General features: G+C 47.5%; 13 protein-coding genes across 35 annotated transcripts; 8 read left to right on the top strand and 5 right to left on the bottom strand.

Moving 5' to 3' along the window:
• Positions 1-549: 549 nt before the first annotated feature.
• On the top strand, positions 550-22,693 carry ISM2 (isthmin 2). 3 transcript variants are annotated; one of them, XM_054198089.1, is made up of 6 exons: positions 550-1,381; positions 16,050-16,310; positions 16,797-17,166; positions 17,978-18,118; positions 18,640-18,717; positions 19,222-22,693. In XM_054198089.1, exons 1-6 carry the CDS (start codon positions 1,244-1,246, stop codon positions 19,737-19,739), a joined length of 1,506 nt encoding a protein of 501 aa, XP_054054064.1. In that variant the 5' UTR covers positions 550-1,243; the 3' UTR covers positions 19,740-22,693. The 3 variants fall into 3 exon arrangements, with proteins under 3 accessions (XP_054054064.1, XP_054054065.1, XP_054054066.1); XM_054198090.1 differs by having other exon boundaries at positions 18,646-18,717; XM_054198091.1 differs by lacking the exon at positions 550-1,381 and adding an exon at positions 2,144-3,402.
• Positions 21,094-35,960, bottom strand: AHSA1 (activator of HSP90 ATPase activity 1). 2 transcript variants are annotated; one of them, XM_054198098.1, is made up of 9 exons: positions 35,621-35,960; positions 35,038-35,228; positions 34,772-34,854; positions 33,989-34,106; positions 32,239-32,327; positions 31,753-31,887; positions 30,884-30,985; positions 30,283-30,334; positions 21,094-21,474 (listed from the first exon to the last, which is right to left on the bottom strand). In XM_054198098.1, exons 1-9 carry the CDS (start codon positions 35,698-35,700, stop codon positions 21,425-21,427), a joined length of 900 nt encoding a protein of 299 aa, XP_054054073.1. In that variant the 5' UTR covers positions 35,701-35,960; the 3' UTR covers positions 21,094-21,424. The 2 variants fall into 2 exon arrangements, with proteins under 2 accessions (XP_054054073.1, XP_054054072.1); XM_054198097.1 differs by lacking the exon at positions 21,094-21,474 and adding an exon at positions 29,419-29,840 and having other exon boundaries at positions 35,621-35,956.
• A 106-nt stretch (positions 35,961-36,066) lies between these two features.
• Positions 36,067-50,067, top strand: VIPAS39 (VPS33B interacting protein, apical-basolateral polarity regulator, spe-39 homolog). Of its 4 annotated transcripts, XM_054198092.1 has the most exons (20): positions 36,068-36,182; positions 36,300-36,392; positions 36,901-37,000; positions 38,290-38,433; positions 39,443-39,481; positions 39,824-39,888; positions 42,496-42,552; positions 43,435-43,527; positions 44,193-44,226; positions 44,686-44,788; positions 44,877-44,904; positions 45,088-45,161; positions 45,721-45,796; positions 46,092-46,226; positions 46,787-46,828; positions 47,231-47,320; positions 47,722-47,808; positions 48,350-48,439; positions 48,760-48,864; positions 49,138-50,067. In XM_054198092.1, exons 2-20 carry the CDS (start codon positions 36,300-36,302, stop codon positions 49,156-49,158), a joined length of 1,476 nt encoding a protein of 491 aa, XP_054054067.1. In that variant the 5' UTR covers positions 36,068-36,182; the 3' UTR covers positions 49,159-50,067. The 4 variants fall into 4 exon arrangements, with proteins under 4 accessions (XP_054054068.1, XP_054054069.1, XP_054054070.1 ...); XM_054198093.1 differs by lacking the exon at positions 46,787-46,828 and having other exon boundaries at positions 36,067-36,182; XM_054198094.1 differs by lacking the exon at positions 42,496-42,552 and having other exon boundaries at positions 36,067-36,182.
• Positions 50,068-50,210: 143 nt separating this feature from the next.
• NOXRED1 (NADP dependent oxidoreductase domain containing 1) lies at positions 50,211-57,650 on the top strand. The gene is given in 9 exon segments (XM_054197938.1): positions 50,211-51,843; positions 51,947-52,095; positions 52,418-52,451; positions 53,101-53,269; positions 54,318-54,439; positions 54,441-54,502; positions 55,403-55,407; positions 56,490-56,712; positions 57,359-57,650. Coding segments are annotated over 9 exon segments (1,173 nt in total). The 5' UTR covers positions 50,211-51,726.
• Positions 57,651-58,642: 992 nt separating this feature from the next.
• SAMD15 (sterile alpha motif domain containing 15) lies at positions 58,643-61,973 on the bottom strand. Its single transcript, XM_054197950.1, has 3 exons — positions 61,827-61,973; positions 61,579-61,677; positions 58,643-59,149 (listed from the first exon to the last, which is right to left on the bottom strand). The coding sequence occupies exons 1-3, from the start codon at positions 61,971-61,973 to the stop codon at positions 58,883-58,885; spliced, it is 513 nt and encodes a 170-aa protein (XP_054053925.1). The 3' UTR covers positions 58,643-58,882.
• A 198-nt stretch (positions 61,974-62,171) lies between these two features.
• On the top strand, positions 62,172-74,565 carry TMED8 (transmembrane p24 trafficking protein family member 8). Of its 2 annotated transcripts, XR_008466083.1 has the most exons (7): positions 62,172-62,433; positions 63,675-63,753; positions 66,227-66,356; positions 67,289-67,430; positions 67,699-67,998; positions 69,009-69,411; positions 74,423-74,538. XR_008466083.1 is itself a non-coding variant. In XM_054199421.1 (6 exons), the coding sequence occupies exons 1-6, from the start codon at positions 62,346-62,348 to the stop codon at positions 69,224-69,226; spliced, it is 957 nt and encodes a 318-aa protein (XP_054055396.1). In that variant the 5' UTR covers positions 62,172-62,345; the 3' UTR covers positions 69,227-74,565. The 2 variants fall into 2 exon arrangements, 1 of the variants encoding a protein (XP_054055396.1); XM_054199421.1 differs by having other exon boundaries at positions 69,009-74,565.
• Positions 74,566-76,947: 2,382 nt separating this feature from the next.
• LOC128908226 (uncharacterized) lies at positions 76,948-85,332 on the top strand. The gene is made up of 13 exons (XM_054197951.1): positions 76,948-77,258; positions 77,468-77,644; positions 77,923-78,028; positions 78,533-78,655; positions 79,248-79,467; positions 80,483-80,506; positions 81,312-81,434; positions 81,975-82,162; positions 82,923-83,122; positions 83,448-83,539; positions 83,838-83,892; positions 84,588-84,685; positions 84,831-85,332. Exons 1-13 carry the CDS (start codon positions 76,948-76,950, stop codon positions 85,043-85,045), a joined length of 1,932 nt encoding a protein of 643 aa, XP_054053926.1. The 3' UTR covers positions 85,046-85,332.
• A 793-nt stretch (positions 85,333-86,125) lies between these two features.
• GSTZ1 (glutathione S-transferase zeta 1) lies at positions 86,126-95,507 on the bottom strand. Of its 3 annotated transcripts, none has more exons than XM_054199424.1 (9): positions 95,359-95,507; positions 92,154-92,205; positions 91,436-91,503; positions 90,547-90,627; positions 89,943-90,068; positions 89,348-89,423; positions 88,425-88,521; positions 87,166-87,215; positions 86,126-86,525 (listed from the first exon to the last, which is right to left on the bottom strand). In XM_054199424.1, the coding sequence occupies exons 1-9, from the start codon at positions 95,377-95,379 to the stop codon at positions 86,491-86,493; spliced, it is 606 nt and encodes a 201-aa protein (XP_054055399.1). In that variant the 5' UTR covers positions 95,380-95,507; the 3' UTR covers positions 86,126-86,490. The 3 variants fall into 3 exon arrangements, with proteins under 3 accessions (XP_054055399.1, XP_054055397.1, XP_054055398.1); XM_054199422.1 differs by having other exon boundaries at positions 88,425-88,477; positions 95,359-95,506; XM_054199423.1 differs by lacking the exon at positions 95,359-95,507 and adding an exon at positions 92,758-92,887 and having other exon boundaries at positions 88,425-88,477.
• A 5-nt stretch (positions 95,508-95,512) lies between these two features.
• On the top strand, positions 95,513-129,392 carry POMT2 (protein O-mannosyltransferase 2). Of its 9 annotated transcripts, none has more exons than XR_008466082.1 (23): positions 95,513-95,763; positions 96,393-96,477; positions 97,284-97,388; positions 98,536-98,644; positions 99,507-99,615; positions 101,025-101,184; positions 103,779-103,885; positions 104,869-104,951; positions 106,065-106,174; positions 108,234-108,300; positions 109,157-109,229; positions 110,710-110,788; positions 111,554-111,705; positions 112,760-112,851; positions 113,939-114,015; positions 115,190-115,261; positions 115,474-115,533; positions 115,746-115,851; positions 117,735-117,875; positions 118,509-118,623; positions 119,215-119,438; positions 123,539-123,604; positions 129,303-129,390. XR_008466082.1 is itself a non-coding variant. In XM_054199411.1 (21 exons), exons 1-21 carry the CDS (start codon positions 95,534-95,536, stop codon positions 119,318-119,320), a joined length of 2,238 nt encoding a protein of 745 aa, XP_054055386.1. In that variant the 5' UTR covers positions 95,513-95,533; the 3' UTR covers positions 119,321-124,333. The 9 variants fall into 9 exon arrangements, 2 of the variants coding, with proteins under 2 accessions (XP_054055386.1, XP_054055387.1); XR_008466080.1 differs by lacking the exon at positions 129,303-129,390 and adding an exon at positions 126,395-127,490; XR_008466077.1 differs by having other exon boundaries at positions 119,215-123,604; positions 129,303-129,392.
• A 3,493-nt stretch (positions 129,393-132,885) lies between these two features.
• On the top strand, positions 132,886-142,571 carry NGB (neuroglobin). The gene is given in 6 exon segments (XM_054197952.1): positions 132,886-132,992; positions 133,586-133,604; positions 133,607-133,665; positions 134,407-134,518; positions 138,996-139,115; positions 140,267-142,571. Coding segments are annotated over 6 exon segments (564 nt in total). The 3' UTR covers positions 140,414-142,571.
• Positions 142,572-145,379: 2,808 nt separating this feature from the next.
• On the bottom strand, positions 145,380-178,106 carry TMEM63C (transmembrane protein 63C). Its single transcript, XM_054199409.1, has 24 exons — positions 178,008-178,106; positions 158,765-158,879; positions 158,284-158,504; positions 157,828-157,907; positions 156,819-156,906; positions 154,918-154,955; positions 154,376-154,518; positions 154,013-154,064; positions 153,479-153,587; positions 152,968-153,041; positions 152,782-152,862; positions 152,530-152,650; positions 152,271-152,404; positions 151,967-152,089; positions 151,361-151,514; positions 150,089-150,195; positions 149,156-149,242; positions 148,600-148,665; positions 148,328-148,490; positions 147,985-148,090; positions 147,625-147,792; positions 147,218-147,333; positions 147,019-147,090; positions 145,380-146,930 (listed from the first exon to the last, which is right to left on the bottom strand). The coding sequence occupies exons 3-24, from the start codon at positions 158,479-158,481 to the stop codon at positions 146,718-146,720; spliced, it is 2,493 nt and encodes an 830-aa protein (XP_054055384.1). The 5' UTR covers positions 158,482-158,504; positions 158,765-158,879; positions 178,008-178,106; the 3' UTR covers positions 145,380-146,717.
• A 19,003-nt stretch (positions 178,107-197,109) lies between these two features.
• ZDHHC22 (zinc finger DHHC-type palmitoyltransferase 22) lies at positions 197,110-202,375 on the top strand. The gene is made up of 2 exons (XM_054199426.1): positions 197,110-197,873; positions 202,110-202,375. Exons 1-2 carry the CDS (start codon positions 197,312-197,314, stop codon positions 202,373-202,375), a joined length of 828 nt encoding a protein of 275 aa, XP_054055401.1. The 5' UTR covers positions 197,110-197,311.
• Positions 202,376-219,887: 17,512 nt separating this feature from the next.
• On the bottom strand, positions 219,888-231,545 carry CIPC (CLOCK interacting pacemaker). 6 transcript variants are annotated; one of them, XM_054199419.1, is made up of 6 exons: positions 231,380-231,486; positions 229,905-229,988; positions 228,747-228,854; positions 228,273-228,447; positions 227,168-227,337; positions 219,888-224,344 (listed from the first exon to the last, which is right to left on the bottom strand). In XM_054199419.1, exons 4-6 carry the CDS (start codon positions 228,343-228,345, stop codon positions 223,466-223,468), a joined length of 1,122 nt encoding a protein of 373 aa, XP_054055394.1. In that variant the 5' UTR covers positions 228,346-228,447; positions 228,747-228,854; positions 229,905-229,988; positions 231,380-231,486; the 3' UTR covers positions 219,888-223,465. The 6 variants fall into 6 exon arrangements, with proteins under 6 accessions (XP_054055394.1, XP_054055390.1, XP_054055389.1 ...); XM_054199415.1 differs by lacking the exon at positions 228,747-228,854 and having other exon boundaries at positions 231,453-231,545; XM_054199414.1 differs by lacking the exon at positions 228,747-228,854.
• Between the last annotated feature and the right edge of the window lie 47,276 nt (positions 231,546-278,821).

A 278,821-nucleotide genomic window follows, 5' to 3' on the forward strand; every position in this document is an offset into this window, starting at 1 on the left:
GGGAGCACAGAGCCCCGTTTCTGTCTCTCGGGGCGGGGGGTGGCCCCAGCCCCGCACCTCCGGCTCGGAAAAGGGGAGGGGGGGCGACCTTGGCGAGCGGAATCCGGCTCCGCGACCGAAGGCTTTTCTCGCCAGGGGCGAGGCGGGAGGCTCTGAGCGCCCCGCCGCCCTCCCTCCTGCCGCGGCCCCGGCTCCCGCCCCTCCATCCAGGGCCGCTCCATCCTCCCCGCCTCATGCGGCCGGGCCGGAGCCCGGAGCCCGCCGCCGCCCCGCCCCGCCGGGAGGGCGCTGCCCCGGCGCTGCGGCGGGGGCTCCCCCGGAGGGAAGCGCCCGGTGCCGCGGGGCTTGTGGAAGGCCGGCGCCGCCGAGGCGAGCCGCAAGCCCGGCAGCGGAACAAAGAGCCCCGGGTCGGGCCGGGCCGGCCCCGCCGGAGGGGCAGCGCTGGGTCGGGGCCGGGGGGCGGGCGTGGGGGGGTCGCGGCCGCCCGGGCCATGCAGCTGCCGGGAGGGGAGGAGCGGCCGGCGGCGCCCCGGAGGGAGCGGGGGGGAGGTCTGGCAGCGCCGGCAGCCCCCGAGCGGGGCAGGGGCAGGGGCAGGGGCAGGGGCCGTGCCCGGGGCCGGCTGCCGCGCCGCTGGCCCGGGAGGGGCTTGACCGCGCTTCATGCGAGAAGGAGCCTCTCCCCGGCGAGCGGCGGGGAGCGGCCGCCTGCCCGCCCTCCGGTGCCCGGCGTTGCCTTGAAGAGCCGCGGCAGCACCGGGGAGTGACTCGGCGAGAGCGGGGGGGGGGGTGGTGGTGAGGAGGAGAAAGAGGAGGAAAAGAAATCAGATTGCCGAAAGGATTAGGAAGGGGGGTGGGGAGGCGAAGCCCTCTTGCCACCCCCCCCACCCCCCTTTCCTCCTGCACACACTTGTGAAGCTTTTCAGGGTTATCCTTCAGCATCAGTGGCACCGCCAGGCGAGCCCGGGGGAGCAGCGACACCGAAACGTGCTCGGCAAACTGCAAGAGAGATCAGAGGGAGCGGAGCGGCCGGGACGGCGGACCCGGCCCCTGCCCCTGCCCGCACCCGCGGGGGACTGCGCTTCCCCCCTGCGATATTTTATATCTATTTATTATTATTTTTTTTCTTATTTTTCCCTGCTCCTCTCGCTTTCCCGAGGAAGGACGGGTTTTGTAGCGTTGCGGGCGGGCGCGCTGCCGGGCCGCCTGCCCGGGGCGGGCGAGGTGGGGCGAGCGGGAGGGAGAGATGCCTGTGATGAGAGGGAGAGTCGCCCTCATCCTCGGCTTCGTCGTTCTGACAACTTTCCTGGCGGCGGTGCGAGGGCTGCCCGTGAGGAAACAGCGCAGCAACAGCCCGAAGGAGAGGAGCTCCAAGCTGGAGGAGGTAAAGCAGCCTTTGGGGAAGGACGGAGAGCCGGGAGGGTGCTGGGACGAGCCCTTCTCAGCCTCCGCACCCTCTCCCGTGCCCGGGAAGGCTGAGGAGGGCAGGGACCACCTGGGCGGTCAGCGGGGCTCCCTCGGAGGCGGTTGTGAACATCCCGAGGGAGCAGCATCCGACACGTGTCCCCGCGGCCAAGCCGCCCGGAGCCCCGGGGGAGAAGCGGGGTTTCGTGCCTCCCCTCTTCTGGGCTGTTTCCGCACTCGCTGAGGGGCAGAGCCCTTTCCCGGCCTCCGGGATTTTCGGGTAGCCTCAGGGTCTTTGCATCGTTCAGAGGCAGCAGGAAAGGGGCTGGTTTAGGTGCTTTGAGACCGGGGCCGGGTGCCGTGACCCAGTGCCCGGGAAGATCCGTTGCCTCCAGGGGGCAACATCCCTGGTAGGAGCGAGGACTCCGGCCACGAGCCGACCTGCAGTAAAATTAGCAAGGTTGGTGGCTTGCCAGGAACTTCAAAACTCCGCTGCTACAAAAATAAGACGTGACGGATTTCAGCCACCAGCTCTCCTTCCCGCTGGGACGACCCTGGGGCAGATTCCAGAGTGGTCATGCTCCGTTCTCGCCCCATCCAGCGTCCCCCGGGCAGGCGACCTGGGGACCCCCCGCAGGCTTGCCGGGGTGGGGGGAGAGGTCCCGGGGCTGCTCCTCTCCCTCCTCTGAGAGCCGGATCCTGGCCAGCGCTGGCTTCCGAGCGCGGATTGTGGAAGGGGAAACTTCATCAGGCAGTGAGGGGACTGGTCAGACTGGGAACCAACTGGTGGGACCTGATGAGGATGACAGGAAGGGAACGGGGAAGAAACAAACTACCAGGAGGGCAGGGTTTGAATAAGACAGACAGAAAACTGAATGGTTAAAACAAGTTCTTTCCATCTTGAAACTCTTCTCTGGAGAAAGAAATGCTTCTCTGGAGAAAAAGTGGTTCAGGCAGCAGAGCTGTGTTTGAAAAACACACTTTTGAAGAATGCTGCTGCTGCAAGTGAGTGAAAGGAATAAATGTGGTGGTAGGAGGAGGTTGAGCAGGACAGGGTAAGAGCATCTCAGCATGTGCTGGCGATCCACAGGGGTATGGGAAGCAGCAGGTTTGATCTGCAGTGTCAGTCAGACTGACAGAGGAGGTGCCGAGTGATGGGAATACACCTCACTGCTCATTATTGCCAGAACACGGTGCTGCGCTGTGGAGTAGTCATGCCGGCAGCTCCTGTCGGATACACTAAACTCCATTCCGGCATGAAATCCAGGGAACAAGTGTGAAGGAGCAATCCACCACACGGAAAGCCTGGCCGATGGGCAGGAGAGGGCGCAGGCTGTGTCTCCAGCCAAGCACCACCAGTCAAACCTGGTAATGGTTTTAACTGGAGCAGATGCAAACAGGGCTGGTGGGGATGTATATGCTGTAGCGCTGGTTATACCATGTTGGTGCTGCACTTTTCTTGTGAAACTTCAAGCATAGACGTAGATGCCTGTTCCCTTGCCGAACAACTGCCGGGCAGAGTGTGCTCAGGCTGCAGAGGGAGCAGGGAATTACGCTTGAAATCCTTTAAAGTATTGCAGCCCTTTTGGCAGGGGGCATAAGATAGGGAGAAACTGTGTGTTGGGAAGCTGTGCAGGTCCCCACCACGGGACCTTGCAGCGCAATCTCAGGCTCCATTTTATCTGACGTCTAAAATACATCAGGCAGCAGGGCGAGCTGCTGTCAGTCCCAGTTTGTGAATGGTTGTGAATGGGGAGCATTGTACGGCCAGCCAAAGATCACACACGGCACTTAAACAGCGCAGCCTCTGTCCCCTGGACCTTTGCTTCTCGCAGAAATACAAACATACAAGATGTTTATAGGCAAAGGTTTGAGGGTGGAGGTTCGGACCAAGGAGGAAGATGAAGAATGGCTTCCTCGGGGGAGTCTGTTGGTGCTGCCGTGCACACCCTGCCTCCCCTGGGGGACTGGCTGCACGATTCACACAGCAAGGAGAGAGCGGTGGGTACTGGCATGTGTCTTCTAGCTGTGTTTTGGGAGGAAATCCTCTGTTTCTGGTGCATATGGGGTGGAATTTGCAGGAGTCATGCCTGGCTGTTTGAACTAAAGCGGAGAGCCCAAGAGCAGCACTATGGTGGTTATAAAAAAAAAAAAAAAAAAAAAAAAAAAAGAAGAAGAAGAAAATCCAGAGTGATTTTGGGTCATACGCACAGATGGTTCCTGTTGTAGCGCTGATAGGTCCTGTCTCTATGGCAGCAGGGCAGCCACAGCTGGAGTATTGGTTACACTATGGGTAATGCCCTACAGATGTGGGTAGAATGAAGGGGGCCAGGAGGAGAAAAATAGAAATGACGGAGCAGAGCAGATAGACAATCAAAACCGTTAAGCAATTACGTGACTTGGACTTGTTTTAATTTAATATCTTTATTTAAAGCAAACATTTTTCCTCGATTTAGAATTGAATGGGAATCTTTATAATCTGTGCTGAGCTTCAGAGTTGCACTTCTATACTAAAATAATTTAGAAAAATTAAAACCATTAGGTTTTTGGTGAATTTTTGAGTTAGAAAGTCTTCTAATTGCAGGAAGGATGGCAGGAACACATGCTTTATCTTTGGGCAATAGCCTTATCGGTATGTCCCAAAGTCCTGTACCTCAGTCAGGATCTGTTACTTCCAGCCATTAGCAAAGGAGCAAGAACTTGCGTTTACATTTTCTGAACTGTGGTGCTGTGCAGAAAAGCTTTGCCTGAGTTACACTGAGCCCAGCATAAGCAACAGACGTAGCGAGAATATTTTCTATTTCTTCAGTCTTTTTTGACTGGAAGCTGAAAAGGCAGAATACTTTCTCTCCAAACTGTGACTTAAATCTAACGAGAGAAGACACCTGCTCATTCAGAGGCTTTTTGGTGATGTTTGGGAAGGCCGGTGGGCTCCGAAGCAGCAGGCAGGTGTACCACAGGGTTTTTAGAAGCACTTTTGCAGGTTGGATGCGTCACACTCTGACATGAGCAGAAATGTGGCAGGTCCAAGCGCTGACCCACACCAGCAGCTCTTCAAATTTGGGTAACTGAATACTTGGAAGAGCTTGTGTCCCTTGTGGAGACAAGGGACAGCTCATCACATTGCTTAATGCTTTGCTTATTTATGAAGTCAGGGGGTTTAAATGCAAAATATGTTTTGATAAACTCAGTGGGTTTCAAAATATTAGCTTTGAGCATTGTTAATAGATGTCTGGATTCTTTCCGACCGATACCAATCGGTTCCAGTGCTCTTCTAGTAAATAGAAAATAGCTGGTGTTCTAACATGCTAGAAATGTAAATGGTAGAAGTGCAAACTGACACAACTGCTTCAATAACTGCATGGAAATAATAGTACCAGCGGTAACAGTGATGGGGGTGTTGGCCATGAGCATCCTGATGGTGACGGAATGCGGCAGAACAAGCCAGCAGTGTTTTATGGAGGGTCCCCAAGCCGCCCAGCCCAGCTCCGGTGGGTTTGGTGGGTGCTCCTTTGCAGGAGGGAACCACTCTGAGGGAGGGGGCCAAAAGCAATGTCGGCAAGCTCCCCAAGGCACCCGGGGGTGTTATTGTGGGGCTGGGAGAGGGGCAGGGTGAGAATCCAGGCTGGAGCTTGCTGTTGGAGTTCCCCAGGTCTGAGGCTGCAAGCAAAGCAAAGCAAAGCTGGTGTCTGTGATAAGAGATAATAGAAGGGAACAAAAGAAATACCGAGCGTAGTATAAGGGCTGTAGCTGTCTGCAAATCAGTGGGTTTGTACAGCACCTGGTATGACTGGCTCCTGGCTGCTGAGAAATAAGGAAACGAATAACAACAGGAGTTGTTTCTTGCTGCCTGATGTAACCAGTAAATACAGCAATGGGAAACTATGTCTAAAACTGAACACCTACACTGGATGTTTCACTTGTTGATTAAAAATCATCGGTAGCAGTCTTGATTTAAATCGACCTGCCCTCTGCATTAGGAGTCCGAGTGCAGAGGAGTGCTCAAGAATTAAACGTATAGCAGTGACGTGATGCCTGGCTGGACATACCAGCAAGCAGAGAGTACAGGAGCTCCAGGGAGATGTGGTGTGGCCGTACTAGGTAAAAAGCATTAAAGGGAAATACCAGCTGGGCTTGAGTGGAGTTTGTCAGGACACCATAAGTTAGAGTAGCCCTGTCATTTGGGAGCCCTAACAGCCTGGGGAGACCGGTGATGGGCAGAGCCTCCGCTCCCGTGTGTCCCCCCCCCAGCTCTTTGTCCGTCTCGACTCCCCTAGGGATGCCTGGCCGAGAAGAGGATCTTGCTTTCCCCAGAGCCATCTCGCCCTGCTGCACATCTCCAAGCTCGTGTTGTCACCCGTGTCTGCCCTGCGCGGGGGCACCTCGCCGCGCTGTCGCCCCCTCGGGAGGGCTCAGCCGGGGTGGGAGCGGGCGGCCGGGTGGGAGCTGGCTGCCTGCACAGCCACATCCCCGCGGCCGCTGCGGGCTGTGTCAGTAGCAGAGTCATTTTGCCTGCGGATGTGCTTTTTACCTTTTCATTTCTTCGGCAATTAAGCGTTCTTGTCCCTGGCTTTGTCCTTGGCGGAGGTCGGATTTGTGGGTACAAAACGTGCACTGAAGCATCCTTCCGCTCTGAAAGGGGCTCTTTGTGCGCAGGGAGGTACTTCGCCCTTTGTAGCAAATTTCCTTTTGAGAAGTGCCAAATTATCTTAGTCAACACAGTTGGAAAACCCTCCCGCCCTGGGGCTCAGGCAAGAGCAGAAACAAAGGGGAGCCGGGTGTAGGGAAGCTGCCCAACAAGGGGGCTTCTTCCCTTTTCACTGCACAAATAGGTCTGCTGCGTTCCCATTGTCACAATCAAAGGGGTTCCTGTAAAAGGCACATGTAAGGGGAAGAGATTAGGCAGAAATCGCTCCACAGGGCATTGCCCGGCCCTCTCTTTGGGTTCCCAGAAGTGTCCGGCTCTTGCAGACCTTCTCCTTAAAGACCGGCAGGCTGGGGGACTCATCCTGCCTCCAGCCGTGGTCCCTCCAAGCCCAGCGAGGTGACGGAGGGAGCGTGCTGGGGATTAATTCCTGCTTTCCTCTTGTCAGTTTCTTAGGGATAGGGAGTGTAAATTAGGGATCTTCTGTTTTTTCATAGTATCAATAAATATTCTTCCACTCAGAATAATCCCCAAAACAAGATGCCCGGACACTTCCCATAGGGAAGCATGAGGACAGTCTGAGCTACAGTCACGACAGCGAGGTGGCCTATGCCATCCAGCTCCTCTAAAGCAAATGTTGTCAGCCAGGGGCTCCGGTTTTGTATAAAATACCGGAGCTTGTGACCAAGATGCAGGGAATAGATTGCAGCCATGTTTTGGTGTGAAAATGTTTCCTTTTCAGACAGAAGCTTGTAAAAGTGCAAGAGTGCAAGGACTCTTTTGGTAAATGGCTTTTGCAGGGAACCTTCACTGGGCTGTTGTATGCTTTTACATGGCCAGCTGTAAAAGTCAGTCTGCATGGTATTGCTTCCAAGCAGTTCAGTTTCTGGACTTCCCCTGTGCGTGGGGACTCCTGGGGTTTGTCTGAGAAGCTGTTATGAGATATGCTTCATCTCAGTACTCAGGAGATGAAGACACCAAAAAGATGGTGACCTACCTGCTTCTGAGTCCCAGGTGGCTTTTGGCATGAAGACCACTGACAACTCCTGGGCTGTAGGTTGGTTTAGTCTCCAGGGGAAGGATACAGCTTCAAAGGGAACAAAATGCAGTAAATTGCTGCCTTCTGCTGGTGCCCAGTGCCACTGGATGGGCACGAGGTGGGGACTCAGCTGCAGATGGCCAGAAAGCACCCATGCATGCAGGGAAGAGGTGGTTTATCATGGATTAGGAGCAGTTGGTTGGCCTTATCTAGCTCGCAGACCTGGGGTGCGAGGCAGGGCTGGGAATGTCCCCCCACCCAAGGGAGCCTCCATCACGTAGGGTGCAGCGAGAGCCTGGTGCATGGCATGGGTACGGTGCCTTTCAGGTGAGTCCTCCTCCATCCCAGCCCTGGCAGCCTGAGCCTGGGAGTGAGCAAGCCAGCCCTGGCTCTTTCCTGGCAGGCCCGAGGCGCTCACCGGGTGAGGGGATAGTATTTGCGGGATGGCCAGGAGGTGCTGGAGAAGGTGTCCCACCAGCGGAGGGTCCACACCTCTCTGCTTCCCTGGGATGTCCTCTCTTCCCCACCACTTTGTCACTCCCTCCTGCTGCCCTCCTTGCCCTCCCCTTCATCTGCAGCTGCTCCCACAGCAGCCAAAACCCCAGGGGAGTCCAGCTGCACTGTGCCATGCAGCACCTCCAGCGAGACAAGGTGTCTTTAGGTCCACTGTTCCCCCTGACCCCTTCCCCTCTGGGGACACTGCGGTTGTATTGCATGGTTAAGTTGGCTGCTCCTTAAAAATCGAAGATCCCCCTTTAGGTGAGCATCTAGTTCTTCTCTCCTGGGGAGAATCCACAAGGTGTCCCTCCTTGTGACTCCAGTGGAGGTGATGCGTGGCTGCCCCAAGGTCCTATGAGCATCTCAGGGTCAGTTTGGCTTCCGCCGCACCTGGGATTACAGTTTGGCTATTGCGAGTCTGTTCCCACCCTGGGGACTGCTCCCGCTAGGAAGTGACTGGCCAAAGGGAAGAGGAGGGATCAACTGGGGGCTAAGATGCTGGGGAAGGGGGCCTCCCAGTTTGGATGTGCCCTAGTTTTCCTCTAACTTTGGAATTGCCTCTGCAGTCCTGCAAGCCTCAGGCTCCCATCTGGTGGGGGGAAAAAAAGTACTTATTATTTGACGAGGCACTTACTTAATAGTAGCAGGGACTGTCCTGGAAAGCTTACGAACAAGTGAATTACGAGTGACACAGACTGGAGCCGGAGTGGAGGGTTTCCCTACCCTGAGACCCTTTCTCCACCCCATGCTGATGTGTGGGAGTCATTAAATCCTGCCCCTGGCTGGGGAGGGGAGCTGAGCTCGCCCTGGGCTAGGGAGCTGCAGCCACCCACCTGGGAGAGGGGCTGCTGGCTACGAGTCACCCCAGCTCTGCCCCTTCAGGAAGCCATGTTGCAGCATCCCTGCCTGGATCCCTTCCCATGCAGGGCACACAGACTCCCCAAGTCCAGCTTGGGTGCCCATTTTGTCTGTTGTTGAAGGGATCCCTGATGGATTTGCATCTGTTTGGTCGGCTGCCTTCCCTGCCCCATTGACTGCATGGGGAGGGGGGGGCAGCCTGTGCACCCTGCATGGGACAAGGGGAGCAGGTCTCCCTGTGCTCCCCGCCAGCCCTGTGTGTGTGTCCCCCTGCAACCTCTTCTAGGAGGCCGGGGGTGCAGAGGGAGACTGGCTTTGGGCTGGTCCCTCCAGTTTCTGCACTTGCTTTGCTATATTTAGGTTTTTTTTTTCCTTTTGCAGTTTTGCCTGGGCTGCATCGGGGAAGGAATCAGCAGCTGGAGCAGACGGAGGGTTACAGTGTGCAGGCTAACAAATGTGGATCATTAGCTGGAACAAGTTAATGGTTACTGAAGCACATGGGGTTTAGAGCTGGAACAAGTTAACAGCAACTCAGTCCAATGCATTAAGAGCTTATGCGTATTACAGCTCAACTATGTTAACAGAAAACACGTGCCCTCGCAGGAGCATTTGCCAGAGAGCACCGGAGGGTATGGATGTGTGTCTGTTCACCTCTCCGGGGGACCTCTCCGTGCAGTCCCTGCGGGGGACCTGCTCCATACCCACTGCTGGGCTCTCTCTGAGCAGCTTCCAGCTGGCCTGGCTGCAGCAGAGGTCTCAGGGGTACCTTCTGCATTGCCAGCGGCTGGGCTCCTCATATCAGGCACCACCTGTGAAGGGCTGGCCTTTGGCCCTGTGCACTTGGGCAGACTCTGCGGTGTGAGCACAGCCCCGGCTGCTGTGCTGGGACATATCAGTGGTGCTAACCAGGTGCCTCGGCTTCTCCGCTGCAAGGCCTGCGTGGTTCATCCGTGTGGGAGGCAGGGCAGTTGCTCCTGGGGGGCAGGTAGGGAGGAGAAACTGAACTGTGGTAGACCTTCCTGAGAGCCTTCTCCAAGTATGACACGGGAGACCTGCATCTATTCCTGACCTCGCTGCAGGCTACCTGAGAGACCTGTGGCAGGTCTTTTTCTTTGTCTGCAAAATGGGTGTTTTACAGCATTTGTCTCAGTGTTAAAGAGGGAGAAGATATTTATGGTAGAGAAGTGCCTGCATGTGACACTGAGGAGGACAACAGCCAGGCATGGCGAGAGGTGAAAAGCCACTGGGCTCCTACTTGTCCTCCTTGTGTCACTGGGGAGTTGGCTGAGGGTGCCATGGGCAAGTTACTCATGGGTGCCCGCAGGAGAGCCAGCTGTGGAGAGAGGGGCTGGGCTGTGCCAACAGGGACATGCAATGAGGAGCAGTCACAGCAGCCTGGCCAACTGCCCCGTTTTCGGTCTTGCACAAAGTCAATTATGTCATGTCCTTGCTCCTCACAGTGCTGCGTGCTGCTGCTTCTCTGTGCTGTGGTGTCTTCTGCTCCAGGGCTGGCTCTGCCTCGGGGGCAACCGAGTCACCAACCTTGGAAAGAATTTTGAGATTACAGTTGTTGCAATTGAGAGACATGAAAATAAGTGCGAGACATGAAAATAAATGAGGAAGCCTTTGATGCTGCCTCCTGCAGCTCCCTACTCAAGACAGTTGGGATGAAGCTGGTTAGAAAAGAGGTTGATTCCATATGATCTAAAGTATTTTGATAACTGTGTGAAAATTATAATCATGAGGGCGTAATAATTATCTGCACAGCCCACAGTTTGCTGCCAGCTCCTGCTGGTCTCTCATAAACAGGATCTGCCCACGCAAGCATGATAACTGAGTGCCCCTTCTGTTCCACAAGCACTTGCAGAGCTCTCCTGAAACCTAAAAGGAGATGTTTATGTCTTTATTTAAAAAAAAAACACCACCAACAAAACAAATCAGCACTCAAATGCGAGTTGATCCTGAGGTGGACCAGTGAGTAGAGCAGTTGGGAGATCATGGTCCTGCTCTTTACTTGTGCCACAGCCCCTTGCAGGCAGGAGTGCAATCCAGGGCAGAAGAAGAGGGAGGCAGCTGGAGGTGTCCACTGCCTTAAACTACCTCTGGCACATCTTCCAGAGCTCACCTTCTAAAAACCATCATGGCTTCTGCTAAACCACCTGCCTGTAAGTCTAAAGGTGTTGTGTCTGATCATTGGGATGGTGGCTCGGGAGGTCTTAGAGACAGTAACAGGGACTGGGTGGCATCTTCACCTTCCCTGTTTTCTCGTAGGTACCCACCCAGCTCTTGACGCCTCTAGAAGCACGCTGTGCTTTGGCACAGTTCTGGGAAATGGGTTAAGCGGCTGATGAGCTGATGGGTAGCAGAGGTCACTTGCCTGATGTGCGTCCGGTGAATTTTCCATGTGGCTGAAAGACTGTGCCAGTGGATGGGATATGAGCCGGGAGGATCAAACTACAGCTCTCGGGAGGCTAAGGCGGTCGCAGCCAGCTGGGCTAAAAAAGCCCTTCCTTTGAGCAGTGTCTGTGGTGGGGTCATCAAGGAGAGAGCATGCCCAGCACTATGGGAGGGAGGCAGCGTGGCGCACTGCGTTTGTTCCTGTTGATTACCCTGCTCTTCAACCTTCCTTTATTTTAAAGAGACTTAACGGTGTTACTTGTTAGCACTGCAAAAACCTTCCCTTTCTCCCGCATCCACTAACGAAAACTATCCTGGGCCTTTCTGCCCCCAGACAGGCTGGGCTTCCTTCTGAAGCTACCAGCCAGCATCCCTTTGCTTCCATAACCTTATAATAAAACCCTGCTCTGGTGTTGTTCCTGCCCGGTTTCAGTCCAAAGATAAATTTGTTTTGAAAGCTTTCTCCGGATCTTTGCAGCTCATTTAGGTGAATATGGAAGGAAAGAAAAAAGGAAAAAAAATGTTCTGATTTCTATTTTGTTCTTGGCTAATTCATAAGTGGGCAAGTTTGCAACTAACTGCATGGCAGATTTTTAAAATAATGTTGAAGAGAGCTTGGGGGAAAGAGTAGGAAGATGCTTGTGTAGACTCAGCTCTATTCAGGAAAAGATTAAGAGTTCTTCTGGTGGGTTCTTGTTTCAGTACAGTGTGGTAAAACTATTCAAAGGAAATCTAACACAAGCAGTAATGATTAAGCAACAAACCCCCCCATTCCTTATAATTATAGCCCAGTGCAACACCAGCCTTTAGCAAATACGTAATTTTCTTCACTGCAGTGTTAACAAGCCCAAAGCACGGCCGGAACGTTGCCTCTGATCTCACTCCTGTGTGCACAGGTTTCTTTGTTTCAAGCTGAACAAGTTTGAGTTTACGCGCTCCCTAATTGGCTTGGGGTATGTGTGCGTGGAAGCTGCAACCGCTGAGCTTGTCCTGTGCCGGGACTCGCTTGCTCCGCGCTGCTGATGCGGATGCACAGGCTGGTGCAGAGGCTCCAGCAGAGCTTCACTCCCTGGGGAGCTATCTCCAGCGGACTTGGCTTGGGTTTAGCCCCGTGATGAAGAGCAGCTCTGCTCAGCAATGTATATAGTTACAAAGAGCGCTGACAGTGGGTTCGCTGGCAACTTGCGGTGCCTACGGAGATGCTGGGGAATACGCTGGAGGGACAAGTACCTGTGGTTGTAGTAGCAGCTTAGTGGTGTCCCTGGTTGTACAGCACAGGGACTAGTCTGTTGATGTTTTCAGATTTTAAACTGCTGTAGGATCTGAGATGTCACGTCTCTAATAATTTTTATGTAAGAGCTACAGCACATGAACGTCGGTCGTTCGCTTTTTTAACCCAAGTTTAGTTCAATCTTAGAGAAGTTTATAGCAAAATTGCAGATTTTAAGACCAGAAGGAATCATTAGCTCCTTGAATTTCTTCCGTAGCACAGATGCAGTACATATGTGTTGAGCCCAGTGACATGGGTTTGACTGTCTCCACAAGAGATACTGCCACTTTCCTTGTTAGCTTGTTTCTGTGGTTAATCACGTACAGCGTTAAAAGCACGATCCTTATTCCTCAGTTGAATTTGTCTGGCTTTGACTCAAACACGTTGGTTCCTATTATGTGTTTCTGTTCTGGATTAGGGAGTCTCTGGTGCCTGGTGGATTATTGCCTCAAAGAACTGGGAAATCAAGTCATTGCCTTCCTGTTTAACATGACAAACAAATTGAACTGTACAAGTCTTTCACTGGAAAAGTCTTTCCATCCCTTGAAATGGTTTTGTGGCTGCTCTCTTTGCCACATTTCCGAGCAATTTTAATAGAGGTGTATGGACTAGAAATGGGAAAAGATCAGCCTTTAGTCTATAGACAAATGATGTGTGGCCTTTCCCCATAACTTTTCCATACACACTGTTGCCCATGTTATGTACAAAGTAGGCACGACACCGGTGTGAATTGCTGACGAGTTCCTTCCCCTTCCTAACATCTTTGCTGAGCTTGTGCCCCAAGGTGTTTAGGTGATCAGTCCTACACACAGGAGAGCCTGGACTATGTGGGAAGGGCTCCTGGGCTGGTAGGAAGCTGAGTGTGATCCTGCTTAATAGCCTTCAGTCTAAACGTGAGCTTCACAAAAGGAAAGTGCATGCTCTTTCCTGGGTGCTGCTCCAGAGTTTCTTTCGGGTTCCTGCCCTGGAAACCCTTATTCCCAGCCAGGCAGGATATCCCAAGTGTATGCAGGAGAAGCTACAGCAATTCCCCCTTCGTCTTTTTCCTTTGCTTGGTGCTGGCTGGTCGCAGGAGAAGGCTGGAGCTTGGCTGCAAGACATTGATGGCTTCCTGGCACTGCGCTCACTGCTTCTGTGGTGTGGTGGCAAGTGTCCTTCCCCAGCGGCAAAAGAAGGGAGCTGCTGATGAGCAGCTCTGTGACAGTTTGCAGCCTTTCTGCTGTGCTCTGTGGAGAGCAGAGTTTTTGCTCTGGACAGGCCAGCTCTTCTCTTCCCTCAGCTGATGCACTGCAGTGGCTTAGCTCCAGGCTTGATGGCTTTATCTAGCTGTTCCCTAGGCAGGGCAGAGGAGAGGGTAGGTGTCGCGTGGCAAGAGTGCAACCCTCAAGGGCAGCTGCCTGCGTGCCTGGCAGGAGCCCCTTGGTAACATGGAGAAGACACTTCTGCCCATGAGGATCTTGGTGCCCATTGATGCTCTGACCTGGAGGGAGCACTGGACCTCATAGGACCTTGCTAAAATCCATGGCTTGATTGGCTGGGGCAGGACACTGAGCAGGACCTTGCTTGGGAGGGCCATCTTCTGATGCAGGGACAAATTTTAACACAGTGAAGACTTGGGGCGATGCAGACGCTAGCAGGAGGGAAGGGTTGGGTGGTATGGTGCAGTGAGCATCGCTGAAGGACTCTGGGCTATCCAGGGCGGACACCCCCAGGGTCTTTGTGCCTCCGGAGGATTTGGGAGCCGAGGGAGCTCTGCTCACCCTGTGACGTTCTCGCAGACAGTTCCCCTGGGGAAGTGTTACATTTTCCCTGTGGGAACAGTACTCTGAATTTCTTGAGCTTGTTTGGGCGTAAAATCTGAATTAGGCACTGAGTGTAAGTTTGGAGACTTGGAGTCTGTTCCTGGCTCGCTTGCTCTGATGTCCTTGGGTGAGCTCGGATCTTGTTGCTAGAGGAGACCTCATTTTCCATGTGTATTAAATTTGGGTTGTCTGTGTAACGAGCTTACCCAGCTCCGATAAGCTCATTGCAAATTAGGCAGGAGCGCCAGCCTCGCAGGGCTGTTGGCAGCCCTGTGTGCAGGGGTTGTGTTGGGCACGAGCAGCTGGCAGCAAACCCAGCACTGGCAGGTGGTGTCATGTAGCCGCAACACGGCCAGGTTTGCCTGTTTGGCCCCCTCTTGCTGTTTCTGCTCTGTCTGGGCTCCTTTGTGCTCCCTGCCAGGGAGTCCTGGGCACAAGAGAGAGACTGAGACACTGGGAGACAGACTGGGGCAGAGCCGGGCATCCTTCCCATGGGTTCTTTCCAAAACCGTTGTGGTTTTGTGACAGGGGCAAAGGGAGTTGGGAGGGGAAGGTGCAGGCAGAGAGGTCTGTCTGTGCCCACGTTTGCTACCAGCTGTGCCACAGGAGCCCTCCCAGCCAGGGAGAGGGGTGAGCCCCAAAGGCTCTCGCCAGGCAGCACAGGCTCCCTCCTCCCCGCAGCCCTCTCTCCTCTAGGCCCATCTGGTGAAGTCTGTCACCGGCCCTTCCCCACATCCAGCCCGCTCTGGGCAGCAGCCAAGGGACCAGCAGCGTCCCTGCTGCTCTTTTCCCTCCCCCGGGGACGGGGGTCGCGGGCTTTGATGTGCGGGCACAGGGCTGGGGACAGGCTGTGTGCGCTCATGAGAGCCTGGCCAGGCTCCAGCTGCCTTTGAAGTGCTCCAGTGATCAGGATGAAAGGGAGGGGAGTCCTTCCCCAAACCATCTGGCTCTAATTGCAGGTAGAAATGCCTCTCTTCGTCCCCCCCGTGGGGAGGGGGCACGCCGCTCTCTTCGTTAATCCCGCGGCTCTCGGCTGGGCTGGCGTGAAGGGCGAGAGCTTGGGAACAAAAGGGGGTTTCAGCTGGGCAGCCAGAAATAGGCAGCCGCTGGCGGAGATGCTGGGGGTTCGGGGACCTCCGCTCCCATCCTCGAGCTGCGGGGGCCCCGCAGACCTTCCCGGGGACGGCCTGTGCCGCGGGGGGGCTTTGCCAGTTGTTCCCATCTCCGGTTTCTCGGGCGCACTGGAGCCTGCTGGCCCTTTGACTCCGGCTCTTTTATGCTGGCGCGCGCCGAGCGCGGGGACGAGGAACGTGGGAACTCGGCGCGAGCCCGGCCGTTTGGCAGGGTTCGCTGGCTGCGTCCCCGTGCCCCTGGCCGGCTGGCTCTGCCCCCCCAGCCAGGCTCCCTGCCTGCTCCCTGCCTGCTCCCCCTGCACCCCCTGGGCAGGGCTGGCCACGAAGTGCCACGTGCCACTGCAGCGGCAGCAGCGGTTAGAGCCATTGGCAGCACTGGCAAGTAAGTTTTGTTGTCCTGTTCTGCTGGGCATCTTCCCTTTCCCAAGGAGATGGTAAAGGTAGCTGGGTTATATCTACCAGCAGTTTCTTTCCCTCCTTGTGGTAGCCTTTGGGCAGCATCTGAAATCTCAAACCTGTGTTGCTTGAAGTTGTTAGCCCTAATACCAACACCACGGAACAATTTATTTAGGTGAGGTTTTCCTCCTTGTCATAAAGCCCTTGTTATAAACTTTTAATATAAATATATAAAATTATTAAAGGTGAGCTCTGGTTAACTCTGTGACCCGGAGCAGCCCTTCCTGTTACCCATCTCCAGGCAACAAGAGATGGCCAAAAAGGGAGAGTGAGAAGCAGAATGGGACAGCAGAGGGGTGCAGAGAATATGGTCACGGAGATGGGAAACACCAGCCTGAGTAGACCTGCTCAGGTGCAGCGGGGCCAAGCCCTGGCACAGTACAGGCCACGGGGTATTAACTTAATTAATTTACGTGTTAATTGCTGCCCTGATGGTGTGGAGGAGGAACTGTCTGGTGCAGAAGACCAGACACACCACTTTGCTGGGCAGCGGTTTGCTCCCTGCACAGCCACCCTCGGGAGATGTTCTCACCACCTCTTCCCTCCCCAGGTCTCTGCCTCATCCGACCCCCATTCAGCAAGGGACGAGGAGCTGCCGCCATCGGGCAAGGCACGGGGGCTGAGGCGGAGTGGGCAGGCTGGCCCCCGGCGGCACAGGCGCCGTGGGGTGGTTCAGCAGGCTGCCAGGAGCCCAGAGATGCCCCAGCCCAGCAACACTGGCCGGGAGGAGAACCTGCCCTTCATGCTGGACCTGCAGAGCTTGCCAGGGCTGGCCAACGTGGACCTGAGTGCCCAGAACCCCAACATCCAGGTGGGGAGCAGGTCTGGATGGGCCGTGGGGGGATGTGGGTGAGCACCGCATGTGCTCCCCAGCCTTACTTCATTCCCTAAGAGGAAAGATCTTGTGAGAAGGGTCTGTGTAGCCACTGCCCTCTGTCTTCTTGGTAACCACCAGATGCGAATAGCTGGCACAGACAAGCTCCTTGCCAGAGGAATTTGCTCATGGCCTTTTTCCTGCCCCAGCCCCTCTGTAGAGCAGGAGCAAACGCTCCTAGAGGGGTGACCTCTCAATTAGTGAGGGTGATGTTAGTCCCTGTGGGTGACCACCAGCACCTCTGCACCTCCTGCTCTGCCCTGCTCAGTCCCTTCAGAGGAGGTGAGACCTCTTGCACTCCTTGCGTGGTCCTATAGCTCAAAGCATCTCTGGCCTCTTGGGCTGGGAACCAGTGCATGGGCTGGTAGGTCTGTCCAAGGGCTGTGCGCCGGCTCACTGCCCTGCCTCATATGTGGCTTCCAGGTGACCATTGAAGTGGTGGATGATCCTCAGGCTGAGATGGAGATGGACTTACTGAAGGAGACAAGCAATGACTGGTCCCTGACGTCTTCTGAGTGGTTGTCTCACAAGGACCTCTTCTGGCCCCTCTTCTGGGAATACACTGACCCCGCTGAGGAGGAGGAGGAAGAGGAAGAGGAGGAAGAGGATGATAATCTGGATGTAGGGGACAGGGAGGAGGAAGAGGAGGAGGAGGAGGAAGAAGAGGAAGAGGAGGAAGATTACACAGCAGAGTATGAGGAGGAGGAGTCCACGCTCAGTGGAGTGGGAGGTGACTGGGATCAGCGGTGGCCAGGGCAGAAGAACTGGATCTTTAAGGAAAAATATAATTACGGTGAGTCCTTGGGCACATGCAGCTGCCCTGCGGACTGGCACTGCCCTCCCTTGCCCTGCCTCACCCACAGCCCTGTCTCGCTGCAGGGGGAACGGCCCTGTACGGGGGATCACAGCATGGTGGTGCTCAGCTCCTACTTAAAAAATAAGCAAGCATGCCAAGGAGCAAGGCCAGCACCTAGCTGGGGCAGCCACCGGTCAGACATGGCAGTGGGAATTGCCCTTCCATGTAATCAGACTGATCTGTGGACTCTAGTGAAGGCATGCTCAGATGAGAAATACAGTGTAAATGTTTAATGGCAAGTGCTGCTGTCATCGACTCAGGTCCCTGCAGTGACACTAATGCCAGAAGCCTTTGCCACAGACCTGGGCACCTCCCAGGAGAGGAGCTGCAGAGGGCTAGATGGCAGGTGCCGGTGGGCAGACAGGCCAGGGCACCAGAGCAGCTCCCTTCTGCAGCTTCCCAACCTTTGCTTTAGCATCATGGCCAGTGCATCGGGCAGGTTCATTGAGGATGAGGATGGTCAGCAATTCCTGTCTGGGTTGGTATGACCATGAGCAAAGCTGTGAGAATGAGAGCCTTTGCTCAGGGGCTGCTTCCCTGGGGTTGCCAGCGAGGACAGGGTTGGCCCTTGGCATTGCCACGTGGCTGGGCACCTCTGTATGTCCTGGTCAGCGCTGGCCCTGCATCCCTGTAAAGGACATCCCAGGAACAGGGCAGAGATGAGGGGAGGTCCCAGGTGGCCGCTGGCTCCGCTCCTGCTGAGGGTTTGCTGAGGTCCACCACTCTCTGCCTCTCCCCGGCTGTGCAGACTATGAAGATGAGGAGGAGTGGAGCCCGTGGTCCCCTTGCAGCATCACCTGTGGCAGTGGCAACCAGAAGAGGACCCGGTCCTGTGGCTATGCCTGCACAGCAACGGAATCGAGGACCTGCGACCTGCCGCGCTGCCCTGGTGAGCCCTCAGCCATACCAGTGCTTGGGCACTGTCCGACCCCAATGTGGGCTGTCCCCCACCGCTGCGGGCTGGGCATTGCTTGTGCTTCAAGAAGTAGTTATGTTTAATGCAGTCTGGGCTAATGACCATGGGGATTTGTTTCCGCGAAGAAGTTCTGATGGGGCTTCATAGCTCCCGAGGCAGTTACAGGGTGCCTAAGGGTGATAGAGCTGGTGTCCAGCTCTGTGTGCAACTCCTTGCACCTCTCTCACACTGGGAGCTTGAAATCCTCTCCTGAGGCGTATTGAGAGCCAGCTCCATCCACTGGGATTTGCATAACCCACAGCCTTGGGCGCCTCTGTCCTGTGTGTCTTGCTGCTGTCCCTTCCTTCCAGGCACAGGTCTGTTGCCGAAGCAGTGGTGGGAGAGGGGGTGGAAGATGGATGGTGTCTGGTGCCCTTATGGAGGAAAAAAACCCACCACTCTTCCTGGTGTTCAGCCCAGCTCTTTGGTTTTGTTTTTTTTTTTTCCCTCTCAAGGAGCAGAGGGGGAAATGGTCTTCACCACAGAGGAGACACCTTTCAAAAATGACAACACCACAGAGATGTTCAACTCAGGTTAGCCTCTGCCTCTGCCTTGCTCTGGGGGCTTCGGTGCCAGACCCTGTGGGTCTGTAGCTGGCTGATGGGGAGGGCTCTGCCAAGGGCTCCCACATCTAGTGTCCAGACCCAAGTCACCCAAACCACTGCCCACGTGCAGGCTTCAACAGTCCTGCTGGGAAACCCAGTTCCTCCCAGAGCCCTGGTACAACATGGTCCTGCTTTATGGTGCAGGGGCTGAGGCCAGCCTGCCCCGTGCCCTCTGCTATGGGGGAACACTCCTCCTGCCAGCCCAGTCCCTGTAGCGATGGGTGCCCTCGCGGGGGCTCTGCCTCAGCACGAAACCCCTTCCCTCTGTCACTGCCTCGGGGATGGAGCCTGGCTCTAGCTCATCCCAGGAGCCTGGCTGCTCCTGCACAGCAGTTGCAGGCTCCACAGGTGGTGCTGGGGAGGTCACGGGCAAATGGCAGTTGGGTAAAGCAGGGGGCGCGTGCCCTCACCCTTTTGGTGTCTCCTCCCCAGAGGTGGACAGCTGTGAGAAGTGGCTGAACTGCAAGAGCGACTTCCTCACCAAGTACCTCAGCAAGGTGTTGACGGACCTGCCCAGCTGCCCTTGCTCCTACCCGCTGGAGGCCGTCTACAGTGCTGTCAACCTGCGGGATGAGCGGCAGGGCAAGAGCTTCCGATGGCGGGACGCCAGTGGCCCCAAGGAGCGCCTGGACATCTACAAGCCGACGGCGCGCTTCTGCCTGCGCTCCATGCTCTCCCTCGACAGCACCACCCTGGCCGCCCAGCACTGCTGCTACGACGAGCACACCCGCCTCATCACCCGCGGCAAGGGGGCCGGTGTCCCCAACCTCATCAGCACAGAGTTCTCCCCGGAGCTGCACTACAAGGTGGACATGCTGCCCTGGATCCTCTGCAAGGGTGACTGGAGCCGCTACCATGCCGTCCGGCCCCCTAACAACGGGCGACGGTGTGCTGACAACCCCGCCGAGGAGGAGTACCTCTCCCAGCTGCAGGAGGCCAAGGAGTACTAGCCACAGCCACGCTCAGAGGAGCCATGGCCACCGCCGGTTCCCACCCTGGCCCAGCCTGGCGAAGCCCCAGCCCCATTCATGGGCTCCTCGCTGGCGCCAGGCAGAGCTGGGAGGATGCGCCGTCCATCTTGTCCCCTCAGAGGGGCGCCTCGGCCCCCCTCGGAGTTCTGAGGGCTCTGGAGGTTATCCTGGTGTGATTCCTGCCATGCCACTCAGGGGGGTCCCGCACCCCGGGGTGCCTGAGCTAGCACACGGGGAGATGCCGGGGATGGGAGGCGTTAAGGAAATGGGGGGCTGCTCCCATCTGCTTATTGTAGCCTTGAAAGTTGAGCATCTGCAGGGTGAAATGGCCTCAGCTCCTGCTGGCCTGCTGCAGGCAGAGCTGCCTGCTCTTGCCTGTACGCCTGCCCTGGCACACACCGGTCTTCTTCTGAAAGTGGGGGTGGTCCTCCTAGGGAGGGGCAGGGCTGTCCCAGCCACAGCTATGGAGCGGGGCCTCCCCTCTCCTCCATATGCGGTTGGGAAAGAGCAGGGAGAGGCTTAGCAGGGGTTCAGGGGGAGAGTGGGGCAGGAGGAGACTGGCCCCCTGGGCTCCTCTGGCAAGATTGCCTTGCCACAGTGGTTTTGGCTGTGAAAGGGAGCACTGGGTGCCAAAGCCAAACAGGGCTGGACCTCAGAGGAGGTCAGCATGGTAGGGGACACCACCTGTGTGCTTTTCTGCCTCAGTGCTTGGGGGAGCAGGGTGGCAGCACCCATGCAAGTCCCACCACCAGCCCACCTCCATCTCTCAGCTCCCCAGCAGCTCCCCAGCAGGTTTCAGTGCTCGGGAGCACCCATGACATGGCCGTGACAAAGTCCTGCATTTCCTGCACACAGCCCTGCCAGGGGCAGGAAGCAGCTTGGCCACCGCTCATGCCATTGATGGAGAGGAGCAAAAAGCACACAGCCAAGTTCTCCCTGGGGATGGTAACATGGCAGGTACCCCTGTCTGGTCTTCTGCTGGCCTTGGACCCTGTTCCGTGCTGCATCTGCCCAGGTCCCCAGCGAGGGGCAGCCTAGAAAAAGTAAGTCGTGGGTGCGCCCTGTGCTCCTCAGGCTCGCTGCCTGGCCAGGGGAGCGAGTGTGGCTCCAAAGGAGGAAGAGGCACATGTGCTAATAATGTCAATACCTGGTGTCTGCAGGTCATGGATCATGATGCTCTCCATAGGCGCTTTGGCCTTGTCTGGGTTTTATTCAGCTTTCCACAGGTCCATGGCAGTTTCTCCCAGCATGTTTTGGGAGCTCACAAGTTTCCTGCACAGGAACTAGGCTGAGCACCTTTATCCCTGGACATTCAGTTACTGAACCTGGCAGAAACTGTTCATAGCTTTTATTTACCAAATTTTATGCATCAGAGGAAATAAAAGAGCAAGTCAAGCACACGTAAAGAAGAACGGAGTCATTTTTAAACTAGAGGTTTCACCCAAGGCTGTTGGCTACTCCATGTTTTTCTGCAGGACACCATTGGACAAAAAACCATCTGTCTGGGTGCAGAGGTCCTTGGTTGACTGTCCTCTGCTAGGTCTGTCCTTCTTGGCAGGACCTTTCTCCAGAGCCAATGAATATCCATGGTCTAAGAGCTCTTTGGGGAGTCTTTCTGGGAATGTCTTTTATATGTTGAGTGTATGTTGATCCTTTTGCCTTGGTTACTGATAGAACATTGCATCGTTGGTCATCAGTACCTGAGACTTCATTGCTGGTAAAACAAAAGAATTAATGAAGCTATCACTGAATTATTCTTATTTAACTATTATTCCACCCTCGTATCCCCAGACTCCAGTTATGAGTGCTATCAAAACACAGGAGACACTGTCCATTTCCCAACAGGCGTGCAGTCTGAGATGACCAGCGTTACGCAAAGGGTGAGAAGGAAGACACAAGCAAATAAGCACGGATGGAGACCCAAAGCCTGGTAAATTTTCATGACCGTTACGTGTTCCCTAGCCCAAATGGTCATTTGCTCACTAGTTTCTGGTAAAGAGGTAGGTCGTAAAGAGGTGGTCAAGAGGGAGTGACTTGATTCTGGGAGTCTGGGACGTGTGCAGGGAGGCTCAGAAACAGACATGGAAGCATTTGTACAGGAAGCAGACAAATTGAGCAGCCAAGGCCATGGAAGGATGAGCTTGTTATCTGTCATTCGGCAGAGGTTTCCTCTCCCATATCATATGTCATCATTAACATCAGCAGACTCTCAGAGGAGCTTATTTACCATCATTGCACAGACTTCTTTAGAACAACCTCCCATTAAATGTGCCTAGTGACCAGTATTGGACCCACGCGTGGAAGCAGAACCTCTGCAAACAGCCTTTTTTGAAGGAGACTTTCCAAAGCTCAGCCAATTTTTTCGTTAGACTGGGTGCTCTCCGAGGAAGTGTTCTTATAATAATGACTGTTACCCAGGGTTTGCACCCTTCTCCTCTTCATGCTGGATATGTCAACCAGTCCAATCCCCAAAAAAGAAACTGTGATTTCTGTAATAAATGGACTTCCTGTCCAAGGGCAAGTAGAAAAATTTCTTGCACCAAGCCCATTCCCTTCCCCCTCCCCCCAAAAAGAGCTCGTTGAAAGCCGAATGACTGTTCTGCCTCGCTGCCTCTATGGTTTGGACGATACAGGCATGAAGTGGAGCGTGAGAAACAAGAAGCAGTGTTGTTCCTCACACAAGCACCTTACACACCGGGAGGCTTTGCGGGGCACCATGAGAAAAGTAGACATTAAGCCAGCGTTTATTTTTATATCCCATCAAAGATTCTGTCCAGCCCACTGCTATTTAAGTGATGAATCTCTAAGCTTCCACTCCTTAAGTTTATTGTGTTTTTTATATATAATATATACAGAATGTCTTTTATTCATACAAAATTTCATAGAGAAGAGTTCTTTATTCTGATGCTGCAATAAAGCACTTTATATATGTATGTGTTGCTGATGTGATTCAGTTGGGACTGAAGCACAGGTTGCTATTTGTTTTGGTTGAGAGGGATGATGCTACGTTGAATGTGATGTGTCTTGTGTCCCCAGCCCCAGCTGTACTGCAAAGACCCTGGTGGCTTTTCTTGCTTCCCTTAGCATTTGCATTTGATGGTGTCTGGCTGCAAGAATTGCAGGTAGCAGAGACTATCCGGACCCCGCTGCCACAGCCAGGGGATATTGTGAAGTTCTTCTTACAGGGAAGGAAGCATCCTATGAGAAGGTCATCAGGGTCAGTGCTGAGAAGCAAGTGCCTGACCTGTGTCTCAGCCCTGGCCCCAGGTTTTATTCCATGCTCAGCCTGGCAGAGCTGAGTGCCGGCCGACCTTACACCAACACGCTGCTTTAAGCAGGTGTTGAGCATGGGAGTGGGTGGAAAGAAAAAACCCAGCATCATCCCAGCTGGAAAACTGGTTTGGCAAACCACCTCCAGAGCCAACAGCTAATGATAGCAGGGGGATCAACAAAGCTTTCCAGGGATCGCAACTTTTTGTTGCTGTCAGTTTGCTGCATAAATCGTGACCACTTCCAAACTCTTGCTATTTCCAGCTGTTTTCTCTCCTTCTCTCTTACTCCTTTTGCTTTGTGCTGGCTGCACATCTGTCAAGGGTTATCTGCTACTCCAGCACGGGGCTCTGCTCTGCAGCTGCCTGGCGCCATTGCTGGCCCCTGCCTGGGGGGGAGCAGATGGCTCCTCTCTGTGAAGGATGCTCTGAACTTCCCGCTGGTCTTCTACAACATCAAAAACATTGTTGCACGGAGCCCAAGCCAGGGGGAGCAGCCTGAGCTCTGCCCTGCAGGAAAAGCAGCACAGCGAAAATCGCTGTTTCCCTGGAGGGGCAGTGAGCAGTTACTACTGTGTATATAACATGCCTAACATGCCTTTATCCTCCGCAACAAGGTCCTTGCTCTGCTGGATGCTGAGCCCTGCTCCGAAACTCCTGGGCTATAGAAATCCCGCAGCCAGAGGGTGGAAGCAGGAAGAATTGCTGCCCTAATTCTGCAGGCGCTCAAGACCTGGAGATGTCACCTGAGATCACAGAGTGAGTCTGGGGCAGAGTCTCACGCTGCACCTTTGCCCGCTGCTTTGAACACAAGACTTCTTGACCAGTTGAGTTGCCTCAGTTCGCCAGCCTGACCTGGAGCTTCATGTGGCTCCGCTGTACCAGTTGCCTGGCATCCGAATTGCAGCTGAGTTAGTTTGGACACAGAAGGAACCGTGCCCAGATTTTGCTAGGCATGACGGTCAGCATGTGCTTGTCCCTGCTGATGTCCCCTCTCGGCCACAGACGAGTCGTGAGCAAGCCGTGCAAAGACCTTTTGACTGTGAATGGCACCTTGAAGGCACGGGTGCGTGGCCAGCTACCTGGGGGACAGGCAGGGTGCGTGCAGCCCATCTCGCAGGGATGAACACGAGTTTTCATAGAAACATGTTTACAGCAACAGAGATCCTGTTAGCTGTCTGCATTTTTTCAGGGCTCCTGCTCCAAGCATCTGTTTCTTGGAAAGAACACAAAAAGCCCAGCTGGGCCCAGAAGGAACTACTAATGGGAGGAGAAGACAGAGGATGATAATGCCAAGAGAGTTTGGCCAAATCCTTTGCACCAGACCTGAACTGCAAGGCCTGGCCCTAGCCTAGAAAAGAGCAAAGTGTGGTCGTGATGGTGCATGCACCTTGAATTAAAAATTAAGCTCTGGAAAGGAAAACACCCCAACCTTTCCTGGTCTGTAAAGGGACCTGCTCCACTGTGTGGCCACATCATCCCCCCGGGCTGGGTGTGCTGGTGGCACAGCGTGGCACGCAGCTGCCAACGTCTCTGTAGAAGAGTAAAAAGAAATCACCCCCGGCAGGTCCCCACCAGAGCCCATCCTCTTCTCCGCTTTCACTGATGCCATGCTGTAGGGATGCCAAAATCACACTGGGTCAGCCCCGCTCGACGCGTCCATGGGGCAGGATTTACTCCCTCCGTCTCCACACAGGATGGACTCACACGTTTGCAGTCGGGAAAGGAATGTCTCACCCTCCTTGCCTGCCATGCAGCGGCCAGCTGCCCCTTGGAAATGCCTGAGAGGAGCCCAGCTGGTGGGGCCCGGCCCCTGCTTTGTTCCAGGTCTTTGCAAGCATGTCAGCTATTCTTCTCTCACTGCATGGGAGCCCGGAGCAGCGATCGCAGCCCTGCGCAGCTTGATCATCACGCACGGGCCACTGGGGCCACAGCAGAGCCCATCCACCGGCCAGCATCCCCTGCCACGCCAGCCCCTGCCAGCCCCAATCCCGGCCAGGCTTCTCTCCGCTGGGGCAGCTGAGCCGTGAGGTTTCTGGAAAGCCAGGAGAAAGTTCCCGCTCCCACACACCAGGTATTACAGCCTTCGCACACGGGGATGTACCACAGAAAATGGATTTAGCTGGGGTCTCGAGAAACTACATAGCCCCATCATGTAGATGTGGGCAGATCGTTCCTCACCCATGGGTCCTGCTCTCTCCTGGGCTTCAAGCTCGCCAGTGATGGAGATTCCACGGTAACCCTCAGCTTTATTGTTCTTGCAGGGAGAAATATTTTCCTAGCAGCCAATCTAAATCCTTCCTGCTTTCTTTTAAGCCCACTGCATCTTACCTGCAGTGGTCGCAGAGAGCATATTATTGCCTTATTTGTTCCTACCTCGAATGTATTTCAGAATCTTATCATTGCACTCCCTATTTCCCTCCTTCTCTGCCATCGTCTCTTCTCCAGATCAAATGCGAAGATTATTTCAGGCTTCCCTTAGAAGCTGTACTTGTAGACCTCCAGTTGGTCTCACTGCCCACCACTGGGCTCGCTCCAGGTAATTCACATCTTTCTTGACGTGTGGAGCCCAAAACTGAGCCCACGGGGTCTTATCTGGGGCTTTCTTAATGCCGTACGGAAAGATTTCTTCACAAGACCTACAAACCTCGGCATCCCAAGCAGCTTTTGTTCTCTTCCATGAAGTTTTAAATTTATGTCATTTGAAAAGTCATCATAACTCACTCAGCTTAAATGTCTTTTACAGATGTGCTGCCAAGCCTGTTGCTTCCCCTCTTGTACACGTTACTGGTGGTTTCTGCCTCAGTGTAAAACTTTGCAAAACAATGAGATCAATTTTTTTTTTTTTTTTCCCTCCTGGATCACTTTCTCACTTGGTCAAGATCATTTTCAATCTTACACTTGTCTTCTAAGGGTTTTACCACAATGGTGGTGATGTAAATTATTTTGGACTTTTAAGTTACTAATTATATTATCGTCTGTACTGAAACTTACTAGATTCATTACAGCTCTATTAGGCCTTCCCTCATTTACTAATAAAAATATCGTATAAAGCATTGCCTGAAGTCTTAATAAAGCCCAGATATTCTGATAAAGAAAGGCATTGGGTTGACTCGATATGAGTTGTGCTTGATGTAGCCATGACATAGGTGTGCTGCTCGCTACTTTTTACCTGATTAGCTGGGTATTTACAGGTTACTGGCTGCATTTTTCGGTATTTTTTTCATTCATTGATTTTTACAGACTGAACTAATTCCCTTGGCCCTCTCCTCTCTCTCTTCCTCCCTCCCTCTCCCCAGCCCCCTTTCTCATCAAATTTGGGAAGATTTCTTCACTTTCCCAAGTAAGCCTTCTAGGGTAAACTGTGTCAGACCCTGTCATGCTGGAAACATCCAACTACTTTCACTTTGGCTTTTTAAAAAAAGTATTTTATTTAATTTCTTCCTGTTTTGCCATTGAAGTAGGTTTGGGATGATGTTTCAAAGCAGTTTTAATAGTTAGTTAAGCTGGGAGCTTTCAGTCTTTTTCATTTGTGGCCTGATTTTCCCATAGAAGGTTCACATACATAAATGATCAAAACACACGAGAAAGGGCCAAGAGAGTAATTACAAAGGTCCAGTCTCTGACAGCTTTCAACAGCAGGTGACTAGGAAGGAAGAATAAAGAGAAGGACAAGCACATGTCACTATTTCCCTGAAGTATTTTCCTGGTTGCCAGCAGCTGGTGACCAAGAGGCTTCTTGAGCCAGATGTGATGGCCGTCCTGTTTAAACTTGGTTGGTTTATTCTTTCATGAAGTTTTACACTCCTGTTCTGAATCCATGTAAACTTTTAGTGGTGCCGTATCACCAGCTGCAAGAAATTCCAGAATTCACTAAATGTGCCGCAAGACACCTTTGGTTGGGCCCCCATGTTCTGTTGTTTGATGGTTGCTTCCTTACTTACCTTCTCCATTTGCCTCATAAAGTGCGTAGCCAGTTAGAGTCCACCTCTGACCTCTCATCACTGTGAAAAATTTACTGTTTACTTCCATCTTTGTTTTCTGGAGTTTTTTTAAGCTTCGTTTTCTTTAATCCACAAGACTTTCCCTCTTATTCTATGTCAGTTCAGACTCTTGAAGAGCCTTGGGGGGGAGTATACTGGACCTTGCTTTTCTTCATCATCTTATATAGCCCTCTCTCCCCCAAAGAGCTGCAAACTGCGTCCGGCTCTCCTGACACTGAAAAAAGCAAAAGTCTGGGGTTTCTCATTAGCATCTGCACAGCTGCGCCAGATGCCGGCTGCAGCTGAAAGAGCAGGTCTCTCTGCTGCGAGCAGGCAGATGTAGGGCAGGGACCTTCACTAGCAGGCAGCGACTTAAGGCTCAGATCACCTTTGCCAAGTAAACGGCTGAAGTGGCATGAGGCATCCCCACCACGGTGCCCCGCCAGAGCCAGCACAGCCTGCCACGCTCTGTGCCTCAGGCTGAGTGCTAGCTCACAGCCTGGCCTTTTAGCACCAGCTTTTCTTCACCGGTGGGTTATTCCAATAGATTCGGTTGCGAGCGGCAGCCAAGGCATGGTGGCTACATGGTTCCGCTGCCTGTTCTGCTGCTGTGGGGATGGCGATTCCCAGCCCGAGGGGCAGGGAGCCAGCTGGAGCAACACCAGCATAGCTCAGGGCACTCTGGTTTGTTGGAAGAAGAGCCCTCAAACGGCTCCTTGGGCAGAGCCCTGAGTCCATGAGCCCCATGAATGTGGGCTGCTGGCTGAGGCCAAAGCGCGTCCTATTAGAGTAGCAGCGGGATGCCCGAAGTAAACCTTGTTTGTGATGAAAGGAAGGCAATTAAAATTCCACTTCGGCTGCCTTTCTGTCCCACTTCCTAACCTTCCAGCCGCAGGTGATTAGCAGGGCCTGCCTTCTGCTGCCCTGGCTCCGCTGTGCCAGCCGAGCCCCGCTGCAGGCCAGCACTGATGCTGCAGCACGGCCGGCTGCCGGCACAGCTGCTGGAGCACAGCCAGGACAGCCCCGTTCACCTGTCCGGTTTGGCTCACGTTAACTTAGAATGAGTGTGGGGTTTTTTCAGTTTTTCAAATCATTTCGCTCTCCTTTTACCAAAGCTTGTGCCTTGGCTGTGAACACATGTTCTAGCCCTGCTGTTTAAGGTTTCCCGTGTTTCCATCCAAATTTCCCAAACAGAAAACCAAACACACATGCTGAATGGTGACATCGGTGTGTTTTCATTATGTTATGCTCCCACAGCCGGTAGTTCATTTGTGCGTAAGGATCCTGGCAAAACACCCGCAGCCCCTTTCCCAGCCAGGTGATGCTTTAAGGAAGGCAGCCCTGCAGGACACAGGGAAGCCACCGCATCTACAGGTGCCTGGTTGCCATACACCTTCCTTATGGTCACAGGTCATTTTGGAATAGCAAGTGGAAAAGGCTAGAAGTGCTCTCCGTAGTTTAAAAGCGAACGCAAACAATTACATTTGGGGCTTTATAAAAGGGCACTAAAGTGTTTTTTTTTCCTGTTTCCTCTACCAACAGGAATGGCTACAACATACCATCTAGATTTAAAAAAAACCACACCAAACCCAAACCAGTAATTCTCACTGAGCTTACTACAAGTGCTCTGCAGAAAACACCTGCAGAAAACCAAATACGTAAGAGAAGCTCATGCCTCAAAGGGAAAACCGAGCATTTCATAACCCTTGAGGTTAAGCAGATTGACACTTCTGACCAGAACTAATTTCCCCCCATCCTATAAACAAGTTTATTGCTTTAGAAGGCATCTCTAGGAAGTAACTGTATTAGCAGCAGAGAACAAGCAAGTGGTTTTCCCTTCCTCACCAGTGGAAGCAACAGCTGAAGTGGGGTCAGCCAAAAGTACTGCACCTTGTTTATTTTACAGGAATAAATCCCACCCCCATGGAGAGCCTATAGTTTGCTTTGGCCTGAAACTCCCAGAGGTAGCTGACCCTGGGCCCCACAACCTGCTAGAACTGTTTTGTAAGTGGGAGTTTCCCTAGCAGTGGTTTGCTGATTGTCTGGGACAATTTAGGTGACTAAACGATCAGCATTCTCATAGAGCAGGCTCATGTAAGCGTAAGAAATGATCATGTTGAAGAAGGGGATATGCAAGGGAGGAGAGGAATAGCTTGAACAGGATCTTAGATCCCTTCAGAAATGGGAAGGGTTTGAAACATTTACTAGCGGCAGATCAAAAGCAGAGAGAGAAAGCAAGCAGCTGCTCCAACTAAAAACTGCATCAAGCTCATGCTCTCTGCTCCCTCACAAGTGAGGAGTAAATCACACTGGGATCAGCACTCCTCATTGATCGGTTTTTTTCCACACGGATCCCTCCCTCAGCCTATCGGCCGACCCTTTGAACTCAAGCTGATCTGAGGACGCAAGTTACGTGGTGTTTTTTTTAAGTTAGGTTTATTTAGCAATAGAAGTATGTACATGTAAGAGAATCCCCTGCAGCACGAGACATGCAGAAAGCAGTGAGGGACTGAAAGTGGTGCTGCTCAATGGCCTTCCTCATCACCTGTCATCCCACTTTACTCGGCAGCAAGGCCAAGATTAGAAAGGGACAGGTGAGAAATTTATCAGTCCACGTGGCAGAGTCTTCAGCCAGAGCCTTCCCAGCAACCAGTATTAAAACAAGCGGGCGCCATAGCCAAATGTCTGTTTAATGCCCTCGAAGTAGTAGCGCTGCCAGCCTTGCTTTGTTCTTTCCTCCTCACTGGCAGGAATGCCCTTGCCTTCCAAGCACACCTCTGTCTCACCACCTTTGTCAGTGAAGTTCAAGGTAATTGTTGCAAAGTGCCCTAGAGGAACCAAAGGAAATCTGTCAGCAGTGTGTAGTACAGTATACACCGCCCCAAGGAGCTGCTCTGCTCCTCCTCTCACACAGCACCACTTAAAAGACTCCTCAGGGTCCTTCACAGAGGACCTATTTATGGCAGCTGCAGGCCTTCCTCAGAAACAGAGGGAGGAGAGGGCTCCCTCTTCATGGCGTTCGAAGGAGTTGCAGCCACAGCTGAGCAAGCTGCTACTTCATCCTTCCTAATCCCCGGCCGCTGCTCTAAACGGTGGCTGACGATTCTGACCCGACCGTGTGGGATATGAAGCTGGGATAAGGCTGGTGCAGCTCCCAGAACACCGTGTGCTCCCCAAACACAAGCCAGAGTGCAGTGTGGGAAATGGGGCTGGAATTCTTCAAACACCTGCAAGGGCTGCAATATGATAGTCTACTTTTGGACTACTTACCAGCTGGCCAAGATTTAAATCTCCATTTCATAACAAGTTGCTTCTCAGGGACCTTGAAAAAAAAAAACACAGAAAGATCGAGTAGTAATTTTTGGCAAATCCTGCAGTCTTAATAGAAAACAACTAGAACTGTGTTGATCTGAAGCCTTAGAGACCCCTTGAGAAAAACACACACACACACAGGGAAAGAGATTTTAAGTGTCCTTTTCTTTCCACTCCTCTTCTAGGAAGTTAGGCCATAGTACAGCCCCTAACACTGAGACAGTGTCCCAGTACAGAAGACTTTAGTGGCAGGAGGGCTAAAGAGGAAAAGGGTCAGTTACTATCATTTACACCCCTTCAACCCCTAATAAATAAGTAAAATCACACAGAGAGGGCAAATACATTACCGGAAGCCAGATTTTCTCCCCTGACTGAAGTCCCATACATTAATCCATAGTATAATGAATACTTTGATAGCCACAGCGACTATAGATAACTATTGGGTACCAGGTAGAACTCTACAATTAGCTAACTGAAGCATTTTTACAGAATTGATACCTCAAAAATAAAAAAGGTACCCCTGACACCTGCAGACACACCTGCACTAGTTAGTACTTACTAGGTCAACGAACTCTCCTGTGACACTGCCATCCAGCAACTGAAACTTCCCTCCTTTATCAGCCTCCAAGGCAGCTTGTGCGTGGGTGAAAGCTTGGACCATCTAAAAAGAATTCAGAAAAGAAACTTGTATTACTTGACATTATCTGCCTGGAAACTTGTTGCCTAATGCTTCCCACCTAGCTACAAAAGTTCTGGAAGAGGAGGTAAGTCAACAGTGTAAGGTCTTCATCAGGAAGAGACCAAAGCCTTGCCCTGGCCAGAATAGCAAGGTTACAGCATCTACAGCAGCATTTTGCCTGCCAAGGGAAAAGAATCCCTAGCTTTCACAGTCTATGCTGTGTTCTGTAAGCCACACTTTGATTTACTCTGTTGATTCCTTAATGAAACCTAAAGAAAAGGTCATATTTTTTTCTTTTTCCTTTTTTTTTTTTTTAAAGGAGGAACAAAAGACTAAGACCATGTTTAAGTAAAGACACAATGCTGCTCTCTCTTCTTAAACTATACAACAGTGTGCAGGAGAGGGGAATTTATTCCCAGGCATGCTTTGATACCACCTAACCTTAACAGGAAAAACCAAAAAGCGCACACAACTGTAAATACCAAGAGATGTGACCACATGCAGCAAGAGATACACCTACAGATAGGTGGCTGACCATAGTCTGGAATTGCCTTCTGGCTGGCATTAATTACCCTCTCTTGTCAACTGTGTGACAAGATGCACACACGAGCTTTAAGCAACTGTTCTGCAGACCAGCTTTCTTCTTCCACTCTCATGGATTGTGAGTGTCCTACAGAATGCCTTGAATAGCTTCTTAGGAACAACCTACTACGTGCAAAGAACAATTCTCAGAACAAGCCTGGTATTACCTCCTGAGTAACGAATACCCGGTAGAGCTCCTCGGGAGATGTTAAGAAGGTGTCCTTCAAGCTGATCTTACATGTAGGGATCTTGACTCCTATGGATTTGGACTGTGATGTGGTAGTACTGCTGCTAGCGGCCGTCTAACAAAACAAGAAACAAAAACACACACACACGTACTTTTTTCACAAAAAAACTCAACAAGTGGTTCACATACGCAAGAGAAAAAACAAAGGCATTTGGTAAAGATGTAATTAGGTACAATCATACTTGAGTGTAAAAAGGAGACTTATCGCTCTGCTTGAATTAAGAAATATTATGTGCTGCAAATCAAAACAGTCAGGCCTACACCACAGATTGCCAATTCCTGAATATATATATATATATATATGTATATCCTGTAAACAGCATAGGTTGCACCTGTAAACCCCAGAATCTAGTACTGTGTACCTTTCTTCAGAGATGCAAAAGCATGTTTGCGCAGTTTTATTTACCTTGCGGTCTTCTGCTTTAGGAGCCACCTGAGGTGTTGTTTCCATATGTTCACCATTCACTGTGGGCAAAATCATGCCCTGGGTGAATTCTGGAAAGACAGGAATGCGCCCATGAAACTAATAAAAGATCAAGTAAACCTTTTAACTGTTCTTTGAAATACACAATCAAACAGGGCTTCCTGGTTTCTCCCCTGCTCCTGCTAACGCCCACGACTTGAAACAGTTTTTAAAAAAAGTAAATGGACCTCTTTTTACAAGCAATTAATTCTTCTTGCCCTCACTACTCTCCACTGAAGGCCTAGACTAACAGTTAGAAACTTACCTCCTTTTCGTACCCTAGACATACCAATCACTCTTATTGCTCTCATATTAACATTAGCCTTACGCTTACACAGCTTTTTTTCTCTCTCTCTCTAATGTAAATAGCAATCGCCTCTCAGATACTTCCATCTTGCTGGTGCAGACAAACCAAACCAAGCTTTTCCATTTCTTTTCAGACTGGCTCTCCATTTCTCATATCACTGTAGTACAGAATAAAGTTACTTCTAAATCAATCTTCAATTTATCTTTTTTGACACCAGTTGCCAGCACTACGCACAGAAACCCAGGTGAGGTCTCACCACTGCCCTGTCCTGCAACATTAGCGCTTTTATAACGGTACCAGAAGTTTCAGTCTCTTTAGCATCATGTTTGCTTCTTCTCCAGCTCTACAGCTTCTGCCTTTACCAATTATAAACCAGTTTGCTCTTTCTCCTTCCTCTTCATCTGTTCAAATTGGCAAAATTCCATTATAAAGCAGAATTTTATTATACATGTATAATCTTGTATCCTGCAATACTTAGTTCCCACCTATTCTCGTTTGTTCCAGCCCACGAGATCCTACAGTTCTTCCTGAATAACATTCTCATCTTCCTCTGTGTGGCTGCATCCCCCACCCTGAACACTAAAAAGCCTGAAAAAACATAAGGATATAGAAATTTGATCCTAGAAAAACAGTAACCAGTGGTGGTTTGTACTCAGCAAAACTTGAATATCTAGCCCATATAGTGTAATACAGGTAAACGGACATAAAAAGCAACTGCCGCATTCCCAGCCTGTACTAGAGAGCAAAGCCAAACTCAAACAAAGCACGCTGATTTAATTCCAACTACTGAAACCACTGATCTTATAAAAAAAAAATTTTTGATCCAGATGCCGAGACAGCTCATTCAGTGACACCAACAAAACCTGCAGAGCAATCAATTTCCAGTTGTCGGTTATTCTCAAATCCAAATAACGCCAGACACCTTTACTAGCGTGGCAAAAGAGAAAAACCAGCAAACTGGAGAAAAGATACCACCTTCCAAGGGAGTAAGCAAACTAAAGGCCAGATTGTGCTACGTGCAGTGACTGATACTCTGTGTCACTGGGGTAGAAAATACATTTCACTGGCTTTACTTTCACTATAGCTGAGCTTCAGCACATGAAGGACGTTCTCAGTTTTAAAACATAAACCAAAAAATGCTGTTTATTATTGGGTTATCACCAAAAACAATCTTTCTGGGCTGTGCTACAGCGTCTAGAGACAGAAGTGCTTCTGGCCAAATGCTAACCATTTTCAAGAGAGACAGAAAAGTTACTGTTGTTGCTCTGACACCTTCTTGTTGAGATGGGATGAGGAACTAATATTCACTCCTCTCGTTACCCCCATCCCTTCTTCAGCATTAGTCCATATGGGTTCCCGTAACACTTCTCCCTCTCAGGTACATACCTGTTTTAAGAGTGCTGATGTAAGTTTTCATGGCATCTCTAATTTTTTTTGTGCCTTCTTGCTTCATCAGGGTCTTCAAGTTAGTGTCAGGCTCATCTTTAGCAAGGCTGACATGGATCTAAACAAGACAGACAAGTGCTGATTAACAAAGCCATATTTGCATGATCCTTACATTACTCAATTCAACATCACAGTTAGACTTTGGCTAAACTTTCACAAGAGGCAGTGCAGTTTTATTAATCCCTCACTTCATCTGTCTCAGCCTACCTAAATACCTTCATGTGCTATAAACCCCTTATATTTAGAAGACAGGAATTAATTTGATAGAGATCTAACACCATGTGGAGGGACTCTTTATCAGGGAGCGTAGCAACAGGATAAGGGGTAACGGTTTTAAACTGAAAGAGGAGAGATTTAGATTAGATACAAGGAATAAATTCATTATTCACCACTCTATTACGATGGGCGTGAGACACTGGAACAGGTTGCCCAGGGAAGCTGTGGATGCCCCATCCCTGGAAGTGTTCAAGGCCAGGCTGGATGGGGCTTTGAGCAACGCGGTCTAGTGGGAGGCGTCCCTGCCCTTGGCAGGGGGGTTGGAACTAGATGGTCTTTAAGGTCCCTTCCAACTCTAACTATTCTATTAACTTAAGCAGTCTCTAACACTAAAGAAGTTCTACACAAATGTTCTAAAAAAGTAACAGGAAAAGAAATATTAATGCTGTGAGGATTCCTGTTAGAACAGCCAGACAGCCAGCAGTATTAGACCGTAGCTATGCTTACCTCAACTTCATCAATGTCATTTTCATCTGAGAGATTAGGAATCTCCACATAACCTTTGTATTTCACTCCTGTCTTTGAGGTGCCTGCAATTACAATTATGTTGTTCAGATCAACATTTCTGAGTCTGGTTGTTGTAAAAGCAAACTTTTATTGTATCACAATACAATACTTTGCTTTATTATTATTTACTAAAAGAAGTAAGCATGCTTATCTTTGACCTTGTACTTTAATCTGGCCTTGAAACAGGAGGGGAGAACATCACTCACCAGTCCATGCCAGCTTGATAGCCCACTCATAGAAGAAGATAAGTTTCCCTTTGCGGTTGTTAATGGAGGCCTCTCCATCCAGTTTGCTCACTTCTGTCACCTCACAAGCCCCTTCCTCACCCTCCACCCTGACAGGCAGGAGGAGAGTTTTCAGCCGCTCCGTGGACCAGTTGGAGGCATCCCGCTCCGTCCTGCCAGAAAGCCGGGGGCGGGGGAGGGAGGGAGGGGGAAAGCTGAGAATCTGGGACAGGCCACACCGCCAGCACACGCTGGGACTACCGAGCCTTCCCCCGGCTCCTTCCCTCCCTACCCAACTCCAACACACACACACACACACACACAGCCGGCCCCAGGCACCCCCCAGCCCTTCCCCCGGGGCACCCCCCCCTCACACCCACAGAGGCGACGGCTTTCCCGAGGCATCACGCCGGACACCTCCACCTCAGCACCAGCGCTCTCGTAGGGGAGGGAAGGGGGGAAAAGCCCCTCCCCGGGACACCGGCCGGGCACCCTCCCTCCAGCCAGGGGGACGGGGACCTCCCGGGCGGGTCTCGCCACCGGCCGGCCGGGCCGCCCCGCTCACCAGTGCCAGTTGTTAACGTTGGTGGCGTCCGCCCGCTGCTCGACGATCCAGCGCGGGTCTCCCTCCCCCCACTTGGCCATCGGGACCGCCGCCGCCGCCTCCTCCTCCGCGCCGACCGCCCGTGGAAACTGCTAGAACCGCCGGCCGCCGCGCCACCTCCCGGCTTCCGTCACCGGCACGGTCCCTTCCGGCGCCCTCCCCCCGCCTCGCCGGGCCACTTGGTTCCGCCGCGCCGCCTCCAGCTGCCGCTCCCGTCCCGTCCCCCGCCGGTCGGCAGCTCCCGGAGCCGGCCTCGCCGCCCCGAGCCCGGCCGCCCCGGCAGCCTGGCCCTTAGCCGCCCGTTCCGGACACCGCACGGCCCTGCGCGGTCCGCTGGGACTTGTAGTCCGTCCGCTGCGGCAGCGCGGGGCATAGCGGTACTCGTAGTGCGCGATGGAGGGAAACGGCGGGGCGGGCGGCGGCGGGGGGACTACATGTCCCGGCGTGCCCTGCGCGGCAGCCGCCCGCCCTTCCCTCCCTGGCCAGCCGTGCCCTGCCGGTGGCGGTGCCGGGCGCGGGAGAGGTGAGCGGGGCCGGGGGGCGGCGGGGCCGAGGGGCGGGACCGGGGACCACGGGAGCAGGGGCGGTGGTTCCCCTCAGGCAGCCGCTCCCCTGAGGCCGGCGCGCGGTGCCGTTGCAGATGAGCCGGGCGAGGGCGGACGAGGAGGAGTACTGGCACAGCTCCAAGTTCCGGGCCTTCACCTTCGACGACGAGGATGATGAGCTCTCGCAGGTAGGCTTCGGCCCCGGGCCCGCCGCGGCTCAGCGTGAAGTGTATCCCCCACACACGCACACTCCACCCATGGGCAGGCCCCTCCGTGGCCGTCTCAGCCCAGGCCTCGGCCCCGCGCTTCACCAAGGGTCTGTGCTTCGTGGGTGGTGTGGGTGCCCGCCCTCCTGCCCTGTGTGGAGGCCACCGAGGGCTCCCGCCTCGTGCCTTACGGTCGCCAACCCGAAATCTCGTTAGGACGATGGCTCCTCGCCCCTGCACCAAAGTGCATCTCCTGCGGGTTGAGCTGTCAGTGCCCGTGTCAGTGGCCTTTAGATTCCCAGCGGTGAGGAAGGGGCTGCTGTGTCAGTTGAACACCTACAGGCATAAAATATCTCCTCTGGAAGAGGCAGCGGAAGCCAAAGAAGCTGTATTCAGAGCTCTGTGGGGGAGATTGCTTGAAGGTAATAGGAAGCAATGCACACTCTGTAACACTGGTGGTCTTTATACAAGCTCTTTCTTTTGTCCGTAGCTAAAGGAATCCAAACGGGCAGTGAATAGCCTTCGGGATATCGTCGATGATGATGATGACGACCTTGAGAGGGTCAGCTGGAGCGGGGAACCTGTGGGAAGTAAGTGCAGAAGTACTGCGAGTTATCCTTGAGACAGAGGGAGTTTAAAATTACCACATAAGTCATGTCGTTTAGTCGAGGTCAGGAGTACTACTTGCTATCTAATCCTGCATATCTAGTCTAATTCTAGTCTCCTCAGGTCACGTTGTCAGCCACTTGATTTACCTGCGTGGATCCACTGAAAAAAGAACTAGCAGAAGGATAAATTACATAAAGAAGAGGAATGCAGACAAGCGGAGGGAAATCATTTTGTTTTTCCCAAAACATAGCTGATTAGGGCAGATATTAGATATGTTAGAGCAGATATTTTGGAGGTTATGGCTTGATAGTTATCATGCTCAGCTGGCCTGCAGGATTCTAGGTGATCATTTCCTTCACACTGCTGCCTGAAATAGCACCATTTAAAGTTCTCTGTGCTTTGTTCCCACAGCACTTTAAGGAGATATTCCAAGTTTTTGTGTGTATATGGACTGACTCTCACGCTTGAAGTTTGAAAGGGAAAGCACTAAGCAAATGAGTTTCTAGTGATGATGGGAGTGAGCTTATGACCCACACACAATGCTGTCTGCTGCGCTTTGGAGTTTGTGACCCACAGAATGTGTGGCATTTGCTAGCCAGTGCCGAACAGTGAACATTTACATTTTTATCACCTAGAGGACCTTCAAAGAGTCTGTTCTTGTCCTATGCTGTAGCTCCTTCCTCTGGTTCAGGCCATTTCTTTTCCCACCCAAGGTCTCTACCTATTGGCTTTTTTGCCTGTCCTAAAATGTGCATGTTGTGCAGCTGTGTGAAAAGAAGGGAAAAATGTGTCTCGAACAAGCAGGAGGGAGACATATGCGTTGTTGCCAGCAGCATATGCACATCGGTAGCTGTTTTGTCTTTTTGTCTTTCCTCCTTCCTTTGGGGAGGAAAACTATTTTAGTTTTTCACTGCTCAGGGAGGTATGTTCTTATGCTCTTGTGATTTGCTCTTTACCTTGAGAGCAAGGAGTATGTTTTACCCCATGCAACAACGTTTGTATGTTATTGCATGGGGTAAGCATAACCAGCTGTACAATATTGCTGAAATCCACCATTTCTGCACAACAATGCCCAACTGTTTAACAAGCAGTATTACACGAGATTGGGATTCTGTGCGCTGCATCTACTTAGTGCTGAGGGCCAAAGTTATGAGGAAGTGCTATCGCAGAACTGACCAGGATACACTTTGTAACATTCCTGTCATGCCATAAGCTCATTCTTTGTTGGTTTTCTCTTTCTTTGCTATAAATGACTTCTGTCTGCACATAGGTATCTCCTGGTCAATCAAAGAGACAGCCTCCAGCAGCACTAGCTCACTGGAGGGCCGAGACTCCAGTCTACAGAAGGGCTCTTCCTCCTATGCAGCTTTTCCCAAACAAGTTTCCTCCTACTCCCTAAGCAGCCTATTCAAAGGTGAGGTTCCTCATACACAATGTGGACAAATGAGTTCTCCCTCAAGAGTGTCAAGAGGCAATTGTGTTATCATACGTAAATCGTTTTCTCTTAAGTGTATTGCAAAACAGGGAAGCCCGGATCTCTCCTCAGTGGGGGAGTGTATCTCACTGGTCAGAAGCTGGATACTGTCTTGTGCAGAAGATCGCATACTCTTGTGGTATGGGAGGAGGCTTTGGAGATTATGGCTTCTTAAAAGGCAGGTTCCATAGAACAGCAAGGTAGAGCGCAGCACTGTACAGCAACCCGTTTGCATGAGCAAAGAGCAGGCTACAAAGGGACTGGCTGGACCCATGTGGCCCTTATTTTATCTTCAGTACTGTAGACATGTTATTGTAGACAGGTTATTTATACTTTATTTGGAGCTCAGCTGGCTGCTGTTGATGTTATAGTTGGTTCAGCAAACGCATGGTAGCAGCAGTAGTAGCATAGCTAGTTATGGGGGGAACTGCACAGCAGGCCATGGGGAGACTTAAGCAGCTTGCAGAAGTTCAGCTCTGTTGTCCCACAGCCAGACAACAGACCAGCTTTTACTTTGTCTCTCTTCCTCTGGGGTGGTTTTTCACTCTCAACTTTGACAATACAGTGATAATAAAAGGCATCTATATCGCTGCTCTGGTGAATGCAGCTGTCCGTGTTGCCATGGCCTGGGCAGCACTGTGTGCTTGAGCCTCTGCTCTGCAGGTAGATGAGTGAATTCAGGCTCTCTAACCTCCCCTGGCATCAGCAACAAGCGGGCAGATAGGGCTGGGATGTGATATGGCTTGTGATGCCACAGGCAACTTCAAAGTCTTAAACTGCAAGCAGGTGAGCCCCAGCTATGCTGGTGTAGTGTGAATCACTGTACAGAGTGGCATGTTCTGCGGTGGTGTAGCCGCAGCGCACTGGCTTGCAGTCTACGCTTGTGTTCTCTCTGCAAGAGATACTGCTGGTGAAGAAAGTCTCTCATGAGTGTTTGTTTTGATTTCAGGACGAAACAAACTTCCAAGTTTTCAGTCCCTTTCAGATGGTAAGTTTTTGAATCCGTTCCTCATTTTGGGCGGGGTGCAGATTTACATAAACCAAAGCGTTTCCTAAAAAGGGGAAGTGTCACCTTCCTTGTGTTGCAGAAAAGGAAACTGTTTCAGGGTTGTCTGAAAGTCATTCAGCAAAGAAGCGAAAGAGTTGTCATGATGGTATGGGGTAATCTTTTTATATACAACTGATGACTGTTGGGTTGAGAGCAACTTTGTATTACCATTTGGTGCTTGAGCTTGGGTCTTTAACCATAAAAACCAAGAAAAAGGTAGTTTTGGAAGTGGGTGTGAATCAGGATTTTGATATGCTACTCAGTTTTGCCTTTCCTTCTCAGCCCTCTCTGACACAGGAGTTAAAAACTATGCCCCAGAGCTGCGCAGACCGAAAGCTGAGTACAAGGTGAGCAGCCTGTTTGGTAGTGTGCTGAGGTCAGAGTGCTGCCAGGAGGACTTTACTACTCTATTGGTTTCATGGGAAGTGATTAATCACGATTTCAGACAGCAGAGGGCAATGCAGGGAATAGGACAGAGATGCAAAATGCAGCCTCAGAGTAATTTAGGTGGTCTCTGTTTTTTCTCAGAAGTGGGGAGCTTTGCTGGGAGTCTTAGTTACTCTTTCTAATGAATGGCTCAGCGGTCTTTGTGAAAAGGATTTCTAAATACTGCTTTGCCTGTAAGCGGCTTTTATGCTGGGTCAGATAAATTGGTATCACATGTGCTTTTAAAATTTTTTAAATCTAAAGGCTTCTAAATTTCTTGTTCATGAATCACCAGGACAGCACAGAGGGAGTTGCACAGAGGTGGAGTTCCAGTTGGCAGGAATGTTCTTCTCCAAGATAGGCAGCATTGGTTGTTGCAGAATCTAGTGGATTTTGGGACTGGGTGGATTCCTTCTACTAGGTGTGAGGTTGTGGTTCCACGTCCCCAGGACTGAGCTCGTATTCCCAGCAGATACAGACATCCACAATACTAACACAGCTGCCCACACTGATTAACACAGACAGAAACCAATGCGTTTACCAACAGACACATAAACACACAACACTTAAGCCTGATCCTGAGCCTCCTTTCTGTCTGATCAGGATTGAATTCCACTAGTGGAACATACACACACTCTATGGGTCTCTCCAACAGCTGGTTTTAGACATACAGGGTTTTTTTGTAGCTGTATCCCAGACCTCAGTCTCGTACAGTTGCTGGCACCTGGACCCTTGAGCCCCTAGGGTTCATGGTCCCATTCCGGTACCTGGTACTCAGGCTGCTTATTCTACTCACTGGCTGCTTGAGGTTGAAGTTAGCTAGCGTTCGTACAAACACATACGCTTGGAATAGAGAACCCACCCACACAGAAGCTGGTTAAATATAGAATTTAATGAGAATGTAAGATAGACTGCAGTGATGCATTGCAGGGCGTAGTGAGACAAGCACACTAACTAGCCACTTGTTTAAACTTGGCTGGCACCCTATGGCCCCTCTTCCCTCTATTTTCCCTTGGTTACTCCTGCCCAATTAATTTTGATCCCTCCCTTTCCCTGCATTTTGTCTTTCCTGTAAACTTCTGTAATAAGCCTCACACATTTACACAACTGTCTTAAAACATACCAGGATTCTCTTTCTCCTGCATCTCATACTAAGTCCTGTGCCTCTTTAGGGTTGCATGGCATTTGGAGAAAGTTTCTTTGGTTTACTCGTCTTGGAGGGTTTTACACAACAGATAATGACCTAATCTGTCTCATTTGATGGTGGCAAGGAGTGGCCAAGTCAGTGTGCTCAGATTGCACTGATTAGGTTACTGGGTTTTCTCCGCCTGTCCTTGGCCATCTGATCCTCACCAGGTTGGTGTGTTTATGTTGATTAGCCATTAATCACATAGCCTAACAGGCAGGCACTTCCTGAAAGCACAGCAGGAGAAATAAGTGTGCCCTGCTGTGTTCTGTTCTGTGCCTGCAGTGGCAGTGAAGCAGGAAGGAGAAAAGTTGTCCAGCCCCTTAAAAGCAGGCAGGAGTATTGTAAGTGAGGTGGAAAAAAGATGGTACGGTTAGTGGTAGCTTTGAACCAGTGTCTTGACAGTGACGTGCTGAGGAGCTGCCTCTGGCCAGAGGTGCTGGAGGGAGCCCTGGTGCTCAGGACATTTGACACTTGGCTCTACATTGACTTGAGAGGCTCGAGTGCAGTGGTCCCCTGACAGGACTGGGTCAGCCCTTTTTTTCTTTAGATTTGGGCTTTCAGTAAATCTTTAATGACTTTAAAATTCAATGTCCTCAGAGCTGGTTCTGGTTACTCCCTTTCTCTGGCTTTTTTGAGGCAGAAGGCTGAATTACAACTGTTGGCTTGAGTGCCTCACAAAGAACTTAGATGTCGTCTTGGAGTCTGAGTTCAGGAGTGGCTCAGGCCACCGCCACTTTTATCCAGTGCTTCCAGCTCGTAGTGTCTGCAGGCTGCAGGGAAGAACTTTGGTCATTGTAGCAGCAGTCACATATTACCTTAACATGGTCTCACTACAGGCTTTGGTGCTTTTGTCATATTGTACTAGTCCTGCGAGACTCCCCAGGTATTTGCCTGAGGCTGTCGTCCCTGCATTCTCCATGCTGCTGTGGATGGCTCACCAGCCTGTCTGAATTGTAACAAGAAACTGGCTCCTTCCCTCTCGGTTTTGGGTTTGTCAGTTTTGTGTGTATTTTGTTTGTCCCTCTGAAAGCAACATTGGAGCTTTAATTTGTAAGGGGGACAACCCGTTGAAATGCACTTCTTATAAAGGATATGATGACAGACCTTACTGAGGCAATAGAAAGATTCTGTGTTAACATTTGAGCCTCTAGCTTCCCTCGGCACCTGAACACTGTAGGGACACATCCTACTAGCGTCTGCCCTGGAGCAGCTAAATGATAAGTCTGAGAAGCTACACGGGGCCATTACTCTGATCCAGCACAAGTGGAAAGCAGCCTGTGGGCTGCTGGCATGATCTGGCCTCTTGACGCTCAAGAGCTCTTTATTTCTCTTGTGGCAGGATTACAGCAGTGATTGGAACCCCAAAGATACAGTCAGGCGAATGCAGAGGGGCAAGGTAAGGACTTTCCACTCCCACCTGCTTGGAAGAGATGGAGGGTGGGTGGTCCTAAACTGCTTTAGGCTTCCCTGTGCTCCTGGCTGTTCTGCATCTAGCAGGGATGGTGCTTTGCCAGGTGGCAGTGCTGGGATTACACTAGCTCAGGAGCAGCAGGAGACTTTGAGGGTTTTGTTGTATTGTTTATGAGTTGTCCCCTCAGCTAGGCTCTGACAGAAGGTATCTGTACTGCTATGTCCCTCTCTACCATTTCTGCTCCCTGGGGCTGGGTTTATGGAAAAAATCTAAGGGTGTGGGGTTTTAGTTCCCTTCTTAGTTGGTGGTAAACAGAGGGAGGAAGACAGAAGCAATCTTGGTTATGCTGGAGTTGGAATCTTAATCTCAGCTGCCTCAGTTTGCAGTGAGCACACAGTGAGCTTGTGGTTTTACTCTGCATGTGTCTCCTCAAAGGCTGAGGTGAAGTAAAGGCTGAGAGAGGCCACAATTAAGGGGTAAGAAGAAGGGAGGAAGAGTCTTACAACTCTACTTTTTTGGTCTCCTCCATGGAAAGGAGGAGCATTCTCTTGTCCTGTCAGGTAGTGGTTTGTGGTGTGCAGGGAAGTTTTGCCTTGTTACAAGGGTGCTTGTGCTGAATGTACAATGACTGCTGTCCTAGCCTGGGCGGTAGTGGAGGCTAACTGTGCAGCCCCTGTGGACAAGGGTTCCCAGGGATCATGCAGCACATGGTTTCAGCTAAATGAGAAGTTCTCTGGTGGTTGGGAGGACGGTTATTCATGTCACTTAAGGGCTGGTAGGGGAAGAAGAGGTAGTACCTTGGGGATTGGTTCAGCCTGGGGATTGTCTGATGTCCTGTATGCCTACTTATATCTCTTCTGTCTCCAGATCTGCTCTCTAGAGAGATTTCGCTCCCTGCAGGACAAGCTGGTGCTCTTGGATGAAGCTGTAGCAGGGCATGATGGGAATGTCATTACAGCTGTGAGTCCTGATGGGCGCATATAGGACTGGGACTTCCTGGGTGACCCCACAGAGGGTGCTTGTGTGAATGCAGTCAGTTGGCCACCTAATCTTGTAAGATGGGTGGTTGTTCTTCCCTTAAAACCAAGCAGTTAGTGAAAATGTCAAAGCATAAGACTGGGAAGTTCCATATTCCTTCTGGCTTTCCTGCCACTCTGCAGGATTCATGTCAGGTTAATAGCAAGGAACCTGATCCTTCAGATTCTTTGCAGCAGCTTCTTGAAGGCTAAGGTTTAATCTGCTGATTGCAGCATAGAAGATTTGCAGGGCATTTCCAGTTTATTTGGCGTCCAAAGCATCTGGCAGCAAATGGGACTGTGTCTAAGTTTCCCTTACCCAGGTATTTTAAGCCCTTGGATCAATTGTGGAAAGGCTTTTCTTTGTAAATCTTGGTCTCCCTTATTTAAGATCCAGAGCTTAGGCAGATATCCAGGCACTTGTGGCCCTGGCTCACTGCTTGTCCTGTGTCTAGTGGGTAGCAGAATTCGGTTCAGTGCTCTAAGAGCTGTGTCTTCAGAGGCCCTTTGCAAAAGCTTCCCCAGGCCTTGACCAGTTTGCTGTTTGTCTGTCTTAATTCTGGTGAAGACCGATCTGGTCAGCTGAGAGCTGCCTCTCTGTGCTAACAGGTCCTGATATTCCTGAAACGGACGCTAAGGAGAGGTAAGTGTGACTGGGGCCAGGGTTTTTATAGTGAATTTCAATTAAGGGAAGAGGAGCTAGTTCTTCTGCTGGGTGCAAGTCACAGAGAGAACATCTAGGGTATTGCTACTTTACTGAGCACAAAATATTTTTTCAGTGAGTGTAACACAGGAGGGGGGGATGGTGATGCCTACAAAGGCCCCAGAGAGGAGCTTTAAGCAGTGGTAAGTGGTAGTGGTGATGGGGTGAATGAAAAAGAATCTGTAGGGGTAGAACATTGCTGTGAATTCAGCCTAGTCATCCCTGTCAGCCTAGTGAATGAGCTCTTCTGGGCTCTAGCCTCCAAGACTGTGTTCTGAGATGGGGTAAAGCTGTTGAATCCTGCCAATGGCTTCTAACTCCATGCACCATGCTTAGCTCCCTCTGTCTTGCTAGTGTTAACTTACTTTACCCACCTCTACATATCTCTGTCTCCTGTAGAGATCTTGTTTCGGGAGCTGGAGGTGCGGCAGGTGGCCTTGTGTCATCTGATCCATTTCCTCAAAGAGACGGGTGAGCAGAAGTTGCTTCTGGATCTGCTCAGGTGAGGCTCTTGCCCAGCCTTGTGGTGGGGCTGAGCAGGCTGCTAGGAACCTACCTCCCAGTTAATGCTTGCTCATTCCCTTTTGCAGGTTCCTAGACAGGACTGAGGAAGTTGCTGTGAGTATTCCCAGGAGCAGAAGCTCCCTTCCCTCAGTGAAGAGGGAGTGTAGGGCAGGGGGATGCTGGCTGCAGGGTGTCTGCTAGTCAGGCAAGAGCTTTGCATCCCCATTTTGCCCTCTGGAGTCCTGTATCTCCCAAATCCATGAGAACAGGCTGTGCTTCTTTTCCCTCTCCCTCCAGCTGTCCCAGTACCGGGAGCATTTGAACATCCAAGATGTAGAAAAAAGGAGGGAATTTCTGAAAGGCTGCATTGGGTAAGAAAAAATGCGAGAGGGTGGGAGGGATGTGGCTGCTTCACAGAAAGTGGTAGAAAATAAAATTAGACCTCTGTCCTAGTGCCACAGTTTATGTAGTTCGAGAGCTGATATTGGTTTCGGGTTGTTGAGGGGGATGTTGTGGACAGAATGTAGTCCAGAGAGGAAGAGTTTGTGGTGATCGTTAGTCCAGCAGCTTTTGTTGCTTGGAGGCAAAGAGGCTTCAGGGACCTTCTGATCATTGACCCTTCAGGTTGTGAAGGATGAAAGCTTGGGTACCTGAGCACTTGAGGAAATGGGTAGCGTCAGCTTTAGGTTGTTCTGTGAGAGATGCCACATTATTTTTCCTTCTCTGGAGCCTGTCTAGGAGAGAGCCAGTTGGAGAGGGCAGCAAGGCAGGAGCTTGAGTACCTACTAGCCACTCAGGCTGGGGAGAATGGGAGGTGTTCCCCACATCTCTCTCTGTCTGTGGGGAGCATCTTTGGTGGAGAAGAGCATCCTTCTAAGTGTACTGTGTTAAGAGCTGCTGACAGTGTCTCCTTCCTCCATGTCTGGCCAGGCTGCCATTTTCAGCTGAGGATACCTCCCACATCCAAGACCATTATACCCTGTTGGAGCGACAGATCATCATCGAGGTATGAAATCTTCCCTGATGGTCAGGAGATGACTGGGACTAGCTGTGAGATCTCTATCTGTCCCTAACTTATACCACGTCAGATCTAACCAGCCTGCCATGGATAGTGTAGTTTAACTGCTATCCAAGTTGCTATGCCAGGCACATGTGTGAAGTGCCGTTCCTGAGACTTCATGGCGTGTCAAGGTTGTGCTTGTCCTTTGCTATCACAACACACTTCGCCAGGTCTCTACCCCACAGCTAGGTCAGGCAGTTGCCCTGGCTCATCTTCACCCTCTGTCTTCCTGTTTCCACAGGCCAATGATCGGCACTTGGAGACTGCTGGGCAGTCAGAAATATTTCGGAAATATCCTCGTAAGGCTTCAATTCTCAACATGCCACTAGTGACCACCCTCTTCTATTCCTGTTTCTACCACTACACAGAGGCTGAGGTGAGGATGATGTGGCAGAAGAGAAAGGGTTACATCTCATCCCCAAAGCCTCAATATGTGGAGTGGTTAAGCTGGAGCATGTTAAGGAAAGAAGGGGAGGGAGGTCATATTTCATCCCTCAGAGAGATCTAGAGGAACCCGGCTCGCCTTGTCCATTGGGGACCAGTTTGTTGTTTTCTTTTGTTCTCTAAAATGGGACGTTCAGCCTGGTACAGACTGTCAGGGAGTTGCCTCCTAGAAAACACTGTCTTTTACTTCTGGCTCCAAGGAGCCAGAATTGGCCCTTAATCCCATGAGGCTGAGGTGTGTGGTGAGGTGGTCTTGGAAGTGCTGGAGATGCACCAGTTGAGGATGTAGGGGAAACCAAACCAGAGAGCTAATAGGGTGGGATAGTTGCTCTCTTCTGCCAGCTGTTTCCTCCTGTGGCACTGACATGAGCAAAAAGCAGTAAAAACTTGGGGAGATTCACCCTGTGTGAGGCATATGCCTTACAATAGGTGTCTGAACCTCTCCCGTGGCCTGCCCTGATGAGTTTGCAATGACTTGTCTGCTTTCTCTAGGGAACATTCAGCAGCCCGACCAACCTGAAGAAAACATTTAAGGTATGTGAGTCTCCTGCTGTTGTGGCAGCACTAGCTGAAAATGTGGGCAGTCACAATGTATTTAGCGAGGCGGGTGGGTAGGAGGGGTTTGAGGGGCTCAGCACTGAGTCAGGGAGAGGGGCATGGCGTCCTCCTTGAGCAGGGCCATTCTGGAGGCTTGGAAAGGCAAGTGGGGGAGCCACGTGGAGGCTTTCACTGGGTGCACCCTGGCTGCAGCAGCAGTTGCAAATCGCCACCTCCTGCTCTCTGCAGTGCTAGTCTTGGTCTCAGGCAGCATCTCACCTCTTTGCCTGGCTGTTGGTGTGAGTCCTGACAGGGCTGGGGGCAGATGCCATTCCTGTCCAACCCGCACAGGCCTTCTGAGCTGTGCTAGTGCTCTGACTGCAGCTTTCTGCTTTGCAGATTCCTGATAAGCAGTATGTGCTGACTGCCCTGGCTGCTCGTGCCAAGCTGCGAGCCTGGGATGATGTGGATGCCCTCTTCACCACCAAGGTGAGCTGTGGAAAGCCCTGCTGGGGAGTCAGTTCCAAGTACTGATATCTGCTACCGATAGCTGGTTTGTTCTGGAGTTACTGGACAGACTGGTTTTATTTCAGCAGGGCCCAGCACCTCTGTTGGAGGGTGTTGCAATACGTTCCTCCTCTCCCTGCCTAAGACCTCTGCTGGGCCTGGCTTGGCTGCAGCAACAAGGTCAGAGAAGGGGGCTGCCCTCATGCTCTGTTACCAAAGGGTTTGCAGCCAACCTGCGCCCAGCCGCTGCATGAAGGGCTCTGCCAGTGGTGCATGTGGTGGCTGGTGGTGTGGCGTATGTTGCTGGCATTGGGGAAAAACATTTTCTAGTTGCTGGAGGGATTGCCCTTTAGGATTAACGTAGGGTTTGGTGCTCATTTCAGAACTGGCTGGGCTACACCAAGAAGAAGGCACCTATTGGCTTCCACCGGGTGGTGGAGATCTTGCAGAGGAACAATGCTCCTGTGCAGGTGAGCAAGGAACTGCTGCTTATGTCCTGCTGCTCTTTGTTGGGATTTGGGGTGTGAATGATTCCCCAAGTGAGCTGCTTCCTAGCTGAGAGAGGCAGAACAGCTCACCGAGCTGCTGGCTCTGCCAGGTGGGTGCAGCACTCAGCTGAACAACCCATGCATCTACAGGAAGTGTGGGTGGTAGTGAGGGCTGGCTCCTAGGTCTGACTGCAAGAGGGACGGCAGGCCTAGAGTTGTCTGGGAGCTTTCTCCCCACAGAGGAGAGTGGCATTGCCACCTTTGTCTGCTATGTTAACTTTGCATATGCTTAATCTGGGTGGCAATGGTTAACCTGATCCACAGGAACGAGGTAGCCTAGGACTCTGAGCCTTGTGAGCAAAGCTTTGCTGCCTCTGGGGTCCTGAGCAGTCTTGTCCTGGTCGCTTGTTGCCTTACGAAGGCAGGGGTTGAGTCTGTGTGACCAGCGACCTTGAAAGGTTCTGTGACGGCGGTGAGAGAATGAGGCAGGAGGAGAGCTGAGACATTCTTCCTTCCCTCACAGGTACTGCAGGAGTATGTGCGCCTGGTGGAGGATGTGGAGACACGGTTGAACCTTGCCACCAAATACAAGTGCCATGATGTTGTCATTGAGGTAGGTCCTTGCTGTGTGCGTGAAGAGATGGAACCAAGAGCCTGCTTTTTCTCCCTAGCTTTCCTGTGCTCTGCCACATGCCGCTGCTGTCCTGTGTGTGCTGGGGTTTGTTTATCCCTGTGGCTTGGGAGCAATGATACAGTTCCCAGGGGAAGCCAAGTTGAGCCAGTGTGTGGCTTCTAGTGTTTGTGCTGCGAAATTGTGCTGTGGTGGGAACTTGAGGGGGGATTGAAGAGCTGCCCAGCTCATCTGCAGGGCACCATCTGACTGTGTAAGTGTCCTCTTCACTCAGCTGGGTGCTGGTTTTGCTGTTTATCTAGACGTACAAGGATCTAAAGGATCGCATCCAGCTGACAGCATATAAGTGCAAGGTGGAGCGAGGCTCTGCAGAAGAAGAGAAGATAAACAGCATTCTCAACAACATGGTAAGAAACGCCTACTTTTTCTTCCAGAGACTCTCATCAGAAACGGCCATGAATTAGGTGTAAGGCCATGGCTGTTCTACATACTTTTTATCCCTACTGGGAAGCTAATCTTAGATTTGGGGTTGCATTCAGTGTAGGAATGAAGGGTGAAACTGATAGAAGTAGCACCCTTTGGCCATAGTTGTCCTTGTTGGGGATTGTGACTCACTAACTTGGCCCCTGAGGGATCTGTGTTCAGCACTGGTGTTAGTCATGTCTTGTTCTCTCTTTTAGCAAATCCGATGGAAGAACTGAGCACCTGTGAAGCAGCCTGCTTGGCCGTTGCCTTGCCAGTGAAAGAGGAAACTGCAAAACCCAGTGCAGTGCCAACAGAGCAACTCCGTTACTACTCATTGCATGATCAACGTTCGTCAGTGACAGTGGGTTCCCGTGGCTCCTGGGACAGTGACATTCAGGCTGGTTGAAGGCAGCTGTTCCAGTGTAGCCAGCGAAACCATGGTACTGATCCACCAGGGTTGATTCTTTTTGGAATCTGATTCCCTTTGACTTGGCTGTAAGCCAGGCATCACTTTTGTTTACGGAGGGAAGTTGCTGGGCACAGCAAGGTTACGTTTGCTCTAGGTGGTGCCTGGGCTTATTCTCACAAGAGGAACAGGTCAGTCAGGCCTGTGGGGGTCTCCACCAGATAGTGCTGAGTGGTCCCTGTAACACTCAAGCTGGCTTGAGCATCACCAGTCGTGGCAGTGGCGGGAGTAAAGCCTACCAGACTGTGTTCTCCCTGCATCAGAATGTGTTGGGGAAAAGAACCAGCTGCACCTTAAAGCTAATTTTTTTTTTGTTGGTTTGTTCTGGCTCACCCCAGGAAAAAAAGAGGTGTTGTATGAACTCCTGCAGAGAGCCAGGACAGCAGCCTCTGCTGGTATCTTTGTGCTGGCACTTTGCAGCTCTTGGAAGATCCCTTTGTCAGGGAAGAACAGGCACATGGCGTGGAGCTGGTCAGAGCCCTGCTGGGTTGGATGGAGGGGAAGGAGGGACCCCTCTGAGTTGGCCCAAACCTGCTGGCCCCAGCAGCTCTTTTCTCTGAGAGTGTTATTCCAGGAAGGATTGAATTGCACTTTCTCAGAAACACAAGTCCTCAGGCAAGTGCTGGCTTCATCCTTCCAAACCTCACTTCAATTCCTTAAATAAAGCTGTCTCTTTCTCCTTGGGCTGTTTATTTCCTTCCCACGCTGAGCACTTTGTCACTCTGTTTGCTAACCCTGAGCAATTTATCACACCTCCCACAAAGTGAGTGTGCAGCGTGTTTTCTCATGTCCTGAAAAGCACAGTGCGTGTCACCATGGAGTGGCTTTGCTTCCAGTGCCTTATTTCACACCTTCAGTGCTATCAGCACAGATGAGTTAATCTTAATGTTGTTGGAGAGTTTGCTGCCGCAGGGGTGGTCATGCAAAGGTGAAGGTTATATGTAGTGATGTACCGGTCTGAGGGCAGGTTTGGGTTCCAGCCTCCCTACTGCACTTGGCACTCTCAACTTTTTTGTGTTAGTGTTTGGGGGTTTTTTCCTTACCGAATTGTTTAGATTGAAAGGCACCTCTTGATCCTCTGGTCCAATCCTGCTCAAGCAGTGTCACCTAGAACAGGCAGACCAGGACTGGGTCTATTTGGGTTTTCAGTATCTCCACAGCTGGAGGCAACTTGGCTACTCTGGGCAACCTGTTCCTGAATTTGACCACCCTCCCAGTAAAAAGGTGTTTTCCTGTCTTCAGATGGACTCTCATGTTTCGGTTTGTGCCCACTGCCTCTTGTCTTCACTGCGCACCACTGAAAAAAGAGTCTGGGTCCCTTTTCTTCATTCCCTCTCATTAGATACTTACATTAATAAGATCCGCCCCCCTGCCACACACACACCTCCTGCCCCGAGTGTTCTCCAGGTTGAAGCGTCCTAGCTCTCGGCCTCTCATACAAGAGATGCTCTAGTCCCTTAGTCATCGTAGTGGCCCTTTGCTGGACTGTCTCCAGCGTGTCCATGTCTCTTTTGTAGTGAGGAGCCCACATTCTCCAAGCATTGGTCCTGGATGCCCCTCTTGTGGTATGACAAATGGATACAGGTTTCCTGGGCCCTGTGTGCTTTCGGCATGCATCTGCTTTTAGGCAGTACAGGCCAGCTGATGAAGTAGATCGTGGATAGAATTTGCGTGAAGGTAGCAAAATGCCTTTTTTTTTTTTTTTTTTTTTCTTCTTCCTGTGGAAATTCAACCCATCTGCCCCTGCTGGAGAGGTCGCCCTTCTGGTTGAGAGCATCTTTTCCCCATGAACACATGTGGGCAGGAGCTGGCATAGAGACATGTTCAGCTCCTGCCCTCTTAGTTTTTTCCTGCTAAACCAGCTGCTGGCTCTCAGGGTGGCACAGCTGTACCCAGCAGAAAAAAGCAGAGACTGCTGCAGTGAAGGTGGTCGTACCCCATGACTGAGTTGTGCTTTCTTCTGGGCTCTGGGGGATGCTGCGGTGGCTCTGGAAAAGCCCACGCTGCCAGTTTCCCCAGCTGAAAGTGTCCGATTCTCTGGTAACCAGGCACTCGCTGTGGCAGTGCCCAGGCTGGGCTGGTTGGTCACCTCCAGGGCTCTGGTCTCACTGCCCACGACCATAGGAAAGCTGAAGGCGAATGCAAAAATAGCTTTGAACTGGAAAACTGAACCACTTGCTGAAGGCTTGATTTTTTTCATTACTTCTAAGCCTAGGAGCAGCTCCAGTGAAGTCTGTCCCAAGTACTGTGCCTGCAGCTTGTGGGTGGCTGGGCTTCAAAGCCCAGCTGGGACTTGTTTATCAGGAGAAATGTAGCATCAGAGACAGCACGGGTTCAGATGTCCACTGATGCACCTTGTTCTCAACGACTGCATTGCATGTGGGGACCAGCCACTTTTATAGGTCCCATGTCTGCAAGGAGAAACCCTGAGAAGGGCTGGGGTCTCACACTGCAGGTACAACCCTGGCAGGTGCTGGGATGGACTGTGATGCTGCGTGGGTGGCGGTCGTGTCCTTCTCCTAAATTCTTGCTGCTGATGCTTGTCCTTCTGGGTCAAGGTGTGGGACATTACAGAGCCTTTCAAGTCCTCTCAGGCTGATGAAGCAGTCAGTGAGGAGGCCTTGATGCATCTGACGAGGTGCTGCAAGGGGCTGGCAGCGAACATGTGTGCCCATGCCATCTTCTGCAAACTTCTCCATGACCTCAGGTAAGGTAGAAGTGAGCTCCTCACCATTGGTAAAATGTGCTGGTTGGGTGACGTAGTCATGTCAGGGGGAAACCTTGACGTGCTAAGCTCTTCCCAAACTACTGCATCTTTACTGAGCTAAAATGTGACACAGGCACATCACTGGTCATTCTGTTGTTGGTCTAAACGGCATGAATGTGTTACTGGGAGGACTGGGGAAGGTGGCAGGTCTCTGTAGGGAGATTCTTGCTTGGTTCGCACCAGCTTTGTATGAAGTTAAGCATTATATAGGTGTTCCTACACAATGCTACAGTTTGCTAGCTTTTTATCTGGTTTTGCGCAGTTACAAAGCTCTCCTACTGTTTATGCCCACGCTTGTTAGTTACTGAACATCTGTATTTGTATAAACGCACTGTCAATCAGTCTTAAATCATCTGGACTAGCTTTCCCCTGAGAAAACCAGGGAATAGAGATTGTCTCTAGCACCAAATTGGGGTTTCATCCCAGAAACCTTGTAGTGCCCAACGCTTCTGAGTTGTTCCTGCCACTAGTCTATATGATTTATACTGAGGCAATTGTCCTCCACTAGCAAGTGCTGTCCCGTGTCCCTCGTCAGCCGCAGCCTCTGCTGTCACTAGTCTAGCCTCCTCATGCTGACTTGTTGCTGACCTTGGCCATCGCGTGGGTTGGTGTGTCTGACAGGTATCAGCTCTCAATTGCTGAGCTGCTTCACAGTTAGCCTCAGCATGGGTGGTGTGTTTTGGGATGGGGACACTATGCTCCCTGGGATCTATCCCCAAGCCCCATGGATGCTGTGCACACCAGGCTGCAGCCATCAGCCTCTGTCTCTCTGGCAATCCCATTGGAGAGCAGGGGTGGGAGTTGGTCTGGATGCAAGGAGTGGGGTTGGGATGTGCTATCTGGACACATGGCATGGGACCCTTCCTGGAAGGTAGGACCACACATGGTCTGGAGAAACCGTGGCTTGAGATGGGCTGATGCCAGCTTCTCTGTTTCCCCAGGTAGAGTGGGAGTGAGAATGGTTTGCTGACTTCCCTGGGGGACGGCCATGGCCTGAAAGTTGGGATTATTGGCAAGGGCCACCTTGAGAAGTAGATGGCCTGAGTGCTCCTGATGCTGAGCTGTGCTCTGCAGTCCAGTATCCGTGTTTCCACCAGGCACCCTGAGAGCCTGGGTAAGTGCTCCCCAGCCTGGGCCTGGAATTGGGGCTTTTAACTGCACTTTTTTCATAGCACTTCAGGCAGAACTCACTAAATAATGTTTTTCTGCCAAAAATATTGGAGGTATGGAAACACCAGTTGTTTTTTTTTTTTTATTGGGAAGCAGAGGATGCTGTTGTAGGAAAGACTTTTATTTGATTGGAAACCCACTGTTCACCAAACATTAATTTAGTTGTTCACTTTTTTTTTTTACCAGTCCCATCTGAGTGTGGTGGAGACATTAACCCTGTTCCTTGAACACTGGCTAGTTTAAGGCACATTTTAGTTTAGTCCCCCCTATTTTTGTGGCTCTTCAAGATTCTCCTTGTCATTTGCCAAGAGCCTGGTTGGTGACTGAGACTCCAACTTTTTAAATATTCACCCAACAGAGAAAACATCTTCCCAAATGAGCAGCAGTGCTGAAATGGAGACGTCCCTCTCCTTGTTTCATGGCTGCAGGGTCAGTTGTAGCAGACGAGCTTCTCGCTGGGCTCTGAATAGCCGGCCAGGAGAGGAGATCAACTTGCAGCATTACAGCAACTTTGCATATAAACTGTCAACTGCCCCAACTCTTACATGAAACAAGACAAGTGGGGAGAACGGTCCTCCGGGGAGATGTTTGGAACAATAAAATCCTCATTCTAATCATCTCAGGGCAGAGAGGAAGCAGGGATTATTAAATGGCTTTTTATAGATCTTGAAAACTAGCCAGATCCTAAGGCTCGGCTGTTTCAGCTAAAGGCTTTAAATCAGCCTGCGTGAACTGGGGCCAGGCAGCTGAGCTCCCTGCATTCCTGGCAGAGAGGCTGCCTCTTCTGTGTCACCCTGCTGCTGTCCTTTGCCATGTAGGAACGGTGATGGGCAGCAGCCGAAGTCCCTCTGTGCCACTTTGGGCTGGCAGCCAGCCGTCCCAGCCTGGGTGCAGCGGCTTGTGTTTCACCTGCGTGTGGCAGTGGAGGTGCCGGTCGGTCGCCTGTGCTGGTTCTGTGGGTTATTCAGTCCCTTTCTCCTTGCTTATTGCAGCAGAGCTGCAGAAGCAGGGGCTCACGTGCTGTGACGACAACGCTCAGCTGGTGGCCTGAGCAGATGTTGCATTCCTCTGCTGCCTCCAGTCATACACGCCGTCCATCTGCTGCATTGTTCGGCCTGCCTGCCACCCAGAAATCTAGCATTGTGCACAGCCTTGTCACCGCCGTCCCCCTCCTCAGGTAAAATGGACCACGTCATTCAGAGCCTGGACGTGCTGCAGTTGTTTGGGACCTCATGGGGCGAGCACGGCGCATGTGCTCTGGCTAAACCAGAACTGTGCAGGAGCGCAGCTCTTATTGCCTCTCACAATTTTATTGTGAAACGTCATTGCAAACCTTGTCACTGTTAGTTGCTTCCCCAGGTCCCCAACTGCTGGAGTCAGGGGAACACTTCAGAGTTTCAGCTTTCTATTTGTCTAGGGGAAGTTGTAGATTTTGTGGCTATAAACCTGAAAACATGATCAAAAGGAGTCAAGGGAGCCCCAGATCAAACACAGTGCTGGCGTTGAAACCCCGCTCCTGCCAGGGCCTCAGATTATTGCTGCAAGACAACGTCTTGTGAGACAGTGCAGGAAACAAGGTGCAAAGGAGCAGCCTCCAGTCTCCACGGTCAATAAAGCAAACCCACTGCATCATGTCTCGCTTTAAGCTGCTGCCGTAGCTCTCCCAAAGGCTCTGAGTGCTGGGGCATGAGCTGTACCCCCTGCTCCTGACCCCAGGGGGTGCCCAGCCTCTGAGGTCAGGCCAGTCTTGGGCTCCTGCTGAGGTGACCAGTGAGGGGCTAAACGTGACGCTGCTCTTCTTCTATGGGCAAGGCTGTTTACAAGGAAGGAAAAGATTTGCAGATCCTGCAAAGGATAACTGCTTCCTCCTCCTTACCAGCTAAACCTGGTTTCTGCCCCATCGGCTAAACCTGGGTGATGCTGGCTGTTGATTGCAGGGCTGAGGGAGGGCGGACAAGTAGTGGGGATACAGCTGTAGAGGGCCGAGGAGAGGAAAATGTTGGAGACGTCTTGCTTGAGGGAATCTGCCTGCAGTGGGGAGGGACCTGGACCTCCATGTGTTCCTGCGCTGCTGCAGTTGTGGTATGACCTATTTGTACTGGGGGAGAAAGTGCAACGGATGATTTTTACACACCCTCTCCCCTGCCCCCCGTCTTTTTTTTTAAACAGATCACTACATGGCAAAATTAACAATCCTACCGTGGCCATCTCTCCATTGGCGGTGTTAAGGCCCATGGATTAACTTTAACACAAGGCAATGAGGGTCCATCAAACAGGAAGAACCTTTCTAGCTGGTTAAGATGGCTGTTCGAAAGGAGGCATTATAAGAAATGTTAATGGGATGAATCTCAGCAACTATTGACTCAGCCATGGATGGTGCAGTGGGATATTCAAGGCTGGGTCTGGAATGGTGATTTTGTTAGGAGTGCAGCGTGGGGAAGAAAATCCTCCTAGAGAAATCCTGCCACCGTACAGCGAAAGCTGGAGAGGACACAGAGCACGTGGAAGGGGGTAGTCATGCACGAGAAGCGGGTGGGCAAAATGAGGCAGTATGCATCTCCTTCACCAGTTTCTCTGATTAGTGCCCCGGGGGGCACCCTGTCTTTCGGGAGCACTGCTTTCCTTGTACCTGCCACCAGTTTCTAATGAGCTACCATTTCCCTTCATGAAACAATAGTAGCTCTGAGGCTAAGTCAGTGAGCAGGAGCTGAGATATACACAGTCCAAAATCTTTTTCTCTTCCCTCAGGCACAACTTCTGTTTCCATGGACGTGCTGTTCCTATTGCCAACTGCTATCTCTGTCCATCGCAATTTCATTATACACTTCTGCATGCCCTTCTAATTCTTCAGATGCTGAATGGTCTTAAAGGAGCTACGGTGTTCATCATGCCGTGATGGCTGAACAGGTATATGACTTTATATGCAGCCTGTAAAGGACTCCTATTTACTCGATGAGAATGAGCTACAGAAAAAGCAAGCTATACTAGACTTGTTACTATTAATTTCAGCATTCCTCACCTAAAGTGACCCTAGATCAAAGGTTTCAAATAAACCAAGTCTGATTGATTGCCAATGCAATTCTTCACAGGAGTGGGAGATGAGAGTATCGCTTCACACCTGTGTGCACACTGGTAATTGACATTTGATTTTGTTTGTCCTGCAGGGAAAATAAGAGTCAATGCTGAATGGCTGGTGGCCGTTTTCTGCGCAGCCCTGAACAGCAGCACATGGCAGAGCCTGCCTCACCAGAAGGCACTGAAATTACTCAGTGACCTCTGTTCTCCTGAGTGCTGCCCCATCTGTGCAGAGCAGAAAACTTCCTGACCGCAGTTTGTGTGCAAGAGTTTTGTCAACAAAGGTTTTGGCTCTTCAGTGACTCAAGAGGAGTAAGTAAAGGGCTGAATGCTGAGGCACTGCTTGTCCTGGCTTCCTCTTTGCTCTGAAACGTGCCTCATCCCACAGCTGAAGCATGGGCTGTCTTGTTGGGTTGGAAGGTGCTGAACTGTGTGTTGCCCTTAGGACCACATACGTGCCGGGGAATGTTGCCTTAGATGATGTTTTAGCAATAAAAGATCTGGACTATCATCTCTGAGTTATTTTGACATTGGTTCCTGTTTGGCTATTTATCAGGGTTGTCTCGAGCCACTGATCAGGAATGGGGCACTGGATGCAGAAAAAAAACCAAAAAACTTATGGGAATATCTAGAGAGGAGAGTCCTTATGGGTAACAAACTTATGGTAGTTGATGGAGAAGCTTGTTGAGGATGTTAAGTCGGGGGAACATTGCTTGAGGGAAAGGAGTCCTGCTTGTGCAGGATTGTTATAGAGCCATTAGGCTCAGTTTAGCTCCACGTGGCAGAGTAATGCCTGGAACACTTCCAATTCAAGTCTCTGAGTCCGATTGTTTCTCAAAGATCCGAGAAAGAGACTCGTAGTCAGACATTGAAGAAAACCATTATTTATTAAATTATTAGCATGCTGCTTTGGACTGTTATTGCCCATAAGTATTTCCACTTTTTTGCCCCTTCCCAGAGCCTTCCCGTGGTTTGACCTGAGAGCTGCACAGCTGACAGAGCCTTCCTTTACCCAGCTGCTAGAAAAGAGTGAGCTTGTCTGATGCCGTCTTGCTCTACCATACCAGGCATCCTTTGGAGACTGGCCTACAAAGCAATGGGGACTAATCGTCACCAAGACATCTCTTACTTCAGCTGTAATGGAGCCTGGTGTAACGTTGGATGACAAGTCTCCGTTCTCCACAGCCGCTTCTGACATGTCCTCAGAAATCCCAGAGGAAAATTCTGACTATGATTCTAAATCCTCATAAACTATAACAAAGCCCATGACAGAATGGTTTGCTAAGATCTCACCACAGCCCCCTCAGGGGACTCAGGGGTGCAAGAACGAGTATTGTTCACTCTTAGACACTTTAAAATGTTCCAGCCAGTAACCCTACATACACATTTGCTTTTACAGGTGTCACTCTCTAAACTGCTCAGCGAACTTGCTTCTCCCTGGCTGCCTGAGTCTTGCTTTATTTTGGTCTGAATTTGCTTATTACAGTCATCTTGGCCAAATGCTTCAGTTTCCCCGGTTTCTGTTGCAGTTTCAAGAGAAAACTGAAATACAAAACCAAATTACAGTTATTTTGTAGTGGCTATGGTGTAGCCACCAAATAGGATTGGGTCTGGTCTCTATTTCCCCCCCCTCCCCACCATGGGGGGATCTCAAGGAAGCCATTGATGCCAGACAAAATGTAAGGATTTAGTCAGGCGCACTCCTTCTGTTGAGCCAGGCTTTAATCAGCACTTATTCATATTTCCTTGCTGGTGATAACGCACCCACTGCCACAGACTACGTGAATAATTCTTTCATGGAAAAAGGACATAACTGGATATTCTGTCCAAATCCACTCAGGACAAAGCATTTTTTTTCCCCATAAGTGCTCTAGTTCAGCTTACAGTATTCTCTTATACTTTGTGCCGTCATCTATCACGTGTTTCACTACTGTTTACTATGACAAACTACTGCCTGGTTTTGCCTCACAGGAAATCATTTCTGTGGTGAGGCCAGGGATTAGTTATAACTGGGCCCCTCGCTTAATTACGATTGCCGAGAGCAGCTGTCACCGCACCTGTATACCAGTTATTGTGTACGCCATTTACCTTACATGTGGGCTTTACAGTAAGCCCAGTCTACAGACACTAAAGCCTGGGAGAAATCCATTCACTTGAGCTGCAGGGAAGTTGTTATCAATCGCTGGTAATTAAAATATGTCTACGATTGGGTTTTGGTCTTTTTAATCAACTGTGAAGCAGAAGACAGACAGTGGTACAGTCTGATTTATAGCTTCTGCTTCACTTAGTTCCTGGAAGCAAACGAAGGATTGCAGAAAAGAGCCAACGTGGGGCTGTGTTTGCTGTCATCAAATGGCTAAGAGCTGCAGTGGCCTTTTCTATAATCGAGACAAGATGGAACTGTACCTCCTTGGACAAACTGCCAGGTATATTCTGCTGTCCCTGCTAGCTTCTTACAAAGGTGGAAGTGCAATGTGAGTCTCTAATCCTGCCTCTGGGTGCCCTGCGACACAGGGAGAGCATCTGCTTCTACCCCAGCCTGGGCTCGTTGCAAAGGAGGAACTGTAGCATAGGGCTCCAGTCCTGCTTCTTGGACAAATCGTGGGAAAGTGAGAGCATCTGCTTTCTTTCCTGATCGGGACTTTCGCTCCAGGAAGAGACCCATGTTGTCTCTGTATGGGAGGGCAATGGATCTGTTGAAGAGAGGGTCCTCAGTCCCCAGCAATTCTCGCACATGTCGTGAAATCTCCTGAAATACAAGGCAAAATACCAGAAATTCTCATTTTACAGGGCAACAGTTGATCCCATTCAGTCTGTGCCAGAGCATCAGGGAAAAGAACTGAATTTTGGAACAGTTTCACACTTGAAGTTGCAATTTGAGGGAGATCGGAACCCATGAGCCCCCAGTGACATTGTAAAAGCACAGCAGACCGCTCATTCTCCAGATTTACTGTGGGGGATGGCATCATATCTGGACTCTTAGTAGCACAAATATCTCTGCTTTCCTTTTTGCACTTGCAAAACAAACAAGTTACGGGTGAATGAGCTGGAGTCCATTCTGCCTAATGCAAAAATATTGCTGTTTGCTAAGTTATATTGTCAACAACAGAGTCTATACACAGAAGAGGTGAAAAAACTAATTAAACCAATCAGCCATACGGCTCACTAAGAAAATGATGGGTGACTGGCTGTCTGAGCCAGCTGGACCTGGAAATGTCAGCGAACAGAGCCTTGCCATTACTTTTGAAGTCACTTCTGAGAATGTAACCTTCTGATTTGACTGAAGCTTCAAAATACAATTCACAAGGTTTTACTGATCTTTCACAGCATCTGCACAAAACCTTCCCCCAGCTTTGGCAGTATCCTACTTTGTGTGATATCAAAAGACACCAGACTAGTATCTTTAGTGGTTCTGATATCTAAAATACCACTACAGTGGAATTAAAACCAGCAGTAACTTCCCTTGTCTATGCTGCGTAGCTTCCAAATAATTCACTGTGTAGTTCTCTACCAAACTGCCATTTCCCCAAAACTGCAAAAAGTTTCAGTCTCACTGACCTGATGCTATCGCATTTATTTCTATAGTAACTATCTCGGTTTCAACTGTTCACAGCCTTTCATTGATATTTCTTGTTGCGAAGCTGATGTGCCCAGGATTATGGCTTTAACTTTGCACCTTCTCTAGTACACAATCCCTGACAGACCCAAAGGGCCACATCCTGCTCAGAGCTCCTCATACTTGGATTCTATCAGAGTAAAGTTCTTTAAAACACAAAGAACTATCAGGATAGGGCGTGATCTTCAAGGACCCTCAGGTTCCACTGAAGTCTGTGAGATGTTCACAATTCACTTTCAAGCTTTGGAAAACATTACAGAGACAGTCTCATTTCCAAGCTTGCTGCAGTATGCTGGCTACTGTTTATCCTAGCACTGAGGAATTTCAGTTTCTACAGGAGGAATAGACTATATTCATATCCATATGATATCCGTAACTTGTGGCTTAGTGTTTCTCAGCAGTTAAACTACCACCATACATAACCCCTATATCCCAATGCGAGGGTGAGGCTTACAAAGCCTATAAAATTAATGACATCTTTAGTAAGTGCAAATGACTATAAAGGCTGTATCTGCCCTTACTAGAAATACGCTTGAAGGGCTGCCATCTGAAAAATGAAGCCATGTAATTTGATGCCTTCTCCTCCAACCAACAGGCAAAGTCATGGCACTAGTCAATGTTTTTAGTGGCATATTTCATTTCAAACAAACAGTTAAGATTGTGCAGCCAGACAGAACTGTGGTGAAATTACTTTTTGGTGCTCTAGAATAAAACAAATAGTGTTTTACTCTAGTCATTGGAGCATAAAGATTTTTCTCTCTTCCTGGTTATTTGAACTTCTACCTTGTGTCCTCTGGGGAAAGCAACTTCAAACCGTCATGTGAAACAAACGATTTGGCTCTGTAAATGTAGCCCCAAGTCCCTTTGTGTTTTCCATTAGGGAGGGGAAGGAGGGTAATAAAATCTAAGTTCAATCTCCCTATTTTCTGAACCTTCAGGAGGCTTTGGAAGGCCAGATTGTAGCCCTGAAGTTCAGTGTACTTAGCTTAACTATCAGTGTTTGTTAAAGAAAAGCGGTAGGTTTGAAAGGAAAATGATCACACAGTTACATGTTTATAAAATGAGGAAGAGATGGAGATGCTGTTTGTGTTCAGCTAAGTGTAAGGCAAGGAAGTAATAATGAGTTACCATTCTGCTGCTTGAGATTGGTGGCTCAGTTGCTGCAGGTTAAATTGCTGACTAGATTTTTACAAGTTCTACAAATGAGGAAGTGGAAAATTACTGAAAAGAAATTCTGAAGGATATCTAAGAAAGGTGTGCATGCCTCTTGCTAAGCAATTTCATGGGGCAAGAGGAGCAACATAGGCTTAAAGAAAGGCTAAGCAGTTCTGATGCACTTATGGTGCTCCAGAGAGGACGCTTGCGATCTCCAGACGGCTAAGGATTTATACCTGAAAAGTCTCAAGAAATATAACCGTTTGGCTGAACAACATTAGTTGCCCAGTTCCAGGCTCACTCTTTGGGCGGACAGGCTATAGCCTAGCTGGCTCGCAGGCAGAAGGGGTCAGAGCTGGGCTCAGAGGGGCTGAGGAGGCAGCTCGGGGACCCGCAGCCGGCCGCACCTGCATGTGGCCGAAGTCGGTGACGCCAATGGCGGGCAGCCTGGAGCAGTCCACAAGGATGAGGCGGCGGCCGGTGATGCCGTTGGCCCTGAAGCACTCCTGGGCAGGGAAGCGGAGGGAAAGGCGGGTGGGCAGCGGCTCGCCCTCGGCCACTACCGCCCCCGCCCCCGCTGTTCACACACACTCGCGCACACACACAGAGTTCAGGGCCCGCGGTTCAGGCTCCGCCCGGGCCGGCAGCCCCGCACCTCGTACTGGGGGAAGCCGAGCTGCACCACCCACTCAGCCACCTCCGCGGCGCTCCAGGCCAGGAAAGGGCAGGCGGCCCGCAGCCCTCCCGCGCCCTCGGGCTCGGTTTCGGGCTCCGGCCCCTCAGGCCCCGGCCTCGGCTCCATGGGCGCCGTCCCCAGGTAACGCGTCCTTCCGGGCCCTCGTCCCCATGGCAACCGCCACTTCCTGGAGGCGCACCCCCTCTTCCCTTCCGCCGCCCCCTCCACGCTGTCGGTCCAGCTCACTGCCCGCGCCCGGGGGCCCTGCGGAACTAGTCTTTGATTGGCTGCGTTGCCGAGGGGGGCGGCTGAGAGCAGAGCACCGCGGCACCGCCCTCTCCCTCCTGCCGGGCTCGCCGGCGTCCGCTCGGCTCTTGCCGTCCCCCCCCGCTCGGGTGTTTCCGCCGCCGGCGACCGCAGCGCTTCGGCCCCGCTCGGCTCTTTCCGCCGCGGCGGGCTGCCGCCCTCGGCTCCGCGCCCGCCCGCTCAGCCCTGCCCATGTCGGACGTGCCGCTCGCCGCCGGCTCCCGCTTCCAGCCCCCGGCCGCCGGGGCGCCGGGCGGCTCCGCGCCCCACGTCCCCTCAGGTACGGGCTCGGCAGGGGAGGGGGCAGCCGGGCTGGCCGCGGCAGGGAGCGGGAGCGGCTCCCCGCCCGGCCTGCGCGCTTGCCTCCCGGCGGCGGTGAGCGCTTGCAGCCCGGCCGCGGTCCCCGAGGGGGAGCATCCCCGGCGGCGGGGCGGCAGGCCCGGGGGCGCCTGTTTCAGCGTTGGCCTTAGGGCCGGGGAGGATGCCGCGGGTTTCCTCTCCATGGTGGGTGCCCTCGTTTCTCCCGGAGAAGCCTTATTTCCCCGGTGACAGTTTGCCTCGGCGCACATGCGAAGAGCAGCATCGGGAGTTAGTCCGTGGCTAACGTTCGCCACCGTCCCGGGTGGGGTGGCTGCTGGGGGAGGGGGGCGGGTTGCGATGCCTGGGCGTCCCGTTGTGCGGCGTGGAGGGGGGAGCCCGCCACCGATCGCCTCCGCTCCATCGCACGGAGCTCCAGCAACAGTTCCCGGTGCTTCTTCCCCGCAGTGGGAAGTCGATGGAGGTTTATCAGAGACAGGCTGCTTTCCCCGGCGAAGGAGGCCCCGTCTAGCCGGGAGCTGGGCTACCCCCGCCGTCCGGTCTCTGCCGTGGGCTGGGGGCCTGGCGTTGTTGCCCGGGGACTGGAGGTGCCTCGCAGCTCCCAGCTGACTCCGGTAAGGTGTATCATCAGGAACTGCAAAAGCTGGAGCTTGCCCATGCCCTCTGCCTTCATGCGATCAGACAGTGGGACTGTGGAGCGTGTACCGCAGTCGTATGGGGACAGAGCTTTCCCAGAGTTCAGGAGACTCGGGGGAGACTAGGAGCCATCTTTATAGACAGTTCTTTTAGCAGTGACCTAGGAATTTCCATCTCGTCAGTGCCCCGTGGGAACCACTTGCATGATTGCTTTTTCCAGGGCTTTGTCAGCCCAGTTTTACGTGATGAAATTTGGCCTTGTTCTGTCCTCCTAAAGCTAGGATTGGTGGTTCCTCAATGAACCTTGCTTCGAAGAGTGGTTCTGCACCAAAAACACTCATGGGGTTTTGTTCTCCCTTTCCTAAGGTTGAGACAATTAAAAATCTTTGTTCTGCAAGGCGCTAGACACAGCTCATAACATGAAAAACTGGTTGGCGCAGCTCTTTGTTCCACAGCCGTGTGACTTTGTCAACATTAGAGTGCTGGCTGTAGTTTTTCCTTCTGCCTGTGTATTTTGAAGACTGATACTTATTTCACCTTCTCTCTGTAAATTCTGTTTGTTGTTAGAAAATGAAGACTCGGCCCAAAAGACAGAGCCTGCAGATCAGCTGTTTGATTGTTTGGAGTCCAGTGCTTCGCAGAGCAGGTAGGAAGATATTTTTGTGTATTGTGGCTTACATGCACGACAATCTGTTTCACCCCTGTGACCTCCTCCATATGGCAGCTGATGCTTTGCAGGTGAAGAGAAGGGACCAGAGACTGAACTGTCTGCTTTGGGACAGTATATACCAGAACCAATATAGGAGGGGCTGTTCTTACAGGCTTAAGGTTGTTTTAAAGCTTATGAATTAATGAAGTGTAGTTCATAGCTCAGCTATTCAAATCACAGAATCATTCAGCTTGGAAGGAACGCTGCAAAGTTTTGTAGTCCGTTGTAAGAGCTAATAAACTTTCAGCAGGAAATTTTCTCTGTCTTATCTGAAGGACACTTTAATAATTAAGCATTCCGGCTGTCTATAATTCTGGTGGAAGCTGAGCAAGAAAACACCTTTTACTGTTTTCTTGACAATGTTTTGGTTTTTTTCTTCACCCTTTGTTTTCTGTGTCACTCCTTCATAAATGCTGCTGTTATCAGATGTTTGGCTTGTTACTATGTTGGGTGTGTGGTGCCTGTGCCCGAGTCGTTGCATTGGTTACAAGCACTAATACCGTAAGCAGTGGAGTTTCATTTGCCATCATGCGTTTGTTGCACAAGATACAATTTCAGAAATGTGTGAGTTAATTACATCAGGCAGTAGATAAACCACAACCTCACTGAAAAAGAGGGGAAAAAAATTCTAGCAAAACCCCCAGCAAACCACCCTACTTACTAAAACGACAGTTTGATTCCATCTTGGCTTGATGCTAATGACATCAGCCAATGATGATTATTAGCTAATGCTAATGATATCAGCCTTCTTGACTCCAAACATGTGTTCTTCCATCTCTTTATTATGTCCTCTAATTTTCTTTGAAGAGATTAATACAGACTGTGAGCAAAATGGCCAAAGTAGATGCTGGATCCTTGTGCATGTTACCTGATAAATTTATCTAAGTTAGATCTCCTTTAAAAGGGACAGGGGTGGTCCAAAAGGGTTGCGTGAGGAGGAATCATCTGGACTCTGTCTTTGTAAATCTGCTTATAAAGCTTGTGTAGCTCTTCGTAATCTTTCAGTGAGACTTGGGCTTCAGTGGTGTCTGGAGGAAAGAATTCCCAAGCTGTTAGCTCCTATGTTGATGGAGAGCCTTTTGAGCAGATGTGTGCACCTGTCATAGCAAGTGACCAAACAGCCCTTCTAGGTGTGCAACTGCTAAGCTAAAAAGCAAATGGGCTGGAAAATGATGGCATAGAAGTCCAAATTTGTCCTGGGCTGCCAGAGAACTGTGAGAGTTCTTCCTTTAAAAAAATGTCCTCTCCAAGTGTCCGCATTTGCCGTGTTCTAGTCTTCTCTATGGATACGGCAAGGAATCTGTCTGAGTTGAGCTGTGTATGGGTTTTTTTTAATTTTTTTTCCAGCTGTTCCACACTATACTCATAGTCTGATCCCTTGCTAATGAGAATATTTCTTATGTCTGAAAGGAGACATTAGAGGAAGTGCACATATTTTCCATTACCGCTGTGTTCTCATGTTCCTGATCCTTTAGACCAACGCAGTTGACATTGGTTTTATAGACCTGTGAGAAGGCTTTGCTTTTCAAAAGGGCAACTGTTGCCATTCTTATTAAAGACTAGGTTGCTTCTCATGAAAGTTTCACATAATATCTGAGAGTATGACAGAGGAGACTACTGACATCCATCTGAGTTCACTTGGGATGATAACTCTTTGCAGCTATAGGCAATATGCAGAGGTTTTTAAATATAATTTAGAAGAAAACCCTCAACAGAGAATGAATGCCAAAGACGTTTCCTTTCTTGACCATTCTTTTCCTGCTACGTACCTTTCTTTTTGTTCTAACATGTCCATCTCCTCTTGTCACAGTACAGTACTTGAACCTCTTTGCTATTACTGTGCTGCCATTGTACATCTTACGACTTGCTTGTCTGTGCAGTGTGTTTGGATATGGCAGAGAGACACCTGGGTGCTTCCTGTATCTCTTGGGATTGCTAACAGGAAAGGCATAAAGGGCCACGTAAATAGAGGGCATTTTCAGGATGGCTGTTTTGAATCCTTTCACCGATCCAGCTGACCTCTGATGGAATATGCAGATGTTATGTAGTAGCTGGCATAAAAGAAGTTGTCCTTTCTTGAGCAGAAAAGTTGCTACTGGTTTCTGCACTTGGTATGGTGTTGGTCAGCTAGCATGCTGTGGGGTGAGTGCAGTGAATTACAGCTCTCTAAAGCACAGAAAATATGGAATATCTCACTAAAGTTGCTCCCTCTGGCTCACATGGAAGATAGTCACATGGAGATGAGGGCAGGACTGGGGTGCAAAGAGCTCTTTTTGCACTTGGCAGGTGCTGACCACAGAAGCTTGTTCCCTTCAGTTCATTTGAATTTGAGTTCCAGAGCAGAGTGATTCCTCTGCTGGCTGTGCCCTGTGTGCAAGTGCTGAATTGTAGTGCTCTCTTCCTCCAAAAGGTCGCAGATTGGGTTGCTCATGAGTGCGGGCGCAACAGAGGATTCGAAGGAAGAAGCTGGCACTTCAGAGGACCAGGAAGTGGCTGCACTAGAAGAGAAGCTGCCTGACCAAATACAGTCCCTCAAAGAGGTAGGTGGGTGTTTCTTATGTCTGAAAGCAAGGACAGAGGCGTAGCAATAGTTCTTCCACCCTACTGCTGTGCTTATGGCTATGGGACTGAGGCTTTAAGGGTTGTGTTAAGACAAAAGTGGTATTAACATAGATTCAGTTATATCTTTTTCTGTACGTTAGCGTGAGGTAAGCATTATCCATCTGATTTGCAAAATCCCTCTTGTGTCTTTGGCTAGTCCTCGCTTCCTTGCAGTTTTGGGCTCGCTAGTGCTTCAGGGTTATTCTCACCTTCTGCCTCTTGTCTGGGGCTTCTGGGAATTCCCTTCTTGCCGATTTACGGAAGAGGGTACTGAAAGCGATTCTGCCATCTTTTGTTTCTTTTGCTGAGCAGCCAGTTCATTTGCATTACAGCTACAGTTGGGAAAACCTGTGCAAGTGGCACCGAGCTCAGGAACTGTGAGTTTGTATATATGAGGAGAGAGGGCTGGCCCTAGTGAACTAGGTGGACTTTTAACTAGGATGCAGCAAATGACAGTTGGATTGTGGCTGTAGTCTAGATGCACACAGAGCTGAAAGGCTCTCCCTAGAGAGACTGAGTCTTGGGAATTCTTTCCAAGAGCAGGCAGATAAATCTGTAAGGCTGTTGCTTTGCTGAGAGGTGACAATGAACTCTGAGGCAGATGCAAAGATGTGCCTGACAAGGGGTGTGTAGTTTGTGGTACTAACGCAGCATTTGACTTCAAAGTTCATGACTTTGGTGCTGTAGGGGAAATAATGCAGAGAGGTGTCTCGGAGCCAGCCAGTTCTTTTTAATGAATAGAAGTTACGTAGAGTCTGACTTGGCTGCAGAAAAATGCCTGAATTACTAATGCGTTGCTTTAAATCCAGCTGGGGACTTTCTTACCACAATGGTAAGACAGGTGACAATGTTTCTTATGTGCTTTGTGCAGAAAGCTGTTGTTCGAGTAACCAACTACCATGTACCTCAAGGACCAGGGGATATAGTAATGATTCAGTCAGATCATACTGGTGCTGTGGATATCCTTTCAGCTGAGCTGGAGACTGCAGACCTCCTTGGGGAGCAGAGGAAAGGTGAGTCCTGAAAGGAAAACACTTGTTGGGGTGGCTTTTTAAGTGCCTGCCCTGGCTAGAGAAGAGCGGAGGCACTCCTGGAGACACTGCTAATTCCTGCTGGAAATTTTGGCTCCTGGCTGGCAAGTGGGAAAACTTCACATCCAAGGCTTCTGGGAACAGGCTCCAGAATGCAAAAGCCTTATCAGAAATAGATTCACTGTTTTCAGGTAACAGTTTGTCAGTAGTGAAAAGTCAGATGAGTCCAAGATCTTTTCCCTTGTCTCAGCTCAGCCTCCCCCTCTGGCTCCACCCACCATGTGGACCACTGAGAAGACGAAGGAATTCAAAGCCAAGATGGGAAAGGAGAAGAATGGCCGGATGGTGGTGAAGCGAGGCGAGGTGGTGACAGTCCGCGTGCCGACCCATCCTGATGGGAAATGCATTTGCTGGGAGTTTGCTACAGATGACTACGACATTGGGTTTGGAGTCTATTTTGACTGGACCACAGTTACCAGCACTGCCATTACTGTTCAGGTCAGCGAATCCAGTGATGAGGAGGATGAAGAGGAGGAGGAGGAAATTGAAGGTTAGTGCAGAGCTTATAAGGGTTAATTTGTGGTGCTTGTTGCCATGCTGCTGAGAGTGTCTGTCAAATGCTGTAATTTCTATCTATATTATTTACTCAGCCCACTTGTTATCTCTGCAGCCTTTTGGGCTCTTGTTTAGGCTGCGATGAGAAAGCATTTATCCTTTCCTGCTTCAGTGTATGTCAATGGCTGTCCTTCTCCAATAGCATTCTTGAAATCGAACACTTCGAAATCTAAAATCAGAATTCACTTGTTCGACTTCTACCTGATAAAAATATTATGGTCTGCAATTTTAATTTGGCTGTTTTTCTTCAGTCTCTCACACTGCGAAATTTCTGGAGGTGAGTAAGAGCAAAAAGGTTTTGTTCCTGGGGTGGTTTTGATTGGTTGGTTGGTTTTTTTCCCCCAGTAGCTCCTGCTGACTGCATTTGAGAGGATTGCTACCTGGGTCTTTGTACTTGTGAAACACACAGCAATGTTGCCTGTTCTGTGGCTTCACTGTATGTGTGACCAGTGTAGCTGGCAGGTTGGTGTCTGAAATTAATTTTGCAGGCTCTCCAAAGAGGGGTAGGTTCCTGTAGGAGGAATCCTCTTGTGGAAGTGAATTGAGGACATAAACACAGTGAGGTTATAGCTAAGAGCTTTCCTACCTTTCTTTTGCTTCAAGTCTGTATCACTGGACCACTGTTGTGTGTATGAAAGCAGTGAATTGTTTAAAAAGTAAGTCCAGGGAGAAGGAGACCAGGCTGGCAGGCAAGTGGATACTGTACCATCAGTATTCCCAAGAGAACTGGTTCTCAGCATGTCCTCTGTAATGGTAAGGAAAGCTGGAGTTTGTGGGTATTGTTTGCAGAGAGATCAGAGTAGATGCTATGGGTGATGCTATCATAGTTAGCCTTCCATATATTGGCATGCCTCTGCTGCATTCTGGTCTTGTCGATCTTTTTCTGGACTACCTAGTGGCTTAACTGGCTCTGGCCTACTTGCTTGTCTCCCCTCTCCCATTCAGGACTTGCCCCTGTTGGTGACGTGGAAAGGGGCTCCAAAAGCTATCTGCGGAACCGCTATGGAGAGATCATGCCTGTATATCGGAGGAACAGCCATCGGGAGGTGCAGGCAGGCAGCCACGAGTACCCAGGCGAGGGCATCTACCTGCTGAAATTTGATAACTCATACTCTCTCCTCCGCAATAAGACTCTGTTCTTTCATGTCTATTACACTAGCTGAAGAAACGGGAAGGGGCAGGGATGGCAGGCAGGTAATGGTGAGCGTAGCAGGCTGCCACCCAGCCCTGGTACTGCCTGATGGGCACTGCTGTGTGACAGAACCAACGCACAATTCTGCCGGCTCCTCTTCAGACACTAACTGGTTTCTCCCTACACCCTCCTTCCCTGCTGTCCCAGTGGAGAAAGGTAATTGTGACTGCCTGGTTGTCCACAGGCAACTTTCTGTAAAACTTTGGGAGGTCTGCTCTACGCAGGCATCGGGCTGGGCCTTCATGTCGAGCTGGTAGATGCCCAGAGGCCAGGTTCAGGTGGTTGTGGTTTCGATCTGTTGCACTGGTACGAAATGAAGTGAAAATATTCTTGATCTGTTACTTTTTGTGAATAACTTTTCCCACTCTCCTGCTGCATCTGCATCACTAGAGGGCAGCTGTCAGCTGCAATGAGCCAAAAGCACAGCTGGCTTGTCACCTAGCCACTGATAATCTCATCACCTACCACCATTACATGTCACCAGCAGCCAGTGCTTCCGTCACTTGTGTCAGTGGGGATGCAGCTGGCCAGCAGCAGTGGTGGCTAGGCCACACTACAGTGGGCGGGCCCCAAACGGTAGTCACAGCATGTGTTTGAACAGGGGGTGGGGGGAGGGTGCACACCTCTAAGTCCATAAGAAGGTTTTCCTACAGATAAAGAATCGGATGTTATACCTGTTGATTGTAGGGATGTGTAGATGATTAAAACTTCAGTGACCACCAAAAGTTTTTTCTATAATCCAGATGTGAAGCAGAAGAAATTACTTACTGCTGTGCTGAATAAAGGTTGGAGTACAACCAATAAAATATACAGGAAACGTTTCCCAGTAGCAGCATGTTGGTTCACTGGTGTTGCTGCCAGCTGGATAATACCATATGTAGCAAGGAAAAGGCTCCCCAGAGAAGTGTAGCTTGTCAGCTGCTAGTGCTGTTGCAAAGGTATTGTTGGAAAAGAACATCTCTGCTCAGACAGTCGAAAGGTGTGGGATTTAACCGGTCCTTTCTGAGAACCAGAATCAGAAAGGCCGTTGCTAACCCTGGCCACATGGTAAAGGGTGGAGTTCCTTGGCATGTTTTGGTGGCTAGCGATGGCATTAGTGATCACCTGCTCAAGTACTGGGAGAGCTGAACAAGGATTAAGTTAATCCTTCAGAGATGAATTTTAAATCATGTTTATCTGTAACCTGTTTATTTTAATACTTTTAACTTGAAATCATTCTCTTTTCTAAGAATACTGCTGTATTTACATTTTGATACCTCTTTGCAGAGACACAAAATGGCTGTTTGCATGGTGATTCTAGTAAAGTTCTGAGTTTTATTTTTAAATCCTTCAGGAAAAGCACCTCTACTTGGTCCGTTCCCTCTATTGAGAGGGAATAATGGACAGAATGATTTTGGGGTAGTTAAAGCCAAAGATTTCACTCCCGTTGGAGGGCCATGTATTTCCTAGTAAGGCTGTATTGTAATGCTGCGCAATTTGCTCCATATTCAAGCTCTTAACTATCTCTGCTTACTTACTCACTGCCCCAGAGCACTTAGTATGTCCAAATGGTAAGAGAGAGCAGTCAGTCTACAGCAGAGCAGGCCAAGCTGGGAGCAGGAGGAGTGGAAATGCAAAGAACACTGGTTTGGAGCACAGTGGCTTTCTGTGTGAGTATGCAGAGAGCAGAGTTTTTGCTGCTTTGGACCCCGAGATGGGGAGAAAACAGCTGCCCTTCTCAAGAGAGAGAGCACGCACACCTGGGCTAGGGGGGGAAGTGCAAAGCTGCCTTATTCAAGCAGGGGCAATGACAAGACAACCTTGCAGGTAGCAGAACAGCCTTGGTATCTGTCAGAGTAAGATGCTCTTTCATTTAGCAGCTTGGGGAGGACTATTCCTTCCTTTAGCCTCTCTTGCGGAAGATGAAGGACCATGCTGTGGCCTTTGTACAGCACTTGAATCAGGCCTGAGCAACTCGGGTAAGGCACTTGCCTTTTTATTTTCCATCCTTTGTCTATCAAGTTCCTAGACACTAAACAGAAGAAGATAGAAAAGACCCTTCAGTCTGACAACCACGTCAGCGCTGCCCCACTCAATGGCTGCCTTTGGCCCTTTGCTGGGAGATCCACAGAACCCTGCGTGCACTTGCTGGTTAATGCATGATGCCCTGTCTTTCACCCACTCCAGTTTCTAATTAGGACTTATTTATGATGAAGGCAACTCTGACCCGTACATACATTAGATATTTCAGAATCATTGATCCTCAGTTGCATGGCTTATTGCAGGCTAGTGGGTTATCTCCACTAAAAAGCTGTTTCCCTTATAGTGTAGCCTCCCCATTGCTAACTCGCAGCTACTTCCCCTTCCTGTCTGTTTGTTGCTCGTATTAAAGTTTGAAATGCATTTTGTCATGTTGTTAAGAAGTCAATAAGGCCTGCTTCACATCAATTTTCATCACTCACTGACACGTAAATACTATGTGCCAGTTTTCAAGCCATTAGTTAGTGGTTTCAGTTAAGATAAGTTGCACTGTAGATGGCAATCCTGTTCCTCAGTTCTAGCTTTCTGAAGCGTGGACCAACCTTTAATAAGGCTCAGGTCACTTGTTTGGAACTGTGCCCGTCTCCTAGTCTCAGTGACTTCAGCCCCACAGCAGCATTGAACATGGTACGTCATCCTGATCCGCGTGTGTCTGGTCTACAAATGCAGTGTGCCCATAGATAGGCCTGCCACCGTGGAACTGAAAGCGTTTTGTGTGTGTTATTTCTCCGCTTCAGTTTTCCAGAAATATCTGGTATCTCTTTTGAACACAGGATAGTTTTAGGCACAGAATATTTCATCTATAGGAAACAGAAGCTTCACGGTCATACAGGATAATTCCTCTTTTTGTTTGTTTTTGGTTTTGTGTTGTTTTTTTTTTTAAATCCCACATTACACAAGTATGTTGTTTCTCAGGTATTCAGATAGCATTTGTTACTCACATGACAACTTCTCTTTGGAACGGTATATAGTCTTTATTCATTTTCTGATAAATCCAGTAGCTTGGCTGTGTGGCTAGTGATTAACAGCAGCCATTCCCATTCAAAATCGAACTTGTAGTTGGTTCAAAGAAGTAGTCTTTATTTCTCATGTGTCCTTTTTTTCAGTTTGGAGTATCTCCTGGATTTGTGTCCAATCCTGCAATCTGGCTGAGGCAGTTATGGAAACCCTTATTATTTTAATTAGAGACCTTTGGAACTAGACCTTGGGTCTAGAGAGACAAATGAATTAAAAAGGCAGTTGCACTTTAGAGAGGAAAATTAATCCTCGAGAAAGGAAAATTCCTTTTTTGTTTCTGTGGAAGGAAGATTTCAGATAAGTTTTTAAAATGTGTTTCTTCTCACTGTAAATTGTGTCTAGAAATTCAAATAGCTAAATCAAGGAAGAAGCTGCTTTTGCATTTTGGGTTTGCTTTTGTGAAAGCACAAAATCGTTTCCCATTTTGTTTTGAATATAATTTAGATCTAGAAATAAGATTTACATGTTCAGCCAGAGATGAACTCTGTTCTGAAGAAGTCCTGCAGTGCAGGACTTGTATAAAAATTAGCTCATATAGTTGTTTATTTATAATAATGGTAACAATCTGTTGGGCTTTTTTTTTTTTATGTCAAAGAGGGTCATAAGCTCTCCATTGTTTTCTCTTTTTTTTTTTTTTTTTCCCCTCTTAGGTGTAATGTAGCGGCAGGAGTTTATATGTTTTACTGAGGACAGAGAGTTAGAATTGCTTAAATCAGGGACCACCTGTACTGATTTAATTTATTCATAAACTCTTTGGAGGCCTGTAACATGGATTCTTGTGAAAGGTTATTGGTGTCAGACATAGGCTAGTTGCAAATTAATGCTTGGGACCCATTCAGCAGTTACATAGATGATCATTACTGGTAATGGGCCATTTACATAAACAGGTAAGATGAAAATGTGTAAGAGAATGAGCTTAGTTGTCTGACTTCAGGTGCTAAAAAGAACGTTGAGTTACTATGCAACTGAGGCTAAAAGACAGCCACATGCCTGCCTTTTTGGATCTACCCTGTGCGCTTGTCTTCTTGTAACTGTGTGTGCACGTAACCTTCATCTGTGGCCTGCAGTGGGTCAGCTATCATGGTGCTTGCCCCGGTGAGGTGGGTTAGAGGTGAACCTTGTCACGTGTCTAGTTGCTGAAAGACATTAATTTTTGTGGGGAATTAGGGTAGAGAATGAATCCTTAAATGAGTTCACTTTTATCCCCGCTGCTTATACCCTTCCTTCTTGTCTCACTACCCCCACTAAAGCCACTCCACAGAGGATTTATCACAAGGTGCCTTAGGAACAAGGAGCATATTTGAAATAAGAGCCATAGACGTCATTAATCCAAGGGTTTCCTTCTCCTTGTTTTCTGCCCATTTGGGTAGAGGGGAGGCACTTCCTAAGGTCAGGCCAGGAAAGTCCCTGTAGGCCCTTCCTGGAGATTTAAGCTGTTCATTAGACTGCCTTGTTGCCCTAAGATGAGTACTAGAATGGTGTTTGAGTTTCCTGGCGCCGTAAGATTCTTTGCCTTTTAAAATCATATGCTGCTGTCAGATATTGAGGAGCACCAGAGGACTACTCCTTTTTATATGCTGATGCTAAACCTGAGGACCAGAGGGACACTAGATAGATACAGAAGAGCATTCCTTGTGACCATTCATCATTTTCTCTAAAAAGAGTGTCTGAATCCAGCGTTGTGAGTGGTGTGTGCTGATGTGTATTGAGGCTGGATAAGAGACCAAAGCAACAAAGTTGTTTGTGTTTTTTTTTTTTTGATCTACAAGTGTGAAAGAAAAGACTGTTTTCTCCTTTTCTCATATCTGGGAAAATAATGGGTGTGACAATGTCATGTAGATGTAGCAGAATATCTGTTGGTAGAATGAAAAACTGGGAACTGATTGTGTTAAATACATTGGCTAATTAGACTGTGGAAGAAGCCATGAATTTAGCAGGAGTGAAAGTGCTACGTCATTTATCTAAATAAGTTGATTTGCAGTAAATACCAACTAAACAAAGTTTTAGAAGGTACATAAAACTGCAGAGTTCAAACACGTCTTGCTAGGAGAAGAATTTTCTGTGGGGTTATTTCACGTTTGCCTCCAAAGAGTCTCTGGCAACTTATTCTGAAACACTGGTGCTGTTGCAGCTGAAGATGCGACATCAGGCTGGATAGATGACAGGTCTGACTCCCCCTGGCTTTTCTGTGTTCTGTTCTGGATTTTACATGTTGCTTTCTCAGAAGCTTCATCACAAGAAATGTACCCTTTATCAGTCGGGGAGAGAGGAAGAACTTTGTGATCCATCAGTGAGGCTTCTCTGGTTTAAGCCCATCTGGACTGGTGAGTCAAGTCCCTTGGGCAAGAAGCTGGATGCCCACCATTAAGCTCAGAGCTAAGGAGGCTTTGCCAAGTAATGACCTTGAAGGAGCTGCATTTTGAAATTATAAATAGCTGGAGATGGTCTCCCTGCAACCGCCAGGATGCCCTGGTGACTATCAGCCCTCCTCAGAGGGAAGTAGTCTGCTCTTAACTCGCTGCTGCAAGCTGCTAGCGTAGTCTTTCAATGGGGAGCATCTTGTAGCTGGTCATATCTTTTTCAGAGCTATATTCTTGTGAACTGCGATGGTTGTCTGTAAGTCCTTATCGATGTGATGTGAATATTTTTGATGTCCTGTGATTTCAAAATTGAGTTCTCGGCTCCAACTGTTTGCTTCTCCTGTCCTGCCAAGATAGGAGTTTTAAATGGAGGAGAGGGTATTTTAACAAAATGTGGTACTGAACCTCTTGCTGAAGGGCACATATGAAGACTGTATTTATAGTGTGCTTGCATTCCTTCTACGCTTGGTTTGTATTGTTTATATTTGATGTGTTGTGGCTGATTTGTAACAGTATATTGGAACTTATTCCCTTTAAATAAACTTTTCACTATGCAACCAAGAACTTTTGTTTCCTGTTTAAAGCAAATGAGTGTCTTGATATGAAAAACTGAACTACAGACATTCCAACAAAACAAGAATACAATTAAACTTAGTTTTATGAGCAAAGACGACACAAACACTCAAAGTGTACTTTGCAGTGTACTGGGCATCCTGGTTGCAAACGGATAGGAAAATGCTCTGTGTCAGCTGCTGCTGCTGGTTCCAGACAGGAAATTTTCTGTCTGTTAAAATGACTTGCTGAGATATGTTTTGTTTGTGGGGTTTTTTTTTAATTCTTCAAATTCTTTGCAATGCTTGAGATTATAGCGAATGCCTAAAGCATTGGAGAGGAACAAGTGGTACCCAAGCTCATATCATGGACATGGGTAGGTTTTGAATGGTTTACCCTCCAGTGCTTCATACTGGTACTTTTCACGTCCATTTTGAGAGATCCCCTATAGCTGCCTATTCCGTTTCTTCAGCATTCAATCTGAAGGATTAAAAACATCTCATCAGTTACCAGGTGCTGATTAAATTATCTAGAGAAAAGTGTTTGCCCTTCATAGCTCCTCATAGCTGCTTCCCCATCAACTTTATCTTACTATGAAGACTGTATTTACATGGCCTGAAGGAAGCACACCTGCTGGTGAAAATGATACCTGCAGCCAGGGCCATCCTTCCTCACTTGTCTCATTACAGAGTTTGGTAGGACAAGTTCTGCAGAAGCTCAGTTGTCTTTGTTGTAGTCCTGTGTTTGCTTGGAGCACTTTTTATAAAATAATCAATGGGCAGGAGCAATCATAAAGCAAGTTGACCAAAGGGGTTGATGACTCCGCCAAGATGTTTCATCTTGTTTTAAGGCCACTGAAGAGAAACAGCGCTACAGCTATTTCATGACCAGGCGCTCCCTAGGAATCCCTGTCCTTGTGCTTGGCTCGGGTGTGTTGCCAAGAGGAAAACTAAGCATTTTTGTGGGGGTGCAGGGAAGTCATGTGAAATTTCACGACGTTAGCTCTTTTCCCACCCTTTCTGTGATTTTTGGGGGTTGGGCTGCAGCAGAAATGCTCTGATCGTGAGGTGCCCAGCGAAGGTCTGGCAGCGGGTGTTGTTGGCCCTGCCTGGGAAGTGACTCTCGCCTCTTTCAGCTGTGCACGGAGGGCATGGCTCTTGGGATGCTGCAGCCCAGTCACTGCTTTTAGTGGTGTTTGATTATCAACAGCAGCTTTGAGCTTAGCAGAGCTGTTCGTTGTTACACAGGTGGTACTGGATACTCAGTGGAATCCTTGTAGTAACACATATGCTGATTTAATTATTGTTTAATGAGGATCTGCTGCCATCCTGCCGTCTCTTGGTGGTAGCCCTGACTGCGGAGTAAGAGAAGCAAGTTTCACACCTGCTCCTTTTTATGAGAGCTACAAGAAACGCGTATAGATGCCATCATTTAGGAATTGCCAAAGAAACTGTCCCTCCCTGAGAAGCGATGTGCGGCTTGAGCTCTACCAATCAGCCTAATTAGCTGTGGAGGAGCGGGTGGGCCTGGCTTAGGTCGGCCGGAGCTGCCGGCCTTCCTCTCCCGGCTGCCAGGGATTACCCTCCCGGGCACTGCCGTGAGCGGGTACCCGCTCCTAACGCCGCCGACCGAAGCGGTGGGGCCGGGGCGGGCCCCTCAGGGCGGCCGACGGGCGGTGCCTTAATGGCGGCGCCTTAATGGCGGCGCCCCCCGGCCCAGTCAGCCACCCTCCTCCGCCGCCGCTATGCAGCCCGTCCGCTACCGGGCCCGGCCGGGGGGCAGCGTCCAGGAGAGCGGCCTCGCCTTCTACGTGGTGTGGGCGCTGCGGGAGCCGCCGCGGCCGCTCGGCAGGTGCGGACCGGCCCTGACAAGGGCGGCTCGCCGCCCTTGTCAGGGCCGGTCCGCACCTGCCGAGCGGCCGCGGCGGCGGCTGCCCCGGGGCCTCTGGTGGAGCGGCCGGGCCCGGCCCGGCCACCTCCCTCTCCAGGGGTGGGCTCCCCCCGAGCCGGGGATGACTTCGACGCCTCGTCTCGCCTCCCTGGAGCTGCCCTGCCCGTATGGCTGCGCTCCTTTCCCGGGCTACAGCTCTTTTTCTTCATCGCATCTCTGCGCTGTTTCCTCTTTTCAATAACGCAAGCCCTCTCCCCTTTCGCCCTCCCCTGGCATAAACGTGTTTTCAAGCCTTTTAATATTTTTTTTTTTTGATGGTGTGTTTTGCTCCTTGATGGTTATCTCCGTTTCTTTTTCTTCCCTCCCCTCCGCAGCCAGTCCAGCAAGATGGGTTTCCAGGCTTGGTTGCCCCTGCCCTTGCCAAAGCAGCTGGTGGTTTTCGGGCTGGGAGACTGGAGCTGTTACTCTCCGGACACGAGCATCACGGTGGACGTGTTGGTGTCTCCAGGAATCGCGCCGCAGCGGGTCGGCACGCTGGAGCCCTCCCGCAGGTCACGGTGGGAGCTGGTGCTGCCGGGGTATTCGGAGGGGCGTCCTGGAAAAGCTTTCTGCTGTGTGGTGCTGCCCAGTTCTGCTGGTGTCATCGCAAAGCTGCTCAGGCTTCCCGGTCCTCCACCGTGGTGTTTCTAGTGGTGCTTCCAGCTTCCTTTTGGCTGCTTTCAGGGCTGGATCTTTTTCGGCTTTGGGGTGTTACCAGCTCATGTGGGAGCAGGAATTTTTGCCTGGTCAGTGCCACTTGTGGGCTGAAAACCTGGGGTCCCCTGTGCAGGTCTCTGGTGTGGGAAGGTGACTGGAGGATGGATATTTTCATGGCCTCGTTGAAAGAGATGGACAAAGGCAACTCTGTGAAGCTTATCCTGACTGTCAATGGACGGGTAAAAGAACTGACATCCCCCTCTCTTCCTACCCTCGGTCACAAATGGTGTCACTTCTGAGCTACAGAACTTCCCCTCCCATCCTCTCCTTTCCCTTCCTTTGCCATTCCAAGGCAGAGCTGCACCATGCGGATCTGTTAATGTATGTCTGTGCTGAGCCTAAACCCTCTGTGATCCTCCAGACCTATTGCCTAAACGCAGCCTTGCCAAAATACCTCGTGTTGCAGGACACGGGCAGCAGAGAGCGTTTAACCTCCAGTTCCACTCTCTCCTGGGTCTGTGGTACTTAAACGCTTGGTTTACCTTGTGCTGAAGCCCTTGGATTTAGCATCACCCAGTGCCTGGCTTTGCTTTTCTTTGTTTATTCTCTTGGTGCTGGAGATGAAAGCTGGGCTATGCCCTTGCAGGGAATCTGTCCCTTGCAAGATATCTCTTTGCTCACCCTTTGTGGATGGAGGACAGCACACTTGGCGTGTCCTTTTATTCTCACTGTTGCTGCCACAGCTGCTCCGAGGTGTCTCCAGCAGTACACCCGTTCACCCCTTCCCTGTCCCGGAGGTCACCCAGTCGCCGGTGCTCCCAGCAGATTATATGCCCCTTGGCCGGGACCTGGAGGATCCTACTGCGGTATGTGTACCCTGGAGCCTTCCTCTCGTTATTTCACCACCTTCTTAGTGTCTTCTTCCTCACTCAGAGCTGCTCAGTTGACGTCTAGCAGAAACATTTGCTGCTGCTCTCTTAGTGGGGATCTGGCTAAGCAAGTTTTGGAGGCAAAGATTCACTTGTGCTAAAGAAAGTGGTACTCTCCATTGAAATGCCTTTGGAAGGGTTGAATTTAACAGCCCTTGGTGGGGTGATCGATCATCCTGGTTACTCCTGGCACAGGTGGCCTTTCTGCCTTTACAGTTGCCTTGTGGTAGCTTTTGTGCTAGCTATGGTTTTTATTTTTATTGTGCTAGCAATGGTGCCATTGCAGCCAGCAGTTTGAAAGTGGACCACTGTGCAGGTAGCTGCATTGCTCAGTATGTATTTGGCAGCTGATACTGTTGGCATGCTGGCCCTTAAGACTCAACAGGAAGACAAGGCTGAAAACAGTCACCATGTGAAACTAATCTCTGGCCCAGTAATAGACAACTCACAGTAGCCTCAGGTCTCTCTTTTTTTTTTTTTTTTTTTTTTTTTTTTTCCAGGGCTGATTTGACTGGAACTCTTGTCACAGGTTAAGAGCCAGAACTCAGAGGTGACTGCTAGAGCATCCAGGCCTGTGAGGAAGGATGACCGCCCACCACTGAGGACCCTAGCAGTACCCTGTGCCCTAAAGCCACCATCTGGCAAGGTGGAAGCCCGTGAGGACTGGAGGAAGAGTCCTGTCCACCCCAAGAAGCCCAGGAAAGTTTTATTTGAACCCACAGCATCTGAGAGAGACCTCAATGAAGAAGGTAACTCTGGCAGCTTCCAGGTTTATTTTACAGGTCTTGTCTGAACGACAAGGTCTTGTCTGTTGCTGCTGGGCAACAACTTCCCAGTCCATTTCTCCGTATACCTCCAAGGCAAGATGGACTTGTCTGTCTTGGCTTGTGACATACCGAGAACTGCTCTTTAGTCCTGGATGAACTGCTTGATGAATTTTTCCCTGTTGGGAAAACACCAGAAAGAGAACATGGTGTATTGTTAGTGCCAGCACTCTGTACCATAACAAAATATGCCTATCTCTTCATATGAGTAAACATGCTTTATAAATGTAGGCAAGTATCATTAGCCTTGTTTTACAAAAGAGTAAACTGAGGCACAAGGAAGTTACCTGCTGTGACGTTTCTGTAACCTCTCTGTTAGTCTGTTCCCCTGCTAAGAGCATACCACTTGGTCCATAGAAGACATTGGTTATTATTAAAGTATAGAGAATATGAAAAGAAATATATGTATAATGAGATGATTGTACTGACTTTTCAGTAGTGCGAATATAGCTGCCAAGAGGTTTGGAAACCAAACCATTAGCTTCTGGAGCATGAATTCCAAGTCAGCTCCAGGATGTGCCCAAGTTTGTGTGTAAATATTTGACAATAACTCAGTGGTCCTTAAGAAGTGAAGTGACTTTTTGGGACTTGGCTTGCTTCTCACAAAGGCAAATACAGTTCCATCATGAAGTCGATTCTGCTGTAGGCAGTGTGAGAAGGGGGGAAATAAGGTTCCATCAGAGGGGCGAAATGCAATGGTGACAGCATGATGGCAGTCAAAGGAAATGTGCCCTGCTTTTACCTATCTTCTGCATTTCTTCTGATGAGACTTCCTTCAGGGTTCTTGATCTTGCACCTTGTTTGTTGCAGTGAGGTAGCTTTGTGCTGGGGATTGGAGGAAGGAAGGCCGAAGGGCTCTTAAATCGTGCAGCAGAGTGCTTTCCAGGGTATGTCTGCTGGCTGCATTCTTTATGGGGTCATCTCTGTGTTTCCTCTGCAGATCTGGCGGTGGAGGAGTTGCAAGGTGAGGATGTGGTTCCTAGACCCTGGTTTGTCTTTTCAGCCACTTGGTGATGCCATTCCTTTTAATGTCACAGGCCTCTCATGCTTCATCCTTTATCTCTCCAGTGATCAAGAATAAATAAGTAGGCTGCACGTATGTACTGTTCCTCTCCATGCAACTGCTGTTGGTATAGCTGTTTCCAGTACTGTCAGACTCTCCAGCATGCTTCTGTAGTCCCTTGAATCTCGGGCACACCTCTGGGTTCATAGCCCTTTGAGGCAAAAGGTAGGGTGTGGAATAGACTTTGATTTAAAAGTATTTATTAGCTTGCTCAGCCAACTGCAGGGGCCTGGGAGAGGAAAGGAGGAGGAACAGAGCAGTACAAGGAATATCTCTGGAAGCAGCTCCAGGCTTCTGGTTGTTATATCTTAGGCACTAACAAGCTGTCCCCGGGTAGCCCTCCCTCACAAGGAGTAACAGGGAGACAGCACAACTGGGATATCCCTTCTGGGGATGGGTAATCAATGGGGAGCATGCAAGCCTGTCTGAAGCAGCAGCTTGTATGCATCCTACATCCAGCCAGACTCTTTGCTGGTTCCCTCTGCTCGTGACATCTCTCCTAGTACAGCAATTATTACCCAAAGCCAACAGAAAATCTTCCTCGTGGAGCTCTGTCTCTTGCCACCCCAGAGGGAAGGGACCTGGGGCCCTCGCCTTCCCAATTCTCCCCTCTGAGCCTTCAGCTGCCTTGTTCTCCCCAGCAGGGAAGGGAGCTGGGGGTGTCTCATCTGACTCTGCTCACAGCCCTGTGTTCTCCCCTCCTCAGGCAGTCCCAGCCCGCGGTGGTGCCATGCCATGTGCCTCAGTGACCTGAGGACAGCTGTTCTGATCGGTGGAGAAGGTGTTGATCATCAGTCCTGCAAGGATGCACTCTGGAAGCTGGAAGTTGGTGGGGACTTTAGGGCTATCAAAGGCAATGGGGATGGTGGGAGTTGAGGACAACTCATACAGATGGGATGGGGATACTCAGGGGTCTGTGTATAGTGAGGGGACAGCAAAGGTATTGCATCTCCTAGCATGGTCACCAGGCTGAGCTGACAGCATAGGGTGCCATAAGAGGCTGTGGGGTTGTGTGTGAAAGCCCTCCAGGAGCTAAGGCATAAGTTCTGGAAAGAGTTGGGTGAGTTGTAAGGGGTAAAAGCAACAGCGTGGTTTGCAGTCTGTGTGATGACTGGTGGAGAAGTGTGAGATACAATTCTGCACCTTGCCAATCTTCTCTTCCACCTAAGTATTCCCTGTCTAGTTAGTATTCCCCTTGATTCCTTACACAGAAACATTTCTGTATGAGGCCCCTCTAGCCTTGAATCAAAGGAGAGGAGGAGATGAAGGGAGCAAGGTCTTGAGTAAAGGTTTTATGACATATTTAAATCTGAAGAAATTGAGAGCACCTTTGAACTCCCACACCATCTGTCTGGTGTTGCTCCCACAGACAATGATTTCTGGCTTCCAGTGGGTTTCGAGCTACAAAACACCATGCCGTTGTGCTTGCATGGTCACACAGCTACCTATGACCCAGACACCAAGCGTATCTACGTCTTTGGGGGCATAAGGGAGGACAAAGACTACAGCAACATCTACATTCTGGACACAGTCACCTGGAAGTGGCTCCTCGTGGCTGTAAGTACAGCAGCTCTTCCAAGACAAAAGCACAGGAGAGGCGGCAGGTCCTGCCTGAATGCGGCAACCAGTGTGCCCATATCCTTACTCTTGTAGTCCTGGTCCACTGTTGCTGCAGGTTGTCTGAGCTGCCTAGTTGGGATTGACATGTGTAAGAAGGCTATGTTGAAAGGCCACAAGCTTGGCAGAAACCAGGGCTGTGCCTACAATGAATGAATCGAGGTGAAAAATGGTTTCTGCAGAGTGCTGTGTCTGACCAGGGTTGTGGGTGGGAGGTACTGTACAAGCGGCAGAGGGAAATGGCCTCTCATTTTATATGATGCTGTTGAGAGCTGCGCTGGATGCTGAGGTGAAGAGCTGGTCTTCTCAAATCAGGGACTGCTCTGAGCACAGCAGATATCTGAGCTCTCTAGTTGCCTGTCATGTCCTTGCAGAGGGCCCTGTCATCGAGGGACTATCTGTCTCTTTCCTGGCTAAGTCACAAGATGGCTTTTACCGAATAAGCCTGGGTGAGATCCTTCTGCTCTCTGTCATCTTCTGAGGGAGCTGGAGTAGGAGGTTGACTTTGTTCTCTCATCAGAGCATTCTGGTGGTGCAGAGTACACAAAGGATGTACTATGTGGCAAAGATCTGGCTGGGGAGCCAATAAAGTGCAAACTGAGACTTGTCAAACTCACTGTATGACGTGGGCCCCTTTCCTATGGGTTATGCAGCAAATAATGTACTTCTCGTAACAAATCTATGTTGAACTTTTTCCAAGGCTAAAGGGAGGATGCCAGTGCTCACTTACCACAGTGCAACTATCTACCGCAAGGAGCTCTTTGTTTTTGGAGGGACTTTTCCCAGGAAGGCATCGCTGGCAGTTGGACCCTGCAGCAATATGCTCTATGTCTTCAATCCAGAGCATGAAATTTGGTATCAGCCCATCTCAGAAGGGGAGAAGCCTCTGCCTAGGCTTGGGTGAGAGTGCTCTTCTTCCAGCCCTTCAAAACAGAGCAGGAAACCTCTGCTCACCTCCCTCTCCCAGCCCAGTGTAACTTCCTAAATATTAGGTGATTGTTTTCCACTGTTTGCTCCTTAAGGTAGGGCTGTGTTTTGAGCAATGTGACTCCCAATATGTCTCATCATGAGTCCTGATGGGATTCCGTCCTTGGGCTACAGTGGCTGGGGGTAGCAGCAGTTGTAGACTGAAGCTATGGCAGCCCAATAGCAGAAGCAAAGGCTGAAAAGTCAGTTTTGGGAGCTCACTGAAGATACTTTGTTCACTTGCTTCTCCTCTGCCTAGGCATTCAGCTACTCTACTGAAGAACAAGCTGCTGATTTTTGGGGGTCGGAGGACTTCTCTCTACCTCAGTGACATGCACATCCTGGATCTGGGTAAGAAAGTCTGTGCCAGGTGGATGCCTTGGGACAGGGAACGAGGCATGCTCAATGGGAAGATAGCACTGATGTTATAAAAACTCCTGACTAGGCAATGGTGATGGAAAACTATTGCATAAAAAAAACCTTTCTGGGGTAAGAGGGGAGGGAATGGGGAAAAACAAGAGACTGCTTTTTTGGAAGAAGCTGGGTAACAGAGAATGTATGTTGCTGGTGTGGCAGAGTATGGAAACTTTTGTCTAGTTACGAGGCTGAGATTTTTGGACATTTCACCTGCCTTTCCCCTGGCTGTCAGGTTTCATGGAGTACACACCAGTCCCCCTCCTTGCAGGACAGCCTTCTGCACGCTGGTAAGATCCTATTGCAGACCCAGTAGCTATCTTCTTCCTCTGTCCTTTCTCCTTGAAACCAAGTTTAAATGGTCCTTGTGGTCAGATCCAGTTGCTTATCTCTGTCCCACTAGTGAAAATACAGTGGATGGCCCCTCTGCTGTGGGACCAGAAATTCCTGTGCTGTCCTAGTTGGTGCCTGTAGGGTGTGTGGAGGGGGTACAGACCTCTTAATCTCCCTGGAAATCTGCCTTTCAGGCTAGGGGAAGGTTTCTGCCATGTGCTAGTGAACTGCGTTGCCTGCTGTTTGGTCTCCATAGTACCTGGAGTATGACCGACACAGAGAGGAAGAAACTTTTGTACCAGACCTATGCTGTTCCTAAAGGAATGCTATTGCCCACTAGAACAATGACCTAAATCAGACCAAAGCCCAGCTAGCCTTGCTGTCTCACCCCATGGAGCAAAACGTAGGAGTTTTGATAGCTCCTTCTGAAATAATGAAGTGGTTTTCAGGCCTGATTATGGCCTGACCTGCAGAGGCAAACAAACAGCTCTTTCAGGGTTATTCAGGGCAGAAGAGAAGCAGAAGTTAACTTCCATTCTGCAGCTTAAGCCCCCAGCCTCCTGCTGAAGTCTGCCCACCCCTGCCTATTGCTGACTGAGGCAACCCCAGCAGCTTTTGCTGTAGTCATCTTTCGGCTTTGCTTTGGTCGCAGTTTTCATGCAGCTCTGGCTGTGTCGGACCAGAAGGTTCTGATCAGCGGAGGCTGCAATGCCAAGGGAGCCCTGCAGGATGCGTTTGTCTTCCACCTAGGTGAGTGACTCTTCCTCCCAGTTTCCATAGCTGAAGGTGACTATTGAGCTGCAGGGGTGTTTCTGAACACCTGTTCTCGTCCATTTGTTTCATCCCTTGCACTAGGAATGGGTTTGACAGTAATGATAGCTGCTTTCTACTTCAGATACTCTTTCATGGAGCACGGTGATCCACCATGACCTCTGTTCTGTGCCCCGAGCTGGCCACACATTGCTTGACCTGACTCCTGCCCATCTGATGGATGTGGACAAGGAGAACAAAGAGGAGCGTAACCTGCATGCGGTGTTGGTCTTTGGGGGCTCCAACTGTGCCGGGACCTTTTACAACAGCACAGTCAAGATCCAGCTGGACCTAGGATAATGCACAATACTCAGAATGAGCCTGGAACAGCAAGGGCTCTTCAGCAGCCTGAATACAGAAATGGATGGCAATAAATGAGTCCAAGCACTGTGGCAGTCCAAGTATCTATATGTAGGTGAATGCTACCTTGGCAGAAGAGATCATGGGTTTGTAAAGTCTTTCTGAAGGCTGTGGGTATTGCTGCCTTAGGGCAGCTGATATACAGCATCAGACTGGCACAGATTTCCTCCCTTTTCCCTGGCTTGGTACCTTGGCTTGGCTGCCAAAACATTCAGTGGGATCTGAGCTGAGCCTGCATGGGAACACAGTCACAGGCTTCTGGGTTTCCTTTCTTGCCCTACAGGTTTCTGGATGGAATTCCTGGGGTGCTTTCAGCTTCAAAGGTGACTCAGATGTTGGGTTTCATTTGGGATGAGTGGAATGGGATTTACTCCTGCTGCTTGGAAGGTCCTCACAGTGAAAGTACAGCCGTGATTCTGGTTTGGAGGGAATCTGGGGTGGGATTCCCTTGGGAAACAGTCTGCAGCTGAGGACTAGGAAAACACCTAGAGGGGTGCCTGAGGATGGGGGGAAAAAAAAAAGAGAACGCCGTCATTTTCAGCATATGGGAGTGAGCTGGTTGTGCCTTGCTGACTATGGCACAACCAACTAGCTTTGCTCTAGTCAGACCTTTATTATAAATTCTACAAGACTGCTGTTAAACATAAGGAAGAGGTATAAATCAGCTGTCCAGGTAGTAATTCTCTTGTCATTGCAAGGGGTGGCAAAATTGCTGACTGTTGGCTCCTGTAAGACCTATGGGACCCAACAAGGATCGGGATTAAGCTGTCTTCTGTCAGAGACCAGCTCTTGCTGGTTATACTCATGGCACTAATGATTGTACCATAGCTCTGAGGCAGCTGCAAGGACATGCAGGCCTGCCAGGTTAGTAGTGCACTGTGTACACTGGTTCCCTGATGCCCTTTCTGTAGGTGGTAGAAAGAAGAAACCCAACTGTGGGGAGTCTGGAATGGGCTCCATACCTCACAGTTGTTTGTGGCCACATTCCCCAACCCAAAGCCATACAAAGGGGGCTTCTGATACTTATGGATGCTTCTGCTTTAATCTGCTTCATGGAGATACATCGGATAGGAAGAAAACCCAACATAGCCAGAAGTAGCTGCAAGCTTTCTAGCACAGGCATAGCTCCTGTAAGTCATCCAGGCTACTTCCAGGTCCTCCGTCCTTCTTTCCATCCAATTGAAAATGAGACAATAGTACCAGGGCTTCCTGCTGGCACTGAAGTCCTGCTCAAGATGCAGCTGTTGTCCTCTTTGACACTCCAACTTACTTGATTTAATGAGTAGAAGGGCTTCAAGCTCGCAGCTCTGCAGGAGTATCTGGCTGCCGGGATGGGTGGCTTAGTTTGAATGCCTCTAACTCCAGAAGAGCTTTGTTTATTCTGGCTATCGTGGGATATGGACCCATATCCACTTTGAATCTGTAACAGGAAAAAGAATTTGTGAGGTACTCTTGAGTAAGACAGCCAGTGCAGCAGTAAGCAGGAGGGTAGAGCCATGTGCTGTGCCTGCCCAGTATGGGAGAATCTCACAGGCTGGGGCACTTTTGCATTAAGAGAAAAAATTCATCTTCGTAGGCTTGAAAACAAATGCTAGAGGAAAGGTTAGTTAGTTCTTCTGTCTTCACTAGGCTTTTGCGTAGTGTGCAGCACAGGGTAAGAAGGCACTATGCTTTTCCTGGGAATCATGCAGCCACTACTTGCATAGGTTTAAGGCTTTCAACAAATATAGTCAGATTAATCTTTTCTCCCTGTGTGCAGTGTAAATACAGGGCAAACAGAGAGAGGATGCGGAGTGCGGGCAACCTTAGCTTTTCTAAGGACACAGAGCAGGCTTCCTTCGGGGACCTCTGAGATCCTAGCTCCTTAATTCCAAGAGCTTTGAAAAGAGACAGTATTTATGACACAGGAAAATTCATGCAGAGAAAAATCCATAACTGAATAGGGCAGGCAGGAGGGATGCTTTCCTAACAGGCACAAGGAGCAGCAGAAGGTAAGCTCTGACAGCCCAGCACAAGGAGTAGGTATCCTTGAAGAGCACCTAAAGTTTAGCCTTAATTACCTTTCAGCATTGAAAACTTGAGGCACCAAGCAGAGATCAGCCATGGAAACCTGCAAATGTAGTGAAGAAAAAGGTGTCTGAGTAATTCAGAACCTGTCCCATCACGCCTCACTGTCGTGGCAGGCTTTGACAGCAGGGTAGAAATTATTTTACCAGCCAGTACAGAGGAGTTGTCACAACAATCCCATTCTTTAATCCAGCACAATTAATACGACAACAGAACAAGGAAAGGACTTCATAGGCGTCACTAACAGAAGCAGCCATCAGCCTTAGGGAGCTCCATCGTGACCTCAAGGATACAGTGCTTCTATGGCAACTGCTTCTGAGCAAACAAGCCTGCCGACAAGCTGCACAGGGAGGCGATGGAGGGAGGGAAAAAATGAGTAAATTTTGCTTGTTTGCATTGCAGGAGTATCAAGCAGCTCCTGCCAATGTCAAGACCTGATATGCGATAGGGCTTTTGCACACAGGCTCAGGGACTTGCAATCTGAGAAGAAGACTCAAGGACAATACAGCTGTCTGCTTATCTGCATGGAGGCAGCTGTCCCCACCCCGCTCCCCAGGTCACAAAGCTCTGGGTGCCTTTAAGAGCACACATTATTCTCCAAGATCTCATAACCAGCCTTTGCCCACCAAGGACTCCAGTTCCATAAGGCTCCTCCTACTAGACAATCCTCTGCATCACAGGATATTGCAGGAGCCTTCCTTTTTGTCAGGCTTTTATAGGAAAGATCTGATTGCCCTCCAAACAGGACTGCTAAATGGAAGAGGCCTAAGTGGCCTCTGGCTTGGTAAGGGTCAGAACAGCTTGTGTGTGAGCTCTCTGAAATCTGTCCACGTTAACACTGGACAAACAGAGCAGAAAAATACAATACAATCTGGTTAAAGGTTACACAGAGCAAAGAACTGAACCTGTGTTTCTTGAGCCAAGTTTTTCCCCTACTTTGAATTCCAAATCTCTTAAAGACAAAATATATAAAATCTGTTTCCGCAGCCAGATCCTAGATACACCTGCAGAGTCTGGCCATCAGCAGGTTACAGGCAGGGACAAGTAAACATCTCTGTAACTATTTGCAAGTCAGTAGTGGCTTAAGTAGGATCCGTGCAGCCTTTTTGCTTATTTTGAAGGCACCACATGTAACTCCTGGCACAGGATGGGGTTCTGCTGTGTCTCAACAACTGATTTCCTTTCCTATTTTATGGAATATACTGGGGTTTTCAGTTCTCTAATGCTACACAACACTCTCTCAGATACTTACTTCATCCCCCACGCAGTAGCGTCCAGCAGTGTGCTGCAGAGTCTGCTCCAGTGCTGCCAAGAGAGGTAGTACGCTGGAGTCAGGCATTGGAAACTCACTTGAAATGGACACCAAAGACCTTTTAGATTGGGAATTATGAACAAGTGCATTTTGACCCTGAGAAAAAGGAGCAATTTGGGACAGAACCTAGAAGGAACAGAAATCTTACAGTAGTATAGTTATGGGGGTCTTTAGGGTCCTTCAGCATTTGGGACCCAGGGTGATTTCAGCTGCTTCAGGCAATGCACCTGAAATAGTAAGAGGACAATGTAGAGACATGTGAGTGAGGAGGGGAAAAATACAAAGGTTCGGTCAGTTTGTGTCTGTCCAGAAGTGAAGATGGGCCTGCTATTCCAGCACATGGGGGAAAGGGTTTTGAGGAAATGAAAAGCACCCTGTTTCTCCCAGGGAGGTAAAGAAATACTCTGTTACTTGTTAGATCCTGTGGGAGTTTGCCATCTGTCTTTATCTGCCAGATATCTTTTGTCTGGTTACAAAAGCGTATAAATATAGATTGATAGAACTTTAATGCAAAAGGCAGTAGTTTGGGATCAGCTGGGTGGAAAGGAGGAGTGCTGTCAGCCCTTATGCTTCAGGGTGAATCAACTGCTGTGGTGTACAGGATGGCCCCAGGCTTCCCCTCTTCCATGCGCAGCAGTGGAAGCGCCCCGTGGACAGCATCTTTCCTCAAGACCCTGGAGACCTAGCAGTTCTGGACAAGGGACTCTGGGCAGGAAGAGCACTGTCTCTGCCTGCAGGGCAGGACCCCAGCACACCAGCCTAGGGAGATCTGTTGTTCTCCTTGAAGAGGAAAATAGGACCCCAGTGGTGCAGCATTTTGAAAGGTCAGCCGAAGTACTGATCATTTTGGATGTGGGACGCACCTTGAAAGCCAGATGAGATGCAGTTCTGAGCCCATTCTGTTTTTTTCTCCCCCATTTGTTTCAGGACACTCAGGTTCTGCAAAGGCAAGCAATCTCCAGGTTAGATTGACTGCTGCTGGCTGGAACTTGCCCACTGTCTCACCCAGTGGAGGGGAGGCGAGATGAGGAGTTGCCAAGCCTGAACCTCCAGCCTGAGTTCAGCCAGCTGGGTCAGCCCTGACCTCACCCTCACCGAATCACATACCCTGCTGTATCTCTCCCTTGGGACTGTCCTCCTATAACTGCTGCCAGGGTATTTCTTTGCCTCTACCCTATTGGTTGCTCAGTTGTCTTCTTCCTAAAACACCCTAGGCCCAGCAGTGAAACCATATGGGTTCAGCTGTTTCTGTAAAAAACCTTGGTGTGCTATAGGTTTTTCTTTGTAAGAAATACTGTGTTGTTGTCATTAGCAGATCAGGCAGAGGCTAACACACAGTCTTAAGGTCTGCCGCTCTATTGGCTTGCATCAGTTTAAAGAGACTGAGCTTTTCAGAGATACAGACTCCTGGAAATCCATCCTAGTTTTCTCATTTGCATGGATATGACAAAGCAATACCTGGAGTGGCTGAATGCCAGAGACAATGAGATCAGCGATCATTCTGACTTGGGCTCTCTTCTTTGGATCTTGGGGCAGGAGCCTGGGGTTAGGACGGGTGTCTTCTAGGTAATGAATTATGGCTAGCTGTAATGAAGAAAGAGGTAAGGGGAGGTTATTGGAGAGCCAAGGAAAAGTTCACATCCTGAACACTTGGGAAAGGGGAGCTAATCCAAGAGCATACAACAGCTTTTGAATGAAGTTTGTTACCAATCCAACCAACAGAATATCCCCTTCAATATCTGCTTGGGACATTGTTGTCATTTAGCCCAGCTGTAATTTCAGGCAAACCCTGGCACAGCCTTCTAAGTCAGATGACAAACTGCTCAGTGAAAGGTGGAGTTACCACCCAAAGCTGAATTGTGCTTAAATCCTTGAGAGCAGTTTCACAGCAGAGATTATAAACTATTTCTGCCCTCAAGTGAGATTGTTTATCACAAATGCCGTCTCTTTTCCAATGCACAGATGAGAGCTCTGGGGGAAAAGATGGGGCAAAGCCATCCCCTCCAGACTGGGCAGCAGGCTGGAGTGAATGGTTAACAGGGATGTTAACCTGGTAACTCACCGACTGAGAAAGGGTGATGCCATCAATTTTCAAGGTTGGGACTTGCTGCATTGGATTCATTGCCTTGAATTCAGCAGAAAACTGTGGAAACAAACCTGAGATTACTGCAACAATAAATTATTCTTCCTTGTTTTCTTCCCCTAGAACCGAGTTACCAAATTATTATTTTTTTTTGGCTTTTCCTTCTACCTCAGTACTAATATTTGCAGTAAGTTATGCTATACTATAAGCCTACAGCAAGATCACACTGGGGCCCAGGGATCACTGCATCCAGGGCCAGACTGCCTTACCTGTTGATAAACCATCACTACAAAGCCTGTGAGGGATGGTACTGCAGCAGTGTCGTTATTACTGTTCTAGTTCTCCAACTCCGTCTTAGCTCATACTGGCACATCAAGCCAGTGGTAGTACTAGGTGCACAATTCCCTGCTACGGTCCCCTGAATAAGTTCTCAGTGCAGATCTCTTCTGGTAACCCACCCCTTTGACAGGCCCTTTGCAGACCCTTGCTATATCATTTAGCATCTTTTGGACACATGTCCCCTGCCACGCACTATGGTGCTAATTGTATGAGGTCAAGTTTGTGTTTAAATTGCAGTGCAGCTTCCCTAAAGTCTGTGTACCAGATATGTTCAGTTATATCATGCTAAGCAGGAGCAAAAGATCTTCAGCCTTATGAAATTCAGTCGCAGATGTTTAAGAGAGGAGAAAAACCTTTAGTCTCCTGCAGTCATTTTGTCCCTGTCTTGCATGCCAGGGAACAGTGCTGAAAGCGGAGTGGTGAGGAATTCAGTGACTTTGCCTTTGAACTTTCTAGTGCTAATCCTAATTCTCCGAATTATCCCCAAATTCATTACCCCTGGAGAGAGCAACGGTAGCTGTATCCTTACCTGCTGCCCGCCATCCTTCAGGAGGTTCACTGGCACCACGTCGTAGGAAATCCCTTTGAGAGCCAATGCTAGGGAGAGCAGAGTGTACAGCTTCAGACAGGCACACTGAGACCAGTTTCATTGGTAATGGGCTCAGGGAAATGTTACCATCTCCATTTGAAAAAAGGAATGGCTTTAAAACCAGAAAAGACCCTATCCCTCAAGAAAGGCAGCCTGAGTCCGCTGAGAAGATAGCGCTCTGGCAAATGAAGGACCAAAGCACTAAAGATCAGTCCTGGCAACAACACTGCATTATTCAAAATAAGGGGGACCTGGGCTCAACTGCAAATCCTTGCTTAAGACTGTCTCAGTCCAAGTAGGGACCATTCCCAGCCCTGCTTAGCTCTCCAGGCCTGGGCAAACCAGAGCCTGAGGCAGTATCAGCATGAAAACGGAGTGTAGAGCGCTTCTAGATAATGCGGAAGAGCCATCTGCATCATGTTAACTTTACAAAAGGAGTAATTCCTTCTAACTAGCTGCAGGCTGAGTGAAGCCCTCCTGTCTATTCCTCTCCCTTGCATCTGCTCCAGGTAGGCTGTGCTGTTCCCTTTCCTCCCATTGCAGAGAAGGGCAGGGAAATGCCTCACTGTTCCAGAATCATGTTTGCTGATCTCTCTCTTAATGAGTCACTGATTAATTCGGTTAGTGAAAGGGAGGAGACTGCAACACTGGTTCTTACCAATTCTCACTCTCCAAGAGCAGGAACTTCGGAAATAGCTGTAAAGTATCGTCTGAGAAGAGAAAGACAAATAAAGTGGTCATATGGTGGGAATCTTACAGCACCAGAGTACTGTAAGGAGAACAATGCATGAACAGAAGGCACTTCAGGAACTGTTAAGACAGGGCAGAGCAAGGTTTGGGGGAGAGAGGGCTCCTTTCTGAAAGTGACTGTTCCTGGTTTGGGTATACAGGTGGTGTCACTGTCTTTCATGCTAGTCCTCTGAATATTTAGCTGCAGCTGATGTTTCCAGCGATGCACAAGTGACCTTAAGATTATCCCCTGCAAAGCTTTCCTCTTTGTCCCTATTGGATGTTGCTAACTTTTACCCCATCTTGGATTTTTTAAGCAAATTCCCCACTGATTACGCCAAGCACCTGCATTGGCTATTTGTGTGGTATGAAATGGCTTTTTCAGGCACGCAGAGCCGGGCCAGGCCTCTTTCCAAATGAGAAGAGCTACTGCTGTTCCACATGAATGCCAAGAGGGCAGACAGCTCTTCTTTACCTGAACTCCAGCACCGAGGCAGCTTTCACGGACCCTTCCACCCCGTCCAAGCTCTCACCTTTTCAGATGCCATGGTCAGTGTTTGGAATCTGCTCCAGGAAAGAAAGACAACCTCTTCACTTTCCCTTTTAACTCAGCTGGGATGGGGGAAGGCTTCTCTCCTAAAGCCAATAAGAAAAGGACTATGCCCCCAGATTTGCGCCCAGGGCATGAAAACCAGCCAGTCAGATTCAATCCTGAGCAACCGCGCACGTGTGCGGTGCTGCAGCCCCAGCGCCGATATCAGAACCATTAACCAGCTTTGAGGTTGGAAGCACATTTAGGAACCATCCTTATTTCCCTAGCTTTTTGTCCAGAAATAAATTAAGATAGCTAGAGACCCTGTCAGGCTCTCAGCGCTTGCCAATGCAGAAAGATAGCCCTGGGGAACGAAGCAAGGAAACTGAAGCCATGTGCAGAATTTGTGTTTCACTAGGGAAACACTGCCCGCTCCCCAAACAGGGGCTGCCTTTGCGGGGAGGTCCCTCAGGGTACCCCATAGCCCTCGTCCCGCCAGTATCAGCTGGTGCAGAGGGTTTTCTACGTTGCACGCCTGGGAGAGGCTGCTACTCTGCTCCCAGGACAAGTTTGTGCAAAATACGAAGCTTGGGGTTTTTTTGTATGTTACGTTCTTTTGTTCCCACAGAGGAAATTGGTATTCACGCATGTCTCTAAATAAACCCGTACTTTTGTCTCTCCTTACTTCCATAGATCCCATGGCATGCCAGGGGTCTCTCTGTGTCTCCACTCTCCCAAAACACATAGAAATTACACCAGAGGCTGACAATATGGTAGAAAAAAACAGGGATTTGCTCACTGACACACAATCTGTCAACAGAAAACCAGAGAGACCCCGAGGATCTCTGTGCTCTAGTCCTCTTTGTAAACTCAATGCTTCTCTTACTTTACTTCTCACTTTAAATGAGGTATGCATTTGGTTAAATTGCTCTAGTCAAAGTTTACTGGAGAAATGGTTTCTAAGCAAGGAGGGAAGTAATGGCAGTATTGGCAACACTTTTGTAGACAAAGTATTTACTGATTTTCTTAAATTCTCTGCTTGTGGAATCAGGGCATTAGAAATCTCAGCTATGCTTTTTTTTTCAAATGCCTAGCCTGCTGGGTTGCAGGCAAAGTAACAGAAACTATGACTTCAAAAGGGCACATAGAGCATTCATAACATACTATTTTTACTTGTATTTTTTTTTTCCAGGGACCTTGCTGTTGATTTTTTGGCTCAGAAATTCTTGTCCTTCACCACATCTGTTTTGGACTCTGGCCTCTCAGCTGGCAGTGACATTTCTCCTGATCCTCTCTACAGTTCTTTGTTGTTTTTGCAGCCTGCACTATCATTTGTAATAAATTGCGCTAAGCTAATTGCTTCGCTCTATAATTTCAAGGCCCCAGGGGATTTTACCAAAAGGAGAGTGGAAAACAACCCATCCCTCAGCTGGGAACTGTCTCCAGAGACTGGGGCCTGGAGTGATCTCTTAAGTTCACGCTGTTTTGCTCCCAGCGTCAGGGAAGATCACAGGCAAAACAATCAGCTAAGTAAAGACCGGAGACAGCAGGGATGTTTTGTCCTCAGTGGACAGGTCCCAGAATGACATTATATCTAGTTTTCCTAGGACTAACAGCTGAACATGGGCCAGGGGAGTAGCTGGGAAGCACTGCCTCCATTTACAGCCCCGCAGGGTACAATCCCCATGAGCTGCAGGTTGGACTGGTTGGAGCTGCGAGGATAGCAGGAGGACAAAATTTGCTTCATGTCTACTGAGATTTCAGGTTTGGTTCAGTTGTCATTGCTAGCGTCGGCGGTGCACTGAGGAAAGTTTGGGCTTAAATCCCAATCTAGAGTAAAAATCCGGGAAACACATTTCACTGTTTAGGAAGATGGAAGACACATCCCAAACTTTGTGTGTTGAGCCCTGAGGTATCCAAGCCCGTCCGCTTCAGTATGGTCTCCTCTGGATACCACCTCCTTCCAGGCTATATTCAGGAGGCACTTGGAAAGGCAAAGTCTTGTCCCTGCTTTCCGGAGACCCATCGCTCCAAACAGCCTGCACGCACAGACTGACGCGGAGCAGCCGCCCGTGTGGGACATGAGAGAGAAACCTGCTCCTCGGAGGCTCGCAGAGGTGAAACCGTGGTGTCTGAAAGGCACCGCTTGTATTCTGCTGGCTTGAAACGTAAAGGTATAAGCAGAAGGCGCAGGTTTGCTCCTAAATGCTCAGTATCTCTGCAGCAGGTATTGGTGTTAACAGCTCACATGGACAACACCACCACTGCTTTGAAAGGCGTTTGTTTTATTTAGCATGGGGGCAAATTCCTTGTTCTCCACTGAGACGGAGACGTGGGTGCAGGCCGGGGCAGACGAAATCGGTACGAGGCGCCGTGCCCGGGGCTGCAGCCTTCTCGGTAACCACCGTCCGGGCCTTCTCGCGGAGCCCGGGGCGCCAGAAGCTGATTTAGGCCGCGATCCCAGCCAGCTGCCGAGGCGGGCGGCGAAGCCCGCGCCATCGCCGCTCGCTCCCTCCAGCTCTGGCACCGCCATCACCCCCCGCTCCCCTCCCGCCCGGCGGGGACGCTCCGTGGGGAGAGCGGGGATCCAAGCCCCGCGTACCTTGGCCGCGGCAGAGCTCATCCCGCGCCGCGAACCTCCGCGGGAGCTGCGGTGTCACAGCCCCGTCCCGGCCTAGGTCGTCCCCTCCTCTCAGGGCCGGCCGGCCGCCGCCCCGGCAGGACTACATCTCCCAGCGTGCCCCGCGCCCCGCCCGTCCCGGCCTCCGCCTCCCAGGATGCGCCGCGCCCGCCTCAGCGGTGGAGCCCCGCGGATGCCGGTGGCGGGGGGCGGCCAGGCCGAGCCGGGCCAGCGGGGCGGCTCGTCGCGGCAGCGGGAGTCCCGCCGCCTGCCGGGGGGGTCGGTCCGCTCCGCCACCCTTCCGGCTCGCCCGGCGGCGCTGGCCCTCGTCACCTTCCTCAGCTTCGCCTCCCGCTTCCACCGCCTGCCGGAGCCGCCGCACGTCTGGTAGGGGCCGGGGGCAGGCCTGTGCCCTGGGGGCGGCGGGCCCGGCCCGAGCCCCTGGTTGTGGGTGGGAGTCCGCCTCCTCCCAGGAGGACCCTGCCGTTGTCCCCCAGGAGCGCGCCCGAACTCCCCGCCTGCGGCCCGTTCTCAGTCACCCGCCCGCCCCTGCCTTGCCCGGCTGGGAGGGATCCGTGTGTGTCCCAGGCAGGATCTAGGATGGGATCCTGGCGGTGAGGGACACGGGGAAGCGGTGCGCTCTCTGCCCAGCTCCCGCCCCTGCTCTCACTGTGGCTCTCAGAACGTGTTGCAGAGCAGGGAGGCATTTTTTAAGGATCTGTGGATTGCAGGCTCACTTTTTAGCATCTCTTAAGCCCAACCTGGAATCAGAAGGGCAGGCTATAGACTTTGGAGTGTTAATGTCAAACTCTTTGAAAAGGACCATGCTTAGAATGGCTGAAGCACTCTCCATGATTACCCAGCGCGTTTAATGCATTGTCTCATACAGAATGTATGGCACTAACCCTCTACATGATGAAAAGCATGAGTAAAGAGACCTACATAGATTTTTTTTACTGTCTTCAGCAGTACAGCTGGTTGTTTAGTGGTTTGGTTATTTTATTTTTTTTTTCCAGTTGGGATGAAACTCATTTTGGGAAGATGGGAAGTTACTACATAAATCGGACCTTCTTCTTTGATGTCCACCCCCCTTTGGGGAAGGTAAACTGCTCTTCTGTTAAGCGTTTTAGAATACATGGGAGTGGGACAACAAAAGTCTTCCCCATCCTTCTGGCTGAAGGATGTGATGGACACCAACACCTTTCCTAACTGTTGTTGCCATCGTGGTAATTTTTGTTCTCTACCCAGAGCCTCAGCTAGCATCTTTTTTTATTTATGAAAATGCTTTGAATATGTGAAAGGAAAACAGTATTGCATCTTGGGTACTTGAAAGGCTCGACATTAAAAAATGAACATGGCACTTACATGTTTTGGAGGAGATGTTTAATAAAAGACTACAGTTTAAAGGAACCAAGCAGTTCCTGATAGTAAATAAGACTCCTACCACAAAGGACCCTGAAAGCCTTCACATGCTATTCTGTAATCACAGAACTTGTACTAGCAACTGTGTGCAGTGTCAACGAAGACACTGCCTCAGAAAGATTATCTTCCTTTCAGGCTGAGTTCCCTTAAACTATGGGAAGAGGGAGCTATGGGAGAATCTACAGAGACAGAATTCTCTCTGCTAAGTCTCACACCTGTTATTTCTCTTGAGCTTGCAGTTGTCCTTATAGTCAGCAGCCAAAGTCCTTTTGATCGCTTCTGATTTTGCCTCTAGACAAAGGGCAATATGTATGCATATCAATTCTGTACATAAACTCTTGTTTGGATTATATATCTGAATTTAGTAGTTATCCTCTGGATCAGTCTTAGCTTCTATAAAAATCTTACTTGCTGCTGGCTTGGATACAGATACTGCTTTCTCCAATGTGATTTCCCTGACCTGTTTTTTCACCTTTCCTCTTCAGATGCTGATTGGACTTGCTGGCTACCTTAGTGGATATGATGGTACGTTTCCTTTCCAAAAGCCAGGGGACAGATATGAGCAGCACAACTACGTGGGAATGAGAGGGGTAAGGCGCTACAGGCTAGTATCAAGCTGGTTGGCGCTCCCATGCTTTTCACTATACACTGTTATGTCATAAGAACAGCTCTCCCGGATCAGATCAGAGGTCTGTTTAGCCTTGCGCCTTGTCTTTAAGCTCCTTAGAAAAGTGTTATTGGTTGTATTGCAGATAAGTCTTAATATCTGGCTGTGAGAGGCCAGGTGAGAAAGTAAGGTGATTATTGAGGCCAACCCTTGCTGCTAATTAGTGGGACTACACTCATGAGTGGGACAGATACTTTGCCTGTTCTGCAAAGGGAACATTGCTGAGCTTGGGCTCCTGCTCACTCCATTGTGCCTGGCTGCTCTGGTGGAGAGCCAAGGATGTCAAAAAGCCAGGATCATTCCCTGCCACTTGCAGTTTGCTACCACCAGTGACAGTGAGCTGATGGAGCGGGGGCAGGGGCGGAATTACTATTCAGAGTGGTATTCTATCTGAAACCCTGTCTGTACTGCTCTCCAGGAAGACCAAGAGCCATAAAACTGACAGCAGATAACACGAGCCAAAAAAAAACCCAACAGTGCCCAATTGCTAGTACCTAGAAAGAAGGGTAAAAACTGGGAAGGTGTATTTTCTTGGTTTACTTTTCAGGCCTCCAGCAATTTGTGGGTCTAGATTTCCCTAAGCCAAAGGTGGGAGAAGTGCTAGAACCAGCATTGAAGAGAACAAATCTTGTTGTGATGCTGCTTTGTTTTATTTTGATTTCTGTTCTTCTTCCAACTATCCTCAGTCTCATTTATGTAGGGGAGGTGATACTGATCTGCTAAAGATGTAAGGTACAGGTACATTTTGTTCTTGGGTTTCGTATTCTGATATCTTGTTAAAAGAAGTTGAGTATGGTGGATGTGTAGCGCACCTGCTTGACATATCTTTTTATGAATATCTGATGTAGTCTAGCAAGAGAATGACCGTCTGTTGTTACTGACACCTCTAGAGACAGAACAGAGTAAGCAGCTGTCCTTCTCTGAACAGTATCTTTGCTCATTTGGCTTTTGTCTGATGTTCTTAGTGAGTCAGTTCAGCTACTGCGACACCTCCTGTTGTTGGTATGTGGATGTGGGTGCATGTTCAGCGTGGGGAGCGTTATAACTTCTCCCGTGATCTTTTCCTGCAGTTCTGTGCATTCCTTGGCTCCTGCCTGGTTCCCTTTGCCTACCTCACAGTATTGGAACTGTCAAAGTCACTGCCAGCAGCCTTACTCACAGCTTTCATCCTTATTTTTGGTAGGTATTCCTGCTACAGCAAAATTGAGCAGTTTAATTGTTCAGAGAATTTAATTTCTGTATTAGCGTGTGTTACCTAGCCAGGGGATATTTGGGTTAATGAGAGAGATTCCCAAAAAACAAAGTAATTCTGCTTTATATATATGAGGCTTTTTAATTAGTGGTCCCCTTGAGAATTTTACAGTCTTGTTTAGTTGATAGGTACTTCTGTTATAACCATAACTGCAGTGTTGGACTACATTTCACCTCAATTTTAAGAATTTTTCTAAGATGGATGGTCAGGAATGGTTTTGCTCACTAGTGAAATATTGATGTCTCCCATATCAATTAGAGAGGTGTTTAACAGCCCACTGCATTACTGTGGAGGAGCTCACAGTAAGAAATTAATAAAGTTCCTTGTTGAATTGAGCCAAGTGGAGAAATTAACATTGCAAATGAAGTTACCCAAATTGGGGTTTTGTGAGGACACGTAGATATTGAGGCATGGAGACTTAAAATATCCAAGTCATGTTAATTTTTTATAGGTAACACCTGAAAGATGACTTCTCCCGTAGCATCCTCTGGCACCATGCTGCTGCCTTAGTAGGTAGATCATTGCTGTCTGTAACGCCCTCCATCTGAGTATCTCAGCAGCACCTCCCAAATGGTGTTTCACAGATACTGTTGTAATGCCTGGTTTTTGTGAGTGTTTTTTTTTTCATTTGGTACGCAAGTGGAAGTTGAAATGTTCTGATCTGCTCTTGTTTCTAAAATTTTCCTTGTTCCCTTTGTCTTGACTACACTGAGGAAACTGGCTTCCTGCAATTTTAGATACACTTTGGAACCGCAAGCCTTTTTGACACTGTTGTGTGACTGTTTGCAGATACAGGCTGTATTACTTTGTCGCAATATATTCTGCTGGACCCCATTCTGATGTTCTTCCTCATGGGAGCTGTTCTGAGTATGGTGAAATGTAACAGCTGTGCGGATAGGTAAGATAAAGATGATGATATTGTTAAACTATAGATATTCAACTTCCACACAGATAAAGTACTAGAACATATCTACCACTTGGTAGTTTGGGTGAATGGCTGAGATCACATTGTTTCAGGAAATTTGTAGATGAAAATGGCTCATGGTAGGGGAGAGAAAATTTTATTATAAGGATTTGTGAAACTAGGGAGAAAGTATCGTGGCTGGCGTAAACCAGGAGAGAGACTTAAATAGATTGTTTTAGCATGAAAGGAAATTGCAGCAGAAATAGTGTTTATGGGACTGCAGATCTTGACAATGAAGGTTACGGCTTTTTAAAACTTGACAAGCAAGCAAGCTAGTATGGGCTGTTGTAGGTCAGAGGAGGAGGAATGAAGGGTGGTTGGAGCCTGTTCAAGGCTTTGCTCCTTAATGGCAAAAATATTAATTTGTTATCTCGAACCAGTCACTTTGGCTGGAGAAACACAGCTTATCTGTGACTTTGATCATGTAAGCACTTATAAAATCCTGGTAATTGAGGTAAATAGTGTAATTTGTTGGGTTTAGAGAAATTGGTACCAAAAATTTGAGGGAAATGTGGCCAAGGTGTTTCTGAATAAAGCAGTTGAGTTGCTCAGGATATTTGCTGTAGACCCTTCCAGAGGGGGATGGTGATTTATAGGCGTTTGAATATTCTCATCTACAGCGCACACCCCAGGCAATGCACGCACTAAGTTATAGGGCAGTGTTTGATCAGCCAAAATTAAAATTAAAAGCCAGCTCTAGCTATTGTGTTGCTTAGTGGGTCACAGGGATTTTGTCTAGCCAAAATACAAGCGTCAAGGCATCAGGAGTCAGTCAGAAAAGGGGTTTTAGTTCTGCTATCATCTTTTCTTGTCTTTTCTCTGTGGTTCAATTTTAGTTTAGTTTGTAATTTTTTTGCTTTTTGCTGCAGCTTTTGTTTGTGCCTTGGGTAGATATTTTCCACTATGGCCTTTCTGCTTTAGGAAAAGTAGCTGCTAATTGTCCGTTCTCCCCCATGTCGTTAGCATTCTGAGAGATGTAAGTTTGCATTTTATGGGGCAAAAGTCTGGTTTCTATTTTCAGACCTTCCATGTGTGGGACTTTCTTCGCACTAGTATTTCAGCTTATACCTGGTGTCTGTGTTCCCTTCCTTAAAAGGAAGACCTATGGCTGCCCATGCTTAAGTGTTGGGACCTCCTGCATCAGGGTTATCCTTGAATCATTCGAAAATTAATGAAAACAATTACATTTGTATTCCTCATTGGCTCCTGAGAAGATGATGGAATGTAAGGTGGAATGGAATGTAATTTTGTGGGGTAGCCGATTTGCTCTTTGTTTTCCAGATCGCAGATACCCATTCAAGTAGCCATCGTTTATACACTGACCTGTTCCATCTGTCCTGCAGGTCATTTTCTGCCTCGTGGTGGTTCTGGCTGAGTCTGACTGGTGTGAACCTTGCTGGAGCAATGGGGGTAAAGTTTGTTGGCCTTTTTGTTGTCCTCTTGGTTGGCCTGAACACAATCTATGACCTATGGGACTTGCTGGGGGACCTCAGCTTGTCACTGGTGAGTGTCAAAAACTTTTCTTTACATTAAGGGTTTCTTTGTTTCGTTTTGCTTTCTTTTGCCGTTGTAATTCTCCTAGTTATTGTCAACCGTGGAACTAGCCAAACAGTGATACTCTGTTTGTAGCAAACAGGGGCATCTGAGGTGGATGATGATGATTAAAGGTGAAGGTTATAATGGAAAAACTATTGCCATATGTTTAAAAAAAACCCGTATGTGTCAGCGGGATATAATGTCATAAGAGCAGAGCAAAAAGGTTGTTGCTTTTTCTTGAGAGAAACTATTACCTTTCCAGTTGGATGAATTTTATTTCCATCTAGGTTAAAAATGCTCATTGGGGATGGCCGTACAATGGCCCAAAACAAGATGTTGTCCAACACTGTTACATGACCTTCTGAGGAGTATGAGCTACCTGGCAGACAGGCATGTCTTGCAGCATCCAGTTTGCATAAGCAGCGCAAGCTCAGGCTCTCTTTGTGAGAGTAGGGGGGCGCAGGCCGCATAGCAGTAGCATGCTATAGTCCATCATGAGTCATGGGCATGCTCTGCAAGTTGGAGTCTCTGTAGCGAGTCCTGAGGGCGACAACCTGCTCAATTTTGCACACGTTTTGTTCTTACAGGCTCTAAGAAATTTGCTAGTGTGTTTAGGTGGCCTGTTTTAATATGTTGCATTTTATATTTGGGGCCTGTGAGATCTAATCTTTGGAGAAATACCTTGTTGTACCCTTTGCTGTGTTGCAGCCAGCGGGAAAATAAATTCTTCAAGCGCATCTTTTAAAAGGTGTTCAGTTCTCCTCTTGTCTCAGCCTCTTCTGAAGCTTGAAAATTCTATATCTTTCATTTACTGTTTTTGTCCTGTTTGTCTCAAAAACAGTGGGGGCTTGGGGGGACTTTTTCCATTCCTGCTGTGTGATTTGTTTTCTCTGATTAATGTGAATCAATATGGGCTGCAAAGATGCAATGTTCCAGCTCCAGAGAAACACTTCTTGAGCAAAGTCAGTTAATTGCATTTGAAATGGAACAAATCCATCATGTCTAAGCTTTCTGCCAGTAGACAGCTGCACAGCGATTTCATTTGAGCTGCTGGCAGCAAAGGCAGCAAGCCCCTGAGTGTTAGAATATGTAAAGAAATTTACTCCAGAAGGTAGATGCTTTCTGAATAACTAACTATTTGGCAACCTTGGTGCTTGAGAAGAGGGGAAAAAAAAAAAAAAAAACCAAGTGAGGATTAAACCCGTGAATAACTTATCTCTGCATTTGTTAGGAAACTAATCATGATTTCTAGAATTCTCAGCTTATCTTGGTCCACTGTTCTGGTTTGCTCGATGCTGTCCTTCATGTACATTTTCTTTTTTGACTTTGCATTGAAGTCTGTAGTTAAAAGAAAACCTTTTCACAAAGATTGAGGCATCTCGTGGTCATTCTGAGTAGGGAACTGGAGATTAGTTCATATGCCTCTCTGCTGCATAAATTTGATTATGTACCATCAATCAGCATTTTTCCCAGTGCCCAGTGGTGTTCTGCTCAAGTACTTGAGCTGAGCAACTGTTTCCTTTGTTGACTTCAGTAAGTTCTTAGTTTTGTAATGTGTTCATCTCTTTTTCCATTACTTCTGAAATCTTTGGATCTGTTATTAAGGGATGAAGGATGATTAGCTTAATGATTTTATGATAAGTACCACATAAAAAAATATGCAAGGTGGCAAGTACATCTGCCTTCGTCTGCTTTGAAGTTAGGTATGGACATTTAGCAAACAATTTTTGCTATTTAAGGTGTTTTCTTCTCCCACAGCTGTTTATTACCCACCCTGTATTTTAGATTACTTGCTCTGCTACCAGCAGTGTCAGTAGGACGTGAATATGTAATTGCATTTTGGGTGTCTGTGTACAAACCACCTTTCGAAGGGTTTTAAATAAAATGCTCTGCTTTTGTGCTGAGGCAGCTAGAAACACCGGTTTTGCTGCTGACTTTTTTTGTAACTTCTGGCTGAGGAGCAGAAACAGAAGTTGGAGTGTGAGAGCATCCTTGCTAAGTGAGCTGGTTTCTGTGAATGCAACATATCTAGGTCCCCAAGAAGTCCTTATTACAGTCATATTTGCATAGGGAAACTTGTTGGGAGAATTGTATCTAGTAACTTGTGCCCTCATGTCTTCATTTTCCCTTTTGCTTAGCTTTGACAGTTACTATTCTGGAAGACATCTCCTTGCTGTGATTTTGTGTCAAGATGTGTACCACTGATAAACAAGTTATGGTCCTTGCTTTCAAAGTATTGTCAATTGCAGCTGCCCAACCTTCTTTGCCAAAGTTAGGTACGCCCAAGATTTTTGAAAGTTAAACCCTCCTATTGCCTGTTTTTGTCTTCCTCCCAAGACCCTGAAATTTCAAGGTACCCTGGGTCCAGCTTTTGGAGATGCACAACAAGGTCTGCCTAAGCTTTTATTGCTCCCTAGGCCTTTTTGAGGTAATTTTGCGCCCTGCTGGGCTTGCTTGCGTGGTAGGCTTCTGCTGTAGGACCACTGCTCAGAGTCCTGTGAGGTAAAGAGTGGAGATATTCCTGCAGCTGCACTGTTTGATCCAGGTTGTGTTTGTTACAGGTCATGTTTGGGAAGCATTTACTGGCTCGTGTACTCTGCCTCATCCTGCTCCCGCTTGTACTCTACATGGCTATGTTTGCTGTTCATTTTACAGTATTAAATAAAAGGTATTTCATAATGTTTTCTCCAGAAAGAGTAATTTGTTTTTGCTTTGAATTAAAGGCTATTGATTATGAATTGCTTCATTTTCAGTGTCAGAAGCGCAGTCACAAGCTGTGTCTTTGTTAATTCCCTTCCCAGACTCCTACATTGTTTTTAGAAAAAGGCTCTGGCCAAGCTGGCAGTGAAACTGAGTTTGAGCTTAAGACTTTCTGAAATGCCAAGCAAGTATCCTAACCAAACTCTCTGTCTCGGTTTTTTTCCCCTCCTCTCTTTCCTGGACCTGAAAATGTCTCAACTCCATTCTTTTTATTTTTGTTTTTGTAATTAAAAAAGACAAAAAAGACATTGCATTCCTGAAAAATGTTTTGGCTGTGATTAAAAAAAAGAAAAAAAAAAAAAAAGGTCTGAATGCACCCTGAGGGAGGACTCTTCCCTGAATGCCTGCAATCAAGGGAGGCTTTTGATGTGGAAAGAGCACAACAACTAGCAAAATGGCCAAGTAATGTTTTTCCATACGCCAGCATGAAGAGATGAGGTGAATAAGCATTTCATCAGAAAAAAAGACTGTAAAATTAAATCTGTTATTTTTCAGTTTAAACCAACTGGTCTTGCCACTACCCTCTTAGCAGAAATGACGCTTAAAGAGGCACAGAGAGAGGCTTTATTATATTTAACCTGGCAGTGGGTCAATGTATTTGCCATAAGAACACCTCCAAAGGTAGTTGATGGTGCTTTGTGCAGTGTCAGTGCCTATATTTTTGTGACCTCAAGTCGTTGCAGCTCTGGACAATTTTCTGCAAGACTGTTTGCTGTGATTCACAACATTAGAGGTGTGTGCATCTAGGGGAACTGCAGTCATTCTTCTCCTGATGCCATGTCTGGTTTTATCTTTTTCCTTTTGTAAAAACAATTTGGTAATGCATGATAGAGCTTTGTATGCCTGTTTTGCCGGACTTTGAAATGTCCCATTCTTTGTTCTCTTTTCTAGTGGTCCTGGGGATGGTTTCTTCAGTTCAGCATTTCAGTCCCAGCTGATTGGGAACAATCTTCATAATGTCTCCGTTCCAGAGTGTGAGTGTCCAAAGGAATAAACCACTCTGAGTGTTGTCAATGTTTATGGGGGTTTAAATAAAAACAGCATCTCCTGTGAGTCAGTGCAGGACAGTGCAGATTATGCCTTCGTGGTCAGATCCATGTTCTTCCTCTGTGTAGATATATTGACAGAAAAGAAGGCTGAAAATAACACCATGTTTAGTGCAAGGTCACTAGCTGTTTCATCATATTCCTTCTAGAGGGAGAGATGCCATTTTGAGGGATTTGACAGTTTTGTGTACATTCATCTTTGTATTTTTTGTCCTTTATGTTGCTTGAGACAACAAAAAGAGATTTACCCTGTTCACCTTAGGTTTGTAGGTGGTCAAATGCAGGATTTGTTTCCAAAATATTTGTAAATGAAAACTATCAACTTCGTTGTGACACAGCATGCCCCCGATTCAGCTGTATTGTATTCAGGCATGCATATGAATTTAGGGGAAAGATGGCTCTGTGGTCGTTCAGGTTGGCTAGGCACTACCGAGGCTTTAATGTGATTTAGCTTTTCGATTACATCAGCTTTTCTCTGGCTGTTCCCTGCTCCAGAGCTGCTAACTGGGGTAAAGCATCAAGTCCATTCTCCAAGACTGTGTTCTCCCACTTGTGTTGGGAGGCTATGAAGGAAGGTGTCTGAAGCCAGGGTGTCAGCTCCCCTATCTGATAGCTGAGCTTGTCTCCCTTCCCTCTTGCATTGCTGTAGGGGTTGGGTGATGGAGTGCTTCAAAGTAGTCACATGATTTTCAAACTTGATCATGTTTTAATTTGACCATATAGTCTTATGGAAAGCTATCTCAAACATCTCATTATTGAAATTACACACAAAGGAACTAGTACTTCTGTTTATGTTAAAAGTAGGTGGGACAATTTTAAGTGTTTCAGACAAATGTTATGTAACAATTTTACTGAATCGTGGTTGGGGATGGAAGATAAGCTTGCAATGAGCTGTGTGTAGTAATGTGTCAAGCAGGAATTGAGCTTTCATCTGAACAATGCAAGAGAATGCATGGCTAATTGGAGCACTGCAGACTAGCTGGGGGAAATATTTGTAGGAGAGCTGCCTTATGCCTTTTTTCCACCTTCCTTCCCTTGTAGACTTGGCTTACGGGTCTGTGGTCACAATGAAGAACCTTCGGATGGCAGGGGGATACCTTCACTCCCACTGGCACCTCTACCCGGAGGGCGTGGGGGCTCGCCAGCAGCAGGTTAGTGTACAGCAGTAGTAGTGCCTCTGATTACAACCATCGACTCGCTTCCATTACACATAGCATTAGGTGCTGTTGTGACAGGAGCTGTGTATTTACTCAACATCTGTTACCCTCTCAGTGCCACAGCTGTGCACTTGGCGTGGAAGTCTGAGTAAAAAGGATGCTTGAAGAGGGCAGAGAGTTGACTTACAGTAACAAGGCTTCACTCTAATAGCAAGACCACGCTCCGTGGATGGAGGCCAAGAGGACTTAAAAATAATTTTCCATAGTAAAGTACTGTTATTACCTCAAGGAAGGCTGTAGAACTTACGTTTAAAACAAATACATTACTTATAGGTTTCATTGCTGTGTTTTAAAAGCAACAGAATAGGGCTGCTGTGTGTTGTTTTCACTCCTGCCACTGGCCTCTGTGACCTTACAGGAATTACTCTCCCTTTGTACCTTGCTTTCCTCATCTGTCACCAAAGAATTTCTAAGATTTTGCTCATTAAATTAGATATCTGTACATTCGTAAGCTAGCCATAATTAAACTGTCTGAACTCTCTAAGGGTTTTTGATTAAATGATTAAGCAATAAGTAAAAATCAGAAATCATGTAACTATCGCTAATTAAGTAGTACAAAAATTAAGTGAATTTCTTATTTTTGTCATCATCAAGCTTCACAAATCTTTGCAACTTCTGCAGTTTTCCCAAGATGTATTTTGCAGTTTGCATGTTAGCGTCTAAAAATGGTTCTGAGCTCCTTCAAAGAAAGTTGCCAGAGAAAAATAAGTGCTTGTTTTTAACTCCCTTCAGTCTGTGTGGTGAGGAAGAAGTTTTCAGAAATGAAAACTTTGTCTCAATCTTCTTTTCCTGCTTTTATTCCCAACCACAACTTCTAATACTCTCATGTGACATTGTTTATTACCGTAGATGGAAATGTCACACCAAAACTGTCTCAAGGATAGACAAAATTCAAGTACACAGCATGCTTTATGACACTAAAAGCAGGGAAAGGGGATTTGGAGAGGACACTGATGGGAGTTTCCTTGAGGGTAAGTGGGAAAGGGTGGAGATTCCCTCCCTGTGCTCCCTGCTCTGGAGTTAGGATGAGTGTAGGGGGATGGGACAGTTTGAGGGCTGTGGAGAAGGGAAAGGAATTTAGAACTTGGAGGAGGTTTAGGGAGGAAAAGATGGAGGCGGTGATCTCTCTGCCTCCTTTCCCTTCCTCTCCTGATTATATACCTAAAGGTACAAGGTTCCACCTCCAGCTCTCCATTTTTCCCCACCCTCAGACACTTCTGTAAGTTCTGCCTCTCACCCACCCTCCGGGCCATCTGTTTCCACCTGAGTGGGAGGCACAGATCTGGGACCAGTCTAGGGCGCCACAGAGCAGGGCTTGCTGCTGCTGGAAGAGGAGAGTAAACAGAGTGGGCACAGTTTCTCATGCTGTTTGGGAAGGTTGCCCTCACAGCAGCACCCTGGGGCCAGGTGGTCTCCCCTGCCCATGGTAGGGGGGAGGTAGGAGCAGTTACACTGTATGAGTCTGAGCAGGCCGGTAAGGATTAGCTGGGTAGCATGTGCAGCTTTAACAGTGGATCCATGAATCCTTCTTAACTTGCCTGGATCTTTTGGCAGAAGCGTTATGGTTGTCACAGGCAGCCCGTTGTCTTAAATCTCTACTGGTGATGACTGTATGTAAAGCCATCTCCTGGTTCTGGTACTGGTCAGTGATTATTCAAAAAGTTCAGGTTTGGATATCCTGTTGTAGAAGGAGCCTCTGAAGTAGGGCGAGAGGAGGTCGAGCCATATGGTTGGAGGCTGTTACTCATGATGCATGTGAACTGTCATTAAGTGTAGTGCTTCTGAGTGTACGGGCTGTACGCTGAATAAAAGGTGTCATCTGGGTTAAGGAGTGGCCAGCAGCTGACTTTGCAGGGGGTGCTAACATAAAAGCCATCCCAGGGTTTCTATGTTATTGGTGCATTCATTTGGGACTTTGATTTGCTGGTGAATGTGTGTCTGCTATCACCAGCTTTTCTCTTGCTTGGTAAAATAATTTATCCTGTGCTTTCAGGTCACTGCCTACTTACATAAAGATTTGAATAACCTGTGGATTATAAAGAAACATGATTCGGATACAGGTAACAAATACCAGTAAAATGCCTTTTATAACTTCTGCTTCAGATTTTCGCTTAAATATTCCCTCCAGGGCAAAGCATCCTTCCTGTGTATGAGGGGAGGAGGAAGAACAAGGGGAATCTGTTTGTGTCTCCTGTGTTTTTGTTTTTTCTCTAGATTGTACAGCTGATGTAAATAAGCTTTTCTCAGCTGAAGGTTGCATTGACAACTTTTCAGCTGGGTTAGGGCTGCAAATAACAGAGAGGAACCTAATCTGAACTCAGTATTTTGTGGAATTTATTACTGTGGCTATGGGTGTGGGGGGAGTTGGGTCCTGGTACGTCCTGATACATTGTGCTCATGTGACTTGCATGGATGTTTGCTTGTGACAAGATAGAGTACTGGATGGGAAGATCTATGGTTTGTACATACATCTGTTGTTTTAGAATATCATATAGTGTAGCTGAGGCATGTTTGGCAGTTTCCTTTCTTCACCTGCAGCATGTGTATATAAAAATTAACAAGAGCTGTCTAAACAACAAAAAAATTCGAATAACCTAGATACAACAAAATTATGATCAGTTTTTCAAGAGTCATTTTACAGTTCATGAAATTAAAAAAAAAAAGTAGTTTTGGTGTTCAGTTAGCCTGACCAGGCATCCCCCTTATTTAAGGGCAGCATGTGCTGCTTGGGGCCACGTTCTTTGGCGTAGCCCTCAGGGCTGGTCTTTAATCTCGAGCAGTGGTTTACCACCAGGCTTAGAGTCGACACAGATTAGTTTGCCGTGTGTTGTCTGCTTGAGGCATGAGCATTCCCAAGAAACTAAGACCCTGATATGTTTGTCAGTGCATTGATATGATTAGTTTGCCTTCCTTCAGCAGATCTGTCAGACCCCTCGAGCCCTGTGGAGTTCGTGAGGCACGGAGATATTATTCGTCTGGAACATAAAGAGTAAGGATGATTTCTGGCATTCCAAGAGATGGCATGATTGAATAGAATTGCTGGGAGATTTGTCCTGCTGGAGACCATGTTTTTAGGCCAGCACAAGTGGGCTGTGTGATATAGGCTGTATATCTGTGTTTCCAGTGTGAAGTTTGTGGAGTTTTTCTTCATTAGAAATACGTACCTAAGCAGCAGAGGGATTCGTTCGTCTGTGTGAGGTGGAATATTAAGGGTAACTCCTCTGCAAAGAAGCAATTTCAAAACCCTCATTCTGTTGCTTGTCCCCACTCTCTGAGTTTTCTAGGCAAATTGTGTGGCTTTTTTGTCAGCGTACTGCAAGTCTCCTGTTCCTATATGCATAGGCAGTATCCACCTACTGAAGTTCTCAACAGCACTGAGATCACAGCAGTGAAACACCTAATGAAAATGTTGGCTGGTGCCATCCCTCTTTGTATGGAATACCTGAGAGGGAGCAGGGGAACCCTAGTGACTTGATATTTAATCTTCATCTAAGCCTGATGTTACTGTGCCACAATGCTCAGTGCTGTCACAGCTTTGATTTCTTAACAGAAGCTCTAAACTTGTGAGCCTGGAAATCATGTCATATTGCGTTCGATACTGCATGTTCACAAATCATTGCTGAGGTTTCCAAAATTATTTTAATGTTTAAAAAAAAAAAGCCTTGAATTTTGGGGTTTACTATCAAATATGTGATAATGAAGGTGATAAAATCTTGATTAGGCAGTGCTGGTTAGGTCTTGATTAGGTCTCTGGAATGGGGGGGTGAAACTGTGGTGCTGCGGGAAAGGTCCGGCAGATGGCTCCCGTCTCCTTGCGAAGGAACCGCATCCAGTGTGGGCAGAGGGTTTCTGTGCAGACCAGGCCGGGCTGGATGCAGCTGTATTGTTGGCGGGGTGGTTCATTGTCTGATTTACTATTACGGACTGACCAGGATATGGCCAGGTTTTTCTGGTTGCCCCAGCTAGCAGTCCCTGCTAGGGTGGGAGGCTGCTTGTCTGCGCTGTCTACAGCTGGTGCTAATGGGGGCCACAGATCCTGCCCTCAGTAAATCCGTGCCTGGCTAAATGGTACAATCTTTCCCCTCAAAAGCAAAATTGATAACCAAGAGAGGTCGGGGTCTTGCTTTGCTTCTTGCAAGAGCAGGACTGTTGGTCCCACCATTAAAAAACAAAACCAACAATCTCTTTCCCACTTGGAGGTGGTGGATTGTAGCTTGAGGGTCAGATTTATTCACAATGTCCTCCTTTCCCAGCGGCTGCCCAGCGTGGCATAAGCTCTGAGTTGCATGGTAAGACACGGCAGTTTCTGTGGCCCCCGTCACTGTTAAGGCTGCATCCTGCCCTGCCCTTGGCTGGAATTGAGCGATCAAAGCGCTGGCAACTCTCTGAATGGCTCAGACCAAAGTTGTTATCACAAATTGACTGAGACATAAAAACAAAGCAAGGTTTGACTTTTAATTTCATTTCAGAACTTCTAGAAATCTTCACAGTCACCAGCATAAGGCTCCCCTGACAAGGAAGCATTTTCAGGTCACTGGCTATGGAATAGTAAGTGAATGGCAAGATAAAACAAAAGCTCCTTCTTTTGGGCAGAGTTCATACCATGCCAAGGGGATCTATTCTTGCTTTTTTAGTTTGTTAGCCAAGGTGATAGGTGTGCATCTACCATAGTGGAGGAAAAATTGATTTAGTATGAAATAGACCTTAAATATGAGATAATCTATTTAATGTGAACACAAACAAGAAAATAACTTAAGCTTTTACTGCCAGTCTAGCTTTGGCAGCGTTCAATTCCAGAAATGCCAAACTGAGCAACCTGGAAGTTGCTCTGACAAGTATTATTTTATGTATTTGGCCTTGTCACATAGACAAGTGCCTTTTTTTGACAGAATGATGACAGAATTTTGAATCACTAAAATGAAATCTGCTTTGAGGGCTGAATTTCCAAATGCAAGGGGCTGTTGCCTGAACCCTTTTTGTGAAGCATCCAAGTTATCCCCATTTAAAATGTAACTCTGAGCCACAGTCAAGTATGAATTGGAAGCAAAAAAAAAATTAAGGTTGGCAAGATAAACGTGTATTTGTGAGTAGTTGTTCGTGTCTAGAATCATCTCTTCCTGATGGGGAATCTCTTCTGTGAAGTCTGTGTGAGGGTAGCCTGGGCTCCTTTGTTTAGCTTTGCCACCATTAGAATTTCAGAAGTTCCTATTTGCAGTGCTTCAATCTTGTATATCTTCTAGTTGGATTGGTATGTTTTCTTTTTTGTGTGTTTTGGTTTTGGTTTTTTCCTCCTATGGTATGTTTGCATGATAGAATGGAACAGGAGACTCCAATGATTTCTGGCGGATTGAAGTGGTGGGCAGAAAGTCTGGAAAGCTCATCAAAGTTCTACGGAGTCAGGTCCGGCTAACCCATGTGGCTACAGGGTGTATATTGGGCTCTTCTGGAAAGACTCTGCCAAAATGGTAAATAGCTTTTAATCCTCCTCCACCCCGGCAAGGCCTTGAGCTAATGCGTTCCTTTGCTCAATGGTACTTTTAAACTAAGCAGTAACCACGTTTCCTCCATTTCTTTATCTTTAAAAGAATAAAAAAGTAACTAGCTGGTACTAAAGGTATAGCCAGAGGGGGAGATCTGGGTTAGGGTTATGCAGTCTGTTACAGTGAAGGTATACAGCTCTGAAAAATAATATCCCTTACTAGGAGTTTGAAGAGTGGCATGGCGTAGATCTTGTCATCTGGTAAGTCCAGGAGGGGATGACAGATGTGTTCTTCAAGCCCATTTTATCCTCGAGATTCTCAAAAATTGCTAGAAACTGGAGCAGTTCGTGCTGTTCCATACCGTAATCCTGCAAATTTCTTTTTATTGATATTACTTCTGTGCTTGGAAGACCTTCTGCCATTTTTACACACAGCATCTGAAGCATGTGCAACAGTACCAAGCTGCTATTAGCAGGGGTTGTGATTTAATATGTCCTTGGATTACATATCTCATCATTAAAATGAGGTATATGCAGAGACATCCAGACTAATGCAAAGCAAGCTGCTGTTTCTGCAAAGCCGTACTGTGTGGGATGCGAACATGGATCCTGAAGCAGCAGGCTGTGCGGTCATGTTGCTTCTGTTTCCAGAGCAGCCACCGGTACTGCTAGCTTAAGTTTCCCTTCACTGTGTTATGTTAAAAAGGGCTTCTAATGAATCCTGTGGATGCTGAATCATAGTGAGCGCAACCACATACCTCTGGTGATTGCCTGGTCAGGAATGCAAGCGCCATTTAGACTTAGAAATGTGATTAAAATATTCGGTAGAATTTTGATCTTGGCTGCCTTGCAAATCTGGTTTGGTTTCTACATGGTTCTTAGAGCATGTACGAGCGTGTAAGAATGCAGCTGCTGGGGCTGGGTGGTATGGTAGGTGTTGTGGGGAAGTATAGGGCTAAATGGGGGAAAAATCAGCCATGAACTGGAAATATTGAGTGATCTTTTGCAGGGTGGTGGCTAACTGTTCTGTTTTTCCTCAGGGGTTGGGAACAAGTGGAAGTCACCTGCACACCATACCTGAAGGAGACTCCCAATTCCCTCTGGAACTTTGAAGATCACATTAACCTTAGGTGTAAGTCATTTATTTCTTTTCCCTTTGAGAGTGCATCTTGGCTTGCTGGAAGGGATGAGCTATCAGATGGCAAGAACTGGTGTTCAGTGTTTGGAATTTGTGTGTTCTTTCCCACCCAAAGCACGAACTTGATGAACTTGGGCCAGTTGTTCAGAGATGCGTAGCCTTTTTCTACTTCACTGTTTGTACAGTAAGCTGGTGATAATGCTTCAAGTGTAGTGATAGTATAAAAACTTTTTTAAGGATTTTGAGAGCTTCGTGGGTAACAAAAGTATGAAATTTTATAGGCACCACAGTACAGGGTGTAATTTTTAACATCATTGGTTTAATTGGGAATTATTGTCATCAGTATGGGTATATCATATATACTTTAATGATTTTCTTAAAAAGCTAGGATTCACCCTGTTCTGGTGTATTTTTCCTTCTCTAACCAGGGGCATGCTAAATAATGGCTTTGCAGTACCATCAAGAAATGAATAGAAGTGTGACAGAGAACTAAGTTTGCCAATAATGACAGATGGGCCTTGCAGCCTCATCCAGGAGTTAGATAGGTGTCACAGCCTCTTTTGGCCTGAATGATTCGATACAATTTTCATCCCATGAATTGCAGATAACTTGGGCTGAGTTCTGAGTTATTAAAAAACCTAGTGTTCTTCATCCTTTCAGATCGACTGTATGCAAACCAAAGGAGAGGAATCCTGGGCTGTTGACTCGGTAGAATTTCCTCTTCTGTTGTAATGCATTTTACATTCCCGCGCTCGTGACTCACAGATAACCAGCAGCCTATGAACAATATGTCTCTGTTTTCAGCTAGAAATACAAATCTGTTTATTTTATGGACTTTTATCTATTTCTCTTGCTCCTGGAAGAACGGAGGAAATCTAGGAGTACATCACTTGTGAAATTCACTGGGGGATACTTTTGACTGCAAGACTCTGTGTTTAGAATATGAATGAATTGCATATGGAATTAAAAGAGGTGCTAGAAGCAGATTGTTACAGGAGGAGGGAGATTAGTTTATTATGAAAGAGGCAAATAAAAGTAAACCATATAGATTTCTAATCTATTTTTCTCTCTTTTTCTAAAGTGCCCAATATCAGCCTGGATGTTTTGAAGCCCTCTTTTGCAGAAATTCTGCTAGAATCCCACATGGTTATGATCCGGGTAGGATATCATTAATTCTAGATTATAATTTTCTTCTTTCTTTCTCTTGCATCAAAAAGAAATAGCATTTTCTGAGGTATCTGGGTGGTGGCTGCAAGCTAGGGCAGAATTTACATGCCCCAGCAACCTAATTGAATTTATACTTAGAAAAAGGGGTGGTCTTGCAGCTAAATCTTCCAGAGGTTTTGGGAGCTTTGGGCTTGATGCCTGGATCTGCTGCTGGTGTCATCTAGCTACAGCCTAATTATGTAATCCCTCTGCAGCTGAAATTCAGTTCTGTAAAGGAGAGTTAGAAATTTTCCCTACCCTACTGGAAGGTTTTAAGGTTAAATTAATACTTGTGAGGCATGAGTGTATTACTATGGTCAGAGTCAGGAAAAGCAGCTAAACAAAAAGGAGAACGACAAGCGTTTGGATTGAAAATGGAAAACTACTTTTTTAAAAGTTCATCAAGGTGCTGTGTTTTCTGCTTTCCTTTTCCTGATTTATCCCTGAATTAAAAAAAACCAAACAAACAACAAAACAGAGCTGGATTTAATATTTCCCAAGTGGACTACTCTTGCAGTCGTTCTTTGTTCTTTGTGCTCTTGGCCACAGCCCTTCTGCTCCCAGCTCCTCAATCCTTTGTCTGAAGAATAAGAAGTTACTATTTTGAGAGAGGAGTCTAAGGTTTTATTTGCTACTGTTTGTAAAGCTCTTCCCAGATTCTTAAAAGAAAGACGGTAGTCAAGCAAATTGTTATTAGTGCTAAGCATTTCCATGGCAACCAGTGATAATGTTGTCTCAGGTAAGGAAGCACCTGCATAAGTTTCCATGGAAATAATCTTTCTGAGGTTTTTATTTCACAGTGGAGGGAAACCTGTTGAAGTAGTCTCTTAATGAACACAGGTCTTGCTTATGCAACGTGGGTCCTCAGTGACAGAAAAGCTGGAGAAGAGAAGTGAGAGAATACTGCCTCTAATGGTACCTAAAGGACATTTTCACTTGCACAGTAATATTAAAACATTAATTGTCCTCACTGTGGCCGTTTCCAGAAGATGACGTTTTTATGTAGTCAGAAAACAGCCTATACTCAGGAAGAGTATTCATGTATGTTTGTTTACCCAGACATTTCTGGGCAGGCTTTGCAGCATAACTGCCTGCCCATTTAAATTTTATCTTGACTTCTCTGTAGGGAAACAGTGGCCTCAAACCAAAGGACAATGAAGTTACATCCAAACCTTGGCACTGGCCCATCAACTACCAGGTATATTGATCAATCCACCTTCCTTTCTGTTTTCAAGGGCTTTTGCTGTGCTTCTTGAAGCATAGCACCTCTTAATTGCATTGAAAATGTTGTTGGTTTTATTTTGTAGCACCTAAGCTTCATGGATGAGACTTTGTCTCACCTTCGACACTGCAAAATACAAACTGGATTGATGCAAGCCCATTTTACTCTCTTCTGGTCTGTTTCCTCAGGGCCTGCGTTTTTCTGGTGTCAATGAGACTGATTACCGGGTTTATTTGCTGGGAAACCCGGTAAGTTGGAGTGGGAGGTTCCAAGCCAGTGTCTTTAGCAAATTTTAGCTTACTCTTGATTCGGCCAGTGACAATGATTCTCTTCTTTCTCCTGCTTGTGGACTGTCTCTCCTGTTGTACTCTTATGCTTGCATGCAGCTTTTCATTTCCTCTCACATGCACATTCCTTTGTCTATCCTAAAGTCCCAAATCTTTCTTTTTTTCCTATGTAGGTGATTTGGTGGCTAAATCTGGTCACTATTGGTTTATATCTTCTGATAGCAGTTTCCACTGCAGTGACCCTGAAGAGAGGTGTCCAGCTGACATCTGAACTCAAAGGTGAGGTCAGTCTTCCTATCCCTCCTGCACGATAGAATCCCTGTTATAACATCCTTGGTTTCCTGATATGGGAAAGCTCATCCTGGGACTCATCTATTAAAAAAAAAATCTTTTTTTTTATATTGTATTAAAACCCTGGCAGTTGAATAAAATACACGCAAGGCAGCTGTATGTACAAAACACTAAGCTATATAGCGCTTTGAAAGTGTAGCACTGAACAATGTGACTGTTAACAAAGGGTTCCATAGTAAACATCATCACTTTTATGAATAAATCTCACATTTTGCATGGCACACCATTCCTGATGAGTTGCCAAATTTCTTAAGCCTGCAAAACTTGATTGGAAATCCTCAAGTCAGCAGGGACCCTGGGACACCTACTTAGCCAAAGAGAAGAGCTCTGGAGGTGACTCACAGGCAGGAGATGTGATCAGCGGCTCCTCAGAAGTCTTACCACTCTTTTGCTGGAGAGTACAGAGCTGGACTGGGTATAAGCTGGCATCTTAAGGTGATTTAAAGATATGAATCTCAGTAGGCTTTTGCTGCCTTGTTTTCTTGCAGGAAACAAGCTCTTGGATTAGTCCGTAGCTCACATGCCAGCTCTGCTCTGCAGGTGGTCACCCTGCCTGGCATTGGAGTTGCATAAGAACTGCTCAAGAGTCAAGATGTTGGCCGCAGTTGCTGTCAATTACATGATTACTGCAGTTCAGAAATAACCAACTGCGTATCTGTTGGAAAGACTATATTTGATCTGGACATAACAGTGGGAGAAGGTGGTAAAACGTATGTCAGGAAAACCTTCCTGATGCAGAGATCTACTGGTCCCATGATTTTTAGTTTGTTCTGCTTTGCAGGCTTCCAAGGTGTTTTTTCTAGTAAAGACACTGACCCCACATAGGTTACTGATAATAGGCTTCCTTTTCACAAATGCCTTTTGTGGGCACCTTAAAAGTGTGTGGATGGTAGGAGTTTGTGTGCCAAGGATGGAAAACTACTGAACTTAGGTTATCGTACAATGTCCACAAGGAAGAGAATGGGAGCTTCGTATCTCAAAAAGTTTAATAGTGACCAGGACAGATCTTCAGCAAAAATACTGCAAGGGACTACCGTATTGGCTGTAGAGGAGACAGATCAGTTGGATCAATGCCCTGCTCTCAGGCTCTGCGTGTGCTCTGTACTACATGGTGTTTTGAAATGAGAAACGTTTCCTGATCTTTATGAAAGTAAATGGCAAATGCAAGGGATGCAATGATCCTTTATTATGTCCAATGCCAAGGCTGCAGAGCTTTTCACAAACCCTAATAGGTCATACTTTGACCATTCCAGTTTGCATCAATGGTTGCTTTGTTTTGTAGATCTCTTTGTGGGACGTGAATTCTGAAACGTGATGTGAAACTATTCCATTACACAATAAATTATTGGCTAAGCTGCATGCAGACACCAGAGCTCTCAGTCCCTTCCACAGGCTCTGGAAGCTAGGCAACATTTCTTTCCAGGAAAGGCTGGCAAAGTCATCATCTTGATGGCTTGTAGTCTCATTGCAGAGAGAATAAAAAAAAATCAGAAATTGGAATGACATAATTAGTCTGATGTATGTCCTCAGAAACTGCAAGTTCACTCTTAACACAGGGCATGGTCAACCTCCTGCCAGTCCCTTGAGACTTACGCCTTTGTGTATCTTTTCTGGTAACTGTTCTCATGAAGAGCGTTTGTATGTTTATAAAGAATGCAGCTAGGATGTTGTAGAGGCTTGGAGCGATTTCAGACAAGTACATGACTTCGTGCAAAGATCATTCCCATTGAGTTTACTTACTCTGATAAGGCTTGCAAATAGGAACTGTAGTTGAGTTTTTCTCTGCTGAAGTGTGTTTATTTGTGTTCCAGAATTGTCCAGAGTTGTGCTACATGGTGGAGGACAGATCACGCTGGGCTGGCTTCTTCATTACCTCCCTTTTTTTATGATGGGACGTGTTCTCTACTTTCACCACTACTTTCCTGCCATGCTTTTTTCCAGCATGCTGACAGGTAAAATACTAGAGTCTGGGAGAAGACAATTCTGTTAAATGGAATGTTTTCAGACCAAAAAGTATATTTTTTTTTAAATGGGTTTTCTGGTTGCTTGTACAAAGTACTTGAAAACATTGACTAATTCAAAATGTTTTTCACAAAGCACGTTGCAGTGCCAGATTGTCTTTTTTTTGTTTGTTTGTTTGTTTTGTTACCCCCCTAAAGAGGCAGTCATGTCTAGTGCTTAGGGCATTTAAATTTAGAGACATGATTCCTGTTCTCTGCTGTGTCACTGTTCTTACACATGCTTTTCTACAAGTTACTTCCCTTTGTTCGCTGCCCCCACTTTTTCTGTCATGTCTGTTCATAGTTCAGTCTTGGTAGTTTTTCCTGTGGTTTTGTACCAACTTAGCATGCTGGGACCCATATCTCTTTTGCATTTATTCAAATGGAAAGGTAGGAAAAAAGAATGTTCTGCCGATACAAACCAATCCCTATAGTTCTGAAGGTTACCAAGGTAAATTAATTTAAAAATTGACAAGGTTTTCTGGTATTAACCAGAAATTTGTCAGCCCGCTCTATGGCTGAACATAGCAGCTCTGTTCTTTGGCCTCTGCATTGCTCCTGACTTCTACCTCTTCCTTCGCCTAGGAATCACCTGGGACACACTACTGAAGTTCTGCGCTGGGTTCTTGTCACCCAGCACTACAGCTAGAAAAGTATATGGAGGGGGCTTCATGGCACTGGTTCTGCTCATCACGTACAGGTAAGTGCTGAAAGCTGAACTTTCCTGAATGTGTGACAATCACTGTCTCAGTGGAAACCTGTTAATTATCCATGGCCTTTGTCTCTGCCTCTCTTCTCTGTTGAACTTGTCGGACCTCATCAAGCCCAATTCTAAACCTTCAAAATTTGATTAGATCAAATGCACCTGTGTCCCAGCAATACATTATACAACATTAAAACATCGTCCCATTGCAGGGAATCTTTCTTGTATCCCAACACTCAATGTGAACACTCTGTTCTCCTCCAGACCCACAGCTCAGTGGTTTCTGATTGTAGTCCCCGTGTCAGATGGTGACACATCCCTCAAACACAGGCAAATTCTTCATTGCTGTAGGCTTTCTCAGCTGGCTTTTCTCCAAAGAGAAAAGCTTGCTAAGAGAAAATGCCACCTATGCTAAAACTGTGTACTATGTATATATTGTCTTCAGCAGAGATTAAAAGGTCCCCAGTGGATCTTAGACCAGCACAAAACCAAAAGTCCCATAGGACATCTGTATGGACTAATCTGCTGCAATGTTTTTGAGATGGAAAACTGTTCAGTCCCTGATGGGCATTTGGTTTCTTTCCACAGCTTCTACCTCTTCCATCCTCTGTCCTATGGGATGATAGGACCCATGGCCTCTGACCCTAGCAGCCCCATGGCAGGGCTCCGGTGGATGGACTCCTGGGAGTTCTAGAGCCAGCAAAGGGAACCTGGGAACAGTGGATGAGAAGCATGAGATCTGCTGCGTGTCAGGCTGATTCTGGTGCTTTGGAAACATGTAACTGTAAAATGCCCTCTCTGGACAACTCTGGGTATAGTAGCCCTGTTGCTTTGGCGTTTGTTTGCACTGCCTGCATTGGAAGATGCAGAGGATGACCATGATAAGGTCCTCTTAAAAAGACTCATGTCCTGAATCCTTAGGTTATATTCCTGGACAACTGTCTGCTTAAATCTCAATTCTTTTGAGCAATATATATCAGTCAAACAGCAGTGGCATTCCAGCAGTCAGATCAGTACCAGTTGGAGGCTGTGTGTATGCATGTTTGTGTGTGTGTGTCTTCCTTCTGGTAATCTAAGTAGCATTGCAGTTTGAGTGCCAGACGGTGTCTGAGACATTAGGAGTTTTATCATGATTAACAAGCTTTCTTATGGCAAGGTTTTTTGAAAGCTTCATGTAAGTATCTGGGGACCTCCATTCTGTCCTGTCCTGGCTGTCTGTGGTTTTTTGTTCTGACCCTGAATTTTTAGAATTTGACTGAAAGGGGTCTGCTTGAAATCTCCTGAGCCACTGTGCCTTGCCTGTCTCCCAGGCCCTCTGCAGACAGAGGAGAGTGAGATTTTTTTTTTTATCCCTGTACACTGTCTTGCTTTCTGGTCACCTTTAATCATTTATAACAATCACCTAGCAGGCCTGTGTTCAGAGCCAGACTGTTCCAGCTCAGCACTTTGCAGCTTTTTTGCAGTTCTGTCTGGAACTGCTAAGGATATTACAGTGGAAATAGCAGGCAATTTATCTTCTGCCCAGTATGCTGTGAAGACTGGTTTTTTGTGGGTGTACTAGAGACTGAAATGATAGCTTGGGAATTTTACAGAGAGCTGTCATTCATGTTTTGAAACCAGCTATTCCAGTGCCAGTATCTGTGCTTTTAAGGGGAAGGCTTCATCTTAATGGGGCATCTGCAAAACTGGCTGTCAGTGCCACAGTGTCTACGCACTGTATTCCAGCAAGTTCCCTCTCATAGATGGCTGACCATCAAATTACTGTGTTGAAGAAAATGTGAGGCCAGGCAAAAATTCTTTGTCTGCTAAGTGTCAAGAGCCATTGGGTGTTGAATCCACCCCTTCCAAGAAAGCAGAAAACTATTTATCAGGTGCCTTTCTCCTATGTTAGGTCTATTTTTGTAAATGTTCCTTTCTTTCCATCTCCTACTCTTCATCCAACTTCAATTTCTTGTCACAGTTCAAGGTTGCTACCTTGTAGCATCCAACATGAATGGCAATTAGACCCCAGCTGTGTTCCTGTCTCAAGAAGTAATATTTGCAAAACTCTTTTGTGTACGTTTCAAGAAACTCAAGCCTTTTATTTCAGAATTCTTGCTCTGCTTCTCAGCCTTGCATCAAAATTACAGGTACAGGGAGAGCAGCAGCGAAGTATGTCCATCTTTAAATACTAATTGTGTATTCGTTTCTCTTACCGAGCCTTGAATTCTAATGTATTTCCTATGACACAGAAGGGCTGTGTTAACATAGTTGTTCTGTGTGGGGCACTGAGACTCCAGTCAGACTTGCCTTCATTCCTCTTTAATAGAGATCCATAGCATTGTTCAGTAAGGCAGCTGCTTGCTATTGTAAGGCTCTGGCTTGGTGTCTCACATCTCTTGCCAGAAGTTGACTCCTGTAGACACTAACTCAGGTGGTATGGGCCTATGCTTTTGATTCTAAAGGTTTTGAGTTAATCACCTGCTGGTAATACATGGTGGGAAGTCATTGCGCTAATTAGCTACTGGGTTTGATGGTGCTTTTCCACTTGCTGTTGCAGGAAGTGCTCCCAGCTGCATGAGCCAGAGGTTCACAGAGGCGATGTGTAGGCAAGAAGGATGAGGGAGAAGGCTGCATACTCCGTCAGAGCCTGCTTGATCTGACAGCAGCTGCAAATTGTTAACTATTGGCAGCATGGCAGGCAGACAGTGCAGTGCTGCCTTTGCAGTAATGCAATTCAGCATCTTCTACTCTTGGTGAGATTATCGGCTTAATACCTTGCTATCCTGAATATGAGCTTTCCCTAAAGTAGTCCTATTGCCATGGGGAGGATTTGCCAGAAGAGCTGATTTAAAGCTGTGATTTAAAGTGTAGAGTTTTTCCCAGCACATACAATCACACACTTGCCCTTTACACAGAAAGAACAACAAAGAAAACTTAGAAACTTGTGTTTTGGTATGACAGTTTCTAACGCTCCTTATTCATTAAATTAAATCTGCGGAAAAGCAAAGATTGACTTGGAAACCTTGGTTACTTCAGTTGTTATGAACGGGTCAGCTTTGTAGGAGCTGCCTGTGGAAGATGAGCCAGTTTGTTCCTTGGCCAGGGTCCTTCTGTCCTTTATTGCTAATGATCTTTTGGGTGGGAATTGGCGGCTGAATTTGGGGATGGGCCAGCTGAAGGTAGGCAATTTTGTGCTCGCATCCCACCTTCCTGTGCACAAGCTGAGCTTCTGTTTCAATACAGACAAACATTTATTTATTTTTTTTTTCTTAGGACTGCCATTTCAGAAATCCTCTGAGAGCGCTTAATTGGTGTTTGACACCAGCCTGTTTCTCAGGCCTTGTGTGGCGGGTAAGGGGGTGGAGGCATACAGTGAAAAAAGTCTAGCTATTCCACAAGAGGGAGCAGCCTTCAACAGAATCTTTTTTTTTTTTTTTCTCATTTAAAATCTGGAGATAAAAGTATTAAAAGGTCTGCATTTGAAGACTAGAGGGCAGACATTTCCTCTGCACCCTCTGGACTCCAAGGGTTGCATTTTCACATAAGTGTAAATTGATGTTGCTCTGTTTTCTTTCAGAAGAAAAATACTGAAAAATTGTTTTAGTTAGAACTTGACCTTCAGTATTTGCTTCTCAAAACAAAACCTGTCAGGCCATAGCTGGAGCATAATAGTAACCAGTATTTTTGTGAGGTCAATAAAATACAATAATTGTGATTCCCTTACTGACTCTGACTTAAAATGTCCAAGTGGTGCAGACGTGAGGTGATGAGTGCAGGGCACTCTGCTTTCTGAATGGAATTTGGGCTGCTTCCGTTCAGTTTCTCCGTTTGTGCTTGTGGAATGAGTTCAGGTTCATTTTGATGATTGCTTATTAGTCCTCTTCCCCGGTCATGTGAAAAATAGCTAACAGTGCTTTCTGAGGCCAGAAGATGCTGTTCTCTGGAACAGCTGCTCTCTTTGAACTTTGCTTGGCGGGGCTCCTTTTATCACTGGCGAAGTATTTTGATCAAACTGTATCCATGGATTCAAATCACAAAAGGCTGCGGGCTGCCGCGTTCCCTGCTTCAAATTCTTTTTTATGTGTAAACTCTGTTTTCACCTCTTCAGTCTTTGGAGGATAGATAGAAGGCCTCTAGGCTCATCTAGCTTCATCCTAGACACTCCATCCATCTTAAAAAGTTTCTGTTAACAGTTGCTTCAGGACACCAGTATGCACACAACTATTCCAGCAGCAGGGACTGGCCTATTTCCAGGAACTGGACTACTCATGCTATGAGACACAGATGTGACTGTGAGGAGGATTTGAATGGAGATTCCTGTGCCAAGGTTGCCCTTGGTCCAGGTGTGGAGGGCTTTTGTGTCGTGCGCTGCTTACCAGCATTGTTCACAGCCCTGTGGGTGGGAGAGCCACCACCACTTTCTCGTCTGCAGAGTTTTTCTTTTTGCATCCTAATTGGAAGGGCTTATTGATGCACAAAGGGCATTGACAGGATCTGTCTTTTTATATCTCCATCCTTCCTTCCTCTTCTTCACCTGTGCCCCAAAGTACCAGATGCATCTTTGCTTCTCCTCCAGTTTTCAGGCTGCGCGTTCATTTCCTATGGGTGCCTGAACAAGGGGTAGGACAGGACACCTCATAGTATCCTGAGTGGATGAATACCTGTCACATACTGAGAGCAAACCCAGAATCTTGTTATGGAAAGGTAAACAAATATGTTTTTTGACAGTTCCTTCCTGTATCCCTCTGAGAATTGTTTTCAAGGGACTTGAGAGTGAACCAGCCGTCAGCATGGAGACACAGGCATTTACCTGAAATTCTCCATTGCCACACTTAGCAGCTTCCCCTCCAGAGGCCGTGTCTGTGTGACTTACCCTCTGGGTTGGCACTCTGCACACAAATACAATTATAACACTCTTTCCTCCTCTCAGGATCCTGCTGGCAATGTGAAAATCTCCTTAGCAGTGCCCTGTGCCTCCGCCAGCTGGTGAAAATAGGTAAGATTTTTTTTTTCCCCCCTTTCCAGCAAGTGACCCAACACATTGGCAGGTGTATGTCATGAAAGCAAAAATGTGTAGACTGTTAGAACATCATAAGGCTCTTTCCTGCTGGGAAAGGAAGGCTGAGGATAAGAACATCACCTCCATAGCACACTGCTCTCTTCGGGAGGTTGTGGGCTGCAAGCAGTCGACACTGTAAATTGCCTCTGTCTTCTTTAAAGTACAAAGACTTTGGTTGCATGGTTGGTTGTGAGTTGCTTTAGTTTTTAAACTCCCTTATGCTCTTTGCTTGAATGTCAAGGGCTATGACTGTCTCAAATAATATCTGAGGTAGGGGACATAATAGCACAGAAACCACTCCTGCTGAACTTGTAATTGGTCCTAAAACTTTACCAAGTGAGTTTATTGTGTTTTACAAGAGGCGCTGTTTAGAGCCATCTTTGGAGAACTTGCCCCTGACTGAGCAAGAGTTTGGAGCTGCAGTGAGAGGGGTTCTTTTGCAGTTCTGTCCTATATTCTGAACCTTTCCTACTAATGCTGTGTGTGTGCACGTGTGTGCATCTGTCCATGAACTGAATATCTTCTAACTAAAGTGTAATTACTGCACCATACAGTGTGGATGGGAGAATGTTCCCTTGAGCTATAAATGTATTTTGTACAGGAGATGTGGAAAATGAGCTAGAACTTGGAATTTAATTTTGTAATAAATACCTCTTCTTTCAAGTATTCTCTTTGCATCTAGATCTTGGGGTGTTTTTTTCTGCTTTCCTCTCCCTCACATGCATACTTGAAGTAGCAACATGAACTTTAAACAGACCCATTGGAGAGTTTGATCTAGGACAACAGTGACCGACGTCAGCTTTTAGCACACAAATGTTGCTGGACTGCAATTCTAGGAGGTCAGGTTTTACTGCAGTCCAAGTGATGTGCTGATAAGTGCAGTGGGAAGTGAAACTGGTACATTCGGATGCGAATAAAGTGCTGTCTGTTGAAGCGGGTTTATTTCTGCATGTTAAAGACGAGTTAAATTGTAAATATGTCTAATATGTCAGGTTCAATGGGTATATTCAGCAAGCTTCTGGTCGGTTGCTTATGAACGCTTCATTTGACAGATCAAGCACTTTATTCAGGAGCCCAACATTTTCTGTAAATCATTCTTATGTTGGGTGTGCAATGTCTATAACATTTGACTGATGCACAATTCTGTACAAATGAGGCCCTTGCAGTGAACTAAATGCAAGCGTCTGTAATAAAATTGGAATGCTGTAAATCAGAATCCAGCTCTATGCCAGGCTGTAGTGACGGGGCAGTGTATACTTTTAAGTAGTGTAACAAAGGGTTGCCATCCTTGGAAGGGGGGGGAACTAGATGGGGAAAAACAAAATACAGCTTTCTTATTTGGGGCTACGCATTGATGCCCAGACCAGAGCCAACCAGTCGGTTTAGACATGTTCCAAGGGCTGCTAAAGTAATGCCAGGACAGCTAGAAACTGGACTGTGGCCTGCGCAAGGTGATACAATAGACTAAAAAGCCTATTGACATCTAGTATTGCTTCAGCAAGTGCAAGGTGGTCTTTGGATATCATCTGATCGGGGCTGTTGTTCTGGAAGGAAGGACTGCTGATACAGTAGCTGTGGTAGAGTGCAGGGGGATGACCATAAGTAAAACGCGCGAAGTACTGTTCAGAAAATGCTGATAATATCTGAAGTAAAATTTTACTTCTGACTGCCCTCTAAAGGAAGAATGGCTTCTTTCTGCAGGTAAGTGATTTCACATGGGTGGACACTGGTGACTGATTACATTTTGCATTTTTCCTGAACCTGCTGGGTTTCTAGGCTTCTAGATTCCAGTCGTCATCCCATTGCATGTTCCTCAATAAGAATGAGGCTGCCTTATAACCTAGTGTTTTAATACAGAGTTTGTGCTCTGTCTTCAAGCTGCTTGCTTGATCTTCTCTTTGCTAACCAAATAGAAACTTTCAATGCAAGTTGCTTTCTCTTGCTGTCAAATCTCCTGTGCCTCTTTTCTCATTTTCTTTGGTTTGCCTGTATGTTTTCCCAAACTACACTGTCATCTGATACCAGTCTCCCCAACTCCATATGCTGAAATAAATCTTCATTGCTCCTACCACTGCTTCCTGGTTTATGTCCAGGGACTGCGGTTGTCATACACTTTGGAGTTGTTTCCTAATACACCATCTCTATCTCTGTAGCTCTGCCCCATGTAATGCATGCTCTGGAAACAGAAAGGTTGTGCTTTAGCTATACATCAGGCTACCAAGTGTTATGATTGCTGTAAATTGCTTTTTCTATATTTACCATTTTTGCAGTAGTTGTTTTATCTCCAGATTTTATCTGAAGCTAGTCATCCTGCCGTCTTGCAGCTGACATCCTTGCAGATGAAAAAAGGTAGCTTTCAGGCTTCATTCATCTGACCTTTGTTTTCACCGTGTATTTTAGGATGGGGTGGTTCTGAAGAACCTGTTTTTCTCCATTGACCAGAAAGGGAGTTTAGGTTACTTGCCCATATGAAGGCATCTGTGTTGGGCCAGCTGAGTCCCACCCTGGCACTGTGCTGATCCCTTGGAATACTTTAGGGACCATAACTATTTGGCTACAAGGTAGAGAAGGAAACTGGCTGAGAAGTGAGGAGGAGTTGGTTGAGATGAGAATGTGAACGCACAAAGATGGTACATCTTTCTTCAAGACTTCTGAATTCTGTGAGAACAGCGAAATAAAGCCAGTGTGGTTGAAGAAAGGGAATTTAAACAATTTTATAACTTCCAGGCAAAACCCCATTGGAAGGAAGTCTGAGGAGAGATATTTAAATAAAGGAGACCAAGAGCACAAGCACCAACTATATCCCAGCGCAAAGCAAGGCCGGGAAGAACCTGAGAAGCCAAAGATGAGAAGCTGAGTTACAAGTTCTTAATTGACTTCAAATACAAGAAAGAGGGATCCAGAAAGTGACAACTCAAATTACTAAGGGCTGCTATGGAACAGTCATGTGGAGGGGGAAAGCAAAAAGGCTGCTTCACAAAATGAAGACGTAATGAGGAATATCAAAGTTAATGAAAAACTGTCAGGATGTAGGTAATAAGAGACGGATCGAGAATTAGACCACAACTTGGCAGAGATGGAAAGGCATGAACTGATGGATCACCCTGAGAAGTTATACACCCGTCTTCAAAAGCTTTTAAAATAAACTCCCTACTGGGTTTTTCATTATTTTCTCTATGTGGTTTTTATCAAGCTAGTTAGTTTCTGCCTTACTTAATCATCCTGTTTGGCCTTTTTGAGTGTTGCCACTTTATACTCCATATGTCTGCTGATTTTTCCTTGTTTCAAGCATTATTAAAAAATAAAAATAAATAAAATTAACAATAAGTGGGTTGGAGATACCCTCGGGCAGCTCTTGTAGGACTCATGGGTGCAAGCTCTCTGTGCCTGCTGATTTTAAGTCTTTATTGCTAACAGTTGCTGTTTAACATCCTATTTAGTTACTAATGGGTTGGAAAGCGCTTCATGATGTGGCATAAGTACATCGTTCTCCTCAAGACAGAGCCACAATATTTATTCAACGCTTAGGCATTCTTGACTCTGGAGTTTGCAGGTGCAAAACTTCTCACTGAATTAGAGAATATTTTTGACAGAGCTCCAAAACTGGAATGGCTTTAGGTGGAGAGCAGACGACCTCAAGCAGAAAAGGAATACATAGAATCCACACATAGAAGGAATAACACATGGGGTTTGCTTTGAGAGCAGATGGCTGAATACAAAGCTGAAAGGTTGTGATGCTAGCACAGCCTTGCCATCAAGGAATGGGTGCAATTAAGTGCAAAATTTTATTATTTTTTTTTTTTAAATAAATCAAGCAAAGACACTGTTCTGGGAGACAACTGCTGTAGGTCAAATGATTGTAGGAGACGCCCTGGTCAATAGCATCAATTCAAATTGCAAGAAGGAGGGAAAGAAGAGACAGAGTTGAGATCAGAGAGAAGACAACAGTGAGCACTTCAGAGACTGGCACCAGCAGCGCTTCTGAAACAAGACAAATCCAGAGGGGGAACACAGAGGAGGCTCCACTGGGAGTAAAGCATCCTTTCACCAAGCTTTTGCCATGAAGGATGATTCAGTCTAGAAGTATAAGGACAGTTGGAGGGAGATCCAAGCCCGTGTGCACTGTCCCGAGGTAGGACAGAAGCCATGTAACTGTGCTGACACAGCGCTTGCCAAGTTGCCAGGTGTATTAGCTGGAGGACCATGTTTGAGCTAATGAGGCTGCAGAGCTTTGGGACCACAGCTGCTTGCATCCCACCAGCTTGGAGTGTGCACACCTCTGTAGTTGTGTCTTGTTATCAAATTCAGCTTTAGGACGAGACTGACATGGTAGATGATAGACTTTTGAACTCACTTTGGTAGACCGACTTACAAATGGCAGAAGTTGCTTCTTGGAAGATCACAGCCTGGTGGGGGGGTAGCAGCTGGTGGATTATCACTGTGCTAGAGAGCACAAGGTGAATAACAACCAAGGTAAGGTCTTGGCATCTGTAAGTGACAGACATGGTTCAACAGCCTCATAAGTCAAAAATACTCAGGCTAACAGCTCTCTGCGTGGTCCCCTTTGGCTTCTCTCCCCGCTTCATGCCCTATCAACCTTGGATTGTTTTCACCCACCTGTACAAACTTTCCCCAGCTGGTGCTGGGAGATCCAAGCTGAACCTGGGGGTGACTAGCAGCAAATAGAAGTCAAAAGATTGTGTTTTCATTTTATTCTGTTGTTGAATCCTCTCCCATGCACTGTTCCTCCTCCCTTTGCCTATCCCTCTCCCCTTCGCCCAAATCTTCAAGGTCGGTAGTGCTGTCCTGCTCTCCCCGCAGGCACGGTGGCAGCCAGCGAGCTCTGCAGCTGTTGCCTTCATCTTTTTATGGGCAAGATTATTCCCTCCTGCATCTCTTTTGCTTCATGTTATGCAACTGCGTTTCATATTTGCTTTGCTACTAAGCTGTGCCGTGCCATGGCCTGGGGGGGTGTAGCTTGAGAAGGCTGCTGGGAACTTGCATGACTTCTGCTATCACCTGAGGATGGGAATGGGAGTCTGGGGAAAAGAAGAGCTGCCACGGTCTGTGGATTTGAGACTGGGGGCAAGGGGGAAGAAATGGGATTAGCCGAGCCCAGGAGTCCATCTCCAAGGTGAGCAGGGAGAGCCTGAAGCAGCTAGATCAGAGTGGCATTATTCATGAGGACTTGCAGATGTAGAATGGGAAATGAACAAGGTCCAAAGGGGATCTGGGTTTGTTGGCACAGCACCGGGGGTGAAAACTGACGGCACTGCAGCAGCACGTGCAAAACAGCCATCCCTGGGCCAGGCCGATGTGGTTTTCCTTTGGGAGGGAGGTCTGTTTTCCAGGGGCCTGAACCCTGAGTGCAGGGTTGGGGACAGGCGTTTACGAGCTTACTCCCAGTTCTGTCACACTGTTTTACGAGCTTTGGGTAAGTTTCTTTCCCTGTGGGTAAACTGAGGCACTGAGCAAATAAAGCCAACACTTGGCAAGGAGAGTTATGTGTGTTGGTATTGTAATTTGAAGGTGCTGTAGATTACAATAATGAGGCCCACTAGAAGTTAAAAACATTGCATAAAACTGTCTTCTTCCAAAGCACAAAAAAAGCTTTATTGTTTTTCTTGTGGATCAGTGAGTTTCTCCAGAAATCTGCCTCCCCTTTCTTCAAGTGGCCTAAAGATGATTTTGGAGAATTCTGTGCTGCTGACCTGGTTCTTCACCCATGACAGCTCCAGCAACAGTCTTGCAGAAATCCAAGAACATCTCAGGAAAGAGCCGTGCTGCCAGGCTGGGTACAGGGAGCCAAGGGAGCTGGGGACCATCAGAAGAAACCCTCGGACCATGGAAATGTTTGCAGTGTTCAACCTCCTGATGCGTCCTGGGGCTCCTCATGCTTGAAGGCTCACAAAATACTTGAACAAGAAGGGAGGTTTCTTTGTTTGTTTGTCCTTGTACTTTAAATCCTCTTTGGACTCCACTTGTGCTGTCAGCACCTCAGTGCTCTTGCAGCAGGAGGAACTCCTCTGACAGCCACGTAGCTGCAAGGGAGAAGCTGCTTTGTGCGCAGGGAAGAGCAACCGTGTCTCCTGAGCCCTCGCTCTTTTAAGTCATGTGAACGGCGGGTTCAGATGATTCTTACCCCTGAGCTCTCCTTGTCTCCCACCTCAAGACCCTCCTTACAGCTCCCTCTTCCTGTGCTGGAAGATTGGTGCTGTCACAGGGAAAACAAACCTGCTGGATTTATTAAGGGAGAGAGGATGTACCAGTGCCAGAAGGCAACAAAGGGACAATTGACTGTTCAGAGGGGCAGGGAAGGTGGGGAACTGCTCATGAATATGTCCGTACCCTGCCCAGAAGGAGCTGGTGCTGGGGGCAGGGGAGGAATTCACTCCCTTTGGTCCTTAGACTCTGCTGAGTGTCATACCAGCGTAGGCTTTGGGTGCCAACAGATGGGCAGTGGTAGGGCCAGCCCACTGCCCCTTCCGTCAGCTGGGGCACCCATATGTTCCATGGAAGGAGAAGACATGTCACATTCAGCGCTCTCATTGCTGCTGTTATCTCTAGTCTGTTTTGACACTTGCGCCTTGTCTGCGAGCACTCAGCGTGCAGCCACCATCTGCAGCATGGAGGAAAGGTGTGTGGGGGAAGACTTTGGACAAAAGCCACCATTTTCCCATGCTGTCACGGCTTCACTGCTATTGTCTGAGATACCGCTGCCACCAGGAGCAATGGCTGAACCTGCATTTTGCTGTTGTTTTGGGATGCGGTAGCTGGTAAGGTGCCTGCATGGACCCAAAGAGAGGTGTCCCATATCCCAAGTAAGCTTTAGGAGACAATCACTCTTAACTAGAATAACTTGCCTTCGCGGTGCTTCTCTTCCTTCGCTATCGGCTAGGGCTGAATATATTCAAAATGTTGCTAGGCAAATATTCGGTCTCAGTTGCTGCTCTGACTGCGTATACGTGCTTCAACTCTGCTCCTGGGTATCCTGTGGTCTAGGGAAGTCTCTCCGCTCTCCTTTCCAGAGCCCTGGCAGCACAGCACTGCCCACTTCTGCTCCCCCTTCTCCTTAGCAGGGTCAGGCTGAAGGGTCCAGCCAGGCTCTGGTGGAGCTCCATGGCTGTGTGGTTGTGACAGCAGGCTGAAATGTCAGAGGAGCTTGCGCAGATGCCTGTAGGATGATACTTCGTGCTCTTTACTGGCACGCTTGATCAGCTGCAAGACAGCTAAAGGTTAATGTTTGCGTTGGCACTGCTGGGCTGGTGTTCGCTGCCCTGCTCAGATTAACCCGGTGTTTCCCGCTGCTCTTCCAGACTCCTTGCAGCTTCGGCAGTTATCATCACCCTGATTTATCATCAGTCCCCAGCGTGAATGTTTCCTTTGCAATCATACAGCTAGGACACTGTTTTAGTGGGAGCTTGTTGTGGACCAGAAGATGGTGGCCAACAGCAGGAAGCGCTGCGGGCCAGCAGGTTTGCATGTTCCGATGCCCCAGCCATGAGATGGCCATGCAGCTTGTGACTTTTTTTTATTCTTGAATGCTTTCTATTTATCCCCTGTTCTCTAAGAATATAGGTGCATAGACATCATATGCTTTTCAGGCTTTTCTTAGTTATCGTGAAAACTAAAATCCTGTATTTTTAACAGAAGCTGTGATTTTGCATAAACCATTTACATCTTTCCAGGACCTGGGACCTTTGACAATAATTAAGTCTTTCAAAACAGGGCAAACCTGGAGCATCATTTGTTTTCTGGCTCAGCAGCCAGAGATCTGAAGCATTTGTGAGACTCCCCAGTCCCACCTGACAGTTCAGTTTCTTTGTGAGTTTTGTTGGACTCTCCAGCTTCCTCTAATGTATATGGAGCTTTTCCTGTACAGCATCTTGTCTGGTCTGCACTGAGAATGAGGGGTCTCAAAATCCCAAGGAAACAAGTAATTTATTTTGGCACTCGCAGAGATGTCTCAGGTGGCTTCTAACTGTCACTGCAGTCAGTGCTGTCACTCTGGCTGTTTAGGAGAAAGGCCCCTGGGAGGCAAGCTGGGGCTGGCGCTGAGGATGTAGCACTGTGCCTTTGAACTTATCTCCTTGCAGAGATTATTTTCAGTATTCCAACAAGAAGAACCTCCTTTCTGCTGCCACTGAGTTAACGTGCTCCTGGGTTGGGTCGGAGGCTGCTGTCTTCTCTCCTGATTACAAGAAGTCTGATGTGTAGAACCAGAACTTGTAGTAAGATCAGCACAATTGTTACTTCAGAGCGGATTGTGATGGTTTCAGTAATATTTGTGCTTTTATGTTGCTCGCATCCTTCTGACACCCTTTACTTGCATGACTGCTCTGGCTTTCCTGGCTTCTTTTGTGCTGCTTGAGACCTCGCTTGCCCCTTCCCTCTTTGTTTCCTCCATGCTGCCTAAATCCTGGGGCCAAATTCAAAGCGGTGTTTCTCTGTATCTGAACAATAAAGAGGAGCTGGGTGTCCTCAACATGTTTGACAAAGATGACACGTCTTCTGATCTGTTATTAACAACTTTGCCTGGTTCAGCTGGCTTAATTAGCCTTAAATTAAACATGTATCTTGCAGTGTCTGGACTGCATCTGCCCAGGGAGATAGCAGGTGGCTGTGGGGCATCCTTAGTCCCAGTGGAAGCGGCCAAGAGCAAGGGGCTGCCCTAGTGCTGGAGCAAAGTTGTGCTGGGAGGGAGCTGTGGGAGGGAACAGGGCTGGGTGACGGTGGTCCCCTCGCCAGCGCGCCTCTGCCGTGATGCTTCACTCGTAAAATCGGGATGATCGGAAAATGTCAACCATGAATGAGCTGAACTTTCTCCTCTGTCCTGCGGGGAGGGGGGGCTGGGCATTTTAATTTTTACTTTTTAAATTATTTTTTGGGGGGTGGGGGGTGTGTGTCTTCCCTCCTTTCCCCTGCGTGGGAAATATAAAGTGAGCTCTTCCTTCCCGCTGAGGTGGTCGGGGAAGCGGCGGGCGGAGGAGAGGGGCACCGGGGAGGTGCGCTGCCGCCCGCGGGGGCGGGACCCCCCCCCCCCCCAGGTGAGCGCGGCACCGCCCGCTCCCCGGCGGAGCATCCCCCCGGCGGAGCGAGGGGCGGGCGCCTGCCGCTCGGCGGCCCCTCCGCCGGCGGAGCGAGCGGTGCCAGCGCCTGGCCTCGGGCGGCGAGGGGTCGGTGTCCCCCCCCCCCCCGCCCTCCTCTCCGCCCCCGCCATGGAGAGCGGGATGCTGCTGTCTGGCGGGCAGCGGGCGCTGATCCGGGAGAGCTGGCAGCGGCTGAGCGGCAGCCCCGTACAGCACGGCCTCGTCCTCTTCACCAGGTGAGCGGGGCGGCACGGACGGGATGCGGAGACCGGCACCCCAGCCCCCCCGCCCGTCCGGATCGACGCTGGGGGCTTGTGGAGGAGGGGGATGGACGGGCTCCCCTTCTCGGAGAGAAGCTCTTCCCTTCGCTTAGCCATGGCTCCCGGCCCGCTCCCTTGCTGGCGGGTCGGGGGGAGCAGCGCGGGGCTGCAACCCCGCCACCGCCGAGACGCGGCTGCCGTTGTAGAGGGGGGCGCCCCGCTCCCCGCCGCTTCCCGGCCTTTCCCACCCTCCACCAGTGTGAGAACTTTGTTATGGGGAGAGGGAGGGTGAGAGGGAGAGAGGCGGTGGGCAGGATTCGCGCGTTTCTGCTCACCGATCCCCCGCCCTGGCACCCTGACTTCTGCTGTTTGAAGAGCTGCCTGTCCGACCGGCTCCGGGGAGTGTGTGGAAGGGACCTCCTCATTGTCCCTGACACGGCACTCTCCAGCCCCAGCAAAGGCCTGGCCGCTGGGGAGGGATTCAGTCTCAGGGCAGAGGAAACGGTGTGCCAGGGGGAGCGGCTGAAACCCAACTCCTCGTCTCTCCTAAGCAGATTAATGTCTTGATCATGGGAAGAGAAAAAAGGAAAAAAATCTATGAAAAGTGGTTTAAAAAGGACGGTTGGAGACTTGATGAGCAGCTTCTGGAGTGGGGTGTAGCAGGCAGGAGCCAAACCTCGCAGAGCAGGGCTGTGAGCAGCCACAGCGATGTTTGGGAGTTTTAGCGGAGAGCGGGGGGATGCAGTAATTTAATGTGCAGGATGGGGAGAAGAGAGACTGTCTCGCCTGAATTCTCTGGGGCCTCTGTGGACAGCATCAGCCTGTTAGATCCGCCTGGGTGGCTGCTACTGAGACCTGCGCGTGCTTGGCCATACACTGGTAGGGAGGATGAAGGGGCGAAAATGGGAGCTGGTGATGCTGCGGGAGAGTGGGGCATTAGTTGAGTTTGTACATGCTCCTGTTACTCCAGTGGGAAAGCCAGCTGCTGGAGCTTGCAGGCCTTCCCCAGATTTGGCAGATTTGGGTCTCAAGGGGATCATGAAGTGGGAATGGGAAGAGTTGAGATGACGACGAAGACTTTGGGGAGAAGGGCCAGGCGGGGAGGAACTCCAGTAAGCTGGGACTGGTCCTCAGGTGCCATAAACAATTGTCCAAGAGCTGGGGCTGTGGGCTTGGGAAACAGAGACTTTTTTGACTACAGGTAACTTGGGTTGCTCCAAACTAAGACTTTTCAGAACTTCTGGGTCCTTTACAGGTGGGGAGGGATCAGTAGGTGGGAAGGGAGGCGGGGGGGTGTGGGTTCAGGTGTGCTGCTGATGGGGTTGTTCCAGGGGTAAGCAGAACTCTAAAGCTAAGTGAAAAGATGGGGGTTTCTCTCTTGCCATTGCAGGTTGTTTGACTTGGACCCTGAGCTGTTGCCCCTTTTCCAGTACAACTGCAAACAGTTTGCCAGCCCTCAGGAGTGCCTCTCTGCCCCTGAGTTCCTGGATCACATCAGGAAGGTGAGAGAGGGGCTGTGGTATGGAGTGGGAAGCCCTTGGGCAATGGCTTGGGACTGTGGGGTGTCTGACTGGGCAGCGCATGGAAAAATCTCCTGAGATGGTAACTGCGGGGGGTGATTTGTGCTAGCAGAAGGTGCTGTTGCCATGACAAAGTGCCCTACAACAGTGGGGAAGGGAGAAGGATGCGGGTTGTGGTGGGTGAGATGCACCATGCTGGTTTCCATGCCCTCATCTGAGAGTGGATTGCCTCTTGTGAAAGTTGGAAGCCCCCTTCTTCTACCATGGAACCACATCAGTGAGCTCACTTCTGTCCAGACAAGGACCGAAGCCCTCTGCTTGGCCACATGCTGGTCAGGAGGTGGCATAGAGCTGCGTAGTGGGCCAGGCTTCTGTGGACCCACTAAGTGTGGAGAAGCTGTTGGTGCGGCTGCAGAGCCAGAAGGCCCACAGCATCTCTTGTATAGCCTCTGGGGGAGTGCTGCCATGCACATTCGCCTCCCCCCAAAATAGGGAGAGGAGCGATGCTGATGTCCTCTGGAGGAGCTCATGCACAGACAGAATTACACCCAGCGCAGCAGAGACGCTTTGCTGAGCTCCGCGGAGAGGCCACGTCAGGGCAGAGCACAGCCTTGGCTTGCAGATGCCTTCATAAACTGTCTGGCTCCATCTTTAAACCAGTTTGGTGCCTCGCTTGACTGTCTTTATTCCTTGTAAGAGGCTGTTTCAGGACTGCGCTCCTGTGATAGCTGCAAGCTTTTTGTTATTTTCCAGCCTCTGTTTATTGGCAAAGTTAAGTCCATTTTTACTTCTGCTATTATTGCCTTGAGCTGAAATAGCTCTTTGCTTTTGCTGGAGATAATTTCCCTGTTGAAATTATAGAGCACAAGTCTACTACCTCTTGGCTTTGCCAAGCTAACCATGTCCTGGCTTTAATCTCTTCTTCTAATTTGGTGTGTCTGTTCCCTTCATCCCTTATTAACCCTTCTCTGTCCTGTTTCCATTTGACTCTTCGTGCTCCTGGGAGACCATGGTAGTTCGTGCTTTACCAGACCAGGTCTCTCAGCTGTACTATCCACCCCATCTCATCAAAATACCTTGGCTAATCTTAAAATTGGAGTTGCCTTATTCACAACTGCACCATCTTGGCAACTTTTAGTTGGAAACTCTAGTCCTGGTAACTTCTAGGGCTCTCCTGCAGTTGTCCCGGGATTCTAAGGGCTGTAATGACCGCATCAGCATTGGATCTTAGCCTGTGACTGCTCTGCTGACATAGGGTTGTTTACCACGTCTGGGATGGGGAGGTCGGCAGCACTGCTTGCTGTGCTAGCAAAGACATGAGGACTAGTGACAGGTTGTCAGCTACAGAAACATCTGAACACGGAAAGGTGGGAATAAGGGTTTGTCCCCCCCAATAAAGTGACAAGGCAATTAGCCCAGCTGAAGTGCATCTGCACGAATGCACGCAGCATGGGCAACAAACAGGAAGAGTTGGAGGCCATTGTACAGCAGGGAAACGATGACATAGTTGCCACCGCAGAAACGTGGTGGGAAGACACGCACAACTGGAGTGCGGTGATTGACGGCCACCAACTCTTCAGAAGGGATAGGCAAGGAAGGAGAGGCGGTGGGGTGGCCCTCTATGTCAGGGGCAGTTTTGAATGCCAAGAACTTAACAATGTGCATGACAACGTTATTGAGTGTTTATGGATAAGAATCAAGGGGAAGGCCAATAAGCCAGACATCGTGGTGGGAGTTTGTTATAGACCCCCCCAACCAGGATGTAGAGGCTGATGAAATAATCTATAAGCAGCTGGCAGAGGTCTCACAATCGCTCGCCCTTGTTCGTGTGGGGGACTTCAACTTCCCAGGTGTCTGCTGGAAATATAACACAGTAGAGAGGGAACAGTCCCAGAGGTTCCTGGAGTGTGTGGAAGACAACTTCCTAACACAGCTGGTGAAGGACCCAATTAGGGAAAGTGCCCTACTGGACCTGCTGCTTGTTAACAGAGAAGGTCTTGTAGGGAATGTAAAGATTGGAGGTCGTCTTGGGCAGAGTGACCATGAAATGATAGAATTTTCGATTCTTGGTGAAGCAAGGCGGGGAGCCAGCAGAACTGCCACCTTAGATTTCCGAAGGGCAAACTTTGGCCTGCTTAGGAGCATGGTTGAGAGTGTCCCTTGGGGGACAGTCCTGAAGGGCAAAGGTGCCCAGGAAGGCTGGTCTTACTTCAAGGAGGATCTCTTAAAAGCTCAGGAGAAGGCCATCCCCAAGTCCCAAAAAACAAGCAGACAGGGAAGAAGACCAGCCTGGCTAAATAGAGAGCTTTGGCTGGACCTCAGGAAAAAAAAGAAAGTTTATAATCTTTGGAAAAGGGGGTTGGCTACTTATGAAAAATACCAAGATGTAGTGAAGCTATGCAGGGGGAAGATTAGAAGGGCCAAAGCTCAAGCAGAACTCGTCTTGGCCACCACAGTTAAAGATAACAAAAAGAGGTTCTTTCAGTATATCAATAGAAAAAGGAAGACTAGGGAAAACACAGGCCCACTAACGAATGAGATGGGCGCCCTCGTGGTGGAAGACACAGAGAAGGCAGAGCTACTGAATGCCTTCTTTGCTTCAGTCTTCACTGCTAAAGCTGTCCCTCGTGAATACCAGGCCCTGGAGGCAAGGGGAAAGGTCTGGAGAGAGGAAGAGTTTTCCCCAGTAGAGGAAGATCATGTTAGAGACCACTCGGACAATCTGGACATCCATAAGTCCATGGGCTCTGATGAGATGCACCCGCGAGTGCTGAGAGAGCTGGCAGATGTTATTGCTTGGCCACTCTCCATCATCTTTGAAAGGTCATGGAGGACAGGAGAGGTGCCTGACGACTGGAGCAAGGCCAATATCACTCCAGTCTTCAAAAAGGGCAGGAAGGAGGACCCAGGGAACTACAGACCGGTTAGTGTCACCTCCGTCCCTGGGAAGGTAATGGAGCGACTTGTCATATCCAAGCACATTCAAGAGCAGGAAGTTATTGGAAGTGGTCAGCTTGACCAATCTCATAGCCTTCTATGATGTTATAACTGGTTGGCTAGATGGGGGCAGAGCAGAAGATGTCATCTACCTTGACTTCAGCAAGGCTTTTGACACTGTCTCTCATAACATTCTCCTTAGGAAACTGAGGAAGTGTGGACTAAACGAGGGGACAGTGAGGTGGATTGAGAGCTGGCTGTGTGACAGGACTCAGAGGGTTGTGATTAATGGAGCAGGGTCGAGTTGGAGGCCTGTAACCAGTGGTGTCCCCCAGGGGTCAATACTCGAACCAGTATTGTTTAACATATTCATCAACGACCTGGACGAGGGGACAGAGTGTATGCTCAGCAAGTTCGCTGATGTTACCAAACTGGGTGGGGTGGCTGACACCCCAGAGGGCCATGCTGCCATCCAGCATGACCTAGACAGGCTGGAGAGCTGGGCAGAGAAGAACCTAATGAAGTTCAACAAGAACAAGTGTAGGGTCCTGCACCTGAGGAGGAAGAATGTCAGGCACCAGTATAGGTTAGGGGCGGACATGCTGGGAAGCAGCTCTGAGGAGAAGGACCTGGGGGTCTTGGTAGACAGTAAATTATCCATGAGCCAGCAATGTGTCCTTGTTGCCAAGATGGCCAACGGAATTCTGGGCTGCACAGGGAAGAGTGTGGCCAGCAGGTCAAGGGAGGTCATTCTCCCCCTCTACTCTGCACTGGTGAGGCCACGACTGGAATACTGTGTCCAGCTCCGGGCTCCCCAGTTCAAGAGAGACAGGGAACTGCTGGATAGAGTCCAGCGTAGGGCAACAAAGATGACTGGGGGATTGGAGCATCTCCCTTATGAGGAAAGGCTGAGAGAGCTGGGACTCTATCCTGGAGAAGAGAAGGCTGAGGGGAAACCTTATTAATGTTTACAAGTATCAAAAGGGTGGGTTTAAGGAGGATGGAGCCAGGCTCTTTTCACTGGTTCCCAGTAACAGGACGAGGAGTAACAGGCACAAGCTGGAACATAGGAAGTTCCAATCAAATATGAGAAAAAACTTCTTTACAGTGAAGGTGACAGCACGGTAACAGGCTGCCCAGGGAGGCTGTGGACTCCCCTTCTCTGGAGACTTTCAAGACTCCCCTGGATGCAGTCCTGAGTGATGTGCTCTAGGCAATCCTGCTTTAGCAGGGGAGTTGGACTAGGTGATCTCTAGAGGTCCCTTCCAACTCTGAAAAATTCCATGATTCCGTGGCACCTCTGGCAGCATCCCATGGAAGGATGTGGTGTGTGCTGCTGCCAGCATGCCTCACCTATGTGTCACACAGATCACAGAGGAGCAAAGGAAAGCTCAGAGGGCATCTGCTGGGCTGGGAGGTGGTCACACCGAGAAGGGTGAAGCAGAGGGGTCAGACTCTCTGTTCCCCTGGCAGGGCAGCTGAGCCTTGCTGTTAGTGCCGTTCTGCCTCTGCGCTCCTGCAGGTGATGTTGGTGATCGATGCTGCTGTGAGCCACCTGGAGAACTTGTCCTGCCTGGAAGAGTATCTCTGCAACCTCGGCAAGAAGCACCAGGCAGTCGGTGTGAAGGTCGAGTCTTTTTCGGTGAGACATCCTCTCTTGTCCTGCTGCGGCTGTGTTTGTGCAGCCCTTGACCGTCCCCATCCCTCTGTGCCCACCTGCTGGGTTCAGCTGGCTGGAGAGAAAGCTGGTGGCTCAGGGCAGCCCCCGAGCTGCTACCTGCGTAGTGACGTTGGCTCAATCAGGGAAACCCTTGAGCTCCCCTCATTTTCTGCCCTCTCCCAGTACGGCCAGGGAAAAAGGACAGAGAGGGGCAAGGCATTTCCCCTGTTTGAAGAAGGCCGCGGTTTGGGGCACTGCAGTCTCTCCTGCGACACGGAGCTGCAGGCTCAGCCTTTGCCCTGGGCCCTGGATTGCTCCATCAAATGCTCTGCGCTCATCAAATGCTCACCGCACACGTGCCTCTGTGTCTGCACTGGGATGGGGCTGCTGCACCTCAGCCACTCCTTCCTCCGTGGCAGTAAGACAGGAGCATCCTCCATATTAAACCCTTGGTTACTCCTCTCCTGCCATCAAGCACAGATATAAATGCTGGATAACGCAGTGGAGAAGGGCAGGTTGAAGGAAACTGCATGACTCCCTGCTGTTATTGCTAGCTTTGTTCCTCTCCAGAGGGAGCAGGGTCCCCTTAACTTGGGATAGTGAATCCCACCAGCCCCGCGCTCAGTGTGTTGGTGCTCCTGGATGGGGTTGCTCGCAGCTCCGTGAGGAGCAGTGCACCATGGAAAGGCCTGAGAGGTGGCGAGGCAGGCCCTGAGCATCCAGCCTGGGGTCTGACCCGCTCTGCTGGCATCAGGGCATTGCTCAGCTCTGCTGATCCGCTGCTATGCCAGGGGATGGGGCTGGCTACCCGCATGTGGGAGCCATGGAGGATGGACATGTACCTCTCCCCTGGTGTTACGTGCGCGGTGTCAGCCCTTGCTCCCTGCCTGCACTCCCCGCTCATCCAGGATGTGGGGTGCGGGGTGAGGGCCAGCACAGGGCAGGGGAAGGGGATGGCATGGGCTGGGGCTGGGTCCCCTCTGAGCAGCCAGGGATGGAGTGGCCTGGCCCTGCTGGTGGAGGAGGAGCAGCTGCCCTGCAGTGGGGGAAATCCAAAAAGGGGGTGAAGTGAGAGAAGGGGCTGCGTGTTGTCCCCCATTGCTGAGCTTGATGCCTCCCTGTTTGGTTTGCAGACTGTCGGCGAGTCCTTGCTGTACATGCTGGAGAAATGCCTTGGCGCTGCCTTCAGCCCAGATGTGCGGGAGGCTTGGAGCAAACTCTACGGTGCTGTGGTGAAAGCCATGCGACGTGGCTGGGACACCCTCCCAGAAGGGGACTAGATCCTGCCAGCCATCCCCATCCCTGACGACGCAGCGGTCCTGGGCAGGGGGAGCGCTCACACTGCGCTCTCTGCCTCTCTCCACCTCCATCTTTCTCTGTGCACTAGCCCATTGCCGTCTCCTTCAGTCACGCGTGCTTCGGGGGTCTCCCAGTGATTCTGCCTTGCTTCGACACGACCACATCTCTGCCTTTGCTAAGGGCTGGCAGGGTATGTCTCTGCAGCGAAGCCTACGAGTGCCGCAGCACAGGTACGCCGCCCTGCCCCGAGTTCCTTTGGGCTAGCCAGACCACCAACACCCATGGTTTTCATGGTTCTGCTCTGGTTTTCAGCTGGCTCCTCTTCCCTCCTCTTGCCACCCTCCCTAGTTAGATGACAGCTAGCATAGGCCTCTCGGGCTTATTTGCCCAAGATCCTATTTGCTATGCCCAAGACCTGCCGGGTCTGGCACTGCTCACTCCTCCCGTGCTGCTGTGCCCGGTTCAGCTGTGGAAGTGGCAGATTTGGCCCCTCCAGGGGCAAGGGCAGCAGAGGTGGGAGCTGGCCGTGCCGTGCCATGCCGTGCTGTGTGGCTGTCCTCCCAAACCTTCGGGGAGCTTTTCCCCCTCTTCCTTCACCAACATGTCACTACCAGATGGTTAATCCTGCTGCTTTCTTCTGCCTTGCCTCATCCCTGGATGGGATCCATGGCTTTTCCTCATGTCAGGTTGGCCACAACTCGGCATGTTTCCTAGGGATGCTTTGAGCAGTGGGTTCATGTTCATCCTGAGGTGAGGCTGCTTTTAGCGGGTCTGGGCTGTCAGCTGAAAGGCTTTGTGTTGGTTTGGCTGGTTGGTTTAACCTCAGAGCCAGCTGAAATGCAGCAGCAGTGGTGGCTCTTCACTGCTTTGTGTTAAGGAGAATAAAGTAAATACAAAGAAAAGATGTCTTAAAATAAAAATGAAGGTTGCAATCATGTCATGGCAACAGCTTCCAGAAATCATTCTGGCTCTTGGCCAGAGGAAGCATAGCTGGAATTTCTCTGCTGATGCTGTCAGGACCTGGAGCGCTTCCCAGCTGCACACAGTGCCCATCTGCAGAGCTCCTCACCCTTTAGTCATCCCTCCCAGCCATACTGGAGACACAGACGCTTTGTAGCAGAGCGAGGTGCATGCAGCAGTGCTGTGTCAGGACAGGTGTGAGAAGACAGTATCTGCAGGAAGAAATCCCAGGAAATGACTGAGAGGCAGTACCTGAGGGCTCTGGGGCGAAATGAACTTGAGCACTTTGAAGAAGAGTTCATCTTTATGGCGAAGTCACTGTGAGACAGGCAGAACCATGTTTCCAGACATCACTAGCCCTGGGACAAGGACATGGAGCAAGTTTTCAGTTACAGGCAGGTCCCTTTTTTGCTGCTCCTTCAGGGCAGGCACAGCCTGATGTTGAGGGCTGAGATGGTCCTGTTCTAGAGACACATTCCTCCTATACTCATATGTCCTCCACTCTGGGGCAGGAGAGGGCTGCCCGCTCCTTGCAGCTGCAGCTCAAGTCTCCCAGCCCCATGCCATGGAGGGGATGATGGGGTGCCTTGTGAGATGGGGCTCTGTTTCCCTGACACCAGGCCTGGTGGTGGCCATAGGCTTCCAGCAAGCAAGGAGCCCTCCAGCTGTGTTTGGGAGGGGAGTTGAGAGGTGTTGTGGAACAGGTAGTGAACATCCTTGTGTAGGATGCTCGCTGTCCTCCCCATGGTACCAGGCTCTACTCCTGCAGTCCTGCAGCGTGGTGTCATGCATCCCAGCCCATGTCTCTCTCCATCAGCTGGGTCAGGTGAGGTCCTCCCCATTCTCGTGCCAGGTAGTGAGGCCTGGAGGAGCTGGGGCTGGAGGGAGGTGTTAGCTGTGATGGGGTAGGTCCCCATGGTACGGGACAGGAGGGTTTGGGAATGGGGATGTCCTCTTTGCAACCCCGTTCTGGGGTATCAGCATTCAGCATCATGTGTGGGACCTTCTGACTCTGTGTGACAAGTAGGCAGCTGTGTGATGGATGGGGTGTGGGTGTTACTGCCCCAAACCATCCCTGCTCCCTCTAGCTTTCCCAGCTCCTTAACTTCTCCTCTTCTGCACCATGTTTTGTGTAACTCCCACCAGAACTGAACCAGTCCGTGTGCCTCTTATACCCAGCTGTACTGTTTAATAAAGAACAACAGTGAGTCTTGGCCCTTTTTGCTGCCTTCTGTTTATTTTAATATAAAAGGCCCAAGTAAGCCAAAAAAAAAAAAAAAGGATGTGAGAGAGGGATTTACTGGTTTCTTATTGGCTCAGGCTTTGGAGTTACTGGTCCCTGGGAGCATGTATGTGGTTCAGCTCGACTGACACGAGAAGGCATCCAGCACCAAATGTCTGTTGGGAGCTTTTGTGCACTGTAATTGAATGGGTGAGCAGCAGAGGGGCTAGCAAAGGCGTCCTGCTGCTGATTGCTCATTACCCTTCAAATTTAACGATCTCAAACAGAATTAGAGTTTTAAGCAATCAGCCTAAAAATCCCTTTTCTGTTGTTCAACTGCTGCTTTTGATCTTTGAGATAACATCACCTCACCTGCTGCTGGTCACCCGCTGCTGGCTGCCCGCAGCAGCAGGGCATGGCCTCACAGAGAAGTCCTGCTGGGCTCCACGCAGCATCCCCCCTGCCAGCTGGGCTGTGGAGCCGTCCCAGCAGCCCTGCTCCAGGGAGCAGCTGGTGGGGATGCAGGAGGTCCTGTCTCCCCCTTCCTGGGGCATGTTCTAGCTTTGACATGGTGGGTTTCCAGCCCTGGGAGAGTTGGGCACTTGGCACTGGAGAAGGATGATTCCTACAGCGGGGAAGCCAGCTTGGGATCTGTAATAGCATCTCCTGAGGGCTGGAAATCCCAGCCTTGCCACAGGTGAGCATGGTGAGCATCCTAGGAAAGCTGCGCTTTGGATGGGTCTTGCTTTGCAGGGCAACATGTGATGGGCTGCGAAGGGTGAGGAGGGCAGCAGAAATGTGTGTTTCATTGCTAAAATAAATTTTCCAGCTCTTCCTGTGCTAGGGCACAGCTGCCAGCCTCAGGGCTGGTGGTGGGACCCCAACCCCAGCTCTGTGGGGAAGGGCCAGCGCAGCAACCCCGTCTTCGACTCCCTGTGCCGGCGTGGAGGTTTGCCACGGCACCCCCAAACCGCCCCTTTGCCTTGGCTGCTGCCCAGCGGGGGTGCCCCCAGCACTGCCCACCACCGCCGCCGGCCAGAGCGGTGGGAGACGCCATGTAATTGCTCGGCCCCAGCTGTGAGGGACTTTTGTATGCGCAGGCTGTAATCAGGAGAGTGGGCTTCTGAGGGCTGGAGTGGCAGAGGCGCGACGCGCTGCGGCTTACACAACCTCGTTAGGCTGTGATGAGCTTCCCTGGCACAAGGGCTGGGAGAGCTGCGAGCTGCGGGGGGCAATTACAGCCCTCACTCACAGCCAGGGCTCCTGCCTCAGCTCCCTGGCGCCAGCAAAGCCCTGCATTTAGCCCTGTCTACCACTAATTATGAACTGTGGGAGGCCTCCGTGGGGATGTGTGATGGGGGGAGCTGGGTTTTTAAATTTTCCAGTTTTTCACACACAGGCAAGACCTCCCTGTGCCCCGTGCCATGAGCCAGGCTGGCTAGGCAGGGCTCACCCCATGGAAGCCGTCAAGGGGTGGGTAGGAGGGACCTCCTGAAACCAGGGGCAAATCATTCAAATAGGAATTTGGGTACAAAGAATGTGTTGGGGGAAGGGAAGAGGGGTGTGAAAGAGCACTATCTGCTCAAAACCTAGAGAAGGGCTCCTAAAATGGTGTTCGCTCCCTTGCTCCTAGAACTTCCCCAGGACTTGCTGGTGGACAACTCAGCTTTGGCACCATCTGCTCCATCCCCAGATGGGATGGCTACCCTTGCTCCTTGCTGTAGTCCCAGAGGAGCTCCAGGCCACCCTACTGCTCCCTCCAGGCAGTGGTGTCCTGAGCCAGCCCTGCCTGTGGGGGCAAGTGCTGGCAGAGGACGGGCAGGAGAAGCACATGCCTGTGCTGAGGCTGCACCCCATCCCCAGTGTCTGGGATGGTGCCAAGGGCTGTGCCCATCTTTCTGAGGGGACACAGCGGGATCCTTCCCTACTCCAGTGCCTCTGCTGCTTCTGCCCACTCACTGGGGTTTGCTTTTGTGGGACCATGGTGGGGGCAAGGTCCCTGGAGGAGGGGAGGTGTCCATGTGGTCTTCCCACCACTGAAGTCTCTGCAGGACATCCCCAGGAAGGGTGAAAAGCAGCACACAGGTGGGGAAAGGGGATGGGGTACTTCCACTGGCTCCAGTGGCAAGGGTCCCGCCTCTCCTGGTGCGAGGCAGGATGCACAGGGGTGACAACACCAGGCAGCAGTTGGGTGAAGTCATTTTATTCAAGGCACGGTCATAGCAATAAATCACGAGAAGGTACAGACCTCTGGCATGTTCCTACAGCGGGGCAGCCAAGGGCAATCGGACCAGCAGTCCAAGCGCCCAAGGACGTGGTGCCACTTGCAGGCACTTGCTTCCACCCGGAAAGAGGCCACCGGCATCCCCGTGCTCCGGCCGGGGCTGACCCCGGAGCAGGCAGTGAGGGCAGCAGCTGAACTGTGGGCAGCCCTGGGGGCACCTGGGCAGGGAGCCACAAGTCCCCCAGGCTGTTTTTTGGGGTTGGAAGGGCGCAGCTGAGCTCCAGGCTCCCCCGAGGCAACCCCTCAGTGGCTAGCGAGCCACAGCTATCACGCCAGCATGCAGGAGCATGGGTGGGATGGGGTTCACGGCGCTGTCAGCTGACCGAGCTGAGACCCACCAGCCCCACTAGAATCCAACAGCGCCTCACAGCTCGCTGCTGGGCTGCCTTTTAAATCCCCACCCCAGAATTGGCACACCATGCCCCCCCCTTCCCACCCCCCCACCTAGTGGCACCAGTAATGCTGCATGGTGCCATGGCCGAGCAGCTGCCTGCGCACAGCAGCGATCCCCACACTGTAGCCCCAGTGCCAGCAGAGCTGTATCGTTGTCCCTTCCCTCCCAGCACGGCCCTGGGATGGTGGCTAGATTGCTCTGAAGCCAGCAGGAAAATCAGGAGCAGGAAAATCAGCCCCAAGGCCAAAGCAGGGCCAAGCAAGGAGCCAACATGGCCAGGTGGGCTAGCCTGGTGGGAGAGGGGCTGAGCAGGGCAAGAGTCTGCCCTTGTCCCCGGAGGCCTCCACAGCTGCTGCAGATGAGCTGGAAAACACCAGGGATGCTATCCGGGCAGAAGTTGGTGCATTTACACTGACCACAGCAGGACTCGCACTCAAGAGGCGGTGCGGCTCCTGGGGGAGCATCCCATGGCTGTGGCTTGTGGGCAAGGGCAGGATGCGGTGGACCAGGACCCGGAGGCTGGGGTTCTGCCAGCTCCCCCTGCCCCATTTCTGTGGCAACTAAGACAGAGCCATGCGGGGTCCCATGGCCAGCCCCAGAGAGAGCGCAGGCACGAGGGGGATGCTGCTGAGGGGTGCGGGATAACGAGGAGCTGCCCTCACAGCTGTTAAACACACTCGTCCCTTGACCTCCCACTCATCCCCAAGGACCCAAGGGCACAGGCATGGTGCAGCGGCAGTGGCAGGATGGGGTGGGAGGGTTGGGAAGAGCCGGGCTTGCGCTTTCATGCCTGCCTCGGGGCAGGGCCGCTGGTACTCAGGCAGATGTGGGAGCAGCCCTGGGAACTCACCTCCTCCACCAAAGCACACACGTCTCAGCAGTCCCTGCTTTAATGGCAAAGCCTTGGGTATGGCAGCGGAGGTGGGTGGGAGCCTGCACGGCTGGCATGGAGGGACAGCCACCACGAGTAGTGTGTGGGCAGGGTAGGAAGCAAGGGTTAGGGGTGGCTGTCGCCTGCCACTGAGGACCCATGGGACAGCGTGGTGGCGGGCACATTCATCTGAGCTGTCTGGGCTGCTTCCCCCTCATGGAGGGGCCAGAGCCTCCCTCCTGCCCCCAAACCATGGCCTCTCAGAGAGGCCCTCTCCCCACACCGCTGCACCCCCTCTTCCCCACGATGGGCTGGAAGAGGCAGGTGGGGATGAGGGAGCACAGGGGATGCTGAGCCGGTCCAAGCAGCAGGAGGGACCATCAGAGCCTCCCTCCACCTCCCATGCAGTGGGGAATCACCCTCACAACAGTCCTGTCGTCCCCCCCACCCCATCGGCGAGGTGGTCCCCACCAGGGCTGAGAAGGCTCCTTCCTGCCCCCCGGCACATCCTCCGCTCTCAGCATGGCTGGTCCTTGCCCCGGCGGCAGGGATGCTCACTGGTAGCGGGCCTGGCTTTCCATCACGGGGCCACTCCTGTACTCGCCCTCCACTGTCTCCAGCTCCGTCTCAAAGCTCTGCAGCCCCCCATCTTCCCCATCCTCCGCTGGCTCCAGGTGGTTGCCCATGGTGCCGTAGGACTGGTGCGCTGGGGAGGCCGCCGGCGTCAGGCTCAGCTCGGGCTCCTGCAGGACGGTGGCCACAAAGAGCTGCCCCAGGGGCAGCAGGAGGTCAGGGTCCAGTGGAGCAAGGTTGCGGGGGGGGCGTGTCACAGCAGGGCTGGGAAGGGGTACTCACATTGGAGTTGGGAGTGGAGGAGACGCTGCTCCGCTCCACATCATTGAAGGTGCCATCAGACTGGTCGGACATCTGGGGAGAGGGAGGTCATGAGGAAGAGATGGATTGTGGGTTCCCAGCAGAAGCAGCAAACGCACCCCAGAGAGGTGAGGAGGGGATGCAGTGGGGCCAGGGAACAGGACGGGCAGCCCGCGCTCACCTGGTAGCTGGAGGGTCTCCGCGGCTGCAGCTTCTTCAGGCAGAGGCCAAAGAAGGAGAAGACGATGCAGGAGAGGAGGACCACAAAGGTGAAGAGCGTGACAGGGCGGGTGGGACCTAGAGCAGAGACACTGGGGAAGCACATGAGCCTCCAAGGACCATCTCAGCACATCCAGCTGAGACCCAGGCTGGCGCCTGCTTTGGGTCTTATAGGCTCTCAACCCCCTTCCCAAAACACTAGCTGACACCCCTGTCATCTACCAGGTCTCCATCACACCTTCCTCCATCCCATCCCCCCTCCCACCCTCCATGCCGTGCCTAACTCAAGGGTGACACCGGTGGCTCGTCCCCCCAGGTGTTAGATATGACCTTTAGCAGTGGCAGGGGGCAACCCCAAGCTCTCCCTACCAAGGCGCAGGACGGAGAAGAAGAGCAGCCAGAACATGCAGAGGATGGGGGCCACTACGACCTGGCTGATGGCAGCGACATGGAGGCGCTGGTTCAGCTTGGTGGGGATGTACACGTAGTAGATGTTGTACCGGTCAACCATGTGCTTGAGCAGCATGTAGAGCAAACCTGGCGGGAGGAGAGAGGCAGTTTGGGGGGAGGACAACAGGGATAGCCAGGGCTGGGGGACAGTGGCCCAGGGGACAATACCCTCCTGTACCACATGGGAAGCTCATACTCCCACACCGCTACTGGCAGCTGGGACTGGCCATTCTTGGCATCGCCTGGGACAGTGGGACTGGGGTATGGTTTCGTACTCACCAAAGGGGACAATGATGGGGCAGGTGATGCTGTAGGTCATGACAACGGAGAAGATGCAGGAAGTCCAGGCGTACTCCAGTCCAAACTGGAACTGGTAGGCTTGGCTCTGGGGCACAAGCAGAAGCGTCATTACTGCCACTGCCTCTGCCTCTGCAAAGGCTGCCTTTGTCTTTGCAGCCTTGCCCACACGATTGCCTCCCCCTGTTATTCCCATGGGGCCAGGGCCAGCAGCGCCCCTTGCGTGGTGGCCTCCCCATAAGACCAAGACAGTCCGAGTTTCCAGAGAGCATATCCCTGGGCTGCCAGGGGTTGTGTAGGCTCAGAGGTGACTAGAGCCACGTACCCGCTTGACGTGGAGCCGTTCGGGCTCAGACTTGGCAAAGCAGAGGCGGGCAGTGTAGACAAGGAGGCCTGGGATGCGCAGCAGCTCCATGGCTGTCCCGATCAGGCTGGAGGTGATCACGTAGTTGACGAAGAAAGCGCCGTTGTCTGGGAGGAAAACGCACCTGCCCCAGGGACACAGAGGGTGAGAGGATGCTCGGGCAGATGGCCATGAGAGCTGCTGGGGGCTGGTGTTGGGTGCTCCCACTTGCCTGGGAGTTCCCTGCTACTCACTGGAACTTGATATTGGCCTCGTCCAGAAAGTGGGTGTCGAAGAGCCAGCGGAAAAAAAGGTCCAGGCTGCAGGGGAAAGAAGAGGAGCATCTCAGAAAGATGGGGAGCCGCAGAGCAACTGGGGGGTGCACGCAGTGGGTGCATGCTTTCCTCTGACCCAGGTGGGTGAGACCCTCTGGACCCTACACTGCCAGAGCAGCCCCTTCTGCCACACAGGACCACCGCAGCATGGGTGCTCACCTCCCGGACAGTCAGGATTGCTGTAGCTGGGGCTACACTGATACCTGACCTGGTCCTTTCAGGGTCTGCTGCAGGCTGACCCCAAGCAGGGCATAACCACCACTGTGCCAGCCTGGCAAGCTGCTCCATTCCCCTCGGAAGCTTTCTAGGAGCAGCTCGGCATGGCCAAACAGCGAGTGTTTTCCTCTCCAGAGACAGATTTGTTTCGGCGGCGGTGGGCCCATAGCCCTTTGGGGCTGGCTTGCAGGAGGCAAGGGGCCCAGGTGCGATCCCAGCTGCCGGGGAGCAGGCAGCAACATGGCAGGGTGGTCTATACCTGCTCAGCCCCAGCGAGGGCAGGATGATGACCATGAACACCAGGAAGAAGAAGCACTTGTGCATGGTAAGCTGATTTTCACTCGACCTGTGGAGAAGGGAGGCAAGAGAAGAACGTTGCACTTTTCTGAGGCAGAGCAGGCGGTGGGGGGAGAGGCTGGGCTGGGTCTTACTCTTCACCAAGGAGCTATTTCCAGCCCCAGGAAGCCACCTGCATTTGATCTGTGCATCTCCTGGGGTCTTGCAAAGCCTCTCCCAGGCCAGTGGGAGGCACCATGAGGAAATCTGCTGTAGTGAAAGCTCTTGTCCTCCCAGCATCTCACCTCCTTCATCCCTACTCTCTCCTACCATCCCTGCTGGTGTAGACACCAAACAAGAGGCAGTTGGCTGTCTACAATAGGTTCAGGAGCCCCCGTTTTCGCTGGGAGAAGGAAGTGACGTGGTGACAAAGCTCCTGCAAGGACTCAGCAGACCAGGCACAGGGGTCGGGGCTAGGGGAGGGTCTAGACAGACAGAGCAAATTCTCAGAGCTGGGCAGAGCTTCCTCTGCTAGAAGACTTTGAGCATCCTGAATCCATACCTCTGTCTTGGAGGGCTAGGATTATGGCTGGGATATGCCACCCAAGTCAGGGCCATGGCCCTCCTACTGCCAAGCCACCGTCACACCATCCCTTTCACCGACTTCTTCAGACTCGTCTTAAAACCAGCTCCACCTGCCTTTGTCAGCAGCCTGGAAGTGTTCAGGGCTATGGCAAGGAAATGGCTCCTTCAGGCATGGACCTGGTGCTCTTTCCACAGAGGGCAACACCCATGGGGCTCTGTGGGGTTCTGTTGCTCCACTGCCTGCCTCCCTGCAGGTCGGGTCCCACGAGGCCTACTGAGGTTCCTCCCAGCTACCACAGCCCTGGGGGAGTGCAGGGGCCAGCCCCATTACCTTGTCCAGTGTGACTCGAAGAACGCTGAGTAATAGACGAGGAAGGGCAGGAAGACGGAGAAGGCCCAGAGCAGCAGCGTGGGGAAGAACTGGGTGATGATGGGGTTCTGCAGAAAGAGAGATGTCGAACACCCCCTCAGAAGCCCGCCAGAGCTCAGCCATGCTGGAGGTATCTCCCTGGGCCTCCTGATGCAGGATAGTGTGTGAAACAGGCAGGCTGGGGCATCCTCTCCATCAGCAGGGGCATTTGTTTCAGGAGATAAGAACTTGAGGCCAGCCAAAGGCACCATGGGCACATTCTGAGCCCTAGTGTCCACCTAACAGCTCACTGGTCAATAAGCAGGAAGGAGATGGGCTACTGGCAGCTCCTAACATCTCCTGGAGCTCTTCCCACCCCTCTCTTCTTGCATGGACACCAATCTGCACTCCACCATGGACACCAGCACCAAAGCTCAGGTTTGCACACATGCCCCAGGGCTCTGCCACCAGAAACACATCAAGAAGGGGACGGATGGCAAGCAGGGGCATGACCATTCCTTGCTTCTCATCAACGCAGATGACTCAACAAACCCAGTTGTGCTGGCTTTGGATGGGATAGTGTTAATTTTCTTCATAGCAGCTAGTATGAGGCTATGTTTTGGATTTGTGCTGAAAACAACGTTAACGATACAGGGATGTTTTCGTTACTGTTGATCAGTGCTTACATAGAGTCAAGGCCTTTTCTGCTCCTCACACCACCCACCAGAGAGTAAGCTGTGGGTGTGCAAGAAGCTGGGAGGGGACACAGTCGGGGCAGCTGACCCCAACTGACCAAAGGGATATTCCGTACCATATGATGTCACGCTCAGCATAGAAAGCTGGAGGAAGAAGTAAGGGGAGGATGTTCAGAGTTATGGTGTTTTGTCTTCCCAAGTAACCATTACGTGTCATGCAGCCCTGCTTTCCTGGAGACAGCTGAACACCTGACTGCCAATGGGAAGTAGTAAGTGAATGTTTTGCTTTGCTTGCATGTGCAGCTTTTGCTTTACTTATTAAACTGTCTTTATCTCAACCCACGAATTTTCCTTATTTTTCTGATTCTTCTCCCCATCCCACTGGGGGAGCAGGGAGAAGTGAGCAAATGGCTGCGTAGTCCTAGTTGCCAGTTGAGGTTAAACCATGACACCAGTGATGGCTCATCTACTTGGGCCAGTGTAGAGCTGGTGCCCTCCCCCTCACGGACAAGCCTGAAAATTCCCTTTGGGAAAGCTGGCATGGGGCCCCAGGGACTACCTTGAGGCTCTCCACAGGCTGTGTGACGTTGAACATGTCCATGGTGTTGACAATGATGGCTGGTGTTGTGAGGAAGAAGAGGAGGACGAAGAGGCAGATATTAAGGAGGATGAATCTCACCCACCAAGATGTGCCACGGACCGATAAATTCTCCCTGTGAGAGGAAAGCATGAGTTGGACATGGTGCAGAGGAAAAGCCACATGTCCTGGGTCTCCTAGCCTGGCTCCCCGAAGCTCTGCCTCCCGCTGCACACATCAACCATCCTGACAGCACCTGCTCCAAGTTCAACCGATCTCATTCCCCGTGCTGCTGCACTGACACCTGCAGAGCCCCGAGACCAGAGTACGACTGCAGTGGGAGTGCTATGCCACCAGAAGGCTTTGGAGTCAGGCTGCAGAAACCAGAGCCTGGCAATCACCACAAACCTCGCCTGATCCAGTCACCCCTGGTGATCTCTGCTATGGCCACAGGAGGAATTGTCAGCCCCTGCCACCCTGAGAGGTAGAGGCGCAAGCTCCCCACAGCTACATGGGTTGACTATAACTATGGGTATGGGTTCCTCTCAGCTGCTTGCCCTCCCTCCCTCTCACGCCATGGGGGTTCACCAGATGATATCGCTGGGTGCAGGGGCATAGCGAACACCCCAGTGATGTGACTTGACCACGGTGGTGACAGAGGACTGCTGGGGGTGCTTGCGGCAGTGGATGTGGCTGTAGTCCTTCAAAATCCTGCAGGAGGAGGGAGCAGGGGGTCAGGTCCGCAGTGAGGGCTCAGGACCCCCCAACTCCTCTCACAAGACACTTCCCGCAGCCCCAACAGAGCAGCCATCTCTGCAGGTGGCAGAGGCACAGCGGAGACAGACCCATCGCCTGGCTGTGGCCAGAGGAGCCGGCAAGGTGCCCCACTCACACGGCTGTCATCCGCTCGTCCTGGAAGGTGACGAAGGCCATGTCGAGCCGCTTGAGCGTGATGCGGTTGCGCTCCGCATTGAACTCATCCGTGAGCTTCTCCTCCAGTTCCCCATAGTACTGCTCGGCATCCACCTGCAGGAGCAGCCGGGGCTCTGCCACACTCGCCAGGCTGCGGCATGGGCGAGCTGCTGTGTTCTGCCCTGCCACAGTGGGAATGTGGGGACGTGCTGCCTGCAGCCCTGCCTGCACCCACCTACCTGCTCAAAGCCACAGAAGCGGCAGCAAAAGATGCGGGCGCAGGGGTGGGTTTTGATCATGATCTTCCCCTCTTTCTGTGCCTTGGTGGTGAAGTAAAGCCGCCCCTTCATTGCCTTGCGCCTGCCAGGAAGCCGATAGGGATGAGGGTCATTTGGGGAGCAGCAGACAGACAGACAGACCGGGTCCCTCGACATGCTGGGCCGGAGCGGTACACCCACCCCCACAGGCAACAGGGACCTGCACGCACTCACCTTTCCGCATCCAGCTTCATCAGCTTGCGCACGTCGAAGCAGAACTGGACGTTGGTGACGGTGCAGCTGGGATAAGCCTCACTGCGGGCACAGGGACATGGTGACACCAGGAGCTGGGGGATGGGGACAGCCCCTGCCACCTGCCTGCCAGCTGCCCTGGCGAGGCTGCGGCATGCCGCTACTCACTGGAAATGCTTGATGATAAGGGAAGGGTCTGTGATCTCCTTGGGGATGTGGGTAACCATCAGTGTCCGGGCGACCTGGGGGAGGAGTAGGGGCAGAGGGTGTGGGCAGGTGGGTGTCCATGGGCCGTTGTGCTGCCACCCTGCTCGCCCAGCCACCAAGAAGGCAGAGATGAGCCAGGCTACCGACTGCCACCCCGGAGGCAAGTCAGCACAGACCTCCTCAACGCCTGCTCCCAGACCCCAGGGCACAGCCAGATGCTGCCACCTCCCAGACAGACAGACACAGCAGAGCTTCAGTTTCAAGAGACACGGCAGCAGGACAGAGAGATTTGCCTCCAGGCTTCCAGGCTTTCTCCACAAGCTGGAGAAAACCAGCCTTATTTTTCCGTGCCTGCCCAGTGCCAGGCTGTTTCTAAAGCTCTTCCTATCTACTGGGACCATCCTTTCTGCAAAGCACAAAGTTGTCCCTTGGTGCTGAACAAGGCAGGGCTGGAGGAAGGCTGGTTGCTCACCTTCTCGTTCTCTCTGTATTCAAGGTGGACGGAGTGGTGAGCCATGCAGAGGATGGTGACTATGAAATAGATGAGGGCGAAGATGCTGTGCAGCCACAGGAGACGGTCCCTGGCGGAGGAGAATAGGGGATCAGCAAGCGCTGCGGCGGGTGCATGGCACATCGACCAGCCTGGTGCTCAGCGCCTCACCCACAGCCACCCCCACCGCCCAGCGGAGCCTCCCCAAGCTGGCTGCCGGACCCTGATCCCAGGACAAGACAGGGAGCATCCAGCATGTTGGCTGAGACACTGCAGATAGGCTGCCCAGAACCCCTGAGAGCACCTCTGCCCACAGCGGGGTGCAGCGAGCAGTGCCAGCAGGCTGCCCACCACGATGGTGCTCGCGCGTGGTGCAGACAGACATGAGGCTACCAGGAGCAGTATGCTGCTCACATGGACCCATCCCCGTTCCAGGACTGTGGCGAGTACTGGCTCTCTCAGCAGTGCCTGCCGCAGCAGCGCCCACAGCCCCCCCCGAACGCAAGAGCCACGTACTGCGTTGGGATGTTGGCGATGGTTGTCCGGCCAAAGTGGGTGGGATTGTGTCCTGCAGGGAAAGAGAAGTGGGAGGTTACGGGAATCCAGTGCTGTGTGCGTGCCCATGCTTGCAGGGTTAGTAGCTCTGGTCTTTGGTCCCTCCTTTTCCATCTCCCAGGTCCCTGTCAAGCCCACACCACCCTGAAGCTCCCTGCCTCTTGCATTCCTCTGTCCCACAGCTGATGGTGGGTTCCTGCTCACATGGGGTCTCCTGACGGAGGGGTTCTTCTGCCCTCCATCCCCAGAGCAGAGTGCTCAGCCTGAGCATTGGGAAGCTTGTGCCATACTCCTGAGCCATCCCACAACTGGGGAAGCACTTACCCAGGAGGTCCCCCGAGAAGTTGACAGGCAGGATGACGGCCACAGAGAGCACACAAACCATCATCAGCAGGACCAGGAGGTGCCGCTGGAAGGAGAGGTAGGTGGTGGCGTCGATCCCACACTTGCTCTGAATCTCCTCGTCCCTGGGGGAGATGCAGGTGGGGGTGAGCGCTGGTGGTGCCTCCCCACCACCTCCCACCCCAGGGACACTGGCTGCTTCGGCCTCACACAACCCATGCCAACTCATGGCATGCTGTGTGTGGCATGTGGAATTTGGGCACAGAGGGAATGGGGGACACAGGCAGCCCACAGGCAGCTCCTACCAGAAGAGGTCGAAGCCTATTCCTTTGGGACAGAAGCCAGGGGCCAGGAGGAAACAGAGGTGAGCCCTCTGCCATCTCTCCCGGGGGGATGTTTTAGGAGGGCTCTCCTCAGCCACTGGTCCCAGCAGCTCTGGGTGATGTGTGACCACCTATGGGCATGGACTCCCCAGGGGCAGGCAGCGGTGAGGCATGGCTGCAATGCTGAGGACACACACTTACTTCATCTGGTAGATAGAAATGAGCCAGGAGCAGAATCCCTGGAATGGAAGAGAGTTGGGATGAGCCGGGGGCGACCACCCCCATCTCCTCGGCGAGGAGCTGGGACACGGCATGCACTGGGGATGTGTGTGGAGACGGTGCAGTGCCTGGGGCCAGGGGGCTGAGCAAATGGAGGCAGTGCCCAGGGCAGCTCGGCGACGCTCAGCCCAGCGGCTTCTCTGCAGCAATGGCCAGAGGCAGCTGCCCCGGGAGGAGCAGGGAACACGGGGCATCTCTGTAAGACAGGCTCCTGGCTTCCAGCAGCTCCCTCCTCTCTGCCTTCTGACAGTCCCTAACATGCAATGTGCTTTTTTGACCACTACCGAGCGCTGAGCCAGCGCTGCCATAGAGTGATATACAACAGCACCAAGATCTTGTGTAATAGCTCCTTCCCAGTCACTGAATATGCAATTTTAGGATTTTTCTCTCCTATGCTTTGGAGGCGCAGGCATCCCTGCACACCTGACAGCTCTGCGCGGGCCAGACACCCCCTTAGGACAGCCAGGTTGACTCCCCTCCTACACCCCGCTCCAGGGAAGCTGTTCATGCAGCCTACAAGCTCCTTGGGCTGTAATTTCTTGGGTTTTCCAGAAACCCTCCTGAAAAACCAGCATTTATCAGCTGATTCCCAGCTCTCTAGGTCGCCCATGTGCAGGGGAGAGGTTGCACGTGAGTGAGAAGTCCCACGCCTGCTCCTGGGAATTTGTGATGCTAACCTGAGAATTTGTCAGGCTGCTTTTATTGCAACCTTATACTCCAGCCCTGCTGTTGGAGGGATGCTCTACGTGCTTCCCCGTAGAGAAGGGCAGGAATTTACTCAAGCTCCTTCTCAGTGGGTACAGGCAACAAAACTTTATTTAGCTCTCCTGCCACATCCTCACCTCCTCCAGCAAGCATTTTCTATCTTCACCACCTATCAGCCCTACAAACCCTCTGGCAGGTTTCCTGTTCCTGATTTGTGAAGAAAAATCCAGTACCTGCTTTTATGCTCTCTACAAATGTCTCCTCAAACTCCTCTTCCCCCTCCCCCCAACTTAGAGTCTTTTACTTCTAACATGGCAGAGTTTAGATTTTCCTCATTTGGGAACAGCTTGACTTTTAAGAGGATGTCTTCTTATATCTAATAATCTCCCCTAATCTGCTCTTTAGCCATGCTGGCATTCCCTGTGGTCTTTCTCACTTATTTTTTGATGAGCAATATAGATTTGCCCAGAGCATCCAGTACTGAGCCTTTAAATAGGACTCTTGCCACCTGCAAGGATTTTCCTTCGTCACCTTTCCTGCCTAGTTTTTTTTTTTTAAAGAAGTTCTGTAATTTTTTCAGTCGCACCAGTGACTGATTTTTTGAGCTTTTGTTGCCAAAAAAGAGAAACGGACAGAAAAACGTGTCGGTCCATGCTCGTTTCCAGCAAAACCTGGTCTGTGCATGGTGTGATAGAAAGAAACAAAAGATGGCTTTAAAGCCCCCACAGCCCACCATGCCCGCAGAGGTAGAGGTGTGATCCAGGGGACTCTGGCCAGGGCCAGAAAGGTCCCTGCGGGCGTGCAGAGCAAGGCTCCAGCCATGCTTCTAACTAGGTCCCCACAGCCAGCAGAGACGGCCACGCGGACAGGAGATGCTCACACTGGTGGGAACATCTCTTCCATTCAAGGTAGATGCCTCAAACCAAGCCAGGACAAAGAAGGCCTCCAGCTTTCCCAGGAATACCCAGCTGTTAAAGGGTGTCAAGCAGGAAACCCCACACTGGAGGATTTAATTTCTCCCATTTAACTTCTGATCTGGGTTTCCCATGAAGTGAAGGGCAGGCTGGGCCAGGATGAGACCAGCCTGGGCTCCTGCTGCCACGGCCACCAGCACTCACCACATCCTTGTTGTCGACATCCAGGGGACTGCTCTCCGATGGGGACTTCTCCTTCTCACTCTGCTCTCCGTAGAAAAGCGACGTCAAACTTTGCAGTGAGGGGAGGATTGGAGGGGTGAGGCAGGAGAGAAGCAGCAGATGGGAGAGGATGAGCACCAGAGGAGAAGCTTCTCCTAGGAGAGCAACTAGGACAACCTCCCCCTCCCCGCATCCTGCACTGGGGCTGGACCAGCGACTACCACTGGGCTCGGGGCAGGGGCTGCACTCACTGCCTCTGCACTGATGAGTCCCTGTGGCTTCTCTGGCCTTGGCCCACAGCAGGGTGGCTGGTGGAAAACTGGCCTTAGCTCCACGACAAGAGCCTGCTGAACCGGATTTTTATATTCCACTGGTTTCAGCCCTCAAACAGCATTACAGTAAAAGGAATGTAATCTGTGCTTGAATTTTAAGTCTTGATTGCCCTTTTGATCTCCCTGGTGAAGGGAAACATTGCCTGTCCACTGCCAGATTCAGCTCCAGAGCCTGAGCCCAAGAGGAGCTGGAGAGGGGAGAACGCAGGATAGGGGCTTTTACAACAGTTCCTCCCGCGGGCTGCTCTGCTGACATGAGGAACAGTATTATTGCTGCATGTCGCCCTCTGCCTCCTCCACTGGCCAGCCCTGCTGATCCTGAGAGAGCGGCAGGGGGAGAGGTGGCATCTCAATTCCCACCTGAAAGCAGCTCTTGGGCATCTGTCCTTCCCAGGACAGTGCCCTCCCTGGCAGTGACAGCACAGTCACCAGATGGTGCCTGCAAGAGGGCATCAAAGCTGGCTTGGGCTTTCTGTCTCCCTGCAGCAGATGGTGACTGTGCGTCCACGGGTAAGGGCAGACAGGCCATTCCTAGTAGGCAGCGGGGACAGGAACACCTGCGGAGCTTCTCCATGGGCCACCCCACAGCACTGGCCCTCCTGCCAGCCCTCTTGGAGAGGCTGGAGCCACCACCCTCGGTGGCCTCACATCCTGCTCACCTATCATTGTCCATCAGCAGTGCCAGGCGCCCGTAGTCCCAAGCCGCTTTCCGAAGGCAGGAGAAGACCAGGAGGAGAAGCTGGAAGAAGAGGCAAGAAGAGAGGTGAAGGGTTTTGCCACAGGGTCTCAATCCACGGGATCTCCCCACATTGCTCCTTTCTGTTTTCCCACTCACGAGCCCAAGCTCATGCAAAACTTTTGCCCCAAGCCAAACTATTCCTGCTCCGTGATGTCACCACTGCTGCCCAAGTACCACCTGCTACCCATCATGCTGTGGGCAAAGCTCTTGGTCCCCTGCACGCACACCCATTCCCCTAAACAATGGCACACACGCTGCACATACGTGTGGTTATCAGCACACCCATAACATAGACACTCATGTTCACAGCCAGTCTCTGACACCCCAGCTGGGGGCTGCGGTGCCCGTGGACATGGCACCCTCCTGGCCTGCTCACCAGCCAGAGGATGAAGTTGATGGCGAGCACAGTGGGCACACCGCCGAACGGCAGCCCTTCCAGGACAGTGCTGCGGGAGCGGGCGCTGAAGCATTGCTCCTCCGTGCTGTTCACCAGGGCGTCCAGGAAGCTGAGCACGTCCAGCGAGGTGGGACCAGCACCATCAGGCACTGGCTCCACCGAGTACACACTCTCCATCGGTGCCTCCGTGGGGTCTCACTCTGCAACACAGAGGTAGGGGTGCAGATGGAGAAGCCTTTGCTTGAAAAGGGGACATGGCTCTTGCAGGTCCTCTAGTGAGGTGAGGAGCTCATTGAGGACAGGGATGGGAGAGGACTGGCTGGTGACCCTGGAGCTTCCCCAGTCCCTGTCTCTCCCAGGGAGGGGCTGTGGGATGCAGGGCAGTTGCTGAAGAAATCTCACAGCTACCTCTTATCCTTTCCCTACCCCACCCCAGGTGATTTGGTTGTCTCTCTCATACCTGAGACAGGTCTCTCGCCACCTCTGCCCCTCAGTCCTGGAAGCTGGGTTGAGTCATGGCCACCCTGGTGTGGTCAGCAGGCAGGAATGAGGAGCTGAAGCATTTGCTTGAATTTCTGAGAATAAGAGCAATGATGATGTTAACAACTGGGCTGCTGGGGCTGTGCTTGCTTGGCTCCCTCCAGCCAGATATCTACTGCATGTGGAACATCCCCCAGCCCTCCCTTCTCCAGCATCATGCTCTGTGTGACTCAGGATTCTTGGGACCTCCCTTCTGTCTTTCCATCAGAGCAGGATTGCTCCTTCCAAGAGATCTTGAAGTCTTCAGAAGAATCAGCTTCTCAAACTCCTTAAATGCCAAGGTTCCCCCCATTTCCCCAGGAGCTGATACTGCAGGCTACAGCCCTCACTGGTAGGAAACACTTAAAGGCTATTAATGGCCAAGAGTGTGGAATGTTTCCTATCACCATGCTTTAAGTAGGAGGGGATCCTCTCCAAATGTGCGGTGCCTGAGACCCCTGGGAACAAGCACCCCACAGCTGCCAGCATGAATGAGCACGGCTGTCATTCACGGGGATGCCACAGACCTGCATGCCAGGACAGTGCTGCATTGCCATTGCACTCACTAGAACTACAGGAAAAGAAGGAACCAGCACAGCAAATGCTAACAGACACGAGGCGGGGACAACAGGGCCAGACTCTCTCCTCCTGCCATGTCTGCATGTGTGGGAGCCCCCACTAGCACCTTCAGTCAGCTGCTCCCGGGCCTGGAGATCTGCATGGCCTTCAGAGGAGGACAGCTCGGACTGTGGTGAGACCAACAACATTGCTGGGGTGAGAGGCACACTGGGACAGCAAGGGGTCTTCAGGGTGTTCTCAGGACGGTCCCTTAACAGGTCGTTGGGGAGTTTTCAAAATGGGTTGGATCCCTAATGTCTCTTTTGAAAAGGCCTTGAGGTAGGATGTCTCATACTTTTTAGGCAGATAAACCCAGAGGGCTGAAGATCCTGCTTAGGGGAAGACTGAGGTTACTGGGGTGGAAGGGAACAGATGGACAAGGAAACATTGTCTCTGGAGGCCTTGAGCAACCAAATGTAATTTTGAAGCTGGCCTGATCCTGAGCAGGGGCTTCTATCAGCTCACCTCCACGGGGTCCCTTCCAATCTCAGTTATTCTATGTCCCTATTCTCAGGGACTTGTGCTCCTGACAACAACATCTTCCGGCCTGCCTGAATTTTATGAGGACTTACATGAGTGCCTTGCCCCACAGACATGCTGAGCACAGTATATTGTGGCCTGTGCAAAGGCCACATGAAACCTCATCATGCCCATTAACACATACTCCTGTGAGCTTTGTATTCAAGCCATCAAGCATTCATTCATCTCCTTCCTTTTTATCTATATTCCAGCCACGACTGGGACCCTGCTGCAGCCCTTGCAGTCACCCAGCCACAGCTGATCCCTTCTGCAGGATGCCCACAGCCCACATGGACAGGATGGAGGAAGAGGAGCAGGAACCACAGTCTGATTAAGGAATGGAGGAGGATGCAAAGACAGCCAGCACCTCCAGGGACCTGGAGATGCAAAGTGTTTATGGTGGGGTTTTTTCCCATCAAGACCAAACAGGATCAACTCTGCATCAACACCAAAGGAAATCTGATCAAGAGGTCCTTGGAGAGCACAGAGAGAGCACGCACAAAATGCCTTGGCTTAGAAAGGGGATCTTCCTGAGCTCTACACGCATTTGCTTTTGTTGGAACATTTAATTCTGCTGTGTCAGTGTGACAGACGGGAGACTACAGCAGCATGTGGTTTTATGTGGACTGCTGTAGCCTCAGCCTCTCTATCTTAGACTGTGCAGCTTCCTGCTTGAGGAGATTAGACTGTCCTAAAGCTCCTGAGGAGCCCAGACCATCCCCACTCCGCAGCTGAGCAGAGCAGGTAGGACGGGGGTGCCGGGGCAGGAGCTGACACAGATTACACACCTGAGACACTGATTCTCTTTGACATCCTCATCTGGGGAAAGGAAAGACTGAGGAAGAGAGAGGCTTTCAAACACAGAGTTGACAACAAAAAAAAAAAAAAAGGCTTTGACAGCCTGACAAATGCAATCATGTGGACACCAAGGATTTCTAAGAGATTCTCAAGCTCTTGAGAGGGTTGAAGAGCTTAAAAACTAGTCTTGGTGTCTGCAGTTTCCAAATTAAACAGAGAGAGATGGTGACTCGCTATTTTCTTCACTTCTGAAGCGTAAATTCCAGCCCAAAGAAAAATCTCCACCGGAAGCCAAAGAGTGGCTGGGATGCTTGGACCAAGGCTATGACCCCAGCAGAGCCTGAGGCTCACCCCACCCCAGGATCAGGCTGGCATCTGGCTACCTGCATAGATGCCTTGAAGAGATGTCAGAAGCTGCTGAACTACAGGCATCAAGATCCGCAGAACATGCAGACCTATGGCAGTCCCTTTTACTGTGCATGTGGTGCTGTGTCACCTAGGGCACGGGCTTCAGTGTCTGGTACAGATCTGCTCATGCTGCCTACAGCATCTTCAGTTCTCCTCGGAGGTCCCTAGCCATATACATATTGATCTGGCCAGTTCATGGTGTCTGGAGACACCGCAGCCCAAGCTGGGACAGTTGACCACTAGCTCCCAAAAGAACTGCCAGGTCACCTGAGACACGCTGATACTGGTCCCAAGGGCATCCCAGTAGACTTGGGGCTGAAGTACCATCCCTGCAGCCAGGTGTGAAGTGAGAGATGGGCTGGCAAAGCCTCTCTGTAGTTCCCTCAGTCATGGCCTGCCTCCCAGCTGGGGTTGGGAGTCCCATGCTTCGACGCCCAACATGGTCCCATTGGGATAACAACCTCTGAAGAGGGAACTCCAACAAGGGGAGACAAATGGGAAATGGGTGGGCCGCTGTGACAAGCAGCAGCCATTTGCCCCAGCCTGCCTGCCTCCTACTCGCCATCAAGCAGCTGTGAAACCACCAGGGCCTCTGGCTGGGGTCAGCCCTTTCCTACAGAGATGCTCTCAATCTGCTCTCCCCATGTGCACATCTCCCTCCCTCCCCTCCTCCTGCAAGCAGCAGAGCCATCGCCATCTGGCATTTTCAGCTGCTAAATAATTCACTGCCTTTTTGTTAACAAGGAGAGTGTATCTCTGACCGAGGGAGCTGTTGGACCTTCAGCAAATAAACAAGGAGACTCTTAGCAACCTCCGAGTCCCTTCTTTGCCACCACCACTCCACATGCCAGCAGTAAGATCCTGCAGCTTGTTTCTAGGCACCGTGTTCATGCTTGTAGGAGGAACATCCTGCGGCACAATGGCAGGGTGAGGGGGTTGTCACCGGGATCAGTATGGGTTGTCATTCCCTAACAAAAGTCCTTGTTGCTGTCCCCATCCCCCAGTAGCAGACATTTTGCTCCTGGTGGCAAAAAGCAATGGGTTCCTGCTGGACATGGTGCTAGCATCTCATGCTGCAAGCTCTCCTGTCCACAGACATCCCAAATGCAAGCCTTCACCCACCCAGCCAAACTGGTTCCTGTCTCTCCACCCAGCACTGCACAGAGAAATTTCAGGAGCAGAAGAGTCCTGAATCCACCAGTCCAGCTCTGTCCCCTCTCTCTCAGGTGCCTCCAACTCTGCTGCCTGAAGGAGCCATCACATAGTGCTCAGTCCTGTAACACAGTCCTTGCAGTGTGTCACAGCTCCTATGAAGCTGATCTTAAGCTCAGTCTCCTACCTTTTCCCTGGTCCCTTCACCCCCAAATACCTGTGGAAACCCACCTTCAAATACCCAAACTGGTACTTTTCTAGACCATTTGTTCCAGCTAATCTCACCTTTTATGGTGCTGCTCTTAGAAAAGCTTATGCAAATTATATAGCTGCAGTGTTACCATTAAAATAACCATCGGGAGCAACCAGCGAAATGTAAATCATGTAAACGTTCTAGGAACAGCACATGCAGCAGAAACGGGGAGAGGAGATTTCTGCTCATGTGCTCCAGGAGCAGCTTGAACTCAGAGCTGCAGGACATGTTCAACCTCCCTCCAACTGGAGGAGGCACCTTACTTGGTATACCGAGTGAGAGATCACACAGACACTGTAGGTCAGTCTTAAAGTCACTGTTAAAACACCTAAGCTAAATTTTCAGACCAAATGTACAAGATAATTCAGTATTTTGCAATACCCTGGTGATCGTATCTTAAAGGTCCAAATGAACCCCACAGCATCACCAGGCCAGATCCTTTTCCCAGCTACACCACTGTCATTGTGCTTTTCCTAATCTTTAATGGCCAGAGGAGGAAATATTGTTGTGAATAACAGAGCTGGGTGGATGCCTTCACCTCCAGAAAGCACTGGGAGAGCTTCCCCTTAGCTATGTATGAGGCAGTGCCTCCAGATGCCAACCATAGAGACATGTGTCCCTTGGAGTAGCTGCTGTCCTGGAGAAGTGACAGCAAGGGGCAAGTCAAGAAACACAGGAGTGGGCAGGGTTGCAGCTGGCAAAACGAAGCAATAAAATAGAGGCAGAAATCACAATATAGGGTCTACACAATCTAGGTCTTACTTGGAGGAAAGAGGGTAAAATAAGGTTAGAAAACATGCACAGAACTAGAGGAAGGCAATCCTTCTTTCTTCTGTTTGCAGTGGCTGTGAATCAACAGTCAATGTATGAGATTTGTCATTGAAAGTGATTTGCTGTGTAATTTCTATGAAGCATTTCCAGTGTGTAAGGTTTGCCTTGAATATTCAGTGCCCTGTTTGTTTTGTTGATACGCCAGCATATGCTTCTCTCCGGTTGGGTGGGCACTAATCCAGAGAATCAGATTTCTGACTGAAAATAAGGCATTTCTTTTATGTGAGTGCAATTTTTCAAAATTCGTCTTTCCCCTGAAGCACCCTGCCAGCAAACTCATTTGCTAGGGGATTCACGGACAGCTGGAGTAGCAAAACACCAAAACAAAGTCTTGGGAGCACTCAGATGACTAAACCAGGCTTCTCGGCATGTCTGCGCTCACCCAGCCTTGGCATCTTGCTCCCGCAGGGAGGGCATTGCTCATTTCGGCTGGTGGGTGGGCAGCCAGGGCACAGGGATGCTGATGGAGCTGCCCGTGGCCACGCAAAGACAGCAGAAAAGCCAGGCTGAGAAGCCAGACCATGTCTCCCAAAAAGCAAGCATCCCTGCTACCTGACTGCCTCTGCACCATTCTTCCTCTCAAGGAGATGTGGCCAGGCTGTGGGAAGGGAAAATGAGGACTGCCATCATGGGAAGATCAGGTTTGTGCCCTGGTGTGCCCAGGGCCAGGTGGGGAGGTGAGCCACTGGTGTCCCACCTTGTGGGACTGCAGCAACTGACCTTGCAGGACTGCAGTGACCGGGGCAGCCAGGAAATCTGAGACGCTGCCACTGACTCAGCACAACTAACGACCTCCGGTTGGGAAAAGGCTTATCAACAGCCTGTGCTGAGCTCAGCGCACACCCTAGTAGAAGCAGTTTTGGCACCAAAGGGCGTGGTGACCTCTCCATCCCTGTAGCTCGCTGCATGGGAGAACAGGCACACCACAGGCCACATCTGTCCCTGAGGGGGATGAGCATAGAGGGGATGGAACCACAGACATGGCACTCCAAAACCCCATGTGGGTCGCATCCCTAGCTCTCCCTTCGCCCTTCTCTCTTAAGAGTCATGGCCTCCAGGTCCAAAAAGCAAAGAGAAGGTGGGCTGCCAGTGGGCCATGGGGCAGGCACAGGGCAGCAGCATCCCTGGGCAGGGATCTTCACACCATCTTCAGGGCAGATGCCTGGGGCCAGCAAGGTTTGGAGCAAAGGACCACACCTGCAGCAACTGTTGACTCCTAATGGGTACAAAACACATGCTCAAAGACTAGCATGATTGCTCAGAGCAGTCAGGAGGACCGAAGAGCCTGTGTCCCTTGTCCCCATATCGCCCACAAGAGGCTTGTGAGGATGGGGGATATGAGTGTGGGAGTGAGTGGGATCAATGAGAAAATGAGAGTGAGAGCATGGCTGAGTAAAATAAACCTGCTTAAAGATGATGTAAATAAACATCGCCTTCCCCACACATAAGTTCTGGCACTGCTTTCCCCTCGATGGGCACAAACACCTGCCAGGCTCCCTGCCATCCAGGGCAGGATGGCGAGGGGAGCTGCTGGCCCATGAGCCCACCCAGGCCTTGGGGATGCAAACCCCACAGCAAGTCCCCCTCTGGTACCCCCACTCCCACCTCCAAATGCTTCATGTGTCCCTCCTGGCCCCCTGGGAGCTTCCTGCAGAAAGGGACGGCGCAGAGGGACAGCGACCCACAGCCAGGGACCACGTGGGCAGCAGGATGAGGGAAGAGGTGTCTGTTCCTGGGACAGAAAATGCATGTCCTTTCCCCTTCCCTCTCCTCACCCACCGGTCCCAAACTGCCCTGCTGAGACTGACCGTCTAAATTACATGACTCACCAGGAGGGAGAGACCACGACCCCATTTTGGGGAGCCAAGCAAGTTTTTCTGCTCTCAGGAGTGGCGGGTTATCACCACCTTCAGGAAACCCTGCACAGGGTCATGCTGCCCCAAGGGAAAAAAACTGAGACTCACCTTAAACCAACACAGCATTTGAGAGCAAAACCGTTCCCTGCCATGTCCCCCTGTGGTGGCTGCCACATCGCCCCCAGCTCCCTGCCCTCCCCTTTTCAGGCACTGTTGTTTAGACCCAGGGGCGGCTGCGTTTTGGTGCTGGGACAGACTAAGTTCCATGTGTGAGGTTTTTGGATGAGAAGGCATCCTAGCCCCCAGCCTCCAGCGGGGCTCTCCATAGGACAATATTTGTGGCCTTCCTCTGTGGTACAGCAGCCACCTACCTGTATGAGCCCCTTCTCCCGGAGGGATGCTGCGGGCCGGACACGGCAGCACTGACTCGCTGCAGTGCTCCTCGGTACAAGAATAAAGTCAAACCTCAGGCAACCGAGAGCAAACGGTGCTTAGGGTGAGATCTACAGCCGGGGAGGTTTGTTTGCGTGGGAGACACCATGCTCTCCTCCAGCGCCTCCTCCCCACATGTGTGAGCCCACAGTTGCTGGAGTCAGCACATGGAGATTGGGAAGGAAGAACCGGAGCGGAGTGTATTCTCTCCATCCCCAGCCCTTTTCACCACATTTGACTAAGCTGCCACTGCAGGCTAGCTCTAACCTGTATTTGTTTTATATTTCAATATCCCGCTGTGCACACAGCATGCTTAGCCCCTCACACCGCACTTTGTGTGTGCCAAAGCACAGAGCAAACATGAGCTAATTGGGCTGCAAGCTCTCCAGGGCAGGGGTCTGTCACTCATTCTGCGTACTGCACCCTTGTCCTCTGATAACGCTTAAATCAACGCTCTTCAGCACAAAGGATTACCCAGGCTGGGCCCAGCCCTGGGGCAGGGAGCGGCCAAGTTGCTGGTGGGTGATGGCTGGGAGCAGACAGCCAGGAAAAGAAACATGGGGACACGCTTTTGGTAGGGTCTGTTGCAATAGGACAACGGGTAATGGCTTTAAACTAACAGAGGGAAGATTTAGACTAGATCTAAGGAAGAAATTTTTTACAATGAGGGTGGCAAAACACCGGAACAGGTTGCCCAGAGAGGTGGTAGATGCCCCATCCCTGGAAACATTCAAGGTCAGGTTGGACGGGGATCTCAGCAACCTGATCTAGTTGAAGATGTCCCTGGCTATTGCAGGGGGGTTGGACTAGATGACCTTTAAAAGTCCCTTCCAACCTAAACATTTCTATGATTCTGTGAAAAAGCCAGGGCTGACTGCAGGGGACGGAGGTCGCTCGCAGGTGGGAAAGGGTCAGGGAGTCATCCCAGGGCTCTCGGTTAACACACACACATGTGCACATGCATGTGCATTCGGGAAAACAGCATTTCGGGAAAACAGCATTTCAGGAAAACAGCAAAGAGAGCCCCCAGTACCACCAGGTCCCTGCTCCGAGCTGGTATGCTGAAGGCTGCTCGCAGTCCCCAGAGCTACCCCTGAGCTTACAATTAATTAATGATGACAAGCGCAGATGAGGACAACTCGCAGCCCCTGCTGCCTGCGTGACTGAGGGCCATGGCAGCAGGCAGCCCCAGGGAAAGGCTTCGGCAAAGGGTGCCCCTGGGTTGTTTATCACCTGCCAGCCCCAGGACCATGGCATGCTGTGCCCATGCACAGCCAGCCCGGCGGGAGCAGCTCCCCTTTGGCATCAAAGGCCAAGGAAGGCACCTCTCAGCAAGGCGGTGATGGTGATGGGATGTTGGGCATTTAAAGGCAGATTGCTCTTCCTCCACCCAGGTAACCATGCTCAAACAGAGGAGAATCTTAGGGCCCGTGAGAAGGAAAGTGCCACCTCCGCTGGGAAAAACACTCCCTCAATGAAACTATATGGAAACCGGTAACAGCTGTGGCATGGTCAGGGGCCAGGCTGAGGCTGTCACTGTGGGTCACGGCCATCTTTCACAGTGCCACAACGTGCCAGCAGCACTGTGGTCCCTGGTGATGGGGGGAAAGGCAGGAGAGTAGCTCCTTCCTCCCCAAAGCCCCTCCGCTGTTTGGGGAGCGGGGAGCTGTGGGAGGTGGAGAGGAAAGTGGGAGGTTTATCTGCTGCCATTTATAAAGCCACCTGCTGCAGAGAGACTGCCAGCCACAGGAGTGGCCAGCACAGCCCTTTCCAGCAGAGCTACAGCCACCCCCGGTGAGCAAAAGGCACCTCACCCCAAGGCAGAGGCAAGGAGAGGACTGCGCTTCGCACACACATGCACGCAAGCGTGCTCGGGCCGTGCGATGAGGGGGTTGCAGGCTGGGGAGCAGCTATCCCAGCCAGGATGGCATGGCATGGGTGGGGACGGCAGGGACCTCGCTGTCGAGCTGGTGGAGAAAGCGGGTGCATTTCAAGTCCCCTACACAGTTGTTCCAGCCAGCACCCTCACAGCTGATGCCCGCAAGCCTGCTGTGCAATGGGGGGCAAGCATGAGTACATGGTGGGCTAGCAGGGATCCAGCTGTGCTTTGTTCCAGCCTGTTGCTGCCTGCCAGGGACATGAGGGCACCCTGCCACCGAGCACCCTCACCCCACAGCCTCCCAGGGGCCAGTATAAGGTGGGCAGCATCATGCTTGTCCCATTGATCCACTTCTCCTCGGGCCACCCACGCGCCTCCCTCCACACTGCTCTGGGGGAGGCCTTGGCACCCGGCTGCTGGCCCCCTTTGCTTCTCCCCAGCTTTGAGCAGCCACAACACCTCCCATAGCTGATTCTGCTGCAGAAGCAAAGAAACACTCCTGCCCTGCCCAGCTCCCCTCTCCGCACACACAAAAGCTTCTTCCTGAGAGCAGTGGGTTACAACACTATTTATACACACACGCGCACACATAAAATACGATTTTAGAGCATCTGCAGAGCTAGAACATTTCTATCGCCTGTGCTCGGTGCCAGGAGCAGAGCGAGATTTGGGCTGCAGCAGGAGCCCACGAGTACACCACTCGCCAATCCTGGCCCCGATGAGGCTTTCCTCCCACCTCTGCCCAGCTTCCGAGCAGATTGGGGTAATAGCAGCCGACCGGGATGAATCACGCTGCCCTGGGAGCGTGGGAGCTGGCAGCTCAGTGAAGGCTCCGGCACCGGCGGGTTGCACAAGCTGGGATGGCCCCGGCAGCCACTGCACTAGCTGCATCCAGCTGCGCCAGAGGGATTAGCTCTCAGCATACCACTTTGAGTCAATAGCGCATCAAAGGGAAGGGGAAAGACTTTGATGGTTAACACAGGGGTCTGCAGCAGTAGGACAAGGCGAGAAGGTGCTCCTCAAGGCCTGGCTCAGCCACCTCCATCCCCTGGGGACACATCTGTAGGGGATCCACCAAATCACCAACTATCCCCCAGTGTGCAAGTAAATTTGGTCCTTGAAAAGGCGGAGGGAAGAGACTGAACCCGTCGCATAGTCTCAACACCAGATTGTGCTGCCTCTGCCTGGGCCGTGGGCCAGCCACCTGCCCTCCCACCAAATCCTGCCCCCACGCAGGGCCAGCCCGGCCCTGCTTTTCACTGGGCAGCGGGGGAATCATGCAGTCAGTCTTCCCCCGATCACCAGGGCATGCATCCAGCCGCCTCCGCAGCCCACGCAGCCTTTGGGGGAGATCAGAGGAAAGATGCTGCTGCAGCTGGGAAGGGAGGCGGCTCTCACGGGCATATGTGGAGCTGCAGACACGTGGCTCTGCAAAGCACCGATTGTTCCAGCCTCCTCCTGGCACAACGGGTGCTCACACGACAAGACAGCTCGTTTCCATCACCCCCGTCACCCCCAGGGAATTCCCCTTGCCCAGAACACCCAAGCAAAGCCCCAGCCATGTACCTGCTGCAGGGCAGAGCAGAGCAGAGCGGAGCAGACAGCCCATCACACCCACCAGCTTGCTCTCGTCTCCTCCAGGGAGAGGAACCGGAGAGTCAAACGTCCCTGGAGCATCAGAGATAAGATGGAAATCATGGGGCTGTTGGGATGGGCACATTGGTGCATCCCAAAACAGCAGGAGCAGGGACAAGATGCATGGCAAGGACTGGGGTTCAGGATCCCACCCCAACACACACCTACCGCAGGCGAGTGGCCCAGTACACAGGGGTGAGCTGGGCACAGATGGGCAGCATGCAGCCTCTGCTGTCCCAGTGCCGCAGGCTGGCACTGCCTGCACCCACTGCACTGCCTTCCTGCCCTGCTCCGGCCATGCCCACCGGCCAGCAGCTGCCCATGGCCAGTGCAAGGGCTGTCGGGAGTGATGGATGCAACGGAGGAAAACACAAGAAATGGTTTCTTTCCCTTCAGGCAGAGAAGCAAGTGTCACATCTGGACATGTACAGCAGCTGAGCTGAGAAAGGGACAAGGAATCGGGAGGAGAGAAGCCGTGGGCCGGGAGGTGCAGCATCGCCCAGAGGATGTGGTGAAACAGATGGCAGATTTGGCAGCAGGGTGGTCACAGAGAGACCTGCAAGCTGCAAAAGCAGGCGACACGACACTGCGCAGGGACTGTCAGCCCAGCCTGGCAGGTCTGGAGGGAGGTCGCATCCTTTCAAACATGCCGCATCCAACAGTCAGCATCAGAGATTCTCCGTGGGCAAGCCTTGGAAAAAGGCTATTTGGGATCAGAGGGGAAATGGGAAAAAAGATCAGGATGGCAAGTTTTAGGGGCAGGGAAACAGAGAGATTGTCCCTAATTTCTCTGCACAAGCCTGCCTTCCCTGCACACAGGGCCACGCAGGCAGGCTGGTGCTTGGGGAAAGGCTGGCAGCCCCTGCGCTGCTCTGCCCACTCTGATGGCAGCGCAGGGTCACAGGCAGCCACCCCTGCCCTCCAGAGCATCACCGCTCATGTGGAAGAGAAAAGGAAATGAAACTAAATGTGAGGTGCTGCAGCAGATGGCTGCAAAAGGAGCCTCCTCAAGCCTGTGCCCCCTCGTCCTTCCAGGAGGCTTTGGGCACAGCAGAGCCAACACCAGGAATACAGCCATCCAAGGAGATTTCGGGGCCCAGGTAAGGTGCAGTGTCCCAGCAAGAGCCACTGCAAACCTCTCCACAGCCCAGCAGCTATTGAGGCCCTGCCAAAATCAGCAAGAATCAGACAGGGTCTGTGCCCATTTTGGGAGAGATGCTTGGGGATGCAGTGCTGATATGTAGGGCTTTTCACAGTGGCTGGGTGTCCTGGCCCAGCCCCAGACCGGGCTCCTGCTTTCTGCCTGGTTTTGTGTATGCTGTTCTCCCTGCCTGCATCCCCGCTCAGCACATCCCAAACCTGCCACTGTGAACACTGCTCTCGCCTAGCTGGGCTGGCCCCGCAGTGAGCGCCTGAGATCCCATACTTGGCCTCTGCGGTACCGGCAAGGCATTTACTAAAGGAGCGAGGGTCTCCACCTCCGCATCCACTACGTTGCTGATGTAAGGGGCAGTTTGGCGCGTACTGTGCTGCATAGCTGCCATCGCTGCTCTGGGAAGCATCTCCCCACCTGGAAACACAAAGAGCCTTCAGCCAGTTTGAGAAAACCCAAGGTGAGAGTGGACAAGACCTCAGCACAACCGCTGACTCCCAGCCTGGCTCTCCGAGACAACCAGTGCTTCCAGTAAAGCACGGGCACATCCTGCCCTGAAACACCCCTCTGCTTCACCAGTGCCAGTGCTGCACCTGCACTTACTAGAGCCAAAAAAACTCTGCAACTGCAGATGCTGTGGAGGCTTCGGCTCATCCTGACATGCCTGTGCTGACCACAGCCCCAGGAGGGTGAGCAAAGCTCCGCACAGACAACCAAACCCTCCTCCAGAGCGGCGGGGATCAATATTCAAGTGATGCTGAATCCCACACTGTTGCCATGTCCCTGGGGATAGGACCACCCGCAGGACACACCAGACTCCAAATCCTGTCCAGCTGCTTTCTTGTGCTTCTCCTGGCAGCACAGCTCCATCACGGGGCATATGGATGTCATGCTGGAGGGAGGGGACCAAAAAAGGACCAAAAGCCAGGAGTGAAAAGCCACAGGAGGGGACCGGGAAGGCTCCTCCTAATGCTCCCCATGGCAGGGAGAGATCCTGTGCTACATGAGCTGCAGGACCAGCCCGAATCTGAGAGCGGGCTCCAGAGATGCCGCTGGCACTGCGCAGAGCACCAGGCTGGCCACGTGCACAGGTATGGCCGCAAAACCCAGCTACCCGCATTAGCTCTGTTAAATGAGGGAGCGAGATACCATCCTGCTGACACAAACACCCTCCTCGCTTCCCATCTCTTGACCAAGGCGAGCTCCGGGGAACACAGAGCATTCCCCAGCACGTCTGGGGAGTGGGCAGCCAGCCTGCAGCCCCGAGAGCAGGATCGGACCCGAAGTTCGGCAGGTCCCATCACACGCCTGTGCACCCCTTCTCCCACCCCAGGGGCTGGGGAGGACACAGTGGCGGCACTGCAGGCTCCCAGGGACACCCCCAAACATCACTCCCAGCTGGGACTTCAAAGGCTACAGATGCACAGAAATTTATTCTACCCCCAGGATATTTTCCACAAAAAATCCCAGGCCCAAAGAAATGTAGAGTGAAACCCCTTCTCTGCTGAAACCAACAACTGCAACATGCCTTTCATGAGTACCAGGAATTCACCTCCTTGTTATGGAGGAAAAGAAACACCTGAAGTTTGACTCTGTGCAGGGACTGTCCAAAAAAACAGCCGGCCCCTCAGACGTAGCTACTGGGATGAAGGAATCCTGAAACCTAATGATTACTCTGGAACCCATGTAAAGCTGTAGCTGTGATAGTGTATGTATGTACCCAGGACAAGGCTTAGGGCATGGTCACAGTTTCTATAAGTCCAATTACTACAGTTTTGCATAGTTAGGTTTATCAAGCCTGATGCGTAAGATATCAGAAGACTGTATTTGCAGAAACATCCATCCCCTGACTTTCCTGCAATGACTAAACTAACCTGAAAGTCTTTAAAATTCACCATTCTCAGGAGGTAGCCTAGCCACTGCAGCTGTTACTATCAGTATTCGCTTTGTTGGGGCTTTTTTTTGTTTTCTGAACAAGGAAGAATTTGATGAAATTTCGTGGAAGAAAACACAAGAAATTAAAAACTTGGATGAAAGAAAATTAAACTTGATGAAAACCTCCCAACAGAAAAATGCAATGAAACTGCCTGATGACAAGATTAGCAGCAGCGTAATATGAAAGGAAAAAGCAATAAAGAGGACTTGGAACTAGAACAAATAAAAGAGGGATGGCTTTTGGAAACACGTACCTGACTTAAAAGTAATCAGATTTTGTCTGAACTAAAAACTTTTTAAATTAAAAGACAGTCAATTTAAAACTGGAAGTTATAACAACCTACATGCTAAGACCTCAGATCACTCTCATCAGTGAGAAATAAGTCAGTAGAAATTCATGCAGAATGTCCTTGCTGCCAGATCGGCACACTGGCTGAGCATCTGGAGCTAAAGCCCGATGAACTGCAAAAGCTGCTCTGACAGCAGCAACTTTTTTGAAAGCAGAGGGGAAAAAAAAAAAGTTTCAATTAATTTAGTACACTGATTAGTTTAGTCAAAGTTCAGAAAATTACTGCAGGTTAACACAGGAGAGCCTGGTTCCCTTTCCAAGCCCAATGAGGATGAAGTGTGAGAAGATAATCTCTACTAGTTCTGAATTCTTAAAAGCCAGAAATAATCAGGTTATATCACTGGTTATATTTTACATCTCCTATAATAAAATTCTGTTCTTATAATGTATTATTATAGTAATACAATATAGTATAGTAAGATACTATTGTTAAATTAATTACATATACAAATAATGCTTTCATAAACTATTTTTTTTTCTATTGTGTTGTGGACCCACACTTTAACCAACTAGAAACCATTTGTCTGCAGTTTGAATTGGATTTCATTGTCCACTGAAATATAGCTGGACCAAATTTATAATAAATAATGAAATGATATCTAACAAATAAATGTGTCACTCACCATTTTCTAATGCAAGAAATATAAACATTAAGAATCTAAATAACTATATGTTACACTGTAAACCCACTCAAGCACGGTGCAGCCTCCTGCTCAGCCCTAAGTATCACAACATACTCATCACTGAGAATCAGTTTGTCCTTAGGAAAAGTGCAGAAGTGTACAAACACAGCCAGATTAAAACTAGGTGCTTAGGTCACGGCTTTATGATCATTAATGTAAATTGTGACTTTAATCCATCCATCCTACTCAGCGGCAGGTCAAGAGCCAAACAAAGCGCAGATCAAACTTGAAGTCTATGAAGTTTGGTTCATTTTTCTGCCATTTTTGTCATTTTACTTCCCTTCCATGAAGTTCTGCCATCTGAGACCTCTCCCTGAGAAAAGCTGCCCAGAAACACAAAGAATGGTGCATGTCCCCAGCCTGGAGCCTGCAAGCCCTGGGAGTCTCTTACTGGTGCAGAGACCTCCAGACCGCTGTTTGCAGGCCCAGGGCAGCCAGGCAAACCTCCAAACTTCTGGTCTCTAATGCTGCCTTGGGGATTATCCCATGGTGACCAAATTTGTCAGAAGACAGGACAAATAATCACAGAAGCGTTGAGGCTGAAGGGAGATCATCTAGTCCAGCGTCCCTTCTCAAAACAGGGTCAGCTAGAGGAGGCTGATAAGGCCATGTCCAGGCACGTTTTGAGTATCTCCAAGGATGGAGACTCTGCTCCAAGCCAGGGCCATGCCAAGAAAACCATCCCAACCTGCTGTTGCAACCAGGTCCTCTAGCCAGGTGGGTCCCAAGCCACAGGCTACTGGGGGCTGTCCCAGTGCTGGCTGGGATCCTAGCTGCGCTGGTGCCCTGTGGCCCACGGTTGGCTGCTTCCGAGCCTCACAAGGCAGCCCTCAGTTTGCCAGCCCTCACACAACATCTCATCTCTTCAGCCTGTGCCAATTACCTGGCGTGTGTGTCATCCTAGCGTGGGTCATCTTGCTGCATTGGCAGTGCAGCAAGGGGACTCTTCCAGCATGGTCACCATGGCTTGGCCAACACAGGGTCCCCGGGCCCCATCGCAGAGTACCCTGGGCTCACTTTGGGCCACAGCTGGGAGCTGCTCCCCAGCTATTCTTCCAAACCTGAGGTTTGCCCTAACTCTCCCACCTCTACCTTCTCTTGGTCTCCGCTACACCATCCAACGCAGCACATCAAGGGTCTCATTGTCTCAATCTCCATCACCTCCTGCCCCAGCTGTCCCCTACCACCAACTCCCAGCTAACAATAAAGTGCTCACTGGCAGAGCAGGGCCGGAGCATGTTCCTCTCTCTGTTAGGGTGAACTCAAAATTACATGACGACATATTTTTCCACCTCTCACAACCTGCCTTCTAGCACTTGGGGGTGCAGCTCAGATCCTGCCTTCCTCTTGGCTCACCCACACTCTGCGGATGACAAGACACAAGATGTTGGTGCTAGGGGTAGGGGAATTGGGTAACCCAAAGCTTTCTGATGCTCCCACTGAACAGGAGCACTGAGCCCCTCTGCCCCGGAACTCCATTTTAAACACATCTTTGTGTGAAATCAAACCACAACAGCATAGAGGCCCCTCTTTGGTCAAAATGGTACCCACAGCTTCTCATGGGGACTCTGCTGGGAACTGCACAACTGATCCCAGTGCTGAAATGCTTCCACCCTGTGGCGTTCACGCTCCCCAGAGGCCGGGCAGCATTACAGTAATTTCAATTAGGAAGGAGATTTCTCAGCCAAAGAGGTTTTCTCTGCAGCCTTTAGCGTGGCTGCAGCTCTTACGCCAACACAGTCATCCACTAAGAGAGGGTTGTACCAGGACAGGCAAGGCAGGACACAGTGCTGGGGCTTAGGTAACCACCAAGATGAGTCATAAAAAGCCAGCCTGGTGATGGAGCGGCGGCTGAACTGCCAGAGAGGTGAGGGTGACACAGGGACCGGGACAGCGAGCTGGGAGAGGGGAGCCCATGCCCCCCACCAGGCTACTCCACCCCACCTCCCCTGGCCTCTCTCCTTCGGGACCTGCTGTGCCCAGTCTCACCCATTAACCAGCAACAATAGCAGCCTGGGCGATGGGAAGGGCCGTGCACAGCTGTTGTTTTAACGGTGTGAGCAAACTGCTGCCATTGTCCCCACCTAATAACGAGGTGTGATCACAGCCTAATTACCAGCCCCAGCTACATTTGAAGCAAGAACTTCAAGCTAGCTTTTAAAAGATGTTCAGGCATCTTAAAGTGCAGGTAAATGCCAAGCTCTAAGGCCTCTCATCATTGAGGGATCTGATAGCTGGTTAGGGACTGAACGTAATCAAGCCATAGCTGAAGGGAATTGGGACTGGAGCTGCCTCTCCTGAAAGAATCTCAAAGCAAACTCGCTTTTTGCTCTGAGCGCAGTGCATCAGCGATGCAATGTTTTCTTCAAACTCAGGGCTAAGTACACAAAATATATTTACAGCAATTAAAGCAGGTAAGAAGAGCGGTTTCACCAAACACAGAAGTGACAATGGTAGAATGCTTTGGTGTTTATAGGACTCACAGAGGAGTCAGCATTTGCACAGCACACTGGTGTTTGCTTAAGAGTTTAGGTGACTGATTAGTTTAATATCAATTTAATTCACTTGTGGGTGTTCGAAACATTTCTCCCTCTCCTTGCTGCTTTGGGAAAGCTCTCGCAGTCTGTTAAGACGGGAGTATTTCCTGCGAGGGATATTTTAAAGCAGCAACACTCCTCCTTTTACAACTCTGCAGATGTAGGCTCTGAAGGTGTGATGAAATCTGCCTTACTTTCCCTTGGGCCAGAAGTCTCTGCGTGGAAAGAGGATGGTATTTACCCGCGAGGGCCTATGCACACCCCTGACCAGCATCCCCAGCAAGCACTGCTATTTCTGTCCCCGTTTGCAGGACCACCCTATGCTTACCAGTGTCAGCAGCCACCAAACCAGGGATGAACTAGTTAACATCAGGGAAAGCTTTGAAGAGGAGAGCAGCTACAGAGTGATTAGAGTGTTATCATGCAAAAAAAAAAAAAAAAAAAAAAAAAAAAAAAAAAAGAGCAGAAAGGCATTCAGATGGGAGTTGCAGGAAGACAGGAGCCAGGATGCTGCCATGGGAAGAAGGCAGAGGTTTAAGCTTACAGGGAAGCCGGAAAAGCCCATATGTACTACGGAGTCAGAGGCTGCAGGGGTGCCGGCAGCCTCCCTGCTTTTTATTTATTACTTATTTGTTTGCCAATGGCTGTTTGCCAGGCTACTTAAGATAAATCCTTCCTGAAAGAGCTGCTTCTGCCTCCCTCTCCTTCTGCTGCCCAGCCCTGACCACCACTTCGCAGGGTAGCAAGGCAGGCAGCGAGGCCAGGGTTCAGGTCTGGTCTCAAGGCCAGACTTTCTGCCTTCTGCTTTTGCTGTGCTTTTGCCCCTCTATCCTCTGAACAAATACCGCAAACCACTTCAACGGCACCTTTTATTCCAGATGGCACATTTTGCCTTCTCTTTGCTGCTCAGACAGGCAGCCTGACCTGTCACACTGCATCATAAAACCCCAACGTGGGGCAAGGTGCTTTCTTGTACCTCTTCTGCCCAGACAGCTTTCCCCTCTCCTCCTCACTCTCTGTCCACTCCCCCCTGACCTCTCTGAAAGGGGAGAAGGCAGGAGTGCAGATCAGTGCTGGAGATGGTGGCTAAACAGTTAAAGAGAAAAAGATGTTCATGCAGAAATAACATCCGCCAGCCAGACAAAGGTTTCTCTTTCTTTCTCCTGGATAACACCCGTTCTGTTCAGGAGGTTTCTGAATTGCAAATCCACTGTGCAGCACTGCTGCTGCTAGAAAGGATGGGGAAGCAAGTGAGGGAGAAGGCAGGGCCTTGTTCTGCGGACAAGTCGTAAACTGGGGGGAGAACAGCTTAGAGCGTTAGATCATCCTGACCCAACAGCCCTTTCACAGTCATCAATCTCTCAAAAGCTGGAGGGAGAAATGGGGAGAGATTCCCCTTCTTGCCCCCTGCCAGCATGAAGCATTTCTAACACCGTCAGGAGGATTCTGTAGCCAGGATGACGTGGGGACCGAGCACAAGCCCATGGCATGACACAGCGGTGGGATGACATTTTATCTCGCATCAGAGGACAGGAGCGCAGGCCAGCGCGCGGGCACTGGGAAAGGACACTGAGGGGCTGGGGCTCGCGCTCTGCTTCTGCCACTGACGTACTCCAGCAGCCCAGGGAAGCCCCCGCACCTCGCTGGGCCTCAGCCGCCCATCAGGCGGGTGGAGACAAGCATTACTTAAAGCCACTTCGGTACCTGGTCCAGAAGGAGGGCAGGAAAACGGTATCTAAACAGAACTCAGTGCCCCAAAGTCTCCTACAACAGCAAACCAAACCCATCCCTGGACCCACAGAGTCACCCTCGCAAGCTGCATCTGGGTGCTGCCCAACGCGGCGCTGGCACACTTGCCCAGGGGGTCACGCAAGTTGCCCTGAGCATGCCCCAGCGCAGTCCCAAAGCCAGGCCCACCCGAGAGGCGCAGCTAAGCCCGATGGGGATGGGGATGGGGGTTGGGGGCGGCGGCATTCGCCCCACGCACGGCGCGGCCACCTCCCCACCCCAATCACCCCACCGGCACGACGCGCCCCCCGCGACCCATCCTGCACCCCTGGGGACCCCTCAGCCACCCCTCGCCGGAGCCCCGCTGCCCGCCGGACCCGCCGCCCGCCGCCGGCTGAGCCCCGCAGCCCGCACTGACCTGCTCGGGGGGGAGTCCCGGGCCCGCTCCGCTCCGGGCCCCGCGTCCGCCGCCGCGCCGCGCTCGCCACCTCCCTCCTCCTCTCCCCGCGGCCCCCCCGCGCCGCCCGGCCGCCGGCTGCCCGGCACCGGCAAGGGAAAGGGAAAGGGAAGGGGCCGGGGCCGCCGCCGCTCCGCCTCCCCGCCCGCCCCGCTGCGGCGGAGAGGCCGCGGACCCCGGGCCGCTCCCTCCGCCTCACCGATGCTGGGACGCCGGGGCCTGCGCTGCCGGGCCGAAGAGCGGCCGGAGCTCCGGGCCCCGCCGCGGGGAGAGGGCGGGGGGAGCCGCCTCCTGGCCCGAAGCGGGGGCGGGCAGCCCCCTGCCGCGCTGCCTACCGTGCGGGGAGGAGGCGGCGAGGCCGCGGCCGGCGGCTCCGCGGCGGCTGCCGGTGCGGGGAGCGGGCGGGGAGCTGCCGGCGCAGCGCCCGGGCTGCGGGGTCTGCGGCGGCTCAGGCTATTTCGGGGTCTGAGGCTCTGCCCCCCCCGCATCGGCCTCTGCGAGCAGCTTCTGCGGCGCTGGGGCTCCTCGGGATGGCTGGCCGGGCGTGTGCCCACCGGAGGGAGGGGGAGAGGGGAACGGGCCTCCGGGGCAGGCAGGCAGCGCAGTGGGGGCACACAGGGGGTCAGCCCCGCGACAGGGGCAGGTGGGCGGGAGCGGTTTAGACCTCGGCAGCGTTTGCAGAGCCTCTCCCGTTGATGCAGCATGACTCAGTTGCGTGGCAGGGGTGGTAGCTAAGAAACTTACCAGGGGTCTTATTTCTGCAGGGCAGCCGTGCCTTCCTGCCATCAGGAGTGACCAGCAGGTGGGACAGGGACCTGAGCCACCAAGGTGCAAAGGGGTTTTGAGAGCCTGGTTTCCCCTAAGCATCTCACCCTGTGCCCCATCTCTCCACAGGATGCCCACATCTCTCCACAGGATGTGAGGATGCAGGTGGAACACCCCGTGCTGGAGAAAGGGCCGGCAGCGCACACAGGGCTTTGGTACTGGCGGTCTCACCCAGTCACTGGTATTCCCAGCCGGTGATCAGGGACACACCTGCAGCTGGACTGCCAGGGAACAGCCACCAGAACGTGACTACAGGGAAGTCCCACTGATATCCCAAGTGCTTCATTGATACCACCTCGTATGGGGGGCCTGGGGTCCTACATCAGTGGCTTCTCCAGATGCTGAGTAAACAGTGCTGCTCTGCAGCATCTTCTGAAGGCTGGTTTGGGCTCATTTCATCTCTTTTAACAATCCAGTGGCTAAGCCCCTACCGCTTAAAAGACCTTCCAGTCTGACAAGCACAGCTATGAAAGTCACCAGGAGAAGCATCAGGGAACAAAAACGTGTAATCAGCTGCCAGCCAAGAACCTCCCTTCATACTGCAAGTGGAACCTCATACTGCAAGTGGACACAGGCTGACACCGCTCACGGACCATGAGGAACCAAGGGGTGAAAAACGGGTGTCTCCCATACGGTCTTTCCTTTTTTTTTTTTTTTCAGGCTCCACAAGGTGAGGTATCACTCAGCTGGTTTCTGCTCTGCAGAGGCATGGTGCAGAACACGGGTGGGCTACAACGTGATGCCTTTTGATAAAACTTTACTATAAATGAGACCTTTATCCCCAACTGGTGATGTCTAGGACCTACCATAGCCCAAACAACATGTGCCTAAAACTTTAGGGAACAGTTGAATAAAATAAGATTTCCAGATCTCTTTCACTGCCATCTCCTTCAGCCCTAGCGATACGTATGATGCAGAGAAGTCATGCAACTTGCCCCCTCACCCCAGACAAGCCAGCACCCGTCCTACAGCATCACCAAGGCTTGGGGACCTTGACTGCTGCCTTGCAGCAGATGACACTGTCTGCCTCAGGAGAGAGCAGAGAGGACTGTACTGGCTTAGTACAACATGTGCTCTGCAAATGCTGAACAGCGGGGGCTTGTGGGAGAAACAAATCTGTGGGGATTTTCTAAAATGCGTTGTGATTGTGATCTGCCACTGGGTCCCCAATACTCGATACCCTAGTTCTCAGTAAGCGCAGACTGTGGTTTTCGTAAGCCATGGCTTCTCTGCCATCTAAACTGGCAAATGCTGCTGGGAAATCTTGACTTCTGGGCAGAACTGGCAACCTTGCTGCTGCTGAGCTGCCCAAATCCCAAAGGAGTGAACAGCCACTCCTCCTCCCTTGGCCCACCAAGACATCAGGGCTCAAACAAAGCTGGGCAAACCTACCATGTATGTAAGCTGTTCCCTGGAGATGCTTGTTTCTTTCTGGAGAAGAGAAGGCTCCAGGGAGACCTTATAGCAGCCTTCCAGTACCTAAAGGGGGCCTACAGGAAGGATGGGGGGGGACTTTTTATCAGGGAGTGTAGTGATCGGATGAGGGGTAACGGTTTCAAACTGAAGGAGGGTAGATTTAGATTGGATATTAGGAATAAATTCTTTACTGTGAGGGTGGTGAGACACTGGAACAGGTTGCCCAGGGAGGGTGTGGATACCCCATCCCTGGAGGTGTTCAAGGCCAGGCTGGATGAGGCTTTGAGCAGCCTGGTCTAGTGGGAGGTGTCCCTGCCCATGGCAGGGGGGTTGGAACTAGATGATCTTTAAGGTCCTTTCCAACCCAAACCATTCTATGACTCTATGATTCCTGACTCTGGCCCAGATTGTGCTTAGCTGGAATGGAATGGAATGGAATGGAATAGAATGGAATGGAATAGAATAGGATAGGATAGGATAGGATAGGATAGGATAGGATAGGATAGAATTTGCCCAAGAAGAGCCTTACAGGAGTGGTCTCACAAGGGCTCGGGCAACCCATGGTTTTTAGGTCCCTCCCCACGCCTGGGAAGCACAAGCAGCATGTGGCTCAGGCTCCAGCTCCGCATGTGGAGGAGCCCGTTACCTCCTTCCTGCGCTGCTTACGACCCTGCAGCAGCACAGGAGAGACATGGAGTGCCGCGGGAGGACAAGGCACAGGGAGCTGATTCGCAGTCGGAGCTGTAGCACTGCGTCCTGCTGTCTGTGTGATGCTCCCAATTGTAATTCCTCTTTTCCATTGCTTATGGCTTTAATATTCAAGCTGAATTTCTCCAGGCAAGCTCAGGGACTCGCGCTGAGTTTGTCTAGACACATTTCAGGCAAGATGGTGCAACTGTTCCTGAGAATGACATCTGGAGAAAAAGTTTATTTTGCCCATGTTTAAAAAAAAAGGCTGGTGGTTTTTCCCTTGGGCAGCTCCAGTGTCTCCGAGCTTTGGAGCCAAGTGCTGGCGAAGGTGTGGCCCTTCGCCGGAGATATGCCTTTGAATACCCCTGTGGAGCTGGTATATGTCCCAAAAACGGCAGTTTGCCCAGGCCAGGGGCAGACTTGAAGGGTGCAGGAATGAAAATACCCTTTAGTCCCTGCTCCTGGAGCCGACCAGACTGTGTCTGTGCCCCTGGCTGGCAGCCCAGCCTGGCACAGCACGGCACTGCCGGGATGTCCCCATGCAGGCTGCTCCCCACCAGGATGAGCCAGCTGGGGTGCGGCAAGCACAGCCCGCGAGCCCTCAGCCATGTAGGCAACCATTGAAGAGAGCCCTCACATCCCTAGCACAGGGGTGGGAGCCAGCAAGGGGCTTCACGGGACCGTGCGGTGTGGGCAGGCCTGGACACGGCACCTGGGAAGCAGGGCTGGGAATGGGCAAAGGCACAAACTGGCCGGTGCTGGCGCAGCGCAGCCCTGGAGGAGGCCCCAGACTTTCTTACCTGCAAACTGCTTCCAGGGCAGAATTACTTGTTTCCTTGGAGGATTTTTTCCTCATCATCGTATTATGTCCATGCTTCAAAAGCAGGAATGAATTTCTCCTCATCCCCGGGACAAGCTGGGGATTATCTCCTGGTTAGAGATGGAAACTCACACCTGAGGAGGTTAAAGCTGTGCTTTCCCAGCGATGCTGGATGGTTTTTCCTGCGGCTGGGGAGCAGCACTTCAGCCCCAGCCACAGGCGCCCGGCGTTTCTTCCAGCTGGACTCCAGGGCACCGAGCAGACACTCGGAAAATGAAATCCGGGCAGTTCAGTGACCGCATAAGGGAAGTGTTGGTGAACCACCCTGCCTCGCACAGCCCTGGGGATGGCAGCAGGAGGGCAGCTGCTCCCCGGGGCAGCGTTAGCTCCCCTCTCCCGAGGCCTGCCTGCCTTTCCCAGCGCTGCCTGCCTCCTTCCCGAAATACCTCCTGCCTGCCGTAACTAAGGAAACAGGGCCTCTGTAGGCAGCCTCTTCTCTCAGTGAGCACCATTGCTGGGTCCCCAGAGCACGGGAGAGCTGCGGGCACCATCCCGGGCTGAGGCAGTGCCCGTCACAGCCATGGCCCGGCCGGGGGCCTCCGGGCTGCCCCACAGCCCGCTCCCAGAGCCCAAATGCAGGGCAGCACCTCCCACATACACCCCCTGAAATCCGGGGCAGAGCCAGCTGCGACAGACCTGCATGTCCCTGCGCGGGGGAGGGGGCTCTGAGCCCTTCACTGGGGTCTGCCTGGGGGGGACCCCCGGCCCCATGCAAGACGCTTCTCCTTTCCCACAGGAGACCATGGGAAAAGGAAAGGCTGGAAGAGCTGCAGCAGTGGCTGAGCCGCCATCACACCAGCCACCTCAATTCCCTTAATTAAAAAAAGTTAATTTCTTAATTTTCAAGTGCTCACCCCAGACCCTTGCAGGGCTCTTTGAAGGTGGCTTGCCATTGGGAATAACAGAGAAACTGGGGCCGCAGCTGCTAAGCTGGGAAATCGTCTCTCCCCCATGCCGGCTCCCTCGTGGTTTGGTGTCTACATGCTTGTAATTTCAAATCTGCTTCAAACATCACCCACCACCCAGGCTGCGTGACCAGGCACTAATCAGTTACATTAAAATATGCTAATTGGCTCTTCCTGATTGCCAGGCAGGTGGGACAGTGTGGCTCAGCGCTCGCAGGCACGGGATTTCTCCGTGGCTCCAGATCTCGGTTTTTTTAATGGCCTGGGGAAGCAAGGTATTCCCACAGTGCTGCCCAGCCACCGTCAGCCCGGCTCCAAAAGACACCATGGCTGTGCCCTCAGCACCAGCAGCTCAAGTTGTCCGAGCCACCAATGCAGCTTAAACTCAACCGCTCTTCTCAATAAATACCACCCTCGGTCCTCCCGGCTGCCAGCCACTGCTGCCTCCAGCAGCGCCTCTGTGGCTGCTCCCGCTGGCTCCTGTGTCACCACAAGCAACTGGTGTAGCTTCTTGCTCAGGACTTTCCTCTCTTCACCCCAGCATCCCGCCACTACCCAAATGTTCCTCCGCTTTTCCCCTGCCTTTTGCAACACGGAGCACTTCGCTCACCCCCTTGAAGAAGGACCCAGTAGAGGTCGTCTTCTAGACCTGCAGGCTTGCACGTGGTAATGCCAAGCCAGCTTTTGTGCATCAAACATCCTTGCATTACTCTGCAAATAGCTAGTCTCACTTCCCCAGAGGTCAAGCCCACCGCCCACCTACCCTGTCAACAACAGAGGCTCTGACTTGGCCCTGTGTCTGCTCTAAAAGCCCAGGGCGTGCTGTGTTGCTTCCTTGTGGTCTGGAGATGCACACAGCTAGGAACACCGGTCCATTCACTCTGTGGAAAATACACCTCCCTCTCTTACGCACCTGCGTGTGAGAGAGAAATGAAATAAATACGTGGTTATATGGAGCTCGAAATGGAGGTCGTGGATCACAGTCAAATCTTTCCCACAAATCTCAGGGAAATGACCCCGCTGCATCAGGAAGTGCAACGGGTAATTCCTGACAGATGAGAAGAAGATCCAGGCTGAGCACTTGACCTTCTGAAGCAGGAAATGACATTTGCGATGATGCTTCAAGCAATGAAAGATTGATTGCAGAGATAGCAGGGAAAAGTGATGGTAGTTTTAATGAGAATGTCAGTGGATTATGGGGGAAGGATGTAAGCTGACAGGCTGAGCCGGGAGAGCCAGCGAGGAATATGCACATCATGTAATGAACCATATTCCCATCCTGGCCAAACACAGGGCCTCTGCGTGCAGGCTGTGTCTCTGCCCACATGCCCAGCCTGCCCAGGAGCAAACAACCAATGCACTGATGTTCTCGCCGGCAAAAACAGTTGTCAGGAGTGCAGCTAGCTAATGCAGGGTAGCGTGGTCCTTTATGAAAGTCATTAACTCTAAATAGGCTGTCTCATATAAAAAATATTCAACAAAAACATATTTGCTAACGGTTTGTTGGCCTTTCCTCCATGTGCAGAATAGCCTCAGAATGAAAAAAAAAGGACAAAAGGAAAGAAAAAGGAAGGGTCCTAGGTCAGAAAAGGGATTTATGTAGACTAGCATTCTGTTTCTGTAAGTGGCTGGCAGCAAACACCTTGAGTAAAGCATAAGAACAGAGCAGGAGGACGATGCTCCTGCAGTGTCTTCTCCCACTCGCCAGCATGAGGCTTCCTGCACCAGCAAATACATCGTTCTTGAAAGAAATTCAGAAGTCGTATAAAATGTGGGCATCCACAGCACCTTGCAGCAAGGTGTTCCCCAGGTAAGCCGCACGTTGTATGAAGAGCACAACGTCTCCTCTGACCCACTCACCAGCTACTTTCAACCACTTCTCAGCCTGGAACACCTGCAGCCCTAGTCATCAACAAATAATTATTTATTAATTTCTCTGCTGCTGCTGCTGGCTTTACCTATGGTTTTACTGCGCATATAATTTCTCATCTTCAACTTCATTCATAATGATCTTTGCACCTCCTTTCTCCCACCCCTTTGCTGAAATGAAGCCACCACTCAGGTAGAGGCAATATGCGTTTATCAGGCTGGAGTTACACCAGGGAGGAGCTGAGAACTCTGACAAACTGAAGCTAGAAGGGAAGTGCGGGTGGATGACATTTATTGATGGCTAATAATGCTACCCCGTGGCAAAAGCAGAGTCCTGAAACACTGGTGGTCACTGATGATTGCAGCCATGCTTTTTGACTTCCAGGTTACTCTCACAGGTAGCTCAGCAACTGGCAGCTTTGCCACTGCTTCAGCAGACCCCCAAGAGACCCAGGGAGAGCTCTAGCACACAGAGACAAGGCAGATGCAGCAGCTCTTTTGCTCTCTGTTGGTGACCAATGTAACACAGGGTGTAACAAACAAGGAGAAAGCACTGAAGCTCACAAGCAAAAGCTTGGAGAACTCCTGGAGCACGTTTAGACATGTTGCAAGAGAGCACGAATCACTGCAGCGGGTAAGATTCACATCCGATGCAGCTTTTAGCCTCTTGCAATGAGGACTCCAAAGTCCTTGTTGGTGGCAGTTTGGGGAGGTGTGGATCCTGCTGGGAGAGCAAGCACTGCCCTCCCAGGGGAGATCACAGCTGTGGGGCTGGAGGCTCCCCAGCAGAGCTGGAGATGGACCACGGTGGGACAGAGGCAGGGGAGAGGTCCCTCTTGGGTTTTGATGGTACCATACTGGGCTGCCATCGCACGTCCACAAATCCCCTTGAGCTGTTTGGCTCCCAAGTCACAATGGTGGCAGCCCCACGCAGTGGGTGACCCAGGGAAGGGATGTGTAACCTGTGCATTTCTGCCCCCCCCCCCAGCCCACTCCCTGCAGCACCGGGAGTGTGCTGGGGGGCAGCACACCTTACTGCAGGGCTCCTGTTCTCCTACCCCTTCTGTATCTTCAGCCTCCACTGAAACGTCTCTCCACCCCACACCACCTGCCCCCTACTCCCTTTTGTGTGCCGCGAGGGATGGAGAGGTGGGCTCAGAAGAGCTGGCTGCTGCAGGATGTACGCTCCACACTCATTGCTGGCTGCTGTCTCACGACCTTCCCAGACAGGGCAGCGCCTCAGGGGTCTGCTGAGGTGAGCATGGGGCTGTGGGCCAAGCAAGCGCCCTGAGCTCTGTAACCCAGTGGGCTGAAAACACAGCACCGCAGCATCTCATACCACATGTGGTACAGGCCTGGCCTGTACCCACTGACCTACATCGCTTGCTCAGCTGATTCATTCCCCACCGTGTCGTTCCCAGCACTTTGCCCAGTTTGCGTTAGCCTCTGACAAGATGGCATTTTGTTAAGATACGGGTGTGGATGTCCCCATATGGGGCATATTTTATGGGCAGGTTGGAGCCAGATGAACCTTCAAGTTGTCTGCCTTGGATATGCAAGCAGGTACTGTAGGAAGGGTTAATTGTGCTGGAGTGAGTTTGTTGATCTGTTCTGTTTCCTCTCCGTGCAGCCCCTTTGTTCCATAGAATCGCCTAGGTTGGAAGGGACCTTTCAGATCATCTAGTCCAACCATCTGCTACTCTTTCCCCAAGGGCAAGATGACAAAGGCTTTGGGGAGGTGATTCGATCCTCACCCAGGCAGGGGAGGTGGGATTGCTGCTTCCCTTTACCTCGATCATCACTCCACTGCCTTTGGATGCCCCTGATAAAGGTGAGCGTAGGAAGGAGCTACGCCTCTTTGAAGAAGACCCTGTTTGTCTGTGCCTGTATCTTCCAGTGGGAGTTGCCCAATGACAACCGAAAGCCTGGCGCCCTCCCCGACACTCTGGGGCCTCCAGCCGGCCAGGCGGGGGAGGACCTGCCGGGGGCATCACGGCTAGCGGGGTAGGAGCGGCCTTTGGAAGCGGCTCGGCGGGGCTTTTCTGGATGAGACTGCGGGCAGGGCTGCGCTCCCCGCCGCTCCCCTCCCGTCCCCTCCCTTCCGCCGCTCCCGGCGGGCTCCCAGCGCCACCTCCCGGCTCGGCCGGGCATCCCCGCCGCACCCGGCGCCGGGGCGGGGCGGGAGGGGGATGCTCTCCTGTCCCCATGGGCCAGCCCACCCGCCCCGGGCACCCCCCGGGGGCTGTTCCTCAGGAGGTGACCGGCTCACCCGTCACCCGCGGACCTGCAGCTCTTCCTCGGCTGCAAAGCCGGGGGGGGTCAGCCGGCAGCCGTGGAAAACCGGGCGGGGGGCGGTAGCTGGGTGCCCGGGGAGGGGCGACGAGAAGTGCCGGGGTTGGGAGGGTGCTTGGGAAGCCGGTGCCTCCTGCACGGAGCCCCTCTCATCCCGGTGCTCACCCCAACCCCTCCGCTAGCTCTTTTTGACCCCAACCACCCTTATTCTTTCCAGCTTCCACATTCCCTCCCCAAGTCCCCTCCATCCCCCCATCTCCATCTCTTCCGCTCCTGTTTCCCAGCTCCTTTCAGTCCTGCCCTCCACACCATGCCAGGACCCCTCCTGCCCAAGCCCTCCCCAGGCCTCCCCCTGGCCTCGGTCCTCTCAGAGTCCCCAGAGTGATCGTGCCCCTGCTCCCCACTGCTCCCTCTGCTCCCCAGGCACAGCCTGCCTGCCGCCCCCTCCAGCTCTATGGGGCAGCCCTCTTTCCCCAGCTGTGAGTGAAGCAGACCGTAGCTCCTCTTCTGGCAGGCCTTTTGGAAACCTGGGTACTGGCTGTGCTTACCCCAAATCCACCAGGCAGGAATCTGAGAGAAGCAAGTGAAGACGAGTGTGGAGAAAGTCCAAGTTTCCCTGCTGTGGGATTTCTCCCTCACATTTATTCCCCCTTTTTCTGTTTCCTCTCATAAGTCCTCACTGGGTCTTCAGAGGTGAATAATTCATCTCCCTCCTGGCTGTTTACACTGTGGTCCTCTGTAGTTATCCTCCGCGGTCCTCCACTGCAGAGGTCCACTGCTCCTCTACTGCAGTCCTCTGTTGGGTTTTCCTCACTCGATCACTGCCCCTGTGAGGAGGAGACGCCATCCCCACAGCAGACACCACACTGGCTCTGTGGGCCCTGGACCACCATTGGCCTTTGGAGATGCCCAGAAGCCTGGGGATAAGGGAAATTACCATCTGACAGCAGTATGCCCTTTCTTCAGATAGCTTGATGGGTGGTTGCCTTTGATACAGTGCCATCTACCTAACTTTACTCAAAGCAGTGCTAAGGGCTTCATTTGTTTGATACCAAATACGTCAGGTGGTTCCTGGAATCTGACAAACAGCTACGCATGATCAAATTGTGGCTTGCTTTTCCTTCAGCCAAGAAAAGAAAGCAGCATCTCAATTATTTTTCCTTGGCTCATTTAGGCAGATGATATTACTGGGCTGAGGTTTACCCTTCAGCTCTGAGCCCAGAAGGGGTACTGGCCTCAGGGCCCTCATGTTCACTCCCAACATCTGTAGGGATATCTCCACACCGCCCCGGCACAAAGAAAGAGGTGTTTCCCTTGGGAGTCCAGGCCGCATGGGGGCTGGAAACAAGTGAACGTGGGGCTGCCTCCAGCATCCTCAGAGGAGGACCTGGTTCTGCCTCTCACCCTCTTCCTGAACAAGGCTTTGAATTTCTTCTGGTAAAGCAAGCCAGATCTGCTCCAAGAAAAGACACTGTTCATCACTGGTAGGGACAGAGAGCTGCCCAGAGAACATTCTGGCTCGTGATAGGGCTGAACAGATGTCTAGCTCAGGGCTGTGCAGAAAGCACCTCAACCCACTCAGGGATTGGTGTGGGAATCCCCTCTACGTGGGCATCTGACTGGGGGGGATAAACGGCCCTTATTCTGCACCAAACCCAGGGCTTAAAGAGGTGCTCAGAAAATGAAGTGCCTGGGCTCCAGCTCCTCCTAAATCTGCCAGAGTTTGAGCCCAGCATCTTTCATACCAAGCTACCCGATGGGATGGGATGGGACCGTCTCCTTCAATGGAGCTGGGCAATCGTGCATGTGACACGTGGGGACACAGAAGGGCAAGATGCAAGATGGTGTTTGACTTGGCCTTGTGTGGCTGGAGGCCTGGTCTCTGCTCCCAGTGCTGTAGGTGCATTTTACGTAATGGATCTTAAATGGAAACTGCACCCACTGGGGCAGGTAGAAACGAAGCAGGCAGGATCCGGCCCTCTGTGTAGCAAACAAGTAGCCAGTTAAAATCCTTGCCACCTGCAGTGTGGCCGGGCTGGTGGCTGTGTGCAGTGCATCCAGTGCACTAGTTGATAGCTAGCTTTTTTGCAGAGCCAAAGTAATTTAGGAACTGCTCACACAGACCCGCCAGAGGAGTGTCGTGATGGCAGGGGCAGCAGCCGTGTGGCAGCAGGGAGAGAGAGCGCTTCTCCCAGAGCACTGCTGTGGCAGGCAGGAGGATTAATCCAAGTCTATTTTCTGGAATTGATTTAACACTCTGTTCATTTATCTGCAGCTCCTGCTGAAACATTTCATATTTCAGATCTGATTTCACTGTTTCCAAGGCTGAAAGGCTTCCTTCTCTAGGGAGCAGCAGTTCTGCAAGAGAACAACAAGTAGGAGCCCTTGGGAAGCAGCAAAAGGGAAGGAATATTTTATCTTTAGTAACTGGTCATTTCCATTTTGGAGGCAGTGAAAGAAGAACCATCTGCTGGCTGCTGAATATTCACTATGTAAACAGTGACTTGGTTATGAATATGTGCATGTGTTATTGTTATTTATTATTTATAGGATACCCTAGGTGTGCCTGGCACTTCACAAGCAGAAAGGAAGACCAGGGCTCTTGCGCCTTGTTGTGCTCAATATGAATTTGACACAATGCTCAACAGCAACACAGCATGGCAAATGAGGGTTGAGCAACTGGCTGGATGTGGGGAGGAAGATGCCACCCCTGTGAAAAAGGGCAGCGCACAACTTGTGGAGCAGTAGCTGCTCCTGCTGACAGCAGATTGCTTCAGATGACCACCCTCTCATATTTATGCCTGTTAGTTTGGGTTTTAATCCTCCCCTGCAATAAACACCATTTACATCTATAATTTTAGTTCTCTGCTTCTCAAGAGCTCTGTTCCTGCAGTGTCCTGCCTGGAAATGATGCAGAACAAAAGGAACCTTGGTCCAATACCTTTCCTCGCCGTGGTATTCACCTGGGGGTGATGGGACCGCTCACTTGGCTGGACCATTGTGGCTCAGAAGCTTCAAATCAGTCAGCTGAAACAAAAAGAGACATTTTATTGTGCACTTGTCCTGCTAGCCAAAGTATCTTGAAAGCAAGGAGAATAGTCCCATCAGGTCCCAGGATGGCACCTTGTTGTCAGGGTATAATGTCTGATACTGAAGCCTGCTGGTGATGACGGGAATTCGAGAGCACCCAGATACCTGCAGAGGATGCTCAAAGCTTTGCGGGAAGAAATGACTGTAGTACTCCCCCCTTCTCTTGTCCTTCCTTTTCTTTTCACTGCCTGAGCTTTTTTTTTTTTCCACAGTTTTTTTTTGGCATGGCATTCAGCCTCTGGTGCCGAGCCAGTATTGTGGGCAGGGTTTGATGGAGGAGGCAGTTGTAGGCACTTGAAAGGAAGGGTCTTGGGTCCGTTATGGGTAGAATCCCTGGACCATTACGGGGACAGAGCTCAGGGGCACCTGCAAGGCCAGTGGGATGGAGGAGGGGGTGCACCACAGCCAGGGACAACAGCCCTGGCCTGAGCTCAACCCCATAAGTGCCTTCCCTCCCGCAACACTCCCTTCCCACCTATCATCAGCATTTTCTCTTCCTGCTGGCACGCTCCGACATACTGAACTTTACTTGACTGCAAAAGTTTGTTTCCCAACACCACCAGCAAGCAGCAAATGAGTCAAATGTTGGTTTTTTGTGACAGCTTTCCTAACACAGCAGGGTACACCGTGAATTGTGACTTGTTTCAAACAGACCTGGTGCTTCGTTGCACGGGCCAGCTAGAACAGCCCAGGGCATCATAAACAACGCAATATCCCTGCTCCTTGGAACTATGCTGGCCGCTTGGTCTTTCTCCTCCGCTCCCCAAAAGATGTTTAGATGTTTCTATGACTCCAAGAATGAGGGAGATAGGCTAGGAAGGACAGAGAGACACGTAAGGACTTTCACACAGGTTGAGGCAATGCTAGTGACCGCTCTGATTTTTTATCGTGAGAGCTCTGTATTCCTTGCTGAGTGCTTGTAGACAGCTGGTATCCCACAATCACAAGGATTCCCCCTGTTAGTCACCGCCAGTATCAGAGGAATGTAGCCATCATGGCAGCTCCTTGGTTGCAGGAGGAGAAGCAGTCCCAGGTAGCCAGCACCAACTCAAGCAGAGCATAGAAAAGTAAATCAGCTAATATTTTGAAGGATGGCCTTCCTTGTACCTCAGGCACCAAGTCCTGTTTAAGAAAATTTACTGTAAGTTAGAAGACCCCTAAGGCACTTGTTAGAAAGCAACCGGTATTTTCCTTGTCTAAAGATACCCTTTGTGCTCACACTACTGGAGCCACCTGAGTCTTGGACTTTCTGGCAGGAATGACAACAGCCTGGTCTGTGTGGTGGGTTGCTATTCAGATGTTCAGAAGGTGGGTTTTGTTCGATAGAAATGAAACATCTTTTACAGCCTACTCAACAACTCATTCTTCATTTGGAGGCAATTGACCTTTTGTCAATAAACCTTTCAGTCTGTTTTCTGAAGTGCTGGAAATCCATTCGCTAAAGAACATTGTCACAGGGAAAGGTGGAGAACAAGCCTTTTTGAAGAGTGGGGTTCTAGGTGCATTCCCCCCCCTCATTTCCATTTCTCCTCTTCATTCACATGGCTTATTGACCTGAAAATGTCTCTCTCGAATACAAAGATACAGCAAGCCACGGATATGTCGTTAGGTGGCAGATTATTTACTCATTTACTTTAGAATTGTCTGGATTAGTTTTCAATGTATGCCACTATCTGAATCATAACGTGTCCCTGCATAAATACCTTGTACACCAGGCATTACATCCTAGCTTGGTTTTACGCTGAATGATAAGCTGTGAGGTTTGTAATGAGAAAACAGTATTAGTCTGGGGAAGGCTCGGCACGCTGAGGCAGGAGGTATGGCTGTATAAAACCCTTCCCTTTCTCGACACTGTCCTTGAAGGAAGGAGAAAGGGAGGGCAGGTGAAGATTGGCCAGATGGGAGCTGAAAAAGAGGTTCAGTAGCTTAAGTCATAAATTCAGATACAGCACGCGCTTGACAGCGTGCTAAAGTCATGACCATCTGTCAACTGTTTAGTTACCGTCTCTTCCCTTGTTAATAAGTGTCCTCCTCACTGAAACCCCCAGCACAACTGTTGCAGCACAACTGGCAATCTAGGTCAAAATGATTAAAACCCGGTTACCTAAAACTGTGCTGTCAGTCTGCCTGACCTTGGTACTGGGTGCCCCTCAGCTCTTACATACTCGCACAACAGATACAATACCCCAGGCCCTTCAGTCTTTCTTTCAGAGGTTTCCAAAACACTATCCAAGAGGAAAGATTGAGGGAATAGGGTGGCTTCAGCTAGAGAAGACATGGTAGCCACCTTCAAGTATGTAAAAGACTGCAGAGAGGAAAGGATTTATATGTTCTCTGTATCCACTGGCCATATGATAAGGACTGAAGCCTTAGATTACCGCAAGGGAGTGTCAAATTAGGTATGAGGAAATACTCTGAGAGGATAACAATGAACTGAATGGATTTCCTGGGGGCGATGGACAATCTCCATCAGCAGAGATCTCTGGGACCTGATTAGACTCTTGTCTGCAAAGGGTAAGTATACTCAGGGCAAGGATACAGATGAACTGGGGAAGATGGTTGAGCTGGACTCTGAAGGTCATTTCTCACTCTGAGTAGGAGCTTAGCATTAGTTTACTGTTTCAGGAAGCTCAGGTCCACCCTGACAACCTCAGTAGTATAACTCGGAGCTGAATGAGGAGAGGACTGAGCTCCCTTTTTGTCTCAGTGTTTGTGTCTCCACCGAGGCCAACTGGAAGCTGGTCAGCATACAGGCATGCAGCTCCACTGCCAACAATGCTATATTTGTTTCATTGCTAAATTGAAGACATCAGGCATCGTCTGCTACTTTTTGTGGCCATTCAACTTTACCTAACCAAACAGGAAACCTCTCCAGACATTGTAGGCGTTCAAATTTTGAAAGCTAACTAACTGGAAAAAGAAAAAAAAAAAAAAAAGCCCACAAAAACTTCATAAGGCTTGTATTTAAGTGATAATTTCAGGCAAGCAGCACCAGATTTACCACAGAGAGAGCACTCATTTCTTCCAAACTATCACAGCAAATAGCAGAGATTAACTCACTCATTTCAGAGAAAAATCACCATTAGGCTGTATCTTGAATGCTAAACTAATGGGACTGTCTGAGACAATGCACATTTTGAGTTGGAAGAAATGATACATAATTTGGGATGCAATTTAAAGCGAGACACTGAAAGACGTTGAGCAGGCTGTATCAGAGCATGGCATCAACTGGAACTGTATTTTATTCTGCTTAAAATGTCTGAGCACAAGGAACTAGGAGATCCGGGGACTAAGCTACCAAGACTGTCATCTGCCAGTCATCATGAAGCGTAGCCCAGGCTATTGAGCTGGAAGATGAAAACACCAGCTGGCTGACAAATGTATAGATTATGCCTGTGGCTTCCCACCGCGCTTGCTAAAGGGACATATTGGGAAAGGGTCCCTAACAGAGAAAGCCTGTCCACACAACTGGCCAGCAGAGGAGAATGGAGTGGTGAGACTCAGCAATATCAAGGCTGGGGAGAGAGAGAGGGACTGGCTGCAGTATGCTGTGCTAATTTCTGGAGAATATCTGCACAGTAGGTAATAACAAAAATAAATTGCTCTTACAGGTGTTCTTCATGCTCAGCTGTCAAGGTCTTCCAGAGAAAGGCATGTAGCATAATCTCTACTCTATCCAAAAGACAAGAAAATCCTGACGTGTGCATGAAATAATTTACCTGCAGTTGAAAAGCAGGATAGAGAAATACTCCATCTCCTGGGTCACAACCACACTCTGTCCAGGGAAACTCAGTCTCCCTAGAGAAGGGAAAGGGAGATACTATTTCTGAGTGCCACACATGCAAGTTCTCTCATTATGTTGATTTTACAGCAGGAGAAAATCAAATTCCTCCAGTAAATATCATTACTTTTTCATGCTTGCTCCAAATTAACTACTGTTCTCGTTATTTACTTACTCCCTGTGCTAATCTCCTTATTTACCCACCTCTCCCTTACACACACGTGCACATACATAGGCAAATTCATCCCCAGACAACTTCTCCCCCATCCTGCCAACAGCTCATCATATCAACACAACAGCGCTGAAAGAGGATTTTTTTTACTATATTCTAAGATATGAAGCCAGTATTTTGACAGTGACAAATCATAAGCATCAATTTGCAGGAGCATTTTAATGAGAACGTGGGGGATAATCTGCCTCACTAGTCTTCCATTCCAGTGGAAAACAGGTTTTCCCTTCCCTTCCCTTCCCTTCCCTTCCCTTCCCTTCCCTTCCCTTCCCTTCCCTTCCCTTCCCTTCCCTTCCCTTCCCTTCCCTTCCCTTCCCTTTTTCTCTCTCTCTTTCCTTTACTACTCCTTCCTTCCTTCCTTCCTTCCTTCCTTCCTTCCTTCCTTCCTTCCTTCCTTCCTTCCTTCCTTCCTTCCTTCCTTCCTTCCTTCCTTCCTTCCTTCCTTCCTTCCTTCCTTCCTTCCTTCCTTCCTTCCTTCCTTCCTTCCTTCCTTCCCTCCCTCCCTCCCTCCCTCCCTCCCTCCCTCCCTCCCTTTGGCTACAGCTTATGATGCTCCCAATCCAGGCAGATTAATGTCTTTCATGAGATGCAGTCCCTTCAGTCAGAATTCTTTCATGACATGTGCAGTTTTATATTTTTTTTTTTATTTTGATGTAAGCTGTTAAAATATGGAGAAAACACTGTCTGATTATTTAAAGATAAAATCCAGGCTGGGTCACGTATCTCTATTGCAAGGCTCAGTCTACTTTAAATTGATGAGTCGAGGGAATATTGGAGGTTTTTTATTCTCAGTAGTCGTGACAGGAGAATGAGGGAGGTGGGAGTGAAAGCTCCATCAGTTCTGAGCCGCTTTCCCTCCAGTTCTGCCGAAGGTGTCTCTTAGTTGTTCGTCACTGCAGATCCAGTGCCTACAGGCTTGGTTTGCACTTGCTTTTATTATTGCCACTGTTTTTCTCAGAAATGTTGAATCATGAAAGTTATCAGGGAGAAGTTATTTCTGATAAGGAACCCTTGAACACTCAGTTGCTGTCACCACCTTCCATGCTAGTGCACGTGCAGGAGACAAATAGCCACTCGCTCCTACAGGCCTCTCTTCCTAGAAACCGAGACACAAAACACACTTTATTTTTGCTCTGTACCTTCAGGCAAAGGGACAGTCTCTCTTGGAGAAGCAAAGTCTGTCACTGGTTGTGCTGAGGGGTTGACCAGGAAGCCTAGGACCTAAGATTAGGTTAAACCCATCTTTCTTTGACTAGTGACCAGCGCAGAGTTTGACTGTCTCCAGGGGCAAAGCTGCAGCCCAGCAGCCTCTTCTCTCCCCTTCTCCTGTCATGGGTGACTCGTCTGTGGAAGGAGAGGGGGATGCTTTTCATCAGAGCTGGGAGGGTGCAGCACGTAGGTGTGTTAGGAGAGTGAGAGGCTGTGCACAGTGCCTGTGTAGACAGTACAAGGACTGTGTGGGTGGGCACAGGGGGATGAGGGTGTGCAGCTGTCAGAGGGCAAATACATGTCTGAAAAGCTTCTACAAGCTTGTCATACTGCCCGGGCACCACCTGCCCAGCTCAAAGCCTTTCCTACCTACCTGCTGTTGTGCAAAGATGCCCTTCAAACCCAAGGAGGCTTTGAACCCGCAGAGACCTGCAAATTTCGCCTTCCCTCAGATGCTCGTTCCAATAGGGGCCGCTTTGGGGTGGCAGGGAGACTCGCTGCAGCCTCACCTTGCCTCCCTTCCCCATGTTGCGGGAAGGAAGGAAGGATGCTCTGCGGGCTGGAGCAGGCATAACCTCCCTTTCCCACCTCCCTGCTCTCCCCGTGGGACTTGTCAGGATTTCAGAGCCCCAGGAACACCCTTCTCCTCCCCAGGGCCCCCCGGGTCGTGCTCGGAGAGGGACGGAGTGACCCGCAGGAGGTGCGGGTGGTGCTGAAGGGACAGCTCCGGGACAGGGACAAGGACAGGGACACGGCGAGGGGCAGGGGGAGCCACCGGACACGGGCAGAGTCGGGGGAGAGAGAAGATCGGACAACAGAACTGGGGAGGGAGACAGAGAGGGAGAGAGAGGAAGAAGAGAGGACAAGGGCTGAAAAGCGCAGGGACAGAGAGAGAGACAGGGCAGGAGACGGACAGAGACAGACACGGAGCAGGGACAGAGAGAGGGGGGACAGGGACAGGGACAGGGACAAGGCCGAACCGTGCGGGCAGGGCAGACGCCGGGCTGTGCTCCGGCTCGACTGCCGTGGGGGTCTCGGCATGGCCGGGGGCGGCCGCCGCGGCGGGCGGTAGCGGCGGCTCCTCCGGCGCCAGACACGCCGGTACCGGGCGGCACCCGCCGCGCCCGGGGACAAGGTGGCGGCGTGCGGCTCCCAGCGCCGCGGGGCCGAGGCGAACACGACCCCCACCCCGGGCCGCCGGGGCGCTGCAGACACGGCGGCGCAGGGGAGCCCCTGGGGCTGCCGGCGAGGGGGTGCTCGGGGTGCCGGGACACCCACACCGCCACCCGGCTAGCTCTCCGCTGCGTTTGGTCCCCCGGGCTTCCCGGTGCCCTGGCGATGTAGGCTGAGCCCCGGGGCCAGGGCGGGGGGGGGCCGGCCGGCGGGGATGAGCCGTGCCCGGCCGGAGCCGCGGCTGCGGCTGCGGGGCCGCCCCGGCTCGGTAGCCCGGCGCCGCAGGTTGCATCCGGACAGCACTTGACCAGCTGTTTTATGCATTTTCTAATTTCGTGCAGAGCAGGGCAGCGGTCATAGAGGTAATCTGTAGATCCGTGGCTTTAAAGGGTAAATTAGAGCATTGGATTTGATCCGTATTGCAGTGGATTAGAGCAACCTCTCCCCCCTCCCCTTCTCCTCCCCCCCCCCCCCCCCCTTCCATTCACTCCCCCCTCCTCCAGCACCACCTTTTTTCCTCTCATGCAATACCAAAACTGACCCTGCCTGGCAGAGGGACTCTGCTAGGCGAGCGGAGCCCACATCGCCGGCACACCGCGGGAGCCGGCTCTCCCCTCCAGCCTCCGCAGCCCCCTGCGGGGCATCGCTGCTGCAAGTTCGCCGGAGGCAAACGCCGGGGCCGGGGTGCGTTCTCCGGGCGCCGGGGAGCGGTCGCTGCCCACGGGCTGTCCCTTTGCCCCGGCCCGGCCGGGGCCGTGGGGCGGCGGCGGGGGAGAGCGGCCCCCGGAGGGCATTGCCCGGAGGCGGCGGGGCCGGGACCCGGCAGGAAATGGAAGGATGAAGTGTGCAGCCGGAGCGGTGATGTTCCTTCTCTCCTTGCTTTCCCCTGCAGGAACGTAATCCGCAATGCTAGTTCTCAGGTTGCTCAATGTTGTCGCTCCAGCCTACTTCTTGTGCATCTCCCTAGTGACCTTCGTCCTCCAGATCTTTCTCTTCATCCCCAGCATGTTCAGAGACCCTTCCACCACCCCACTTTTCTCTCCTGCTCTGCTGCATGGGGCCCTCTTCCTCTTCCTCTCAGCTAATGCCCTGGGCAACTACATCCTTGTGATCCAGAGCTCCCCTGAGGACTTGGGCAAGGGCTTAAACTTGGGCGAAGGAGCCGAAGTGGTGGCGGACTGGCTGGATGGAAGCAGGTCCCCTGGCTCAGCCTTGCCCAGCACTCACTTCTGTAGACTGTGTGCCAGAGTCACCCAGAGGCATGACCACCACTGTTTCTTCACAGGGAACTGCATTGGGAGCAGGAACATGCGAAACTTCATCATGTTCTGCCTCTACACCTCCCTGGCTTGCCTCGACTCCCTGGTGGCAGGCATGGCTTACATTTCTGCTGCACTCTCCATGTCCTTTGCGAACCCGCTGGCCTTCCTCACTCTTCTGCCTCACTCCATCAGCCAGTTCTTCTCAGGTAAGAACTCCTTCCTTGGAGATGAAGACCGTCTTCCTCCTCCAAGGCTCCTGCAGTGGTGGGGGGGGGGCATGATCTTCTTCAGATAGCTGTGTGTGGGGAACGGTGGTGGGGAAATGGGCAAGAGGGAGAATTAGCTTTGTTCAATGAAGTCCTCTTTAGAGGCTAGAGACAGCCTTTGCAAAGGATTTTGCTTCACCTGAAATAGAGGCTGGGACCCACTCCAGGTTACAGCCACAGCCCTATTCCTAATGTTCTGGAAAATGCCCCATAACCAGCTTGTCAGTGCTAGAATAGGACTATCAGTCATGCAGGGAGTGTGTTGCAATTAGACATAGGAGAGGGATTTCACTCTTTGTACTTCAGGTGAGGGGAATCTTTTGCCTGTCACAGGCAGAGGTGGGTGGTCCGTAGGGTTTTGTATCCTACAAGTCTGACGGTTCTCTATATCCCAGCAGAGATATTCTCATTGTCTTCATCCAGGTCTCCACTCACCCCCTCCACTGTCACCTGCCTCCTGGCAGAATAAAAATACTGAGATCTTGCCATCCTTCCAGCACAGGAGAATTGGGGTTCAGGCAACAGAAACCAAGAGAGGAGTTAACATGACAGGATCAGCCACCTCATTCATGACCCCAGTCTGGGGGTCCACAGAGAACCAGAGGAAATTCTCTGTGCCTGCTCTTTGCACAAGCCCCACACCAAAAGGGAATATTTCTTTCTCCTTGTCCCCATCCCTTACCCGTCATTCTGCTTCTCCCCCTTTCCCCTCTCCTCCTGCCCTTCCATAAATCTCCACAAACTTTCCCCTTCCCCCTCCTGATTCTGCTCCCATAACTCTTCCTCTCCCATCCTCGCCTCCTCACCTTTCAACACGCCCTCAAACACTCCAACCTCAACCCTTTCTCTGTCCAAACCCAAGAACTAGATAAAGCCTGGTCTCAGAGAACTGACTATGCAGACAGCTTAGACTGGTATTCTGCCCTGAAAGCAACGGCAGAAAAATGCTATTTCTCCCCCTGTGCAGCTCATGCTTCGCACACTTAGATCAGCTTTTGTTAGACTAAAATAGGTATCCCATATATTTTAGCTTTGCAGATTCAGCTGAGCTCAGTAAGAAGGGCCCAGAATGTGTTTTGGCTCGTGCACCATCACCAGAAGTGTTGATGATGATCTGAGCGTGGAGTTTCCGCTGCTGGGGATGCAGGAGCCAGAGAGGCCCCAGCTTGCTTTTAGAATTCCAGGCTGGGTTTGCAGGGTTGCCATCTGAAAACAAACAAATATCTCTCTACTTGGCAAATTAGCAGATTTGTCATGGTAATCACTGAGAGACAATAAACATGAAATCCTGCCATGACATTTTTATGGAGTCATTTTTCCAAGTAGAAGAATTTTTGTAAATAATGTTGCATGAGCTTCGCTAGCATTAAAAACACTGGGAATGATTTTCCCCTGTGCCTAAGCTGTGCTCAGCACAGCAGCCTGGGAGGGGGAACGGGGATGTGGGAGGAGATTATCAAGGAATTAGTTCTCTCTCTCTGACTCTGTGGGCTCATCTGCACTGAGCTGGGTCCTGGCATATGTTTGAAGAGCCACTGAAGTGCCCCAGCTCCGGCGTCAGCAATTGCAGTGCCAAGGACGGCATGGGGAGTGTTTGAGTGGGACACAATGGCGCTGGGTGCAAGAGCTGGGAGCTGAGAGCCAGAACACCCTCGAGAGGCAGCAGCTCCCAACAGCTCCCACTGAACCTCTAGCTCAGCTGAGGGGAGAACTGCTGCCTCACCCAGCAATATATGGGCATGTGGTGTCTTGGCTGCTTGGGAATAATGGCCTACTGGGTTTCTACCAGCATATTTAACCTCCAGTTCTGGAAAGAAAAACACAGCCTGGAATAGTTGCCTGGAAGGGTTGTCCACCCAGTATTTTTCAGCTAACGCAACTATTACTTAAGGGTTGTTGTAGGATCTAAAGAGAGCATTGCTATAGCAGGGAAAAAAATTTACCTTTCTCCTTCTCCATCATGCCCTCTGCACGGGAGGAGGAGTATAGGAGGATGAAGGGTGAATCTGCTGGTCTTATGTCAACTGAGCGCTCCCTGTTTTCATGCTGGGAAAATTTTCAGTTGGCCCAGACTGTGCTTGGGCATGGATTTTAGAATCTGACCCAGAGTCTATAATTTCAGCCTGTGATTCAGCTTTTCTAGCATAGATAATGTATGGCAATAAGCTTGAGACCACACCAGGTCAGAGAAAAAGTGAATCCGAGACTAAAATGCATGAGGGACAAATGGAGCGCACGTTTGTAAACACAGGTCAGATTGGATCCACAAAAGAAATTATAGAAAATGCTTTTCTAGGTAACCTGAAGAAAAGGTTAAAAAAATCATGTATCTGGATAGCATGGCACAGAGATGCTTAATATTTGCAAGGGGAAACAAGGATAATTACTCTCTTGATGTTGAATTTCTGCAGCTCATAGAAATAAAGCTTACAGCCGCCTTGCAAAGGCTCTAAAGAAAATAGCTGTCTTTCTCCGTATCCCATCTGAATATCAGCTGTAGGAAAGAACAAATGTCTGTCACGCTCTGGTCCAGTAAAAGAGGGGCTCAGAAGCCCATATTTGGCTTTGGGCTTCCTACCTGATAAATTAAGTTATTCCGACAGAATTGGTATGAGGATTTGTCATCATCCTAAGGGGCTTGTTCTTCCCTTGCTGTTATTGCATATGAAGCCCACTGAGCTGAATGGGATCTAATGAGAAGGGAAAGATGACATTGCATTTAGGAAGAAAACTGAATGACTCCTTTGCCATTTTCAAGTGAGGACAATCTCTGAAAGCTCGAGGCTGGAGTCAGTGTCCTTACAAATCATCCTCAGAGGGGCCTGCTGGCTGAGCCCAAAGCTTGACGTGATCGTCACAGGTCAGCCCCGATCTCTCACTTACAGCACTGCCAGGTGGAGAAGCCGGGATTCACAGATTGCAAAACCAGATGACACCACCTAATCCAGCCTTCTGTATAAGAGAAGCAAGAGACGCTTATCCAGCCACCCTTGTATTGAATTTAAACCCTGAAGCAGCCATGTACCTGTTTTAGGCAGCAGACCTCTACCGTCCGTGCAATCCCTGCGCCAGCAGAATTGCTCTTGTAGGGCCGTAGAGCAACCAGAGCTTTCACCTGCCTGAGTCTGTCTGTCCCATCCAGAGGGATGGGAACATGCGAGAGCTTCTTCATTCTTAAACCTCGCAGGAACCAGTAAGAGATATATTTATACCAGTATTGACACACATTTAATTTTCTTTGTATGCCTGTGTGTACATATGGGTGTTTAATAATATACCAATATACACAAAATACGTGTGTACACATTCGTATACACACACAGAGAATATTATTTTAATGGGCTTAGATCTGCCTACGCACTGAAAGGTCACTCAGTGATACCTGCTATTATACTAATATTTTCCAGAAGGAGTTCTAAAATCATTGTAGAGGAAAGGGCCCACAGAACATTTTTATTTAAATATATTCAGCATAAATACATGCTACAAAACCTGTTAAATTAAGAGCTTCAGACTACAAAGTATTTTGAACATTCCAGCAGCAGTTTTAAAAAAGGAGTTTAGATTATATTTTGGAAAGTTTTCTGTTTCTGTTTCTTGCATTCATATGAAAACTGCCTTTGCCCAATGGTAGAAAAGTCATTACTGATTTATTTTTCTTTTTTAAGATATTTTTTAAATGTGATTTGAGAGAGAGACAGAGCAAAATCCCAGATTTTTCTGCCTAGTATTAATGCACACAGTAAGGCTTCTGGAAGCATCTACATACTGTAGGACCCACATCTCTTTTCAAAAGGAACCTAGAAATCTTAGACTTGCTGTGATGAGCCGGTAGATCCTGAAATAAATTAACCATTCTTCAAAATAGTGAAGTCTTACAGACATATTTCACTTCTGGCTGAATTTGCCCCTGTTACCTAGAGCCTCTCATTAACAGCAAAGGGAGAAGTGTATCATTTTAGTATTTCCCCAGCGAGGTCCATTGCATCAGACACTACAAATGAAACAATATTATATAGTTAGAGCAACCAGCCTGTCTTGCTCCTAACTCCCCGCTTGTGGCCGGAGAATACAGGCAGCTCGTCATTTCTCGGGGCTGAGCGTTACACTGGCATGTGAGGTGTGTCTAAACTCGTTCTTTTATTGTCCTCCCTCTCCCTGATTCTTGGTCTGCAGGAGCTCTCCTTAGCTCTGAGATGTTTGTCATCCTCATGCTCTACCTCTGGCTTGGGATTGGACTGGCCTGCGCTGGTTTCTGCTGCCACCAGATGCTGCTGATCCTGCGTGGGCAGACGCGGTACCAGGTGCGGAAAGGGATAGTGGTAAGAGCCCGGCCCTGGAGGGAGAACCTGCAAGAGGTCTTTGGCAAGAGGTGGCTGCTAGGACTTCTCATCCCTGTGCTGAATGTGGGAAGTGACTACCGTAGGCAGAAAGTGAAATAAAATCCCCAGGAATGTGCGTGCATCCCATGCACACAACACCTCCCCTGTTCTCTCCCACTGTCTCCTGGATCACTGAAGGGCTGGGCGACTCCATCTCTCGGGATTGCAGCCTCTGTGGGAGGAAAGGACTGGCTATCAAACAGAATAAATTTAGCATATTAACAAGGAGATCACAAACCATGTAGATTAAGAGATACCGCAGCTTAGTAGTCACATCACTGCACCTGCGTACGTGGCAACAGTCTTTGAACTAGCAGAAAAATTAGTCAGACCTTCCTGTGGCTTCCTGCCTGACTCCTCCAGCCCCCAGCCCCATTAGCCACCCTATATAGTCCCTTATGAACCGCAGCAGGAGCTTTCAGAGAGCCTGGCCTGTTGTGGTAGACTGCAAAAACAGTGTCTCTGTCTGTTCCTTGGGAGGGGTTTGCAGGGTGCCCTTTTGGCTCTGATATGCTTGAGGTAACATCACGGTACTGAGAAGCCTTTAATGACAGAACTGCAATGCAATCAAGCTGCCCTAGAAGCAAGCTATGCACATGGCTAAGGCGACAGGTAAACCTTCTCTCCACAGGCTAGAAAATCAGGAAGGAAACAAAGAGAAATACAGAATTTCTCATTTCTGTTCTTGATCTGCTCCCTGTGCAATGATATGTCAGGACTGTAGCTCCACTACTTATTTTTAGCAGTCCTTTGCCCAATGACACAGTCCAGGCAAAGCTGCCCTTCTGACAGGGAGCAGCAAGTAGATAAATAGTGATCAGATGGAGGCACAAGGAGAGGAGACCGCAGAGGTGAATGAAAAAGCTGTGTCTGAGAAGCTGTGTGATGAGGCAGGCTGTGTGTGCCTGTGAGAGAGAGAAGGGGAAGTGTGGACACACAGCGAGCTGTCAGTAGGGTGCCAAGAGCCCTGCTGATGCGCCTGAGCCCTGATGCATCACCCTCTCACAGGGGCACCTGCACCATTAGTGCTGTGAAGAATTCAAAATCTCAGAAGACAGGGAGGTTTTCCAGCTGGTCAGGAAGCTTCACTTTGCACTAAAACAAACAAAAAAATGTTTACCTCAAATATCCCTGCCACACCGTATTTATAGGCTCTCCAGGGCAATTACCTCTCGCATTGCTGCAGAGGGGTAAATTCATCCATGTTATAACTCCATTAAGGAGGTTAATGGAATTACTACAGGGATTAATCAGCCTAATGTGTCAGTTGTTTTCTAGCTGCAGCAACAGCCCATGAGATCAGTGCTGAGATCCTATGCTTAATAGGTGCCTTAAGAAAGGATACCATGACATCTCTATGAGGATCATAGCACTGGATTCTCCAGCAGCTGCAACAAGAAGCCTCTGTTTTGGGAAACTGCATCAGCTTATGCGGGCTGGATAGGAATCCATTGCTTCTCTTCAGTAGGCTGGGGAGTATGCTGACAAGCCGTGAAAAATGTTATTTCTTCCTCAGAAATGCTCTCGGTGCATCTCAGGTCGAAGAATGCACCTGCTTTCATCCTTGCGTTTCTCACGAGCCATAACAGAGGCACTCATTGCTACAGGCTTTGTAACCGTCCTTCACTGCTACAGACTTGCATACACATTTGATCAATAACAAACAAAGTCTATTGTGATGAGCAGAGTAACCATGAAAATATACTGGAAAAACCCTTAGCTGGAAAATTAAAAGCTGTAGGATGTATGTCCTTCCACACTCTGTGTGTTCACATGAATGCACCGCTGTTCCCATGAGTAATACGCTGTATTTTCACTAACAGTGAACAATAAAAAGTGTTCTGATTTTTTACATGAGCTGTATTGTGCTTTTTGACAGTTCATTAGCTGTCTCTGTACATTTGTTACAGCATACGCACGGACATGTTGAAGGAAAAAGTTAGGATTTGTTTATCACTAATAATTCATCATGTGATTTTGGACAAGTCCTTTCACTCTTCCTACTTTAATGTAATGACCAATCTAAAAATGCATCTAATAAACGACTCGCAGACCCATTCTAATTTCTATTTATAAATTACACAATCAACCTCAACTGAAAGCTACAGGAAAATTAAGCTATTATCATCGCCCACAAACAGCATCTTGATGTAAATTATTCCTTACTGGCACAATAGCATCAAGGTGAGCAGACAGTCACCTTGTCGCTGGAACCGGAGCCAGTGCCTCGTGCCATACACCTCGCCTTGGAAGGATTCCCAGGATTATTCTTATTCCACAGACCGGTTGATCCAACTTCTTCGTTTTTGTATATTGCTAGAGGCAACAGGCTCCCAACATTTCAGCCAGCACCTTCCTCATGTCAGCAGAAATTATGGTTTCACACCCTCACCCTCTGCTTTTGGCGTTTGATTGACACTGCAGTCTCGGGCAGCTCGTGGCACTCGGTGCCTGCTGCTGCGCTGCCTCAGGCTGTGACCTCTTCGGGACCGCAGGCTGAGAAGGGCAAAACCCGCTCAGAGTTTCGGTGGGCCGCTTTGCAAGGACAGCCCCCACGCAGCACAACAGGATTAGTTGTCCATGAAGCCTGTTGCCTCTTCACACCAGGGTTGGATCATGCCCAGCCCCTGCCTCAGAATCACGGCTGTCCGCCCTCGTCGTGAAGTCTCGGTCCTTGCTAAAGCAGAGAGATCCCGGTTTGAGTAACTGCAGCACAGTTCCCCACAATTATTCTTTCTGTCAGGTACCTGTGCTCTGAGCTGTAAGTTGATGCATTGCCATTTTACGCAGCTAAACTGTTCCTTTGCAGCAAACTGCTGGATTTCAGAAGTAGTGGTGGGACTTTCAGATGGATACAGCCTTCATAGTTATGTTCCTCTGGGACGAAGCAAGCTATAAAAATGTAACATTAGACTGACCCTGTATATTGGCTTATTTCTCTGTTCATTTCCAAGTGTGTGGACTGCCCTGTTTGGGACAGAGTAGTGGTTCTGCAGGAACAGTTGAGAGTAGCTCTTTAATTATCCAGCTGCCCTGACATCCCTTCCTTGTCATACCTGTGCATCCTCTTATAGAAATCCTTGGCAACAAAAAGTAACAGGGCTCAACAACTGTGAACAGAACGTTTGCTCTTAGCTATGACTTAGTAAATGAAGGCTGAGCCCAATGGCAGTGTTAAAAATTCTAAATCTGTTCAATAGCTGTAAAGTTTTATAAGGGTAAATACTAAAAGCTTCTCATTTTCCATGTTTAGAGAGCCATTACTTATTCTTTGCATTTTATTAAATAGCAGCTGCAAGAGCAAGTATATTTTGGAACATGGTTTCTTGTGACAATGTCTAAATACTTATGAAGGTTTTAAAAATCAAACACTTCTCTGGCTTTGGAAAATCAGGTGAGCATTTCTTCTCTGATAATGCCAATGTCTGAAGCAAAAGCTCCCTGTTGCTTAAGACCTTGCACAGAAACCATGGACTTTTGCTTAGTGGCTTGTCTATTTTAAGTGTGGCTACCTGAAAAAATGGTGCCACCTCTAAGGTCTCAGAAGTCTTTGCAATGACAGTATAGAGCCAGTTAGGGAATGCAACTGTGAAGTAAATCAGAAAAAGTCTGTTCTTATGTATAGTAAGAATCTCATGCAAAATAAGAAATAGATGGCTTTCCTCTTCGTACTACACCATTGGGCAGCCCCCAAGGCCTGGATGCAGAAAGTCTTCATTTGATATCCTCAGAGGATATGGAGTTAAAACATCAAGTAATAAGGAACAGTGAACACATGAGAAAAGATGACATGAAATAGCATTTATCTTGTTTAAGAAATAGCCAACTCAAGGGAGATGATCACAGTCTAAAAATACTTGCAAGGAGACAGAATAAATGAATGAGGAGACTCATTAACTGTAAGGAGATAGCTGGAGGAGGACGGATAGTCCTGGACTGAGAGAAAGAAAAGCTGAGGTCAGAGTTTAGGGCATCTATCTTTACAACAGTCAGAAGAGAGCAATCAGAGACAGTGGCCCCAGTGAGAGCAGAAGTGATTTGATGTTTGTAGGGATGATGCACTGAGACGCATCAGGCAGTAGAAGTTAAGACAATAGAATTCAAGTTATCTTCATTGATTGTTAACTGGATGGACACAAATAAAGCCGAGACTGAGAAAACTCACTGCTAATCACTTTCTGCACAAAAAACCTCAAAGCCCAAGCACAGCCAAAAGGGTATTTCTCTCTTGAACAGCAAATGATGTTACAAGCAAGAGATGCATGGGTAGAAGTCATAAGTAGCAACAGCAGAATCTATATAGTTCTCTTCAAGTTATTTAAAGACTAGCCAGAACTATCACGGTTAAAGTAAAGCAATGACCTACTTGTTCAATATAAATAAATAAAGGGAGAAGACAAATTAAAGCATACGTGGAGTCTCTGTGCCCTGCTAGATATTTAAATCAATGGAAACGCAGTGTTGGACAACTTACATTAACAAACAGTAAGATCTTCTCTAGTAACTACATGTCCACATGTGGATTCTCTGCTTTTCCAGCTCTTTTCCAGATAACCAGAGGAATAAAAAGTTCTTGGAGATTACACCAAATGTCATCAAACACGGACCAATTAGTGCTTCAGTCCTCTTATGGAGCCATCCAGCCAGAAGCTTCATCTTCATTACACCAAAGAGGTTTTAGCATTGGTTGTCCTACTGAATCTAACTGGCAAGTGACGTCAGAGCTCAAGCAGGCCAGTCCCATGTCCCTCAAGGCTTTTGGAGCCAGCATCATCTAGCCTCCCCAAATGTTGACAAATAAAAAATGCAAGTTCTCAAGTACTAGTGTCATACACTGTCTGCACAGTGCCTCATTTAACACTTTAGCAGACACCTTAGTAGTAGTTCCAGAATTGCTATCAATTAAAAATAAATGGAGTATGTTGATCAGTTTACTTCAAAAGAGTCAAAGCAGTGGAACACAATAGCAAGCTCTACATGTGAAAGAGAAGATTCACCTTGTGATCAACAGGGATGGGAAAGTTTCATTTGTCTGCTACTGATTTTCTAAACACTGCTGTTAATCTACCTTGATCTTGAATAGTTATCAACTTGGGTTTCCTGTGATTACTGCATATCCACCAACTTAGGGGAAGGCACAGCTTCTGGCATGTATTTCAGCTGTTTTGCTCAGTTTATCTTTACCACCCATGATTCCCAGATTCACGTTATCATGCCTGACTGGAAAATTTCCATTAGATGTCAAGTTAGACTTTTAGCTGCTTGTGTTGGATAAGAAGAGATGAAGACATGAACATACGTATCATCAGACTGACAAAAATACAATAGATTGCTATACCCTTAAGAATCTTATATATTCACTGGGCAGTGGGTTTAACACAGTGGACCCACATGAGAGTGCCCTAAGAGTCAACACACAACTGCTGAATGTAGCTTTGCCACAGACGCTGTTATCAAGAAATTATGTTATCATCCAGAACTGCTTGAGATCACAAATGAGCTTTATGTTCAGTGACAGAAAAACAAAAGACATATCCAGTATCATCAGCCAGGACTCCTAATAGTTTATGATCACTGGGAGGAAATTGTTGACCAGTACAACATAAGCAGTCTTTCTATGTCTAAACATGAACTGCCAAATTCAAACAGGTCCACATAGTCCAGATGTTATGAAAGCAGCTTGAGAAAAACTTCAAAATCACATTACCTAAAGGAGAAAGTGTTTCACTAGGTAAGAACTTCCAAGCATTCAAAGCTAAGATCAATGTTTTGAGCAATGGAAGTTCCTTCAAGACTTGGAGAACCTGTCCCCCTACTGAAAACTTTCAAGTATCAGTTCTTTATTAATCTACACTGAGTTTGATATTCAAGGCTGTCATTAGATGTTCTCCCAAAACATCCAGTGTTAAATTAAATAAGAGTGGTTTATACAATACTGAAGACCACCATAAGTCCTCCCAGTAGCATGTATCAATGCTATGATTTTCTTCTCCAGGGAATACTTGTAACACTTAGTGAGATGGATTTGTCTGAGAAAACCTTGATTAATCAAGTAGTTATTACACTAAACAAAACTTGATTAAGATTTTAGAAGTGTTATTGTTAAGGCAAAGATTTTTTTCCTTTTCTCTTCAAGCACAATATAGGGTATAAAAAAATCTTTTGGACCCATCTATCCATGTCTCTAGACCAGTATGCACTAGACTGCAAGTTTATGAGTGCTCTAGATGTCTTCCCTTATACTTCCGTTGACACTAACAATCCAAGGAAATAAGCTAATTTGTGAATATGAAGCCATTAAAGAAGGCACAAGGAAATAAAGGGACTGACTGCAGAAAACAAAAGGTGTCAACAAAGTTCCACTAAGCTATCAGCAATGTAGTTCACACAGATCTAAAATCCCTTTTAAAGCCTCTGGAATCAAAGCTCTAAAAAACTCATAAATATTTTTCCTGCCAGGAGGAAAGCTGAAATTTCAAATCAAACTGTAAGACCCAGTTTCTGGCTCCCAGAACTGGAGTGTTTTCCAGGTGTATGAATTTAGCCCACTGCCATCTCAGACCACTCTGTTGCTTTAGGGTAGTTAGGTGTTTCAGAAATTTGTCTATATAATCAATGCAGCGGGCAGGTACAGTCAACCTGAGCAGAGCCAATGTCCTGCAGCAAAAGATGCCGTCAGCTCAGAAAGAAATACTACTATCCAGGCTGTCAACAGTAAAAACCCCTTAGCTCAGGCAAGGAACTTCCATGTGACACAGAAGCTTTCTGTGTTTGGCAGTAGAAGGTTTGGGGTAGGAGAAATTCTGTAGTCACATTGGAGCCACATCTCTTCCCTTGACAATCTCTTTTTGGCTTTGTGTACTGACTGCTCCTTACGAACTAATTTGGCCCAAACTTGTCCAGCATCATCCAATCAGCTATCGGCATATTCTGGGAAAGGATGAATTTCAGCGGGGCTCATCAGGTTATGTATTATGTTGATGGAAAAAGAGTAGGAAAGTGTGAAATATGTGAAGGAGCGTGCCAACCCAGCCTACAAATTATAGCATGATGGTCAAACTCAATATGAGCCTGCAGAATAAGATGGCAGCATTTCAGACTGCATCTGAAGATGAACTTGAAGCAAAAAAAAAAATTCAATAAACCTTTTCCATGCTGCTCTGATGCAATAAAGACACACAATATTATATTCAGCTTTGCCTTCATTAGTCAAACCAGATGGAGTTCACCGAAAAGCCAAAAAATGATTAAGAAGCTGAGAAATGGATTTGTAAGAGGAAAAACACGGTTATGTTTGCCTAGCTTGGGTAACTACAGCCAAAGTGGATGTGAGGAAAATGTGGCAACCATCCACATGTTTTGGAAGCTGGGAGAAATAATTCTTGTTGGATAAACAAGCATCAACTAGAAATAGAGTTCAATTTACGGAAAGAAAATGACATGTTAACATTTCAGGAAATACGTCCAAACAGCAATTCTTCCACTGTCAGCCTTTAGAACAAGCTTACGTTGGAGAAGCTGAAATCTTCACATCTAGGGAGCTCCAGAACTGAACAGGGTAAAGCACAGTGAACAGGGAACTGCCTGCTTTTGCTGGAAAACAGTGGGGAAAAATAAGCCGGAGAAACAGCAGCTTCCACTCTTTATGGAGATAGTTGCTCAAGCTTAAGCCAAGAGGAGATAGATGCTGATCACCTGGGATTTGGTAATATTATTATGATCCTTTTCTATTCTGCATTGCACTTCTTGCCATCTCAGATGGGTTCAAAATATTTATTTGTATCAGTGCTTTATTCAATAGAAGTAACATGAAATACAAATAGTTGTGCAAAAATACAGTAGTTATATATAGGCAATATGTATTAAGCACAAAACAGTGTTTTGGTCTTCTCTTTATAAGCATGGGATCAGACCACGTGATTCCCGCATGGCTTCTGTTTGTAAATGCTACAGCAATGATTGGCAGATGCCAGAGAACTTCACAATTTTACATCCCTAAAGTAGTTTTCTGTTCAATGATGAGTTAGGATGATATTTCTCAGCATTTCAATAGGACTAAGAGATAGTCGAACCACTTATGTTTTCACTCTCTTTTATACTTTCAAGTACTGTCAGAATGACCATTCTGTGTGTATGTAAACTGAAGAAAACATATCAATATTTCTGTTTGTTTTTTTTTTTAACATTGAAATGAACAGTTAGGTATGTTAACTTCCCATAACACAACTTTCATATGGTTTGGAGGAACATTGCCAATTAAGAACTTCTGGAAATGTCAGTACCCTTAAATAGAGCAGCTACATAAATACATGCAAACTGAGATGTCATAATAGATTTAAGATCACTTTTGAATTCTGACATCATTTTAAGATATTCTTTATTTTTCTTTACTCTTGCTCCATTTCTCTCTCCTTCCAAATCTAATACATTTGGGAAACATTTTTGATAAAACATAGCAGGTCATATAGAAAAGATTTATGTGGAAGAATTGGGAGACCTTCACAGTATCTGCGAAATACCAAAGAGGAGAGAGTAGACATTCCATTAGCTCAGCTATTATTATTTATGAATCAACTCGAATGACCTTTTATACTTTTTTGATAAAATTTACTTACAGAAACCCCAGTGGAAATACAACCAATACATAATTTAAATTTCCAGCAGTAGCCTAAAATTAAAGTTTACATTTAAGTTGAAGTGTTAAGAGGCTCTACGTATTTTTCACTCCCCATAGGAAATCCCTGAGGCATTAGAAGCCTTACTCTGGTGGTCAGAATTGTCCAGAACTACATCACAGAAAGTAATTCTTTTGCAGTTAACTAGCCAAATGTCAAGTCCTTTAACAAATGCGAATTTTGGGAGCAATGCTCAATCACTTGGGTTATATAGATGCACAAATACCAAGAATGTGCCCCTGAAGTTTCTTCAAGGCATACAGAAATTCCACTCATTAATGCACTGCTACAGATTACAAGCCATCTGAGAGAATTATCAATCTTTACGCTGTCTCAAAAGTCAATTTTTATAAATCTTATGTCCAGATCTTTTTCACCTTGGGCTTTGACAAATCCCCGTGTCTCTCCAACAAAATTGCGCAAACTATGTAAACACAGGTAAGCAAGCAGGACAGAAGCTCCACGGATGAAAAGACAATAATGAAAATACTCAGTCCTACCAGCTGCAGAGCACCATAGCTCAGTCCAGGAAAAAAGATTTGGGCATATTCTTAGCTTCAAGCACGGACACAGTCCTACAACTACAGCTGCACTACTCACACCCTTCATTTTGCTCATGTGTTTCTCAGTTCTGTTGGTTAGGCTGCAGTATTCAGTGTCTTCCAGGACTGCATTGAGGGTATTTTTCTGATTTCAAATATTGTAAGTTTTTAGACAAGAAAATGTAACATCTGATAAGCCTCCAGGCTTTTGACCCTAGTTTCACATCTTGCCTTACTACCGTTACAGGAACAGGTTTACATGCTGGGGAGGAAAATGACATGTGTGGGCATAAATTAATATGAGAGGGGCAAGACAGATGTCTGCTTACACCACAAAAGATTGTATTTTTTTTATATCTGCAACACAGCCAGCTAACGCTCTCTCCATTGCCCTAGCCTTATCAACCTTGATATATTTATAAAAATTTCCCTGGATAGGCATAGGAGTAGAGATTTTAGTCTCCTATATTTCTTCCTTTCAGTTTTCCAAACCATAAGAAACCAGTCTCTACATTCATTTGTGGAATTACATTAGGGGAATTTAACCCAGTGAGTGTATAGTTTATTAATATGAAACAAAATGTAGGTTAGTATAACCACATAGATGCTCAGCCTTTAGAAAATCCAGCACCAGAACCATGACAGCCCACAGCCATGACTTGCAATAAATACCAATATTGCAATTCTTATACAAGAATCTTAAAGCACTTTATAATAGGGAACAAGTATTGCTTTTCTCACGTTACATCTGAGAAGATCAAAGTGCCTTCTTCAAGGTGAGCCTGGGGCCATCTCAATTCCAACCATATGTTATTGTTTGAATTATTTCATGCAGCAGTAGCAATGCCAGTGCCAAGCACCTTTGAGCTGGGTGTAATTTGCAGGATTAAAGCCACAAACTTAAGCCTACAGCATACTTTTTGGCTGGAGGAAAGAGGAGGGGAGAAGAGCAACCACTCAGGGAAAGAAGAAAGTGAGTCCATCTCCACCATCGAGATACATTTCAGCTTATATGTCTAGATCAAATGGGAAAAATAATCTTTGTGGTTAAAAATACAGTGTTCACATTTTTAAAAAGAAACCTGGAAAACAGGTTTAGGACCCTATGTGTGGATGGTTACCTTAAAATCTATTTTCACCCATCTGTGAGAAAAATCCTTGATACCATTGCTGTTCAGTATTCTTTTCCTTTCCTTTGCCTTTGTTCTCCTTCTCCTTTACTAACACCTGCCACGTACTTATGGCATTAATTTTGTGGAATTTACTTCATCCTTTTCCACTTTCTTTCCCTTAAATTGCTGAGATTTTAGGCATCAGCCATATGGCAACCAGTTCCTCACTCAAAGTTCTCCTATTTTATCTTCTACCTGATGTGACTGTTTAGACTGTAGAAAGGGAATGGAAAATTACAGTGCATTGTGAACAGTTTATGATTTAAAACAAACATTTTGTCATGCCAAGGAAATACTGAACATCAATAAGAATCACTAAAACAAGACTGAGAGCTGATATTACACATCATAAATATCACATCTACACCAAGATCTTTTTTGAATGAATAAGAAAGAGACTGGGGCAAATCTCAAAATAAAGGAAAAAGTCCAAAAGCATGTGTTAGACACATTAGTGGTGATGGTACCTGTTGAACATTAAGCATGAACACAATTGCCAATATCAATTTCATGCCGTTGCGTGTGCTCAGGTTAGAGCCTGAATGGTTAGAGCCGTTCTGACCTGGGGCTTGGGTGCCATGGAAATGTATGAGAAGAGTTCAAGAATCGAGTACTGCTGTATTTACAATCATAGAATCTGTTGGGTTGGAAGGGACCTTTAAAGATCATTTAGTCCAACCCCCCTGCAGTAAGCAGGGACATCTTCAATTAGATCAGATTGCTCAGAGCCTCATCAAGCCTGGACTTGAATGTCTCCAGGGATGGGGCCTCCACCACCGCATTTATTCTCATCCCAACCAGAAACAATTTCAGGCAAATAAATGCTTATTTTTAGTCACATTTATATTTTGAAGGGACCTAAAATGGATGCAGTAGCCCATTGATTGAAAAATGATGTGCTAAGGACTGATCTTGCATCAGAATAAGGTGTGATAAAGAAATTACAAAAGCATGCCCAAAGTTAAGCTGAGCTGTGAAGAACAATGGGATGTTTTCCTCCCTTCCCCAAACTAACGTGAGATGCAGGCAGTGGCCTGTTACTGTTATTGCCATTATTTTTTAAGAGATAATAGTCAATCTTTGCAGGGCTACCCAGCACTTGGTTGTTCCTGAACCAACTGCCAGAACAGTGAAATGAAGCAAGCATGTAGGTACTCCTCTAAGGTGTTCACCCATGCATATAATGACATGGAACAGGAAAAGTGATATTGGGGAATAATCTCGTCCCCAGGAATTCAGAATTTTTATTTTACTGGCATTCATCTGCTTCTACTCACCCAACTAAGCTCACTGATAAACTAACCCTTTTTACTGTATTACTGTACTTTTACTGTACTAATATGGTGTCTCAGGCTGGTAGGTGTTTAGGTGCTGGAGAAGCAGTGGAATTTGAAAAAAAGCAAGCCTTAGAAACTGCAATAATGCTTCCCATAACTTTGCTGCCTCCAGGATCAGGCAGAGGTAATGCATCATTCTGCTTTGCCTAACATCACTGTTTTAAGTTTTGCTGTGGAAAAAATTAACAGGGTAACAATTTTAATGTGCAGGCAAGTTTTATCTTTGCATCCCAGCCTTTCAAAGAAATAGCCCCTTTGGCTTTGGTCATGAGGCACACGTCCAGATGGCCCAGCTTGATTTTGAACTGCCAGAAACTAGTCAGGGCTATTGGTGTATCTGTGCATCAACATCTCATAGAATCGTAGAACTGTCTAGGTTGGAAGGGACTTTTAAGATCATCAAGTCCAACCGTTAACTTAATACTGCCAAAACCACCATTAAACCATGTCCCTCAGCACCACGTCTACCCATCCTTTACAGATGTCCAGGGATGGTGATTCAACTGCTCCCCTGGGCAGCCTGTTCCAATGCTTGATAACCCTTTCAGTGAAGAAATTTTTCCTAATATCCATCCTAAACCTCCCATGGCACAACTTGAGGCCGTTTCCTGCTGTCCTATCACTTATTACTTGGGAGAAGAGACCAACCCCCACCTCGCTACAACCTCCATTCACATAGTTGTAGAGAGTGACGAAGTCTCCTCTCAGTCTCCTTTTCTCCAGACTAAACAATCCCAGTTCTCTCAGCTACTCCTCATAAGACTTGTTCTCTAGACCCCTCACCAACTTTGTTCCCCTTCTCTGGACATGCTCCAGCACCTGAATATCTTTCTTCTAGTGAGGGGCCCAAAACTGAACGCAGTATTTGAGGTGCAGCCTCACCAATGTCAAGTACAGCAGGATGATCACTTCCCTAGTTCTACTCACTACACTATTCCTGATACAGGCCAGGATGCTGTTGGCCTTCTTGGCTACCTGGGCACACTGCTGGCTCATATTCAGCTGGCTGTCAACTAACATCCCCAGGTCCTTTTCCACCAGGCATCTCTCCAGCCACACTCCCCCAAGCCTGTAGTGCTGCATGGAGTTGTTGTGACCCAGGTGCAGGTCCCGGCACCTGGCCTTGTTGAACCTTATACAATTGGCCTTGGCTCATCGATTCCACCTGTCCAGATCCCTCTGTAGACCCTTCCTACCCTCGAGCAGATCAACACTCCCGCCCAACTTGGTGTCATCTGTAAATCTACTGAGGGTGTACTCCACCCCCTCATCCAGGTCGTTGATAAAGATATTAAACAGAACTGGCCCCAATACTGAGCCCTGGGGAACACCACTTGTGACCAGTCACCAACTGGATTTAACTCCATTCACCACAACTCTTTGGGCCCGGCCATCCAGCCAGTTTTCTATCCAGCAAAACATACACCCATCCAAGTCATGAGCAGCTAGTTTCTCTGGGAGAATGCTGTGGGAAACAGTGTCAAAGGCTTTATTACAGTCCAGGTAAACAATATCCACAGCCTTAACCCTATTCACTAAGCGGGTCACCTTATCATAGATCAGGTTTGTCAAGCAGGACCTGCCTTTCATAAACCCATGCTGACTGGGCCTGATCACCTGGTTGTACTGGATCTCACACTGAAGGGCATCACCTCTCTAACTACAACAGTCGCTACCCAAATGCTGCCACTGCAGACCACAAGCATTACAGCAACAGACCCTCAGTGCAGTTCACCGCTCTTCTCTCTTCCAGTTTGGGCTGGCTGCAGCTCCCATTATACATCTGGAGGCGTTTCAGTATTCAGATGATTATCTTCAAGCTCAGACTTGTCTTCCTTGCACAATTAGTGTGTAAACAAATGTTTTGAAATTCTTTCTGGCTATTTCTCACACAATTGATGTTAGCAACGCACTTTCAATGTTCTCAGAAAGCATTATTGTGTAAGAATGCTGCAAGCATAGTCAGCGATAGGATGTTGAAGAGTGGGAGCCAATTTCACTTTGACAAAGACTATCCTGTTCTGACTTCCAAGCATGTTTGGACATGTTGTATAGCATTATCATTTGCATGGGAGACAATATTTAGCAAGAATACAAAACAATAGGCATTGTTAACATTCACTATGGGTAAAACAGCTTTCCTACTGTCTACTCGTATTTCACACTTTCCACGCTAAACACTGCTCATGTCCCAGAATAGTTATTGCAATGCGCTCTGCCTCTGGCAAATGTAGAACAAGGTCTATCTGGCACGTTGGTGTTTTGTACCAAACAACACCCTTAATATTTTTTTTAATTAGAATGTTTACGGATATGGTGAAAAAATGGTATTTGTACTCACTGAGTTAGCAATTTTCTCAAGAGGCGTTGTTTCATCCTCACTTACTCAGGAGCTCTCTATTAGTCTCCTTCTCCATCGCAGAAGATTTAGCTGTTTTGGCTGTCTTTGTGGGCTTTTGCTTCTTCAGCATGAAGTGACGGAACCACTCATCAAAGTTGGGGTCCTGCTTCCTCTACAGGCAACTCAAAACAATCCAGAAGAAGAAGATGAGGGTAAAGGGAAATAACATCTTCCCCCACCCCCACAGGCCAGACTATTTCCATAGTGCTTGAGATTTACTGAAAAATGAATGCTATGACTAATGCTGCAAAACACTAAGCTTCCAGCCAAAATACATTTTCATTTCCAATAAAAACACAGGAGTTTTCCATTGAAAACACATAAATTTTTCAAGCAGTCCTATCTATTAAAAAACAATAAGGACTGGTTTTCTGTCTGTTATTGGATTTCTTTGTCCTGGTAAATATAAGTGGCCTAAAAAACCCCTCACTACTGCTATGGAATAAAGGTGAGATTGCCTAAGTGGGCATGGTAAGAGGCATTCCGGTTCCATTAAACTAACTCAATTAATTTAATCGCAGTACGAATGAGAAGAAAACAACGAAGAACTTGATGAAACTCCCCTTTTGGCCCTGGAAAACCTTCTTCCTCCATTTCTTAAAATGTACGAGATGCAGAAGAAATCTTTATGCTGGCAGCACTCCATTTCAAGATGGAAATGATATTGCTGCAGTGCAGAACGGCAAAAGCATTTCACAAAAAATTCTGTTGAGCAATTAGAAAAAAGCCAGATGTATTCCTCTCCTACCATGTCAGCAGCTTGATTTCCACTTCAAAAAGTAATTCAGGACATTTTAAACAACGGTTATTAAACATTTTAAAGTCAGCAAGTCTGAATAAGTTGTGATTGAAAATTTAACAGCAGCTAACCAAGAAGCTCTCCGGACTATCAATACTATTTCAATGAATTTCAGACCACTAGGAAAGATTTAGAAGACTGGGGGGATGGAAGAACTAATACAGCATCAGCTTTTCAGCAGGTAGGTACGCTGATTTGAATGAACATAGGCTGGACAACTGAGAGAAAAGAATGGAATAGCCCATAACTTTTGATAAATCAGACATAGAAAGCAAAAATAATTTAAATTAATGAAGCTTATAAAAATAGAGCTGGTCAAATAAAATTGACTCCTTATTCTGATGAACTAGAATTAAAAATTGGTTGAGGACAAAACCAACACGGATATAATATTTATACTTTTGATGGGCATTTAATAGCGTGCCCGATCACAGACTGAAGCCAGAATATTACAAAATTAACCGGATAGTGTGAAATGCTTTACAACTATGGTTTATGAATTGTATATAGACATCTGGTAAACACTATCTTCTACTCCAATTTTGAAAACAGTATAAAATTCTTTCTTGACTATAACATTACTTAATATTATTTTTAATAATTGGAATACAACATAAAATCACCTTTAAAATCTAAAGGTGAAAAAGTTTTGAGGGAGAAAAGCAGAGGTAACTAATGAATGCAATTGGTCACTAATTAAAAACAGTTTGTTTTGCTTGTGGAAACATACTTAAAGGACAAGGGATCACCAACCACAGAGGCAACAGGTCCAAGGATGATTTAAACTTCCCACACGATGCCATGGCCAAGGCTGCTACAGAAATAAGGCAGAGTAGCAGCAGGGAGAGTTGATATGTACAACTCTGGCAATTTGTTTTGCTATTAACATCAGTGTTCCAATTAAAAACGCATTTAAATAATTTTAAAGGATCCAAAGAGTGCCACAGATGAATGAAGGACTCAAAAGATTTGAGAGCTTACTTTGAAAAAGAAAACTGAAGAGTGACTTGTTCAGTTTGTAAATGCCTACAGTGAAAACAGCAATGTCACAGCATGTGCTTCAGTTTAGCAGACAAAAGGCAAAAGATCTGACAGCTGGATACTGAAAAGACGACAAATTCAGGCTCAATATAAGAGGCACATTTTAAACAGTAAGTAATTACGTTTTGAACGATTTGTGTGGATTCTTCATCGCTAGGAGCTTTCAAATCAAAGCAGGATGCTTCCTCTAAAAACATGCTTTAGTTCAAACAAGAATTTCAGGAAGTCTTGGAAAATGTGTTCTACAAGAGAGTAGACTGAACACATGCTGTTTCCTTCTGCCTTCTGAATCAGAGCACACTGGAACAATTAAGTTTCTCTCATGGACATACCTCAAAAGAGGTACAGATTTAAGAAGGGAAGAGAAGTAGTGTGCATTTTGGATGCTCTGGACCAAGTAATACAGCTGGGGCTATATTGCTGCATTACAAAGCGGCCTGAAAGAGCATCACCTAGATACAGCAAGAGTGCAAAATTGCGTAGGTAGGGACCCACATTTCTGTCACATGAATTACAAAAACCAAAGCAGTAACAGCACATTGTTCAATCTAGTGGATGCCAGAAATTTTGCACGCCCGCAGATTCCTCAGCCCAAGCCTGCGGGGGGTATTGCTCCCTTCAGACTGTTCTTGTGTTGAGAAAGAAAAACCAGACGTATGCAGCGCACCTGAAAAAAGCAATTCACCTTTTTGGCCTCAGTGAAATAAAGGTGAACAGGCTGACATCTTGCAGATAGACTTCACCATGTAAAGAAAAAGCTAGCCACAAGAGACACAGAGACCTGAAAATTTCCTGCTTGAATTGTACCCATACCTTTTACAAATACAAAACTTGCAAACGCTGAGTCTCCAGTCTCAGGGAATAAAATTACTTCAATTAATGGCACTCCTTTTTGGATGTAAAATAATGAGATTCAAGTTATTGCCTTGTCTGGTGCCAATTAAGAACTTTAATGAGAATCTCTTGTACCTTAAGAGAGGATCTCATGCCACAAGGCTGCTGGATGTTCTGGGAATGACGACTTAGTTCTTACTGTAAGAATCATCTTTAAACAAAGAAAAGACCGTGGAAAGATGGCCACATGTTGAAAAATGTGTTTTAGTAAAAAGCTGGTATGCAGATTTAGTTGAAGAATGTTCTTCAAGAGAGAGTAAGATTTTTCACTCAAGTAATTCTTTCAGTAGCCAAGATCGTCACTTCACAATTTGTAACTTCTTCATACCCGGCTGACAGGATTAAGATGGAGTATAGGAGTTCGCCCTGCACAGACGGTGAGCATAATGTATAGTCATCACATGGAGATAACAGTTCAGAGATGGAAAAATCCTTCCAGGTTGTTCATGACAGATCTATGGCAATGGTAACCCACGACAATATATTCTTAGTGTTCTGTACAGCCCACTTGTACTCATGCTCCTCCCAGAGACCCTTTAATTCATACATACTGTTAAAGCTCACATGACTCTCTTCTGAGAGATACATCATAGTATCACTTTTGGATCTGCACTTTCCCACATAGGCAACATGCTGTTGTGGAGCTGTATGTAAAGCATGCTTCAGAACCAAGGGCTTTGCAGTTTAACAGCATTAAAATAATGCACAAACTTTTCAAGTATATACTTTATTTCATTCATATTTCACAGTCTGTTTCTGTAAAGTTTTAGCAAAAAAGTCACGTTCTATAACAGGGTTCCTAGGCTACTGTACTCAGAGCTGGCAACGGACTTCAAAAGTACAGAAAATGTTTACATTCCAACTAGAGCAGTAGAATTTCAAAAATACACAGTAAAAGTAATCAAAAATACCAACATTTATTAAAACTTAATAGAAAACCAGAAGTCAGTCTGATCCCACCTGCTAGCTGTCAGCAGCAACTGAATCCCCAGCAGGCCCTCTTGGGGGGACTTTTAGACTAGGACAGCTGTCTTCAGCTAACTTGTTAATGCAAAGTTTTGCTTCTTGAAAGGTCAAAAAAAAAAATCTGTAAGTTCATTGCTTACAGGTTTCCAATCAGAGAGGCTAATGTTTCTGCTCAGATCTATTGGACCACTTCCAGATCCTGCCCAGAATCAGGACCTATTCTGGTCCTAATGTAGTCAACTAATTTTCTCAACACAGTTCCAAGCTAACCTATTTTATTAAATTGCAGCCAAGAAAGGAAAGCCCTTATTGTTTAAAGGTTTATCAGGGCTTCTAGAAATACAGGCAGCTAAGGGAAACTGAAAAGAATGGTACTTGATGACTATCACTAGAGGCCTTCAACATCCTTTTTTTATAGATGTTGCGTCAAGATTTGCAGTTATCTAGGGATAAGTTTCCTACGCGGCCCCAGATTTACATATAATAGTTTCAGAGTAGATTTTTCTAGTTCAGCAAATACTATTCAAGTCTGGACTGATGCCCAGTAGGAGATTTCTAACCAGCTGCTGGACTTTATCCACAGATTTATTGGATACATATTTATACAAATTATATCAGCTGAAAGGCCCACCAGCTATAGGCACACCCACTTCAGACCATCCTAAGCACCGTCAGGGGAAAAAATACATGTGGTACTGTGTGGATTATGAGATATTTCTATCAGCAGGAGTCTCCCTAAGTCAGAGGGTATTACCTTGCAAGGCCAGTTTTTCCTTCCTTTTACTCTATCAGAGCAATGGAAATAGGATGGAGAGGAGGTCACCAGTAGACTCCCTTTTTCTTATCTCAAACAGCTAGGACTGGACTTCTTTTTTTCTGACTTCCTTTCATCTCCAGGTAGCCTGAGTCCATCATCTTGTTTTCTAGGACAATTGCTACCTAAAAATATGTATATTGTGAACTTCAAATTCTCCTCTCTATTTGGTGGGTAGAATAAGGGTTTTAGGAAAAGTAGGAAAGATATCCATTTTCCCACACCTCACCTCTAGGCCTATTAAAGGTATCAGATCAACGGAACAGCCTCCTACTGCCTCCTCTCCTTCCTGTAAGAAGCTCAGAAGAAACAAGCATATTTTTTGGGATTCTTTCACAAACGGACTAAGGTACCATCATGTCTATCCTGCCAAATGTCATTCAGTGCAGATATCACAACTGATTCCAAAAGGGCTAGATTGGACATGTCCTACATTATTACACTGCACTATGTTGCCTTCCTGCCTTCTGGGTTTGTTGGCTGAGTTTTGATATTGCTGTCCTATGAGTTACGAGACATCCTAGTATGCATGATTATACCAAGTATATTTAAAAAATACATGACAGAACATAGTCTATGAACACTTTTCTTCTAATCAATTCTCATGTACTGCACTAGTCCTCAGCAGATGGGCAGGATACCATGAAAGGCATGGCTATTAGTTTGCTACAGCTTCACTAGGGCAAATCCTGCCATGACGTTTCTCTCTAGGCCTATGGCTAGTACAAATATGACAGATATTTCTCCTCTTTGTGAAGCATGTACGACATTTCTTTTCATCAGTCTAAAAAGGGGAAAACCCCTTAGAAGAGGGAAGCCCCTTACAATTTCTGTAATGCACATATTTGAGGAAGACTACAAAAGCATTCTCCACAGTCTTCTGCAATATTGATTCCCAGAGGCTTCAGAAAATGAGAAGTTCTAATCACAAATGAGCAAGACATCCACTCTACTTTCAAGTTTCTTTTTTTAATAATCTGAAACAGATAATAGAAGTGATAAAAGCATCAAAATACCAGTCACCTAGACTGCACAATTTTTTGAAAACATTGTCATGCAGAAAGGAACATACCATAAACAATCTAGATTCCTTAACGTTCTTAGACAATGCCATTCTTAGTTCTCTACAGACTGCCTCTGAAAAAAAACCCTTCAGATTGGAGGAAGTGACATAGTTAAGTGTCTAGATCAACTGGAATGAAATAAATGTCTACAGAACAGTTTTTGTAACATGATTACTGTGGATCTCTACTAGTAAGGCCTAATATCTTATGCGCACAGTGGTGTTAGCTATATCTCAAGGCAAGCAGGCTAGGAATGATATACATTTATGTGGAGGAAAAATGTTTTGGGGTTTTTTTTTGGTTTAAGTTCAAACTCAGGTAGATAAAATTTTTAGGGAGATTATCCAAGCTGACATCTCTCTCTCACTTTCTTTTTTTTCCCCTCCTCCTTTCCCTCCACCCTGTTCTCCGGGTACATTAATCTGATTCCTCTAAATAAAAAAAGAGAGGGAAGGGGGATGAGAGAAGGACTCGTTTCACCAGAGGCCATTATGCTTCTTTTCCTTTCACCTCCCTCCTTTTTCTTTTTTTTTTTCTTCATACTTAGCAATCTGATTTCACAGAAAAACAAAAGGAGTTTAGGCTTGTAAACTAAAGATAGACATATCAAATAATATGCAACTAGTCTTGCCAAATTAATCCTGGTGAATTAATACCTTCCTTGTACTGTTTTAAAAAAAAAAGTCACCGCAGTCTTTAATAACAATGTTAATCTGTTCACTACTGAGAAAATCCAAAGCCACTTGCCTTGTACACTTGTTAGCCATTAATAAATACGGCTTTGGAACAAACACTTCCAGTACAAGCCTCATGATTTTCGTTCATTCATCTGTACAGATCAAAATCAAAAGTATACTCATCAAAACACATAATTTCACTTGGGTCCTAAGACGCTCATCACTTTGACCAAAGACTGCAATGAATAGAGAATGCTGCTTCAGCACAAGCAGACCTCCACTAATTCAAATGTGTTCAAACCCCAAAGCAAGACTCTCTGCTACAACAATATCCTACAGATACCACTTCACCAGTTTCCCCTCCTCGCACCAGCTCCCTTTGTCTACTTGCACCTAATGACAGCCCAATACTGGGGCTTGTTCTGCTGTCCCATTCTCAGAACTGACTATCTGAAGATGGGAATAGGAAGATGCTTGCTTGCAGAATACTGCAAATGACTGTCTTTTCACTGCAAGAATGGGAACATGCCAGCAGAGCACATCCAAGCTTCTCAAGTCCAAGGAAGTACACAGAGTTAGCATGGAGTTCAAGGTCACACTGAAGTAATAAGTGCCCATTCAGAGCCAGTCCCACAGCTGGCTCTGAAGACAAACTGTTAATAGCATGCCACTTTGCAAGTCTTGGACTCAGAAAACGCTCAAGTAAAAGCTTGAGACAGGAAATAGGAGGCACAGAAATAACTTGACCAACACCTATGTACCTTTTCACTACATGTTGGGATAAGTAGAGTCTTCAAGCTTGCTATCAGCTTTATCAGATCCTGTTAGAGATGCTTCTAGCTCTGCCCACGACTGTGGAGCATTGTTCTTTATTGCCTCTATGAAAAGCTGTGTTTGGTGCTTCAGCCGGTCCAGCTCGGCCTGAGTCATCTGATTCTGATGAATGAGCTCCTTGGTTTTTAAAGTGATCTCCAGCAATCCCGACCTGCGTAGCACAACGAGTGTATTCTGAAAGCGTCTGCACTTGCTTTGTTGTTGCAGGAGCAGCTCAGGGGTAGTGCAAATCTCTTCTGGTATCAATGGGGGGCTCCACACTGCAGACTGCATCGTAGTCTGTGCTGCACTCTCACTCTCATGAGGGGTGCACTTTGTTGCCTGCAGAGTTCCAAAAGGCAAAAGGGGAGTCAAACCTGGCACTTTCTGAGTGTCACTGGAAACACGATGAAAACCAGGAAGAGCTGACAGTTTTCCACTTGTCACCAGAGTTGAAGAACTTTGCTGGTTAGAATCCTGAGGGGTCTTAAAGCTAACTGGTAGATGGGCAAAAGGACTAGTAGGCAAGCCTGTGCCCCTCAGTGCAGGGGAAGTCTCCATTTTGGGTCCTTCTGTGCAGAGTCGTTTATGGCAATTTGTTTCCTGACGTTCTTCTGGATCAAAGGAGTGATCCCTCTTGCAGGGCTGTGGTGCTATTTTGGGATAAGAATTCAGGATGGGCAGGTAATTAGTGGAGTCATTTCTCTTTTTCCCAACAGGGTGAGGGTTAATGGGAGGTGGGATTGACGGACGAAGAAACACTAGTTGTGGTTGAGCTGGAATCACTTCAAAGGATGGCTGCACAGTCCAAGATTGGAGCTGTGATGAACTGCCCTGAGAAGCACAAGCGGGGAAAAAACAGAAGTCTTACAACAACATTGTTGAAGAGGATCAAAAAATCTTAAATGAAGCAGGCGGACTGTGCCATTTCTCCATATTTGATATACAGCATTCAATTAATACATTCTGAACAGTTTTCCATCAAAATCATCCTTCTCTTTTTCTGACAACACAGCACAGCACTAGAATCAAAGCTGTAATCCATAATCCTTTTACTATGGAACAGCAGATACATTTAAAAACAATTCAATCTGAATTTATATGTGCTTTCCTAAATAAGGATTACAGTGCATGCTTATATATACAATGCTCATGTAAATGTTCGACCCAGACTTGGGGTCAAACAACAAGAGTACAGAAAATTTGAAAAATAATTTAATTAAGCATCGTGGTTATGAAATATTTTAAGAGAGTCAAAGAAAGATCGCACAGACATTTTAGGAACAATTCAGACTCCCTCTTCGTTAGAAGGCAGCAACTCTAAATTTGTCAATTCTACTCTTGTAGCAAGCTTTTGAAATGGTTATTTAAAACGGATGACAGCTGTTCAGCAAGTCTTGCAATCTCAAGTACAACACACAGTTTCAATAAATTTCAAACCATGAAGTAGAAAAAAAAAATGCTGAGTATCAACCAATGCAAGGAAAAAAACCTGTTGTAAGCCCAGAGATGAGATTCAATTACCCACTGAGGCACAGAATTTCTTTGGTTCAGTGGGAAAGATGCTTATGGAATAGGGGTAAAAAGTTGTAAAGAAGAAATATTACTACCTTATCACAGAATAAAGGAGAACCGCATTCAAAAGAAAAGTATCTGGAGATGTTAGGAGTGAGGAAGTATATAAATACCATGGCTATACACATACAGGACAGAACACGCAGCCTTAAGGAGCAAGGTTTCGGGGTCAGAAGTTGTCATTTACTGCACAATTGTACAGTATCTAGCACAGCAAAGCCCCAAAATCATAAAGGCCAAAAGAGCTGTGGTAACTGTTTATCTTGTTCTTGTTTTTTTCCTCTCTGTTACCTACTTTCTTCTACTTTACACTCACATTGTATTCTGGTCTTGCTCTCCTACCCAAATTCTCATTTTAGTAGAGGAGGACATGTTTATTTTACTAATTCTGCAAAGTGGTTTGGTTTTTTTCAAATGAAAGATACATACATCCTGCATGTATCAGTGTCATTTGTCTAAAAAGCTTTCCTACTTACTAAGGACTTTTACAAGACTTACAGAAACCTTGCCACAAGCAGCACTGTGTTTCAGAGAATTAATCTCTGCTTGATTATTTTTTTTTAGTAGCATTATTGTTGGCTGTTTACAATCTGAAATTGGGACAGCAGGTAACTATCACTACGCAGGATCACAGTGGTTCCAAGACAGAAGGATGATGCAAATTGAAATTGAAACTGGAACAAATAAACAGCAGTAACTGGATGCTTACTGCAGTAAACATTTTTCAATTTAACATTACTGTCCTTAACTATACATAATTAGACTTAGGTGTTACGACACACTGCTCAAGAGAGCTGAGACTGGTAATTTTATCTACCTTCAACTCTTCCTCCCCAAACTCCCTTTTTGCTACACTACCAGTTTTTTTTTATTTATATATATATAGGTAGGTAGATATCTATCTATCTATCTATCTATGTATCTCCTAACTGTTCGCAGCACAACTCGGAGTTTAACATTAGACTACCACTGCAAGCAGTATTTAATTTTTGAGCTCTGGGCCAAAGGCTATCAACCTTAGATGAAGCTTGCCTATTCCCTACTATACGAAAACTCTGGCATTTGTTTAGACAGTATTTTGCCCACACATCTAGGAACACGACTATAAAATAAAGTTGTTTGTCAAGATAAAGCACAATGCTCAGAGATCAGAACCATCTGCCCCACAAATGCATAACCTGCATTATACTAACACCTAAATACTAACAGAAACCCATACTTATGTTAGCACTGATACACAGTATTTGAATTTAATAGGTTTTGGTTGTTGTTTTAACAGATTCAGTAGAAAGAGAACCAGGATCTACTTTTTTCCCCTTCTCACTGTATTCTCATAAGTATTCTAATAAAAAACATTGAAGAATTTTGCTCTGCTCAGAGAACGTGAGTGAGTACTGAGCAAGAGGTCTAATAATACGGCAATACTTTGAACTTGGAGCTCTCACATCTTCTGTTACAATGTAAAAGTCTCACAGATGTGCTGGAAGAACAACACATAATAAGATAATGGAGGACATAGACTGGGAACTTAATTGTTGCAATGTGAGCCACCACATGCAATTAAGATATAATAATTGCTTAAGTAAAAATACCACAGCTAACTTCAGATAGGATTTCATTTTTTCCATTTGTAACATTTTGAATTAGTGTTTCCCATTGCACATAAAGCACTTCTACGACCTAAGAACTAAGAAGCAAAACCTATCATCCTACTTTACTATCTTTATTGAATGAAAAAGAAAACATCAGCTTTTACAAGGAAAAACACTTTTTTTGGTTTCATCTTTGGTGCTATTTACATAAAGATCTATTTACTTAAAGATCTACTTTTTGGGGGATCCCTTTGAGACAAAGGGGTTTAGAAGATGTAGTAGAGCTTCTCCGTTTCACTTTTTTTCCATCTTAGTACCTCTCAAAAGAACAGGCTGTCACAATAGAACTTTTCAAGTTACCAGTTACTTTCTGGACTGCACCAACTTCATAAAATCTTTTCAAAAGAAGAAATATTTAAAAATCTATGGCAAATATTTAAAAAAAAGTTAAGAACACGCAATATTTTTCAATGTATTATTTCTTCCATACCTGCTTAACTAACACATTTTTCATTACAACCATAGGAGAAAGTGCAGGAAACGAGTTGCTTGTGGTCATTGGGCATTGCCAAGGCCCATCCTCCGTGTTCCAACACAACGCACTCAGGACATCCTCTGAGTCAGTCTGCTCCATAGCACTCGGGCACTCTGAACTTCCATCTGTCAGATGTAGAATTCAGCTGTTAGTTGTTTCACATGCAGCATGCTTGCTACCTCCTTTCAGTTCTACTATTCTGGTTCCTTTGAACCAAGCCACAAAGAAAAAAAAAATTCAGTGCTGGAATACCAATAAAATTCCACCTACTGAGACAGCTGTCAAATAGCCTTTAATAAAAGGCTTTATATTTCACGCCAATTCTCATGCAGATAACGTCTCCCAAAAAAATCTATTACCTTTTGTTCTTTTGTACTTAGTCTCCAAGGAACTGCGCACTATCATGAAGACTGCTCTAAAATCTGGTGCAGGAAAAACCTACAGGTTCCAACATTGCCGCAGCCATAGTCCATGCTGCAGGCACTTTGTGTCTTGAAATCTTCTATCTACAAACCAAATAAGGCAGGTATCTCTCACAAAAGCTTTTTTTTTTTTTAAGGCAATCTTTGCACAGTTTTGCTGAGTATTGAGTATTAAAATGGCACACCGTGTCTACGTTCTACTGATGTTATAACAATTACTTTCTGGTTTATCAGGCTCTACTGACAACCTGGTCAAATCATAAGAGACATTAGATGGCATAATCCATCATTCCAGTCCAGTCCATTCATCACTGAAAAGAACAAAAAGTAATTTTGCCATCCCCACTTCTAGACTCTGAAGTCTGAAATTCTTCCATTCATTTCTTTACTAGGCACATTTTAAATTCCCTTGCCATTCAAATTCACAGAATGAACTTTATAACTACATAAAGCTCCACTCCAAAAAAGTTTGATGGTAGGATGACTGCAGATGCAACCCGTCTTACATAGAAAGGCCCTCCCAGGTAACAAGACCCAAACTGTAAGGGGCTAGAGTCAGATTTGCCAAACACCTACAATAAAACAAAGTCTGGGCAAAATATCACACACAAAAAAGGTAATGCAGTGGTTTTCTAAACCTGAATATCCGGAGTCCTTGTCAGATTCAGCTGCCGCCATGCTGAAGCGATGGTTCAAGCTCTTCATTTCCATCACTTTGCCCAATAGTTCCTTGAGGGTCTCAATAGACAGCTATTTTGTCTCCATGCTTCCATAGTGCCACAGGCAGTTTTTAACACCTTTTCCATCGAGGAACTACAAAAATAGTTAAGAACAAAAAAGAGGCTTTACTAAAGACAGTCCCATCAGTATAAGACAACAAAGAAGGCCATGTTTGTCCTTAAGGAAATCTGGTTTGCTGCATCTGTTAAGCAATCCATAGAAATCTATTAAGCTCCCAGCTTCACATTTGCTATGTTTATCACACATTTAGGTTAGCAAAGGCTTGCCAATAAAACCACAGTTTATTTCCTGCAAGACTCTCTAAACTATACATGTTTAATAACGCATTACAGAGTAGAAAAGATAGGCAACAATTCTTCGCATCAACTAACATGTTACTTTGTAGAATCTTCTGGACTAAAGTCTTCCATCTGCCTTTAGGCAGATTTTTAAGTTTCAGGAAAGTTTCCACGATCCAATCTTTCAGTCCCCTGCACCAACTACAAGAGAACAATATCACACTAGGCATGGCTGTTGAGTCCCTTAGGGTAGGTTAAAAGATGAGAAAAAACCTAAGGCATGGGAACAAAGAAATTAATTGAAGCAATAGAGTACAGATATTTTACTTTTTTAAAAATGTCTTTATTTTTTACTATTGCTGTGAATGCCATCAAAGAATTAAAAGTATTTTAGAAGTACTGAAGACATGGATGCAGTTGAAGGGGCAGAAAATGCCCCCTTCTCTTTCAGCATCTTTCTTCAATGGCTGAGCAAGTCAGAGTACAGAGAACAAGTCAGCCAATCTACCTGAAGTAGAATAATTTCATACTTAAAATTATTCAGTAAGGCACATGGTAGATTCATCTGGAGAGCACAATGCATAAGTAATTTCTAATTCTGTTATGAACTCTGTCGGACAAGGTAATATTTCCTTACTGCACACACAAAACTTGTGAAAAACGAACGTGATTTCTTTATCTGCTAGAAATGTAATGCCCAATTCTATGATGTTCAGCAACGTGGGTAACCAAGATAAAACAGCAGATACAAAGTTTATGGTTGTTATCTGTAATTAAATCAACGCCCCCCCGAGTCAAGTGGGATAGTTACGTATCTCTTTTTACACTGCTAGTGACTGGAGACTTTCAGAACAGAAACATCTCAAATTATTAAAAGAATTAAATGCAAATAGAAAACTAATTTATTAGACATGTTTCTCAACACAGAAAAAAAAAAGGCAAATCAAACTAAAAGCTAAAGGTTATTCATAAATAAATTTTTTTTCAAAAATTAAAAGTTACTCAGGCCATATTTATCTTACAAAAACTTAGCTATCCCAGGAATCGAATCCCAAAAGAAGTCATGTGTACTGGGTGAAGTTCATACAATACAGCTGAACTGCAAAGCTATGGTTTTGCTAACACCGTCTGTTTTACTCTCAAGAGTAAAGTCATCAGAGAAAAGAAAGTAAAGTAAAATAAGTGACAGAGAAAAAGAACATGGTGGGGCTAAAGAAATCCATGCTGCTAAAAGCACAGCACGTACTATACCTGCAATGCATTCCTAGGGGAGACACGGCCTTAGAAATGCCCTCTTCTTCCCACACTCAGAATGAGAACATTGGAAGGCTGAAACTAACAGAAAAATGTATAGTTACATTATGGCCTCCCATGCTACATACTTGACACAACCTTCAACTGCTTCCTGAGGGTAGGCAGACTCTAGTAAGACAGAGCAAAGTTTCTGCTTCTCTTAAAGAAAGTAGCTGAGAGTTTGGCTAACAGAAAACTGACAGGATAAAGTGCAGATATTATGCCTAATATTATTTGTAGAAATTATTTTCCTGTAAAGGAACCCTTTGAAGTTGTGTCTCATGTTAGAGCTGTATATTTAAGTTACAAATACAGGAATTCAGGCGTCTGCATCGTACTCAGGCCAGCAGCCCATTAACAGCATTATCCAGTGCAAGCTACCCCAAATGACATTGCAGCAGACATTCTGGAATAATCTGCCCTAGAAGTTTCTTCTTAAGGTCCTGAAAACTGGTTGTTAGAATTCCACTCCAAGATCTCAAGCCTTGGCACCTCCAGTAATGAATTCTGTACATTAGGTAACAGCGCTGAGATGGCAGAGTGACTGTCTATATAACTACAAAAAAGACAGAATAATGGGCAGCAGAAGAGAATTTCCTCAGTAGCTATTTGCATCACTCTTACTTTCCATCTTCAGCCACACCTGCTGCCCTGCTAACAGGTATGGAGCAAACACTAATTTCGTAACAGCAACCTAGATGCCATGCCTGAAATGGACGACAAGGTTTAAGATGAGATTTAAGTCCTGATCCACACTTTAGTTACTTAGTCCTTTCCAAAACAGATGTTTGGGTTTTTTTGAGAAAGTGACATATACTGATGCTAAACTCCAAAAAAAGCTGAAGTAGAAACAGAAGAAGGGCTAGAAATAAGTAAAGTAAGAACATGCCATCTACCAGCCTTGCATCAAGGGAACCTTTGGGAAGAGATGGCACATATTCTCTTCCCTTACGAAAAACAAAACAAAAACAACAAAACCACAACCGAAAATAAACAAACCAGAAACGCCTCTCTCTCAGGACTCGCGGGCCCCCACCGCGGGCCAGAGGCGCCCCGGCCTGCAGGTGCTCCGCCATCCGCCGCGCACGGGCGGGAAGCACCGGGCGCCAACCCCGACGCCCAGGGCCCTCCCTCCCGCAGAGGCGGCGAGAGCCGACCCCACCCGACCGCCTTCCCGACGCGTTACCCATAGGCCAGCCTCGGGCGGCGGGGAGTTCTGCCCGCCCGGGCGGGTGCCCTCGCAGCGGGCCCGGCGTGAGGTGCGGTCCCCGCGTAGGCGGGCCGAGACACCCGGCTTTCGGGGCCGAGCCGCCACCCCCGCCACACGGCGAGGCGAAGCAAGCCCCGGCGATGACCGGGAGTCTCCAGACCCCACAGCTGCCACCACTCCCCGACGGCCGCCACCCCTCGCGCCGGACCGGGCCGCCCCTCACCTGGATGCAGGCCGCCACAGCTCCAAACCCCCCCAGACCGCGCATGCGCGATACCCTACCATGAAGCACCAACCTCCCTCACGGCCTAGACAAGCCCACCCCGGAAGAGGAAAGCGGCCCGCCGGGCTCCCGTCGCTGCACATGCGCACAGCGAAGCTGCCGCCGCCGGCCCGCTGCGCGCTCCCCGCTTGCTGGAGGCGGGGCGGTTGCGGCGCGCGTGCGCGCGGCCGTTGGTGGCCGTTGGTGGCCGTTGGTGGCCGTTGGTGGCCGTTGGTGGCCGTTGGTGGCCGTCCTCGCGCTGCGCGGGGCGGAGGCTTGACGTGACATCGAGGTCATCGGGAGCGGAGGCGGGAGGGCAGGGGCATCTGGGCGACAGCAGGGGCAGGCCCGGTACAGGAGTCCTTTCCGCAGGCCATCGAGTGCGGTGGGGATTGGTGCGAGGTGGGAGCGGGCAGCTCTAGCTGTGCAAGTGGCCGTGGATGCACACAGGGTCTGTCAGGGAGAAGGGCCTGCCAGGGAGAAGGGCCTGCCAGCGAGTTGGTTTTAAAAGGCATCTGGAGACCCATCCCACCACAACTCTCAGGGACATGGCAGAAAGGAGTATCTTCACTGAAAAACGGTGTGTGTGCTTCCTGTTGGCAAGGCACCATGTGGCCGGGCATATGTGCGAGGGCTTGGAGCTATTTATGCCTGGCCTGGACTTCTGAGGGAACCACAGTGATCAGAGCCAGGAGTTTGGGATGCTGCTGGTCTTCCCAAATATTGTGTAAAAGAGTACAATTCATTTCTACACAGGAGTTTAGACTTTCGCAGAGCCTCTCTTACTCCAAGAATGAGATGACAGTGAAAATGTAAACACTGACAGCCACTTAGAAAATGAGGAAAGCAGCACCAAAGAGGTCCAAAGGCTTTAAACTTGACTCAAAGAGGGAAAACAAAGCAAAAGGAGTAGCAGTCATGAATAAAGGATACCCTTATTCTTCTAGGTGATTGGTAAATATTAGTGAAAGAAATATGTGGATTTGCTTTCCATGAACTGCATATAAACCAAGGGCAAATAAGTAAGAGGAAGTGAACGCTCTGGTTCAATGAATACAACTAGGATAGCTATTCTTGTTCTGAGAACTGATTAAACACTACCAGCATCCAGAAGTCTGTCAGAATATTTTGCATTTGGACTTGAAAGCCATGTTATTAGAGAAAACTGAAAAGGCTGTGTGGAAGGGCTGAGCAAAGGCAGAATGAATTCCCTGAATAGAAATGGATGAAAGAAATACTTCCATTGTTATCATGGTCTTGTTAAAGAACCTGAAACATGCTGATTAAAAAGATCAACATGATCTAATAAATTCCTGAGTGAAAAAGAGAAGGACCTTTAATCTCAGCGTAGTTTCATAAATAACCTGTCAAATGCAAACCAAAAGTGTTCAGTATTATGTGAAATGACACTGTTATTTTGAAAATGTGACATAGAACGGATTCCAGTCCTACTAATCTGAAGTGCTGCAAGAGAACGCTAGTGACACATATTCTTAGGATGTATTTTTGAGTATTTAAATACCAGAGTTGGCTCTGAGTTACATCTAAACAGTACCATGAGATGTGTGATCTCTAGACTGTGGATTTGGAACCCTTACTGTTTGGGAGGTTTGAGTTCTGAGGAAAAGCATGCTAAGAATGCTGTTGCATCATGATATTTGCTCAGGCATGGTCCCGGTTGCCTTATCCCCAGAAACAACCCTTACTGATCTCCACAGAGACCAGATTTCTCAGGATATGGAGTATGTGTGGGTGCTTGCTGAAAACAGCTCATCAGAGAGTGAACAATCTGTATTTGGGACAGACAACCTGCCATTCAGGTGATTCAGAACAGATTTGGTATGTGTGATACCAGGCCTTCATCTAAGGGGCAGCAGGTAGGAGAACTGAAATACTGTACTGTTTAATAGAGAATTTGTCTTGGATAGTCAAGGTAAACTCTGTTTTTAAATAAACTAAATCTTATCACCTGAATTCTCCCTGAATTCAGATGAATTAAACCCTAGGTTTATATTGAGCATTATCACCTGAATTCTCCCTGCTCCAAAATATGCCTTTTTTGTGGTTTTAATATTTATGTCATTGCCCCTTCTCTCCCTTTTCCTTTCATTGATTCTTCATTGGGACAAGGTCTCATTTACTGTGTGCTTTCAGTGATTACTGTCAGTGGCAACAGGATGTTTTCCTATTTTCATACGTTGTTCTGTGGTTTGTTTGTTTTTCCTCAAGGTGAGCGTTTGACAAATAAGTATTAGCTTTTTGTTCACTTCCCTGTTTAATCTGATCGTACAACAAGAGAAGAGTGAAAACAATATGGGTGAAGTATGACTGGATGTTTACTCAGCTTAGGTGTTTCAACACTTTTATTTTAAAAAAAGTGTTGAATCTCTTCTTCCAGGAAAAGTTGCAGAAATCATCTTCCATGTCTTAAGAGGAACAAAAGCAAGTATTTATCCAATGAGGTGGTTAAATAATAGGTCTTGTGCGGTTACTAAACAATTAATACAGGTGTTGATGCATGGACTTCAAAAATGCTTATGGAACAAAGAATCTTTTGTCCTAACACAGGAGTAGAAAGACATGTTTGGCAAACTTTGGAAGTAAAGCATAGCCAGGTCAGAAGAAGAACGTGATTTCATAATACATTGTCTGAACTGGAGAGTTTAGGTGTTTGTCGGAAAACACGGTGTACTCAATCTTTTTTCTTCATCTACTCACCGATATATTTTGCTATCACAGACAAAATACAATTAAGTAGGTACTGTTTTACATTAAGTTAGTCTGAAAATAAATGGCTGTATTCATCTCACTTTATTGAACTGAAGTATAACTTATATGATATTTTGATACAGATATCTTTGTTCCTTCTATTATTCGTTTCTGTAATTTTAGTACATTAATAGAAGAATATTGTTCAAATGCTGCCTCTAAGTTTTCACTGATCTCAACCAAAGAATGAATTCCTGTGGATAAAGTATTTGCTTCACCTTTCAGCAGAGGGGCACTAAATCTCAAACATGTTTCCTTTTTAATTTGTGTTAGTTGTGTTGTTGGACATTAAAACAATATTACACTTCCAAACCTGTTTGAAAAGACATTCCACATGTGGGTTATGTTAATAATTAATACCTTATTTAATAAATATTAAAGCATGAAAGAGATATTGTGTGATCACCAGGTCTGACCTGAAGTCTATCACAGGTCATAGAATTTCACCCAGCAGTTGAGTTAACAAGATTTTTCTCTAATGAAGGTATTTTAGCAATGGCTTGTGTCCATCCGCAACTTCAGTTTACCATAAATGTCCCTAAATTAAGGGAAGGCAGAATGACAATAGTTTAATAGTAACAAATGATTAGCAGAGACGGCATATCAAGATTAAAGCACCTTTGATGCTCTTCTGTACCATATTATGTTGGAGGAGAAGAAAGGTGGGTTTAATACCCCCTTTGCAGCTCCTAGACTTTTGGGCCAACTGAGGATTTGGGGAAACCGCAAAGAGCAGCCCCAGTGACTGCTTTTAATGTGTGCAGCATCAAACCATTTCAGCAGTCCAGAGTGCTTTGAAGGGCAGCATGCCCTTTCGTACTCCCTCACTTCCCCAGTGCAGTCATCTTCTTCTCTGTCTGTCTTCAGTATAGCCTCCAGAGTGTGGAAAGCTATAGGATGTACAGGGATGGCTTTACTTACTCAGTGCAGTGCCATCAGGGAAATCTCCTCATGGTATTATTATTTTCTGATGGAGAAATCTAGAGGATTTAAACTGTTGTCACGTGACAGAAAGAGCTACTGCTTACTCCAAAGTAGGATAGATGTTGTATTTTCCTGGAGATCAAAAACTCTTTGGGTTTGTATTTCAGATTTTGTGTGGTTGTTTTGGGAGTTCTTTTGTGTTGTAGGTGTTGAGTCTATTAAGGTCATCTCTACTGACTCTTTAATATGTGTTGTAGCTTGTCCAATGTCTTCATTTTTCTCGTCGCATCTTAATTTTGTGAACCTGGGAATGGTGATAAGGATCTTCACATTCTACATGGCTTCTGCATTCCTGCGTTATTTCTAATAACCACTGGGTGTCGTGTGTCTCTGAGTTACAGTATATAGGGAAGGTCAAACTTGGTCCAATCAAAGACTGCCTGTGGACTTTTTTTCAGGATGAAAAGGACTTTATCTAATTTATATGAAATTATAATAAGTAATCCCAAATCTTACTTTTAAACAATTTTATTTATATACCAAGGCAACAGATATGAGATAAGGATACTACAAACAACAGCCTAATTCTCTACGTGATTTATTCCCAATACATTTACCCAGTCAACTGAACGACACATTGTTTGGTGGAAAAACCCTAAGATGTCAGTAGGTAATTAAAGATAGCCTGATAACATAAATGTATAATGTAGCAGAATTAAGGTTGCACTGGTGATCTCAAATCTGTATTTTCCTAATTGATGAGAACTATATTTGACATGGCTATATTTGAGAATATTATTTTGATAAGGATTTTGGACTGTTATTTCCTGTCATTTTTACAAGCAAATGAAAAGGCAAGAATTCATTACTTTATGTGCAAGGATAAGAAATGTACCTCATGCAGAAGAGAATTTGAACCTTGGACCTTCAGTACAGACCTCTGCTATGGAGGATTAAAGACTAGCCATATTAGTTGCACATAGAAGGATTAAATTTTCTACATACTAGTCATTAGAGAGATCATATGATGCGGTAACATTGATATAGCCATGTGCTGTGCCTCATAGTACAGATAGAGGAGCCAAGGGTATAGACTAGGCTTTCCGAGAAGCTCGAATGCCACTGTGACTCAGTTGCTTTCTCTGTAGGCTTGTTATGTTCGATGGCGGAATTCATCTGTTGCGTGTGGGTTCTCTTAGTAGTGGTTGAGGCTTTGCTTAATAATATGATTGTGAAATGTTCAGAATTACTAGAGCCATTTAAAAGACAAAGATAGAACTGGCTCTCAGTTCACAGGGGAAAGTATGTTCTCCTATGCTGTGGGGACAGTAGCAGGATCCATTTTTCCTTTAACTTAGAAATCTATGCTGCACAGACTATCACAGCAAAACACTGAACAGTTTGTGTTCAAGGCTACAGGAATTGTGAGGGCTTATAGAAGCAGATCAAGAAAAAGCTGCTGAGTGCTGGTTTTTCCAGTGGCCTGTGTATAGTGTAGCCAAAGCTGAATGGATTTTTATGAGACTAGAAAAAGGCAGTGCCTTGATGATAGTACTTCACAGATCTTCAGAACAACTTTCAAAACTTACCAAGTATAGCAGCTCTTCTGAAGACGCCTTGTTGTACAAGAGGATGTTGCTGTCAATTAGAACATGCTTTTGTTCTGGAGTCATTTATGGACCTTGCTGAGGTCCATAATTACTATGTTTGCAAGCCTCTGGTCAGGGAGAAACTAAGAACCAGTTATGATTTCAAGTGAGATACCAGAATGGACAGAAGATACCAACTGGATTCCTAATCCGCACGCAAGGCTGATTTCTGTTGTGCCGATCGGAAGGAGCTACTAGGGGCTTATCACTTGAAAAGAGGGCCACTTGTTTGCATGTCTTTGGGAAAATAAACAGAGCTTCTTGGAAATGTTCTGACAGTAGTTGTCTTCCAGATTGTATTGATTTAGTGAAAGTAAAACCTTTAAGGCAAATGTGTCAATATTGATGAAAAGTTCACTGCCTATTTTATTTTGACGTTTACAGTAGTAAATACAATGTTAATCAGTACAATACAAAACTAAAAAGAAATAAAATAGAAATCAAGTTTGGTGATGTTCCATTTTGCTTTTTTTAAATTGAAATATAGTTATTGGGTTTGGTCAAAACTTTTGAAATCTTGGAATTTCCTGGAAGGTAGAAATGCTCTTCTTTTATTAAAATTAATATAGACCTCTAAATTTCCAACCTTCTGGAACAATTCTAATTTGTTTACCAAATTCCTCAAGTATGATTGTTATGGTGGCCAGATAAAATGGAGGATTGCATAGTGGAAACAGTAATGCCTGAAAAATGTATATTTCTGATCCCAAGATAATTTATGTAATTGGATTTGTAATATTGTTTTCCTTTGCATTGTTGCTGCATGGAAAGGAATAGCATTGATATTAAATGTTTGTGTGTTCCTGCAGACCACAGAAAGAAACCTGTAATGGAATATCAGAAATGACAAGCATACCCAGGCTGTCACACTCTTGACCAGCTCTGCTATGCCAACAAATACACTGCTTCAGCAGGGCAAAAGCAAAGTATACTAAGGATGGTAGAATAGTTAGCAGATGTTTTAGCAGAGGCATTTGTGGCTCCAAGACTAGCCCTGTGTTAGGTGTAAGACTGAATTAGATTTTTTCAGTTTTGCCAAGGGCAGGAAAAATCACATCCAGTCAGGGTCAAATCAAAACAGTCAGGGAAGATGGTTTTTCATTTTTTTAGGAAATTCTCCACATGATGGCAGTAAAAAACCTCTGGAATTCAGAGGTGGTTTATGTTTCACCTTCAAAAGCCAGAGGGAAAAAACAACCCAAGATGAAGAACTGAGTATGTGACTAAGCTTTTAGATTTCCCATTTTTCTCCTAGTGGTCCTTAAATTCCCCAGATAGTTTTCCAGACAGCCAGACTACATGCAGCCTGGCACAAGGAGAACAGGTCACCTGTCACATTATACTAGGGCACAGTGTCACTCACAGGCACAACTTCAAAAGATATTTTTGGTTTCTTACGCTGGGTATTAATGTGCAGAGGGAGAGGATAAGGAAAAAAGAGGTTGTTTTTAACCCTTATCCGAAAACTTGTCCCTGCCCAAAGAACTTGGAGACTGTAGCTCATCACTTCAAGCTACATAACAGAGGGCACTTGGATAAGGACACAGTTTGTCCCAGCTGGGCATTTGACCAACTGGGTTTGATTGCTGTAACAATGCCAGACAGAGATTAGTTGTGGAATGAGTTTGCAGTTGAAACTCAGCCTGTCTAGAGCGCTTGGATAGCTTGGTGTATGGAAGCACTTAGAGGGGAGTGTATTTAAAGAACCCAGAGGCAGCTGTGTGGCTAAAATTAAAATGCGTTTTTCTTGTATTGTTTTTGCTTGGTTTCCTGTTGCACACTCTGGACCTGTCTTACGAGAGCAAATGGGCAAAGGAAGGGGATGAGTCAAAGGGGTGAAATCGATCCTAGAAATTCCTGCTTTGCTTTTTACAGCTTGGATGCACCAGATATTTGACATGAAAAGGCCTGTGGCTAAAACAGTCTTTGAAAGTCTCCTCTTCATATTCATATGCCTTTCATTCCATTCTTCATTCATTCAGCCCATAGATTTTCTTTTTGTGTGTGCAAGGATTGCTGCTCCATATTTTTCTCCCCATCTTTCCTCCTCAGAACATAGGAGGTCTAATTCTACAGTGCCTAGCACCAAAAGTAGGTATCTATAGCTAATCAAAATGTGTGTAAAAATATCAAATATAAGCGGCATAAGAATACCGGTGTGTAAATGAATGCATCAGGTACAACTTACAGATGAATCAAAACAAGATCTATAATAAAGAAAATTTAAACAAGGTTAGTTTATAATCAATAGAGCAATTGCTCCTTTAGCAGAAAGATAATTTTCCTTGAGAGAGTATGTTACTTACAAGCCTTAGCATAAAAGACATTTAGCAATAAATTTATACTCAGATGCTTCTGACATGGGGAATTATTACTCCAGAATAGCACATGGGGAATTATGAAATAGATTTAAAAACTTGGTCAAGGTCATATAGGAAGTCTGTGGCAGAGTCAAAAAAACATGAGAATGGTAAGGGCAGTTCCTGTTCACCGTTTCCCTCTCTGATCATGTGCCTTACAGAGGTTGTAGAGCCTTGCTGTCAAACTAAGAACTGTCTTGGTCTGATGCCATAAAAGCTGCTTTAGAGATAAATACAAAACTCTTTAAGTTATGGGCAGCTTGGTATCTGATTCCATATGATCTTTTAGCAAAGGAAAAATACTTGTTTATCTGTTATAGTGAATGTGAAGGGGCTATTAAAAAAACCACAACCCCCCTCCAAACCAACAAATGTACTCATTCCATCTGCTTAAAATGCTCTGTAAATCTTTTCTAATAAATTCAAATTAAAAAAAAAATGCAAATATACATTAAGCCATGCAGCATTCCTACAGAATGGGAGTACTATTATGGAGTGAGATAAAATGACCAGCCTACCTTGCCACTGGTAAACGGGAAAGTAGAAGTCAGGGGCATTAACTCCCCAGTTTTTGAAACCATAGGTTGATCAGAAGTAGTAAACAGAATTTCATGTAGCTCATCCTTTGCTGGTATAGCAAAACTTTATTTTCAAAAGGGATTAGATTCTTTGTGTATATGTAGCATTCCTGTTCATGACAAGGAGAGTTACACACTATAGCCTGAACCCCCAAGTGAGCAGCACTGAAAGGGTCACATTAGCAGTTTGAACTCTGGCCATGTCAAGGGTACTCTAGAAACAATGAAACCAAAAACCAAAGGGTAGTCAACAGATTTGAATGAAACAACAAAACTGAAACTGTTACTGTCTAAATCAGCCTTCTGCATCAGCGATCATTTTGGCCAGTGTTTTCGGTATTCTGCTGAAGTCTCTCAGGGGTGAAAGATTCAGGAACAGTAGCCCCATTAAAGGCTGCTAAAGACTGCAGCTTTCACAAGTACCAACTTCTCTTTTTTTTTTTTTTTTTTTTTTTTTTTTTTTTTTGGTCATACAGATAATGCAGCTCTGGTATCCTTGTTCATTTTCTCCCAGAAGGAAGAATGGTGATTACATTTTCTGGTTTGTTTTTCCTCTTCAGAAATAGCTCAGTTGTGAATGACCCTGTGTGATGAGTAAGAGAAGTTCAATATGGCTTTTGGTGCTACAAAAGGGCCTGTTGGTAATTTCAATGCATGTTTCCCAAGTCCTCTGAAAGGTCACGGGGGGTCTCCATTACGTGCAGTCTAGAGCCTGCTACAATTTTCTCATACAATTTAATCTGCTGCCTGGATGGCCTCCAGTGTACAAGCAAATGACAATCTACAGTCTTTGGAATTGATTTCCTGGAATTGTGGAAGGCTTGCTTGGCCTCCAGATGACAAATGTGTGATGGAGCTCTCAGTGCAGCAAGATGCTTTACAGAGATGAGAGAAAATTTGCCTCATTTCAGCATTTTCTGAAAGCTTTTAAATCTCCTAGTGATTTTAGGGATAAAGTTATCGCTAAGATACAAACATAATTCTGAGTGGGCATTATTTATAATAATCCTTTGCTTTCTGTAGCACTTATCATCTAGGGATCTTTATGGGCTTATAAATATTCTTTAAGACAAACACCCCGCTTATGAATTTGATGACTATTGTCGTAGTCATTTTACAGCTAGGAACCAAAAATTAAAGGACAGATAAATGAGTTGCCAAAGTTCACATACCCGGATAGTGTCATCACCAGAAAAAAAGGTTTTAATCTTAGAATTTATTTCAAGCAGCTAATGTGGATTTATGCTATAACTCTCTTGTCTTCACTAGGATTATACCTGTACTATATTTAAAGCACATGAAAACTACGTGTACTTCTTAGTAAACACAATAGCCACATGAGTAGCAGAGTGAGAAAATAACTTGAGATTTCTAACTTATTTTCCAGTTTTAAGGCCAAATAGTCCTCCTGTTTATCTTCTGTATATAGCAAATGCTACTAAATCTGGACTATAGGTGCCATTCCTTCCTCTCATAATATATAGCAGCAAAAACCACATCTCAGACTTGAGGGTCACCAGAAAAAAACCCTAGTGGTGAACGCACGTCAGGGAAAGTTTTGTTTTTTCATTGAAAAATATGAATATAAACAGTTCCATGAGAATGGCTGTTCGTTTTCTCCCTTGATGATAGACTAAGCAGGCAATCTGAAGCCTGAATGATTGCTGTCATTTCAAATCTAGAAATGTCTTTGCAAACATAGACATCAGGAACAGAAAATAGAAACAGAAAAGCTCTAATTCTTAATACAAAACTCCAACTGAACTGGCATAGTGATGGCTTGTTAGAATGGCTCATATGACTAAAATATGAGTATAAAGGCACACATGGTGGTTTGTCCAGAAAGAGGATATATATACACCTGTCATGAGATCAGGGAGATTTCTGTTGAAATTCCAAGCCAGAAATGTCTGTTGCGTAAGGCTTGAGTTCAGTTTTGGCTCTTTTGTGGGGGTGGCGCTCTTTTGGGGTGGGTTTGTTTTCTTTGAGAAACTAGCCAAATCCTCTAAGGCATAGAATTTATAAAAACAGGCAAAAAAGTTATATAGACTTCAGCTGGAAAGGAATATAACAGCTTACAGAAAGAAAGCAAAATATATTTTTTTTTGCGACTGCCTTGGTTCAGAAAGTAGAGGAAGCAACTAGAGAGGTTAGAATACAGTCTACAGCAGCCTTGTGCTAAATAGGATGTATATGAGAACATGCGAGTGGAAAAGAACTTGTGTGAACACGAAAAGCGAAATAGAAAAAGAGGATTTCAAGAAAGCAGACTTCAACAAACTCCGGATACTGGAACATCACATATCATGGAAGAGAATTATGAAGGAATGAAGGAATTAAGTAATTCCTGATGAAAAACATGCTATTCAGAATTTAATGATCCCAATGCAAGGAAAGAATAGCAAGTATATAGCAAGAAATCATCTGGTTAAATCATATACATTGACCTCAAACATGCGAAAGAGTCATACAGGAAATTAAAATTATGTGAGATTACTAGGATTAGTATAAAGGAATGCATAAGTATGTGGGGACAGAAATCAAAAAGAACAAGGCACAGAAGAAGTTATAATTAAGAGGAACAGGGAACCTTTTATAGGTGACCATCTTAAAAAATATGTTTTTATAAAGAACATTACGGTTTATGACTGTTGAGTTTCTACTTGAATTCTGTAAGAAATAAGAGACAGGCTGAGTTTCTCTCAGTTGAGAGAGAAAACTAGTAATGCAAGATGTCTTAGGCCAAAACATTTAATGTCTTTTTTGTTTCAGTATTCACTAAAGTCTACTGTAATCATGTGGCTAGTAGAATTATTATGAAAAACAAAGGAGCATGATCTTACAGCCTAATAAAATGGACCCTAGCTTATTTAGAGTGCTGGCCAAAACCCTTTAAAGCTGTCAGCAGGCATCTCTGATAACCTGGAGATGCTTGGTAAGCCTCTAAGAGATTAAAAAGGACAAATGTAGTGCTTAAAGGGTAAAAAGAAAGAAGCCAAGGAATTTTACATAAGTCAATTTAACTTCAATTCCTACAAAAATACTAGAAGAAATAATGAACAAGTAATCAAACGAGTTATATGTAAACATCTGTAAGACAGCAAAAAAATGGCTAACAGACAGAATGGATCTGTTGAGAGCAGCCCATGTCAAACCAATCTGGTTTCCTTCTGCTTTGGGATAATGGGGCTGTGAACAGAAAAGCAATAATAGATGTGTATCTTGACTTCAACAGGGTTTCTGACCGTCTTTATATGTCATACATATAGACCATATTTTTATAAGCAAAGCAGGAAAACATGATATGAACAGCATGACGGTAAGGTTAGTGCAGAATTATTCGGAAAGCATACTCAGACAATACTTAGCAATAGTAGTAGTGGCAGAATTGCAAAAGTAATCAGCACTATCAAATTGGAAGGATGTATCAACTGGGTTGAACAAGTATCTCTCATACTATTTGGTATTTTCAGTAGTGGCTTGGGGATGGAATGCATAGTATGTTTATTCCATTTACAGATGGCAGTAGGCTGGCCACAGCAAGTTGGAGAACAGAATTCAAATTCAAAATGGTCTTGGCCAGTTGGAGAAGCAATCTGGAAAATTGGATGCAGTTCAACATGGAGAAATTAGAAGTTTCATATTTAGGTGAGATTAAGCAGCTTTAATAGCTTGGAATATGAAATATCTGGCTAGTCCTTTAGAAAAGAATCTGGGGGATAGAGTAGGTCTCCCTTGGATGCAAAATCAGAAATGTAGCCTGTAAGATATAGGAAATTACAGTACTCGGCATCAGTAAGGTCTCACCTAGATTACTGTAGCTAGCATTTAGCATTACACTTCACAGAGGAGGTAAGTTAACTGGAGAGAGTCCAAAGGAGAACAATGAGAGAGATTATGATTTATGTGGAAAGTTTGAAGAACTGGTGGTGTTTAGGTTATAGGAAAAAACGTCTGAGGCGAAACATGTCTTCAGATATGTCTTCTGGGCTACCCCAGAATGAAAGGGAATCATTTTTCTCCATGTTCAGCATCGATAGGACAAGAAAAAAGAGGTTTGAAATGCAGCTAGAGAAATTCAGATTAAATATTGGGAGGAAAAAGTAGGAATAATGAAGCACTGGCATATATTGTGAAGAGATTATGTCAAATCCTTATTACTCGAGTTCTTTATGTTCAGACTACCTGTGCTCAGAAATGTTACTGATATTTCTGTCCTGCATTAGGACAGTAGATAGATGAGATAAGACCTTGAAAGGTACTTTCCAGTGTCATTTTATGTCAGAAGTTTGCCCTTCTCCAACCTTGGTTGCCCTAATCTTGTGTGTATGTCAAACAGTTCAGACAACAGTGATGGCAACCAAGCACTTTTCACCAATATTCACTTCAATAAAAATTTGTAAGAAGGAAACAGATATTCTGATTTGTATAATACAAATATTGGGAGGATTTTTCCTGTATGACTTAAGTACCATGTAGAGCTGGGGGCAGAAGCCATTAAACTTCTATGCAGTAGATATTTAAACCAAAAATGACTTCCATGTTTTCACTATAAACGTCACCATCAGCTGTAATCCTTCTTCATTTTTTCTTTTCCCGTGTTTTTCCTCCACATGCTTTTTAAATACTGCATTGGGAGCTTCAATTTGACTTCTAATTTAGTAAGAAATTTCTCGCTTCACTTAAACTTCTGAAAGTCATATCTGTAGTTCAGGTAGAAATTGCAATTTTTGAGTAAAGCATCTTCTCACCAAAGGAGATCACAAGGCCTTAGCACCACTCTACATACAAAATGAGATCTTGGAGCATTATTCTTATAGCCCAGTAACATGGTGGTAAGTCACAACACAGTGTATGTTGAACTGTTTAATAGAAAACTAGTTTAATAGAAAACTAGTTCCAGACCTCCAGCGACTTGAAAAAATCAGGATTCTTTTCTAGAAAAGGAACTTCAAAATAATAGGCTTTTTCCAGAAGTTTGATCTCATTTCACTTTTATTGCTGTCTCCCTTTTTGTACATGAAATCTTTGTCAAATACATACTATAAAACTATGAAATACTTTTTCTTTGTACTAAGCATTAGCATAGTTACAGAACTGGAAGCCTTACAGGGAACGCATGATATTCTTAATCACAGGAGAACAGGGATGGCACTAAATGTTAGATAGTGTTAAGGAGAAAACAGGTAAGAGTTTCACGTAATCAAGAATGGATTTGATCTGCTAGAAATTAAAGGAAGTTAAGTCATTGGAGTACAAGATTAACACATCTTATTTTCATTCTTTACAGTGTTAAATTCAAGAAGTGGTTATTTTTATGGTAATTTTAGTAAATGGGAAAGCTTTTTATTAGTACAACAAAAAGAAGTAGTTATTACTAAAATTCCATGTATATTAACCTACGTTGAGAAAGGGAATACTAAAAGACTTACTGAGAAAAAATGATTGGAAAGACTGAAGTTATGAAAACAGCTAATTTTTCTGAAGTGAAATGTAAGCGTTGTCAAGGGTTGTTAAATCACAAGATAAAAAGAATTCACACTTATTTCAAAAAGAAAATTAGTTTCTTCAGAGTCTCCACATCAAATGAATGAAGCTTTGTCTGCTGAAGTGGAAGAGAAAACATGGGTTTGATGATCTTCCAAGTGAGACATCTTCAGTGTCATTGAAAGTTAGCCACAATGAAAATGTAATTCCCTACTCTAGGTCTTCCAGCAGCTCTTCAACAGCAACCTCCTTTCAGAGCATTCCCAGTTCATCTTTGAAAACGACAATATGACAGATCAATTGGCGATTGCACCTTAAAAAAAAAAAAGGAAGAAAAGAAAGAAATGAAGGCAAAGGCTTGAACTTGATAGAAAGTTGCAACCTTCTTTTCTTCTAAAAACATCACCTTCAGTGTAGCACAAAATGAGCAATTTAAAAGTGATTGAAGCACTTTGCCCTGAATACTCTCATTCAGACAGATTTAAATTTGTGGTTTCATATTCGATACTGCAAGTGAAGAGACAGAAGAAAAAAATTAAAGGAGCAACTAAAAGAATCAACTTTGACATTAAAGCAGATGCTTCGTTGCACATGAGAAATGATCCAATAATAGATACAAGTATCCATACAGAAAAATGAGTTCCTACTTAATGCTATCGATTTTGTGTCTGAAAAGAAAAGCAAAGAATATTGTGTCCAGGTTGGTATAGATGTTGCCTACTAGTTCAAAAGAAAAGCATAAAGGAATCTTTTCATTTGTTCTAATGGTGGAGATATAGAGAATAAAGCTATTTACATTAAAAAACAATTGAAACATTTGTATGGTAGCTGTTCAATATACATTGAAGATATAATTGTGAAATAATGTAGCATCTGACACCATCATATAGCACATATTGGGAGTTCAAATATTCTCCTGCAACCATCAGTCTCATGTTTGCTTGATTAAAAGAAGAGTATTGATGCTGCACCTTCCCAACAGCATTCGGAGGAACAACGTGGAAAATCGTTGACCTGATTTTCATTTATAGTAAGATAATGGCTTGTTCTGCATAAAATGACCTAAACACACCTGTAAGTCCATTTTACATGATTCAAGCATTATTATCTCACCTTTTTGTCAAAGGAAATCAGATCTGAAAGGTCTCTATACTTTCTTCAGAAATAACACAGGCATCCAAATTTGTGTTGAGCCCAAAGTGGGCTGTGGTCAAAACACAACAGACTTTACTGGTTTTGTTTTACAGAGGTGCTGCATTTACAGAAGCTATTATGTTGTGGTTTTGAGGGATAGAAAGTTTATGGACATACAAGTCTACTGTAATGGTCACAGTGAAAAAAATGGCATCTCTAATTAACAGCTAGAACCACACAGGGAGAAAAGATGTTCTTTCTTTGTTACTGGTTGTTTATTTTTTTTATAATTAGAAATGTTATTTAGCCAGCATCACTGATTATTAATATAATTGCTGGATTTTGGCCTAAATTAGGAAAAAATAGCAGAAATGTGGTAGGTAGGCTCTAAGCCTACTTTTCTTCATTCTTTTAACATTTACAGGCTTTGTACACGACATATATGGGAAGAAGCTATGTCAGAATTTATGTCAGAGTAGTAAAATTTGGTGCAGAAACACAGTGGATAGATGCTCAAAATCGGAAAGATGTCAGTTTTGCAAAATAGGTACAGTTCTGTTCAGCAAGCTCAGTATGCCTCTATGGTGATTCAGATTAATTTGGTTGAGCTGTTAATCTCCAAAAATCACTGTTTTTAAATATTCGTAAATGGCTTGTCGGAATCCGGCAGCCAAATCCACTGAGCATTGTCTGTCTCTACTGATCTTCCTTCCCTTTGATGGCCTCTTTTCTAAAGGGAGTAAAAGTAGTCCATTTCCAAAAACTCCCTGAACAGACTAGCATGGACCATGACTTTTCCAGACATTGTTCTTAGGAGTGCCATGGCACCAGAGAGGAAACTGGTAAGACCTTTTCCCTTGTATCTTAAAGCTGTTGCTTCTTGCTAACAGGGGTAATGGAGGAGAAAGTTCTATTTTAACCCTGCCAAAAGCAAGATCATATATTTAGGGAGCGAAAACATGTTGTCTGTTGGTCGGTAGGAAGAGGAGGTGTTTCCTGGAAAATGGTGATTTTGAAAAGATTTCCAGGTTACAGTGGACAAATGACTCAACATGGGTTCCCGCTTTAATGATTTGGCAAAAATAGGTAATTTGAATAGGAAATGGACCACTTGAGAGGTCATTTAAATTTTGGATATGGAATTGGCACTAGAATCCTGAATAAGTTTCTGGGGCTTGCATTTTAAAAAGAACGATGGGCACTTTGAGTGGATAGAGAACCACAGAAATAATTCTGGAGAATTGCTTTGTAGTTTGAAAATTAAAGAGCCCAGTCTGCTTAGTTCATTAGAGAGAGAGAGAGAAAGAAATTATTCAGAAGTGATTTGATTACAATGTATAAATACTTCCCTGTGTAGAAAAACCCACATTCTAAAGGGCTGTTCATTTTAGGGGAGATAGGCATAGTACAATAGCATCCTTTTGTGCTGGAACCTGTCTCCAGATAAATTCACGTTAGAAACAAAACTCAATTTTTTTAACAGTGATGGAATAAGCTACGGAGGAAAATGGAGATTCTTCATCTCCTAAGAAGAAGATTTGAAAGTTTCTTTAAAGAAATATGAATAACCTTCAACTCAAAACAGGATTGGGTTTTTTTATATGCATTAGTGAAAAATAAGTTAATAGCCTTAGTATAGAGTGAAATTTAATAGACTGTGATATGCTAGAGATCCAACTAAAGGATTTTGAAGTTTTTTCTGACCTATGAATTTATAGGAAAAAATGCATTTTACTTACAAAAATATCTCAAAAGAATGTTAAGGTTCTAAGCCATGCATTCAGAAAAATGCATTTTACTTACAAAAATATCTCAAAAGAATGTTAAAGTTCTAAGTCATGCATTCAGAAAAGGGAAAAACAGAATGTAGGCTTCCTGGCCAAACTTGACTCCAAAGTGTTTTATCTGTGTGTTATGAAATAATCCAATTACATGTTCTTGGATGTTTGAAGTCATGTAGAAAATGGATAAAGTACAAAAGAGGGTAAAAGGCACTGTCTGGGTAGAGCAGTGGAATAGTACCATGGAAATATTATGTGATCATGCAATTATAAACTTATTCTAATGAATATGCATGAACAAAACTACTGCTGACATTTACCAGCTTGTGAATGCTTGTCTCTGCAACATCTATGATCCTTTAATGGGAGCAGTGAGTTCGAAGAGGAATGAGAAAGACAAAGGCAGTCAAATAGGAAAAGAGTATCCTAAAGGCAGATCTTTCTGAGAAGGCTATAGAGAGCTTTAAAAATATTGTGGAAGAAAAAGGCCTCTTTTAGTGATTGTTTCTGCTTTCAAAAGAATTATTTTGACCAAATTCTTCATTTACTTTGTCCTGTCATAGATTAAGTTAGGACAAATCTTAAAGGCTATTGTGTTTAACTAATTGCCAGATTGATCTGTTACCTTGTTTGTCCAAGCATACTAGGTTGCCTGAGCAGAGCTTGATGGGAGTCTGGAGGTGCTGGTATGAAAGGAAAAAGATGTCATTTCTGTAAATTTTGTCCATGGTTCATGGTTCATGGATGAGTGAAATTTTGTCCATGTCTCAGGGATGAGTGAAAACTATGATTGAAGAACTGTGAGAACTCTGTATTTTATTTCACATTTCTGTGAGATGAAAAGTCAGATAGAGGAAATGTCATAACTCTCTGAATAAAAAGAGAGAACTTAATTTTAGTGATTGCTCCGTGTTCTCAGATGCATGTAATGGCATAGGGATGGCTTTTTCTGCCATATGCTACCTCAGGAAGAACAAACCTCATCTTTCTTTGATAAGATAAGGGATTTCTTTAAAACGGGCGATGCAGTGGACCTGATACATCTGGATTTAAGCAAAACATTTGAAACAGTGTTCATGGAAATCATTACTTAAGCAGGAGAGGAAGGAAGTGGAATTAAAAACTAGCTAAAGACTCATAACGGAGTATTTTGAAAGAGAGGTTGTAAAAATGTAGGGAGTTTATTTATGGTATTTTTCAAAGATTCATCTTGGGTCTGATTCTGTTTAATATTTCACATTAGTGACCTTAGCACAAAACCCAGTTTGTGCTCATGAAATCTGCAGGTAACAGAGTTGGGAGGCATTACTAATATCAAGGAGAATCTGTCTATATGATAGAAAGAATGAGATGACTGTCAATAAGAATCATCACAATGAAAAAAAAATTAATACTGCGAAGTCATGCATTTAGGGACCTTCTGCTGTAGGAGACTCGTTGGTCGGCAGGGATCCAGAAAGTTAGGCCTCTGTGTTTATTAAGATAAACGCACAAATAGTATTTTTCAGCCATGAAGGCAGCTGCTGTAAATGTCAAAAATACATTTTCTGTGGGTATTGGAAAATATTGATACGATTAGCACAAAGTACTGTTAAGATCTCATCTGGATTACTGGTATCAGTCTGACCATCTGTACTGGAAAAAAAGTGAATTTAAACTGGAAAAAACGCAGAAAAGGTCTCCAAGGACCATTAATGGAATGGTAAAAAAGTCTTTTGAGAAGACACTAAAAGTATGTGGATTGGTTTGGCTGACCAAGGTGAAGATTCAAAGAGGATACAATTACTTTCTAGAAATACATTTGGGGGTAAATAGCAAATAGGGAGAGGAACAATTAAAGTTAAAATATAAGATCAAATGGATATGAATTAATCAATAATACATTTAGACAGGAAGTAAAACGTTGTTCTCTAGCCATCAGAGCAATGAACTTCTGCAACTGTCTTCCAGACGGAGTAATGGGTACAAGGAATCTGAATGGCTTACAAGGTGAAGCTTGATAAATTAAGTGCAGGCTAGGTATGGTCATGAAGTTGGAAAGTAAAGCTTGTGAAGTGAGGCTGTGTGCATTGTGTTTGCTGTCATTCTTATTAGAGTACTAAAGGAAGATTGGCTTTCCATATACAGGTGTGTCAGGAAGTGTTTGGTGCCATGTGTTTAGTTTGCTGTAAAACTAGTAAGTAGAAGAGAGTGAAGCCAGAAAAATTTGTAATGAGATACAATGGCACAGATAAAAGGAAAGGCTAAGTACTGGCATGGTTTCTGTCCTGTAGGTAGTAGGCATGACCATGAAAGCAAACTGACTGTTCAAGGACATGTTTCGGTATGGGATCCAAAGGTTTCTATGGCTGATATGTGCAAGGACAGAAGATTGGGCCAATCCAAATCCACTCTTTAGATGAGGTTCTTCAGCTTTTGCTGGATTGTGAACTTTCAGTAGTAATTGTTGTATTTATTTGTTGCATTTAATTAATTTATTGGATGCTTCAGAGCTTCCATTCATTGCCTGAAGAGGAGAAGAAAAAATTTCTTGTTTTCTGCCTTCTTTTTTTGTAGTGTAATTTCACTTTTGAAATGTTTTTCACTCTCCCATCTCTCTCTGATGAAATTGGCCACAGTTTTGATGGGATTTCAGTTTTGGTGCGCTGATTACAGGTCTGAAAGAAAATTTCTTTACTGGTCAAGTTGGCAAGGATCTTCTTGGAGGTGCAGGGTGGGGGTTGCAGTACCTTTCCCTGTAGTTTGTAAAGTGGATCACTGTAGGATCATTTGAGTTCATTTCATCTAACAAATCCCCTGACATTACAGAGGCCTTGGGTGTGACTTCTGGAGGATGTAAATGAAAGTGTGCATGTTCTTGTGCCTGTTGTGTCCTTCTCAGTTCTGTGTTCCGGGATTGAACTGATGCATAATATTGATGCTAGAGTTATGATTCAGAAAGTACTCTTTTATTGATGAAGTTTAATCCCAAGTTCTTTGTTGTTTGATTTTATTAAAAATTGGTAGCATCTTTTTCAAGAATTGAGGTGCTAACTACAGCTTTGTGATTAGTTACCAGTTGTTTAACTACATACCCTCTAAAGTTTGAACCAGGCATGATAGACTTCATCACTTCCTGAACTGCTGTGTAGTACTGTTACGTGCTTTTCTGCATTGGAGAGTTTGTATGCATTTAAATTATGGGACAGGTAGATTTATAATCATCATCATGCTGTCTTGCAGAGAGCAGTTTCTAAGACACATTGTGCTGAGACATTAACATTTATCATCTTGTGTTGTTATTAAATTATTATGACTGGTATTTATACTTCTTTACTATTAAATATGAGATAAAGTATAAAAGCATTCCCGACTTTAAAAGGGACTGTAATGATAAAACCCCAAACCAGAAAAATAGTAAAGGAAAGCATTAGGTAAAGTAGTTCACATGGTAGTTCAAGACAAATGAGTATTCTTACCTCCAGAAAAGAAAAATGCAGCCCAAATGCAAGGTATAAGGAAGAATTTAAAAGACATATGAGAGATTCTAATGGAAAAAAAAATATTACTTTCTATCCATTTTTAAGCTTTTACAGAGTTCTTGAAGTAGCTAAGCTGCTAATAAAATATTCAGTCTACTTTTAAAAATCTGAAATAAGTTACCATGATATTTCAGATATTTGCATAGAGGTAAATGTTGTACCTATATATAAATGCTGCTGGGAAGGATACTGAATTTACAAATTAAACACAATAAAACCAGTGAGTTTATCAGAGACTTCATTTTCAAGTAGCTGCACTAGAGATCAGTGTTCAGAACAAACCTTCGTCTTATGGAAGAAATAAATTTGTAAAATTATGAGTTATTTTAAAAAATCTTAAAGGTAGATTCACAAAATTTATTTTCAATTAATTTTTTTTTGACAGGTTATCAAATTTGGGACATTTTTAGGCTCCTTGGACCTTGCCCAATATGGCAGATCCATTCCCAGTGTTTGTTGTTCCAGGGCACAGAAATTGCCTCTATGCCATTGAGAAACATGCTGCTATGGGGTGTGGTGTTGAAAACCTTTCCCTAAGGGGTCCAGAAGGGACACAGTTCTTAGCTTGAGAACTTAGTCTTTCAAGCTTTCCACTAAAACCTAAACCACTATATCGTCTCCTAAAAGATCATGTAGGTGTTGCCAGTACAGTTTCTTTTCATTTAAAGTAGGAATTCTCTTATAAAACAAAACTAGAAAAAGCTGTAAGGAGACCATGGTGGCCTCCTTGGCTTACAGGTTTTTTTTAGTTTCTTCCTCCCTTCCATGGGAGGAATGTACCTCCTTCTCCCCTCTACCCCTGCTTTCTTATTTTATAGCCTCCCCTACTAAGAAGAGAGTTTTCATCTCTTCTTTCTAACAGTCTAACAAGTCACAGCTGTTAGTTCAAGCAGCGTGTAGGAGCTACTTTCCTGTTTTCACACAGTGGGAGAATTTAAATGCAGAGTGAACCAGGAAGGGGTTTATGTGTGTTATCCCTGACACAGAACTGTTAAGTGGGTTCCAGTAGGTAAACGTTTAGAGTTTGTCAGATGAAGTGAAGGACAGCAACTCCTGTAATATGAGCAAAAAAAGGAAGAGAAGCGGCTCCAACAGTAAATGGATCTGTTTAGTCAACAACCTTGGATCCTATCTCAAGAATAAAAGCTTCTTGCATCTAGACTGACTGGATCATTCATCTGTAGCAATGTGCCGCTTAAGTTTGCCTGGCCAAGATACCATCAGTTGGCATCTTTGGAAGTGCTTATGAAGGAAATGTCAAATAATTGAACAGTTACTGATGCCTCAACATTTCTAGGAAGCATTTTCTTTGGACTAAATGAGTGTCCAGGAAAACGAGATCTTTGTGTAAGGGAAGTCAAAGTTTAAAGACAACTTTATGCCACCAAATTTATGAAATCTATAGATCCCATCTTGCTGTCATAAACCTGTCAGAGTCCAGGATCTGGTTTCATATTATTCTTTTGAAACTCCACTTAATAAAAATCATGTTCAAGCAAGAGATCACCTTTGAAGCCATTCCTAATAGTTTAGATAGCTGTAGAGTTCGCCTTCTAACTTCAGTTTTCTTCCAGGTGTTCAGTAACATGGGCTGTTGGTGCTAAGGTTCTGCTCATCTATCACCCATCCCTCTGGCAAGAAACATCATTTCTATACCCGTGAGTGTATAGAAACCCTCTTTCAAGGGAGTACTTCTTCAGATGGTTTCAGAGTGGCTTGTGGCATGCCTTGCAAATGCACTTATAGCCAAGTATACTCCCCTTGCAAGTGATGACTTAAAAACTTTTTATTTTTCCTTAGATAAAGAAAGAGGGGGGAAAGGGTTTTGACATGGGTAAAAAAAGAAGCTAAGCAAGATCTTTATTTTGCCTGCCAGGTATGTAGACTTAAATTTGATTGTTCTATACAAAGCCTTAAAAGGTGGTATTAAGTAACCCTGCTATAAAAAAAGTGGAGGACTAGAGAGAATTAATTACGTGGCATTGCACTGCTGGTGCTGGATGCCAGTCCTGAGTTGGTTGGTTCATTGGTTTGCTTTATAAATTTAAAAAAGGGAGATATGTGGGAAAGGAAAAATAGCATGGAGGGTGAGTGTAACTTTCATTTGTGTCATAGCATACAGAGTAACTTCTGGGAAGGGGCAGTCCAGCATTCTTCTTAGACACTTAAAAACTTTTCCTAGTTTTGATTTGTTTAAGGCTCTCCTTTCTGGTCACTGTCTCACAGAGCATTGTGCAAATTGAGGATTGTTGTGGCTGCCTGCATCAAACCTTCATTAGACAGAAAGAAAACATAAGGAAGATAGGAAAGACCGGAAAAGAATTTGTGGGACAGCTGGGCACACCACTACTTTGGGGAAGAAAATGTTAATAGGAGTCATAAGTTCATATTCCAAACATGAAAGATTCATCTAAATGTGGTGGTACAGATATCATCCAGTACTGTCTCCTCACCCAACCATTTGTGTAACTTTTTCAGAGACAATTAAGAAAAAAACCCTAAAGGAGAGATAGTAGATATTAAACTGGGTGGGAGAAGAGAGGCAGGAATGCATAGCAATTCCAGTGATGAAACTTGTTCCTTTCCCTGTCTCTTGAGTTGTTCAGTCTGACAACCTTCCGGTCTACAAACCTAAAAATGTTGCCAAATATCTGCAGAAAAATAATTTCCAGAAAAGGGTGGCATCTGATTTATTTCCTGCATCCTACCCTGTCTTGTTGTGGTTTTGGCTGCAAGATTGCAAGTCTAAAACTGAGAGAAGTGTCATCGGCCCCTAGAGACAATGTCCAAACAATTGAACATGATTGGAGGAAAGGTTTATTCTTTGGCGCTCTCAATTCTTGTAGCTGCCAATTATTGAGTAGTTATGGCCAGACATAGACCCACTGTGGTTCATGGCTGGCTTTTGGGTTCAGAAGTATCTGGAATTGTTCAAGGAAGGCTAAGGAGGTGTCCAAAATTTCCTCAATTTCCTTTGATATTTTGTGCTGCTGGCAGTCTTTAGGCATGATGGTTTCTCTCAGGAGACATTACTGACTCATATCTCAGAGATTGGGCTAGTATAGGAACTTAAATAGGGAGATGAGAATTCCTTTTCTGTTCATCTGAGAAACTGGACTTGCTCAGATCTCTTCAGCTCAAGGCAGACAAGGTTTTAGAAGAGCTAAAAGCCACAGAGTTCACGGCCAGTTTTCAGGGCTTGAATCAAACTCTGCTGTTGCAGGAAGTTGTTTCAGTTCTTTAGGTGACAGCAGTTAGCAGTCCTCTTTTAGGAGCGGGGTACCTGCAGAGACCACAAGAATCTGCCGGTCCTAATCAAAGGAGAACACAAAAACCAACACCCCTCTTGCCATTTTCCCTCTTCTGCTCCCTTAAAAAAAAAAAATCAAAATTGCCCCTGATATCCAAAGTTAAAGCCAAAGTTGAATCTAGATATCATTTATGCATATGACTGAGAGATCTAAAGCCAAAGAGGAGATGTTTTTATTTCTCCCCTTATGACGATTCTTTATCTTGCCTTTTCTTTGGGTCATTTGGCTTGAAAGGCTCAAAAGGCGGGTGATTCTGACTAGAAAAAGAACCAAAGACCATAGGTCTTGTCCCCTTCTGCTCCTGGTATCTTGCTGATGAAAAAACCCTTGAAGAGTATTACTTGGCCCTGGTGAAAATATGAATCATAGAAGACATTGCCAGGAGGAAGCATTTCAATTTCTGCATTCTTTTTCCAAACACACACAGACATACAGACACAGACACACACACACTTTGGACAAATACCTCAGTAGAAGAAAATTTTGCATGCTTTACTAGAGGAGAGTAATCCATCCTTTCAATGTTCAGGATGGATTTGGTCTCTAGGCCTTTGAATCCTTCCCATCTATATCTCAGTAAGACAAGAAAGTACATCATGTTCTCGGTGGGCTGTGACCATTGCCTTTCAAGTTGCTATCCTTCAGATCTTCATTAGTCCTTAGGCTATCATTAAATGCTTGGCAATGGTTTTATCTTATCTTTGTTGTTAACGTCTGCAGGTGCATTAGTTATCTAGAGAACTTACTCATTAGAGATCGTTTTTACAGCAGGGTAGTTCGTGCCTTCTGGGAAACTTATTACTTGAAGAATCCCTGTCAAAATAAGACTTTCTTTTGCCCCATTTCAGGTTCTTCCCTTGACAGAGGCCACCTGGAGTCTCAAAAAGGGATCTAGTTTACATGTGCTTGGACAGCTGCTAAAATTTAATGCAGACAGTAGATCAAGCTACATCCACAACAGAATACCCAGGTTATATTATTTTATTTCGTTAATTTTATACTGAAGAATGGTATGCAATTTGGGTATGATCTATACCAGAATAAGAGAATTTAAAGTACAAAATAAGCATTTGAAATTTGGACTCGGTGCATTTTCCATCAACACATGAAAGATTTGATCCAGTACTGACCAAATATACTTGGATGGAGATGCCCTTCTTTTAGCCATCTCCAAAAATCACGATTGGTAAGGAGTATCCAATCCAAAAAACAGAGCAACTCTTAAATGTTTCTCTGGAGAAAAATGCTAACACAGAGAAAACTTTGCAATCAGTACACTATGGCCTACCATTTACTTTTACCAGCCCCCTTTTCTGGCAGCCAGGCCATAACACTCCTTTGTGCACCAGTCAAAGCTTCTTATAGCATCAGTTTCACGGTGAAATGCGCTCATTCTTGCAAAGAGTTTTTCCCTTTAAAGAAGAAAAATGGGTGACATCTGTTCCTGGGCTTTAGGAATCAAGCATCATCAGAATAAACTTATCTAGATAGCATCTCTGGTTCCAGAGCAGTCCACTTGCCAGGTTCGCGCCTAGAAGAGTCCCTAGAAATTGTAAGGTCCACAGCATCTTTCCAGCAGAGGTGGGAGGAGGGTTCTACCCTAGCTCTGGTTTGTCAACAGTTCGTCAAAAGAGATGTATTTCTTCTGGATCTGCGGTAAACATGCACATTAATAGAGCTCTTCCACATTCCTTGCTGGAAGGAAAAAAATGTCTTCTTCAAGAATCCTTGAATCCCAAGCAGCTTTTGCTTGCAAATCAGAGCAGCTACAGCTTATTTTCGAGGAGCAAGAGACAGACACAACTGAAATAAAATGTAAATAACAAAGATCTCTCACTCCTTCTTCACAGGTTCTGTACAGTGAAGCAAACTCACTCTTAGATAATCATGCAGTACAGCATTTGAGGGCAGTGCCTTACCTCTCCACGGCTGCATTCTTCGTGCATCCCACCTGTCAGCCTGAACTTCCCCTAGTCTGAGCTTCTTTGTGCAGAAATCTCACAGGGAACTCCTAGCTGCCTGATGTTACCAATCTTCCCATTGGCTCTCTGTTGCTTCAGAGTGTGAAGGGGTACTATAGGGTAAAGGAGTTATACCTTCACTAATCATTAATCTCACAGGCAAAGCTTCAGACAAAGCTATTCAAGTGATTAAAGTCACAGATATGAGGTAATACCTTTATGAATTAGATACTGTTTAAAAGGCAGAACTGTTAGATTTTCCACATGACAAAAGGTTAATATTGGGGTGCCACAAGGTACAGTACTAACTACTGCTATTGTGTGTAATATATTGAGGAGTTACCTATAAAAGGGCATTGAACAATGAGATGACAAATATTGACGATGACATGAAAGCAAATCAGTAGCTGGAATTCAGATCCATACCCAGCCTCTCCTGAGAAATCCCCCGATCCATTGCATTTTTTATGACAGCAGATTCTTTTAGTCCGTTTCACTGTATTCATGAATGTAACTTGCACAATACAATATCCCAGCAACCTTATGCTTTCCATTCTGCTGAGTGTGGTTTATAGCTTTTCATTTTCATTTTCAGCCTTGGGCTGACTTGAAAGACTGAATCCAGGTCCAAGCCTGCAGACGGGAAGCACTTAATTAGTATGCAGGGCAGGTTTTGAGGGAGCCTGTCTCTATGCGACAGCTCTCAATCCACTTCTCTGCTTATTATGGCTCAGAGAAGAGAGAGTGCAAGGGAAATGGAAAAAAAGTGAAAGAAAAAAAAATTACTGCCTTTTCAAATTAATGTATATATATATATCTCTCAGTATAAAGTATCTGGAAACGTCAACCAAGATAATGTATCTGCCTCTGTATCAGTAGCCAGTCATTTCTCCAGTAAATTAAAAAGCAAGTGTGTGTTAAAGATGGTCACAAGGGAAGAACCAAACCTCAAATACTAATTACCTGTTGAATTTATCATTTCTGGACTCTTTTAAGGAAGAGCTTATGACTTTAATATGAAAAGCATCATAGCATCAAGTAACAATCCACTCTGCTGCTAATTTTCTTGTTTTCTGCTTGGGCAGGTGGCTCCCTATCGAGACTGTAGAGCCAAGCCCATTGTAAATGTGTGCACTTGCTCGTAGGGAAAAGAACACAGAAGATAGGGAAATGTGAGATATTATTATGATTTATCTGTTTGTTTTAGCAAGATATGAAACTATGGGGAAAACATCTTTGGCTGTTGTCATTCATCCTGAAGGGTAGAAAAATGTTTCATAGATAATCAGATCCTCTCCCTTTTTCTTTTTCCAGTTACATATATCCCAGGTGGCTGGTTGTTCATGGCTAAAATACTGCCACTTCTGGGTGAGAACATCACGGCTGCTATAATCCATATAATCCATCATAACGATGGATTGTTATACTACACAATAATTTTAGGACTGAAAATCACATAAGGAATCATAACTAATTTCTTCTTAAAATTATATTATAGGGGTCTCCTTTTATATGGTGGTTACCTTACCTTGTGCTAGAGCTCTTGCCTTACTCTCTAAGCCACTGGTGAGAGCACTTGCCAACAAAGTCCTTGGGGTTCTGAGTTTAGTTTGCTTAAGGAGGTTCAATTATGCCATCTTCTTCCTCCCTAGGAGCCTGCCCTAACAGTTAGCAAACTGGTTGAGGTAGGGGCATTGTTTTTCTTCCTGTTGGCTCTGTGCCTTCATGCTGGAAGGAGCACAAGATTTATAGTTCCAGAAGAATGGCAGACAAGAAGGGGCATGACTCACTAGGCTAGTACTCGGAGTTCTCACCTTGAAGATGGAATTCCTGGGTTCAACAGCATTTCGCATTTCTCTCCTTTTATGCATCTTTGTGCAGCTCACCACTCATCCTTTTTGATTGTCTGATTGGGGCATTTAATTTTCTCCCAGCACAGTATAGAAAGCCAAGGTACCTAATCTTCTTTGAGGGTCAGGCAACTGAAATGAGCTGTTACAGTACATAAATTTTTTATTAGCAGCCTGTGGGTTATTTCAAAGAGTGCCCATTTTATCAGAAGCAGAACCCAGGATTTTGATCTAGGAAAATTTACTGGGATATTCAATGAACAGCTAGTTCTGTTCAACAGTAAGTAAGACAAAAACAATGCGGAAGAAATGATGGAGTCAAACTTCAGATGACCAATTCAAGATCAGCTGTAATGTCACTAACAGAGGAACATTTCTAAGCTTCAGGAGGTGCTGGGTTTTACTGTTCTTTAGTCATATATAATCCAGAGTTATCGGTTTAATTATTTGCATGCAGACTTATGTAAAATCAATAACCACCACTGAGAGTAAAAGCTATAATTCCATCAAGGAGAACTGGCACCAAGAATGGTGGAAATGAAGCCCAAGTCACTACATGTAAGAGCTGGGATTTCCTGGGTTTAAGCTGCTGTGTATGTATAACCTAGCATCTGCATTTTTTTTTCTGTTGTAAATTTACAGTTTATTTTACAGTCCATCTTCTGTTTGCGGATGGAGCTGATTATTTACATAGCATAATATTTATAATTTATTACTAGTTTTGATGGGACTAAAACACTCTGTCACCTGACACTGAGGGGACAGACAGGTTCTTTTAGGGGTGGTGGCAAAACAATGACAGCACTAAGTTGTAGTTACAATTAAAACTTGATTTTCTTAAGAGGCTATTACGATTAGCATAGCACAGAATTGCACAGGATTTCTACAAGCAGAATCAATGTAGTACAATTTATAAGTAGCATAAACCTGATCTCCTTCTATGATAAGGTGACCCACTTAGTGGATGAGGGAAAAGCTGTGGATGTTATCTACCTGGATTTTTGCAAAGCTTTTCACACCGTTTCCCACAGCATTCTCCTGGAGAAACTGGCTGCTCGTGGCCTGGACAGGTGTACTCTTTGCTGGGTAAAAAACTGGCTGGATGGCCATGCCCAGAGAGTGGTGGTAAATGGAGTTAAATCCAGTTGGTGTCTGGTCACAAATGGTGTCCCCCAGGGCTCGGTGCTGGGGCCGGTTCTCTTTAATATCTTTATCAATGATCTGGATGAAGGGATCGAATGCACCCTCAGTAAATTCGCAGATGACACTAAGCTGGGCGGGCGTGTTGATCTGCTTGAGGGTAGGTTGGCTCTGCAGAGGGATCTGGACAGGCTGGACTGATGGGCTGACACCAATGGTATGAGGTTCAACAAGGCCAAATGCCGGGTCCTGCACTTGGGTCACGACAACCCCATGCAGTGCTACAGGATTGGGGCAGAGTGGCTCGAAAGCAGCCCGGCAGAAAAGGGCCTGGGGGTGTTGCTGGACGGCCAGCGTAACATGCGCCAGCAGTGTGCCCAGGTGGCCAAGAAGGCCAACAGCATCCTGGCCTGTATCAGGAACAGTGTGGTGAGCCGGACTAGGGAAGTGATCATCCCCCTGTACTCGGCACTGGTGAGGCCCCACCTCGATTCCTGTGTTCAGTTTTGGGCCCCTCACTACAAGAAGGACATTGAGGTGTTGGAGCGTGTCCAGAGGAGGGCTACAAAGCTGGTGAGGGGTCTGAAGGACAAACCTTATGAAGAACGACTGAGGGAGCTGGGGTTGTTTAGCCTGGAGAAGAGGAGGCTGAGGGGAGACCTTATCACCCTCTACAACTACCTGAAAGGAGGTTGTAGAGAGATGGGGGCTGACCTCTTCTCCCTGGTGACAAGTGATAGGACGAGAGGAAACGGGTTCAAGTTACGTCAGGGGAGGTTTAGATTGGATATTAGGAAACATTTTTTCACTGAAAGGGTTATTAAACATTGGAATAGGCTGCCCAGGGAGGTGGTGGATTCACCATCCCTGGAGGTGTTTAAAAAAAGGGTAGATGTGGTACTTAGGGACATGGTTTAGAAGTGGTTTTTGTCAGGGTAGGTTAATGGTTGGACTTGATGACCTTAAAGGTCCCTTCCAACCCCAGCAATTCTATGATTCTATGATTCTAATACAGAATTTATACTTATGGTTTCTAATTACCTAGACCCTTTGCAGATCAGATGGTTTTCTGTATCAATAAAACAATCATAATCTAGACTCAAAAGTTATATAAAGAATCCAAATCACTCACTCGGTCCTCAGAGGAAGCAAATGATGGTGGAGGCGTCCCTGGCCATCAGGAGGTCATGGGTCTCACTGTCCAGCAGCAGCTCCGGTCCTTACCCACTTAGGGCTTGTAACTGCTTGATTTTGTAGACAACGCTCTGTGTGCTGTTACGCTTCCCTCTTCTGTGACAGGACAACAACACCTGGCTGGCAGGGTACCTGGGGTCTTCAAGGCTGGTAAGGAAGGGAGTAATTGGCCTCAGGAACTTTGAGGCTGGCAGGGAGGGGAAGAAGAAACCTGGTGTGTCTGCTTAGTTCACAGGACCTTCAGGGCCTGATAATGAGGGGAGAGGAAACTCAAACATGACTCGCTCAGGTACAGAGAATGGCTTTGCCTCATAAAATGGCACTAATTAAGCTAACCATATTATCAGGGGTTGGGAGGAAGGGGTACCAGTCACACACTCCTAGAAACGTGAAGTCATTTTCTGTCTCTTTGAGATAAACACAGACAAGAAAGACACCTAAATTCACCTTTGATGATGAGGTTTGCATCACTCGTTAAACTAGGCTTTATTTTTCAAAATATTTACATGATACGTGAATGGCTGATAAAACATCACTGTCATTGTCCTCATTTTTAGGCTGCAGAGTCTTCCTCAGCAAAACACTTAAGTGTATGTCCTCTGTTAAGAAAAAGTTAAGGCGGCTGATTTCCTGGGACCTGCTTGTACCCACAAAGTTTTAACTGTGTTGCTCATCTTGTGCTCTATGTGAACAACAAGAAAAGAATGAATTAAGATTTCATGGCAATAGGAATTTTAGCATTTTAAATTTTGGAGTGTTTGACTTTGCAGACATAATATTCTTTTAATATAATCTCTTTATGTGTAATTTCCTGTGTTAATTCCATCATGTGGAACCACATTAAGTCTCACATGGATCATTAGTATAGCTGGAACTTAGATATGCTTGTACAGACCTCTACCATTTGAGCTAACTGACCTTAACAACAGCCAGCTATCCTTTATGAGAACCAGCCTTTAAAGGCAAAATGAGACAAGCACTTTGCAAAGGGATTTCATGGTTAGTTGCTGACAATAGAGGAATGATGGGACTCAGGAAGCCTTGTCCTGAAACTGTATGTACGCTAATGGCTACAGACCCTCTGCTCTAACTCTCTTTAGTGTATTTCCTTCAGTATTTGGAAAGAAACTCCCTGTCAGCTCAGCCTGTAGTAGGATTTGCTCAATATGGATGAAGTAATCAACATATTTACTTACTAGCCTCTTACATGTACTGAGTGTACACAGCTAGCCATTGTAGTCTTTATTATGGTGGGTTGTTTTCCACCTTACCAGCATGAATGACCTAGGGAACAAAGAAAAGTTTCTCTCTGCCAGGGCTACCCTAGTATTTGGTTTGCAGTTCTGAAGCAGCAAGGTACCTTCTGAAAACAAATGTAAGAATGTTTTATCATTGACAAAACAATATAGTTTTCTGTAAGTTATTAATCAGAAAAGACAGAGACATCTATGCTGACGTTGTACAAAGTATCAGCCTGAGGCGGATGGCACAGAAAATTAAATTCAAATGATTAAGCAGTTACAAGCAACTAAACCAAGGCCTTATAATGTCAAGTGTTAGGTAACTGTTATACCAGCTCTTGACAAATGCAAAGCTTTCCCAGTAAGATCTGAAACCTTAATAGGGGGAATATATATGGATAGATACCTGGGACTCAGAAAGCGCAACTGATGAGAAACAACCTTGACACAGATCAGATTTGTTTCACTGCCAATATTTAGGGAAATCAATAAACAAACTAAACAGTCTGATTGTTGAAAAATAACATTTTAAAGGGTGTTTGGATGCAGTATCATAGATTTTGTTAGCAAGGGCATTCAAAACACAAAAATTTATCTTGATCATCTCCTTTTAGCATTTTTAGTCACTATAAACTGTGAGAGTTGTGAAGACCTTGGTGTGAAATATAGGCCCATAACAAAACAATTTACTTATTTTGGTAGTTGGCTGGAAACAAACCCACATATGCCAAATATAAAATTGAATAATTTTATCTTACAATTTCCATCAGTCTCTGTCTTCTGTAATTTGCTAGCATTTATGTAGTGCTGTTGATCATTAAGTGTTTTATTGTCAGTTTATTCAAAGACACTTTAATAATTGAATTTTAAAAATAGATATAGTCACATCCCCTTTTTTCTATGAAAAGCTAACTGGAATCTCTGTTGCAGTGTACAGTATTATTATCCATATTAGGTGGGATTTTCAAAAGTTCTAACTTTTGAACAAAAAAACTGACTTGTGTTCTGTCTTAGAACAAAAGTTCTAATTTAATACAGTTAGCCTATATTCCCACTAATATAATTAGAAATATAATTGATTTTCTGACTGTATCAACACTGGACTATTTCAATCTGAAACTGGTGATCTGCCAGTTAATGTAATAGTAGTTTGAAGAGGAAAATCTGTACATTTATTGATATTTTTGAGAAGTACGGGGCTTAACCTGAGACCTTTCCTTATAGTTTACCGGACCCCAGTAACAGCATCATTTACCTGACTATGCTGAAACTAGAGATGTTCTATTTTGTGTGTATCTGTATACCATGCACCCCTGTTTCATGCTGGTGTCCTCATCTGTTAGCCATCTGTACAGAATACAAGCTTAATTTATGCTGAGGTTTTCTACTAAAGGGAAAAATAAATAGGTCTTGGTGCAAGAAAAACTTGCTTTGGTTTATAGGCAAACAGTACAGATTCAACCTGTGCTAGACCTCCAGGTCTCCAGAGATATCCTGACAAGCATTCTGGCCTTGCTAGTCCAGGTGCTTCCCAGCACACTTGGCATCTTGCTGGTGGACAGTGAGAAGCAGGAACTGATGGGAGAAGAAAGGGCAAAATGTAAAGGTATTTATGTCCCCTTTCGTCATGTTAAGATCTGTCTACATGACCCCCAAACCTTCTGCTATATTCTTATTAGTGCCCAAATCCCCACTTACTTCGTTTGCTGAGAATAAATAGTTTATTGCCCTGTTTGGGCTTTTTTGATAAATAATGAGCTAGTTGTAAAATGAATACTGCACTACAATAGCGTGCTCTCTTATATTTTTCTGAATTTTTAGGCTCTGGCCTTTATGTTTTATTCCCCTCACCTTCCTGGTCCTTCGTGTGTGCCAAAATAGGCATCCTGTGTAGAGGGAGAAACCCTGGTCCAGAATGCACAGTGTGAAGACGGTATGTGCAGTGAGCACTGGGGATGGGACTGAGGGAAGGAGTCCCGTATTCACAGGAGAGAAGCTTTTCCAGCAGAGTAGGAGGGAGCTCCTGCCAAATGCACATTGACTAGCCTTTGGCTTCCTTTTAGGGGCTGAAGCCCATGGACATTCCTGGGGAATAAGACATCAGTCGTGAGGGGCTGAAGGGTTGGGTCATGAAGGAAGAGGGGGCAAAAAAGAGTGGCTAAGGGAAATGGCCACTGCTGGTGGCCATTTACCCACATGTTTTCACTTCATGAGCATGCTGCGAGTTCTGCTGCAAAATAAACTCTGATAGCTTCTCAGACTTGTCTCCCCATCAAGAAGCCAGACTCATGGCCTACACTGGTGCTAGCTTTTGAGAAGTTACTATGAAGGGCTTTATTTGCAGCATCCATTATGAATGGAAAGGCTCTCGTGTGCCCCTGTAAAAGCTTTGGAGGACCTGGTAGCCTTGATGAGTTGATCAAAAGCTCATTTATCCCCAGCCCATCAGGAGTTTAGTGCTTGATGAAATACTCATGTTTGCCTCCCTGTCTGGTAGGACAGCATGACCAGGAGAGCACAAGATAGATAGCACTGATCAAAATGCAATCAATATCCTAACCCAGAAAATACAGGAATCATATGTTCAGTGGGCACACCCTGTCATGATGTCCTTGTATTCTTCCTTGTACTCAGCAAGGCTCTGTAGGCCAGGAAGTAAAATCTCTTCTGAATAACTTTGTCAAAGGCCCTCTGTGCCAGGCACAATTAGCTAATCTGGCCCCTTTCCCTGTATTTGAGCATACTTTCTGGGAAACTGTGTTATGATCCCAAGGTAACAGCGGTCCACACTATTTTGGGGTGGTGGACTTGAGTACATTTGAGCTGGCCACCTGACGACGAACTTTTCTATCACTACAGGGCTGGCTACAGGAGTCAAGAATGTCCATAATTTGCGAGCAGACTGCAGTGCTTATAGACATGAGGATAAAGCCCATCATGCTGCTGGGCAGGCTCCAATTGCTTGCACAGAGTGACTCCTTATCCTAAAGTGGTGGAGTCACTGCCCACACTCCCTCTGTAGAATGTGAAACAGTCTTCCCGGTGCATGTTCATCTCCCTCTCCCTTCCTCTATTTGCTGGGGAAGAGATCCGTATTTGATAGACTCTGCTATAGGAGTAAGTCTAGGTGATAAGTAGCAGAGGTTTTCTGTTCTTTGCCTAGGATGAGGGAGAGGCCTGCAGTCCCAAACTCTCTCCTGGTCATTGAGAACCATTGTGTCCCATCCCATTGCGTCCAAGTTAGTTCTTCCAAGTCTGATCCCATCCAAAACCAATAGCAGCAGCAGCAGAAGTTGCAGCAAGAGGCATCATGTATATGTCAAAGCTGCAAAGTGGAGACTGATGGACGGTGTCTGGCTGAAGCCCTGTTTATATGGTTACATGCTATGTGTGAGACCAATGAGTCAAAGTGGAGCGCGTGCTGCAGGGACTGTGTTACTGGGAGGCAGAGACAGAGGCTAGCTTTTGTGATGTTGTTCTTACCTGCTCATTCAGTGTATGCTCAGGGAGTATGGGCACTACCTGTCTCCTCAAAAGGTCCTCAGATTGGAATAGTGTGTGCACTCTGGCATGCCTATCAAAGATAATCTCCCTTAATGCATAAAATTGAAACCCGTGTACGTTTGTATGGCAAAAAAATACAAAAGCAAAAATTATAGTGAACCAAAGTCCTAATAGTAAAGCACACATTTTACAAGTCTTAAATGCTCTACATTGAAATAGGAAAAGGAAGGAATTAATGTAGAACGTTAGTGAAGCTATTAGAAAAAGATCATTAGTTCTTCATTTTCTAAGGTATGCACAAAGATTCTGAATCCATAATTTTAGAAAACTTTTTGTCTTTAAATACATCTTTACTTAGGCCCAGATTCAGCAAAGCATTGAAATACAGACCTGAAATTATTTATATGCTAACTGCCGTTGATTTGATTGGGTCATAGAGGAGCAAAGCGCTCACCAAAAACACTGTTTATGGAAAGGACTTGGGAAACCATAACTTCCTGCATTGCATAAACTTCCTGAGTCAAAAAACTAGAAACTGAGACAGGTTTGGCTCTGGTTCCTTCAATATACAAGGTCTGCTAATGCACAGCAATTGGCACAGAAAGACAGTATGGGGCTATTATAACTGCTTCTTGTATAAGTGCAAGAGCTGGAGGGATGACGGAGTAACCCTGGAAGTAGGACCTGCACTGATAGGGCTCCTGGCCGGCTGCAGCACAGAGGCAGGCCGAGACTGACTGCCTGTCATTATCTGAGCAGCAAGTGTTGGTTTGGCTGAAAAAAGAGACATCCATATTCTGGAAAGTTTGCTTCCTACTGTTCTGTGAGCTCTGTGTAGCTTTGCCAGGCGGAGCTGTGCAGACTCAGAAATTCCTCCTCTTTTTCTTTTGTTTGAATATAGTAAGAATTAAAGTAGATTCAAAGGGGACCGACCTGCAAAACTGTCAAATCCATGTGACACCAACAACCTGACAGACAATGGGCCATAGCTGTAATTATGGTTTATCCCATAGTATGCTATTGGAAGTCAGGCTATTAATTCTTACTGTCTTGGCCAAAATCCAGCATGCTTTGTTATTTTCTGCTTCTTTCAAGCTCTTCTCTGCACTTTCAATAACATGTTGAAGTTTTCTTCATCTCCTAGCCGAAGCTTGTGCAGTGTTGCTTGCACGATGCCCCAAGAGATGATTAACTGATAGTAAGCAATGTGATTCAAACGTCCATACCTGTGGGTAAGACTTACCCCTCTGAGCTTCTGCACAGGGTTTAAATACAACTGCTGTACTTTTGCTCTGGGAAAGCATAAGGAGCTGAAGGAGGTTAAAGCTGAAATGGTGTTAGCCAGTCTCCACAGAGTGGACAAAAAAGGTTACCGTGCAAGCAGAATTTTCTTCTGACTCAGCCTACAGAATTGATCTAGCTCACAAAAAAAACGTGCATTACGACATTTTAAGGAGTATAGCAAAGCCCATTTCTGCATTCTTGGGTGCTTCTGCTAGTTCCAAAGGGCAAACTTGCTTCAGCATAACCCATTGTTTGCTTTGGAATCTCAGAGATTAAAGGTGTCTATAAGTGTCAGTAATTCTCATGGTTATTGTTAAATATTTCCTTTTATTATCTGTATAATAGCAGTTAGAGATCAGAAAAAACAAGGTGAGTTCTCAAGTGCACCCTCATCGTTTCCTGTCTGAGAGCACAAGAATGTTCCGTGCGTGAGGAGACTCCGACTCACTTGTCCCAGGAGAGCAGCCTGACCACCAGACTGCAGGCTGTTTTGAAGGCAGGCACTCTCCACCCTTCCTATTGAAACTGTGCCATGCTGCAGAAAATAATTTAAGTTCATTGGGCCAGAGAGAGAGAATGGGAGTCACAGAGAGCAGAGAAAGCGTAAAAGAAAGCATGACTGTACTGGTTAAGGCACCCATCTGGCAGAGACCGCCTTAGATTCCCTTCCCAGCTTTCAGGACTGTTTCTTAAATATATCATATAAATAGTCACTGGGTAAAATACAGAAACAGATGTTTTGGATACCATACTCAGAGGTGCTTAATTTTTCCCATGCTCTATGTAGGAAATCTAGACACAGAACAAGAGGTTCTGAACTCCCCTGTAGCAAACCAGTACCTTTCATTTTGCCAGTGCAGGGTTGAAGTTCTGGGTAACTTAATTCCCTTATTGGACCTCATCCTTAGGCTGTCACCTCAAAAATCTATTTCTGAGATGCAGTTTCTCCATCACAGTTCCCTTCCCAGTGTGCTTGGCACTGACTTTTTTTGGTATTCCTTCTTACAAGTCCACCACTATTCCTTTGGCTCTTCCAGATAGCTTTAAAATTAAAAGCTTCAAAAATCAGGTCAGACTTTATCTTTGACTACAGCTCATTTTTTGTTTTGTACTTGACCTGCTAGAGAATGCAGCCATTTTCCCATTACAGAAGCTTAACTATGCCTATTTTCAGATAACAAGCTAGACTGGAGTTTTTCTAATCCAAAAGGTTTGTGATACAGTCTGGTGTTTTGTGCTTTTCCCCAAGAGACTGCCTGGATTGGAATACAAGCACACCTTCCAAGTGAAGTTTTGGTTTATATTTGGAGAAAAACTGATTTTGGAAAATGTTTGAGGAAAATCACAGGAATTCCCCCCCCCCCTTTTTTAAAAACCAAAAACAAAACCAAAAACAAAACCTGGAACATTTTCAATATGATTGGCTTTTTGGGTTGTTAAGTTTCTGGCCTAAACTTCTGCAGTTTCGCAGTGATTTCCTTAAACCTGACTGGTTCAGGATTCTGATAGGGAGCACTAGGAAGTGATATACATGCAATTCTTTGTGACCAGAGGTGGCTCACTGGTGTGAAGAACATTTGGAAGTGCACTACGGCAGCAACATGTGAGTTGCAGGAGAGCAGTGAGGGCCAGAAGTAAAGGACTGATTTTCAATTATAGCCTCTTAGTTAAGAAATGAGGGTTTATTTCTGACAAATCGAGGAATGGATGAAATAAACCAGAGTATTTATAGTTTGGATTGTATGTCAATAGGGTTGGATTGTATGCTTAGACGTCAGCCTCTTTCAGATCTCTGAATACCTTGACAGTCCTGTTTTTATCACAGGAAAAACAGCGTGGGCTGGTGTTGTGAATTACCAAGGTGATGAGTTTGTTGGTTTCTGGTGGACAACTGTGTGTGTCTGACAGGTTTATAGACAAGAAGGGTTCTAGGTGGGATTAGTAAATGGGAACAGATGACAAGACCAAATGTTTCAACTTACAGGGATGTTTAATGGTGAATTTCAATAAAAAATCCAAAGTTTTGGACCAGGTTTTCTCAGGGACCTTTGGGAAAGAGCATTCAGAATTACCATGCCCCAATAAAGCCGCCTGAATGTTCATTGCCAGTCTAGAGCAGGGTTATTCTTTGCTGGGCCAGTGCTGGAGGGTCGTATCCCACTCTTTGCTTGAATGGTTCTAATGGTGGTGACAGATGTTTCATCCAGTTATAGAAACTGCAGCTGGGGCTGGTGTTTCAGGGAGCATTTTTGAGGTGGTGAGAAGAGCTACTATCACAGGAAGAATCGGCTATAGAAGAGGTTTCTGTAGTGCCAGAGCAGCCTCTCTTTTGGCCAGGCCACGGCATCTCATCTGGTCTCTGGACTTGCCAAGACAGAGAGGAAAGAATTTTACTTCAGTGGTTCAGAAATTACACAGGTGCCAGTATGTCCTTTCCAGTCCCTGTTCTGGAAGCAGCTCCTCCATCTCCAGTTACATATGAGTACTGTAACATGCTTTATTACTTTCTCAAGCTGCAGCTTATTTCCCAGGTTCATTTGTATCATTTTCCTGGATGGAACCTGGTTCCAAATGTAATAGTATGCTGGCTTTAGCCCCATTCAGCATTCAGCTTGAGAAGAAATTATAGGCATGGGCAGTGGAAGAGGACAGGATGGGGCCTTGTTTTGGTTACAAGATCTAGGCAAACAACCGGGTAGTTTTTTGAACATTTGTTCAATAAAATGTATGACTAGGGGAAAGGCAACTCACAACAGATGAGATTCCAGAGCTCTGAAATCCTGTCAAAGGAAGGAAAGAAAGAGAGATACATTTCCAGGTGCATTTCAAAGCCTCAATTATCGCACATGGATGGTGAAACTTTAATTGGAGACTTGAACATACCTGGGCTCAGGAATAAATGGCACTCAGAATATTTTTATTTTCCACTATATACAGGAATGCAAGAGAAGCAATATCTACAGCTGTAGCAAGTAGACAGAGTTTTATATTATTTCATCCCAAAACGTAGGAACAAATCACGATCTGAAGAAACACAACCACTCTGGAGGAGGATACAGTAGCTGTTCAACTGCATACTAGATTAACACCATAGAACAGGACAGCGACCAAAAACCTCCCCTTATTCTGCATAAACACAAACAGCTTAAGAATGGAATATAGTTAACTAGCTTTGAATTTTAGAGAAATGCTAAATTTGATACTTACAGATTTGTGGGAAATGTCCTGGGAACATTAAAAAGGTCAGATGTCCAATTGGTTAATTTTATTTCTCATTCAAAGGGGTCCACATCCAACAGCACAGACACAACTTTAAGATTTTCATTGGAAGTGATGAACTTTAAAAAGCCTTTCTGGACCCCAAGTTTGCCTTGGTCTTTTATCAAAGGGCTGACCAGAGTTTATGCTACTTAGTCTGTGAACCATAATAACAAATGGGGAAGATAGTCAGGATTTAAGTAGCTTTATATTTAATACGGGGAGTTTCTGGAAGGAGTCTGTAAGTAGGGACTGTTGCCCAGACCCCAAGCTTTGGCCAAGCAGTTCTTGGCAGGCCAAGAGGGTGGTGAAAATGCAGCTTTAGCCATCCTTGCATCATCCTGGGGTTGTCTCCCTGACAGCATGGTCCCCAGTGTAAACTGTAACACCAGCAGAGCTACTGTATTTTGCACTGGCTACCACTGGACCCAAGAAACTAGTCTGGTAACTGGGCATCCAGGAGAAATGGGCTCAGTTTAGCCATTTCTAAATTATATGTCTTTCACAAGGACTCAAGAAAAGAAGAGCCGTTGCAGTCCCTGCAGTGGCTGCAAACCAGCTGAGGCTTTGTTGTATCTGCACTGGCTGATATGCGAGTAGCTGGCTGAGCTACCTTACAGACTCCATTGCATTGATAATGTGGGAAAAAAACAGCTTTCAGTGTCTGGAGGATCCGGCCCACACGCCTGTGTGTGCATATGCAGATGTATGTGATGTCAGTGAATGTCCCCACTCCCTGCAAAGGTCACTTTGTCTGAGATTTTTCATTTGTTTCAGAATAAAGCAACCTCGAGAATGTAATGAAGGAAATGAGGTCTGAAATTTGTTTTCTAACATCCATGAATTGCAGCACCGAGCTAAGGGGAAAGCATTCAAATCCCTCTCTGCCCTCTTGGATAGGATTCTGTTTGTAGCTGTGCAATAATCAGCAGACATCAGTGTCTGCTACAACTGAATATTTTTGGTATCTAATTGGCACTTAGATACCAACATGATAGGAGCTTTAGAAATAGCTAAAGCAGATAAATATTGCTTCTTCTTTTCCTGTGTGCGTGTCTGTATCGTCTGGGTGAAACCGTGTATTAATGTGAAAAAATCCCTGTTGATTTTAATGGGATGCATCTCTGTGCAGAGAATTTGCTTTATTCAAAGCTGCAGTAATGTATAGAAGGGATAATTTTTTTCCTTTATGCTGTGAACATCTAGATCAAATTCCCGAAGTATTATTTGTACAGAAACTGTGAATGCTCCCAGCTTGCAAATGAAGTCAAACCCTTGTTAATGTTTACAGTAAAACAGCTGTTCTCAGCATTTCTCCCTGAGCCTCAGCTACTTTAGCTCTACCATACTCAGCCTTACATCATAGCAGCTGCAATAATAAGAGGCTGAAAGAGGTCAGAAGCAGCCAGTCCTGCTAAACCACACCTTTGTTTAAAAGAGATTTTGGATTGTAAAATGTCTCAACTGCTAAATTTTTCAGCCTGACTGGACTCCATGCATGGGCTAGGTCTTCAAAGACATAGCTCACCAAAAGCACACAGGCACTGCCAGCACAGAGTAAAGCAGAACACAGGCTCTTTATACATTTTCCCGGGAAACTTTCTATAGATCCAGACTGGGAAGTGTTCCAAGGCTTCACAGAACTAAAGATAACAGTAATAAAAAAAAATGGACTAGAGCACACTGACTTTTAAAAGAAATAGCTGAGCCTATTATATTTGCGTGGCAAAGCCTTGGTAATTTGTGCAGCAAGACTTTGCTAATTTACACTAATAAAAGTAAGATCACTACAGATTACTGAATTTTAGCAATTAGCAGGTATGAAAACAAACAACATTCTAAGAAAAGAAAAAAGCATCAGCATGTAGGTTGCTTTCAAGACTGTAATTTCTTTGTAAACATTTATGATCACTCAAATAATAGATGCTACTGGATATATTTTGTAAAAATAATTAAGTGTTAGCAGAATGTAAAATAGAGCATTCCCCTGCTCAGTCTTCTTTTCAGAAGAGAGAGGCCATCATTTTTCTGCTAGGTATGAAGCATACACTCTATTGAGCTTCTGTGGTGTCTATATTGTGGAAATACATGAATAAATAGGAGTTTAAAGTGAATTTAACATTAAATGTCCTACATGTGATTTACCAAAACCTCTTCTTCTGTTGAGTAGCAGTGGGAGATATGTGGTTTTTAGCACATAAGAGAAAATGTGTTCATTGCTGATTTATTACACTACATAGGAATTGGATAAAATTTGTCATTTTTATTTTACTGAAAATGGAAATTTGAAAATCAAAGCAAGAAGAAAATAAGATTTGTACAGCTGAAAAGTTTCCAAACAGATTTATGGGTCCTTTATTCTACGTACAAGGGATTATTTTAGCAGCATTTTCACAGTTAAAATCAAGTGTGAACATTGCAGTCGCATGCGAAATACTACCTATGACACCTTTTAAATTCATGATGATTAAGGAACAGCAACCTTTTGTGGTCTTGTGGTTCACAGGGTGATGTCACAGACTGTCAAATGATGTCACAGGTGTCCTAGATTTTGTCAATAGGTTAGGGCGGAGAGGCTGTCACGGCTGGAATGCTCACTGAGTTTAGCAGATTCCACAGCATGATGCCATCAAAAGGGCTTAGTAAGAAATCCCAAATTTGCTTTCCAGTACAAGAAAGAGGAAGAAGAAGAAAACAATAGAGGCCAGACAGCAGAATTTGTAGATTCCATTGATACTGGTACTTTTAGTTGATACAGATAGTTTTTATCCAGTGGGATTGGAGATTCCATTGATACATTGGAAATGCAGCATTTAGTGGAAATTATTGGGTCTGAATTGTAATAAATTGGAGTATAGCTTCAGATACGACCCTTAATGGTGGTGAATTATTTGCCTTGAGATAATTCTTTGAGATCCAGCACAGTAAAATACATATCCTTTCTTGAAGAGCTTAGAGGCTAAATGCACAAGGACTAGACAAAGGAAATAATATGAGATGCAATATTCAAGCAAATTATTTAAAGAGACCATAGATACATATGGTAGCTCTGTGCTTTTATCACAAAAATCATATAGTGTCTGGGGGAGAACAACTGCCCCCAAAAAAGCAAGTTTTATGTGCCTTCATAGATAAGTATTATGTATACATCTCTAATATGTCTGTATATATTTTGTATACATAATCTAACACTGCGTGCTTTTTAAAAAGTGCACACATCAATGACATAAACCTTTTGTAACGACACACCCAAGCTAAATATTACTTAGCAGTCTGCATTTTTCTTTGGGTTTTACAGGTGCATTCAAAGCATGATCAGTTTATTTCTTCTGGCATAAATTGTCACCTGAAACCCTGAATAAAAATATTGCTTCTACTCTGTCATATAGAGACAATATATTCTAACTCTCTCACTGTAGGTACAAATGTGTCTGTCACGTTTGAAAAGGCAACAGTTAAATACATGTTTCTGCTGTCAGAAATGCAGCAGTTAAACCCTAAATAACATCTATAGGATTAAGATCCAAGTACTTTACAAGAAATCTATATGCAGTTATCTTTCCACATTTCCTCTCTATCCCTTGTCATAGACTATGAAAGATAATATAAGAAGTGATCTAGTATGTGTGCTTATCTCATTATCTCCATTTTCAGGTAAGTGGAGCAAACAGTTTCACCTTAGTAGACTTGTAGCAAAATAATACACATTTCTATATGCTAGAGGAATGAAAAAAGCAGGATTGAGCCCAGAACGGGGGCAGAGGGGGGGAGACAGGAGGGTTTTTTAAAAGAGTTTTCTGAATAATCAGGAAATCCAGTGAGACAAACAGAATGTGTAGAGAGCAAGCCAGAATTATCAAATTACCATGACAACCGTAGGCGAGAACCCAGAGAGAATCAGGTAAAGAAATTACAGTAGAATTACAGTTAACTTCACATTTATTTATTTTTTTAAAAATCCCGAGCAGTCAGGAAGAAATATTTCCTTTGGCCTAGCTCAGTGTGGTGCAAAGGCTTGTGAAATGCAGCCTTGTCTGCAATTGTGAAATTGCTTTGCAAATGTATACAAGAAGCTTTGATCTAGTATTGCATGTGCAGATTGTTTTAACCAGCATGATTTGATGTCAGATACAAAACTCAGAATCACAGATGCCTTAATTTGTTTGAAAACAGAAACTAAAAAGGAATTTGGAAAAGGTAAAGGGTGCGTGTGTGTGTACACACACGTATAGCGTGTATTTCTGTGTTATTTCTAAAACATTTTCCCTTGTACGTTTTTCAAACATACGTTTTGTTCAAACCTTTTCTTAACACATTCACAGCCAAAAAGCTTTTAAACAATGAATACAGCAAAAAATAAGTGAAACTAAAATGAAGTGAAACTAAAATAAGTAAGGGTGGTGGTGTTTATTTAAAAAAGCTACAGGTTAAGCATCAAGTGGTTAACCAGATTGTCTATCAGATTTGGGTTGAAATTCTGTTGTTTAGTTTTAACGTGCCATTTCATATAATACCATTCACATATATTGGAAAGATACAAATGTACAGTTCTGAAAGGCAGAGATCTGCGTTTGGAAAAGGAAGGGGGAGATTTGTTCATGTGGGGGGTGGTTGATTTTTTTCCCAGTTTTAAAAAAAGCCCTCAAACTGTTAACACTCCAGTATATAAACAAAATTCTCCCAATGCTTTATCTTTCCTGTTTTATGCCATTATCTGAATGCTTATTGCGTTTTATACGCGCTCTGTAAACACAGATACATGCCCATATTGATCTTTCTAAACGCTGCCCTGAAGTTTGCTGCGTGGTCAGGGAGAGGAGTGATGCACTCCATTGTTCCCCGCTATGATGTCATTCTCAGACTTCGCCTTGGTTAAACACAATTCAGTTTACTGAACTGCAGCAAAATGTCTTTAGGGAACACAAATTTATTGCTGTAGCAGAGATGGAAAGAAATAACATGTACGAAAAAGAGGGCATAGGAAAAAGGGTATAAATTCTGGCTAAAATATTTGCCACCTATATTTTTCTTTACACTTTTTCAGAAGTAGATGTGCACACTCATTTATATACACACTCAAACTGTGCATAGCTCAAGGGTGTGTTTATTTTAATCTTGGGAACTAGGACAAGCTGAGATTCACTTTCAGGACTTGCATCGTCACTAAGATCTGTCTTAAACATGCAGTTTTATATCACACTTCATTCTTTTTACTCACATTAACCACACACGGAGTCCACATAATGGGTCTAATCCTGCTAGCTGTCCGGTGATGTTAATGAGAGCTAAAGACATCGGGCGTGTTGCAAAATCCAGTGGTAAATTAATTCATTTCCACCAGCATCTGAAAACTGTATGTGGGGATAGTGAGGGGAAGAAAGGGGACAGCCTTTTAATTATGCTGGGAGATCCTGAACTGGAAGAGAAATCTGAAGGGACTGAGAGGGGAGAAGGAGGTCTTTCCTTTCCCTCCCTCCCTCCCTCCCTCCCTCCCTCCCTCCCGGTCTTAAAAAAAATCTCTGGGGCCAGTCCTTCCCAAATAGGGACAGTTGGCAGGTACGTGTTAATCTTGTACCCAGCACTTCGGAGGAGCACGCACAGAGGCTCACCCTGTCCTTTCAAACCAGCGCTTCCTGTCCTTCAAGAGTTAACCTTCTCTAGAACATTTATTTCACCATCTCAGGGAAAAAAAAAAAAAGGGAAAAAAAAAAAACCCTGCAGAGCTGAGAGGCTGCAGATCACAAGGCCATTCTGATAGCCTCCTGTCCCCATGGCAACAGCAACGGCATTTATCAGTTCCTTATGAGAGCAGGCACAGCAAATCTGCATTGCACATGGCAGCCTTCCAGCCTTTCAAATGAAAGAGCACTTTGAACTGCTGCCAAGTGTGGAAGGAGCAGAGCTGTCAGGACTGCTTAATGCTGGCAGTTTGTACTTGGGAGCCTTTCAGTTCCCAGAATCCTTCAGCCATGGCAGCCTGCCAGGTACTTAGCGGAAGCTAAAAACTAACCCCCAGACCATTCACTGCAGTGCACTCAAAATTTTCCACATGTACCATGTCACAAGTGCAGACTGTACAATGAAAGCATACGCCTTCTGCTTGGGATTCTAATTTTATTAATAATCTAGGAAAACGCAATGGGAGATTAGCTGGCTGACAGCAGTACAGTATAGACACTGTTTATAAGTTGGGGTGTGTATGTCAAATGTGTATTTACCCCTCAGAAATAGAATCAGCTCCCACAACAGGGGCTGCACAGCCCCAAACCTACATGCAGAACCCGAGCATGGGGAGATGGGTGTTAGCAGAAGGCAGAGTGTGGTTATTTACAGTAGAGTATTTTTTAGCAATCATCATCAAATGCATAGCAGTGAGACATGGAATAGAAAAAGAAGATGGTATTGCTGGCTGGTAAATATTTTCTGCCCTTACCCTCTGCATTTTGCTGACATTGTGAGAATCTCGGAAACTGGCTGATGAATGTAGCAGAGATACATGGCTCTTGGTGGGTTTCCTTTCAATGGAGAGTTTTCATGTGAACTTTTTATTGTTTTGCATTACCCAAAGCACAAGGGCTTCTATTGGCAGAGGAAACAAATTGGCACAGTTCTGCCTTTTTTTTTTTTTTAATCTGCACTGAGATCAAGGGCAAGGGCTTCATTTTCCAGCACTAGTCATAAGCCTTTAGCACAAATAGAATGAAAATTGTCTGTCGCTCAGGCAGTTGGACAGGGTTCAGGAAAACTATGTCTGGCACTAATTCCAAAGGGAAGGTTTGGTTCAATCCAGCATCATTAATTTCAGTATACTGTTTTCACTAGTCTATATCCCACTGTTCAAGAGCTGTTTATTATCTTTTACTAAATAATGTCTTCTGGAGTACAGAGTAATGAAAAATACCTTATATGACTTACATACGTATGTATACGCTCACATGTATGTATATATGAATAGATACAGTACACATGGGTGCACGCGCTTTTTTTTACTTTTCAGTTTTTTCTTAACAATTGCTTGTTTCTTACCTGCCTTCCCTTTACAAAACACATTTATAATGCCAAATATAAAATAGTAAAAATAGCCCAGAAGGTGAAAAAGAGAGAGAGAGATACGAAAAAAAACCCTGGAGCAAAAACAATCTCCACAAATTTGTGAGTTTCACCACAAAACAAGGAAATGTAGTGCCTCTTTTTCAGCTTGCAGCTATCTTTGGCTGCTGCTTGAAGACTTGACTTAATTCACCCAGGCAGTAGTGTCTAAAAGTAATACACCAAGACAGTTAATTTTGGCACTTAGTCTCCCTTAGGAATTTTACCAACAGTCTTTGAAAAGAAAGTAAATGATCTTTTTTTTCCTCTCGGTTTCCCTCCATAGCTCATCTTGATATGTGCTAATGAAAGAAAATGCACCCCACCCCCCTTTCTGTTCTCACCCTTATCCTGTGTCCATAACATCTTTCTTTCAATAACAATGTTAATCAGCATTTTTAACATAGTGTTAGAGAAAAAGTGGTTTAGGTCTTTTCAGATGGCCTAGTTAACAGAGGAAAAGGAGGTTATGCCATGTAAAATAACTTAAGATAGTGCAGTTTCTTTTCCTTTCCCTTCCTTCCCTCCTTTCCTTCTCTTTCTTTCTTTCTGTCTTTCTTTCTTAATCCCGCCCCCCCTCCTTCCCACCTCCCCCATTTTTTGGAAAACACAGTAAAGTTTTGTTCAGTTCTCAAGTGTTATTAATCACTAGTGGAGGCCAAAAGCAGGGATATTTTTCTTGGCAGCACGTTTTGATAAACAATCTGTGTATGGGGTGAAGGGAGGGGGGAGCCTGTCTTGCTGGTAACTAAGCTAATGTTTGGCAGATTCTTAACTGTCACGAAAGTGCAAGTGGCTCTCAGTGGGAATAGCCTTAAAAAATGTACTGATTCAGTTGATTCATTATTGTTGATTGTTTACTACGTCCACAGGATGTAAGATGAAAACAGTCCAGGGATAAAGTAAAAATAACAACAGCGGAGGATCCAGCCTCTGTATATCCCAGCCTAAAACACGCTACCCAGTTGCTAGTCCCTTGCAGGGCGAGCAGAATTAATTATAGGTGTCTTGTTTTGCATTGTAAGATTTGGCAAAGGTTAACATGCGGAAATCTGGGCTTGCAGGCAGGTTTTAAAACCATAAAGACAGCTGTAGGAAAATCGATTTGGGGCGGGTCTCAAAGAGGAGCCCTAACTGCTTTCCGGGGCAGAAAGGAGAGGTTGGTGGGGTCGGGGGGCTGCAGAGCTGACTCGGCTGGGCACGTGGGGCTGTGGGCAGGGCAACCTGCCGCCTGGCTCTGCTCTGGGCTCCACGCTCCAGCAGCAATGTGGAAATGGGACCAGTAAAACCAGAGGACACGACATGCAATGTCTGCTAAGACATGTGTCTGCACTGCAGACCAAGGAGAGAAAGAAGAAAAGGAAGGAA

Source organism: Rissa tridactyla, chromosome 4 (assembly GCF_028500815.1).
Source record: "Rissa tridactyla isolate bRisTri1 chromosome 4, bRisTri1.patW.cur.20221130, whole genome shotgun sequence".
NCBI classification, from domain to species: domain Eukaryota; kingdom Metazoa; phylum Chordata; class Aves; order Charadriiformes; family Laridae; genus Rissa; species Rissa tridactyla.

Bases quoted from the DNA above. Each gene is read 5' to 3' on its own strand.
- VIPAS39 (XM_054198092.1), top strand. From the start codon at position 36,300: ATGAGCCGGGCGAGGGCGGACGAGGAGGAGTACTGGCACAGCTCCAAG. The intron at 44,227-44,685 runs GTAAGTGTGACT...TGTCTCCTGTAG, and splicing joins GAAACGGACGCTAAGGAGAG to AGATCTTGTTTCGGGAGCTG. The intron at 47,321-47,721 runs GTGAGCTGTGGA...TGCTCATTTCAG, and splicing joins ATGCCCTCTTCACCACCAAG to AACTGGCTGGGCTACACCAA.
- TMED8 (XM_054199421.1), top strand. From the start codon at position 62,346: ATGTCGGACGTGCCGCTCGCCGCCGGCTCCCGCTTCCAGCCCCCGGCC. The intron at 63,754-66,226 runs GTAGGAAGATAT...TTCCTCCAAAAG, and splicing joins TCCAGTGCTTCGCAGAGCAG to GTCGCAGATTGGGTTGCTCA. The intron at 67,999-69,008 runs GTTAGTGCAGAG...TCTCCCATTCAG, and splicing joins GGAGGAGGAGGAAATTGAAG to GACTTGCCCCTGTTGGTGAC.
- ISM2 (XM_054198089.1), top strand. From the start codon at position 1,244: ATGCCTGTGATGAGAGGGAGAGTCGCCCTCATCCTCGGCTTCGTCGTT. The intron at 1,382-16,049 runs GTAAAGCAGCCT...TTCCCTCCCCAG, and splicing joins GGAGCTCCAAGCTGGAGGAG to GTCTCTGCCTCATCCGACCC. The intron at 16,311-16,796 runs GTGGGGAGCAGG...TGTGGCTTCCAG, and splicing joins CCCAGAACCCCAACATCCAG to GTGACCATTGAAGTGGTGGA.
- TMEM63C (XM_054199409.1), bottom strand. From the start codon at position 158,481: ATGGAGAGTGTGTACTCGGTGGAGCCAGTGCCTGATGGTGCTGGTCCC. The intron at 153,588-154,012 runs GTACGTGGCTCT...CTCCTCCGCCAG, and splicing joins ATCGCCAACATCCCAACGCA to GGACCGTCTCCTGTGGCTGC. The intron at 148,091-148,327 runs GTACGTGGCTCT...CTTGTGCCCCAG, and splicing joins AACGGCTCCACGTCAAGCGG to AGCCAAGCCTACCAGTTCCA.
- POMT2 (XM_054199411.1), top strand. From the start codon at position 95,534: ATGCGCCGCGCCCGCCTCAGCGGTGGAGCCCCGCGGATGCCGGTGGCG. The intron at 114,016-115,189 runs GTAGGATATCAT...ACTTCTCTGTAG, and splicing joins CCCACATGGTTATGATCCGG to GGAAACAGTGGCCTCAAACC. The intron at 115,534-115,745 runs GTAAGTTGGAGT...TTTCCTATGTAG, and splicing joins TTTATTTGCTGGGAAACCCG to GTGATTTGGTGGCTAAATCT.
- SAMD15 (XM_054197950.1), bottom strand. From the start codon at position 61,973: ATGGAGCCGAGGCCGGGGCCTGAGGGGCCGGAGCCCGAAACCGAGCCC. The intron at 61,678-61,826 runs GTGCGGGGCTGC...TTCCCTGCCCAG, and splicing joins TCGGCTTCCCCCAGTACGAG to GAGTGCTTCAGGGCCAACGG. The intron at 59,150-61,578 runs GTGCGGCCGGCT...CTTGTATTTCAG, and splicing joins CCGACTTCGGCCACATGCAG to GAGATTTCACGACATGTGCG.
- CIPC (XM_054199420.1), bottom strand. From the start codon at position 228,345: ATGGAAATGAAGAGCTTGAACCATCGCTTCAGCATGGCGGCAGCTGAA. The intron at 227,338-228,272 runs GTTTAGAAAACC...TACATCTGACAG, and splicing joins CAAGGACTCCGGATATTCAG to ATGGAAGTTCAGAGTGCCCG. The intron at 224,345-227,167 runs GTATGGAAGAAA...TGTGCTTCTCAG, and splicing joins AAAATGTGTTAGTTAAGCAG to GGCAGTTCATCACAGCTCCA.
- LOC128908226 (XM_054197951.1), top strand. From the start codon at position 76,948: ATGCAGCCCGTCCGCTACCGGGCCCGGCCGGGGGGCAGCGTCCAGGAG. The intron at 83,893-84,587 runs GTAAGATCCTAT...CTTTGGTCGCAG, and splicing joins GGACAGCCTTCTGCACGCTG to TTTTCATGCAGCTCTGGCTG. The intron at 84,686-84,830 runs GTGAGTGACTCT...TTTCTACTTCAG, and splicing joins TGCGTTTGTCTTCCACCTAG to ATACTCTTTCATGGAGCACG.
- ZDHHC22 (XM_054199426.1), top strand. From the start codon at position 197,312: ATGCTAGTTCTCAGGTTGCTCAATGTTGTCGCTCCAGCCTACTTCTTG. The intron at 197,874-202,109 runs GTAAGAACTCCT...CTTGGTCTGCAG, and splicing joins CATCAGCCAGTTCTTCTCAG to GAGCTCTCCTTAGCTCTGAG.
- GSTZ1 (XM_054199422.1), bottom strand. From the start codon at position 95,379: ATGAGCTCTGCCGCGGCCAAG. The intron at 91,504-92,153 runs GTAAGAACCAGT...TGCTCTCCCTAG, and splicing joins CTCTTGGAGAGTGAGAATTG to CATTGGCTCTCAAAGGGATT. The intron at 90,069-90,546 runs GTGAGTTACCAG...TCTTCATTACAG, and splicing joins GCATCACCCTTTCTCAGTCG to CTAGCCATAATTCATTACCT.
- AHSA1 (XM_054198097.1), bottom strand. From the start codon at position 35,700: ATGGCCAAGTGGGGGGAGGGAGACCCGCGCTGGATCGTCGAGCAGCGG. The intron at 35,229-35,620 runs GTGAGCGGGGCG...GCTTTCTGGCAG, and splicing joins AACGTTAACAACTGGCACTG to GACGGAGCGGGATGCCTCCA. The intron at 34,107-34,771 runs GTAAGCATAGCT...TGTCTTGTTTAG, and splicing joins ATGACATTGATGAAGTTGAG to ATCCATGTCAGCCTTGCTAA.